This window comes from Sturnira hondurensis, unplaced genomic scaffold, assembly GCF_014824575.4.
Source record: "Sturnira hondurensis isolate 20B ecotype Veracruz unplaced genomic scaffold, ASM1482457v3 Scaffold0002016, whole genome shotgun sequence".
NCBI classification, from domain to species: domain Eukaryota; kingdom Metazoa; phylum Chordata; class Mammalia; order Chiroptera; family Phyllostomidae; genus Sturnira; species Sturnira hondurensis.
Window position 1 is genome coordinate 195,489 of NW_028074647.1, and position 288,358 is coordinate 483,846.

Sequence of the window (288,358 nt, forward strand, 5' to 3'; positions counted from 1 at the left end):
CAGGGTGAGTTCCAGTCCAGGTCCCAGGAGCTGAGAACCAGAACTGATGGTATAGTTCTGAACCAAAGGCAAGCAGGCTTAAAACCCAAGGACAGCCTATGTTTCAATTTGAGTTCAAAGTCAGGAAAAAAGGTAATGATTCAGTTTAAAAGTCACCAAGAAGAAGGAGATCCCCCTTGCTTATGTTTTGTTCTATTCAGTCCTTCAACTGATTCAGTGCAGCCCATTCACATTAGGGAGGGCAATCTGCTTCATTTAGTGTGTGGATTGAAATGTTTGTCTCATTCAAAAACATCCTCACAGAAATACAATAATGTTTGATGAAAAAAAAATAATGTTTGATGAAATATTTGGGCAGCCTACGGCCCAGTCAAGTTCCTGTGTCAAATAGCCATTACAGGGTTCTTCAGTAATTACACACCCTTTTCCCTGACACATGGGCTAATCCAATTAGTATGACTCATTCGGTGCCTGCTTTTCTAGTGAACCGGAGTTGAGACTGAGGGCCTTACCTCAGGCTGTTTCCTACAGCTATTGCAGGAGCATATTATAAGTCTGGTTATAGCACTTTAGTCTGTGTGCCTCCAGGGAACTTCTGAGAGAAGACAAATGAGCTGCATTTGCTCTCTGGTAAGGAGGTAAAGATGAAGCCAGGAGCAAAGGCAGGAGGCCTTCTCTTGCTAGAGAATATCAGGTAGGCTTGCCTATTGCCTCTTCTACTTGCTTTCACCACTTCCTTCATTCATCAAAACCACCCAAAAAATTGGATGTCAAAAGAACGCTGTGTTCTTTTTCTGTCACCAGAAATCTGGTAAGGGACTCCCAAAGTCCCCGCAGACCAGAGAAAAATATAAAGAAATAGTCTGCAGCAAAAGACGGGCAACCAAAAGTAGCACGTGCTGGTTCAGGCCATGATCATTGCAGCTTCCTAAATCTGATTGTGACCCACCCCGATCTCAGCCCAGAACATTTTTGCCAATGTTTCCATAGCTTAACCTGAGGATTTCTTTGCCAACTAGGGACTGACTCAAGGGTGATATCTGAAGCCTCTGAGAATCTCACTGACATTAACCTTGTTTCTGGGAAGTTGTTGGTTAAACAAGTATTCCACAAAGACATTGGAAAAAAAGGAAGAAACTGCTCTGTGCAAAACAATAAATAAATATTTCAGAAATCTAAAAATATAATAAATAATAAAAGGTTACTGCTGGTAATACTACTGAATTTCACGGGAACTCTAAAGGCATCTTGTCTACCACAGCAATTAAATGCCTAATTGGGAGAGTGTTTACATAGAACATTTCACCCTGGCTTTCTTGTGTGCAATCTTGAACTCCACTTAACTCTCCATTAAGGAGAAAGAAAAGGGCCATCTTTAATATGAGAACTGGGAAATGGTTCCACTCCCTCAGCTTGTAAAAGTGGCAGCTTTCAATTTCTTGATGGTGCCAACAGGTACTTCTCAAATGACCTGGTTTCTCTATTTAAGTTTAATTAATGCAAATATTAGAGGCCTGTCAGAGGAGACTAACTGCAGGGACCATCAGGACAGGCAGGGAGATCAGATTCAGGAATCTTGGGCTGCCTCCTGGTATGGACCCTTTGCTCCATTGCAATCTAAGAGGAAGGATTCACAGCTGCATGTCCCCCTGTTATTAATATATCTGTCCCATGTGTGACCTGCATTATCCTTCTTCATCCTCTTCTTGCTGCTTTGAAATTGGGCTTCCTACTGAGATTCCTATGGGAATATGAGAACATCATCAGTAGCTAGCGATTTCCTTGGCAGCAAAGGGGTTTTAAATGAGTGTGGCAGCCTGCTCCTTCCATCTGTGAAGGAACAGACTGGCACTCCAGTCTCCCCTCCCTTCTACACCTTCCTTTCTTCATTCCTCCCTCCTATGTATTCTGGCCACTGATTGCAGGTCTCCTGGTATGATCTTGGCCATGAGAAATACCTGTTAGGGTTTCTAGTATCCACCATGAGCCAAACTGGTCAGCAGAGCTTGGCATTCTGTAGGGGTTTTAGGACTTTCCTAATTCTCCAAAGCCACAATTTTGAGTATTTATAAATACCAATTGGAATACTGAGCGGGGGGGTGGGGGGACAATACTCCCTTTCTCTCTCTGTCCAGGCTGTGAACAAATAAACAAATCAAAAGAGAAAGGGGTATGAACAACAAAGTATCACCTTTATTCTTAATAAAGCTAACGCTACATGAGACTATTGTGTGAAAAGGTGGACATTCTAATAATGAACCATGTAATTAGATCACTGTACCCACTCACTATAGGCATCTCTGAAACTCTCCTATTGTACCCTTCAATTGGGCCTCCACCTGCAAAACTTAAGGCATGGAGGAGCAAAGTAGAATGCACACTTTTTGTAGTGAGCTGGCTCCCAAGGAGAAAGAGCAAAGGAAGGGGCTAGGCTAGGGATGCTAGTTTTTCTTTTAAAACCTCACCAGTACCCCATCCAGAAAATAGCAAATGCTGGGGCAAAGAGAAGCCAGCAGCGTTATGCTAGCAAGCTTCATAGTGGAGAGAATATAAAGGAGAGGGAAGAGGCTGGTGTGGCTCAGTGGATTGAGTGCTGGCCTGAGAATCAAAGGGTTACTGATTTGATTCTCAGTCAGAGCACATGCCTGGGTTGTGGGCCAGGTCCCCAGTGGGGGATATGCAAGAGGCAACCACACACTGATGTTTCTCTCCCTCTCTTTCTCCCTTCCCTTCCCTTCTGTCTATAAATAAGTAAATAAATAAATAAATAAATAAATAAATAAAACAAATCTTTAAAAAATAAAGGAGAGGGAAGAATCCCCACTGTCCCTTACTAATTAAGCAATGGCAAAGAAAAGATTTTTATGATCATCTGGTCAATTCTATTTGAGGACATCCAGGCTCACACAGATAATGTGACGCATATAGTTAGGAGTAGGCTCTTAGGCTGGGCTAGGAGTCCAGGCATCTCAATTCTAAGGTTGTTTCCCCTCTATTCCTCTCTTCCACTGACACATAAAGAGTTTGATTTGTTTGGTGGTATCTTTGACATAATGACAGGTCAAAAACAGGCTTATTGAAGGGAAACAAGGCTCAAGAGAATCAATTTCTCAAGAGTTGTTGTTTTGCAAACTGCCTATAATCATCTTGATCACTGCCATTAATACTCTTATGAAGTGTTAATGTTTGCTGGATACCTACTTAATCATATTCTGTACAGATATATTTACTATGAGAATGCAGGACAGAGTTAAGTGCAAGGAGATTTCTTTCCTCCTATACCTAAAGAGTAGAATTAGGTAGCCTGCAGAAAATATTTTCCCTTTAAGAAGTGTATATTCCATGCAAATACTATTATCAAAGGTGATCTATATTAAATAGATGCTACATACTGTTAGGTATACTGTTCATAAAAGTCTGCATTCCTAGAGTATGTAACCAGGATCCAGCCACTTCTTTCCACCTATACCACTGAGCACTAACTCCTATCACCTGTTGTCTGGATTATAGTAGTAGCCTCCTTACCAGTCTCTGCTTCTATCCTCATGCCCTGAAGTCTGTTCATAGGAGCAAGAGTGAGCTACTAAACACATGAGCCAGATCATATCACTGTTCTGCTTAAAACCATTTGATAGCTTCCTGCCACTCAGAAATAAAGCCAGAATATTTCAGTGACCTACATAAGTGGGCTTCCTGTTAGCTTTCTGACCTTACCTACCACTCTTCTGCACAGTCCCTCAGTTCTAGCCACATTGGCTTCCTTCATTTTCTCTAAAAAATCAGGTCATACTCCTAGGTCATAGGAGTCATACTCTGGACCTCCAGGTCATACTCTGGACCTTTGCATTTTTGACCCCTCTACTGGGCCCACTCTTTAGATACCTCCATGGTTCACTGTATTCTGCTTTTCCTTCAGGCTGCTGCTTTAGTGTCGCCTCACTTAGACTTTCTGTGTTATTTTTCTAAGATTTTATTTACTTATTTTTAGAGAGAGGGGAAGGGAGGGAGAAGGAGAGGGAGAAAAACATCAGTATGTGGTTGCCTCTCACACACCTCCTACTGGGGACCTGGCCTGCAACCCAGGCATATGCCCTGACTGGGAATTAAACCAGTGACCCTTTGGTTCACATGCAGGCATTCAATCCACTGAATTACACCAACCAGGGCTTCTGTGTTATCTAAATAACACAGGCTAAATTATGCTGCACTGACAGAAAGCTCACTGACATGTCAGGAGCTTAACTTGTAAAGATTTTAGGGGTCTAGCAACAATTCAGAGCAGCTCCTTTCGCATCAGTGAGTCAGAAACCCGTGACAACCTCATCCTCCTGTTTAGTTCACTAATTGTTTACCACTCTTCCTTTCCCATCTCATATGTGTAAATGCCAGGAGGGCAAGGGCTTTTGTTTACATTTTTTCATCTCCTGTATATTGTATGCATTGAACAGTTCCTTCCCAGTGACATAGAGTACATTCCCAATAAGTATTTGTTGAAATAATATTGGAAAAGATGGTATTGTGACAGGGAATGGAAAATGAAAAAGGCCAAAGGAAGCAGCTTTTGGTCTGTGTTTTCTTTTCAGGTGTGAGATGGTGAAGATATGTCAATTCCACATATAATAATTGATTGTTATTAAAATAACTGTACAAGGCTTATGGACTTTAGAATCTAGTTAGGTTTTCAGCACTGAGGTTTGGATATTATATTAGTTTTCTATTGCTGCCATAACAAATTGCCACAAACTTACTGGCTTAAACAACACAAATTATCATCTTACAGTTCTATAGGTCAGAAGTCAGACACACATCTCACTAGGACAACACTAAGGTCCTGATGTGGCTGCATTCCTTTCCAGAGGCTCTAGGGGAGGATCCACTCCCTTGCTCATTTTCATTGTTAGCAGAATTTGGTTCCTGGTAGGATGGAGATCCTTGTTTTCTTGCCAGGCCTTAACTGAGGTCTCTTCCCAGCTTCTAGACACCATGCGTATTTGTTGGCTCATTTCCTTCTTCCTCCATTTTCAAAGCCAGACATGGCAGGTTGAGTCCTCTCACATTGTTAACTGGCCCTGGCTCTTCTTCCTTTTCATCTCTCTGACCCAGTCCTATGCTTCCTTTTGATTTTAAGAGCTTGTGGTTGCCCGGGGTTTCACTGGCTAATTGAAACCAATCTCTTTCATCTATAGGTTAGCTGAGTAGGAACCTTTATTACAATGTCAACCATATAACAAGGTAACATATTTACAGGTTCCAGTGTTTAGGATGGTTGGTATCTTTGAGGGGCATTTATTCTACTTACCACAGGTATAGAAGCTAATATGGAGATATGGTGTAGTGAGCAAAAGGGTAGGTTCTGTAGGCATGCAGTCCTGGATTTAAATCTCAGCTCTGCAACTTGGGAGATGAGGTACTCTGGACATGTTCCTTAACCTCTTCGACATTCAGTTTCTTGTGTTATGAATGGGGACAATAGTGATCCTTGCCTCATAGGGTTGTTGTGAATACTGGAAATGATATACACCAGACACTCTATTTCACGCCTTTGTAATACATACTGTGAGTATTCCTCATGTTCTAAATGTTACCACCAAACCCAGCTTAGAGCACACCTCAGAAGACCTTGCCTTTAATAGGATAAAGAGGCTGAGTGCTGTTTTGCTAACACCCTACTTAACCAGCTGGGTTTGTAGGGAATGAAGGGGAATTTGAATCTAAGTGTTTATGATTCATTTATACCTAAATCACTAAGTGCTATTTTAAGGACATTTGATTGCTTGAGGCTTTTAAAATAATTGTAATGCTTTTTTTTCTGATGCAGAAATGCTACTAAGAGTAAACAAACCCGGATATCATTTTCTTTGAAATTCTTCTCCAATTTAGAGTGGGTTCTAGCATGGCACAGCATATTCTTCCATCTGTAGTCCCTGCAGCACCCCACTCTCCCCAGAAACACAAACTCATTTTTTACTGAATAGGGGAGTTAGAGACCGTGGCAGACATGAATGAGCACACACACACACACAAAATGCCCTTACGATTGAAATGTTTTTTAGAAAGATTTTTTTTTTATTTCAGCTATTATATTTGGGATTTTTGTTGTAGTGGTTTCCATTCACTAAAAATGAGCCTGTTTTAACTATCTAAGAAGGTCAAGTTCTTCCACAGCACATAGGTGAGAACTACATTTCCTGGAGATGTTAAGGACCATTTGTTTGAGCTTGCAATTGATGAATATTATGATGCAACCAAATGAACTGCCTTTTCATGAACTCAAGTGCAGCTCGTGACTAACCAAGAAGAGGATGTAACTAGTGCATATTTTAAATGAAACAAGACGTACCAGGACTCACCTCTTTTTTTATTTAATTCTTGTTCAAGTACAATTTTCTGTCTTATATTCCCAGCCCTGCCCACTCCCCCAGTGCGCCCCACCTCCCTCCCATTTCTGCCCCCCACCTTAGTTATTGTCCATGTGTCCTTTATACTTGTTCATGTGAGTCCTTCCCCTTTTCCCCTGTGATTCTCTCCCCTCTGGACCCTGTCAGCCTGTTCCGTATTTGAGTGTCATTGGTCATATTTTGCTTGCTTGTTTGTTTTGTTGTTTAGATTCCTGTTAAAGGTGAGATCACGTGGTATTTGTCTTTCACCACCTGGCTTATTTTGCTCAGCACAATGCTTTCCAGTTCCATCCATGATGTTGCAAAGGGTAGGAGCTCCTTCTTCCTTTCTGCAGCATAGAATTCCATTGTGTAAATGTACCATAGTTTTTTGATCCAGTCATTGACCGATGGGCATCTAGGTTGCTTCCAACTCTTGGCTATCGTAAATTGTGCTGCTATGAACATTGGGGTGCATAGGTTCTTTTGGATTGGTGCTTCAGGGTTCTTAGGATATACTCCTAACAGTGGAATTTCTGGGTAAAAAGGCACGTTCATTTTTAGTTTTCTTAGAAAATTCCAGGACTCACCTCTTGATCAACTTGAAGAGCCTTCTCCTTCCTCTTTTCCCTCTATCTTCTTTTTTTTCTTTTTACTGCTTCTGGAATCACTGGCACCAGCATATTACATGGAATGACAGGTAGCACAAAGCCACAGTGCAATACACATACTTTATTGTTTTTGAGGACTGTCGTTTATAGGTCAGCCCATGTATTGGTATTTGCATTATGGTTTCTGCCAAAGGGTTAGTCAAGATGGGCTGCTAATGTATTTGAGTAAACTTTGATCCATGTTACTGTGGGTAGAAGGAGGCACCAATAGGTGACAGAAGCCCACATGGTCACAGAACACTATCAGGCAGGAAAAATCAGAGAAGCCTGCTTGCTTAAAAGTAAGGGTAGTATTTACTGACTAATAAAGTAAAATGAGTTTGCTACTTAGATACCCTTTGCTGGGAGGTTATAGAGAGACAGAGGTGAATAACAGCATTGATCACTCTTTCACTGATATAATTTTAAAGCAACACTACAGTATAATTTTCCAGTCACTACTACTAGGACCAAGGAATTTCTGTCTGTTACAGAGCTTGGGTTTCCTGAGCTCTCAAGATATCTCAGGGACTTTGGGCAATCACGAGAAATGGGTCAGAGACTAGCTTTTGAAACATAAAATAATGATATGAAGGAAAGAGTGGTAATAAGTCATGCAAGAGTCTTCTAGCACATGATATGAATAAGTACAGTGTCAATGAGCACATTTTCTAGGAGGACATGGCTATAATGCTTGAGAGTGCACTCTATAGTATACTTCAGTCCTCTGAGAATACTTCAGTCCTCTGAGCTTTAATGCCCTAAAACTGGAAGAGACTAATAGAAGAAAATAGGCTTTCTATAATAATTTAGTCTGTGATGTAACCTAAGTAAGATCTTAATATCAAAGGCCAAGAAGAGTCTAGGCAAGTAAGTTTTCTTCCATAGTCATGATATTATTTTGTGAGCCTAACCAGAATGCCTGTACTAACAGTTATTAATTATGCATGGAAAAAGAGGCAAAATTTGTCCAAAGTCATCACTCACTAGAGAAAGCCCTTGTGCCAGGCTAAGAAAGGACCCTACTGATGTGTAGCAGTAATGCTTTACATCTAGCCAGTCTGAGGCTTTCTGTGGTCTGGATGATTGGCCATGCTTGCTACTGCATTTTTCTATTTCTGCTGTGGGCTGCGGGGGCCAAATTCCCATGAATGGAACAGCTGAACCAGTGCAGGATGCTGAGCATCTCCAAGAGTCACAAAAGGACTTCCAGAATTGGTACTACTTCTTTACATAGAGGCTTATAGACCAGATGGGCTTTACCCATCATCAAGTCCACTGACCTCAACTAAGGCACTTTAGCCCTCCTCCCACAGTGGGAGGATATTTGGCACTATCTGGGGACACTTTTGGTTGTGACAAGTGGAAAGGGATGCTACTGGCATCTAGTGAGTAGAGGCCAGGGATGCTATTAAACGTCCTTCAGTTCACAGAGCAACCTATTAAAACAAGGAAGTATCTAGCCCCAGATATCAGAAGTGGCAATGCTCAGAAACCCTGGCCTAGTTCAAATTACTTAATTTTGAAATGGAAATACTGAGGCTCAGAGATGTAGCATGGCATTCCAAAGGTCACCAGTAAGTCAGCACCAGCTCAAGGTGGGGATTCTGGTTTCTTAACCCCCAAGAGAGCATTTTCTGACAGAGTTTCATCTCTGTCACAAACAGAATTTCCTCCATGGTAGATTGCAGGTGATGTGCTGAACTCTTCCCATTTATTTTCTCATCTTCTTTAGCACATACTTTTAAGGTGCTAGAAAAGACTCATTTTATGCCTGTAAAAAAAGTACCATGTGCAAAGTGTTATAGGCCATTAGGAAAGCAATAATAATACCAAAACAGACATGGTTCTCATCTACCTGGAGCTTACATCCAAGTTGTGAAGGAAAGACATGTATATGAAAATAATTATCAGTTTAAGTTTTCAATGAAAGCCTGTGATAATAACCAAAAGGCTGTCCCAAGAAAAAACAAGACAAGTTTCTTAAAACTTTATATGGAAATATAATAAAATGTTATATTAAATATAATATACTATATTCAATAATATTTAATAAAATTTTATATGGAAATTAAGGGTTAGAGTGGGCTTTGTACCTTAGCTGTGAGAGAAGGCTGCAAAAACAAGAAAGAGGGCATCTTTCATTTGATTAATGAGAATTCTTTGAGTGTGCATTATGAGCAAGTCACTGCATTGTAGCCACATATTAAATGGTAAATGGGACAAAGGTTTCTGTTTCAGAGAGCTTATATATTTGTGGGAGAATCAGATAAGAGACAAGTATATACATACATACATACACACATATATCTATATAAATAATTACAGATTTTGACAAGTGTAAACCTACCTAATGTGCCTGAAAGACATCTTTGAGGAAGTAGCATTTAGGTAGAACCCAGAGAGACATAAAGGGGAGATCACAGTGAACAGCAAATGCAAGGCATTAAAGCAGGGAAAAACCTGGTGTATTTTAGCCCTGGCTGGTGTAGCTCAGTGGATTGAGCACGGGCTTGTGAACCAAGGGATCGTGGTTCAATCCCTGGTCGGGGCACATGCCTGGGTTGCAGGCCAGTTCCCAGCGGGGGACGCACGAGAGGCAACCATACATTGATGTTTCTCTCCTTCTTTCCTTCCCCTCCAAAGATAAATAAATAAAATATTTTTTAAAACCTGGTGTATTGTAGACACTAATGGAAAACTGCTCTGAGCAAGGAGAAAAGAGGCCTGCAGTGGAATTGAGGATGTTGGGGAGCTGCTATAGTAGCGAGTTTGTCTTTCATTCTACCATGAAAACAGTAAAACAGTGTGAACAAACAGAATATGGAGGAAGACCTCCAAATGGGGATGGAGGAGATTGCAAATGAAACGGTAACTGAACTTTCTAGAAACTTTTGTTGTTATTTCTACCTTGGCAAAATGAAATGATCATTAGTATTGATCAGTTCCACTCAGTGAATGGTTTCCTTGAGATACTCATTTATATTTAAACCTGCTGTATTCATAATGTTCACTATGGCAGTAAAGCTTGGAGATCAATGTACAGACAAGTAGATGGTTAGTAAGCTGGGAAGCAAAATGGAGGTCTTGGGCTAACTCAGCCTGTGGTTGAATGTACTTTTCAGCATGACAGGTGTTCAGTGACATGGAAGAATAATCACTGTAATTACTTTGTTTTCTTCTCACTTTCTCATTATGTGAGGTCATTTCATAATCTGTGTATTTTTCACATTTTCTGTTTCATAGATGTTTTTAACTGTTCACTTGTTGGAGTAATTGATAACTTTGGGAATCCCATGGCTATACATGATTTCCATAGCTCTGGTGATCTCAGATTTGCTTTGAATTAAAATTATGTATCACTATGTTGAGTCATCTTTGTCATGACTTAACTTAAAAGCAAAAAAAGAGCCTCATCAAATAATTCAGAGCTTGTTAACGGCTTCCAGCTTGAAGTCAGCAAACCTTGCCAATTACACTGTTCTGGTGAGGAGCAGGTGCCTTTATGGCATTGTCTAAATAGTTTCCTAGAAACTTGCATTTCTGTCTTTGAGTAAAAAAGAAGAAAAAGTCATTGGGGACAGGGGCTATCTTTGAAGCCAAAAATAGTGAAGAATCCAAACCCTATTTAATATATCAATGTTTGTACAAAGCAGTTTTACTTAAGGCTTACTGGTAACCACACTGGAATCCTGGTTCCTAGGTTGGGCTTTTCCAATAACTGTGTGACTTGTCAATTTACTTCCTCTCCCTGAGCCTTGTTTTCCTTATTTTGTAAGATAAAATGTTTCATTATATTATCTCTAAAGAAATTTTGTTTGGAATGACATGGAGGATTGCATTGCAGTGTTTGTGGTAATGCTAAATATTTGAGTAGCTGTTTTATGTGGTCAATGTTATATTTATTGATAAAAGTTATAAAGTAAAATGAGCTGAATTTTTCTAAACATAAGAATAATAAATGATTGTCAACTTCTTTAATTAAAATACATTTTAAAAGTCTATGACATTGGAAGCCAATCGATGTTTCTCTCCCTCCCTCCCTCGCTTCTGTCTAAAAAAAATCACTATGTTGGAATTATTTTTTAGTTTATCAATGATTGTTTTGCTATAGCTTGATTCTTTTTTATGTGCAATTTGAAGTAGGAGTACTATATTTCTGTGGACTAGTTTAGCAATGATTATTTTGCTATAGATTTTTTCTTTGTTTAATGTGAAATTAGAGTATGGCATTTCTGTAAACATGAGTAGCTTAAGCCATGTCATCAGGCTTAGACTTAAACTCTCTTCTCTTAATGTGACTGCCTCCCACTTCTGAACTTGATCTTGGTGATTTCTGAGAAGCCTGAAGGAGAGTGAGGATGGTTTAATACTAGTCTAGTGCTGCAACTGGGAAACCTATTCTAGATGCAGGTTTGCCCATCCAATGGTTAGTCAATAGTACACATTTTATATTAGGAAGTAGTTCTTTTTAAAAATTTTAAAAGATTTTATTTATTGATTTTTAGATAGACGGGAAGAGAGGGAGAAAAACATCAATGTGTGATTGCCTCTCACACACCTCCTACTGGGGTCCTGGCTTGCAACCCAGGCATGTGCCCTGACTGGGAATCGAACTGCCTACCCTTTGGTTCACAGGCCAGCGCTCAATCCACTGAGCCACACCAGCCATGGTGGAAAGTAGCTCTCTCATAAATTGTGTCATAACTATCATCCTGCCACTAAAAGTCACTTATTTTTGTCACCTCCATGTCTGAGTATGCCACCTGTCAGTGTCTGCATGTCTGGGGATGTGTGGATTTGCATGTGTGCGCTTGTCTCCTCCAGCTCTCTACTACTCTTGTGGAATTAAGAATCCTGAGAGGGTGAGCTGTGTGATTGAGGCCAATGGCACAATTTCCTGGAAAAGGTCTACTCCTTGGCAGCAGTTGTCATGGAGCTCAGCAGCCTTTCTCAAAGCACAGGATCACACAGTTTAGAAATCAACCATGAGCCACTGTTACCTGCCTTGACAAGTCAACTTGAACCTCAGAAACTGGAGGAAAACTTTGTGTAAATCCATTATCTACCTAATCACTGGAGCCTTTGCTCTCCCTCCAAGATTGGATAAATCTATTGTTAGGAAGGGCAGCAGGGGTCATTGAGTAAATGTGCATAAATGGTTGAAATGAGCAGAGGCAGGAGTGATAGTAGAGATTGTATGCAAGAGGGAATGCAGGAGAAGGGGAGGAGATGGTAGAAAACATTGGACTAAATCAGGGAAATAAGGAATCTAACTCTTTCTTCTGTTTTGATGAGCTGACTTCTTTGAGAGCTTACTTTCTCTTTTCTAGAGCTAGTGCCCCCTGGAAGTATTATGTCCTCACCCCTTTTTAGAGAAGTAGAATTAAATTATCTCCCTGCCTTAGTGATGGGGTGCTGTGGGAGGTCACCTGTCACTCCTGCTGCTGTCAATTGCACATACAGCCACTATCTTCCTTGAGGGAATCCTGGGGATAAAGGGATTTGATAGAATACTTTAAATATTTTCATCCAAAATATTCTCAAGTTAAGAAATTTTGTAGACCCAAGTGAACGTTGCTTGAACAATTTCACTTATGGTTAAAAGGTCCAAAATATTTCTAGCTCTGATGTCAACATGACCCCAAGCTACTGTTTTGCCTGAATTGACTGATGTTTGGGATGTTGACTAGAGACAGCCTGAGACCCAAAGCTGAGCCATTAACTCCCAGATGCTCACGATTTCCAAGGAAATGCTCTGTGCCTGTGGTTATTACACAGATGGCTCCTTAAATGCTCTCCTCTTGGCACCTTTTGCTCTTGCTAAATTCAATTTGAAGAGAGAACAGGAGAGAGAGAATTTTGTCGAAAGCAATTATCCTGCAGTTTTGTGACCTTCATGCTTTTCCCATCATGATGGATTTTGGGGCTCATTCATGTATTAGTCAGCATGTCTGCTCACCAGAATATTGTTGTATGTTACGAATAACCAGTTGTATCTAATTAAACAATAATGATGGCAGTGCAAGGCCTTTCCTGGGAATTAATGACCAGCTGGGAAAAGCTAATGGCTGGAGAGTCAGCCAAAGGCTATTAGTTTCAGTCTGCCATTAATCTCCAGAAATGCCCATTTGTGACGTCATTGTTGGTACTGAAAAATAAAAATTGAAGACCATTTACTGATGTCTGTCATTTACTTCTAAATAACAGGTTTCCTTTGTATTATCAAAAGTTGTCCCTTTTCATTTTGCAATTGTCCTTTAATCTCAAAGTAAGGTTCTTATATATGGTGCGTGAAAATGGAATCTCTCAGCTTCTACATAATCATGGGAGTTCCAAGTTTAGGATGTTTTCTTTAAATATTTTGGATGGTAAAACCAGAATTTGTCTTCAGCTGTGATGCTGGAATTTGATAAGTGTCTATATTATCATAACTATCTGCTCATGGCAGGAAATGGTTGCAAGCATTTTTGAAGAGCAGCTGTTGCTAGGAAAGATGTGCACTCAATGCAGTTCTAAGAACTTATAGTCACATTCTTAGTAGATGAAGGGAACTCTCTGCCAGGAAAAGCTGTGGTAGTGTATCTATATAAAAATTTTCAGCACTGCTGCTGAATACTGGAGGAAAATAGAAAGAGCCCTGGCTGGTGTAGCTCAGTGGATTGAGTACGGGCCTGCGAACCAGACGATCGTGGTTTGATTCCCAGTCAGGGCAAATGCTTGGGTTGCAGGCCAGTTTCTGGCTGGGGCCAGTTCCCTGCAGGGGATGCACGAGAAGCAACCATACATTGATGTTTCTTTCCTCTCTCCTTCCCTTCCCCTCTAAAAAGATAAATAAATAAATAAATAAATAAGAAAATAGAAAGAAAACTGACTGAAATATTGGTCACCTTCTTGTATAATTTAATGACTTATGAAGGAAGACAACAATTTTACATACAGGATACCTATCTACAACTTGTTCAAAACTCATAATGCTAACTTAATATTACATTAGTTTTCATACTACTTTAACCCAACATGAAAAAAAAAAATTTGAAGCCCATTAAAATCCCAGTCAATGAGCTGGAAATGTTTTGCCAAAGAGAAACTTGAGATTGTATTTAATTTCAGCCATAACCTGTTTATATTCTCCAAACACCACAGCATTATTTCCCCCATAAGAAGTTCAGTGATGGAACCAGTCCTTCTAAATGCATGTTGATAGCACGTATATGGGGGAGTAGAGTGAGTCAGCATGTCAGTAATCACAGCTTTGGAGGTACTGATTCACTCCTAGCAAAATCCACATCCTCATTGGGAAGTGTGTAAAAAAGAAAAAATCCGTTCTGGGGTCAGTTCCATGTTTCTATAAATGCAGATCAAATTTGCACCCTCTTTTGTGGGTGGTTATCAGGCTAAAGAATGTTCCAGTGGACACTATGAAAGCAGACATCTATTCTTACAGAAGGGAAAAAAACTAGAAATTCAGTCATGCTTAGAAAATTGACAAAGGGCCTAGAAAGAAAATGCCGGCTGAGAAAGGCTTGGTGCATATCTAAGGTCAAGAGTAGTGAACCACGCCCCACTGTTCCACAGTTCAACAAGGTAGGTCTTTGATCCAGTATTGATTGTGAGGCTCACAGCTGGAATTTCTTATCTTCATTAAGGGGTTTCAATGTCTGAGGAATATTTGCAACAGCCGTAGTTCTCTTAGGAAATCAAAGAGTAAAGAGCAGACCATGGGACTGCCCTTGGTTCTTCCACAGGACTCAGTATATATACCACATGGAAATCAGGTTCTTGCCAGCAGCAGACCAAGGAAAGAAAAATAAACTGGCAGTAATAGCCAGTTTCAGCTGTAAATACAAGGGTGGGCAGAAGTAAGTTTACAGTTGTGAGTATGCAAAACAGAATTTATTCTTGTATTATTATTTATTATTTTATTATTTTCCATAAGAGCAACTCTAAATCTACTCTTGCCAGTCCCTGTATTTATACTGTATCTCAAATTGAAGCATGGACTGTGCATGGTGTTTATTTAGATACAATATGGTTACTGGTATTAAAATATTTTATCACACTCCAGATACAATTTCACACTGTTACACTTTTATTGTACTAGAAACAGAAGTATCTGTAGTTGAATAAGCTATTTCCAGGCCTTAAGTATTTTACACAAAGCCTCTAAAAATAAAACTGTCAAGCTATTAAATGCTTTTCTTTGAAAATTTTTGGGGGAATGTTGTTACTTTAGTCTTCCCTAGGAGTAGATTTGATTTAAGACATTCACTGCTTTTATGAAGCTCTAACTTGAGTTCATTTTGTTATGTGGTGACCACAGTTCTGGATGACGCCCCTCCTGGCACACAGGAATACATTATGTTACGGCAAGATTCCATCCAATCTGCGGAATTAAAGAAAAAAGAGTCCCCCTTTCGTGCTAAGTGTCACGAAATCTTCTGCTGCCCGCTGAAGCAAGTACACCACAAAGAGAACACAGAGCCCGAAGGTTTGTGCACGACAGACGCGTGTTTTGCTTGTTTTCTCTCATTCTTCTTTCTTTCTCTTTCTTGTTGACTGTGCATTGCCCCCTGGTGTGCTGTGTATTGTTTGGCCCCTGATATGGTTAGGAGGTCCCCCAGCTCGCTGGTGAGTGTGTTATACAGTCTCAGATAGGACGCTGTATAATACATTCATCTCTGGCACAGCACACAGCATCCTCCTGCATCTCACAGCTGAAATGTTTCAGCTGCTGTCATTACACTGCCCCGTTTTGGCTGCTAAAGTTGCTTGCTCCTGTAGCCAACATCTGGCCTAGTCCGTTCCTATTACCTGGCATTCCTGAGGCAGCAGTCAGCTGAGGAATGGCACTTCAAAACTGAAATAATGAGAAAACTGTTCCAAATTTTCTTACTCTCCTCCACTCCATAAAGCTTTTGCATTGCTCTCGAAGAATGCTCATGGTCTACTTAGTTTGCTGAAGCAGACACAGACTTGCCATGTAATGCACGCCCACTTTCTCTTTGCCATAGTGAAATGCATGCCTCAAGGAAACTGTGAGTAGTTTGTTTTTCTTTTCAGCTCAAGCACAGGTTTGGGAAACTCTACTTGCTGTTACTTAAACTCAGGTCAAGGTGTCCCTTGCAGTCCATGCTACAAATCTATCTCGGAAGTGTCTCATCTTCCCAGAAAAAAACATTCAATTCATTTATTTTTCCAACTTTTTTGCATATATCAAATGCTAAAATTTTTCACATCACAAACTATGGTAAACTTTTTGCCAGCTGTGTACATTCCAACTTTCAAAATGACATTTAAGATGTGTACTGTGTGTGCTAATTAAACGCTTGTTGGAAAAGAGCCTGTTCCCTCATATCAAATACCATGAAAACAGTTTTTCAATGAATAACATTGAAGCAACAAACTTGGTGTAGACTTTTGCATAAATGGTTCAATCTCTAAAATCAACCTTGTTCCCATTTCAAGTTGCGCTTTTGTAGCATTATGGGCGTCTTTAGTAAAATCATCTTTCTGACTGGGAAAAGATTGCCATGTGGTGCTATTCAAAGTTTGGTGTGTAAGAAAATTACTCCAAACTGACCCTAGTCCACAGTTTTGGAAGCAAGTATTTACATCTCAAAGTATCCTCCTGTCCTTCCTTCCAAATAGGGTTTTAAATGTTCATTGGCTGAAAATGAGAAGTGTAATTTTTTTGTTTAATTTTATTTCAGCAATAGAATAAAACATTTCTATTTTATTTTACCCATGTTTTGATGTCCAAGCTATCTTCTTTAAGTGTGAGTTCCAATGTCTACACTTGTTTATTTGGAGATGTAAATGGTGATGCCTTATGGTTAGTAAAATAAATCTGGCAATTTAGTAGAGGAGATACCAACTTGATTTTATGCTCTAATGGAACAAAAAAATTAACCAGTGACAATTAGTTTGCTATATATAGTACATTCCAATTTGTTCTGCTTTCCTTTCTCTAAAATTATATATGAGTGTGTATTTACAAATACAAAACAGTATCTGTATTATAGATATATACTGCTTATTATATAATTATATAACAAATACTATACTGTTTGTTCTACTGGCATATCATACTGAAAAACAAAATTTGGCTTGAGCAAGAAAAATAAGCCATTTAAGAAGCAGCTGGCTAAATTCAGTCAAGCAATTTAGTTAGAAACTTCAAATTGTTTTGACAATATCCAGATTTTAAAAAGAACAGTTGAATAATTAATTTAAGTGTCCCTCCCTTTTCTTACTGCATATAATTTTGACAGGATCTATTAATTTTCAAAATATCATATGGAATATATTGTGAATACTGTTAGGAATGTTTTCAAATATGAAGAATTCTTTAGAGAATTGGTAGCAGTTAAACCCTCTTATACAAGGTTTGGATAGTTTTTAATCTGTCCTTTTATCCACAAGTTGAATGGCTGCCATCATACCTAATGTGGCTGTCCTTTCCTTTGTAATACTGTGATGACAGGTATTGCTTTCTTTCAGACAGAAGGTTTCCCTTAGTCGTGCTCTCCTGCCAGGTCCAGTGCAATAGCTAAGCTAATATTTCACTCCCATTCCTTATTATGAATTCTTTGCAAATAGTAATTGTATTCCTTACAAGGGTGTCCAACCTGTAGCCTGCAGGCTACATGGAGCTCAGGATGGCAATGAATGTAGCCCAACACAAAATTGTAAATTTACTTAAAATATTATGAGATTTTTGTTTTTGTGACTACATGTCACAATGTATTTAATGTGTAGCCCAAGACTACTCTTCTTCCAGTGTGGTGCAGAGATGCCAAAAGGTTGGACACCCTCTTAGGTTTTCTAGGATGACATTTACAATTTTACTATACCCACTTCAAATGAAGGCCCAGAAGCTAATGGTGAACCGAGACCTTACCATGAAACCACTTGATCTCTGTATAAATTAACAGGATCCAGAAGACATTAGATGAGGGTGAAAGAAAACTTGCAGTAGAAGAGAACTTGGATAAATAAGGAAACATTGCTAAGAAATTAGCATGTTTACTTCATGTAGGATACCAAAGCTCATCATTGCCAGGAGGTGAAATAACTATGCGTTTGGAAGGGTTCAGTGGCCATTCTAGCAACCTGGAATATTTTTGCAAGACTGGTTTTTAAGTGCTGTAAAGTACAATCTTCAGTTTTCTCTTGTAGTTGCTATAATATATTATCATAATTAGTACCAATGGATAGAACCTTCATTCTAAATTATGTCCATACCTTAAAACATTTTATTCTCTTGTGAAGTATGTTGAAGAGAGAGTTCCTCTCATGATCTCTGTGCCCAGGGATGAGACATTACTCGATCTTGTCTATGGGTGCCCACCAATTGCACTGCAGGTGAAGGCAATGGAGAGGATTGTGAAGCCACCCACAGTTTGATGTGTGTGCACTGAACTGCCAGTACAAGCACTTCTAATGAGGTTTGATTTATATAGCCCTCATGTGAAAATTAAAAATATATTTAAATTTAGGGGAGAATAAAATTTTGAGTTGGATGAGCCTTAGAAATGATTAAACTAGGCTAAAGAGGTTTATATGGATTATGATAAAGCTGGAATGAATTTTCTTCTTCCTTACCAAATTGATAAATCTACCAACATTTTTTGCATTATTGTAGGTGAACTCAGTGTTTCTTTTGGTTGGTGGTGGTGTTTTGTAGGGCCAGGTTATTGATATAGTTTATGGCCAGTTAAGGTTTGGTACAGACAGATTGTTCACAGTCATCTGTCTCTTCAGAGTTTTGTATTATGCCTAGGGCCCTAAGAGTTCATGTGAAACAATACATAAAATGAGTGATGTATCTCACCAGCTTTTCAGGATGCACTAAGGCCAAATAACACTTTGCCAAAAACAGCTTTCCATTTCTGGACAGCCTATTTTGAAATAAGTTCTTAAATCTGTTCCAAATACTTGTGATTTTTAGTGATGTGATTATTTTCATAAGAAACACTTATGATGTAATTTTATGTGTGTAGCAGAATTCGGCTGAAGAAGCACATGCGGTATCTGAGAGTCTAATTTGGCCCAGTACCAGCAACTGTCTTTGTTATGAGAAGCCACATGGAGAGTGGAAATAATGACCAAAATCTTTTTCTTAGTGTTCCGGAAGCCTTTTGGAAAGAGAGACTATAATCTTCATAGCTGTATTCTTTTGTTCATTTTTCCTTTCATTGTCATGTGTGCCAAAATGAAATCTCTGATTTAGAGTAACTTCTCAAAGCCAGTCTGTTATCAGCAGAGTTGCTGCTTCCTAAACACCAGCCATTGTGCTTTTGCTGATGTTTGAAGATTGTGCAAAAGAATCATACCAGTATACCCGTGCATGCATGTGGTTACTGTTGAAAATCTATAGAGACGATCAAATCATGGATCCCTAGCATTTGCTTTTAGTATTGAGATCCTGATTAAAATAATACATTTAAAGAAGTCCACATAATAATACACAAAAATATTACAGAGCTCAGAGATTTGTCATCATCTTTTTAAATCAAGCCTTTGGCCTCTTTCATACAGCCCTGTTTTCATGTGATTGAAAACATGTGCACACACATGTATTCCATCTCCATTAGGATATCCATCAGCTTTTTGATTCAGAGAGGCATCCAACTGTAGTGACTTTGGTTGAAAAGCATCTGTGCTCCAGACCAGTGGTGAAGTATGGCAGCTTTCGCCAACCAAAAAAGAGCAAATTTCTGTGCCAAATATTAAGGGGGCATATTTGCAACTAGCACAATGACTATTACTGATAATGCCTTGGTTTCTCTATCCCAGAAAGAGACTATATAAGCCTTGTCTAAATGGTAGGCTAGGAAGAAGATAGAAGGATATTAAGGAACACACTGAGGAAAATGTTTTTATTTTCTTCTTTACCTTCTCTTCAACTGTCTTCTGCTGTCACGTGTCTTCCTCATTTTAATACTAATTTACCTTTTGAGACAAATGTGCCTCAAACTATTTGAATGAATAATCAGTTCAGTAAAATGAAGCAACCTCTGATATTTGACACCTGAAAATGTCTTGACTTTCAGAAAAGATAGAACTGGGATCTGTATCTGGAGAATTGAGGGGATATTTCTATTTTGTTAGGAAAAGATAGGGCCATATGTTGGATGACTTGGAAGAAATCAAACACTTTATTCTGAGCTTTTTAATTTCAAAATAACTATGTCTTAGGGTCTCGCTGCCTTTTTTTAATGACCTGAGGGTTGACAGAAACAACACCAGAAATTTTTCTTTGCTCATTGAAGCAAAAGGCAACTTAATTGCAGAGTCACAGGAAAAATTAAAAATTGGTCCATGTCAAAATCAAACTAAAGCCAGATATCTGAAGGCTTTCATGATTACCAACAAGTAAACACTATCCTTCCCCTACAGAGTGTTTAAATGTGTTTCTCTTGGTTGCATGTCAGCTACTTCTTACAAGACAACTTGTTATGTGCTAATAACATTAGAAAACTAATAATGGCACAGAAGCACATTCACTCTTCCCTGCTATTTCCCCACCTTATGGCAGCAGATGCAAAATTAAGTCATATTTTGGAGATAGATTCTACTCTCTGGAACTAATAATGTGATCAAGGAAGTATACTGAAACAGTCAATAATTCAATTTCAGGCCAGGATGGGTATTTGTCCTTCTCTTATTAGATATGTGCATCTCAACTCCATCTCCTGGTTGGCTTTTACCATAGAAACTATCAACCATTCATTCTTTGATGACTCAGTTTTTCAAGCAACAGGCCTCCTTTCACCCTTGAGCCTAGGTGTCCCTGTTGAGGTGGTGGAAATGTTTTCCTGGGAAATGGTCTCTTCTTTACAACTCTCAGAACTGAGGTTTCCCTTAGTTAATATTGGAGGCAGATATTTCTTCCTGTGTGGAACTAACACTGATGACCTGTTTCAAGTAATTATGTTTAAAATAACACTGCTTTGGGAAATTTCTCTGAAAGGTCTACTAGATGGATGACAGAGTTATGGTGGTGTGATTTTTTTATGTCAAAATCTAAGTGCTGATACCTTAATAGAATCTGGAACTTATCCATCCATATGGGATACTTGAAAAGAATCTGGACCTTATCCCTGCCCCATCAAAGCTGTTACTTCAAGGGCTGCATGGCCCACATGCTTCTGAAGATTTGGTATCTCCACAATTCCTCTTCACTGTCTTCTCTTCATGGCCAGTTGATAAAATCACTTAAATTATTTTTTTAAAAAAGGAAAGTCTGCTTTTCTGGCCCAGCATGGTATGACCCAGGTAGACTATGTGCAATCATGCCTTTAAAAGTCAACTACTAGTCCTGGGTGGTGTAGCTCAGTAGACTGAGTTCAGGCTGTGAACCAAAGGATCACTAGTTCGATTCCCAGTCAGGGCAGATGCCCGGGTTATAGGCCAGGTCCTCAGTAGGGAGTGCATGAGAGGCAACCACATATTGATGTTTCTCTCCCTCTCTTCCTCTCTCTAAAAAAAAAATAAATAAACAAAAGTAAACTATTAGGCAAATATCTGGGCTCAGAAGTGGGGAGGGTTGTACTCATGTCATAGTAACCACAGCTTGAGATTCCTGGAAAGAAGAGATTCAGCCAGCAATAGTGTCATCACTGATCAGTTCATCGACAGGACCACCATAAGGGTTCAGACCTTCTATGATGGGAATCATTCCTATGCCAGAGGAGTGTGTCATATTCCAGTGCCTGAGCCACTCTGCCCCAGAATTAGAGAGGTCATAATAGAGACTGCCAAGAAGCTAGGACTGTGTTGCCAGTTTAAAGGAATGATGCTCATAACCAAAGAACATTGTTTCAGTTCACAGGCAGAAAGCATATTTCACACCTGGTTGGGGGTGGATGTTATCAACATGACAACAGTTTCAGAGGTGGTTCTTGCTAAGGAGGTTGCACTTTGCCATGCAAGTATTTCTATGGCTACAGACTGTAATTGCTAGAAGGAGAAATGGTTTGGTGGACTGCGTTTTAAAAACCCTGGATGAAAATGCCAATAAAGCCAAAAGTTTACTTCTTAGTACCACACCTCAAATGAGGTTCATGAAATGCTCAGAAACCCTCCAAAACCTGAAAAATGTGGTCCAGTTCTCTATTTTATTACCAAGACATTAAAATAGTATGGCTTTCCAGAATGCAACAGGACCTTCTAATTCTAGTCATTTGGGGAATTCCTGTTTAATCTGAAATGTGGAAAATCTTTCATGCCCTTGCTGCTAAGGAAGAACATGGGATAAGACAAGACCATGCCAATGTGAGGGATGCCTTCTGAAAGACATAGACTGCTTAAAAAAAACTGAGGGGAAGCAAATGACCAGAAAACATGTGGGAAAATTCCTACACTCTAGAAACAAGATAAGAAGACACAATTCACCCTTTCTCCATTAAATTCACAATAATAAAGAGTGGGAAGTAACCTTCAGTTCTTATGTTGCTAAGGAATATGAAGATGAACTGGGTCTCTGAGGGTAATAACTGGTGTCACTGTCAATTGGTACAAACTTTCTGGAGAGAAGTTTGGTAAAATGTATTAAAAGGATTAAAAAATAATCACATCATTTGTGCTGGTTATTCTACTCTTATCTTAAAAAATTATCTTTAAAAAATTAGAAATGCATATAAAGAATTGTGTATAAAGAAGGATATTTAATATAGTGTTAGTTTTAATAATAAATATTCAGAGCAATCTGAATATTCAAAAATTGGAGATAAATTATAGTTTAGCTATAATTAGATTGTCAAAGCAACCTGAAGGTCATGTTTTTATATAATATTTAATGTCCTAAAGAATTGGTTGTTCACTGAAGAAAGCAATCAAGGAAGACACAAACAAATGGAAACATATACCATGTTCATGGATTGGAAGAATTAACATCATCAAAATGTCCATACTACCCAAAGAAATTTACAGATTCAATGCAATACCTATTAAAGTACCAATGGCATATTTCACAGACATAGAACAAACACTTCAAAAATTCATATGGAACCATAAACGACCCCGAATAGCAGCTGCAATGTTGAGAAAGAAGAACAAAGTAGGAGGAATCACAATACCTGTTATCAAACTGTATTACAAGGCCACTGTCATCAAAACAGCCTGGTACTGGCATGAAAACAGGCACATAGACCAATGGAACAGAACAGAGAACCCAGAAATAAACCCAACTCTCTATAGTCAATTAATATTCGACAAAGGGGACAGTAACATAAAATAGGGTAAAGATAGCCTCTTCAACAATTGGTGTTGGGAGAACTGAACAGCTACATGCAAAAAAAAAAAAAGAAACTTGAGCACCAACTTACATCATACACCAAAATAAATTCAAGGTGGATAAAAGACTTAAATATAAGCCATGACACCATTAAAGTCCTAGAGGAGAACATTGGCAGGAAAATATCAGATATTTCACCCAGCAACATTTTTACTGATATGTCCCCTAGAGCAAGGAATATAAAGGAAAGAACAAACAAATGGGATCTCATCGAAATAAAAGGCTTCTGCACAGCTAAAGAAAACAGCATTAAAATAAAAAGACAACCAACTGTGTGGGAAAACATATTTGCCAATGATACCCCAGACAAAGGTTTAATCTCCAAAATATACAAAGAACTCACACGACTTCACTCTAAGAAAACAACTAACCCAATTAAAAAATGGGGAAAGGACTTGAACAGACACTTCTCCAAGGAGGACATACAGAGGATCTAGAGACACATAAAGAGATGCTCAATATCGCTTGCTATCAGAGAGATGCAAATTAAAACCACAATGAGATGCCACTTTACACCGGTGAGAATGGCTATCATAAACAAAGTAATAAACAACAAATGTTGGAGAGGGTGTGGGGAAAAGGGGACTCTGGTCCACTGTTGGTGGGATTGCAGACTGGTACAACCATTATGGAAAATAGTATGGAATTTTCTCAGAAAACTAAAATTGGACTTGCCTTTTGACCCAGCAATTCCACTGCTAGGATTGTATCCTAAGAACCCTAAAACACCAATCCCAAAGAACATATGCACCCCAATGTTCATAGCAGCACAATTTACAATAGCCAAGAGTTGGAAGCAACCTAGGTGCCCGTCAGTAAATGAATGGATCAAAAAACTATGGTACATATACACAATGGAATTCTATGCTGCAGAAAGAAAGAAGGAGCTCCTACCTTTTGCAACATCATGGATGAAACTGGAAAGCATTATGCTGAGTGAAATAAGCCAGGTGTTGAAGGACAAATACCATATGATCTCACATTTAACAGGAAGCTAAACAACAAAAGAAACAAGCAAGCAAAATATAACCAAAGACACTGAAATAGAGAACAGGCTGACAGTGACCAGAGGGGAGAGGGGAGAGGGGCGAGAATTTCAGGGGAAATAGGGGAGGGATTTAGAGGAACATATATAAAGGATACATGGACAACAACTGAGAATGGTGGAAATGGGAGGGAGGGAGGAGCACGGGGGGGTGGGATGGGATGGGAGTAATAGACAGAAAACTGTACTTGAAAAATAATAAAAAAATTGGGGAAAAAAGTATTGGTTGTTCTATAATATGAAATGAAAAAAAGGATATTAAGCATTTTACATTACTAATTTTGTTTTAAAATTCTATGTGAGTGTATAAAAAGACTAGAAAGAAATATGAACTTATGTTAGTGTATTTGGGGGGTATACTATATAATTTTAATTTTCTTCATATTTTTGTGTCCACATATTTTCTACATGAATGTAATCAAATCATAAAGTTGTTTCATTTTTTTACTTGTAATTTTTCCATTACCATTTATCCCCCTTATACCCCTTTTGCCTGCAACCACCACACTGTTGTCCTTGTCCATGAGTCCTTTTTTCCTTTTGCTCAGTCCCTCCACCCCTTAACCTCCCCCCACTAGCTGTCATCTGCTCCTCATCTGTGAGTCTGTCTCTATTTTGCTTGTTAGTCCAGTTTGTTCATTAGATTCCACATGTGGGTGAAATCATATGGTATTTGTCTTTCTCTGACTGGCTTATTTCACTTAGCATAATAATAAAGATACTTAGAAAGAAAAAAAATTTACAAGGAAAATCTACCTTTCTCATCAAGCATAGTATGATCCAGGTAGAGTATGTTTCATGTGAAAAAAGGCAGAGCCTGAGTGACTTTCAGCTGTTTTCTCAAATCAAGCCCAACACAAATGCATGGAGGTCTGCCTGGTTAAAGAGATGCACCTGAATGTGCTGCTGCCTCAGCTCCCATTTTCCTCTGCCTTTTGTTTTAAATGATAACTCACTTGTCTAGAGAAAGACAATGCAGAAATTAACTTTACTCTCTTTGACATGTTCTTAAATGATTATCAGACAAACATTTTCCAAATTATGTGCCATGGAACACTGATTATGTCTTTGTGTAAAGACAGATTCTCTGGTCAAATGTATATTTCCCAAATCCTCACCACTCATAGTGAGTCACAATGCATAAGGGTATATTAAAGGTTTGGAGGAGTCTTATAGATTAGGAATCTCTCTTACTTTGGGCGCCTCAGTAACAAACATCTTCCAGCTGTCAGACCTTTTTTATTCGTAACACCTGTTAACATCCCACAAGTTTGCCTGGGGAAATGCCACACTGGCTCCACTGAGCAGTGTATTTGCATCAAAGCTGGGCTTTGACAAGTGACACACTTTTGAAAATGAACACTACTCCCTTTTCCTCTGACCCTCACCTACTGTCTCTAGGGAAGTGCTAATCAAAGTGTGGTCTGTGGATGAGTGCTGGGTCTGAAATTTTTTGTTACTAATCCACAATGAGAGAAGGAACTTGTACCAAAGGTAAGCCAATGTACTGATTCCTTCATCTATCATATGTCTTGCTGTGAAAAAAAATCAGCTGAACTAAATTAAAAAATGTATTTAGGGACATAGTTCACAGACCAGTGCCAAGTCTGTGGACCATAAATGGCAATGTTTTGAGTACTTAGATCATTCTCAACTATGGCTAAACATCAGAATCACTGGAGGGCCTTTAAAATAATACTGATGCCTGAGCTCAACATCAGACCCAAACCAACCAACTCACCAATAACTTCCCCAAACAAAAAAATGTGCACAATCTCTTGTGGCAGAGGCTTAACATGACTTATTTTTTTAAAAAGCTCCCCAGGTGATATGCTAACAGGGTACAATGTTTGCCTTAGAAAAATATCACCTTGGCATAGGTCTGTTGTGTGGTCAGCTGTCAATTCAGAATTCTTATGCTGATTGCATGGGCCTCTTTAGGACGTGCCTTGTGATTAAGAGGCATTGCTGGACAGGTAGCACTTATACGACCTTTAGAACTTGTAGCCATGTAAGGTATCCCTCTATCTTACCACACCACCCCACCACCCTCCCACACACAGCCACACACTTTTTGAAATCCTTTTGCTGCTCCATACTTTTAGAAAAATAATCAGGCTTCTCCACCAGAGTGTGGTAATGTGCCACCTTGTGACCAACATCCTTTCTTGCAAGTAATTGTTGCAACACTTGTTCTGCTCTCAAAATATGATTCAGCTTGCATATGTGGGTGGAAGAGTGTCTAGGAACCATGTATGAGTGTACTTAAAGAAGAAGATGGAGAAGGAGTATTTGTAGGCCAGAAAAATACTACTACTTCTTGACTTGTTCGCTACTACTCTAGGGTGAGATTGCAAAAATTGACTCAAGCTGCTCAGGACTTGAATGTCTGTCCCCAAGTTACACCAGATGCAGTGATCATTGAGGAGCCTATTATATAGACATCACCAGTTACTGCTGCATAAATTTAGTACAGCAGTATGGATGTGAAAACTGACTGTGACATGATTGAGAGACTTTAATTGCTATGCATGTTTATAAATCATTGCTAGCATTGCATATTTCATTGATTCAGGTCTTCATGTGTTATATACTATGGCATTTGTTAGTCTGCTTACGAATATGCAGCTTGAGTGGTGCCCTCAGGAAGGTGTGGAATGAGAGATATAACATCCTGCAGTTTATCAACACTTACCCTTGTCTTGCTTCACAGCCAGTTTCCACACTCACTCCAACAACATCAAAATCACATGTCCACTTCCACCCGTGTGCTAGCATATTTCTATTTAGGAGCCCCAGCTATTTTAAGAAATATATTCTCAGAACAGTTCCAGGTCAACCTTCCAGCATGTCCAGCTTTGGAAGCAACAAGTGTACATTGGCTGAAAGACCAGATCTACATAGAGAAAGGGAAAGAGTTCATAGTTCCACTGAGCAACTTCTACATGTAGTGAGAGTACTCTGCAAAGCCACTTAGAGATATGATCACAAAAACCCTGTCAGATAGGGGCTGCTTTCAATATTTCACACACAAGCAAACTAAATTTCAGAAAGGTGAAGTCACTTTCTTGATAAATGACAGTACTCCATTTGAACCAAATTTTTCTGGCCTCTGAAGTCCATGCCCTTTCTCCTTGATGGCTTTTCCAAAAGCTCAGCTTTCTCTCTCTTGCACTCTATGAGGGTTTGTTGCCCACACCAGTTTTATTGCAGAAGACACATCTTAGGTTTCAAAGAATAAAATGTTCATCATCAGTGTTCCTATGATAAGGAATGGTCATAAGCAAAAGGATCTCAGGAGGTACTTGCTAATTCTGCAGGCCTTATAGTTAGGCGGAGTGCAGCACTCAAACAAAATAAATGAAATGACCTTATCTTCAAGTACATGATTACTTTGTCCAGGACACAGGAAGAAAGAGTAGAATGGTCAGTGAATACCTAAATTCAATTTGAATTTAATAGAACTTCCCTAGATTTAAATATATGTATAAACAGGTCACTTGCCTAATCACCTTTCTTTAAGCCAGAGGATGTCCTTCACCTATAATTGTAGAAATGAGAAAGTATCACCTCTAATTATTAGAAAGCTGATTGTATTGCTTCGTTTTTTTATCAGCTCAGTACAATTTCCACCACAGATAGTAATGTTAAAATTTGCTCTGAGTACTTTAGCTATTACCTATCGGTCTGGATATTGGCAATGAACTCTCTTTTATCACTTGTTAGAAACCTACTTTCTATTTTTACTTTTTTAATCTTTTAAAAATATTTTATTTATTTATTTTTAGAGAGAGGGAGAAAAACATTAATGTGTGGTTGCCTCTTCAGCACCCCCCTGCAATACTGGGGTCCTGGTCTGCAATCCGGGCATGTGCCCTGACTGGGAATTGAAATAGAGACTCTTTGGTTCACAGGCCAGCACTCAATCTACTGAACCACACCAGTCAGGGCTTATTTTTTTATTTTTACTGTATTTTTCTATTACCATCTATCCCCCTTATACCCTCCTCCCCCAGTAATTACCACACTGTTGTCTATGTCCATGAGTCCTTTTTGCTCAATCCCTCCTGCCCCTAACCTCTCTCCCACTAGGTATCATCCTGCTCTCTATCCATGAGTCTGTCTCCATTTTCCTCGTAGTTCAGTTCATTAGATTCAACATAGGAGTGAAATCATATGGTGTTTGTCTTTCTCTGACTGTCTTATTTCACTTAGCATAATGTTCTCCAGGCCCATCCATACTGTCTCAAAGGGTAAAATGTTCATTTAATGGCTGGGTAGTATTCCACTGTGTAAATGCCCCATAGTGTTTTTATCTACTCATCTATCTTGAGGCAAATAATGAAAACAATAATTGGCAATTGTCCAGAATGTGCTAATGTGCTGTGTACCATGTATTTTATCTAACATTATCTTAATTCTCACAGCAATCATTAGTTAAACTGGCTTTTTCTTTACTCTCCATTTTGTGGATGAGGAAAACCAGACTCAGAGAAACAAAGTAACTTGTCCAAGGTCACATGACTAGGAAATGGCACCAATATTCATATATAGTCTGTCTTCCTCCAAATTCCATGTTCTCTCTATTACAACAAAATGTCATAACAAAACTGGCCCTACACAGAGCTCTCTCGTCTGTTCTCTATGTACTCTAGCATCATCTTATTGAGAGGCATTGGCAGGTATACTACATGAACAGAGGTAGAGGGACCCTGTGTCTGCTGTCAGAAAAACAATAGATTCAAAAGCCGACTTGTACTTCAGAGAAAAGAGAAACAGCTAGGTTTAACTTTAATATGTTTACAGGGAAAATTCTCAACATACTTGATTTGGTCAAAAATGTTTTACAATCTGTAATGTCAGTATTGGGATTTATTCACTATGCTGGTGTACACTTATTGAGCTTCAGGCCAGGTCTTAATCACCTCAGGCCAAATTTGACCTTCTACCTCAAAACCTGGTCACATGAAATATCTGCTGACCTAAGTTCCTGAATGGTAAAACTTTCATTGCATAGTGAGAACTAGCTTAAGGCACGTGAAAAGAATGTCCTGCCAAATCAGGTTGGGTCATTGTTAAGATAGTGTTGTATGTGACTTTCACAAGGAGTGAGATTGTGTGAAATGTTCTATTTCCCTCTGGAAGCATGAAGAAGGAGGCTTCAGGAAGTTGTGTGATGTATTCTGTGCAGTACATTCTGTATACTGTGGTTTGGTTAGCTGCTTACCTATCAGTTTTTTTCACATATTTTCTGGGTCAGGCACTTTGGGTTTATTATTGCTAACCTTCCCAACCCATGAGGTAGGTATCATCAATCTTGAAGCACTCAATGGTGAAACTGGAGTGTAGAGACATGAAATACCTTGTTCAAAGTCACATAGCTAGTAAGCATGTTGATTAGAATTTAAAGCCAAGTATCTGGAGACTTAGCTCTTTTACTACACTGAGCTTCCTCAGGTCATCCTAAACCCTAACCCCTGGCTCCACCATTCAGGTACAAGACTGAAAAAAAGAGTTCAGCACCATCTTATCCACTGCTGGTGAGAGATAAGGTTCGCTTACTCAGTACATCCATTGGAAGATGTTTCTTGTTCTTCCGTATCCTGGTTTGAATGTTGGTATAAGCAGTAGACAAGGGGTTAAAGCAGCAGGCCTGCGATTTGTTCTCCTTTGTTTCATACAGGAACATCTACTAAGTGCAGGTTATTTATTTATTTTTCTTGCAGTGCCTCCTTAAATGGGGTAATGCATCAAATCCATAGTTTTCCTCATGGAACCAATAGACCTTGAAATAGCCTTAACTGGTTCTTCCATCAACTGCCTCTCCAAGAAAAGGAAAGAGTTCTAGCCCTGGCCAGTGTATCTCAGTGGATTGGACATCCCCCCACAAAGTGAAAGTTGGCTGGTTTGATTCCTAGTGAGGGCACATGCCTGAGTTGTGGCCTGGGTCCCCAGTAGGGGGCATGGGAGAGGCAACCATACATTGAAGTTTCTCTCCCTCTCTTTCTCTCTCCCTCCCCGTCTCTCTACAAAATAAATAAAATCTTTTTTTAAAAAGCCAGGAAAACAGAGACAACTGTACTTGAACAACAATTAAAAAATAAAAAGATTAAAAAGCGAAGAGTTCCAGGAGTGCCATGTTTCTGAGGTGCGGTTCACACAGATAGGAAAAGCCTGTTTTTAAGTCATCCAGCTTTGGTGCCTCCCAGTAAGAGCTCAGAGTCTCCATTTTTGCTCTGGGTTTTTGTGCCCCCCTTGGAGTAGAGTAATCTTGTTGCACTAAGGGTGAACACCCTTTTAGAGTAGTCTCTCTGAAATTCAGGAAGATTATAGGACAAACATGTCCATATTAGGGTTGCTTGCTCTTTCTGTTCCTTTCTCTCAGGATGAGCACAAGTGACTTTCCTGGATTATGTGCATACCGTTAACCAAGGATCTCACTGAGGCCGGAGCTGTCTCAGTACAACTCTCTCAGGGACCTGCCATTGTCCCCATGGTGGCACTGTTGACTGTTGACTTTGCCCCTTCCAAAAACACAAAACAGGACAAGTGAAATGTGGTCTCTGATTAGTATTCAAAGAATGTGAGAACACACACACAAACACACTCATGCCACTAGTAGAAATAGTTTATCAAGGAAAAACACTTACAAGCAGAGAAGTAATAGAGCTCACATTATCCCCCTACTAGAGCCCTTTCAGCTTGGCAACACCCAGCCTGACTACAGTGCTCTCTGGGACAACGTGGGCTCAAGTAGGCTGTTCATACAGTGATGATATTTGTCTAGCAGGCTGCTTTAGCCAGTGAACACAATCTATTTCTTTTCATGAAACAAAGGGCATTTCAAAGAGCAGGGTTTAGAGCTACTGCCAAAAAGTAATTTTTCTTTTTGTTCTTTCTTGAGCCATTTTCCCTCTGTAATCACTCAATTTTTCTCTGAGAAGGTAGCATTTTGGATCCATGTTAGAAAATTCATGAACTGATTCAGTAAATTTCTAATTGGCATGCATGGTTAGCTGTTCACTTAGTGGATAATTAGTTCAATATATCCAGAGTATTTACTGTGGGAAGGAAAAAATTCCCAAAGCAAATCAGAATAGTTCAGGAGCCTTTTATTCTAGTGCAGTTTTTTGTTTGGGAACAGTTACTAGTATCTTCAAAGAGATCTATCTCCCTTCCTAATTAGAACTATATTTAAACATATATTCTTTATTTCATTCTTACTGAGTAGAGCTTTATTAAATAGATAGCACAGGCAAAGCACAGTGTCTGTCAACAATAAATATTCAACACAAGATGGAGGTGGAGGTGGAAATACTGTACCTCCTCACACAACCAAATTTAAGGACAACAAAGATTTAGAAACAAAAACACAACCAAAACAGACAGAAAATTGAACTGTACAGAAGTCCACCAACAACAAACCACTCATCCAGACTAGTAAGAAGGCAGAGTCCGCGGCCAGTGGAGAGGGGTTGCAGCAGGGAAAAGCTGTGGTGGCCTGATGGACCCAGGTGTGCAGGCAGCAGTTGGCAGGCCCCAAGTGTGGGGTGGCAACAGGCAGACCCAGTGAGGGTTCAAGGTGGCTGGCTGACCATGGTCACATATTCACATGCAGATAAACCAGGTAAAAAAAATGGAGAGTGACAAAAAACCTTGAAACCCAGGGGCCCAGCAATGGGAAATAAAGCCTAAAAGCACCAATTGAAAAAACTTTTTGGGGTTGAGGTGCCAGGAGAGGCTCCCAGGCTCACAGGAGAGTTTGTTGGAGAGACCCATAGGGTCCTAGAACATACACAAGCCCACCCACCCAGGAACTAGCACCAGAAGGTCCAATTTGCTTGTGGGAAGCAGCAGAGGGGGCCAAAATTTGAGAGAAAGTGGAACCAATGCCATTTCTCCCTCTCTGACCCCACCTCCAGTCACAACCCAGCAACTGGACTGGCCTGTCCCAGTGAACACCTAAGCTTTCGTTCCTCATACATAACAGGTGGGAACAGACCAAAACATTATGGCTCAATCAGAAGAACAACTCAAAGCCCCAGAGCCAATACTTCTAAGCAACCAAAAGATAGCCAACCTATCAAATGCACAGTTTAAAACACTGGTGATCAGGAGGCTCACAGAACTGGTTGGTTTTAGTCTCAAATTAGATGAAAAAATGAAGGCTGCACTAAGTGAAATGAAGGAAAATGCACAGGGAACCAATAGTGATGGAAAGGAAACTGGGACTCAAATCAGTGGAGTGGACCAGAAGGAAGAAAAAAATGACCAAACAGAAAAGAATGAAGAAACAAGAATTCAAGCAAATGAGGAGAGGCTTAGGAACCTCCAAGACATCTTTAAATGTTCCAACATCTGAATTATAGAGGTACCAGAAGGGGAAGGGGAAGAGCATCAAGTGGAAAACTTATTTGAACAAATAATAAAGGAGAACTTCCCCAATCTGGCAAAGGAAATAGACTTCCAGGAAGTTGAGGAATCTCAGAGAGTCCCAAAGAAGTTGTACCCAAGAAGGAACATACCAAGGCACATCATAATTACATAAGCCAAGGTGAAAATGAAGGAGAGAATCCTAGAAGCAGCAAGAGATAAGGGGACAGTCACCTACAAAGGAGTACCCATCAGACTGTCAGTGGATTTCTTAAAAGAGACCTTACAGGCAAGAAGGGGCTGGAAAGAAGTATTCCAAGTCATAAAATCCAAAGACCTACATCCAAGATTGCTCTATCCAGCAAAGCTTTCCTTTAGAATGGAAGGACAGATAAAGTGCTTCTCAGATATGATCAAATTCAAGGAGTTCATCATCACCAAGCCCTTAGTATATGAAATGTTAAAGGGACTTATCTAAGAAAAAGAAGATAAAAAGTATGAACAGTGAAAGGACAGCAAACTCACAGTGCTAACAACCACACCAAAAACAAAAGCAAACTAAGAGGACAGCTAGATCAGGAGCAGAACCACAGAAATGGAGATCACATGGAGGGTTAGCAACAGGGGAGTGGGAAGAGAAGAAGATGGGAGAAGGTACAGAGAATAAGTAGCAGAGACAATAGGTAGAAAATAGACAGGGGGAGGGCAAGAATAGTATGGGAAATATAGAAGCTAAAGAACTTATGACACATGGACATGAACTAAAGGGGGAATGGGGAAGGGGTATGAGGGGGGAGGGGAATGAAGCAGGGAATGGGACAACACTAATGGCATAATCAATAAAATATTTTATAAATAAATAAATACTCAACAAATATTTCTCATTACAATTAACTAAATAAAAATTTTTTATATTTTGAATTCAACTGTCCATTTGCCCTTATTCTAATCAGCAAGTGACTGACAGTGCTTCCAATCACCATTAACAGGATTAATGTATTTGTCAATAGATGCTCATTGTCTTGTACAAGCCAGGTATTATTCTCGTTATTAGGTTCAGCATTGACAAGAGGTACCATCTCTTTCCTGAGGAGGAAAAATTGGCAGGAAAAGTAGACTTTTAATTAGTCTACTAGTTAGCTCTTGCTATATTTAAGTCACCCTAAAAAAGTGGCTTAAAACAAGAACAAGCCCTGGCCAGTTTGACTCAGTGAGTTTGGCATTATCCTGCAAACCAAAAGGCTGTGAGTTCAATTCCCAGTCAGGGCACAGGCCTGGGTTGCAGGTTTGGTCCCTGGTCAGGGTTTATGCTGGAGGCAACCAATCAGTGTTTCCCTTTCCCATCAAAGTTTCTCTCCCTCACTTCCTCCCTCCCCCTTTCTCTAGAATCAATAAAAAAAATTGTTTAACACAGGAACAAATGTCTTCTTTCTCATTGTCTATAGGTTGAATAGGTCTGCTATAGATAGTCTATGATTAGCAGATATTTGGTTCTGTCTGAAACGTCCATGGAGACATTTGGTCCAGACCATGTAGCCCTATCCAAAATATCCACAGAGACATTTATTTGGTCCTTGACAAAAGGTCTTTGATATCTGGTCCTATTCCAAAACATCCACAGAGGCACATGTTCCATGCTGAAAGGTTCTTAAAGTATGAAATGATGGACAGCAGGGCCATGAACAAGTTATCCAAGTTCTTGGTGGACACAGACAAATACATCCACCAACCTTACAAAGATAGAGACAGGATCAAATCCCTATTACCAAAACTTTTCACAGATAGAACAAATAACAAAGCCAATAATCAGGTCAATATATACTTAAGAGTAGTTGTTCATCTACCTCAGAGTAACTGCCAATATTTGTGATAAGGAAGAAAAGAACCAATGTGAAATCCAAGATTTCTCATGAATTGCAAGAATAATAACATTGGTACAGTTTGAACAAGGTTAAATGTTTGCATGCTGTAATGAACCATGGACCAAATATCCTGCAGTGGTAGTGGAGAGGTTCTACTGGTCTAGGCTGGGCATTGCTGATGTAGCCTGGGTATGCTCATACATTCGTGGTCAGCCAGTTAGCCAAGGTGGTTCAGATTGTTCTAGGAGGGTCTTTCTAGAACAACTCAGCTGTCTTTCGCAGTTCTCCAGCTGAAGTCCCATGAATCCATTTTTATATTTATTTGTTCATTTAACACTTTTTGAGCAACTTTGCTGTATGTCAGACACTACATGGCCCTGCCTTCAAATTGCTCAGGAATGAGTTCTAGGCTTGTGGTAGGCATTTAACACTTTTCAGCCTATAGAGAAACCATGAGAGCTAAGGAGATAACCAAAGGAGAAATAGTGGGTAGAGAAGCAAGCCCTGAGGTGCACCAGTATTTTAAGGTGGTATAGAAGAGATAGGACTGCTTAAATGTAAAAGAAGGAAAGCCAGGAGAATGTGGTGCTTGGGAAGCTGATGGAGGACTGACCTCCAGAAAGCAACGATAGATCAGTAGAGCAGAATGCAGTAAGGAGGTACTAATTTAATGCAAGCCTCTGGTATACAGGGTGGGGTGAGAGTAGGTTTACAGTTGTTCTTATGGAAAATAATACAGTGATTAATGAATAATAATACAAGATAAACTCTGTGTTTTGCATACTCATAACCATAAACCTACTTTTGCCACACCCAGTTTTCCTTTTAACATTTAGTTTTTAGCCCAATTTACTTCAATATAGTCATGTGCTGAATAGCTTTCCTGTCCACAATGAAATGCATGTATGACAGTAGTCTCATAAGGTTTTATTGGGACTGAATAATCCCTGTGGCCTAGTGACAGAGCCATCCTAGTGTCATAGCACAACACATTCTTCCCCAGTTTGTAGTGATGTTGTTATAAAGAAACCTACTGAGCTACCAGTCATATAAAAGTCTAGCACATACAATTACGTACATTGCATAATATTTGATAATGATAATAAAAGACTCTTACTGGTTTATGTGTTTAGTATACTATACTTATATTGTTATTTTAGAGTGTACTCTTTCTACTTATAAAACAATTTTCTGTAAAACATTATGTCCTGTTACACCATTAGCAGCCTCATTCATCTTGTGTTTACCATGTCTCTTTATTGCATCATTTTCTCTTCTGCTTGATTTGATCTCATTTTGTTTTGTGTAGTAACAGGCTGTACAGGCTTGTAGCCTAGGAGCAATAGGCTATACCATATGGCTCAGGTGTGTAGTAGGCTGTACCATCCAGGATTGTGTAAATGCACTCTGTGATGTTTACACAATGACAAAATCGCCTGATGACACATTTCTCATCACCTATCCCCATCATTATGCAGCACATGACTGGGTAGATGTCTCTCCACTTCCCACACCTGAGTAAATAACTGGAATAAATCATTGATGTGGGTTTGATTAGAATAAACCTTGATAGATGGAGTGCTAAGGAATTACACACTGCCTACCTTTTATTTCTTTAGCAGTAGGTCTTTGTTAAAGATGTCATTGATTTTTCTTTTCCAGAATGCATGTATTGTTTAAGTTTTTGCCAAGACTAAATTATTCTTTTGTTATTTGTCCTTTTTAACATACTTAAGCTTGTTTGATATTTTAATAGCCTGAAATATTGGACCACTGGTAATTCAAATTAAAAGTAAATTGCCTCTTGAGTTCAGGAATTTTGAATGGACATACTTTGGAGTTTTTCAATATGCTGTGATGAAGGATGACATGATGTGAGTTTCCAGTAAAGCAAGTTTTCTGCCAACACTACAAATATGTATGCTCTTGCTAGACTATGGAAATTTATTTCTTGCAATGAAGGTTTCTTGCTGAATCAAAAAAGGTAGTATTTCAAAAGAGCAAATACACAGTTTTGTGGTGAAGAACTGTTGAGTTGACAATATGATATAGAATCTGTATAATAGAGCTGAGTTTTCATTTACTACTTACAAATTCAGATGCCATAGAAATGTTAACTTCCCATGCAAAACAGGATGAAAGTTTTCTGTACAAGTTGTCCCCTTGTCCAAAGTAAAATAACTCTTCCTTAATGGCCTCAAAATAGAAAAAAGCTTTGTGTTTTCAGGATGAGGATATTAAAAATTAAATTAATTAACTTCTTTCATAATGTAAGTTGGTCCAGAGGGTTTTAGCAAAAATTATTTTTGAAAAAAGCCTTGTATTTGAATCAGCCCCTAATTAAAATTGCATTAGGCTGCTACCCATTTCTAAGACCAGGGGCTACAGCCACTAGATCCTTTTTTCTCAGTGCCCTATGTACTAGAACAGGAAAATGACATTGTAGAAACCACTGCATTCATGCACCTTCCCCTAACAGCATTCGACTTGTCCTTAGCCCATCCAATGCTACCTTTTCGCCTGATCAAGTCTCAATTAAATGTGTGCTAAGACAGTATCCTGTACCTTAAAATGTAGCCTGGGGTCTCAATAGTGGGACACATTAACTAACCAAGGGGAGTGTATATTCTTGTAGCTTTTTCAAACCATTTGATAGCCTGTCATTCTCTTGTCATTTGTCTGCTGGCCCCGAGAAAGGGCTTTGAGGAAGAACGAGAAATCTCTCTATAGATAGGGGGAAAAGTTAGATCTAACACACAATCTGAACTTTCTTTCTTCTTCTGCTTAGTACTATACCTGCTGGTGGCAGAGTAGACACTGGGAAAATCAGAAACAGACTTGTGTCCCTAGAGTGCTCCAAATAGTTGTATCTATCATCTCTATGCATTGGCACCTAATTTTTTTTTCTGTACAGAAGATTAAAACAAATCAACAAATGCATTCTAATACTTGACACCAATTAACATTGGGTTGAAAATAATACCAAATTAACAATAAGAAATTAATGAGAACTAAAACTCAGTGAGTGTATTTGTTAATTCTTCTTTCCTGATCTAAAAATTAGTTGGCATAATTATATTTTCCTTCAATTAGTTCAGGCCCTGTGATAAACTAGAACAGGGTTTCTCAGCTTGGCACTATTTACCTTTGGGGCCAGATAATTCTTTGTTGTCAGGGGCCATCTTGTACTTTGTGGGATGTTGGGCAGCATCCCTGGACCCTATGTACACCACTGCCCACCCCCAAGTTGTAACAACAAATATAATGTCTTCAGACATTGCCAAACATCCCATGAGGAGAGAAATTACTCCATGAATAACCACTGGGTTATATAATAACTATGGAACTAAGAAAGATATGGTCAGAAAATCATTCTGACCATATCTTTAAGAGCCAGTCAAAATGCTTCTGTTTAATCACAACCAATGTTATCCTTCCTTGGGTACTAATAGTTTCAACTTAATCCAAATTTTGCCTTACCCTTCCAATCCTTCCCTCACCCCTCTAAAAGTTTTTTTAAAATTATCTAAACTGTAAAAGTTTCCAGTAGATCTCAGTGAAGTGATTTGTTCTAAGAAAAGTGAGGCCTCTGGCTAAGTCAGTTCTTCCACAGTTGTTCATTGAGTACCTACTTGGTTTTTCCTGGGTCTATTATAAAAGATCTGGAGCAGTGTGACAGGGCTCCTGCCTTCTAGGTGCTTAGCGTCAAACTCATATATGAGAAGTAATGTAAGTCAGTTTGTGTCGAGGGCCCAGGACCTCATGCAAGAAGGTCTTTTCATTGCAGTCTTTGTAGAAAGTTTCTGCTCTGTCCACTCTATATTTTCAGCAGAGCTGATGAAGAGCAAAGGTGAAAGCATTCCTCAATATTTGCTTTTGCATGTTTTCCTATGTAATTCAAAGTTCAAAGGCAGAGAACATAAAATCTAACCATCAAGACTCAACTAATATTGGCCACACTTGGCTAGTTGCTTTGCTCTGAGTCCTTGAAACAACCCTAAAAATGTACCATCATTTTCCTTATCCTCTTGGTTCCTTTACACAACAAGGACATGAAATCAGAAAAAAAGGCGTTTTGTGAAGCCTTGCATAATATATTAGGTGACATACAGAAATTAAACTCATCAAAGTTCAAGGAAATTAATACTCTAAAGACTTACCAAAGAGTAGAGTGAAATTCACCTTTCAGCTAATTTAATATATTTTGATTTATTTTTTCAAAATTAACTACAGTTTATCTGGTTCTTATTTTTAGCTTTGCCTTTATTTCCTTCCTAAAGCAAGTGACCATATTTTGCTATGTATAATGCATACTTTTTTTGCTCAAAAAATATTGGACCAAAAACTTTTGAGGGAAAAAATGATGGGCTTTATACTTGGGTGTAAAATGATTATATAATCTCACATATAATGCACACCAAAATGTGAGTGAGCATTATACATGGTAAAATATGGGATGTAACTTTGGGCATGGTATCTTCCTTCCTTGGGCCTGCATATCTTTATGTGTGGAGTGAGGGAAAAAATGGATTGAATAGGTACTGAATTCTCTTCCTGTTTTGAACCATTCTCTATGTCAGAATGGTTCAGGACTCAATTTGTTTCTAGGAAATTGGACTAATAGATATTCATGAAGCTTGACTTCATAAGTTTCAAGTGTTGCTGCCTTCTGCTGGGCAGTTTAATGTTCAAAAGCTAGAGAGTCTACCCGATCATATGGTGATGACCATGGGCTTCTCCTCTCTCAGACTCTCACAGAAAATAATGACCTTGATTCTGGGCCGGCTTCATCCACTGAGGCTCAAAAAGTTTAGGTTAGGGAAAACTGGAAAATCCAGTAGGTGTTTGAAAATAACAATTTGATTTGAATTTTGAACAAGTGATTTAAGCCAGTCTTTTGATATAATGACTCCTCCATCTGGGATAGTACCTATGTCAGTGACTTAAGCTGTTGCCTAAACTGTGGCTAAATTTATGTTTTTATTACAAAATAATTTATTCTATAGTAATAGGTATTACACACAAGATACTGCCTTGATAAATCTCTTGTTGGCTATAAGATAGTAGCTACATGAATATGCATTCCAATCTGTGTGTCTATAAATAAAAGACCTGATTTATTGAGTATCCACATTTCTTGACAATTTTTTTAACTTGTGGTCTTTCACTTTTTTTTTAAACTGGGGACAATACAGTTCATCCCTTAAGTTCAAAGTTGGTCAAGTGCAAAACTCTTAAAAGCCTTGCTTAGCCCTGGCTGGTATAGCTCAGTGGATTGAGCTCGGGCCTACGAACCAAAAGACTGCAGTTCGATTCTCAGTCAGGGCACATGCCTGGGTTGCAGGCCATTTCCCAGCAAGGGACTCACGAGAAGCAACCATACATTGATATTTCTCTCCCTCTCTCCTTCCCTTCCCCTGTAAAGATAAATGAATAATCCAGTCATTTACCGGTGGGCATCTAGGTTGCTTCCAACTCTTGGCTATCGTAAATTGTGCTGCTATGGACATCAGGGTGCATAGGTTCTTTTGGATTGGTGTTTCAGGGTTCTTAGGATATACTCCTAGTAGTGGAATTGCTGGTCAAAAGTCACGTTCATTTCTAGTTTTCTGAGAAAATTCCATACTGTTTTCCATAGTGGTTTTACCAGTCTGCAATCCCACCAACTAGGGTCCCAGAGGGAGGTGGGGAGCACTGGGGGGGGGGGCAGGGAGGGAATATAAGACAGAAAACTGTACTTGAACAAGAATTAAATAAAAATTAAAATAAAAAAGATAAATGAATAAAATCTTTTAAAAATGCCTTGTTCAAATGCAACCTCAGCTTTTGCCTTCCCAGGTCTATTCCTAACACTCCTACCCTGAGACCCTCTTGGAATCAGCCCTTCATTGTCAATTTCTCAATACTTTACTAACCCCTTCATTTTAGGTCTTAAAACTGTTTGCCTAAGATTAAACGGTTTTGTCTTCTCATAGAGGGCAGGACCCATGTCTCTTCCTGTGACATAGTAGTTACCCAGTACAAGTCTCTCCACTGAAGGCTACAATCCTGCTGCTTTAGAAATGAAGCAGGGTGGCATATTAAGTAAATAGAATGTCCCATTATCTCTTAATGCACAAACAAATAGTTTTCAGAATTGGAAAATACTGTGTGTTACACATCTCTGTGAAGGGTATGTTTGTCTTACTAGTAAAAGGCTTTCACAGAATGTGTTGCACAATAAGGTCTGTCTCTTGAGTGCTGTTTTACCTTACTGGACATTTTAAAATGCAGAGTAAACAATAGATTCATTACCTTATCAAGACAATTAGTCTCCACATAGAATTTGCTTGCAGGTTACATCTGGTTAAAAACATTTCAGTTGATGATTGTATTTTCTGTATTTTAAGTTCTGAGCTGTGAGAATTCATTCATATATATTATTTTCTCCTAGTGTCTTCTTCTAGGTGCAATATTATGTATAGTGTATGATTACACTATACATAATATTCTACAGGTCCTACAGAATTTTTCTTCTCCAAGGCATTCATGAAAGACAGCTGTAGTGGAATGGAAAGAACACAGAACTCACTGTGGCACAAGCCTGGTTTTCAACACCACCTCTAACACAGGCTGGGTTATTAGGACAAATGAGGGTAAAATAGAGATGATAATAGGATTGAAATTACAAGGCTGTCTTCAGGATTGATTGACCATAGTGGCTGAAACACAGAAAGTGATCAATAAAGCTGAACTATTTTTATTATTATCATTGATGATGACAAGGAAGATTGAGCTCTGGGTGAGTCTTTTAACTCACTGGGTTCTCCTTCAGCCAATCCAGCCATTGTCATGTACAATGTTCAGCCACTGTTCCAAACTACTTAATGTGCCCCATCTTGCACTGTGCTTCTAGACTAGTTCCTGAGTTTCACATGAAGCTCCATCCCTGGAGCTTAATAAATGCTAGTTACTCTTATTGTTGTTAAAATTGTCTTTAGAGCAGAATTTCCAAATATGTTATCCAAATGAAATGCTCCCATAGGGAAAGCTCCTAAGAGTAAAAACTGTCTGAGAAACAGCTGCTTGCCATCTCCCTGCCCTGGAGGTTTACACTGCACATTAGAATATTATAGACTCTGGGGAGCCCTGTTATTTTACATAGATGAAATTGTTTTTGCCATTATAGAGTACCTCCCCCTATGAAAGCTCATCTGTTTTTGTTGTCTTCATTTTAATCAGTGACCCTTATAATTCTTTCACTCTACACACTTCAGGAGAGTCCTTTAAGAAACAGGGGCTATGAAGTTGCAGTCACTGTGATCAAACCACCAGGACCATAGAACATACCAATCTGTTCATTAAAAGTTTCCAGGTGGTTGGTAGTCAGTGACGTTTTCTAGCTTGTATACAAGTTTTTCCAGCATCACCACATGCTTTGGTACCTGGTAGGCTTTTCCTTTGATATCAGGTGAATTTTTCAGTACAGCCAATGGAACATGGAGTAATCACATGAAGGAATCTACGTGCCGTATACACACCTCCATGCTACAAGTCCCTGTGTCACAAGCTTTATGACTTGTCTTTCAGTTTACTGTGAATTAATATGCCAACATGTCAGTTTAGTGCCACAATGCCCATCTTGGAATAAAAGTTGCTTACAGTGTATAGCTATTGTGCTAGGGTCTCTTGGGTCATAAGTAAATCCCACTTTAAGTATCACTACTTAAGCATTTTAATTTACAAAAGCTGTAAATGGGAGTAATTATTAATTTTCCTAATGGATTCACTGCAAGATTGCTTTGTATGTCCTTTCCAAACTGAAATACTTAAATAAGCATTGATTTATAGACAACTTTCTAAGATAAAACCATTTTATTAGATAAAGTCAGGGAGAGCAGCCTTGGGCTATGTGGTTTGATTCCTTCCCTTAGCAGCATTATTTGGTTCTTTTGTTTGTATGTTTGTTTCTGCATAGTGTGAAAACCATGAAGAGGCCTTGATGACTCGAATATTTGTAAAATATTACCATTGAGGTCTTTTGTTTTACCAGTTGATAAATTTGTACTTTAGCCCTGTGTTTTCACATTTTATATTCTCTGGAAGGGCACTATTCTTCAATTTTGTTTTGGATAGATTTTGCTTGCACACTCTGAAATATTTGTGTGGAAATGAGTTAGCCATTTAGGGGTGTGCCAACTTTTAGACCACCTGGGTATCATTAGTACATTGTAGACATATGTTGCCTAATGGCATTCATTTAGCCTAAAAAAGATAAAAGGTTTTCAGAAATAGCGAAGTCATTCCTGGGAGCACCTAATGCACTAGGTGAATGATCCTGAAACTCTGAAGTGTTATAATACTAAGGTCCTGTGGGAAGTAGCACACCGAATATTTCAGGAAGGGCAAATATAATGATCGCCTAGTATAAATCAGAAAGCAAACTAATGCGGACTGAGAGGACAGATTGATTTTCTTAGGAAAAGCTTTTTGCTAGATGTTATTTTTGTAAATGCCCTCACCTGAACCGTGAGAACCACCACTGGGGAGGGGGGTTCACATTTTCCAGAAGCCTCATACATTAGCCCAGTGGAACTGAACTATTTCTTCTTTCCTCAAGGAGTTAGAAAGTCCCCGTAAGAAGTCAAACAGCTATCCTGGTGTGAGTGTGGTTGCCATTATGGAACCAAGTATAGTATAGCGTTTTGGGCACTATTGTTGATAAAACTATAACAGAATTCAATTTTTCATACTGCCCTTGGAAAATGTCATCTTATTTGCAGCTAAATGTGAGCCTACTCAATAGTATCCATTGCCTACATTTTTAGTGTATACTATATGCCAATCACTGTGGTTTCATTTCATTAAATGATTTCACTTAATTCCTGTTTTGCAGATGAGAAAACTGGGCCTTAGAGAGATAACTTGCCTGATATAAGTAGCAGAACACGGACTCAGACTTGGGCAGAGTCCAGAGGTCAAGTTCTTAACTGTAGCCTTCCAGTTTGAAATGGCCTTCATGCTTATCATAGGGTCCTGAGAAGGTAAAGAACAAGTTACTTTTCCCTATGAAGCAAAGTCAAGAGGAAGCACTGAATTATTTTATTTGCTGCAGATTATGGAGCACCACTATATGGCAGGTACCAGGTTGAGGCTTTATGGCATGGTTGTCTTTTGTAATCCTCTCACCACTATTGTGAGTTTGATTTTATTATTTACTCCCAAGAAAATGGAAAGTTAGAATATTAATTTGAATTCTCTTGCCCAAGGTTAACTAGTAAGTTGTAGTGCTGGGATTTAAACCCAGATCTCTCTGACTCCAAAAACTACAGTCTTTAACTACTCTGTATTTATTTCCCCAATGAGCAACCTAGAAGATGTTTTGACTACTGCATTTATCACTCACAACTGGGATGCAGCAGTGATAGCTTAAAGAAGGGAAGATGAGTAAAATGACAGTCCAGTCTTCCTGTGGTCTTTTGCAATGAGCCTAGACTCATCATCTTTAAAGGAATGCATTGCCCAAATTCTTGGGCTCATGGTCCTGTCTGCATAAGAAATGGATTGGTAACTACCTGTGTGGTAGAGGAAATGTCCAAAGGAGAAAGTGTTTCAGCAGGAATATTATTATTAAGCACAAATTGAGTAGGGCATATAATTCCCTTGTAGCAAGATGGAATAATCTGCTCACTGAAGTAGAAAGACACCATTCCTTTTCCTTAGGAGTTGTGAAGGTGTGGGATAAGTGAAGGGAGGAATATGAGTTGGAGGCTTTTTAACATAGAAAATCCTAACCACTCCTGATTCCTTCTCTTTAAAGACTAAATATTATAATATCATGGGCTATTTGAATAAACTTAGACAGAACATCAGTAGAATTTCATGAAACTTGGCCCATATTTATGGCCAAAACTTTGACACAGCTCCACTTTTAAGATGTACTTTGCATCACTAAGAATAACACATTAGTATTATGTATCTTTAGTTATCCCTTAACTTTAACCTCCATAAAGTCAGTTTTTACAAAAAGTGGAATAGTTGGTTCTGTTCTAATATTTAAGATTATTTATAGTCTGGGACATAACAACAGAATAATTTCACCTCTTGCTCCTTTATACTGGAAAGTGAGTCAATAAAGTACATCTAGTGCATGTATAACCTTGCCACTAACTCATCAGGTCAGTCATGCATCCTATTGTCTGTCTCCCTCATTCACCTCCCACAGCAGATGCCCTCAGCTTTCTGCCACCTGGCTCAAGCCTCCACCTCATCTGAAGCCTACTGTATTATTCAGGGTTCTCTAGAGAAACAGAACCACTATGATATATCTATTGGTGGGGGGAGAGAGAGAAGAGAAGAGGAGAGAGAGGAGGGGAGAGGAGAGGAGAGGGGAGAGGAGAGGAGAGGGGAGAGGAGGGGAGGGGAGGGGGGAGAGGAGAAGAGAAGAGAAGAGAAGAGAAGAGAAGAGAAGAGAAGAGAAGAGAAGAGAAGAGAAGAGAAGAGAAGAGAAGAGAAGAGAAGAGAAGAGAAGAGATATTACGGGAAATGGCTCACGACATGGCCAAGAAGTCCTACAATCTGCCATCTGAAAGCTGGGGAAACAGAGGAGCTGATGGTATAATTCAATCCAAGTGAGAAGGCCTAAGAACCAGGGAAGCTGAGAACCAAGAGCACCAATATAAGGGAGCAGGAGAATATGGATGACCAGGCCACACATAGAGCAATTTTACCCTTCCCCCTGCCTTTTTGCTCTATTTAGACCCTCAATAGATTGGATGAGGCCCACCAATATTAGTGGGGGTCATATGGTTACTCAGCCTATTAATGCCAATGCTAATCTTTTCAGAAATACCCTCACAGACACACTCAGATATAATGTTTTACCAACAATGTGGAAATTCTTTAGCTCAATCAAGCTGACATAAAATTAACTATAACATCTACTCAGCCAGTGAACTCTCCAGTGTTGCAGGAAAAAAACCCAGGTAAACGTTCTCTGTTTCCCTCATTTGTACTTTAGAACTTACCAGCATTTGCAGTCACCCTCCATTCCATTCCCTATCTCACAGGACATTTCTCCTTTCCTGCTGAAAACAAATCATGTGATGTGATAGACACTCTTCCTGCCATTTTATTGACCTTGATCTCAATGAGTTCATCTCTCTCCCTTAATATCTAGCTTTTTCCTTTCCATTGGCCATTCTGGCATTTGGAATATAAATATGCTTAGGTAAAGGAGGTCTGGAGGCTGGACACCTTTTGGTGCTAATGGAAAAGAGTAGAGAATACAGGAAAATAAGTTTCAGGTTCATTTTCATGCTTCAACTATCCCCTATATAAAAACAACTAATTGGTGAAGTATTCTGATCTCTTAAATGGGTATAATGATAAGGACATGATATGGTTATTTTGAGGATTAAGTGAAAAGATAATACCACTGAACAGTGTGTATCACAAAACATAGAAACTAGAACCTAGTACATACTCAAAAACAATGATAGTTGTGGTTGTGGTATTATTTATAGTACTTCTAGTAGTAGTGGGGATAATTATATGAGGAAATTGAACTGAAATATCTTCAACTTGTCCTATACTTCTCCAAGTACTAGTTTGGATCCCACAATCCTCTGTCCAATCCTTACATTACAACTGTATCTAAAATTTCTCCCATTTTCATTTCCTCTCAAAGCCATACTGATCCAGGCATATCAAACCACTTGCCACTCCCCAAATATGCTGCGGACTTCCATGCCTCATGACTCTTTTCATGCTATTCCCTCTGCTTTTTCTGTATTCCCCACTCCTCCACAATTTCTAGAATGATGCACCTTGACTAGTGATGTTTTCCTCATCCCAACATTACTCTGGTTAGAGTTAGTGATTCTATAGTCTGTATATGTATTGTCCCACATTGATGTTCATTGACTTGTTTTTCATCTGCTACACTTGTAACTCCTGGAGGAATAGGGTGAGAGAAGCCTGGGGTCTCCAATGCCTGGGAACTTGATAAAAGCCTAATGATTATGGTAATGATCAATTGCTATGGCCTCATGACATCGCCCAGTGTAAACAAATTTTATATCACATTATTGGAGATTCTCTTTTTTTTGTACTTTTTAAAAATATTTTATTTTATTTAATATATTTTATTGATTATGCCATTACAATTATTCTAATTCCCCCCTTCATTCCCCTCCACCCTGCACACCCCATCCTCCACCATTCCCCCCCTTTAGTTTATGTCCACATGTCTCACGTTCTTTAGATTCTATATTTCCCCTACTATTCTTGCCCTTCCCCCTGTCTATTTTCTACCTACCATCTATGCTACTTATTCTCTGTACCTTCTCCCCCCTTCTCCTCCTCCCACTCCCCTGTTGCTAATTTTCCATGTGATCTTCATTTCTATGGTTCTGCTCCTGATCTAGCTGTCCTCTTGGTTTGCTTTTGTCTGAGGTATGGTTGTTAATAACTGTGAGTTTGCTGTCCTTTCACTGTTCGTATTTTTATCTTCTTTTTCTTAGATAAGTTCCTTTAACATTTCATATACTAAGGGCTTGGTGATGATGAACTCCTTGAATTTGACCTTATCTGAGAAGCACTTTATCTGTCCTTTCATTCTAAATGAAAGCTTTGCTCGATAGAGCAATCTTGGATGTAGGTCTTTGGATTTCATGACTTGGAATACTTCTTTCCAGCCCCTTCTTGCCTGGAAGGTCTCTTTTGAGAAATCCTTCTCTTTTGAGAAGTCTGATGGGAAGTTTCTCGTAGGTGACTGTCTCCTTATCTCTTGCTGCTTCTGGGATTCTTTCCTTCATTTTCATCTTGGCTAATGTAATTATGATGTGCCTTGGTATGTTCCTTAGTGGGTCCAACTTCTTTGGGACTCTCTGAGCTTCCTGGATTTCCTGGAAGTCCACTACCTTTGCCAGATTGGGGAGGTTCTTCTTCATTATTTATTCACATAAGTTTTCCACTTGTGGCTGTTCCTCTTCCCCTTTTGGTACCCCTATAATTCAGATGTTGGAGCATTTAAAGATGTTAAGATTCCATAACTTTTATGGAATTTTAGAAAGAGAAGGAAAGGAGAGAGAGACAGACATATAGGTATCAATTTCTTGTTCCACTTATTGATACATTTCATTTAATGGTTGATTCTCATATGTGCCCTGACTGGGGATCAAACCCTCAACCTTGGAGTATCTGGACAATGCTCTAACCAACTGAGCTAGCCAGCCAGTGCCACATTCTCACTTTCTTAAATCAACTATAGCACTTGCTTTTAAAACAAGACTTCTATACATTATTGACATTTTGGGCCAGATAATTTTGTTGTCAGGGATTGTCCTTTGCATTGTAGAATGTACAACAGCATCCCTGATCTTTTACCTTTGACATACAAATAGCACACCAGCCCTGCTCTCAAATTATGACAAACTAAAATGTCTTTGGAATGCCAAATGTGCTCTGAGCAGTGGCAAAGACATTCCCAGTTGAGAATCATCACTTTAAAGTATCTTGTCCATTTTGAAGCCTCAATGCCAGAACATGGGAAGAATTTTCTATATTTCCTTTATAAGAAAAATAGAAGAACATGATGGCCAAGGAAGATTTAGATTCAAGGAATGATATGGGTCAATCCAACTCAATTTCCAGATATTTTTGTAATATTTTTCTAGTGTAAGGAATTGTGTGTTTTACTTTTATTCCCATTAATTGATTTCTTCATTACCTGGACATAGGTCTTGCCTATGTATTAATTTCTACTATAGATTCATACATTATGCATCCAGGCTGAAGAATATATTTTAAAGCAGATATACCTCATTTATTTCTCTAGATTCCTTCTATAACTTTTAGGGGACCTGCTCTGTCCATAGGGTGTGGGCTGAGTCAGTCACCTAGAGTCCTTTGCCCTCTAGCTTCAAGTTGGTTCACGTCAGAGTAGGCCAGTGGGGAGCACAGGCGAGAGACTGGAGGAAGCGGGGAGAGAAAGCTTGGGGTTCTTCCATCTTTGGCCACAGTTTCTTTTGGGTGGCCCCTCTTCCAAGGCCACAGATTTATCTGGCTTCCAATAATAACTATCTCCCCCTGCCCTTTCATATTTAAGTGGTATAACTCATTTCTACCCTTCCTCATCCCTGGGAACTTCGCCACTCCATAATGGTTCCCTGAATGTTGCCCACATTTCTGTGAATGGGCCCTGTGTTAGACGCTATTCACTTACTCCCAGGAATGTTCTATTTGTTTCCTTCCTGCCTAGAGATGATCTTTCTTTCAGTGAACCCAGGTAGTTTTTGGTAACTTCTTTTCATCAGGCTATTGTTTGCCCATGATGTGTGTTGTAATTTTTCCCACCCCTCTATCTTTAACTCTGCTCAGTGAAAGTTGTTGGCAAACCTCAGCATTGTTATGTGTAACAAAGTAAAGATAAGAAATTGTTTGGACTCCTTTAATATGAAGAATAATATGGTGGTTACACTGACCTCATTTCTGCAGGAAGAGATAAAGAAGGCTTTATCTTTGCTTTAGAATGGTTCTAACCAAGCACAGAGATCCTGGACAAAGCAACTATCATATTCTTGACTTGATCTGACCTTGGGGTTCAGTGTGTATTGATGATCATGTCATCTTTATCATCAGTAATAGCCAACAGATATTTTGTGCCTCTCATATATAATGAATGACCTGAACTCAGTGCTGGGTACAGGGGTATAGCGTGTATGAACCTTGGTCTTTTTTCTCAGGTTGTAGAAATTGTACTGGGCACATAGGCTATAGGGAGACAATTTGATATTTTTCCCTTGAAAACATTGAAATCAGCTTTCTTTTATACTCTTCCTCTTACCATTACATCTGATCACTGTCAACCCCCCACTCTGTTCCACGTAGTCACCAAATCAAAGAAATTTCCCCTCTAAAGCAGTTCTGTCCAATAGCAACATGATATGAACTACATGTTTAATTTTATATTTTCCAGGAGCCACATTAAAAAGAAACAGGCAAACTTTATTTTAATATTTTATTTAATCCAATATATTTAAAATATTGTCATTTCAACATTTAATCAATATTTGATAATTTAGTGAAATAGTATACTTTTTAAATACTAAGTCCTTAAAATCTGTATATTTTATACCTATAGCACCTTTCAATGTATATACCAAATATTCATTGCAAATATTTAGTTCTGTATTTTGATTTCATCAAAATATTTATTCTGTATTTTGATTCCATAAAATTTACTATTGAAAAGGTAGATATCTATTACCCACGTTGTTCCAAACATACTTGAAAACTTTTCAATAACTGCATGTAATAACTAGTTTTTACATTTAAATTTAAATTAATCAAAATTTCAAGTAAGTTATGCATTCAGTTCCTTAGATGCATTTCCACATGTGAAGTACTAGTGGATACTGTATTGGACCACACAGGTCTAAATTATCTTTAGAATGCATCTCTTTTCACCTCTCTAATACAGCCTTAGATGCAAGCTTTGCCATTGGTTGTTTGGCCTGTTACCATACTTCTATCCAACCTCTATATCTTTAATCTCTCCCTCACCCAAGACCATCACCTTCACTGATTCCTGAAGGACTTTGGTGTAACCCACATCCGATCACATCACTTCACTGTTTGAGGATTCTTCAGTGCCCACTGTTGACTGCATGATAAAGCCCAAATTTCCTTAATATGGCCAACTAGGCACTGACCTAGCCCCTGTCAACCTCCCTGGCCTCTTTTACCTGTTCTGTATTTCAAACACACGGGGCTATTCCCCATTCTCCAAAAGCATCATGCACTAACAGCTCTCCACAAATTCACATGCATTAAGTTTGCCCAAATTTTAGTCTTTTGGGGTCTAAATTAAGTGTCACTTTCTATAAGAAGCCTTCTGAGACTTCCGCCAAGATGGAGGCATAGGTGGAAACACTGTGCCTTCTCCCACAACCAAGTTTGAATAAAACAAAGGATTGGAGAAACAAAGACACAACCAAAGGACAGAAAATTGAATTATACGGAAGTCCGACTACATCTAACCGTTCAACGGGGACGGTAAGAGGGGCGGAGCCAGCAGTGAGCGGGGTCGGGCAGGACAGGGCCCCCGACCCAGGCGCGCAGGCGGACGAGAACCAGCTGGGGTGCGGGGCAGACCGCGGGCGCATATTCGCGCACAGTGAGACAAACCACGCAGGCCCCAGGGGGCGAGGGCTGACGGCGGTGGCGCACTCGCGAGCAGTGGGACGAAACGCGTGGGCCAGGTGACGGCAGCAACTGCGGCACCGGTGAGGGCCGTGGCAGCAGGCGGCGGACAGGACGCCATAGTCCCTCTTTGACCCCGCCCCCACATACAGCGTCACAACCCAGCGACTTAGTTGCCCTGTTCTAGTGAACACTTTAGGGCTCTGATCCTGCTATGGAACAGGCACGAACAACCCGAAAGATGGCGCAAGAAGAACTCAAAGTCCCAGAGCCAATAACTCTAAGCGACCAAGAAATTGCCAGCCTCTCAGAAGCACAATTCAGGACACTATTTATCAGGATGCTCACAGAACTGGTAGATTATAGTCACAAATTAGAGGAACATAGTCACAAATTAGAGGAACATATGAAGGCTAAACTAATTGAAATGAAGGGAGATGCACAGGAAACCAATAGTGATGGAAAGGAAACTGGGACTCAAATCAATGGAATGGACCAGAAGGAAGAACAAAACATCCCACCAGAAAGGAATGAAGAAATGAGAATTCAAAAAAATGAGGAGAGGCTTAGGAACCTCCAGGACATCTTTAAACGTTCCAACATCCGAATTATAGGGGTACCAGAAGGGGGAAAGAAACAGCCACGAGTGGAAAACATATTTGAACAAATAATAAAGGAGAACTTCCCCAGTCTGGCAAAGGAAATAGACTTCCAGGAAATCCAGGAAGCTCAGAGAGTGCCAAAGAAGTTGGACCCAAGAAGGAACACACCAAGGCACATCATAATTACATTAGCCAAGACCAAAATGAAGGAGAGAATCCTAGAAGCATCAAGGGATAAGGGGACAGTCACCTACAAAGGAGTACCCATCAGACTGTCAGCGGATTTCTCAAAAGAGACCTTCCAGGCAAGAAGGGGCTGGAAAGAAGTATTCCAAGTCATGAAATCCAAAGACCTACAGCCAAGAATGCTTTATCCAGCAAAACTTTCATTTAGAATGGAAGGACAGATAAAGTGCTTCTCAGATAAGGTCAAGTTCAAGGAGTTCATTATTACCAAGCCCTTATTATATGAAATGCTAAAGGGACTTATTTAAGAAAAAGAAGATGAAAAATATGAACAGTGAAAGGACAGCAAACTCACAGCTATTAACAACCACACCTAAAACAAAAGCAAACCAAGAGGACAGCTAGATCAGGAGTGGAACCATAGAAATGAAGAACACATGGAGGGTTAGAAACAGGGGAGTGGGAGGGGGAGAAGGGGGGAGAAGGCACAGAAAATAGCATAGATGGTAGGTAGAAAATAGGTAGTGGGGAGGGTGAGAATAGTGGGGGAAATATAGAATCCAAAGAACCTGAGACAGGTGGTTATAAACTAAGGGGGGCAGAATGGTGGGGGAGGGAGGGTGCGGGTGGAAGGGATTGAAGGGGGGAATAGAACAACTGTAATGGTATAATCAATAAAATATATTTTAAAAAAAAAAAAAAAAAAGAAGCCTTCTACTAGCCCTGATGACAGACATTATTGATGCCCCCACTTATATCTCAAATAATACACTTTTCCTATTTTACTACCATCAGATATGAGTTGATCTGGCTCATGAACTGATCTGGAAGCTCCAAGCAGGCATTAGCAAAGTACAGACCCATGGCCAAATTGTGTGTCTTACTAAATAAAGTCTTACTGGAACACAGCCTTGCTCATTCATCTGCATATTGTCTATTGCTCTGTTTATGCTTCAGTGGCAGAGATGAATAGTGGCAATAGAGACTGAATGACCCACAAAGGCTAAGATATTTATTATCTCACCTTTTATAGGAAAGGTTCACCTGCCTCTCTGTCCTAGGGAATGGAGATTGTGTCCTATCTATTTGCAGTGCCTAACACAGGACTGGGCACATGGCAAGTTGTGTGTAAATGTTTGTGGACTTGAACAGCAGATGAAATGAATGAAATTTGGTTGATCAGTTGAATGAAAATTGGTGTTTCTATCTGTCATTAATAAGATTTTTTGAGGAAAGAAAAAATCTGGCCTACTTAAAGAACAAGTATAAATAACCCATGGACAGTGGGTTGGGGATTGAATATGGGAATAGGGAGTGGGTTGGGACAGGGGAGAGCAATAGGGGGAAAATTGGGACAACTGTAACAGAACAACAATAAAAAAGACAAAAAAAGAATATCTTTTTTGTCCCTCTTTAGAATTCTTAATGATATCTTATTGCCACATGGTAACTGTTGGCTTGAATAAAACAATTTTGTTTTACCACCTTCATTTTTTAATACTATGTACCACCTATAATTTGTACTTTATTTGATTTTATTTGTTTCCCAAGGGCAAAAATTGATTGAACCCTGAGAATTTGAGTGCCTCCAACACACAGAAGTGGCAGGGGCTGTGAATTCTAGTCTTGGCTTGTTCTTTGGCCTAAATGGTTACTTTGGATAAGACACTTGACCTAACTTGTTAGAGTTATTTTCTGATTCCTCAGTATAAATTACAGTGTTCCATCTTCAGGTTATTGCTTGAAGTGTGTGTGAATATAATATGCAATTTTGTAATGAGTGTTATTAACATAGCATAGATTTTCCTAAAACAAAAGCAGGTATTTTTCCTCCAGAGAATGGAAAAAAAGACAGAAGAGACACCAGTTGTATTTTTTTTAAGGTTTTATGTATTTATTTCTAGACAGAGGGGAAAGGAAGGAGAAGGAGAGGGAGAGAAACATCAATGTGTGTGTGCCTCTTGAGCACCCCCTATTGGGGACCCAGGCATGTGCCCTGACTGGGAATCCAACTGGGACCCTTTGCTTCCCATGCCAGAACTCAAATCCACTGAGCCACAGCAGCTAGGGAAATTTTAAATATTGCTTAGAGTTAGGCTCCATTAGTAAAAGTTTTCCATTTGGGGGAAGAAATTTGGCCCATCAATACCATCATGACTGAGTACTAACAGCAAAAGACCACTTTGCATCACTTCTAATTTTAAAACTAGAATTCTGAAAGACAAAGTTGGAGATGGTGTCACACTTGATTCATACCTTTATGAATGAAGAACTTGAAGGATAAGAGGCTAGAGATCATGTACAGAGGTCTGGAAGCTTTATGACATGAGGTGAAGAGTGGAGGGGCTGTCATTGGGAACTTCCATTTCTTCGAGAACTTTCTTTTTGACAATAGCTAGAGAAATTCATTATCAACACCCAGTCTTACAGGTTAGGTTTCTAGCTTATTTTTCCTCAGAATTCTTAGGTTAGATGGATCTACTTATCATCTCTTTTTCTCACTATAACTCTATAATTTAGGTACTATTATCTTCCTTCTACAGGCAAGGATACCGAACTTTAAAAAGACTAACTGTCCTGTATGTAGATCATGTAGCAAGTGGCAGATCTGGGAATTGAACCCAAGTCTCAGGAGCCTATGGCCTTAACCACGGTAGAAGCTGTATTATTTTATGAGATGAAAGAAATTAGGCTTTGGAAGGGTAGGGGGTACACATACTACACTTTGAAATATTCTACCATTTTCATTTGGAGGATTAAATCCTAGAGCTAGAAGGGGCCAGAGAAATCCCCTAATTAACCCTAAGAAGTTGAGCAACTTGCCTGCATTACTTTAGCTAAGTGAGTGGTAAATACAATACTCTGGTTTCCTGACTCCTTGTCCAGTGCTCCTTATACTACATTCCCAATTTACATTTTTGGTTGAGTGTAAACAGGTGTACACTCATTTTAAGAAAATTATTTTGTTGAAAGAGGAAAGAAAATGAAACTGTATTCCAGAAGTAAAGCAAAGTTGATTTGGTTGTGCCAAGTCTGCAGGGAACCCAGACAGAGAAGCAAGCACACAGCAAATTGCATATTTCAGACCTTGGTTGCTGACAAGCTGGGCTTCTGTGAGCAACCCTCTACATCTCCCTGAGCCTTCATTTCTTATCTGTAAAATGAGAAACCTGAACTGGGTGAAAGTTGTGGTCTTTTCTGGCTGATAGTTTATGATCTAGAAAGTGTGATTAAGAGGTGATGAGAGACAAATTTTGGCTCAATGTAAGAAATTCTTTCAAATAGACACAGCCTTGCTAAAATGAATTGGGATACCTCAAGAACTGCAGAACTTCTATATTCAAGGAGAAATGGACAGCAACTTAGTGGGAATATTGCAGAAGTTATACAGATATTAATAATTGGATTACAATTGTGATTAAGATTGTTTCTGTACTTCACACGGCACAAAATGAGGTATTTTGAAATTTCCAGGCATAACCATACCATGTGACCTAGTGGTTTAAGATGTACACATTCAATAACTGGTTATTCAGTATCTTTGAGGCTCCTAGGTACTGTGCTAGAACTGGGGACATTAAAACTTAGGACATGGTCTGTGTCCTGAGTGTCATAGACAAGGGGTTAGGAAATTATAGCCCTAGACCAAATCCCACCCAGAATCTCTCTTTCTAAATAAATTGTTATGGGAATGCAGCCACATCCATGCTCACTTTTATGTTTTCTATGGATACTTCTATACTACTACAGCAAAACTGAGTAGTTGCATCAGAGGCCATATGGCCCTCACAGTTTAAAATACATATTGTTTGATTTTCTGATAGCAAAAGTGTGCCAACTTTTGCTGTAGACAGACATGCACATCTTTAACTTCAGAAGTTTTTCAGAGACATTGAACCAAATAATCATGCTACCTTTGAGTGAGAAGAGAACTGAGTGGTTCAAAGTGGCCTAATTTCTCACACAACCCTCTTCATATTGTCTCTGCAGCATCCCTGATACCCTGTCACTTCTTTAAAAAGAGAAAGCATACCTGAGCCCTACAGAGAGAAGTGGCAGCATTTTATAAAGTGTAGCCTGACAATTCATGCAGAAAAAATTGTGAGCCATCCATAGGTAGCCATTGTATTTTAAAAGGGATTAAGAACCACTGATCTTCATGTTACTCTTTGAATTTCAAATGAAGCATGTTCTGAATCTTTATCTGGCCCATGATGATGACTTTGATCCCTATAAAACTTGAGGAATAAAAGCTTGGGGCCCGTCCCTCTTCCCTCTTCCTTTCCATCCCAGAAGGACAAGAGCCCATTGTCTGCAGCCATATTTTTACCACCCTGGAGTATGCCTAAGTCCAGAAAACAGGACTCAAAAGACCCCAATAAAAAATTTTAGGGAGACACAGAAGAATAAGCAGAACCACCTTCATCACTTTTTACCCTCGTATCAGGTAGGACATACTGCGGTACACTCCCCACAGTAGGAATTCTCTGCCTACATGTGTTGATTGACTTCTAGAATCTGTTGCCAATCAGGAGAGTAGTACAACAGCGTGGTGAATGATTTGTTGGATATTCTGTTTGCTTATATGTTCAAACCCTTGATTCTCTAATTATTTCTAAAATGCAATATGAGATGCCCGTAGGAGTCCTGAAAATTCTTCTGATAAACCCATGAAAGTATTCTTAGAGAAAAAATTATTTTTTTCTTTTAATCTTACTTTTGACATAATTTCAGGCTTCCAGTAAAGTCACAAGAATAGTATGCTATAGTGCATACTGTTTCCTATATTTTTTGTAATTAAATGCTGTAATCAATAACCTTATGCTTATGTATGTTCATATTGTTGGGCATGCATGCTCAGGGTAAATCTTGATATTTAGGATTGCTGAGTCAAAAAGGTAAGTGCATATATACATTGGTTAATACTGCCAAAGTCCCTTCAGAAGGGTTGTTTGTATAAGTTTGTATTTCAAGAAATATATGAGAGTGCCTGTTTCTCCAAAGACTCCCCTGCACAGTGTTATACTTTAAAATTTTTGCCAGTCTTATAGGTGAGATATGGATTCTTTATGTAGTTTTCACTTGCATATCCTTTAGTATGAGTGAGGATGCTTCTACCCATAAGGTTAAAGGTCATTGTAATCTTTTTCGTGTGTGAGTTATCTATTTATACTTTTGGCCATTTCCCTATATGGGATTGGTTTTTTCCTTCATATTTATCTGCCATATATGCTGTGGATATTTGTCCTGGTTTGTCAGTTATCTTTTTGCTTATGGTACTTATTAACATGCCTTATTTTTAAATTATTGTTATGTGGGAAGATTAACAATTATTTGTTTTGTCCTATCTGGATTTTGAGTTCTAGTTAGAAGACTTCTTACTACATCCAGCTTAAAGACAAACTCACCTATATTTTATTCTAGTGCTTGTGTGGTGGTTTCATTTTACATTTAGATCCTTGATCCATTTGGAACTTTTTCCTGTGTGTAACATGAGCCGCAAATCTAATTAATCTTTTTCCAAATGGCTAAACTTTGTTCTACCATCATTTATCAGAAATGTCTATCTTTGCTTTAGTTGTTCGAGATATCCATCTTTATTATATTCTAAAGTTCCATATTTACTTTGGTCTGTTTTTGAACTTTCTGTCCTTTTTTACTGGTATCTGTTGATATGCTAGTGCCACACCTATTCAATTATAGAGGCTTTATAATATGTTTTATTGTCTAAACTGTTCGCAGTTTTTTTATTTTTGCGTTTCCATGGCTATTTATTTCTCCACATGAGGTTCAGTGACAACTTGTCTAACTATATAAAAATTTTGTTAGCATTTTATTGGTATTATATAAATTTATAAATTTAGTTTATAAATGAAGTGAACTCTATACTATCGATTCATCCTATCAGAGAACAAAGAATGTCTCTCCATTTCTTCAAGTCTATTTCTGTGTCTTCTTTGAGTAGAAAAACTTTAAATTAAGAAAATTAGTGGGTTGGGATGGGAGTAATAGACAGAAAACTGTACTTGAAAAATAATTAATAAATTTTTAAAAAAGAATAGTAAAAAAATGAAAATTACATTTTTATTTGGGCTACTGAAGATTTTCAGAACATGAGAAATATATTTAATGATCATTTTATTCACATCTATAACAAGTAAAAAAGAAAAGATTTGTTCCAAACATGTTCCAGTTATACTCCAAAGTGGGAATGTCCTACTCTACTATTTACTCCTTCATTCATTATGTTTCATCATGGGCTTCACTGAAGGCAGAGGTCAGGTTATCAAAACCAAAGAGAATAGTTGGCAGAGATAACAGTCATGACTGATAATAATTAAGGTCAAAAATTGTTTAGCAGTCTAGAATTATCAGCACAAATTCAACGTGTGGAGAAAATTCTACACTGAGGTTCAAAATTAGAATCACAAAGATAAAAGTCAAGAAGAAACTGCTTCAGCTGCAGTGCTTTTGATATCTGGAAGAAATGTCTAGATTGGCCCACACACTTAACAGGAGTCCATACCTTCTATTTAGCAGTTGTTAAAATAACATGTTCACCCAAGCTTCATTAAAACAATTGTGGTGACCAGATTAAAGCAAGCAGTGCACTGCTTTGTTTGGAGCAACCTGTAGGTAGCACTTTCGTCATTTGCAAGGATGCATCATAAATGAAGGGAAACATAGACAAAGTAGGGAGAATCTGGAAGAGAACACCCACAGATGCCAAGGGGTCAAGAAAGCATCTGCTGTGAGGAACTATTGAAAGAGCTAGAGATAGTGGGAAAAAAGGACAATAAAACCTGGAGCTCTTATCTTTTAATATAAAGGGCTCAGGATCTCAGCAATGCTAAACAAGAAGCAACAGGAAAGCTTGGAATACTTCTTTCCAGCCCCTTCTTGCCTGTAAGGTCTCTTTTTGAGAAATCCACTGACAGTCTGATGGGTACTCCTTTGTAGGTGACTGTCCCCTTATCTCTTGCTGCTTCTAGGATTCTCTCCTTCATTTTGGTTTTGGCTAATGTAATTATGATGTGCCTTGGTGTGTTCTTTTTGGGGTCCAACTTCTTTGGGACTCTCTGAGCTTCCTGGATTTCCTGGAAGTCCACTGCCTTTGCCAGATTTGGGAGGTTCTTCTTCATTATTTGTTCACATAAGTTTTCCACTCGTGACTGTTCCTCTTCCCCTTTTGGTACACCTATAATTCAGATGTTGGAGCATTTAAAGATGTCCTGGAGGTTCCTAAGCCTCTCCTCATTTTTCTGAATTCTTGTTTCTTCATATTTTTCTGGTTGGATGTTTCGTTCTTCCTTCTGGTCCATTCCATTGATTTGAGTCCCAGTTTCCTTTTCATCACTATTGGTTTCCTGTGCATCTCCCTTCATTTCAATTAGTTTAGCCTTCATATGTTCCTCTACTTTGTGATTATAATCAACCAGTTCTGGGAGCATCCTGATGACCAGTGTTTTGAACTGTGCATCTGAGAGGCTGGCTATTTCTTGGTCACTTAGAGTTATTGGCTCTGGGACTTTGAGTTCTTCTTGAGCCATCTTTTGGACTGTTGGTGCCTGTTACATATCAGGATCCGGGCCCTAGGTGTTCACCAGAGTAGGGCAACTCAGTCGCTGGGTTGTGACGCTGTATGTGGGGGCAGGGTCAATGAGGAGCAATGGTGGTCTCGTCTGCAGCCTCCTGCTGCTGCTGCAGCAGCTGCCACCATCACCGGCATGAAATCCAAAGACCTACAGCCAAGATTGCTTTATCAAGCAAAGCTTTCATTTAGAATGGAAGGACAGATAAAGTGCTTCTCAGATAAGGGCAAGTTCAAGGAGTTCATCATCATCAAGCCCTTATTATATGAAATGCTAAAGGGACTTATATAAGAAAAAGAACATGAAAAATATGAACAGTGAAAGGACAGCAAACTCACAGTTATTAACAACCACACCTAAAACCAAAGCAAACCAAGAGGACAGCTAGATCAGGAGTGAAACCATAGAAATGGTTCCACATGGAGGGTTAGCAACAGGGGAGTGGGAGAAGGAGAAGGGGGGAGAAGGTACAGAAAATAGCATAGACAGTACGTAGAAAATAGATAAGGGGGGGGCAAGAGTAGTAGGGGAAATATAGAATCTAAAGAACCTGAGATGCGTGATTATAAACTAAGGGGGGAGAATGGTGAGGGAGGGGATGTGCGGGTGGAGGGGAATGAAGGGGGAATAGAACAACCGTAATGGTATAATCAATAAAATATATATATTAAAAAAAGGAAAGCAACAAGAGTATAGCTCTTGATTCTTGTTCAGTTTCCTAGTACAGTTCCATATGATTAGAGTTTGAATGGAAGGGAGAAGAGGTGGAGAGAGTGGTCATGGAGTGAGAGAATGAGAATGAGAAAATAGACTAAAATTGGGCAACAGTGCAAGCAGAGAGCTCAGTTAGGAGGACAGTGGCACAGTATAGGCAGAAGACAATGGTGATTTGTGCTAGACTCTAGGGTGATAGTGGCGATGGTGAAAAGAGGTTAGATTTAGAATATATTTTATGGTGGAATTAATGAGATTGTTTATGGGTTGGTTGTAGGAGATGAGGGAGAGCCAACAATGAAAGATGAACTTTAGGTTTGGGGTTGAACAACTTAGGAGACCATGCTTCTGTTTACTGAGATATGCAATATTGGGGGGAAATCAGAATGGACTAGTGGTAGGATTGGAAACCTAGAGTTCTTTTATGATCATGTCAATTTTGAGATGTGTGCTAAACATTGAAATGAAGATATTTGATATGCAGTTGGCTTTATGAATATGGAAATAAAGAGACAAGTCAATACTGAATCTATTAATTGTCCACATCTCTTGCCTTATATGATTGATATTTAGTACTCTGAGCTAGAGCTAAGTGGTTCATTACTATGTATTATATAGCACCTATCTGAAAGGTATGTTCAGTCTAGTTTGGGAAATAAAAAACTATTTCAGAACAATTCAAGAAGCAAAAGTAAGCAATTAAAGAAAGAGATGTTGTAGAAATGAAATTGCAAAGAAGTCCTGACAGGAGAGATCATTGAAGACTGCAGTAAAGAAGGCTTCCAGCAAGTGATAGCATTTGTTCTGGACCTTGAAGGCTATGACCAGGGAGAGAGAAAGGGTGTGGGCATTCAAATCTCTGAAAAAAAACCTCTGTGACCTTAATTCTTCATGAGAGTGGGCTTCAATATAACTTGACCCAATGACTTTGACGTTTCCTGAGAGTGCCTTGGGTGCTGTGAATCACTTTGCTTTGGGGTAGAAATGTCCCAATTTTGCAATAGTGTTTGCTCCTGGTTAAGGGATGTGGATAGTGGAGTGTTTCAGGGCACATGACTTCCAAGGAATTTCAAACACTTGTGCCCTCTATAAACTATCTCTAGCACCAGAGCTAATCACCTCCTCCTAGGACTGCATCCCCTGCTTGGACTAGGAAGAAGAGTGGTTTTCTCAGAGTGGCTCTAACTTAGGAGCCAAGTAAAGAAGCTATGGAAGGAAATACAGATGTGCAGATGGGAGGGTACATGAGGCAAACACACTTCCCGCACTTGGAAGTGTTGACAGTCCACTCTGAATATAGACAGCAGGTTGTGTGTTTCTGCTAAGGCAGCTGCCACCCACAGGAGCACAGGCTGTGCTATTCCAGGAAGCCACCAAACCTGATTGTAGCTCTTGCACATTTTACCTTGTGATGCATTCTTCCAAGTCCATCCACATTGTACAGTGCCAGATTCATGTCCTCAAATCCCTGCCCTGAGATAGGACCCAGCTCCCCTTCTCTAGCCTTGCTGAAGGGCATTTGCTAGAGTGGTAGTTTTCTAAACTGCTTTGGGAACTCTAGGGGTTCTGAGTTGCAAAGTGCTAGGAGAAAGATGATGCAGTCAGGGGATAGACATATTCAGGGTGGAGCTAAAGATCATCTCCCCATGCAGACCAGCTATGCTTTGAATGGTTTTATATTGAATTTTATATATGCTTTCATTTATATAAAGTATGAGATTCATTGTTATGAAAAGTATACATAATAGATTCAAACGCCTAATTTGACTAAATTCTTTTGTTAAATTGCGATTTTATTTTAGAACTGTTTTCTTACTCCTGGTCAACAGGTTTATTATAATTATTTGGTACAGCATTTAGCAAGAAAAATATGAGTTTTAAGGGGGCCTAAATCTTTGAACAATAACAATAAAAGTGACTTACAGTAAGATGGCCATGGAGAAGTATGAGCTGTGTCCACAAAGTTTTTCAGACATTTATTGAAACAGATACAAGATACAACAAACATTGTACATAGGACAACGATGTCTCAGTCTCCTTCAAAGTAGGCACCTTGGGACCGCACACAGTTCTCCCAATCTCCATCAGCTGCCCTCTTGTACTTTCCTGAATCCCATCGACAGTCCGAAATCTCTTCCCTTTCAAAGGTGATTTTAGTTTTGGGAAAAGCCAGAAGTCACAGGGCACCAAATCTGGGCTGTTGGGGGGCTGAGTAACCTGGGTGATTGGATGTTTTACCAAAAATCTCAGCATAAGAGATGTGATACTTGAGCGGTCTCATTGTTGTGATGAAGCTGCCAATCCTCAGGTGCCCAAAACTGTAGCCTTCTGAATCATCCAAATAGTTTCTACAGAGGAATGTTCAAGGTTAACACAAAATCTGATGCAGATTCATTGCTCTACTCACTCAGTCATTTTGAATGGGATGGCCACACAGTGCACATACTCATTCAATAGTGTCTACTCTCCCCACTGAGGTGTACAGTGAAGTTTTCATTGTTCACACGTGCACATTCCAGCCCACTCTCTTTGACTGCCAGATTACATCCATGTCACGCACACCATTCTCATTATATTAACAATGATTGAACTTTTTCCAGACAGAACTCGTATATATACAACATTTGCTATCGAATTAAATAATTAAAACAGTATTTTAGAAAATAGTGTTGTTATTTAAGGATATTTTTTAATTAATCTATTCATTCATTAAGAGCTATTTATTGAGAACCCACTATGTTCCATCCTGGAGCCACAAAGATAGATACAGCTTATAGACTGTTTTCAGGGATAAAACATTTGAATGTAGTTCCGTGGGAAGACATTTTCAAAAATTGAATATTCATCTCTTTCAAAACTTACCACAATATAGCACAAAGCAAGAATAAATTGAACTATTTCTTCTGATATACTTACACAATGTAGAGTTGAATTGCAAAGGAGCCTTTTAAAAATAGGATGTGTATATACAAAAAGGACCAAAGTCAAATTGACAATGCAGAAAAGAACATGAAGTATATAGGTAGAATGATTTATTGTGTCAATGATTCTCCTTTTATGAACCAGGAAGACCTTGATAATGTGGTCTCAAGTGTGTGTGTGTACATATCCCAGAGGCACATAAATAATTTGGAACTAATTCTTGATTCTAGTGATCAAGAATCATGGTAAAAAGCATCATTGAGCAAGTGTTATTGATTCTAACTAATGATTGTTCATATAGGTGCATACTGAAAATAGGAATCTGAGTTTCTGTGTGACACTTTCAGGTCCACAGTGGATTGCACCAGTCAGGCACGGGTGATATATGACAGGTAATGGTGGTGGTAGGAGGAGCTGTGACAATGAGATAGAAAGCTTTTTGAGAAAATGTAATGCCACATTTGAAGAATTAGCTGTCCACAATAGTCAAGTGAATGGCTGTAATAACTCAATGAAAGGGGTATGATAGGATAAATTAGAAACAGAATGTTTGCCATTTAGCTTCAACTCTTTCCTTGTTAGGGAGTTCATGATATTTTAAATAAATGAAGAGGAAGTTTCAAATTCTCTGGGAGCGAAGTGTGTCAGATTTTATAAAGCACATTAAGTCTAAATGTGGTAATGTATGACTGTCTTCAGAGGGTCACCTGGAGAACCAACTCCTTTCTGGAACTCAGGCAGAAATGATGGGACTGACTGTACCAACGTGGGCACTATTTTTCAGAGTATGGCTTTTGTTTCCTTCATTTACTTGTCAGTTCCCAAATTTGACTCAGTGCTGTCACCCTATCTGGCAGCAAATCAAAAGACTAACTCTGCTGCAGAGGAAGCAAATGTAGCTGCAGAGTTGTGCTTCTGTGATGACTATGCTGCTGCTACATTTCTGAAACACCGAGGGATTGTAAGTGTGAGAGGAAGGATTCACCAGGACTCTAGACCAAAATATCATCAACCAGTCAGGAAGGATATGCAAACAGATGATGCTAGTGGCCAGGCAATTCCCAACAGTGGCATCTTTAGATAACCAAGGCACTATCTTACCAGTTTCATACACTCAGGCTAAAAATCACATTATGAGACTCAAGGACCATGCATAAAGTTGGCCTCTAAAATGGGTTCTACAAGTGCTGCTCATTTGACTCTCACTCAGTAGGCTGTGGGGTTGGAAATCCTGAAGGTTCAGTCTGAACTGCCAAGACCCCCACCCAAGACAAGAATGTGCTACACAGTAGCCCACACTACAGATGAACAAAATAGGCTCAAATGAATATGAGGAAGCCTCCACCCTAGCAGTCTAGATGCTCAAATTCCAGGCCCACATCTCCTACCTGCTCTGCTAGCTATTCAAAGGGATTGTAGAGGTTTCTACTCAAATTCTTTACCTAGTGCTTGCATGGCCTCTGAGTCACCACTCACCCCTATCCAGGAGTAGAAATTATGTAGACAAGATAGGTGATGGCTTGACATCCAAATGGAGGAAGCTTCAAATCTTAGTGGTTTGAACTAGAGAGCTAGAAATGAAGGCAGAAAGGATAATTAGGAGGTAGATATATTATAGCAAGAAAAAAGTAGTGGACCCAAACCAAGGTGATTACCTTTAGTGTTCGACAAATGTAGGAGTGATTGGGCAGAATGATGTAGGAGAACTTCATATTGTCTAGGATGTTTCCCAGAAAGAGGGAAGAAAAAAGTGATGAGTCTGGAGTTTCAAGCCTTGGTCCCTTGAAAATTGGAGGTACCCTTCAGAAAATGAAATTAGAAGACTTGTTTAAGATGCTGAGTTCTGTTTCAAATATTATGAGTCTGAAGTGCAAATGGAAAATTGCATTGCAGAATTGATGCTTTAAAAGGATGCCAAAAGTTGAGAATTATGTGAGTAGTATACAAGAGTAGATGAGACCACTAAGGGAGCACATGTAGAAAGATAGGACAAGGAATCAAAGCCAGATCCCTTGTGAATACCTGGTTTTAGCACAGAGAGGGAAACAAGACAGAGAAACTAGAAAAAAAGGGGTCAGGGAGCAGTGGTCAGAAAAGTAAGAATAGCCAAGACAGCACAATGTGATGGAAACCAAGGTAAAAGAGGGGTTAGCTAATAATATTAGATACTTCAAAAGATCAAGGAGGGTGTGAGCTGAGTCAAAGCCATTGGATTTGGTGGCTGGAACTCTGTTCTCTCCCTTTATTATACACAAGTGAGTTAAGACCATCACCACCACCAAGTCCTTAATAATGGTATACCAAACCCAGTAATCAGTAACTGAAAGACTTTGGAGAAGTAAAATGATTCAATTTTTACCTTATTAATTTATTCATTCAACAAACCTTGACTGAACTTTACTACATTCCAGGCATTGTGCAAGATGTTATCTTTTTGTTGCCAGTTTAAGTTATATTAGTGGAAACTTCTCCTGCCTTATAGCTAGGTCTTCATGTAATTATTAATTGTTCCTCATTTCATCCTCAAAAATGTCCTGATATGGACAATAAATTATGTTTATTACTTATGGTTTACTTCTCCAGACTCATCTGGCCTAGTCCAATCCTATATTCTTCTCACCTATGCAAGGGCTTTCTGAACTCGACTGGAATGGGACTCTTACATGTGCCATGCTGTCAATGAAAGGAATCATTTTGAAATCTTAGTCTTCACGACGTGAGTTGTGTGTTTCTAAACATGAGTCTTACAACACATGTAATGTCTTAAAACATAGAGGCTCCAAGGCTAACCTGCCCAGACCTGCTATTTATGGGTTATCTGCCAAGAATCCATGGTCAGCATTCAATGTGGGTTGATTTGATGATTGAGAGTAGGTCTTTCACTTACCTACAGGAATAACTCATGGTAAAACCTAGCCTAGATTAATCTTCTTTATTTCAGGACTGTAGACATCTTTTCCAGATTATGTTGTGTGAAGAATTAAGTGAGGGTGGCAGAACTGACTTGACTAAACCAAAATTTCTCCAGTGCAGATGCAAGGATCTGAATACTTTCAGCTGGTCAATAAAGAGTTACGTACGTTAGCTAGAGGCACTTGGAAATCCAGGCTGTGCTTATTTGTCAGATTTATAAATAACTTAAGCCTATGTAGGAGTTAATTAATTTGGCTCCCCTCCACCTACAATTTAGCTTTTTGAGGAAATAACTTGACCCTTCTTATATGCAATGTTTGCAGGAGTTGTAAAGAGAACTCCCAACAGTACAAATAAACTTCACTTGGTTTGTCTGAGTTTGACTTCTTGTGTACCTCTGTGGAGAAACTTTAAGATGTCAGGCACAGTACAAAATGTCAAAATAACTCTTCAGTTAAGGACAAACACACATATTGTATTATTTCTGGCTGGAGTTATTTATAATTCTGTTTTTTATCCTTTTAAATGATTGAGATTCTAAAGCAGGAGTTAACCCGTGATTTGGTAACAGTAATAAAAACAATTAAAAGTACACAAAATTTTATTCATTTCATCCTGACTTCTCCTTTCCCTAGAGAATTTTTTAAAAGAGAATTATTGCATTTGGAACAATAGTAGGTCAGCTTCTTCACCTCTGAGATTTCCCATGATTACATAAGAAGTTACAGGAGCTTTCTCAGTTGTCAGAATCCCAGAGTGCAAGAACATGGAACAGTAGGAATAAAAAAGACTACCTGTCATGCTGACAGATCTTACTTGTAACCCTTTTGAAAAGATCTGACAGATTAGACTGCAGGTAAGGCATGTGAACTGAGCGTAACAGACGAAAATGAATTGAGTCGTTTGATGTCACAATGTAAATGAGGTGTGACTGTATAGAAAGTACTCACTCCAAATGCCTTGTCTCTTGTGTCATCCAATCTTTCCAGTCACTCAAGTGGATACCATCACTGAATATCATGACAGAATCTAGCCCATTAACTGTAATGGCAGCTTGCATTGTTTTGTTGACTTCATTTGAAAAAAAAAAAAGAATCCCCATGAATCACTTATTTCATAAGTGTACTGAATTTAATCTTAGGTTACAAAAAAATAATGGTTGGAAATAGTCCCATCATTCATCCAAGCAATTTTGCTGTAAGATCTGAGAACAATTAGCAGATAATGTGAGAATCCCTCAATCATCTTTTTCCCAAGCTATGAAGCACATGGGGTTTCACCACTGCCCCTCTTTGAGAAGTGGGTCCAGAAGACAGAGGAGGCTGTTTCTCTCAGCCATCTTTCCCTTAGGTTACAGCCTTGTCTATGAGAATAGAGCCCACTCCTGACTCCTGAACCAGCTAAAGGGAAGGATGGCAATGATAAAGCTGCAGGCTGAGGTCTCATGACTGGACAGAACAACTGCCATGTAGTGAGCTCTTATTTTGTGTGAGATATTACCCATAAACTTGTAATATTGAATTTAATCCTGACATCTCAATGACGGAGTTTCTACCATTGTCTTAGTTTTACAGATATAAAAACTGAACCTTTCTCACCATGTCAGCTCAATGACTGTATGACCTTAGGGCCAGAATGCAAATCCAAGCTTTTTAAATTAATGTTCATGCCCATTTCTCCACACCATGCAGTCTCAGATGAAGATAATGGCAGGATAAATTATCCTAGTTGAAGCCTAGCTGAAGTCCTCATGTTTATAGGCCTATGTAGAGACCTAGTTAGAATCCTTACTTTCATGTCTGCAAAGATTTCCCTGTCATGTGTATTAACCCAGGTGCTTCTGATCACAGACCCTTTGCTAGGCCCTGACTGCCATCCACTTACTCCCTGTGTCTTACAGTGCAAGAACTTTGGCCTGCATTCTAAGCATCTTGGATTCCCTGGATGAGGGTTTGTCATGATCAAACTACTCAGCCCTAAAGGTAGACAGAATCTCCTTTTGTATGTCTGCAGAAGGAGGTACCTCAAACCATACTCAGGGTGTGTATTAGTTTCCTATGGCAGCCATGACAAATTACCACAGATTTGGTGACTTAAAACAACCAAATTGTATTTTCTCATTTATCTGGAGTCCAGGAATCTAAAATCATGTTGTTGGCATGGCTTCCCTCCCTCCAGAGGCTCTAGGGAAGAATGTGTTCCTTACCTTTTTGGTAAGGAAAAAGGAGCTACCTCCAGTGGCTCCAGAAATTCCTTGAGCTTTCTTGGCCTGTAAGGGCATCATTTCCATCTCTGCTTCTGTCTTCATATCACCTTCTCTTCTATGTCTTCTCTTCTTCTGTCTGTCTTGAATATCCCTTTACCTTTCTTTTATAAGAATATTTGTAATTGTATTTAGAGCCCACCCAGATAATTCAGGATCTCATTTCAAGATCCTTAATTTAATCACCTATACAAAGAACTTTTTTCCCAAATATGGCACCATTCACAGATTCTGGGGATTAGGATGTGGGCACATACTTGGGGGAATCACCATTTAACCCATTGCAGGGGACTCAATGCTCCCCAATGATGCTCTGAACAACAGGGGATCCAGCTGTCCAGTACAGAATTGAATGATGAGAAATATGAAGATAGGATTGTGGCTACTCTCCACTGCCACCTTTTTAAATATTACCCCTCACCCATCATGTCCTCAAGTCCCCAGACTCTCCTGATGCCCCGTGAGATCAGTTTCAGGTCAACATAAGTCCATTAGTTCATGGAAACGGTAGTTTATGAGAGAGAGCATGAACTCAGGAGTCCAACAGAACTGGGTTACATGTTACTGCAATACTTTCTGGTGATATGGCTTTGGACAAATTACTCTAGCCTCTCTAGGACTCAGTTTATTCACCTGCAAAATGGAAATGAGATGAAGAAATTCATTTTGGTCAGAGGTTTCTGTAAGAGAAAAATGCTTTTCCCTTTAGACCCAGCAAGACATGGACTGGTTTCCTGGCTCTGCCACCCTCTAACCGTGTAATTTGGGCAAGACATTCTACACTCCAGTTTCCTCATCCACAGAATAGGGATGATACCTCTTACCTTGCAGTGATGTTAGGATTTAATAATAAAGTGTATAGAAAATGTTGTTGGTGTAGATGCACACTTATTCAATTTATTATTATTGCTGTTGTCATCATTAGCTTCAACTATAGTGTGCAGAATCTATGCCACACATTGTACCAAGCACAGTGGAGCAAGGCAGATGCATCTGGGTACTCCAGTAGACAAAGTTGAAGTTACAAGTGGAAAGATGATATTGTTGTGAGAAAGTCGAAACACTACTCAACTTATGCTCCTGAAAATTAATTCCTTGGGATACAGTTAAGTCATCTTCACTCAAGTGAAATTGCGTAAATGTGAGTTTAGAAAGAAACAAAGAAGCTGGAGGTGAATTAAGTTTTAATGAGCAACCATTTTAACTATGGTGAACATTTTGTTATCAGGACCACAGATCAAAGCTTTCCTGTCAAAATTCATAGATATTAAAAATGTCCTGGGGATAAGTTGAGAAATGTAGACAACTGACAAATGAACCCCTCTTAATTGCATTTTGCTTTTCTAGCTGAATGCTCATGGAGTTTTCTGTCTTGTTTTACTGACTAATTCCAATTAGGGTCATTAGAGTGACATAACCAGCTTGACTGTTCATAAATATCTCACATTGTACAGAAATTAAAGTGTTGCTGCAGACATCAAGATATTACAATTCAGACCACTGAGGGAGCCTTCTAGGACAATAATTCAGGAGTACACATTAGCCTTGTATACTTCTTTTCATTGCAGTTTAATACAAAACAACAGCTCAGTCTCCCAACATCAGTACAAATGCAATAGTACAATAGATGGCAGAGGAAAATGACTTCCCTAAAAGAAGCAGCCAATTAACAGTTTAGCATACACAAGGCAGACCTTGCTGTCATTCTAGGCATTGGGTCAAGGAAGTACAAGTTTTGTTGCCTGAATGGGCAAGTCCGAGTTCTGAGGATCCATTCTTATGTTCATTTATTCAATAGACAGTGACTAAGTGCCTTGAAAATGTACCTTATGCCAGATGCTGGATATACCGAGATAAAGAAAAGTGAACCATTCAGTCTTAAAGCGGTAAACTCAAAGTTATTGTAATACACTGTTGTGTATTTTGGGAAGGATATGGGTAGAGCGCTAGGAGAGTATGATGGAGGGAAGCAACCCTATGCCTGTTGGGGGGTGCTTCCCAGAGGAGAGGCCATTTCGGCTGCATTTGAGATGAATGAGAATGAAATCTGGCTATAAGAGGGAATTTTACTAAAGGCAGAGGTCAAAGGCATAGAATGTGAAAACACAAAAGGCATAAGGTGGGTGAAGAGAGAAAAGACTGGCCATTTGGATGTGGACTTATCTGGGGAATGTTTCTGAGATAGATTCACCAGGAGCAGGTAAATGGATGGGATGGAGGTGGGGACAGGGCATGTGGAGGTAGGAAGGCCTCAGGCTTGGGCACTGGGCAGGTGGTTTGGGCTTGCCTGGCCCCCTCTCTCAACACAGCTCAATCTGGGCCACCAGAGCCAGTGCTTCCCTGAGCTTCTGCAGCCCCATCTGGCTGATTAACGGCTAATGCAAACATCAATTCATCGTTCCTCATTTAATTTCTTTAAAAAACATTTTACACTGTAGATAATGAGGAAAAATCTCCTTTGAAAAGTCAAGCAAATCCTGTTACTTTAAAGAAATTAATCTGAAACTGTTGCAAATTATAGGCAGATGTTGGTCATTTGATTCAGGAGTTTAAGATTTCTCTGTCTCACAAAAGAAAGATTAAAGCTTTGGTTAACCATAAAGGTTTTCCAAGAATAAAAGGGAAATGCCTTTTAAAAATATCCCCAGGACATTTTTAATATCTATGAATTTTGACAGGAAAGCTTTGATCTGTGGTCCTGATAACAAAATGTTCACCATAGTTAAAATGGTTGCTCATTAAAACTTAATTCACCTCCAGCTTCTTTGTTTCTTTCTAAACTCACATTTACACAATTTCACTTGAGTGAAGATGACTTAACTGTATCCCAAGGAATTGTTTATTTTAACTGTATCCCAATGTTTGTATATTTGTTTGTTTGTTTTTTCCTCTCTGTGTTTATATTTTCCCTCCATTTGGCCTGGTGCTAGTAGAATTGGTGATGTGTTGTGGCTTGAAAACTAGCAGTTGACTATGGAATCTTAGTGTTAACAGGGATGACTTCAACAACATTATGGCTCAGATGAGTTATGCAGCCTGTGCAGGATTACACAGCTAGTTAGTGGCAGATGGAGCTGAACCACAAGACATAAGGGCAAGGTTTCATTGCCTTTCCTTTGGTAGTGAATGGTGGTGGCATTTGGCTAGGTAGCAAGAAAGACAGTAGGAGGTGAGGTAAAGCCATAGGTGGAGAAATTCTAACAAACTCTGGAAAGCCATCCCCTAGGGAAGGCTCAGATTGGCAGATAGATTGACCCATGCTTGGGAAAGAATTGCCAAGGGATTTTAATTTCCTGCAGATAAAACAGTCTCCTTCTCCTCAGGAGCAGATACAGACTGGGTATTTCTATGTTAGTTCCCTTGCCCTCTCCCCCAATTTTTTTTCCTGGAAATCAAAGACTGAAATCTCTCCCTGGATTTTCCCATAGGGCTGGTTGAAAAAATTAGTAGGGAAAGAAGTTTGGATTTTATTCTAAGTCTGGTGGGTACTCCTTGGAAGACTTTAAGAGATAAATGAATATTTTTTTTAAAAAAGATGACTCTGGCCCTGACTGGTGTAGCTCAGTGGATTGAGCATGGGCCTGCAAAGCAAAGGGCTGCCAATTTGATTCAATCAGGGCACATGCCTGGGTTGCCGGCTAGGTCCCCAGTAAGGGGTGCACAAAAGGCAACCACACATTGCTGCTTCTCTCCCTCTCTTTCTCTTTCCCTTTCCCTCTCTCTAAAAATAAATAAATAAAATATTTTTAAATGACTCTGGTGCTGAGTGGAGAATAGGTGGTAAGGAGTGACAGAAGGTAATAAAACATCAGAAGCAATTTTTTTGTCAGATCAAAAATAAAAATAGCATTAACAGAGAGAGGTGCACAAAAATCAGAATACATTTTCGAAGGTAGAATAAAAAGGGTTATGGAAGAATTGAACATGAGGTGAGAAAAAGAATGGAATCAATCCTAATTTTTGTGTGAGCTGGGAATGGCTGGGAGAAAAGATTTTGGCAAGAAGAATCTCTAGTTTGGATCTAACCATGTTAGTTTTCAAGTACCTATTAGACATTCAAGTAGGAAGCTGGATGTATGAGTAGAAATGTAAGCTTGAGAGTCATCCATGGATAGGTAGTATTTAAAGTTATAGGACTGAATAAGGTCACTTAGGGTGAGAAGAAAAAGAGGCAACAAAACAGATTGAGGAGAGGCCAGTGAGATAGAAATAGAACCAGGAGAGTGCAGTGTCCTGGAAGCCCAGGGAAGAACAGGTTTTAAAATGAATGGACTAGTTAGCTGTTTCAAGTCATGCTGTGAGTCAAGTAAATGAAGAGAAGAGAAGAGGCCACTAACTTTGGTTGCATAAAGGTCATTGATGACATAAGCAAAAGCAGTGTCTATAGAGTGGTAAAAACAGAAACTGGATCAGAGTGAGTTAAGGGGGGAGAAGAATGGTTAAACCCTGGCCAATTGGGCTCAGTGGTTTGGGCATCATCCCACAAATCAAAAGGTCACCGGTTCAATTCCCAGTCAGGGTACATGACTGGATTGTGGGTTTGGTCTCCAGTTGGTGTGCATAGGAGAGGCAACTGATTGATGTTTCTCATATTGATGTTTTACTTCCTCTCTTTTGGCCTCCCTTCCCCTATGTCTAAAAATAAATAAATGCAATCTTTAAAAAATAAGCATGGTTAAGAGTGAGAATGGTGACTACAGACTAGCTGTAAGAAATTTTGTTGTAAAGAGAAACAGAGAAATGAAGTGGCAGCTGGAATGGAAATGTGTGGGTCAAAGGAGATTTTGTAAAAATAAGCAATAACCAGGGCATGCTTCCTGATGAAGATGATCAGCTAGAGAAGGAGAAAGTTAAATTGCAAAAAAGAGAGGAAATAACAAGAGGAGGGAACCCCAAGAAGGCTAGAGGATATGGGATGAATACTGAGCACATGTGGAAGAGTTAGCCACAGAGAGAAAGAAGGACAGTTCACTATAGCGCTCCTGCTTTGTCAGTTGAGGCAAGGACATCATCTGTGAGTGAAAGGTTGGGTGTTGGATGTGTTTGTAAGTTTGAAAATGGAGGAAAAGCTGTGAAATACTTGTTTTGGAGAGTGGGAATGTGAACATTAAAGCAAGTGTGGTAGGATGTTCAGGCAACATAGAGGGCACATTTGAAATTTATGCCCACTATTTCAAAATGAAACCTGTCAACACAGCTGTGTGTTTTTCTCAGACAATATTCAGCTTCTAAAATACAGGAATGAAGTAGGCAGAGAATACAGAAAATTGGGATTTTGAAGGGCAGGTATGATAGAGGGAGAGATAAATTAATGAGTTAAGCTTGTTCAAAGGACAATAAATAGAACGATGGATTGTTGACTCTAACGTCTGGAGAGAATGAAGTGAACACATGAAGTAGACGATAAACCTAGGGCAGTACCCTGAAGGTCTCCATAAAGTTAATTACCAGAATGAGTTTACTATGATAGCTGAATTGGGAAAAAGAAAGAAATAGGCAGATAAAGAAAGAGAGATTGAGAAGTGACTTGTGAAATAGAGGGAAAGAGTATTTCTAGAAGGAAGAAGTCAAAATGGTGAGACATCAAGATAGGGGTAGAAGAAAGGGTAACATTGGGTAGAATGATGAGATCATCATTGGCCTTGATAAGAGCCATTTTAATAGAATGATAGGATCCATTGTAGTGGGTTGGGAATTGGTTAGGTAATAAGGGATTTGGGACAGAAAAGTTAGAGTTGGCTGTGAAGGGAGATTTTTTAAAAAGGTGGTATTTGGGGAATACAAAATACAACCTGTTTGGTGGAATATGGAAACTTAAGAGAAAGCATTTTTTAAAAACTGAGCAACACTTGATGTTTTTAAATTGAAATTATTATTTAAATAATCGTAGACTGACATGCAGTTGCAGGAAATAACACAGAGAAATTGTTGCAGAACCTGCACAGCTCCCCTCAATGGTAATATCCTGCAATAAGATAGTACAATATCCCAACCGGACATTGACCCTGATATAAAACATCATCCCTACCCAGATTTCCCCAGTGCCACCTGAACTCACTTGTGTGTATATATGTTAAATGCTGTGCAATCATATCATTTGTTCAAGTTGTGTATAAATCACCACTGCAAGACAATCCACAGTTCCAACACAGGAATCCCTTATGTTGCCCTTTTATAATATAACCACACTCACCACACTCCTGGGTCCCTAACCACTAGCAGCCATTAATCTGTTCTTCATTTCTATAATTTTGTAATTTCATTAATGCTATATAAATGGAAACATATAATATGTAACCTTTTAGAATTGGCTTTTTTCATTCAGCATAATTCCATGGGAATTCATCCAACTATTGTATGTATCAATAGTTTACTCCTTTTTATTGCTGAGTTGCACAATATAGATACATGAGGGTTGCTCAACCATTTACCCATTAAAGGACATCTGAACTGTTATTAGTTTTTAGCTCTTACAAATAAAGGTTCTACAAACATTTGTGTACAGATTTTTGTGTGAATATAGGTTTTCATTTCCCTGGGATAAAGGCCCTGGAGTGTAGTTATTGGATCACATGCTAGTTAGTTGCATGTTTAATTTTTTTAAAGAAACTGCCACATTATGTTGAGCGAAATAAGCCAGGTGGTGAAAGACAAATACCACATGATCTCACCTTTAACAGGAATCTAAACAACAAAACAAACTAGCAAGCAAAATATGACCAATGACACTCAAATACGGAACAGGCTGACAGGGTCCAGAGGGGAGAGGGGAGAGAATCATAGGGAAAAAGGGGAGGGACTCACATGAATAAGTATAAAGGACACATGGACAATAATTAAGGTGGGGGGCAGAAATGGGAGGGAGGTGGGGAGCACTGGGGGGCAGGGCAGGGAATATAAAACAGAAAACTGTACTTGAATAAGAATTAAATAAAAAATAAGTATTGGTAATGAAGTTAGTGACATCAAGACACTGATTTTTAAATTTTAGTTCATCTTAATTAATGTAAAATTAATTAATTTTAATAGAAATCAAATTAGTTAATTAAAAAAAGAAACTGCCAAAGCATTTTCTACAGTGGCTGTACCATTTTACATTTATACAATACTAGCAATATATGATTGATCCAGTTTCTTGCATTATCACCAGAATTTTGTGTTATTATTTTTTTATTTTAACCATTCTTGTGGGCTTATAGTCGTATCTTCTTGTGGTTTTAATTTGCATTTCCCTAACAGCCAATGATTATGAATGTGTTTTTATGTGCTTATTTGCCATCTGGACATTCTTTTCAGTGAGGTGAAATATGTATTCATGGCTTTTGTCCATTTTGAATTAGATAATTCCATTTTTTCTGTTGAATTTTGGCAGTCCTCTTTATATTCTACATAATCTAGAAGGTTTTGAGGGGTCAGATACATGGTTTTCAAATAGAGGGATGGGTAAAAGTAGGTTTACACTTGTTCAAATGGAAAAGACGTGAAGGTTATAATTATTACTATAGCTTTATTAACTCAAAAGGATGTCATGGTGGTCAAGTAAACCTACTTTGCCCACTCTTGTATGTTCTCCCAGACTATAGCTTGTTTTCATTTTTCTTCACATGGCTCTTCTTAGGGAAAATAATTTTCTTTCAGTACTTCAAAACTACTGTGCTAATTCCTCCTGGTCTCCATGATTTTAGATGAGAAATCTGCTGTCATTCAAATTGGCATTCCTCTAAGGATGATGTGTTGTTTTCTCTTTGTCTGCTTTCAAGATTTTTTCTTTCTACTTCTTTGTCAGAATTTTCATTATAATGTGTGTTGGCATGCGTTTGGTTTTAGACTATTTGCAGTTCACTTAGCTTCTTGAATGTGTAAGTGCATCTTTCACCAAATGTGGAAAATTTTTGCCCTTATTTCTTTTCAAATTTTTAGCTCCACTTTCATTCTCCTGTCTTGAGATTCCCATGATATGAATTTTGGGTCTTTCATTTTTGTTCCACATGTTGCTGAGGCTCTGTTCATTTTTTCCAGTCTAATCTTTGTTGTTCATATTCTGTGAATTCTGTTGATCCATTCTCAAATTCACTGATTCTCTCCTCATCTGTACTCTACTATTGATTTGTTTATTTCTATAATTTCCATTTGATTGTTTTATACATTCTATTTATCTTCTGAGAATTTTCTTAATTTTTTTACTTATTTCATTTATTTTAAGAGAAATTGCCCAGGCTGGTGTGACTCAGTGGACTGAGTGCCAGTCTGAAAACCAAAAGGTCACCAATTTGATTCCTAATCAGGGAACATGCCTGGGTTGTGAGCCAGATCCCCAGTGGGGGGCATGCAAGAGGCAACCGCACATTGATGTTTCTCTCCCTCTCTTTCTCCCTCCCTCTCTAAAAATAAATGTATAAAATTTTCAAAACAATTCTTTACAAAAGAGAAATGATCGTTGCTCTTCAAACATTTTTGTGGTGGCTGCTTTAAAATCCTTGTCAGGTAATTCTGACATCAAAGTCGTCTCAATGTTGGTATTAGTATTTATCATTCAGGTTTTGGTTTTCCTGGTTCTTTGTATGGCAGGTGACATTTTATTGTGTTCAGACATTTTGGCTAATATGTTAGAACAGTTGGAGTCCTATTTAAATCTTCTCTTAGTAGGCAGTCACTCTGTTTAGGTTTGGCATGCAGGCATACTCTAGCATACTCCTGGCATACTCTGTGGCCTATGGTCTCAAAGGCAGTTTAATTTTTAGAATCTTTACAGTGTTATTTTGGTTGGCTTGATTTATTTGTGACATGAGGCTCCCACTGGTTTCTGCTAGTACTGCCTAAGGGGGCAGAGTTTTCCTGGGCCCACATGGTTGAAGAGGCTCCCTGGGAAATCTGATTATCATGACTGGGTCCCATCTGCCCCAATATCCTTCAGCAGGGAAAGGAAATCTCAATTTCCTTTGACAATTTTGTGCAGAAAAAATGCATATGGTGCGCCCTGGCTGGTGTGGCTCAGTGGACTGAGTGCCGGCTTGTGAACCAAAGGTTGCTGGTTCGATTCTCAGTCACGACACATGCCTGGATTGCAGGCCAAGTCCCCAATAGGGAGCATAATAGGTGCAACCACACATTGTTGTTTCTATCCTTCTGTTTTTTCCCTTCACCTCTCTCTATAAATAAACAAACAAACAAATAAATAAATAATCTTTAAAAGCTGTACAATGTTTTTTAAAAAATGCTTATGGTACAAGTTACTTGTTGGGGTAGGATTCCCCTAAATGGTATTGCCTGGCAACCTGATGTCTGTCAAAGAGGGAGGGACTGGCAGGTCTTCATGTACAAAGAAGCTCTCTGGACTTCGTGTGCTTGTTGTGGCAGGATGCACCTTGCCAGGGCTGCCGGGCCACTGAGTGTTTCTTTGTAAGGAAGGAGAGTCCTGGGCCAGCAGGGAAGGATAGTGCTTCCTTTGGCCATCTGTAGTTGGCAAAACTCCCAATTATTTCCACTTGCTGGTGTCATGAGCCTCACCTGATATTGTCAGAGAGATTACCATTTGATCTGGGGAAGAAACAAGCCTGACTGGGCTGCCTTCTTTCAGTCATCCAGGGATCAGGAAATGATGGGTCTGAGTCACCCTCCCTTGGGTAAGAGTGGTCATAGGACACTCTGGCACCATCCTGCTCCTTGAGTCCTGGGGTCCAATAGTTAGCTTTTCTTTTGTCACCTTTCAGAGTCCTCCTTTGTTTGCCTCTCACATTATTCCCAGAATTTATAGCTGTACTTTGTACAGAGAGCAGAAAGAGATGACTCTACATCATCTTGTCTGGGCCGGAAGTCCTATTATGTATAAAATGGCAGTAATGAAAAGCAAATAGAGAGAAGACAGTCAATGAGTGATGTCCCACAAAAGACTAAGAGAAAAGGACTCATGACACAGGTGAAAATATCAGTTTTAGCAAGAGGCAGGAGGAGGAAAGATGCAGATTCAAGTAACTTTATAGGTTTGGTAGCAGGGATTCAAGGAATTCTTAACTGATTGGGCCAGTATTTTTCTGTGAAACAAAGAGGCAGCAGAAGAGGCCAAGAGTTTGCTGTTCTTGGCTATAAACCCCAAATGTGCTTCTTACAGGCTGTGGCACCTTTGGCAAGTTACTTAATCCTTCTGTGCCTCGTTTCCCCATAAAAGAAAGATAACAACATATTTCTATAGGACTATTATGGTGATTAATTAAAATGAATTAATATTATAAAGTGCTTAGCATTGGGTGTTACAGTGTTTGTTTTATACATAAAAATATCTCATAGGGTTCTTGTGAGTATGAAATGAGATATGTTTGCTAAACAAAGTGATTGACCACCTGGTATATAGCATTCAATGAATGTTACTATCATTTTCTTACTTATTCTTTTTAGCCTTGAGCTATTTCCTTAAAGTAAAATCTTTGGTCAAAACTTGCCAAATTCTGCTCAATCCTGTGCTTCAGTGGAGAGGGTCCAGGTGAGGGTGGGCATGGGCCTGTGGAACCAGTCTGGATAAAAATAGTGGGGATGGGGCAACTGAGTATGAGGAACTATCAAGATGCAATTGGAGCATTTTCCTGGGAAGTTTTACGTGAGCACTGGGGCCCACTGAACTCCCCTAGCCTTTGCGCACATTCCACTGGGGCACCGTTTGCCTACAGTGTTACATGCAGCTTTCTGCCCTCCTTTTCCTTAATCCTGAGGGCTCCTCCAGGTGGGGACCACCAATAAGAAAAGGTATCCCCATCTTCACATTGCAACATGCCCTCTATGCTACAACATATACCCTCTCCCAAAGTAACATTTGCAAGTCCCTGAGAAAACTATCATTTTCAAGTGTCTCATGAAATTTGCTCATATGAGCAGTCAACTACATCAACTGTGAAACAAGTCATGGTTCTACTTGTTCTGCAATAGTTGAAAAATTATACAGTCTTTCATCATGATGGAGAAGGAATACAACGGAGAATTAGGAGTGCCATCTTGTGGAGTAATATATCATTACCACTTAGGAATCACAAAAAAGCATCCAATGGAAGCTGAGTGTATTTTCTTTAGTCTGAAAGAAATGCCTGAGAACTATTTGCTGAAAAAATGAATGAATGAGAAAAGGGGATAGGGATGGAAGAGAGACTTGCTTTGAAAAGTTGGTCTGGATGTCACCTTGATAAAGTGTCTGGTGCACTGCCCATTGTTGATTGAGAGACCTTTGAAAATAGTGTTGTGCCCTGGCTAGTGTGGCTCAGTTGGTTGGAGCATCATCCCATAAACTGAAAGATCATGGGTTTGATTCCCAGTCAGAGCACATGCCTGGAATGCAGGTTCAGTTCCTGGTCAGAGTGCATGCAAGTGGCAGCCAGTTGATGTTTCTCTCCCTCTCTTTTCCATCTCTCTAAAATCAATAAGCATGACTTAGGGTGAGGATTAAAATATTTTTCAATAAAAAAATAATACCCTGGTTGGTGTGGCTCAGTGGACTGAGTGCTAGCCTGTGAATTAAAGGGTCTGGTTGGATTCCCAGTCAGGGCACATGCCTGGGTTGCAGGCCGGTTCCCTGGTGCAGGGCACACAAGGGGCAACCACATATTAATGTTTCCCACTCTTTCTTCTTCCCTTCCCCTGTCTAAAAATAAATAAATAAAATATTTTTAAAATATTAAATAAATAATAAATGATAAAGAAATAAATAAATAAGTGTGTTGTAGATACCCCAAGGCTATTATGTGTCTGCATAGGGGACAATGGAGAATAAAATAGTTGCATGAAGAAATCAAGGACTATCAACTTTTCTATGTTCTAGCCTTGTCAGTGGTAGGTCACTAGACTATCTGATGATATTATTCTCTTCCTGTAAGTATAAATGTGCTACAGATTGATAAAGTATTTAAATAGCATGAAGAATATGGTTAACTTCAGATCTGGTATGTATTGTCCATATTGTAGCAGGTTGAAGTAAATGAATTTGACAACCAATGATTTTGACTTCTAATGTCAATTTCATATGGACCATCCTAATATTTCAAATCAGTTTACTTTAAAATATTTATTTTGGATCCATGATAGGTCTAGATAATGTGCAAGACCCTGGAAGATACAGCAACACATAGGACATGGGCCTTGCCTCCAAGAATCTGATCACTCAGCGTGAGTTGTAGACACTTAGATAGTATACTTTGTATTGTAGTCATTTCTTTTAAATGCCAACAATGTTAGGTTAAGCCAAAATCTGGGAAATGTAAGCGAGGTCTAGGAAGGCATAAAAATTTGGTATGGGGAGTAAGAGCATAGACTCTGGCACCACAGTGTCTGGGTTTGATCCTAATTTTGCTATTGACTAGCTGGATAGATTGGGGCAAGGTAGAAAATTTCTCTATACCTCAGTTTCCTTATCTGTAAACTAGGAAAATATAGTGCCTACTTTATATGATTGAAGTATTAAATGAATTAATGTGTACATAGCACTTAGACTAGCTCCTGGCACACAGCAAATGCTATTTAACTATCATCATCATCATCATTTCTATTACTGCAGAAGAAGCCTTTGAGACATGTTTGTAGGATGACTTAAATTTCAGTATCATTCTTTCATTTTTTAATTTAACAAGAACTAACTTACTGAGGTCCCACTTTTTCCACTTCCTGTGAGGAATGGGTAAGGATACCATGACCTACTCCTTTTGAATAGATTATCATCTCTTTCAAGTTTGGCCCTGAGGCAGGAGCTAGAGCAAAGGAATGGAAAAGTGCAAGGGCAGAGGAGTACTGGTGTCACTGGAATGTATGGTACATGGCAGCTTGTGTCAATCATGTGGAAGGGTGAGCCAATGCCTAGATTATTAGAACCTACTCATGTGCATACTTGTGAAGGTAAAACCCATTCTTGGTTGGCTTTAACAAAATCAATGGAAATGGCTGGAAGGAAACTAAACAAAATGAAGGTAGCATGTGTCCCAGTGCTAGCATATATTAAGTACCTCCAGTGTGCTCTTTAAACACTCGATGAACGCTGAATGCTCTGTGTTCTCAAGCTGTGAAATCACCCTTCCATAAAATATATTTTCTGTTAAATTGCTTAAAACTAAATTAATTTTAGTACCATAGCAAAAGTATTGACAGCTAAGAAGTATGATTATAAAAGTTAACTGGCATGGAATATGGACAGTCACAATTTTACTCGCCTTAGCCACCTAAGAATACACTGTAGCATGGCTTTACAAAAAGTGGATATGTTCATCATTTCATTGTTCAGTATTTCCAATCAAAGTTCTTAGGCTAGTGGGCCATTGTTGTTGGTGGTTTTTTTTTAATATATTTTATTGATTATACCATTATAGTTGTTCTATTCCCCCCCTTCAATCCCCTCCACCCACACCCTCCCTCCCCCACCATTCTCCCCCCCTTAGTTTATAACCACGTGTCTCAAGTTCTTTGGATTCTATATTTCCCCCACTATTCTCGCCCTCCCCCCTATCTATTTTCTGCCTACCATCTATGCTATTTTCTGTGCCTTCTCCCCTCTTCTCCCCCTCCCACCCCCCTGTTGCTAACCCTCCATGTGTTCTTCATTTCTATGGTTCCACTCCTGATCTAGCTGTCTTCTTGGTTTGCTTTTGTTTTAGGTGTGGTTGTTAATAACTGTGTGTTTGCTGTCCTTTCACTGTTCATCTTTTTCATCTTCTTTTTCTTATATAAGTCCCTTTAGCATTTCATATAATAAGGGCTTGGTGATGATGAACTCCTTGAACTTGACCTTATCTGAGAAGCACTTTATCTGTCCTTCCATTCTAAATGAAAGTTTTGCTGGATAAAGCAATCTTGGCTGTAGGTCTTTGGATTTCATGACTTGGAATACTTCTTTCCAGCCCCTTCTTGCCTGTAAGGTCTCTTTTGAGAAATCCGCTGACAGTCTGATGGGTACTCCTTTGTAGGTGACTGTCCCCTTATCCCTTGCTGCTTCTAGGATTCTCTCCTTCATTTTGGTCTTGGCTAATGTAATTATGATGTGCCTTGGTGTGTTCCTTCTTGGGTCCAACTTCTTTGGCACTCTCTGAGCTTCCTGGATTTCCTGGAAGTCTATTTCCTTTGCCAGACTGGGGAAGTTCTCCTTTATTATTTGTTCAAATACGTTTTCCACTCGTGGCTGTTTCTTTCCCCCTTCTGGTACCCCTATAATCCGGATGTTGGAACGTTTAAAGATGTCCTGGAGGTTCCTAAGCCTCTCCTCATTTTTTTGAATTCTCATTTCTTCATTCCTTTCTGGTGGGATGTTTTGTTCTTCCTTCTGGTCCATTCCATTGATTTGTGTCCCCGTTTCCTTTCCATCACTATTGGTTTCCTGTGCATCTCCCTTCATTTCAATCAGTCCAGCCCTCACACGTTCCTCTAATTTGTAACTTTGTTCCTCTAATTTGTGACTATAATCAACCAGTTCTGTGAGCATCCTGATAAATAGTGTCCTGAATTGTGCTTCTGAGAGGCTGGCAATTTCTCGGTCGCTTAGAGTTATTGGCTCTGGGACTTTGAGTTTTTCTTGTGCCATCTTTCTGGTTGTTCGTGCCTGTTCCATAGCAGGATCAGAGCCCTAAAGTGTTCACTAGAACAGGGCAACTCAGTCGCTGGGTTGTGACGCTGTATGTGGGGGCGGGGTCAAAGAGGGACTCTGGCGTCCTGTCCGCCGCCTGCCGCCCTGGCCCTCACCAGTGCCGCAGTTGCTGCCGTCACCGGGCCCACGCGTTTCGTCCCACTTCACGCGAGTGTGCCACCGCCGTCAGCCCTCGCCCCCTGGGGCCTGCGTGGTCTGTCTCACTGTGCGGGAATGTGCGACCGCGGTCAGTCTGCCCCACACCCGGACTGGTTCCCATCTGCCTGCGCGCCTGGGTCGGGGGCCCTGTCCTGCCCGACCCTGCTCGCTGCTGGCTCCGCCCCTCTTACCATCCCCGTTGAACGGTTAGATGTAGTCAGACTTCCGTATAATTCAATTTTTTGTCCTTTGGTTGTGTCTTTGTTTCTCCAAACCTTTGTTGTATTCAAACTTGGTTGTGGGAGAAGGCACAGTGTTTCCACCTATGCCTCCATCTTGGCGGAAGTGTTGTTGGTGTTGAATATTTCATAAAATGCCTACATAGGAAGAGTGACATGTTTGTACTCCCCCCACCCCTGCCAAACTTGACCACTGACATTTGGAAAGGCCTTCAAAGTTAATAACCTATTAAATAGGTCACAGAGGTAAAAGGAAATGTGGCTTGGTCAACACCATTAGTGCATCAATTTGTGGTAGGACTGCACTTTCTCATTTATGATCTGGCTATAAGAACATGCTGCCTATCTTTCCATCTTTGCTATTCACAAACAAAACTAACAAAATTTATCCAATGGCAATGTTTAACATGGCTGAAAACAGCATGGAGTTAAAGAACCGACACACAAAACAAATAATAATTGAAAATAAACAGCATCAAAATTTTGTCCGGGTAAAGCATTCACTACTGTTATGGGTGCCAAATTTTGTGATACAAATACAGCCCGTTTGGGTGAAATGTGAAGTATGGGAGCCCTCTTTACTCTCCCCTTCCCCAAATAGTTACTCCTGTGTTGTAGTCCCACTTGCTATGTGCTAGAAGAAGGGGAGGTCATAGTAGATTGGTCTAGATTTAGAAATAATACCAACGATAGAATAATAAAAATATTAGCACCTTCAATTTATGTAACTTGTATTCTGTTTAGGTGTTTAAAATGTGTTATCACATTTAATTCTTGCCAGAGCCCTGAGGCATGGATATTGTTATTCTTCTCATTGCAATAGTCTAAAAACTTCATTTCAAGTAAATAATAAATTAATGTTTTCCCTGAAAGCAGAGAGAGCAAAATCTAACAAATCAACAGTTAAAATATGAAGGTGCTCCCTATTTTCACTAATTACTGCCCCAAAGCCCAGTACCTTTTCTTGGAGGTGTAATACCAGGAAAATCTTACTATCCTATTTTAACTGTTAATATGCAAAAGCATCACACATAAACTTGCCAAATTTGGCAAACAAAAATAGCTGATACCTGGTGAAATTTAAATTTCAGAGAAATATCAAAAATTTTAAGCCCTGGCTGGCGTAGCTCAGTGGATTGAGCACGGGCTTGCGAACCAGAGGATCGCGGTTCAATTCCCAGTCAGGGCACATGCCTGGGTTGCAGGCCGGTTCCTTGCAGGCTAACTACCAGCAGGGGTCGCACAAAAGGCAACCATACATTGATGTTTCTCTCCCTCTCTCCTTCCCCTCTAAAGATAAATAAATAAATAAAATCTTAAAAAAAATTAAGTATGATTATGCCCCAAATACTGCATAGGACATAGTTATACTAAAAAAATCATTGTTATCTGAAACTGAAGTGTAATTGGGCATCTTGTGTTTTATCTGGCAATCCTAAGTGCTATTTATAATTTCCAAATTACATAAATGAAATACAGCAATAAGGCCAATCTTATACTTGTTTTATTATCATGGGAATCCTACAGAATGAGCTTCACTTCTTTAGAGAAAAATGAGCAGCAGATGTTTGATTTGGTTAATGGGCCATCAGCTGAGTACAACCAACATATATATAGTAATTTAAGCAAGAGACGGAAAACATGCTAAAAATGCAGGCTCGTACAGAAATGTCTCTTTAGTTTGCTTATTTTAGGTTCATAGTGTTTCAGCTCTGAAATGGCTGTGGAGGACGATCTGTGTAATGTTTCCTCCAAAAATCCCCAGCCCCAGTGTAGGACCTCAATCTTTAATTCTGCAGTTGCTGACCAAAAAACCACAAAGGGGTCTTTGGGACTGAAGGTTAACTCATAGTCTGACTCCCAGCCCTTGCACCTAGAGGAAGGGACCCCTCTCCCCACCACACATCTGTATGTGTCTTGCATTTGCCAAACTATGCACTCCCAGGCTGAGCCTGCTAAAAGCAGGTGCATTTTTTAAAAATAATTTGCACAAAAGCACTAGACTCTTGGCCTTGACTCAAACAGACATTTAACACTTAACAGGCATACTGCAGAGATATTGCATGTTCGGTTCCAGACCACTACACTAAAGTGAGTATTGCAATAAAATGAGTCATAATCTTTCAGCTGGTGGAGAGTCTTGCCTTCACTGTAAAAAATGTAACATCTGTGATGCACAGTAAAGCAAATTACAATAAAATGAGGTATACTTATATTTGAAAAGTCACTACTAAGACCCAAGGACCATATTAATACAGAGATAAATGGGGCATGTCCCTCCCAGGAATGCAGAGCCTGCTGGAGGGTGGACAAGTAAAACAGTCACTACAAAATGTGGCTTTATATGGGGTATGCAAAAGACACAATGGGAGCAAAGGGGAGGGCAGGCGTTTTCAGACCACTGGCATGAACTAAGAGAGTCTCAGAGGAGATGGAGCTTGAGCAGAATGCAGATGGAAGAATAGGGTTAGTGAGGCAGGAGAGCATTAAGGGAGAGGAAAGGCATTCCATGCAGAGAGCAAAGTGGCATGAGCAGATTCACAGAGATGTGAAACTGAATGTCATGCTTTGGAAACCTCTGAATACTCATTGTAGCTGTAGTGAATGTGGGGGATGAGGGACTGTCAAATAATGAAGGCTCTTGACAGAGAGAATCCATTTGAGAAACACTGGATTAAACAGTGCAGTAGTTGTTCCCTGCTATATTCCTCCCAATGCCAAGAATAGTGACAACCAAATAGAAGGTACTTGATACATATTTTATTAAATGAATGGGTGAACTAGTGAATGAATCTCAGTTATTTTCAGAGCCTTTAATAGGCCAATGTATATTACAGATCTTAAGGAGGGTACAGTATGCAGAATTTCCATCTTACTTGACCACATACTTTTTATTTCGCTGAATAATACATTTTCAAAGACTATTGTTTTTTGGAATATATTTGGAGAAATCATGTCTTAAGGAAGCATGCAAATAAATATGTAAATGGCTACAGTATGAGAGAAATCCAGGATAAGGCTTTGGGGGTTACACTTAGGTAAAAGGTGCACAACTTTCTCTGTCAATTCTTCTTGGAACTGGATAATTGATTGACTGAAAATCTCCAGCATGAGAGGCCAGACACAAGGTGAGCTGGCCCCAGTCTTGCAAGGCCTTTTCAGGGACAGTAATTTATAGTTCTTTTTTTCCTTTCCTCCATTCACAAGTCTAAATTACACCCCAGCTAATCAGGCCAACTATTCCCGAACCAGTGCTAACCTCTGAAACAGTGGTCTCAAGATAATTACAGCATCAATCAAGCAATAACTTTACATTAAGCGTTTTTTTTCCATTTTATCTCATTGATTTTCCAAGACACTCACAGGCATGATAATACTCAGTAATAGGAATCACTGAGCTAATTATACTTTACAAACATTATCTCATAATGTTTAATGTTTTATCTCATTTGATCCTCATAACCTGATCTATTGATAAAACTGAGACAGAGGTTAAGTTGTGCAAGGTCACACAGCTAGTAAGTGTCAGAACAAGGACTTGAACCTGGATCTGATACTAAAGTCCATATGTTTAACTGCCCCGCCATATTACTATTAGGTCTACTATAAATACTTTGTAGTGTATATGCAAGCAGAAGTTGAATGAAACTCTTCTGTATGTTCACACAAATGTATCTTCAAGAAAACAACCCTAATCTCAGTGACAACCATGAAATAGGATCCATTCATGACTATTTGTGAAGTAGTTGTGGATCAAGGATGTATCATTGCTCTGTATGTTACAGATCAAGCTTGTTAATAGTGTTATTGGATTAGAACAGTCAGCTGAGTCATGTTTAATGCTGATTCATAACTGACAGCTGATGCTGGATGTTGACTACTATAGCATTACACCATTAGATATCACCTGGGATTGAACCAAACCAAACAAGTCAGGACTGTGCTGTGCTAGACTCTAAACTGCTCTGTCTTTCCTACTCTTCCCACAAGAGTTATAGGTTTCCATGAATCTCTTTCATGCATTTTTTCACATGTAGATCCAAATAAAAGATCCTAATAAAAATAAATATTCAGCTGATCATGAAAATTAATGGGATGTTACTTTCTAGGCTGTTGGCACATGGCCCAGCCACTTGTGAAATGTTACTATACTAATTAGTCTTTTTCTAATATGTTGAGTATTTTTAAGATTTTATTTATTGATTTTTTTTAGTGAGAAGGAAAGGGAGTGAGGGAGAGAGGGAAAGAAAAATCGATGTAAAAAAGAAACATTGATTGGTTTCTCTTGTATGCACCCTGACCAGGGACTGAACCTGGAACCCAGGCATGTGTCCCAATTGGGAATCAAATGGGTGACCCTTTTGCTGTAAGGGATGACACCCAATGAACTGAGCCATACCAGTGAGGGCTATACTACTTACTCTTGCTTTTTGAACATTAAAGCATTTATTCACAACATTGCATAGTCTTCGTAGATGAATTATGTGAATGGCATACAAGGGGAGGGCCCCCAAAAACAGAATTAATTTATTAAAAAAACAAATACCATATGATCTCACCTTTAACAGGAATCTAAACAACAAAACAAACAGCAAGCAAAATATAAACAAAGACACTGAAATAGAGAACAGGCTGCCAATGACCAGAGGGGAGGGAATTTCAGGGGAAAAGGAAAAGGATTTACAGGAACTAGTATAAAGGACACATGGACAAAAACTAAGGGGGGTGGAAATAGGAGGAAGGTGGGGAGCGCTGGGGAGTGGGCTGGGATGGGAGTAAAAGACAGAAAACTGTACTTGGATAACAATTAAATAAATTTAAAAATAAAAATAAATAAATACCCCCCCCAAATACCCCCCTTTATTTATTCTTCTGTTTAAACTTCAGTCACATTGAAAGTACTCTCCATTTGATGCAATATACCTATCAAGACATTTTTCCACTGCTCAAAAGTTTTTGAACTTGTTGATTTTGATGCCTTTTAGTGTTTCTGCCATTTTTTGTTTCACCTCTTCCATATCAGCAAAACATTTCCCTTTGAGGACTTTTTTCATCTAGGGAAACAAACAAAAAATTCACTCGGGGGAGATCTGTTGAATAGGGTGGGTGGGGCACAGGGGTCATACTATCTTGAGTCAAAAACTGCTGAACACTCAGTGTGGTATGAGAAGGTAGGTGTGCTTGTAAATCACCCATCATGAAATGCACAAATGCATCAAAAGAATCTTCAAAAAAATTCACAGAAGCCGAATTGCAGCCTCTCACAACAATGCCAGCTGGTCCAGTGATACAGATGGATTGCTAGAATACTCGCCAGTGGGGGAAGCCTGTACTACAAGAGTCCACCCTCCAGAAGATAATCCCATTCTTTGGGGGGGTCCCCCCTCATATTTTGAAATTTGTAGTAAAGTATAACATATACAGAAGAGTACTCATATAATTAATTATATGAGTTACAAATTGTTTACAAATGGAGCACACCCAAATAATGAGCACCCAGACAAAGAAACAGAACATCCCCATCACCCCAAGAACAGCCACTCTGGTCACCAACCCTAAGGCTAACTTCCCTTCTGACTTTGAAAAGGGTAGATACTAAAAGAATTAGAATAGTGGCCTGCCTACAAAATATCAGACATGAAATTTGGACCATCTAACTTCAGAGCTAATACACCAGATAATACATGCCTAAAACTACAAAACTTCTGCAAATTCCATAGAGAAAAGAATTTTCTAATTTTTAAAAAGCCTTTGATTGTATCTGGAGCAAGAATGATAGGTACCTCAATAACAAGGCCTGAAAGAGTGACCATGGCAGTAGAGAGGCATGTCTGAGATGATGCTAGGCTTCCATGAAGCTGTGTCTGTTGCGGCTGATAGCAGTACTGATCATGAAAGAAGGCTAAGGGCCAAGTCCTAAACCTCTTTAGCTCTGTAGCCCCTCCACATACCCCTTCTCTGAGCAGGTATTCCCATAGAGGAAACTGCCAATGGGGAGACTTAGTTGGCCAGCTAGTACTGGTCCTAAGTGCAGCCAAGTTTCATGGGGCCAAGATGACTCTTAGCTGTGCTGATATGATCAGTGCCAGGCTCTACACTCTATGTCTAGTCTCTAGTCCTCCAAACTCCCCTCTGCAATTGTTAGCCCTTTTCACAGGTGGGAAAACTGATGCTCAGAAAGGTTACATGCCCTGGCCAGTGTCCCTCACCTAGTAACTAGATAAGCCAGGATTGCCCATGTCTTTTTTGACTGGAACCTCTGCTTGTAACCATCATATGCCAAATTTGAAACACCTCTTTGCTTCCCAGAATTTCGAACTGATGTCTTGAATTTCTGCTCTTTTGTGATGGTTCAGAAGAAATTTGCAGGTCCTTAAAATGACTATTGATAACATCAGTTACCATTGATGAGACCAGAGAAAGACTGCAGGATCCCAGAGGGCCTCACTTGTTGGTGTGGTCCCTGCACCAGCAGCTGGAAATGTAGGATCTAAGGCCACACCCCAGACCTTGTGAGTGATAATTTGCATTTTAATGAAGTCCCCAGGGGATGTGTGCAAGTGTTAAGTTCAGGAAACATAGTTGAATGTCAGAGAACATAGTTTAGTGTACTTTGTTCAAAATGGGCTTACCTGGAGCTTCTGTTTATCTTGGGAAAAAGACATGGACAATGTGAGTGACATTATTGATCTTCTTTCAAGAAGAAAAAAAAGAAACTGTTTCCTCCTCACTGAGGCAATGGGACGTTGTGGGAAGATTTTAATAAGAACAACCTCCCTCATTCCCTTTGCTCTCTTTGCAGGTAGGTACTGTCATTAGCATTAATTGGATTTACAGGATTCACACACCTGCTGGGGAAAATAGACACCTTGTTTTGCTGCAATGTAAGGAAACATCAGCCAGCTCAGCTAAGCTTTTGTTGGTGTTAATAAATTATGTACCATGTCAAAAAGATATTTAAACAGCCTAACTATGGGCTGCATTATTTGGCCTCTAATAGCACTCTAACTAGTAACAGCAAAGGGAAATAGGTTTGCACTAAAACTATGTCAGCAGGGAGGTTGGTACTGTGACTCTGAAAAGGTTCTTCCTGCTCTTCAAGTCATTTTGTCATTAATGAACTGACCACTGTGCAAATGTTAGGTTTCTGGATTTTAACTCTGTGAGATGATAAAGGTGATGTCTTGTAAAGAAGACCCTATCGCAGACTTATTCATTCATTTTTTAGTACATATTTGTTGACCATCTATTACGTAGCAGACACCAACTTAGGTGCTAGAGATAAAGTGGTGATCAGATTCAGCTCTTGATCTCATGGGCAAGATAGACATTTAACAAATAATATCCAGCTTGTCCTTTTGAAAATGGAAGTATTGGTGTCAAATGCAATACAGGATACAGTAGGGGTCACTAAAGAGGGACCAAACCAGTTGTGTGGACATGTGGGTGGGGTTAGGAATAACTTTCCTAGAGAAATGGCATTCAAACAGAGTCTGAAAAATGAATAGCTATTTACTAGATGAAATGGGCAAGAGTTGAATGAGAGTAGATGGTTCATTCCCAGCCCATGCAGAGTCTCTTTGGTGGGAAAGAGCATGGAACATTCAAGGATCTGAAACATGTCTAATGAAGTCTTTAGAGCAGAAAGAGGGGATGAGTTGTATATGAACCAGATCCTGAAGAGCTTTCATAGTCATTTAAGGGATGGTGATGCCATCTCTGGGGCCATGGTGATACCTTGAAGGATTATTAGTAGGCTCAAAGAGATGGGTATAGCTTGTTCCAGGCCTCACAGCTAGTAAAGGACAGAGTGGGGATTCAACCCAAGCCTATACAACTGCTTAGCCAGCCCTCTTAACCATGACAATGTAGCACTTGTCCATTTATTTGTGGCTACATTTTGTTTCTGAAATTTGCAGGTCATCTCTAATTCAAATTGCCTAACTTGATTTGTTTTGCAATATGTCTCATGTGCTTTACACTATGTGACAAATGGGCATCAAAACATGGTGCCTGGAATGGTAGCACTGAGATGAAGGACTCTAGCTTTCCATGTTCGATAAGCCAGGAGAGTGTAAAATAGAGGACAGGATCACAGAATCCTATGGGGAGAAAGCCGACATGTGGGATTACTTTCTGTAAGAGGAATCCATGCTTAATAGATCTGGTATTTTTTAAAGATTTTATTCATTTATTTTTAGAGGGGAAGGGAAGGAAAGAGGGAGAGAAACATCAATGCATGGTTGCCTCTCATGTGTGCCCCGCCGGGAACTGGCCTGCAACCCAGGCATGTGCCCTGACTGGCAATCGAACCGTGATCATCTGGCTCACAGGCCCATGCTCAATCCACTGAGCTACACCAGCCAGGGCTAGATCTGGTATTTTTGAAGGGGCTGTCCGTGCAAGTCAATAGGGAGAGACAGTACATGTGACGATAATCAAACCAGTATGCAAGACATTTTTATTTGTGCATTTAAAAAGGCCTTTGACATAGCTAATTATTTCTCTCACTGGATGGTTGTGAACACTAAATGGGGTGAAATATTGTTAACCCATTTTACAGATTAGAAAAGATATTTAGTGAGGCCACAAGACTTCTCCAAGCTACATATTAAGCAAATGATAGAGTTGATATTCAAATTAAGATCCCTCCTACTCTTGAGTTCTTATCTATTTTTTTGCCATTTAGAGGCTTAAGACATATTTATTATGTTGAATGGATCCTTGTCATTATCAAGAAGGAACATACTGAAAAATTGTGACAGCTATAACTCAGAAGACCCCAGATTTATTTCCTGCCTTCATGTTGTCTTTCAGATTCTCAAGAAGGCACATTTATACACATCACCTAATTTGATTTCTATAAAAGTCTTAACATAAAAGTAACAGTTAATAAAAGGATTTTATAAAGGATGCTACTGGAATACTAAGAAAGTGGTTGGCAAAATTTTTCTATGAACAGCTATATAGTAAAAATTTTAGGCTTTTCGATCACTGCCCCAACTTTGCCACTGTTAGAAAAGTAAGACAGTAACCTCAGACAATACACAAACACGTGGGCATGGCTGTGTTCCCATACAGTTTTGCCTATGGACCCTGAAATTTGTATTTTGTATAATTTTCATGTATCATGAAATATTCTTTTTTTTCCAACCATTTAAAAATGTAGCCCTGACTGGTATGTCTTTGTTGGTTGGGTGTCATCCCACAAAGCAAAAGGTCACTGGTTTGGTTCCTTGTCAGGGCACTTACCTGGGTTGTGGGTTCAGTCAGTGGCTGGGGCACATATGAGAAGCAGCTGATTAATGTTTGTCTCCCTGTCTTTCTCCCTCTCTTCCCCCTCTCTAAAATTAAATAAAAAATATTAAACACTCATCAAGCTGTACACTTAACATCTAGGTGTTTTTTAAATATAAAAACATGGCAGTGCACTGGCTTTGACCTTCAGGTCATATTTTGCCCAGTTCAGCTCTAAGATGTTGAGGCACATGCATAAGGGTGTACACCTAGTAACTGTTGTACTATTTGTAAAAATGTTGCGTGTTTACAATCAGCAGGAGTTAGAAGTTTGCCCTATACCCAAATTTTAATTAAGGCAGAACAATACAATTTGATTTTAGTCAGCTAAAGTATCAGAGGGTTAATTACACATGTTTTCATCTGAAAAAAAGCTGCCAGAGTCATTTGGCCCAGGTTCAGGGTTGACATGTTGCCTAACCATAGTTTGTTCCTGTGCTCCTGGCCTGTTCACATGGGATTCAGGATCTGAGGCTTCCTGGACAAAGGAAGGGGCTGCTCGGCTCAGGGTACAGACTAGAAATACAGCAAACACCACTTATGCAGGGGAAAGGGAGCCTAGTTTTGGAATGACTGGATCCATAGAATTGACAGTGTCTTCCTTCCTACTGTGTCACAGGCACATGGTGGAAAGCAAAGTATCTGGCTGGTAACCACTTGCTTCTTTGTGAAAAGCAGCCAGCCAACAGTGTGAGCTGTTACTGTACTATGCTGCTCTGATTCAGCTAGTTCCCAGCTCTGTTTTCTCTCTGCCCAGTGAATAAATGCAAGAGTGGCAGTGCTGTCCCATCACTGAGGATGTATTCTTAGCACTGGATGTAGCACATAACTGCAGCTTACCATGTGGAAAAAGAATGGAAGGCCTTGTTTTTACAGCTGGTGAATTTAAGGCGGGCAGGGGGGTGGTACACAAATGGAAGAATGCCAACTCTTTAGTATCTGCCAAAGCAGCCCCTCATGTTAAGGTTCATGATTTAGGATAGAAGATAATGCTATGAATGAGGATGTTAATTAACTGTTCCTACAACATTAAGTCCAAAAGCAAATATTGACTTTAAGGTCTTAGCATCCAATTATCTTGCTTGCTGTACAAGAGACATGGTGTTTTTGTAGATACAACAGCCATGCTGTTGTGCACAGGCAAATGTAGTGGATGTGACAAGGGAGGACTGCAAATGCTTGTGGAGGGAGCTATGTGTCTGTTCCCAAACCAGCAAGGATACGTTTGATCTCCTAGCTAGAGTTGTAGGTATTCAGGACCCATTCAAATAGGGGAAACCCCTCTACATATGTAGGATATATGTGTGTATTATATTAATGGTATGTATAATATATTTTGTATTTACATTTTATATCTTGATGAATAGATAGATAGATAGATAGATAGATAGATAGATAGATAGATTCACACCTATGCAGTCTGACTGCAGATACCCAGATCTTAACCCCAACACTATGCTACCTCCCCAGAGGACAGAATCTAGGTTCTTCAGGTTGTAATTGTAGTGAAGGTATGTAATACATTTGGAGAAGGACATACATTCCATTTTTCAACAGTCTACCAGTTAATTTGTTCTTTGTGTGAATAGTGTTGCTCTCAGTCCAAAAATCTAGTTCTCAAAAGAATGGATGAAATTAAAATTAATTCACAGCCCTTCATCCATGCTCACATTTAATACATATTTATTGTATGTGTTAGGCTTGTAAGTAGAAATTTTATCAGAGGCAGCATTTATGAAGTTAGATCTTCCACATGCAGTTTTTTAATCAAGTCGGAGGACATTGAAGAGGCATAAGTGTGGAGGTGCCACCTAAAGCCAGACAAAGGGATGAGACTGCCAATGGAAGAGTCTGTACTATCCAATAAGATAGGCACTAGCCACATGTGACTAATTAATTTAAATTAATGGTAATTAAATTAAAAATTCAGTTCTTCAGTCACACTAGCCACACTTAATTGCTCCATGGCTACATGTGATTTGTGGCTCCAATACTGGACAGTAAAGGTATAGAGCATTTCCATCATCACAGAGAGTTCTATCAGATAACGCTGATCTAGAGAGAGAGTTGGGAAGAACTAAGAGAGGTGTTGACAAAACCTTGGATACCACCTACCATTAAGAGTCCAGAAGTAGAAAGTGGGGCAGTAAAGGAAAAGCTGAAAAGATGACCAGGATAATGTGGTGTCAGGAAAGCCAAGAGTGGTGAATATCAAAGAGCAAATTGTGCTTCTCAGTGTCAAAAGCTGCCCATGTCTTTTGAAGTTAAGACTTGAAAAATATCATCTGGATGTGAAAAATAGCACACTTGGTGCCACCTTGGTGCCACCTTGGTGGGCATTGATGATAAGGCTGCTTTATGACAGACACTACTGGACAATGGAGGTTCTCAGTTCCTGCTCTCAAATCCAATGGGGCAGACGTTATATAGAGGTGCACTATCAGTTTGCTTTTTGAGAGTCTGACTGGCCACTGGCTTTAACACAGCATGGATGGCAGAATGCCTCCCACCCAGCCTGATGCTGCCTCAGTGGCTCTTTCAATGCTCGTAGGTTGGAACATTTCCAAAGCCATTCTAAGAGTGGTTAAGTACTCAGGGCCCCAAGAGAGTATCACTACTCAATTCAAAGGTGATGCCTGAGTTTGGTAATGAGAGTAAAAAATTGAGTCTGTGACCTTTGTCAAATGCATAAGTAATCATTAATAAGAACTGGATGGCAAGTGAAGTAAGACCAGGCAGCACTGTAGAGAATATTAAATCTCAAGGGCTATAAAAAGCTTTGACAGGGGCCCTTTTAGATGACTTAAATTAACCCCCTGGGTTCTTTTAGGCACACTTAACATGGTGATTCTGCTACGATCAGGAGCCATAGAGGAATATAAATCTACACGATCAGGATTTTGACCCAGTGCTTGTGATAATGTAATATATGTAGAGACACATGTTTCTGGAAGCTGGAAGAAAATGTAGCTTTCAATTTGACCTGTCCTCGTTGATTTGTTCCAGGTTTTCTTTTACTTGCATCTTTCTAGGCACCAACCTGGTGGAGCGTTAGAGGGTCTGGGCCAACTCTGTTTAGATGTAGGTTCTGATACAGCTCTGCTGTTGACTCAGTGACCTATTGATAAATTCCCTATGGCATATCAGTTTACAAGAAGAAAATTGGTGACCTTGATAATGAGCCGAAGTGCAATTGTGGATGAGGTGGGGTAGTATTAATAAAGGCAAGCCTAGTGACTCTGTCTTCTGATCTGTAGTAAATCATCTGTTAAGGTCTTCCTTTGTTTTGGCCACACCCCCAGTATCCTATCCCACTCATATTAGGGGTTCTGGAATCTCAGTTCTCCAAGGGGGCTGCTACCTGGCAAAGTGAGGCTGATACCAAGGCAGGCTTGCAGCAGTTGCCTGATCCTCCTTCCCAAGAATCACACAGAAACTCAAAGGAAGGAGGATGGCTAATGTAAAGAAATCACCTTTAACTGAAATGTAATCAACAAAAGAAAAATGCAAACAAAATATAACCAGAGTTATCAAAATTAAGAACAATCTAACAAGAGCCAGAAGGGAGAGGGGAGTGGGGAGGGGACAGAGGGGTGAAGGGTTTTCAGGAACTACTATAAAGGACACATGGACAAAACCAAGGGGGAGGTTGGAAGCAAGGGAGGGAGGTGGGATTGGCTGGGGTGGGAGGGAGTGGTGGTGGGGAAATGCAGACAGCTGTAATTGAACAACAATAAAGTAATTTAAAAAAAAAAAAAAGGAGAAAGCACCTTTCAGCCCTGGCTAGGTGACTCAGTTGGTTGGAGCATCATCCCATACACCAAAAGTTTATTGGTTCAATTCCTGGTTGAAGCATGTACAGGAAGCAGTCGATCTATGTTTCTCTCTCTCTCTCTCTCTCAATCTCTCTCTCTCCCTCCCTCCCTCCCTCCCCTTCCTCTCTAAACCTCTATTCCTCTTTCCTCTCTCCCTCCCTTCTTCTTTATGTAAAATCTATACGTATATTCTCAGGTAAGAATTCTGAAAAAAAAAAGAAATCTCTTTTCAAACACTTGCAAGGAGCTTTCTCCCCCTTACCTTTCTTTTTGGCACTTGTGCAAGCCCATATGCACATATATACAGACATGCAAACCACATGGCAGCACCTTCCCACCTGTTCATCTTAGGATGAGCACAAGGAGTTGTTGAAGAAGGGCAAATGTGTTAAGTAAGCTATACTGTAAGTAATGTTGATTTGGATTAATTGTGCCTTATTAAGGGACTCTGACATTAGCATCTCCAAGATGAATAATGTTTGTTGAGGTTGGCAGAAGTTTAGGAGCCAGTTATAATTCTTCAATTATAACTATCATCTCCCCACTTGTTCACACCCACCCTCACATACCCTAACAAGGCATGCATATCATCTAGCACAGTTCCTGACACATAGCAAGGACTCATCAAAAGCTACTTTTATTTATGAAGTAACTATGCTAGTAATTATTGTTAGGAATAGATGAGAGGTGGAATAAAGGGTCTTGACCTTAAGTATTAGCAGTAACAATTGCCATTTGTTGAAAGCCTCTCATGTGTCAGATGTCAGCTCCTTTACTTGAATCACCTCCTCTTAACCTCAGGACAATTCTGCATAGTCCCAATTTACAGACATGGGATTGAAGTTCAGAGGGACGACATAAGCACCCAATGTTACATAGCTCCTAAGTGTCAAGGTCAGTCCAGGTCTTTGACTCTGGAGGCTATACCCTTTCCACTTTTCCACACTGCATTCAAGACGTAGGACAAAGGAAACAATGAGGAGCCCAGGACTAGGCCAGAGAGAGGCAGGCTGAACTGCACAGAATAGGGTTGAATTTCACCCCACATCCCTTGTAACCCAGGGCCTGGGATCAGCAAGCTGGGCCTTTGTAGCTGCTCCATGTATTTTCTTTCTTCTCAGTCTGTATTGGAACTTCATCCTTCATTTGTTTGTTTGGCCAAAGAATCAGGTGGTGAGAAATCAGGTGGTGTCCAGAGAATCAGGTGGTTGAGGTGTCTGCCCTGCTGGAGTTGTGCCCTGCTTTGCTTACCATAAATAGCGCTCTCTCAGCTAGTTGCCACCAATGGTATTTTACAGGGAAGGTGGCCAGTTTGAAATAAGTCCTAGAGAGATGTCAGAATACCAATATTCTCTTGGTATATGCAGTATTCTCAAACTATTGCAGAAAGTTAGGAGTGTTGAGATCTTATGTTGAAGCAAAAGTGATTTCATCATATTCACAATGCCATCCTGAGCCCCTGGTCTGAAAATTTACAGTTCACCAGAGATTTGCTTCTTTACTTATGAACCAAAAGGCAATAATGACTTATTAGACCAACCTGCAGTGGAAACTGAGTGTGAGCTGTGTGCACTAAACATTTTTACCCTCTCAATTCCCATTCATTGCAATAAGGCTGCAATTTGCTCTTTGTGACAGAGTTGGCCTTGAAGGACTAATGTGCAGGTAAGGGACCTCTCTGCTATTCAAGTAGACCTGGAGTATGAATGCATTTGTGTATTGTATATGGAGATCATTCCAGATCATCAAAAAGGGATGAGGGCTATGGATTTATTTACATGGGTCACTTTTGTTATTTTCCATTAGTATATAGTGAAATAATCAATTGTGGATTTATTAATTAGCATAAATGAAATGACTGTTATATATGATAGAATGCACATATTGATTTTGGCAGCATCCTCTAGCAAGGATAAATGATTTTACTTCTTGGAGTTTCTATAATCAAAACTTGATGCAAAGCAAAGAGAGCTGCAGGACCAGAATTCTTCAGGGTAGGATGCAGGCACTGGGCAGTTTAAGGAGGGGGCATGGGATATGCCAAAGCACTTGCATTTCCTAGGTGAGAAGAGGGAAGACAGATTCATCTTAACCTTTAGATAGTGGTAAATGAGAGTTGAGAGTCTGATGGCAGGCATTAGGACCCAGGAGCTTTCTATTTCCCCCTGTTCTGTTCAGTGGCCAAGTTGCTGAGGTCTGAGCTGTTGGTTCCTCTTGACTGTGTCTGGAAAAGACTGTTCATAGAAGATCTAGCCCTTGTTTGAAGGAGATCATGTGAATCCAAGGCAGGCTCCTTTACTCTCCCCGGGATGTATTTCCCCAATTTCTACAATGAGGGGGTAGGACCAGCTTGCATATGCCCCCCAAGCTCTGATGTGAGAAGGAAGTACTGTGATGGAGACACTTAGGGAGTGCTTGGGCTGCTCCTGCATTTGCTTCTCCACTCCCACCTTGACTTGGAAGAGCAGACACAGCTTCCTCATTTCTACCAAGAAAATGTTGAGTCAACAAGAAATGGGAGCTGAAGCATTATATGTATGACCTTGGGGGTTAATACTGTGTATACTAGTTCCGCACAGTGGTGAGCAGAACAGCAACAGGCCTTAGAGTCCAACTGACCTGCCTTCAAATCCTGTCCCTACTTACTTTTTAGGTGTCTAGCTGTGGTCAAGTCAATTAACATTACTGTGTTTCATGTCAGAAATGGGCGTAATAATAGCACCAACTTCTGAGGGTTGCTAAAGCGATTGAATTAGATAATCCATGTAAGGCAGAAATCACAGAACGTGGCCTAGGGTGGGTTTTCAATAAACCCCGTTTAGAATAAGGGTCCTCATTCCTAACACGATTCTGTCTTTGCTGTTTCCAGTCTTCTTGCCTGTCCCTCACTGTAGCACTCACTAATCCAGCATTTCAGTGTCTGGGATCCCATGTTAGGCATTTTTTTAATTTCCTCCAGCCTCTGCTCCTTTGCCACGTCTGGTAACCAGCAACTCACTATCAGCTCACACACATTTCTAAGCATCTAACAGTTCAGGGAGAGAAGCTAGCTCTTTCTTCAAGCATTGGATTGACATTTTAATGATGACAGAAAACAATCACAAGATAGTTATTTTTAGATTTTCTCAGAAATTCACTGAGGTGCCACCCTGGAATTAAATTCACCTCCATATGTATATTTAACACTTAACTGAGTTCAGAGAATTGCAAGCAGCTTGGAAACACATCCAGTGACACATGACATAAGTAAAGCAGAGATGATGGGGACAGGGGAAATGTTTGGGAGGCCTGAGGTAGCAGTGACCAACATATATAAAACATAAGGTGACCTAAGGGTTACACTGTAATGCCACACAGGGTCATAGGGCAGCATGTGATTAGGTGCCAGGCAAGGAAGCACCACACTAGATGTACAAACAGGGATGTTTGTCCTCTCTCTTATCCCCTACCTCACCCACCCTCTGCTCCCATCTTGGCTTCCACAGCTTCTTGTATACAGCTGTCATCACACTATATTACTGCAGTTCAAGGAAAGACTGCGGGTAGTGGTGCCCAAGGAAGCCTTCGTGGGTGAGAGGGGCTTAGTTCAGCCTAGAAGTAGAAGTAAAGGTTTGGAATTAGACAGAGGGAAGGAGGGCATTCTAGTTGGAGTATACAGTGGGAACCCAAGCCTGGAGCCAGAAATATACACAGTACATTGCCTCTGGGTGTTGGAGGAGGTGAGAGAAGGGGATGCAGTTCACCAGGATGACTGGAATGGGGAATTTGAAACCCATAATAAGTGATGCTCAGCCTGACATTTATGGAGGCTGTGCTCTGCCAGAGGGTGGGGTGGTGGGTTGGGAATAGGATGTTGAAATCAGCCAAGAGAAAAAGATTCTGGCTATAAAGCTTCCTAGGGCTCCCTACCGTAGTTAGAAACATATGGCCCTGGCAAGAGTCATTGTTTTATTTGGACCTATTGCTTCTCCTCCCCTGATGTAAATTGTTGGGCAAAATAGGTCCTTGTTTTATTTGAGCCAATTGCTTATCCTCCCCTGATGTAAATTGTTAGGGAAAAAGCAAAGAGGCAGCTGTACTGCCTCAAGGAGTAATCATTAGCTAATGCTGCCATCTCCAGGAACTTCCCTGCTAATAACCAGCTCACAGCAGGCCTGCTTCAAACTGGCAGCCCTGGCATGCTCCTCCCTGACCCCCACCCGCAGCTCCCACTGTCTAGATTGGCTCCTCCATCTTGAAATTTCACTGGGCAGCTAGAGCAGGTATCCGATGCCCAGGTCTCCTAGAATCTTTGACTGCCAGCTGCCTCATCTGTTGTCTGGTCTGATAGGGATGTGTAACAAACACTGTCATCAGAAGGATAAGAAACCACTTGTGTTAGTGTGCTATGGCTGCCGTAACAAAATACCGCAGATGGAATGGCTTAAACAGCAAAAAATAATTTTCTCACTGTTCTGGAGACTAGTAATCCAGAATCAAGGTGTTAGCAGGTTTGGTTTCTTCTGAGGCCTCTTTCCTTGGCTTGCAGATGGCCATGTTCTCCCTGTGCCCTCAAATGGACTCCCTCTGTGTGTGCACATCCCTGGCTCTGCTTGTGTGTCCAGTTTCCCTCTCATATATGGACACCTTTCCATTTGGGTTATCACCCATCCTAATGGCTTCCATTTAACTTAATCATCTCTTTCAAGGCCCTATCTCCAAATGCAGTCACATTCTGAGGTACTGGAAGTTAGGACTTCAACACATGAATCTGAGGGGACACAATTCAGTCTATAGCACATCTTGTACAATGAAGAGGGCAGCCTGATTCCTTGCGACTTTGAGTAAGCTCTTCCCTTGTCTGGATGATTCCTCATCATTACGCTACGGGAGGTATTTCTTTATCATTATGATAAATGGATTGGAGCTAGAAGCTTTGAAATCTTGTTCAAAAACAAGTGATGCTATGAAGTACAGATAAGTTTTTCAGAAAACAAATGCAAATTTTTGACTTCCTAACGAATGGATTTTCACAGTATAGACTGATTTCTTATTCTAAGAACAAACTAAGGTAGCAATTACATTATAGAGTTTGAACTTGATCTATGTCTGTACTGATGTGTTTATTTAAAAAAATAACCATATTTTAGTGTCTTATATATGCCAGATACTATTCCAAATGCAAAAGAAGAAAGCTAATGCATTAGGTCCTATTTTCTAATTAGCTTTTATTATAATTTAAGACATATATTCCACAAGAAATTATTGGACCCTGAGGTAAACATCAGAACCAATACCAAACTTAACCATTTTTTCTTGAAGGAAGGTAAAGGGATTAATCAAAGAACATACAAGAGGAACCCATGTATATGGACAACAGTACAGGGACTGACTATGGAAGTGGGAGGCAGGCTGGGTGGAGGGGAATAAAGGTGAAAAAATGGGACAACTATAATAGCATAAACAATAAAATAGTTTTAAAAATAACCATTCTTCTACCTTTAACAGTGAGTTTATAAGTATAGTTTTAAGGCTTTAATTGACCATGTGTAGTTCTGTAGTTTATTTATTATTTCATTCATCTGTGCATTCTGTGAATATTTCAAATATGCCTAGTGTGCTAGGCACTGTACTAGCTACTGAGGGTAGTGTGGTCAATGAAACCAGCAAGGTCATTGTCCTCATGGATTTTACAGTCTAGAGTGGATTTGAGTCTATTTTGTTTATTTCATGAACTGTGATGAGTAGATTCTAGAAGCTATGTCAGTAGTTGCCAAGACCACCCCCAGGTTCATTGATTCATTAGAATGACTTACAGGGCTCAGCATTTAGTCATGCTCATGGCTAAGATTTATTACATCAAAAAATATGGAGTGCCCTGGCTGCTGTGGCTCAGTGGATTGAGTGCTGGTCTGGGAACCAGAGGGTCAGTGGTTGATTCCCAGTCAGGTCACATAACTGGGTTTGTGGGACAGGTCCTTAGAAGAGGGCACTCAAGAGGCAACCACACATTGATATTTCTCTCCCTCTTTTTCCCCCTCTAAGAATAAATAAAATATTTTTTTAAAGTTTACAAAAAACATACAGAGCAAAGTCAACAAAGGGATGAATTGCATTTGGAGAACTCTGGAGTAAACCAGGTACAAGCTTCCAAGTGTCCTTTCCCAGTGGAGGCACACAGGACTTGCTTATTTTCCCCAGCAACAAATGTGACAGTGCATGTGAAATGTCATCTACCAGGGAAGCTCATTAGTGACCTGGTACCCAGGGTTTTTACTGAGGGCTGACCACATAGGCACCATCTGTCTAGTACATACCAAAATTCCAGATGACCCAGAAGGAAAACAGGTAGATATTCAGCACAAACCACATCGTTTGTTCAAAATTGTTTAAAGGCAGTGAGCCACTTTTATCATTTAGTGAAAGTTTCATAACGGTGTAGGGAACTGTTTGCCAGCCAAGTGACCAGGCACCAGCCAAGGCCCAGCTGTGCAAGCAGGCCTCTCTAAGGACAGCAGGCTCAGGGCCCTTAACTTGGTAAAGTAATGAGTTAAGAGTTAGACTGAAATATTTTCCATAATTGGCCATACGACTAGAAAGGTCAGAATGGTTATAGGATTCACATTCTTATCTCAAAGGTTTTGGGCAGCTTATAGTTTGGTATTGTTTATTTTCAGCTGACTTAGGCCCTCTCGAAACTCCAATATACTGATAGGGTAGATGCTTAATAATTCAGACACATCCTCATTTTTGCACTCTAAAAATTTCAAGTGTAGCTCATAGCCATCAAAAGGAAAACCACTTCTGGAATGGCGGCTTCATTTCTACCAATAAAAAATTATTATCTTCTTCCTTTATTGTCACTTGACATTTAAATCTGAGTAACTCTGAAAGTGCCTCCCTTTTCGGCTGTTGGTAGCCAAGAAAGTCAAAATAAGGAACCAAACAACACTCCAGATACCTAAAGATCTCCCTAGCACTTGGAAAAGGCAAACATTTGAGATGTACTGACATACAAGTTGAATGCTCAAATTCCTTAGTGCCTACAACAGTGCCTGGAAATCCACTATGCTCTTAACAAATATCTGATGAATGGGTAAGTGAATGAATGGATGGATTAAACATATAAAATCCAAATAGTGCTTAGGAAATGTGTGAATATTGGAGCTAAATTATAACATGGTCAGTTATCTGGGTCGATATTTCAAGTTTAATTTTTTTCATATTTTAACTACCAGAAACATTATCATCAATAAAATGAGTAACAGAAAGTGCTGGTTCAAAGATAGATACTTCTGATTTTTTTCTGACAATGAGCAATAGCCTCAGAGAACAAAAGTCTAGAAAATAAATTGTTCCAAAAACTGTATTGTCAATTAAATTCATGGTCTGTGTGTTGATCCCAACAATACAAAGGATTTGGGTACTTCAAAGTGGTGTGAAATCAACAGGCTCAGGAGCATGGACACAGGGACAGATGGTCCTATGTGTGAACTGTAGGAGGCCAGGGCTAGTAAGGTTTTGTTTATCACTATGTCTACACAAGTCACCCACAACAAAATTTTTGATCACACAATTCTATCTGAGTATGAATATTTATTCATATACAAATGAAGTATGTGAATGCATCTAATAGAGTTTATATTTTAATTACTTATAAAATATGTTCAAGGACACAAATAGAAACTGATAAGAAAAATAAATATAGTTGAAGGTCTAAAATATTCTTTCCATAGCCAATTGTCTTGCCCTTTCCTGAGACTCATGCCTCCCACTTGGGAGAACACTGTTCTAGATTATGGTGTGTCATAGGTACTCAATTAATGATATTTATTGTATTATTGAATGTATTCAAGTCCAAGTTCTGCTACTGACTTGTGAACCTGAGCAGGTTCTACTTCCCATATTCTGGGCCTTTGTTTTATCATTCATAAAATAGAATAATTAATCATATCTGCATTTTGGGGTTGTGAAGAGTAAATTTAAAAATCTAGTAAATAATAATTGTGATGATGATGATGATGATGACGACAATGGCAAACATGGTTAATTCCCTACTTCTTAGATGAAATGATATTAAACTCTACTCTCACCACACCATTACTTTTGATCATGGATATCCCTCATATATTTTACTTAAAATGATGGATTCCATACATAGGATCTGTTCTTACTGGAAATTCTGTCCCAATTGGTGAACAGAATTTCCTGCTAACAGACATGGAGAAAAGCAAAAACAGAAAAGGTATTACTCTCTTTAAGGACATGTCCAAAAGAGTGCCTTTCAACAATATAGGTTACTAACCCTGTGAAGAAAATATATTAATGGAAATGGTATAAAATGAAGAGTAAAAGATGCTTAGAGAAGTTGAAGGGTGGCATCTTTTTATGAATTAACTGCCCCAACTAATCAACTCTGAGACATAGAGGGACCTCCCATGCACCTCTTTACCCCTGTCAGAACCTGTCTGTGCCTCTGAGCATGGGCCTTGCTGAAATAAGGTAGAAATAAAGTGAGGAAAAATTCTTTGGGGACTCATTTTTCTCTTCTGTCCCTTGAGCCCAGATTCTGCTGATCTGCAGAATAGTACATGAATATATTGTGTTGACAAGGGACAACAGTGCGTACAGATAATAGGAGAGAGAAAGGCAGTAACTACCTTACCTCCCTTTCTTTCCTTAAACCACGACCCCTACCACTTTCTCCAATGTTGCTGCATGCCTGCTGATTACAAAAGCCAGTGGACACAAACAATCCTGAACTAACTTGATCTCTCAAAGGCATCTTGAACCCTCAGGAAGCCCTTCTCCCTCCCTGGACCTCTCTTCCTCCTTGGTTTCTGTATCACCACTATTTCCTCATTTGCCTTCCCCTTTTGTCTATTCCTCCATGGTCTACTTGATTGCTTCCTTGCTTCTATTATAACTGTTAGTGTTTCTCTAGATTTCGTACTCAGACTCCTTCTCATTGCACTGTATACATCCTTCCTAGAGCATCTTATCTCATCTACCTCACCATCCACAACTGCCATTATCATCTATTTTCTTTTCACTCCAGAAACTTTATTCCCTCCAGATCCCTCTTCTATATTCAAAATTTACTAATTCTAGATCATCTCCTCTGCCATGCCCCCCACAGGCATATCCAAAACTAAATTGGTGGCATATGAGCACACACAAACAATTAGTTGGCAAAGAATCAGTAACATTGGTTTATAGTGCCACTTATCACTCATCTTTGGAATGATATTGGCCAAGTTTAGTTTTCTCACCTGTAAAAATAGAAAATTGGGAAAATTAGTTCCAAAGTCCCCCATCTTAATGAATGACAACTTTCCAATCAACCAGTTGACCAAGTCAGAAACCCTGGCAGGAGTGTCCAAACTTTTGGCATCTCTGGGCCACATGAGAAGAAGTGTTGTCTTGGGTCAAAACACTAAGGAAAACTGGTGAGCAAAAAAAAGGTTTTAAGTGAATTTACAATTTTGTGTTTAGCCACATTCACAGCCATCCTGGGCCACTCATGGCCCATGGGACACAAGTTTGACATCCCTGAGAGGATTCCTTGATTCCTTCCATCTCCAGGCCATAACCAAGTTCTCTCAGTTCTTCATCCACACTGACTCTGAAATCTGTTGCCATTTTCTCTATTCACAGTGTCATTGCCTGAATTGCTCTCTGGCCAGTTGACAACCTCTTAAAAGGTATCTCTGCCTTTCATCTCACAGCCACTGAGATCGCTCTAAAATGCCGAACAGATCAGGCCTCTCCCTTGCTTAAACCCTTGTATGTTTTCTCATGGCACACCAGACTGTGTCCAGTTCCTTTCCCTGGTCCATGAGGTACCACATGATCTGGCCCCTAGCAACTTTCACAACTTTATCTTTCATCCCATCCCTGAAAGTCTGCACTGTAAGCGTTCCAAACTGCCTGCATTTCTCAGCTATGTCAAACCATCTCAAGCTTGTATGTCTTTGTAGCTGTTCCCGCTGCCTGGAATTCTCTTAACCCCACATTTTTTCTCACCTTCATCTAACTGACTTGACTAATGACCTCTGGCTTCAAACCTTAGCTCCCTCCACCTGCTCTGAGTAAGGCATTCCTCACAGACCCAAAGGCTAGGCTTTGTAGGGGCTCTGTGCTCTCAGAATGCCTTGTGCCACATCTGTCATCACACTCACCACCTTGTAAGGTCATTATGTGTGTATTGGTTTATCTCTTCTGGGAGCTAAGAGCTACTTAGGGCAGAGCCTTTGAATTATTCCTATGGGTTCTGCCAGTTTCTAGGGCAGTTACTCTCTTCACCCAGTTGCCTCCTGCTCTTCTTTCAAGTCTGGGCTTACTGCTACCTCTTCTGGGCTGCCTTCTCTGACTCCAGCCTCCCAAACCCTGACCAATGTGTATGCCCTCCTCTGTAGCATACAACTTTGCTTTCTTAATGTCTGTTTACTTGTCTGTCTCTTCCATGAAAGGCTGAATTCCTTGAAGGAAGGGACTAGATTTTATTCAACATTGTGTTGCCCACCCCAGCCTCTTGTAGCCAAGGACAGACCCAGGTACAGATTAAGCCCTCATTAGACTGGTTTCACTTTTCATTTGAAGATTGCAATTTTGCCTCATTTCTATTTCACTAAAATAGCATTCCTGTTTTTAAACTGCTCCTGGTTACATCAACTTTTCCAAGTATTATATTCTTGGAACATCAAGCACACTCATTACAACATCACACTCAAGCACACCATATGACATTTTAGGTGACATGTTTAAATTAAAACTATGAAGTATTACACCCATATTATTGCCCTACCAACCACACTCAAGCAGGCATTACTTCTGCTGGACCCTGTATGTATGCTTTTGAAAAAAAAAACAGGTATTGTAATAGTCTGTTAGGATTGCCATAACAAAATACCATAGACTGGGTGGGTTAAACAGTAAAAATTTATTTCTCACTGTTATGGAAGTTAGACATTAAAGACTAAGGTGCTGTAAGGTTTGGTGTGTGGTGAGTTTCTCTTCCTGGTGTACAAATGGTTACCTTCTTTCTTTTTCATCACATAGTGTTTCTTCTGTGCACATGTGGGGAGAGGGTAGGGAGGAGAGAGGCAGATAGGGGGAGAGAGTACTCTCTAGTCTCTCTTTCTTTTCTTAGAAGGACACCAATCCTATCAGATTAGAGACTCCCCCTTGTGATCTGATTTAACCTTAATTATCTCCCTAAAGATCTTGTCTCCAAACTGAGAGCTAGAGGTTCAATGTCTGAATTACTGGGGACACACAGTTCGGTCTATAACAGGTACACATCTCAAGGTTATCTCAATTTTGTGCAAGTCAACCCTGGCCTGTGTGGCTCAGTTGATTGAAGCATCATCCTATATACCAAAAGTTTGCAGATTCGATCCCCACTCAAGATGTATATAAAAGGCAACCAATCGATGTGTCTCTCTCTCTCTCTCTCTCTCTCTCTCTCTTTCTCAAATGAATATATATTTTTTATTTTTTAAATGTTTTATTTATTTATTTATTTTTAGATAGAGGGTTAAGGGAGGGAGAAAGAGAGAGAGAGAAACATTAATGTGTGGTTGCTTCTCATGCACCCCCTACTAGGGACCTGGCTTGCAACCCAGGCATGTGCCCTGACTAGGAATTGAACTGGTGACCTTTTGGTTCACAGGCCGGCACTCAATCCACTGAGCCACATCAGCCAAGGCTATTTTTTTTTATTTCAAAAATTGTGCAATTTAGTGAAATTATATTTAAATTGTCTTGGAAACACTACAGCAGTATTGATTGTAACCCCAACCTATGATCCAACTTTCTGAGTTTCCATGACCTCCCTAAAGGAGGGAGCTTATGCTGCTGGAGTTGGGAATGGACAAGTGGAAGCCCCAGAGAACACTTGGGCTGGAGAGGCAGTGTTTGAGTTCTTCTCCTTCCTATCCTTTCATTACCTCAAAAGCTTAGAATGATTGTGGAAGGCTGCAAAGGTCCATTCTCTCTAGGTCAAGCAAACTACCTTCTTCAAGAACTTCACTTTTACTATTTTCTGAGTATCAGACATTCAAAACTTCTCTGAGAGAGCCCTCTCCTGGAAACCAGAAGTACCAGAAGTAATGGAATTGGTGCCATCTAGGGCACTTTCTGACTCCATCCTTCTGTGGCCATCTGATATATGGATTGAGAATACAATGCCAACCTGAGATTAGGGCCTTTGGGGGGCCACTAATGGGGGCCTCTCTGAGTGGTTCTATCTGTCAGTCCTGGCTAAAGAGACCTGTGCTTAGGAGACATTAGCCTGGCATGTCCTGAAAGGGTTTTTCACTAAATAGTAGTATTAAGGAACATCAGTAGTTATGAGGAAAAATAAAAGATTCTGAGGACAAATTAGTATGTTTAACCCAGAGTTTCTCACAGTTAATAGACTTCTTTACTGTTTGTTTTGTTATAACCTTCATCATGCCAAATGTATAATAGGAATCTCTAGGAGTAGGGCCTGGTGAATACACCTTGCAAGCATCCTTATCATGGAATCTTTTTAGTCAGAGAATCTTGGTTGTATAGGTGTTCCCCAGGACTCACTTAGAAGTGCTAACTCTCAGAGAATCCAGTGAAAGAAAACCATGGCATGTGGTACATTTTGACTCAAGGATTTCCTCCAAGCCTATCTCTGCTTTCTCCCTCCCTGCACCTGTCTACCTATCTGCTCCCAGCAATGCGAAATCCACCTGGCCTCCCTTCTTGGCTGGGTCTTCTTCTGTTTACCTCTTTTTTGGCTGACCTAGAAATCCCATAGGATTCAGGTGCCAACCTCATTTCCAGGCTCCATTCTTTCCTGTGAGAATTGGCAGGTATGCAAAGCAAACTCTCTGGACCATGAGAACTTGGCTTGTTCTCAATGCTAGGTATAGAGCTTAGACTCTTGCCTGCTTAGAAGGGAAACAAACTGCTGAAATCACCAGATACCTTTCAAATAGAGGTTTTCCTTAGCCCAAGGAAGAGTAACCTAGAGAAGTACTAAGGAACGTATGTACTTGCCATCTTATGAAAGACTAGTTTGTTTCTAGGCACAACAAACAAGGAAAAGGAAGATGAAATAAAGCCACCTTTATCACATGCATAAGTGTGCCAGACACTACAGTAAATGCTTTACATATGTTACCTAGTTGAGTTCTTACAATCACCCTATGAGATATTTAGATACAATTATAACGGTCCATTTTACACAGGAGGAAACTGAGGCTCAGAGAGATGAGGAAAGAGGCTCACGGAAGCACAGCTTACAGTGAGGAGTATAACCAGGTTTCAAGTCTATGTGGATCTGGGGCCTATAGTTTTTATAATTTTGCTCTTCGCTTCCTCATGAATCTTCAGGTGAAATGGAGCCTTTGTTCATTGTGTTGAGCAAATTGAAGAGAAGCTCGGATGGCTATTTGAAGTAATCACTGCCTGTCCCCTCCCTCAACCTCAGTCAAGTGTTTTGTAGTCAATAAAACTATAATCATTCAGTGTTTTATACACAGTGATCCAGGCTTCAGTGGGGTCTTTGGAGGGAACCTACAATTCCAGTTATCATCCTTACAGTAGAGTATTAATTTACATTCCTATCACCTCTCTGATATCACTTAGCAGAGCTCCCTCCCACCAGCCTTCCTCCTCATATTTCTGCACTATAGCCCAAGTTTCCTTTCTGAAAGTAGTTTTAATCTTTTCTGGTATAAAATCTAATCACCTTTTGAATAAAGTCTAAACTCCTTAAACTGAGTTTCTAAATATCCCCTTCCTACTTCTTCAGCTTATGCCTTCCAAGTCTTCTCCTCTGTGCCTGTTCTTATCCCTTTCAGTGTCTGGTGTGTCCCATCTGGTATCAGGTTCTTTCACACCTCTAAGTGTTTTTCTATTTATTTTTACTACTTGCAATACCTTATATCCCTCACCGACCCTATCTGCTTTGGGACTTATCACACTCAGATCCATTGTCACCTGCTCTGTGAAATGTTTCTGGTTCCTGCTCATCTTCTTGGAGTCTTGCCAGGTTGGCTGTAACCTCCCAGCCTTGTCATTGTGAATATGGCCTTCTAGAGGTAGACCATCACACTCAGTTTGGGACAAGCTCTTTCCCAAAATGGACCTGGGATTATTTATTCTTGTACCTCAAGCACCCAGAATAGGCCTAGCATGTAATAGGCACCCAGGAAATGTTTGCTGACTAAAAGAATGAAATGGGCCCTGGCTGGTGCAGCTCAGTGAATTGAGCACGGGCCTGTGAAGCAGGGGGTCGCTGGTTCGATTCCCAGTCAGGGCACATGCCTGGGTTGCAGGCCAGGTTCCTGGTGGGGGACACATGAAAGGCAACCACACATTGATGTTTCTCTCCTACTCTTTCTCCTTCCCTTCTCCTCTCTCTAAAAATAAATAAATATTTTTTAAAAGAATGAAATGGAAGTTTCCCCAAAACAGGCAGGTATTTGACATTAATTTGAAAAATCAGCCAAGAGAATCTTCATAACAAAGTGGACAAAGAGGACTGTAATTGGATTATTTTCCTATTTTCATGAGATATGAGTTTAGAAGAATCTCAATATTTCATTTCTCCCTCCATAAAACTTTTTGATTATTATTGATTTTTAGAGACAGAAACATCATTGTGCTGTTCCACTTACTTACGCATTTTTTGAAGATCTAACCCACAACTTTGGCATATTAGAACAGTGATCTAGCCAAGTGAACTACCCTGTCAGGGCCTTCCATAAACCTTTTCAGAGGAAAATCAAAATTGCCAAGGGTGAGAGGATTGGCATTCAACTGAAATATGCTAACTGTCCACCAGGTGGTGCTATGAACACAAAGAGAAATCTTTCTCCCCTGATGTTTTTCCTCAGAGAGAAACTGCAGAAACCAAATCACTTTTCTATTTTCCCTGCATTGCGTACAATCTTTGAAAGAAATTAATAACCCTTACAGTATACTGAAAAATCATGTATCCCTGGAATATGTCTTCCTGCTAATACAGTGCACATGTGTATACATGTGGTGTGCGTGCACACAGCCCCTCTTCTGGCACCTTTAAATGATCCAAATGTTTAATTTAAAGATGCGTGATTTGTGGTATATCCAGAATTTCTTCATCCAAAAATTTAGGTGTTACTTGCTATGATGTCAGAAGCAGAAATGAGCAGAATAGAAGCATGTGCTATGTTGCTTTTAAACCTAACATAAATTAGACAATTATAGAAAACCTGTCCAAGTATCAGAGGTAGGCTATCTGTTAGCTCTGATTTCTTACTAAGAACCCACAGACACAGTGGTACCAGCTATGTGCACTATTTCAGTTTTGATTCTATTAGACAATAATTGGGGAACACACACAACACAGTCAATATTTGAGGAGCTGTAATTTTTTAAATATATTTTATTGATTATACCATTACAGTTGTTCTATCCCCCCAACTTCATTCCCCTCCCCCCTGCACACCCCCTCCCCCCACTCCCCCCTTTAGTTTATGACCACGTGTCTCAAGTTCTTTAGATTCTATATTTCCCCTACTATTCTTGCCCTCCCCCTATCTATTTTCTACCTACTGCCTATGCTACTTATTTTCTGTAACTTCTCCCCCCTTCTCCTCCTCCCACTCCCCTGTTGCTAACCCTCCATGTGATCTTTATTTCTATGGTTCCACTCCTGATCTAGCAGTCTACTTAGTTTGCTTTTGTTTTAGGTGTGGTTGTTAATAACTGTGAGTTTGCTGTCCTTTCACTGTTCATATTTTTTATCTTCTTTTTCTTTGATAAGTCCCTTTAACATTTCATATAATAAGGGCTTGCTGATGATGAACTCCTTGAATTTAATCTGGAATTTTTATAATCAGCGACTTAGGTAAATTGAAACTTGTTTTCAACATCTTATCTCCAGTGTCTGCCTCCAGCATATTCCTTATAGCTTTGTGTTCAGACTGATATTTTTCAACTGTATTCATATTTTTCTTCCCCTTCAGACTCAGCTCTGTGGGAATCTGTGTGCTTTTTCCGTTTGTATCTCTTGCACATGGCAGAGGTACATTGTGCAAAGATACATTGTCAGAACTCAGTTAATTTTCATGGATCACTTGCTTATTGATTGGTTTCTACAAAAATGCTGCCAAAAATGTCAGGGAGGTTAATGAACAGATTACAGGGAATACAAGCAAGTGAGCAAGAAGGGATCAAGAGAAAGAGAAGAGGACTGACTTTTATTGACTGCGCACAGTGTGCCAGGCACTGCCCTAAGCACTTTATATGAATTTCTCATTTAATTCTTATAATAGTCCAACAAAGGAATGATCATCACCCCAATTCCACCACCTATATTTTTGCACATACATGACTGTTACATTAAAATACCCAATTAGGTAGCATTGCTGGGGGTGTCCAAGGCTTCACCTATGCCTCTGTACCTCAGGGCCTTGGTGATGCTGACTTGGATTTGAGTTGCAAGCACGGTAGACAATGGGCTGTTATTGAAGCTGAATCCTGTCTTCATGGGGAGGGTGGGGAGGAATCTCCCTGGCTGCCTCTCTGCTCCTGCTACCATCAAAGAAAATGAAAGAGAAGTTTAGGCTGTGGTAGTTGACAGCAGTGGTTCCCATCGTCTGCTTAGGGTGAGGGGTTCCCTGTGCAGTATTTCCTTTTCTTCCTGGAACTCATTAGTATTGCAGGAAATAAGTGACATGGGCAAGTCTGATGGACTTCTGGCAACTGGATTCACTAGAGGATGCTTTATGGAGGAAGGCATCACAGAATCATGAAGACTCTAGGTTGGGAGAAACGATGCAGGGTATCCTGTTTAACCACCAAGCAAGCTTTTGAGCCCCTTGACAGTATTCCAGCCAGTTGCCAGCTATGTGATGTTGAACAAAAAACTTCACATCTCTTAGCCTGAGTTTTCTCTTATGAAAAAAGAAAAAGTAAAGCAAAGCAAACCTTACAGGGTTGTCATGAGGATTTAGTGAGGAAACATGCACTCTTGGAATATATTAGGTACCAATTTGTTGTTTTTTAAATAGACTTTTTTTGCAGAGCAGTTTTAGACTCATACAAAGTTGAGTGGCAGGTACAGATATTTCCTATATACTCCCTGTTCCTCCTCCTTTATTAACATCTCCCATGAGTGTGGGTCATTTGTTACAATTGATGTACTTACACTGACACATCAAAATCACCCTAGGTCCATAGTTTACATTATGGTTCTCTCTTTGTGTGGTACATTCTATGGGGGTGAACAGCTGTATAATGATCTGTATCTATCATTATGGTATCATGCAGAGTATTCTCAGTGCCCTAAAACTCCCATTTGCTCTGCCTATTCATCCCTCTATCCCCTGTCTGTCTCCCATCCCAACACTTAGCAACCATTTCCCTGCCTTTTCCAGAATGTCATATATTTGAAATCACACAGAATGTCTCCTTTTCAGATTGGTTTATTTCACCTTAGTAATATGCATTGCGGGTTCCTGCATGTCATTTCCTGGCACTATAGCTTTTTTCTGTTTAGTTCAGAATAATCCATACTCTGTAAGTGCCATAGGTTATTTATGCACTCACCTACTGAAGGACATCTTGTTTGCTTCCAGGTTTTAATGGTTATAAATAAAGCTGCAATAAAACATCTGCATGTAGAATTTTGTGGAACATAAACTTTCAACTCACTGGTGATTTTTAAAAGATTTTATTTATTTATTTTTAGAGACAGGGGAAGGTCAGGAGAGAGGGAGAGAAATATCAGTGTGTGGTTGCCTCTCTCACACTCCCTACTGGGGACCTGGCCTGCAACCCAGGCCTGTGCCCTGACTGGGAATCGAACCGGTGACCCTTTGGTTCCCAGGCCAGCCCTCAAACCACTGAGCCGCACCAGCCATGGTACATTGGTGATTTTTAATGGAAACTGAATTTGCCCTTACTCCAATAAATTCTTCCCAAAGTGAGAGATCAGTGCAGCCAAGATGCCCAATTTTTGACTAAATGCTCTTTATTAATTAGCCAAGAGATCATGGTGACATAGCAAGTAAACAATGTATCACGAATCTGTGCACATTGGTTTCTGTAGACATTCTAAAACAATTAAACTGTCAGAAGGACTGGGAGTCAGAGCCTTGCATTTTAATGGGAAATGATTAAATATCAGGCTTTATTGCTTTTGATGTGTCTGGGCTGTAAGAGGAGGGCAGAGTATTGATTGGGACCTCCAGGAAGGGAGGAAGCTTACTTGGGCTGCTTGGCCACAGTGTAATGAGAGCTTCCAGATCCATAACATCTCAGGCAGGGATTAAAGGTCACTCACCAGAGAGTTAACCTGATTTGTCAACTTTGGTTTAGTTGGACTTTGCCTGTAGGGGCAGATGATAAATTGTGACTTCAGAGGGTTATTCTTTGGTAGATGGGGAGAAAGAGAGAGTTGGTTGCCGATGCCATTTATCGGAAAAGGGTGAGTGAGACAGCACTGAGTGCTGACCCCAGTATTGATTAGATCTGGATTGAAATCGTCATAAAGGAAGTGAAAGCTGCCCACGCAGCACCTACCTATATTGACTAATGCAAAACTCTACCCTACAACCTGTGAATATTTATGTGTCATGATTATGGCAGCCACACAGGTTCAGGCTTCCAGTGCATTCACCATTTAGGATACACCATTCTCTATTGAGTTTATTCATTCACAGGAGCTTGTCAATTGCATGTGGTCCCTACCCTGGCCACTTATAGTCCAATAAATGAAGGATCGTGTAAACAGCTTAATGCAATCCAGTGTCATAGTTCAATGATGGAAGTTTATGTTGGGGACAGTGAAAGGACCAAGGAGGCCAAGGTCAACCTGAGAGGCATGAAAAGTCTGGCAGAAAAGTCTTCCTAGAACATGTTCTACTTGAAAGTAAGCTGACAAAGGGAAAAGGACCCCCAGCTGAGGTAAGATCATGAACAGACCTGTGAAGGTATGAAAAGGCCTGGGGCATGTAAAGAACTCAATCTAGTGTGTGGGTTTAGGAGTTGACCCTAAACCATTGGGCTGAGCCAGCACAAACCTGTACCCTTAAGGCTCAATAGAATAGGTGAGCACTACCATCCTCTGCCTTTCTGTTGTTTAAAATCCTTCAATCCATCCCACTACTGAAGAGGATGGCAATTGGAGAACAAGGAACTATTTGTTTTCCCAAAATGAAAACACCTTTATGAGAGCTACCATTGATTTACAAATATGTGTCAATTAGCTTAATCAATATTGCTTGCCCCCATAACACCTCAACAAGATCAGCCACATTGCAGACTAGGCAAATAGGGAGACACTGAGTGTAAGAGAAGATAGAAACATGGAGTCCTGAGAGGGCTCAGTCCATTAGGGGGTCAACTCCTGCAGTGGAGTTACAACAGTTAGAGAACAGCACAAAGGCGCTGAGTAGCAGGAAGGCTCAGAATGGCTGAAAATTAGTTTGGAGGCTAAGAGAGAAAGGGTAGCAGAAATAAATTCCACCTGTCTTCATTTTGGCTCCGTGTCAGCTGTCACTTTGTTTATTTCTGTGCAGTCTAGACATCAAAGATTGAGTTACTCTCCCCCAGGGGACCCCCTTCCTCACTGCATTGACTGTTGCAGCCCCTGCAGGGCCACAAGAAGCTATGGCACAGCTAAAAGAAAAACTATGTCTCTTTACTAGACCTGATAAGACCACTCATATTGAGATGACTTAATTTTGTCCCTTGGGAAATGTCTTTTTTAAGAGCTCTTACATTGGCCAGGACAGACTGCCTCCATATTAGGGTTTGCTATTTTTGTTTGAAGGAAGTTGGCATCTCTCCCGTATAAGGAGTTCACTGAAGCCTAAATTCTTCCATTAGCCATTTTGGTTTGCAAACAAGAATATGAGCATAAGCAACTGTGTGCCTGGTGGCCTAACTACTAGCTCAGCTTCCTAGTCATAGGACAATGGGGAAGAGCCCTGGCCACACTCTGAAGCTGATCATCTGGCCCTCTAAGGATGACTGACTGGTTAACAAATGGATTTCTTAAGGGACAGGGCTGGCTACATAATTTGTAGGGCTCAGTGCAAAGAACAACAATCAAAAATGTTGTTCTTTGTTTGAAATTTGTTAATAATTTTAAAACAGTAACAGCAAAACATAAAACCAAGTACAAAGTCCTTCTCAGAGCTGGTCTAGTGCAGTGACACAGGACACACTTCCAAAAAGCTGGCCCTGCCTAGGAACAACTCTTTGGTTCATTTGTGCTCTGATGGCTCCTGCTGTTCAGGCCCTTGAGATGTTCAGGCTGCTGGTGGGGGCTGGGGGAAAATATTTAATTTCAGGGCGTAACAAATTTTCTCCATTCTCTCTGCCTACTGCTGAAATCCCGTCCTACAGCTAAAGCAATTTCGCTTGAGGCTGGATCTCTTTGGGAGGGGCTAACGTTTGCAGCTGTCTGTTACACTCTTAGTTTTGAATGGAAGAGTGGAGGGAGAGAGCACAAGGGAATTTTGATTATTCAGACAAGCTTAAGGAAAAAATTATGTAAGTTTATGAAATGCTTTTGGATATACATCATCTTCCTTTCCATGTAGCACTGAGTATGGGTGTTGGTGGGACTCAATAAATATAGCTTCTTGTGGGTGTCAGTAAGTCTTCAATATTCATTGATAGTGACAGCATTCAGACCTTGAGACAGATTTCCTCTTGCTCTGACTCAAGTAAAGTTTTCCCAGAGTCACACAGGAGAATCCAATCTGTTCAAGAGGAAAGACTCATTTGCTCTCGGAATAACTGAATATCTATTTCGTTTAATTTTTAACCAAAAGAGTGATTCTTTCATAAGGTAAAAATAAAAAGAATGGCAATTTGGTTCAGGGTTTCACTTTTTCTTAAAATTTTGATTCCTATATTAACATTGTTGAGCACTTAAGTAATGTGTATAATATAATGCTAAAATATTACTTGTTTCTTGGAGGGTTTTGTTGTTGTTGTTGTTGTTGTTGTTATAATTAGCTGAAAGCCTAGACATAGACTGCTAGTAGATTCTCTGAATTTTTAACAAAAGACTTAAAATAGGAAAATGTGTTTTTTGGCAGGAAACTCAAAATTCAGGTAGAATTTCAACATTGTACAAGTAATAGATACAGAGGATTGAGCAACTGTAATTCTTATAAATGTCTATTTTGCTTGTAGCATTTTCTGTTCATAAATAATTTAATTTCAAAATAAAAGACACATTTTCTACATCCCAAAAGCTATTGGGGAGCCTTTCAGACTACAATGTTCCTGACAGTGGGAGAAGCATCTACCAAAGAAGGCAGCTAGCCTTCAAAAGTGCCTCTAATGTGCTGAGGGATTGTATTACAGACTATTTTTCGTAATTCTAGAAGGCAAAATACAATTTTCTGCTTGGAAATAATAAGTTTAAGCAAATAGTATGGGCAAAGCTTATATCTGAGTCCAAGCAGTGGTCTGATTATTGCCAGAACAATACCGCTACATAATGAATCATTAATGATCTGTGAGAGTCATAATGGTCTGTCACTAATGCCCATTAATGATCTCTCTATACCACGAGTATGGGCTTGATGCTTCTGGCCAGTACCTTGGAGAATACTTCAGATGTGCCTTAAACTTTCTCTGATCTCCTCTCTCTGTGTCTGCTCCAAATGTAGACAGCAGTTGTCTGGGTAGGACCAGCTTATAAAGAAGCATGGCTTTGTTAAGGAAGTCATATTCAGGTAAGATTTCTTTAAGCAATGTTTTTGAAGGACATAAATTTGAAAGCTTATCTTGGACATTAATGCTTTTCTAAAAATCAACAAAGTTATGCTGAGGATCTTTCTGTTGAGATCTTTTCTTTCCGGATGGGACGGAGCTCTTGAGTTTCCTCATACTCCGTGGTGTTTGGCTGTTGAGCATAGACTCTTTGAAAAAATGCTTCCTTTGTTTTTTTCCTAAGAGTAATTTTAGATATTAATTGTTATAGAATAGTGAATAAGTATATCTGTCTATTTAAAGCCCTATTTGTGTTTAGAGGAATGTACCACTGGCTGGCTTGAGAGAGATTTCCTCCCTCCATAACTGCATTTACTCTATGCATACAGCACAAAACACTCATTTGAATTTCTAAAGGGAGAAAAGAGAAAAAATGATTATAATCTGGCTTTAAATGTATTTTGCTTAAAGCTTAGCAAAAGGGAAGACAATAGAGAGCTAAGGAAAGGTGGACACAATTACACATTAATTCTGAGAATCTTATTAGGTGTGTCTATAGGGAAATTACAGAAGGTAGGCACTCCAGAGTGTCTAAGTGAAACAAGGAGAGGATCTGTTCCTCCATGGCAGCTAGGGAGATGCGGCAGATAGCTAATAGGACCAACGCCCAAGAACCTCCGCCTCACAGGCAAAAACAAGATGAGAGAAGGTTGTAAGAGTGGCCACTTTCAAGCCTCTGAAAACAGCAAGATAGGGATTCTTTTGGAGGGTCAAAATGATTCCAGGGTCTACTTTTGGAGGAAAAATTTTACCGTGTACCTAAATGGAAACTGACACCTATTTCTTGGGGAAACTGTTTGCCAATCTGTGTATTATCTGAACAAAGTAGCCTCATCAAGCTAAGTGAAACCCTTTGCACCTGAACATTGAATTGGAAAGGGTCTCAGAGAGTGCTAACCCCTCTGAATGTTTTATTTTGCTAGAATATTTTGTCCAAGTGAGTGACTACTTTTTGCAATTTTTGTTTCTTCAAAATCCTTTCCCCTATCTTGAAACTGCCGAGTAGCATGTGTTTCTATTCGTGGAATTATATGGGATTAATAGGATTTCCCTTCTGAACATTTGTCAGGATCTTTTGGAGTACTTGGAAGGGTCTCAGAGCTTCTGAAAATGAAGGCTCTGCTTGATCTGTCATGTTGTGTGGGCACTGACTACTTAGTTATTTTTCAATTGATCTCCCCATGAAAAGGAGGAAAAACTCATTTCAATGGTTAGGGAATCAAGAGCAATATTAGCGATGAAAATCATGAGAGAATTCTTGAGGCAGGTTCAGCATTTTATTTTTTGATTCTCACAATTTATGCCTCTTCTAAGAAACCCACCAAAGTTTCCACCTGTCAGATGGGAAACAGCTTATAATCATCCTTTAGGGAACAGACTACAGACTCTATGCCCCTTATCTCATGGTATGGTATGTGTAGCAAAATCATTTAAATTCGTCGTTCTGCTTGTAAAGTATGTGAGTGGAACATGTACATTAATTCTTTGCTGAGTAAGGTCTGTGACACAGGTAATTGTCACCAAACAATTATTGCATTGACGTGAGCATCCATTAATTGGAAATGATCTAAGCTCTTTGGTTAGATTCAAGCACCAACCAATATTATGCTTACAAGGCACTTCTAGATAGATTAATGAAATGTTCTAAATAGACGTGTCTGTTTTTAAGTAAATATATGTTCATGGCAACTGAGCCCCTTTGCAGAAATGAATGCAAACTATGGGACAGACGGACAGTGACTGGAATTTCTTTTTGAAAGGAATGTTATTGATGAAAGTACCTGATGCAAGATAGCATAAGCTCTGAGTCCATGGTACAGTACAAGTGAGACCAGAGGAAAGGATTACTCAACCAAAGAAGGGTGAATTCCAAGAAAGGTTAGGTAGTTTATTTCTTTGCCTTTAGACAGAAAAATACTTCACCCCAGGTGTACGGATAGATTGTCCCAGTCACTGCACTGAGAAGCTACCTAAAGATTTCATTTCAACAACTCTCAAAACAGGAGCATTCATCATAAATCTCACCTCCTCCAGTTAATTCTGATGCCTGTTTTTTGGTCTAGTGGGAAGCCAAAATACAGATAGTAGCTGTGCTCTGTGTAACCCCTCACAGCCTGGAAGCCCTCACAGTCATGTTTATATAAGTTAAAGACTTGCATTTCTTTATGCTATCCTTTTAGTCTTGTTTCTAACCAACCTGTTTTTGCTTACCCACTTACTTCTCTAAGTGTTTTTGTCCTTGCTGTGCTGCTGCTTTCTGTGTGTCGTGACTACTTCTTCAGGTTTTCAAGGTTCCTTTATGTTTTTCTCTGTTTCTGTCTGGCTATGGGTCACCTATTCAGTGGCCTACCTAATAGTCCGCATGTGATGTTGACTTAAGAGTTTTCAAAGTTTAGAACACAGGAAGGCAGATTTCCCTCTTTGGGAGCTTTAGGAAATAACATATTTGTTAATTTTCTTATTGAAAGATAATTAGGAAATGATGTTTATTGTTTATTTTATTAACAATCACTTAGTCCATTTTGAGGGGATGTAGATGTGTCCTTCCAGCTGTTCCCATGGACCACTCATTCCAAACACTGAGGCCATTGTCACCTGGGCAGTGCCTCACGATGCCTTCTCATAATACGCACTTCTGGCTGCCTGCACCTGAGCCTGTGGCTTAGTAGATAGTCAGTATTGATTGAGTGAGTGAATGTATCCACAATAGCTGCATAGAACACTAAAAACTATTCCAATATATTTGCTTTGTACATAATTAAACAATCTAAGCTGATCTTATAAAACTGACCAGAAAGACTCTTCAAATTGTGTCTTCAGAATGAATAGAGGAAGTGTATGTTGGCCATTTGCCATTTGATTTTGAAACTGGAGATTTGGAATTGTCAATACTATTTGGAAGGGAAGAGGTCTTGGCCAGTAAGACAATTCATCCCAGCATCTAAGCTCTTCCACAGGAAGCAAAATTTATGTCTTAGGTAGAAGAGGTTCTATAAGTTTCCCTTGGGATACCAGGCCAGTGGGAGAGAGATGAATATGCTATTACTTTTGTTTTCATTCCAACAGTGCCACTTGAGCATGGCCTAAAAGTGCAAGCAATCTGCAGAACAACTGTGTCTTTATACAATTAAATTGTTTCCAGAAAGTTATATGTAAATCAAGTCTCATTTGAAATCTGCATGAGGCATGTTGTAAGAAAGGAGCCTTTTTGTAAGTTTTTTAAAAACAAAGAGAATTTCAGGGGGAAAGGGTAAGGATTCACAGGAACAAGTATAAAGGACACATAGACAAAAACTAAGGGGGGTAGAAATGGGAGGGAGGTGGGGAGCACTGGGCAGGGAGGTAGGCTGGGATGGGGGTAAAAGACAGAAAACTGTACTTGAAAAATAATTAAATTTTTAAAAATGCTTAAAAATAAAAATAAAAACAAAGAATTTGTTTATAACATACACATTTAAAAGATTACTGTTAATCTACCCATTTGAAAGTCTGAATTTTTTATACCAAATGAAAACATGATAACTACATTCTGTACAGAAGGAATTATTTGACCAGGGTTTGGTAAAATATGTTTTAATATAATAGTGCCCCTCATTTGTAAGAATGTTAAAAATGGTTGGTTATCTTTAAATCTGCTTACTTTGTTTTGCAACTTTCTGAATAAGTTATTAGTATTTCTTAAAACTTAGCAGCTGTTATCTGAGATGACATGATACTATTGCCTTCTAAAATAGAACTTTTTAAAAATCTTACTCAAAGGGATTTATAAATAACAGGCATGGACATTTACATATTAAAGAGGATTTACACATGTTTCTTGGACCCCAAACTGTAATTCATTACCTATACTAGTTCCCTATGTCTAGTTCATTGTGGACCTGCAATGTCCAAATATTGACTCTTTCCCGGCATACTCTATCCTTTACTATGTTCTTAGATAACTAGGTTATGATCCAGGAGCCTTTCATTGCATGACAAGATGGGTGTTATTTAGGTGTATACTAGGGCTCCAGAGGAGTCAGAGTTGCAGATGTTTACTAGGACTCTTTCTGTGGATGATTACATTCAGGCATCTCTGTAAATACCAAATACTCTGGTGTTCTTTGTAATAGTCATTTATTGATTTTTCCACTGAGACCTAACTGCATAGTTGAGTAAGAAGATATTTTTCCAGCTCTAACACTAGCTGGTATTTAATGGAATATGATCAGGTCTCCAAATGCCATTCATCATGTTCCTTCCCTAAATAAAAACCTTTACTGGATTCACTGAATGCCAACCAGTTGGGCACAAGGTATGGTTGACTTTATAAGAAACATCTACAGCAATCTGGCTCAACATACCTTTCCAGTCCTTTCTCCTTCCTTCCCTAAGAGAGCTGCTTCAGTCTATCCAGCTGCCTCCATTACACCTAGAGGAATTAGTCCAATTCATTAGTGAGTACTCTATGCAGTGCCCTCTCTGTGAAGTGCTACACAATGAAGGAGGTGCCAAGATGAAACAGCCATTGGCGCTGCTTTCCAGGAAAGTACAGTCTGGTTGCCCAGCTAGCTAATAACAGGCGCACTATAATGAGTGCTGTAATGGAAATACAAAAAGCCACAGGAGAACAGGACTAGGATAGATGCCTTCTGCTGGCTAGATTTGGGACAGCCTCATTGAGGAGGGGTAATTTAACCAGGGACTTAAATATGTGTCAGACTGGTTGATATCCTTTGAGGTGCCTTTCCTCTCCCCTCTCCCAACCAAATAAGATGATATCTCCTCTAGAACTCCTATGCTACTTACTAACTAACCCAATCATATGATACTCATTCTAAACTCCCTTGTATTGTATTGAGATTTGTGCTCATTTCCTTTACTGGATTGTAAATTCCTAGGAGGCAATGCCCATAATCAATACTCCGATTTACCTACCATAATCATTAGCATAGGACTAATAACAATAGTAACTAAAAATGTCATTTATGGGGGAAAACCACTATTGATTGAGTTCTGAGGGTTCCACGACTTTTTAGTTAACCACTGCTACACAGTAGTATGCCAACATAGAGAGCAAAGCTCGTCAAGTTCACAATTACTAAGCTAGACTGAACTATATCCAAGGTGTGAAGATTATTTTTCCCCCTTTCATTCACTTAATAAATATGCAGTAAGAACCTACTATGTTGCAGGCATGTACAGTACTGAATAAAACATAGATTATATAGTATAGAAGCAACTCAAGCAAGACTTTTTTTGTCCTGTTCTCACTGTATCACAACATAGCCCTGTTCTATATATCTTAACACTCCAAAGACAAGGAAAGATGAACCCACAGACAAGAAATCAGGTTCCTTTTTTTCTCCTTTTTGTAACATTTCGTTCTCTAAGTATGTTGTGCACTTGATCCTTTTCTTGGTCAACAGTTTCTTTGCTCCTTCTCATTAAGAAATATATGCTTAAATAATCACCTTAGTGGTTAAACTGTGTGAGAAGCAGCTACCATTTGTTAGGCATCAACTACAGGCCAGTCCCCAGCATAAATACTGTACAGGTAGGACATGAATGCTTACAACAATTCTACAAGGTAGGTAAATATCTTAGTAATTTTACTACTGAGAGAACTGAGGCTTGAAGAAGTTAAATAATGAGACAGAGTTCCCCCAGTTAATGAACATTGGAGCCAGTCTTTGAAACAGGTCCAAGATATAGTAGATTTTTAGCAAATGTTGGTTAGTTGATTGGTTGTTACTGTTCAGATTGCAAGATCTTTTTTTTTAAGATTTTATTTATTTATCTTTAGAGGAGAAGGGAAGGAGAGAAGGAGAGAAATATCAATATCTGGTTGCCTCTGGTGAGTCCCCTGCTGGGAACTGGCCTGCAACCCAGGCATGTGCCCTGACTGGGAATCGAACCGCAGTTGTGTGGTTCTCAGACCCGCGCTCAATCCACTGAGCTACACCAGCCAGAGCTGCAAGATCTTTATATATTTAAAATTCCAATGTAAGAGGCTAGTAGTCTGGTTACTATCAAACCCAGGCAGGTGTCTTTGTGTTCCAATAGCAATTCTACAAATGCTTTGTGCTTAACAGAAGCAAAACTATTGTTTTATACGTTATAGTTCACTTTTCTGAAATATTTTTATAGGAATAAATAATTGACAATTCATCTAACATAGAAAAATTTAGAACCTCAGTTAAAGTTACAGTTTCTGTCAGATACTCAATTTCAAACATCCAAGTAAGTATTACAATGTCAAGTCATTTCAAGAAAATAAAATAATCTGATTTTATAAACCTATGAAAGCTGACTCATAACATTCATAACTCTTAAAAATATCCAAAATCACATTTCAAGCATTAGCTTCAGTGTTGTCTAACTACATTATTTCTGTATGGAAAAATTCTGTATTCTGGGCTAAAAATTTTGAAGTCCAGCTGTTTCCAAACTTTAGTATGTGCCATCAGTATCCTCTGAGAAACTGGTTAAAATTGGAAATTCCCAGCTGATTTGTTTGGAGCCCAAGAATATACATTTTAACAAGTACTCCATATGATTCTGGAACAGGAAGACTACACATATGTCATTTATAGAACTCGTCCTGGAAGTATTCTCTACTAATTCCTCTCTTCCCAGTCTTCATTGTTGTCCTTCACTAACCAGCTTCCCATATCAACATACAAGCAATTGAATGTATACTACTTTTTAAGGCTTTTTGCCATTTAGGTACAATTTATATACATTAAAGTGCTCAGATCCTAGTGAATTAATTTTTAAAGATTTTATTTTATTTTATTTTTAGAGAAAGAAGGGTGGGAGAAACAGAGGAAGAGAAACATCAATGTGTGGTTGCCTTTTGCACTCCCCCTATTGGGGACCTGGCCCACAACCCAGGCATGTGCCCTGATGGGGAATCAAACTAGTGACCCTTTGGTTCACAGCCCATCCTCAGTCCACTGAGCTACACCAGCCAGGGCTAAAGTGCTCAGATCTTAAGCAGACAGTGATCACTTGTGAAAAATGCATATACTTGTATAATACATATTCAAGATATAGGAAATTTTTATCACCACAGAAAGTTCCCTGTTCTCCTTCCTAGTCAATATCCCTCTAGTGCAGAAGCAACCACTGAAATTATTTTAATCATCATAGGGTAGTTTTCCCTATTTTAGAATTTTGTATAAGTGAAACATTATTACATGTGCTTTTTCTTTGTGTCTGAATCCTTTCATCCAGAATAATGTTTTTGAAGTTAACCCATAAGCCTGTGTGCATCAGTAAGTCATTATATTCTATTGCTGAGTAGTATTCCATTGCATAAATATGCCAGTTGTTTTCCTGTTCTCTCATTGGAGAGACATCCAGACAGTTTACAGGTTTGAGCTACAATGAGTAAAGCTTCTATAAACAATTTATAAAATTGTCTATAAACAATCTTTATAAAATTTTTGTGGACCTAATGTTTTAATTTTGGAGGAGAACAGACACCTAGCAGTGAAATTCTTGGGTCATAAGGTCCTATAAGTTTAATTTTTAAGCCACTGCTGAACAACTTCCCATCATTTTACACTCCACCAATGAGACTTCTGAGGGTTCCACATAATTCCCAACATTTGGAGTTGTCAGTTCTTTTCATTCTACTGATTCTGGTATGTTTATAGTAGCATTACATTTTCGGTCTAATTTGCATATGTCTGATGACTCATGATGCTACGTAATTTTTCATGTGCTTAGGTAGCTCTTTGTATGTCTTCTTTATTGAAGTATCTGTCCAGGCATTTAACCTTTATTTTACTAGGTTTTCTGTCTTGCTAGTAAGCTGTTCACCATAGCCTCTCCTTATCCATTTAATGTCTGTAGCATTTTCAGTAATGTTCTCATTGTTATTTACTATTGTATATTAATATTTTGTAATTTTTTCTCTTTTTTCATCTGTCTTGCTAGTAGTTTAATGTTTATTAACCTTTTGAAAGAAAAGATAGACTATGTTTATGTTTATGTGTTTTATGTCATTGATTATCTTTCTCACTTTTATTATGTATTTTCTCCTACTTTATTTGCAATTTAGTTAGTTCTTTTTCTAGTTATTTTATTTTATTTTGTTTATCTTTAAGGAGAAGGGAAGGAGTGAGGGAGAGAAACATCAATGTATGGTTGCCTCTCATGCGCCCCCTACTGGGAACTGGCCTGCAACCCAGGCATGTGCCCTGACTGGGACTTGAACCGCGATCCTTTGGTTCACAGGCCCGTGCTCAATCCACTGAGCTACACCAGCCAGGCATTTTTCTAGTTTCTTAAGGTGAGAATGAATGGACATCAATCATTTTATAACTATGTTCTTTTTGAGTAAAGGCATTTATAGTTATAAATTTCCCTATAACTGCTGCTTTAAATTTATTTCTTTTTTTACATATTGTACTTTAATTATCATTGAATTCAAAGTGTTTTTTAAATTCCCTTGTAGATTTATCTTTACTCATGACTTATTTGAATGTATGGTATCTAATTTCCAAATTTGGGGAGATGGTCTATTTATATTCTGGATATTGTTTTCAAATTTTATATTTTTATATTCATATAACATATTCTGTTTGATTTGGTCCTTTAGAAATGTACTTAACCTTGTGTGATGGCTAAACTAATAACAGTCTACTTGAAGAATATTCCATGTGCCCTTGAGAAGAATGTGTTTCCTGCTATTGGTTCATGTTGTGTTCTATAAATTTATATCAGGTCAAATTGATTAATAGTGTTGTTCAATTCTATATTCTAATATTTTTGTCTAAATATTCTATCAATTTCTTAGAGGTGAATATTGAAACCTCAAACCATGATTATGGATTTATCTATGTTGTTACTGCTATCAATTTTTGCTTCAAGTACCAAGTACCTTTGTTAATAGCTGCAAACACATATATGAATTTATATTCTTGATGAAGGACCGTTTTGTAATTATAAAATTTCCTTTTTTATCTCTAATAGTATTCATTACCATGAGGTCTATCTTATCTGATAGTAGTATAGCAGCACTATCTTTGTTGGGCTTAGTGTTTGCACATTTTTTCCATCCTTTGATGTTCATTTTGTGTCGTTATGTTTAAAGTGCGTTTCTTATAAATAATATATAATTGAGTCTTTCTTTCTTTTTTTCCAGTCTCCAAATTCTGCCTTTTATTTAAGGCTTTTAGACTATTTATATTTATCAGAATTATTGATATTTGGGGGGTTTAAATATTCCATTTTGGTGCTTCATTTCTGTTTGTCCAATCTTCTCTGCATCTTTTGTATTATTTTTAGCAGTTTCAGAAGATTACAATATGCATCTTTATCTCTGCAACTTTCTTTTTCTTATATCCTCACCCGAGGATATATTTATTGAATTTTTAAAGAGGAAGGGAGAGAGAGAAAGAGAGACATTCATATGACAGAGAAACATTGATAGGTTGCTTCCTGTACACATCCCACCAGGAGATCAAACCCAAAACCTAGGTATGTGTCCTGGCTGGGAATTGAACCAGTAACATTTTGGTGTATGGGACAATGCTCCAATGAACTGAGCAACCAGAACAGGGTCCTGAAACTTTCAACATATATTCTATTACCTACAAACAAAGGAAGAAATTTGCAGCATTATTCTTTTAATTATGCCACTCACAACCTTTGTGATTGTTTTCACATATATTTTATTCCATATGTGCTATAAACCCCATTGTTATATTATTTTTACTCTAAACAGCAAATAGACTTTGATGTGATTTCTATATACCCAAGTATGCACATATTATTTTTTTAATAATGACCCTTTATAATTGTCAATAAAGTTACTCCTTCTGATGTTTTTTTATTTCTTCCTGTACAATTATATTTCTATACACTATAATTTCACTTTGCTGTAAAGACTTTTTTGAGCATTTTTTGTAGCATATATATGCTAGATAAAAGTTCTTTAAGCTCCCCTGGCTGGTGTAGCTCAGTGGATTGAGTGACAGCCTGTGAACCAAAGGGCCACCAGTTCAATTCCTAATCAGGACACAAGCCTGGGTTGTGGGCCAGATCCCTATATGGGGTGCCTGAGAGGCAACCACACACTGATGTTTCTCTCCCTTTCTTTCTCCCTCCCTTTCTCTCTCTAAAAATAAAAATAAATTAACCTTTATAAAATGAAAATATTTTTTAAAAATTCTTTAAGCTTTTCTTTCCTGTAAATTTCTTTATTTCACTTTCATTTTTGAAGAATAATTTTTCCTGAATATGTAATTCAGGTTTGACAACTTTTATTTTTCTTTCAGCAAGTGAAATGGTATTCCACTGTCTTCTGTCCCTCATTGTTTTTAATGAGAAGTTTATATATTATTCTTATCATTGTTGCACTATATGAAATGTTTCTGTTTTCCATGAATGCTTTCAAGATTGTCTCTTTGTTTGTTTTCCCGTACTTTGATTATGATATACCTAGTGGGGTGTTGTTTGTTTCATTTATCCTGTTTGATATTTTATGAGTTTCTTGGATATTTCAGATGTTGTCTTTAACAAATGTTGAAAAATCATTAGCAGTTATCCCCTCAGATATTTTTTCTGCTCTTTCCTCTCTTCTCATCCAGGGACTCCAATTATTCGTGTCAGATGGTTTGCAATTGTCCCACACATATTAGATACTCTGTTCCAGTTTTTTTTTTTACTTTTTTATTTCTTTCTTGTTTTTTAAGATATTTTATATTCCCACATTTCCAAGTCACAAATTCCATTGTCTGCAATATCCAGTCAACCAATAATTTCTTAATACCATTATTTCTGATACTCCACATTTTATTTCCAATTTTTCCATTTCTCTATAGTTTCCATGCTGATACCAAAATTCCGTATCTATTCATTCATCTAGGCCATCTCTGTGACTGGTTCTATAGATGTTTTACATCTTGAGAATGTGTTTTTTTTTTTCCTTTTTGTGAGTCTGTTGTTTTGTTTGTTTATGTAATTTCTGTTTGAATACAAGTCACTATGTGTAAATAACAGAAATTGAGGTAAATTACATCACTGTCCAAACATGGGAATATATTTTCTTCTACTAGGCCATTACTATTTGGTTTGGGATCAATCTACTGTTAGACTGATCTGGATCTGAGCTTTGTTGTTGTTGCTTTAGTTAACATTCAATTCACCATAGGTTTCACCTTATTTAAGAGCAAGATCACAACTTCTCTTTAGCAGGGCTTTCAAGCTGAGTAGCTGGGGAGTTGTCTTTCTTTTCCTTCCTTAATCTCATATTTCAGTAGGCTCTGTTACTGGAACCCTGGCAGGAGAGGGTGTTCTCTCTTTTATCTCTTGCCCATCACAGCACTAAGGGGCCAACAGAAAGTACTCAGTACACTTTCAAGGTCTTGAGTGCCTGTGCGGTTTCCCTCTATTATTATCCCCACTTTCTCTGCACTGTGCTCCTAGGGTTGAGTGAAGGGTGTTGTCTCTCTCAGCTTTCCTCCCCTCCTCCAGCGACAAAAGACCACTGTCTCCTACTCATTGTACAGACCAGAAGTGTGGAGGCATTCTAATTTATACTGTCTCAGTTTTGTTTACCACCACATCTTAGACTTGGGCTTGAGTACCACTATTGCAGAATAGCACTCAATAAAATGTTATTAAAATATCCACCAACCACATGATATTCCCAAATTATCTGCATACTTGATTAACCAATGATTGCACATATGACCTGGTTAAACCCAGACTTCAACTTGGAGGTCAAAGTTTATTTATGATAAAATTTCTTTCTTTATTTTTATTTATTAATTTGAGAGAGAGAGGAAGGGAGGGAGAAAGACAGAAAGAGAGAGAAACATTGATATGTTGTTCCACTTATTTATTCATTCATTGGTTGATTCTTGGGGGATTGAACCCTCAACCTTCACATATTGGGACAATGTTCTAACTAACTGAACTACCTAGCAGGGGTATGTTAAATTTTCAATGAAAGGTCTTTGAAGATTCTAGAGGCTATGACTCCAGAAATGGAGTATTTAGGAATGGGAAAAGGGAAAACTATTTTCTCTCTCTATTCACCTTTAAATGCTAGATGAGAGATTGACTCCATTGTGAAACTTTGGAGAAACTGAAACTTTGGAGAACCTGGAGTTATCACCCACAAACCCAGAACAGGAAAACTGTAAAAATTGTATCAGCTTAGAGTGGAGTCAAATAAGCCATTGCATACTGGATTATGAGTCTTAAAACACTTTTATTTAATATAAATATGTTGCTATAAGGATCCTCAGCAAAGTATGAATTCACACGTATTGCTAACTGTGGCTTTGGAAGGGATAATAATATGATATTAAAATACTGGGCAAGTAAAAGTCAGTGTTATATTTAAAATGTATGTTTTCTTGTCTTTCTTCTGCTTCATGTTTAGTCTTAAGACCTTGTTGAATTTGGGAATCATTTTTTACACAAAGTTGAAATAATGAGTTATATAAAAGTACAATAATATCTGATGGTAAAAGCATAAAAATCACAGACCAAATATTACAACCCTTTGTTGTTCACTGTAGTGCCTTTTGGAATATGTTTGGTGGGCCAAACTTCCAAGAATCTAAGGACAAAGAATATTCATTATTAGCTCCACTTTACATTTTACTAGGTATATTGTCTTAGTGGATCCCCCCAAAATGTATTGGCCTCCTTGACATCTTAGTAATTCCAGGGTAGATCTAGAAAAACTGTTTTTCTATAGAATTAAATAGGATGAATTTGTTTCACATTTATGTCTTCCAAGAACCTCATTTTATTTCATCACATAAAGAGATGTGATTATGGGCTTTAGTCAGAATGTTATTTTGTTCACTTAAGAGTCATTCTCAGGAAGGTTGAACAAATTTGAATTTCATATGAAAGCTTTCTTTATGTGCTTCAGTAACTCTTTCTCTTTATATAAGAGAAAATCTTGTTGGAGAGATCTGCAGATCTTCCCCATGCCTGTGAGGCCTGGATTAGCACCAGGGGGCCTTCACTGAAGGTTGTTCTGTTGTTCCTATGCCTCGCTAATGGGAGTGCTGTGACTATTTCCCAGAGAGAACGTTGATGTTGTAGTTATTCAACACTTCCAGAAATTTGATGCTGAGTAAAATTTGCCTTCAACTCCCACTAGAATGCCTCTGACTTAAGAACAAAACAAAACTAAAATGAACAAAACAAAACAAAACTAAATCAAACCAAACAAAATGTGAATCTTCTTTTTGCTAAGAGAAAATGTAGGTAGAATAGACGGACAGGACACATGTTGTGGAGACAGACTATAGCCCTCTAATGTTGAGCAGGTTCCTTAGTCTTTCTGACTTTACATCTATAAAAATAGAGATAAACACAATATCTACCCTGCAGCATTACCTAAAGATTAGAGATAAGGTTTGTAATGAGTGTGGTACTTAACAAACACAGACTGTTATGGCAGCAAAGCACAGTCTTAAAAACAGGGACTTGGACCTGACTATTTGATATCTAATCCTGCCTCTGATATATAGTAGCTTCCACTTGGGCAAGTTGCCTAATTTCCAAATTTTTCATCCAAAATTTAGGGATAGTGCCCACCTCATCAGCAGGCTTAAATTAATACATCAGAAACACCAGTGTTTGCACATGCAAAGGACCAGTGTTTGGTACATATGGTATTTGCTATTATTCTTTTTTATTCCAGACAGCCCAGGCCAGGGCTTACTCAAGAGGTGGGATACCATTGGAGGTCTCCACTAAATATCAGTCACTTCAATTACTTTACAGTAGATGGAAGGTTCTACAGTTTATTGTGTATGTACTACATGCCAAGTATATGCTAAGCTCTTAACAAATATTAACCCAGTTAATTCTCACAAATACCCCAGGAGGTTGGTACTGTCATTATTTTCATCTCAGAGCTGAGGAAACTCAGAAACAGAGAGGTGAATTGGAATGCTAAGGTCACACATGTAACATGCTGTGGAATCAAGATCACACCTGTTTTTAGTTGCAGAGCCCGTGGTCTTCACCACTCTACCACATGGCCCACTATCTTTGGCATTAAGTGGAGAGCATGCTCGCTGATATTGTTGGTAGTGAGCAAAGCATGAATTTGCCTTTGAAAAATAAGGACCAGACACTGCAATAAGGTGGTGTTTAGTCTTCCATCTCCTGAGCGAGCCCTGGCCTGGGCTGTCTGGAATAAAAAAAGAATGATAGCAAATGCTGTAGGTGCCAAACACTGGTCCTTTGCATGTGCAAACACCTATCCTTCCCATACTTCATGAATTTTTCAATATGATGGAGCAACTGAATATAATGGACAAATAGCTCCATGGCTTTGTGATAAACTCCCATGGTCACTGTCTTACCGATTAGTAGTGGATTGATTAAATTCAAAGAGCTTTCATGTACATGGATCTCTTATTTTACAGACAAGGAAATAGCAGCCCCAAATGTAAGACAGAGTTTTTTTTAAAGATTATTCATTTTATTTTTAGACAGAGGGTTAGGAAGGGAGAAAGAGAGGGAGAGAAACATCAATGTGTGGTTGACTTTCACGTGCTCCTAATGGGGACCTGGCCCACAACCCAGTCATGTGCCCTGCCTGGGAATCAAACCAGTGACCTTGTGGTTCACAGGCTAGTGCTCAGTCCACTGAGCCACACCAGCCAAGGCTAAGACAGAGTTTTTCTAAAGCCCCAAGTCTATTTGGTAGGGGAACTGAGACTCAAATCCAGGATGCTTGTTTTTATCATTCCATCAAGACTGTAGTTTGAAAAGTGGAAATGACAGCTTATCTTGGACACAACTAAATACTGTTTTTAATTATCATGTGCAAACCCATAACAAACACTGCCTAACTGCAATGTCTGGTCCTTATTTTTCAAAGGCAAATTCATGCTTTGCCCACTACCAACAATATCAATATCTTTGCAGGGAGAAAATGAGCTTCAAGCTTCCTGGGCAAGTAAAAGTAAATATCACTGGAACTGTATGCCAAATATCCATAGTTAGGAAAGAAGCGATTATATTATCAATACCCTTTCCCCTAAATGGCATTTTCTCTGCTGCAATCACAAACACCATCTGTAGCCGGCTCCTCTAAAAGGTAAAGACTTGAAATTCATAATGTCTGGTGCTGGCAATCTTAGTGCTGAGAAATCTCACAGTATGCCTTAGGAAGAACAAGAGTGCTGTTTCTGATTCAATGATACATAAAGGAGTTTGTTCTTGACCTGTGTTGACCTATTGTGCTCTGATTGTTAGATTCAGGGAGCTGCATCCCTTGGTAAATAACCATATCATAGGCTTCACTAGTTTTTACTTGTTGCTTTTCTGTTAGCAGTAATGCAGAGTGTCCATGCTTCTCCCTGCAGATTCAGCAGCTGTCTTCTGAAAGAGGACAGCTGTTGGTGCAGTGTCATCTGTGTACTCAAGGTGGTCCCCTTAACTCAGGAAATTATAAAATTGAGTGAAAAATAGGTCTTATTTAAGATACATCTTTTCCAAACCCATCAAATCCCATTACTTATTTTCCCATAGTTCATATTAAATAGACACCCTATCCAGACTAGATGGCTGGCCAGCTAGTACATTTGTCAAAATTAAGAAACCAACACTGGTACATAACTATCAATTAAACCCTAGACTTTGTTCAGGCTTCACCAATTTTTCCACTAATGTCCTTGTTCTGTTCCACGGTCCCATTCAGAGTAGCACATTGCATTTAATAAACATGTCTTAGTCTCCTATTGTCTATGACAGTTTCTTCATGTCTTGTTTCTTAGCTTGAACTGTTTTAAGAGTAATTCCACATGGCTCATGTATACCAAGGATAAGACCACTGACTATCCCAGCAACTTACCTAGTAGTTTACCAAATTCTGACCTAAACTTTTGAGGACTATATTTTAAAATTCTGCCCTAAAACCACCTTCCAACCCCAGCCTGTGAGACCTCATAAGTACTGTTCTGTGACTATCCCCTTTTGAACTACACTGAAACCCTGTCAAGGGTGTACTTTCTCTTACTCAACATGCTTCACATGCCCAGATTTTTATGATCAGCAGGTTTCTCTGGTGGTCTTTGTGTTGGAGCTTTGGCAAAGGTGTCCATGATGATTCGTTCACTCTACAATACCTGATGTTTAGCAGGTCTGTATAGACCCCATAACCTCTATGTGAACACTTCCAGTGACAGGGGACATACTACCTCCCAAGATAATCCATTCTGTCTATTTTTGGGTAGCCCCTATTGTTAGGAACGGTTTCATCAAAGTGAGCTATAATCTATTCCCTTGCAGCTTCTCTTCATTGGCCCTCTTTCCACTCTCTAGAGAATCAAGATATTGTATGGAAAGTAAGCTCCACATACAGTCTCATTCCAGTGGTTTGGAAGGATTCAGACACACTTGGGTGGTCCAGCTTTGTTCAGATAGTATCACTTCATAGCTGCATGAATTTGGGCGTGTGAGTCAACCTGTCCTCTACAGGCCTTATATGATTATTGTGAAAATTAAATGAAGTAATGCATATGAAAACACCAAATACACTGCCAGACACAAAGAAGATTCTTAATAAATGGTAGTTGGTCAGAATGATCAACTCCTGAATACCCAAACCGAAATGTATCATTTATGTTGTATTATGCAGGAGTGGGCAAAAGCAGGGTTACAAGTTGTGAGTTTATTCTTGTATTATTATTTAAGTATTAATTATTGTTTTATTCATTTGTATTATTTACATTGGAACAACTGTAAACCTATTTTTGCCCACCCTTGTATTATTATTTTACTATTTCTCATAGCAGTGAATTCTACTTTCCCTTCTCATAAACTAATTTTCTAAAATATTTTATTTTATTTTTCTATTGACCTTTTTCTTTAAATTTGAAGTTTAATTAAGCTGTTACCAAACAGAACTGAAGTGTTAAACAACCTGAAAGGATCAGTTCCTAACATTCATGGATGCCATCTATCACCAACAGTTGAGATTAATCATGGCAGTGGATGGCAGCATTTGACAGGGATTAGCGAGTACCCCTGCTAATCAACAGAATATGCAAATCAGGCCCCTGCTGGTGGCTTTGATCGAAATCTCCATGGCAACACCAGGGGTAGCTATATACATTTGAAGAAGTGATGTCAAAGCTACAAAGTGTGATAGGAATCACTGCAATGAGCATCAGCAGAAAAAAACTGGGAAGTACTCAAGCTTCTTGAAAGTTATACAACTTTCTATAAGTTTAGCAGTATCTTTACTTACCCTGAGACCCTACTACTGGAATATTAATTTGGCAATAATATAAGCAACAAACAAACAAAAAAAGGCAAGAGGAAGTAGGAAAAAGGTCAGAAACAATCTACAAAACATATAATTTGTCTGAGCAAATAGCTATTAATTAGCATTATTTGCATATCTGTGTTTAGCAGGATTGTCTGGGTTGCAGTACTTACTAACTTCATGAACCTTGGTGAATGTTTTAACCTCCCTGTACTTTGTTTTCCACATCTATAACCTGGATATAATAATAGTTCTTCCCTCACAGGGTTGCTGTGAGAATTGAATAAGTTAACATACTTGAAAGTGTTTACAACAGTGCCCGGCCCAGAGTACATGCTCAGAAAAATAGCTGCTATTATTATCATCACTCTCTTGTCATTATTATCCTGCTATTTGGTCATGACACTAGAATACAGACTACCTTTCCATTTTATACCCAGTGAAGAAGTACAGGGGAGAAAGGTTATATTTTCCATTTTCTAATTTTGTTTGTGCTGGTAAAGTGACTCAGAAATGTCAGCACTAGAGAGCTTTTACAGGTATTGTCATTTTCAATTTCAGTAAAACACTTAGGAAAATGATAACTGTGATTCTGGTTGAGTCACAGGATCCACGTAAGGCCATATTATTGTTTAAACTCTCAGCAAAACCGAGGTTCCGGCAGATGTCTGTAAAATGTGATGTGATTAAAATTGAATTAGTTTAGCTCTGAAACCAAGTCACCTTTTGATCTAATTAATGTTTCAGTATACATGTAGCTCGGAAAAGCAAACCCAGGTCCCTGCACTCTCATGGACCAATTTTCTTTGTGGTCTCAGCTCATTTCACCTTGCCTCTTTCTGTTGTCTGATTAGGTTTCTAGTCCAAGCAAGATAATTGCAGTAATTCAAGTTTGGATTTAATTTTCAGTGCTACATTTGATGGGAGATTATTCTAATAGATACTGGGCTACTTGCTTTATGAGGTCAAAATTGTTGCTGCTCTTTAAAAATGCAAACAGAACTCTTGCCAATCACCACCCAGTGATTCAAAATCTTTTGGAGGCAGCCTAATGGGGCTGAAAGGTAATTGTCCTAGGAATCTGAAACTTTGGGTTTGAAATCCTGCTGGCCTCCTGTACTGGCTGGTTCCTCCTCCTTACCTTCAATGTTTTTTCTTTGTTTTCATTCTTCTTATCCTGCATGTTTTCTTGGTAACCAACTGAAATTCCTCTTTGGGATGAGGTAGGGCCTAAACTGATTAATAAATAAATTCACTGTGTGATGTTGGGTGAGAAATAGTTTTCTGTTCTGTAAAATAGAGCTGATTGAAACCTACTCTGCCTCCTTCAGTAGTTTTCATGCAGATCAAATAAGACAATGGTTGTAAAAGGGCTCTGCCAAATCTTAAAGTATTGGATACTTTGTACAGAATTATTTTAATGCCAGAATATGGCTAAAATATGGACTCATCTAATTACTAAACTGATTAAACTTCACCTTTCACAAGGAGGCAGTAGTCTCTGGCTTACAGTTCAGTGCCTGAACTATAGTTTTTTTCTGTTTATAGTTAAGACATGGCCACCCTTTAACATGCATTGAACATGAATTTACTTGATGTTCTTACCATGATGGACTGGACCTGTCCTGCATTTTCTTGCTCTAGATGCCTACTGATTGCTTTCTAAATAGAGAAAGGGAGAATTAGCTAATTCATTTAGCCATGAAGCTATCATTTATGAGCCCCTATCTGTCTAGATGTGGGGATCCAGAGACAAAGTTCTAGTCCCTACCTCAGGGAGTTTACTATGGGTAAGACAATTAGACAGAAATGAACATTATAAATGCCATAATAGCTATATATACAGGGTGCTGTGGAGCAGAGAAAAGGAACCTGTGTTTTTACAAAGGGATTGTCAAGGAAGGTTTCCCAGAAGAGATGGTGCCTGAGATAAATCCTGAAGAGTTTTCTGAGTAGGAGGCAATAGAATTTTCAAAGGTACGTCTAGGGCCATACCACCCTGAACGTGCCTGATCTCATCTGATCTCGGAAGAATTTTCAAAGGTACAGGAAGGGGTGTTTGGGAGAAGGTGAATACTTTGGTATGCCTGAAATACAGTGTGTCAGAGGGACAGTGGCCAAAGGTAAAGGTAGCAAGGAAGTCTGGGGCCAGACAGAGGAAAGCATGTAAATGGACAGCAACTGAGACTTGTAACAGGGTACAACATGATCATATTTGTCTGTTAGTATTGTATTGTAGCAGTGAGCAGAGTGATTTCATCATAAACCAGAGAGGAGGCTATGGTGAAATTCAGGAAAGAAATGAAATAGAAACCGGGGAAAGTCTGAACAATAGGAATTTATTTTATAAAATATTTTCTTTATTTAACTTTAGAGAGAGGGGAAGGGAGGGAGAAAGAAAGGTATAGAAACATTAATCAGTTGCCTCTCACATGCCCCCAACTGGGGACCTGGCATGCAACCCACTCATATGCCCTGACTGGGAATTGAACCTGCAACCCTTTCATTTATAGGATAATGCCCAATCCACTGAGCCACACCAGTCAGGGCAACAACAGGAATTTAGAAAAGATATTAAGAAGGTAGCACCTGCAGTGCTTGGTTGCTCCCTGATGTAGGTGGGGCAATGAAGAATTCAGGATAATGTCCAAGTTTCTGGTTTGGTTGAAATGGCAGATAAATCCAGAAAGGAGTAGGATACAACAAACAACCTTAATAGCCACATAAGATAAGAGAAGAGGAACCAGTTTGGGAAAATGAGTTCAATTTTGGATTTGATTTGTTTGAGGTCCTGAGTGATATTTGGGTAGAACAATCTGTATCTAGAGTTCAGAGGAACTAAACTACCTGAGCTGATGAAAGTGCAGGGGAGGAAGAATTTTTCCCCAACCCTCTTAGCATGCCTGACTGGGTCTGAAAATTAATCAAAGACAAATTAACAGGAGAAAAACATACAAATTTGTGTAGTACAAGTTTCATATGACATGAGAGTCTTTTATAAGGAAACAAAAACCAGGAGGTGCAACATAGACCTGAGTATTTTTGTGCTAGGTTTGATGACAAGGATGTGTAGTCTGTAGACATGATAGGCCAAGGAGTATGATGTAAGAGCAGTAAACTGGGGGAAACTTAGCAAGCCCTGCATTTTAGCATTCTTTTCAGTTTGTTTCAGTGCCCCTTTGTCTTCAGACATCATGGTGTTCATTTGCTGTATTATGGGGTAGAGGGATGCACTTCTCATATATGAAGGTTTTATGACCTGTTTCATGGGAGAAGGGAGGAGGGAAAGTTGGGGCGACCTTCCTACTTCTGCTGTTTTCTCTCCTTCAGCTTAAAATGTTTATTATGTCAAAGTGCCATATGTTGGGTATCATGTCCTGAAGCCCATCAAAAGCAGTGGGGAGCTTTGGCCAAGTCATTCAGTTGATTGAAGCATTGTCCCATGCACCAAAAGGTTGCAGGTTTGATCCCCACTCAGGGAACATACCTAGGTTGTGGGTTCAATCCTTGGTCAGGATGTGTATGAGAGTCAACTGATCAATGCTTTTCTCTCACATCAATGTCTCTGTCTCTCTCTCCCTTCCTCCCTCTTCCCCTTTGTCTAAAATCAGTAAGCATATCCTCGGGTGAGGATTTTTTGAAAAAAGCAGTGCAGATTTTTGGAGTTGTTATAGTAGTAAAGTTAGTTCTTTCCTAAACTATTCATGAGGTTGGATCCATATCATATTTCAAGAGTCAGCAAAATGTCATCCCCTTTTAGAGGCTTTCCTCGACTTTCTGGTTTCAATAAGCTTCTCCTATATTACTCTTGAATAACATCCTGTCCTTTTGCTTCAAAGCAGTGATCACAATCTGTAAGTACATATTTATGTTATTTGTTTACTATCTGACTCTTCATTAGACTATAGTCTCTATGTGAGTATGGTCACCTTGTTTATTGCTGAATATCTGCAGTGCAGCCAGGCACACAGTAAATGCTCAAAGAACAGTCATTGAATGGATGAATAAAGAGTACATACCTAGAAAGAGGGGATTAAGAGATACATTTAGAGGGCACAAGGCAAAATCTTAAGGAACTCAAATGGTCAGTAAGAGGAAAAGGGACTCAAGAAGGAGACTGTGCAAGAGCAGTCAAATCTAGGTAGGAGGAAAACCAGGAGAACGCATATCAGAGGAGCTTGTGGAAGAGTGTCAAGAAGAGAGCTGTAAAATGCTGCTGAAAGGTTGTATAAAGTAATGACTGAGAAGCAGTCATTGGATGTAATGATACGTAGGCTGTTGATGATCTTAGTAAAAGCTATTTTAGTGCTATGGTGGGAGTAAAAATTGAATAGGAACTTCCAGTCAATGTGTTGAACTAAGGTGTTACAGAAACTCCATTCTTCCATAAAAACACAGAATTAGTGGATAAAATATTAGATTAAGTTTGTAATGACATACAAAAAATTCAAAAGCCAGAAAGAAAAATCTCTAGGTGGTAGAATCAAAACAACTATTCAAAGCCAAAGCAAAATGCAACAGTTGAAACTAAATGGCCAAGGGTATCAGAACTGACTATATACCCTGTGGCTTCAGTTGAAGCCACAGCCCTGGTACAGAGTCCTGAGCTTCCTGCATAAAGCTACCAGCCAGGAAGTCCTGTTTAGTTCATGATAAATGGAGCACTCAAGGTCTAGTGATGCAGAATATAGGCAGAGTGACAATTCTAGGCCTAGAGTGTAAGAAATTGGAAACCCACATCTGAACTTATACTAAAAAGCTGCAAGATTAAAAGAAAAAATTGCCCTGGCTGGTGTGGCTCAGTGGGCTGAGTGATGGCCTAGGAACCAAAGGGTTGCCAGTTTGATTCCCAGTCAGGACACAGGCCTGGGCTGTGGGTCAGGTCCCCGATGGAGGGGTACGTGAGAGGCAACCACACATTGCTATTTCTCTTCCCCTTTTTCTCCCTTCCCCTCTCTCTAAAAATAAATTAACTAAGTATTTTTAAAAGAAAAAACTGACCTGGATCCAGTGAAACTCATAGAGCACTGGCATAGAAAGAACACAAAACTATGGATATAGATAACTCTCCTATCCAGGGTTCACATGAAACTTCTACAGAAAATCACTCTCCTGCTGAAGGCGAGCCCACAGTCTAATTTCCAGAGCAAGAAATGAAATAAACCACTCCAGGGAGAGTCAGTGGCAATAATAAACAAGGTAATTTATATCCCAGGAAAGTTGTATCATAAGGCAATATGAAAGACATTTGAACATAAGTATCTTCATGATTTTCAATAGGATAAAGGAAGGAATAGAATCCATAAGGTATGAAAACACATTGTGAAAAATTGCAGACATATTAGACAGGATGAAACAGAAATAATAAATATTGTACAAGTGTATATATATGTACCTGTGAATATGTATGTGCATATACATATGTAATTTTAATGTAATATATAATAGATTAATAAATAATACATAGCATATGTGGATGTGGCACTGGAACAAAAACAAACCAAACAGTAGTCTATACCCAACTAGAGAGGGGATCAGTGAAGTACCCAGATTCTACATAGAAGATTAAAAAAATAGAATTAGGAGAGAAAAGTAGTGAGTCATGGAGGAGAGAATGAGCTCTCACATACAGCTAATAGAAGTTTCAGAAGATGAACAGATAGAGATCTGAGGAAACATTGTGGGTGAAGAGTTGTTGGCTAAATTACCAGATTTCAACAACTGAAGAAGAATGCAATGAGTAGGAATATTTTAAAAATATGTTTTAAATATATTCAAACACCAACAAAAATATGACATGTCCCTCTCCAAAAGGGATATTGTAATATATACAGAGGAGTTATTAGGAATGCATACACAATATAATACAAAGTATACAACAATATATATTATTTTTCAAAGATTTTATTTATTTACTTTTAGAGAAGGGGAGGGAGGGAGAAAGAGAGGGAGAGAAACATCAATGTGTAGTTGCCTCTCACCCACCCCCTACTGGGGACCTGGCCCACAACCCAGGGATGGGCTCTGACTGGGAACCCAACCAGCCACCCCCAGGTTCACAGGCCAGCACTCAACCCACTGAGCCACACCAGCCAGGGCACAATATATAATAATATATATTAAAATCAGAGTGAATGGTGAATGTGGAGTAAGGAAGTAGAGATTATTTTCAAAGACAATTTTTTTCAATAATCTTGTCTATGAAAATTGAGAAAGACTGAACAGGAACTGGATGAGCCAGTCTAACATATTATTTTATGCTATATGAATAGCAGAGTTAACACAGCAACCTTCTGTGTCCACTCAACCTGCAAACACATTCAGAGAGCCCAAAGTATAAATGGCAGGGGACTTTTAAATTGAGGGATTCTCCAAAGCTGTTCCAACCCTTGAAGCTACCCCAGCAGCCTGTTCTGTCATTTAAAATGACACCAGTAGAGACACTCCTTTGTAGTATAATATTGCCTCTCAGAATAAGCCAATTCCTGGGGTGGGTGTGATGACTACTAGTACTCATTAACTCAGAACTGATGAGAGTATCTGATTAACTAGCTATTTTAGTGGAAAGCAGTGACCCAGGGGTGGGATATAGGAAAGGACAATTTTAACGAAGAGGAGAATTAGGAAAACCTGGATCTGGAGGTTTTTGTGGGGCCTCATAAGGACAGTGGGAATCTGGACTGAGGTGCTGACTTTACAGCATTGCCAGAGGCTGATCTGGAGTGTGTATACACATGTACACACACACACACACACAAGTCCACAGTTATTTTGGTTCTTCTTATAGTGAAATAGAGCACTGTTATTTCTGTTACTAATTTTGTTAAGTATATTGTTTTCAGAACACAGGATACCACAATTCTAACAGAGAAGATAGGCACTGGAATTTTAGGGGCAGGAAGAGGAATGCAGTAAGTAGCAAGATGTTTTAAATATGTTTTCAGCATATTCGAATACCTTGCCCCGGCTGGTGTGGCTCATTGAATTGAGTGCCAGAGATTCCCTGTCAGAGCAAATGCCTGGGTTGCAGGCCAGGTCCCCATTTGCGGGCATGGGAGAGGCAGCTCACTGATGTTTCTTTTGCACATGGATGATGTTTCTCTCCTTTTTCTCCCTCTCTTCCCCCCTCTCTGAAAATAAATAAATAAAATACAAAATTACCAGGATTATCTGGCTTGGACACCTCATTTGTTAGCTTAAAATTTTATCATGCATCCTTCAAGGAATAGTTCAGTCACATGCCAAATAGTTCTCAATATATGTTTACTGAATGAATGAATGAGTGAATGAACAAATGCACAAACATTTATTCAGCTACGCTTGCCGCAGATCTCTTCTCTAAAATGAGATTGTTACTTGAGCATCAAGACCCCTGTTAGGAAATCAGGTTCTAAAAATTACTTGACATATTCAGTGGTTGCAGGAGAAAGTTACTAAATTATTTCAGTCTGAGGATTTTACTTTTAGCTGTTTGTCAGAAGGAAAAAGAGCAAATGAGTTAGAATGAGTACAGGAGAAACCCCTGATTGCAAAAGAATAGTCATGGGCTTCAGGCATAGAAGTGCATACAATGTGTGTAATATTTTTCTCTCTTTTGGCTGAACTCAAGCTTCCTGTAGCTGAAAGCAGATGGCACACAAAAAGCTTACAATGTAGAAAGCCAGTTTTCCCTGCATGAAAAGAAATGAGAGAATTGGGAGCACTTTAACTTCTCATCTCTTCTAAGTAGCAATAACGATAAAGACCAGGAAGTGTCCTTGGGGTCTCAGTAGTCTAAAGCCCAGATTACCTGAGTCAGAGCAGGTCTTGGTGTCAAAGTACTCCCTCTGCTGAGAAACCCAGAATGACACTAAGGGCTGATTTATAATTATTTCACTTTACATGAAACATAGCAGTTTCCTTTAAATATCACTCTAAGAAGTTATTAAAAGTGTATGAACTATGCTCATAACTAAACATAGGTAGTGTCTATTCCTATTTCTTTCATAATTCACTTTGTTAAGAAAAAACATAACTGAGTTGAAAATCACGCTATATTCTCCATCATTTTCTGTTACCCAAGCCAAGAGATAGCCATATCCAGGCACCACACTGTTCAGCGACCCAAATTCCAGACCCCGTGCCAAAGAGGAAAAAGTTGTATTTAAAGGGCTGGACTTATATACATAAATTGTATTGGCTAAGGATCCTTGGCTTAAATAGTGGCACTGCCACCTGTGTACAGACCAGGAAACTATAGATATATCACTTAGTCTTTCTAGACTTCACTTTCCTCACCTGTAAAATGGCAATAATGATAATACCTACCTTAGAGGTTGTCGTGAGGATCATAGAACAGTAGAATTATAGCACTTAACAGGATGCTTGTCCAGTTATAACCACAAAATTTATTAAGTGTTATCACCATTTGAGACATCCATTTTGTAACCCCCCCAAATCTAAAGTAGAGAGTTTAAAAAACATCTAGGTGAATGAATAAAGAAGACATGGTGTGTGTGTGAGAGAGAGAGAGAGAGAAAGACAGACAGACAGAGACAGAGACAGAGACAGACAGAAAGACAGAAAGAGAAGAAGTCTCCAAGGATATGGAGAGTCATTTTGTTCAGAGAAAAGCCTGAAGTGTATAACAATGGAAAATTACACGACAACAAAAAAGAGGAAATCTTGCCATTTGCAACCACATGGATGGATCTAGAGGGTATTATGCTAAAGTGAACTGTCAGGCAGATGTCAAGAAGAGGATGACCAAAATGTATGATTTCATGTATATGTGGAACCTAACAAAACAAAACAAACCAATGGACTCAATAGAAACAGAAACCAAAGTGATTGTTACCAGAGGGGAGGGGTGTGGGGATGGGTAAAAGTGGAAGGGGGATATGGTTAGTAATATCGTGATAAGTTTGCACAGTGACAGATGATTACTAGAATTAGTAGGGTGATCACATAGTAAGGAATAAAAATGGCAAATCACTAAATTGTACATCTGAAACTAATGTAACCAAGATAAGATTGCGTAACAACTAAAAAATTTTTTTTAAAAATCCAGGGCATCTGCACAGTTCTCAGGTGGATGGTGGAACTGTCTTTTGTCCTGTTCTTAAAATCTGGAGAATACCCTTTCCTCTGAATTCAGCAAGTTCTTCTGCCCAAATCCTGGTTGGTATCCAAAGCAAGATGTCTTAAGATTCTTAATCCTGAAGGAGCAAAGAAGTATTTTCCCATTACCTCTCTGCTGTAAAAAATAAGAACACTTGATAGGAGATTGGTGGAATCAGTGTCGTTGGCAAATAGGAAATCAATCCACAGATCCTTATGCTGGCTGTGAAGCCTGAACCTATATGCCAAGTAATAATGAACATGACATCATTTGCAAACACTGCATCTCCTTCCTCAAATCCTGAGTTTAGGTCACCTTCCTCCAGAAATTCTATTTCTTGAAACAGCTTAGATCCAGAAAAAATCACTGATTGTCCACTATTGCCTCAAATCCTCCAACATTTCTCCCCTAGATTTTCATTTAGATTATTTAGTTCACTGGGCAAGAAATGAACCCAATGTTACAGATATTTTGCCTCTGAGTCTTGCACATTTTTAGTCTGCCAAAATGTCTCATCATAGAAGTACTTCATTTATGTTTGTTAGCCACCAGTCAGTTCATAAAATAGAAACCGTTCTTTCAAGATCTTTAAATATTATTGAATAAAATGGAATGAGAGTCACTTAGAGAAGCAGGTGCTTTTGTTGGCTCTGGATTCTGAGTCACAAACGAGGCAACCCATTTGGTTAAGAATAAATTTATTGTATCTACAAAGTATTTCCCACATGCTGGATGAGAGAATTTTAGAAAATGGGTGTGACTGCCTTGACACACATGCTCCAAGTTCACCCAATATAATCTTCCAATGTCAACGACACTAGCTTATCTCTGTGCCCCACAAGAGAGAACTTGAAAATTTTCTCAGTAATGGTGTTGCTTCCCCTCTCCCTGTGACCACTTCTTGGTTGCAGGTCATGGGTAATATAAATAGTACATAGTGTAGTTTTTATGACAGAACAAGAGCCTTGAGGGGAATCAACTCACATGCCCACCAACATAGATAAGGTTTCTGTTCTATTCATAAAAGCTTCTACAGGAGAATCAGCAGTCATGGTATCTAACCACCCGTACTTAAAATACTCTTTTCCTTGTACTAATGTTAAATCTCTACATATTGGAGCTTAAACTCATTTCCTTGTTTTCTTTCCCTATGATCAAGAAAGAAACCTGGACCCCAGCAAGCCAGTATTTCTCTCCAGGTTTTCTTGATTAAATTACCAAACAGGTAATCAGAGGCCTTAAACTCCTGATGTTTCCCACTGTTATGGTTAATTACATAGCAAAGAGCTGAATTCATTCATAGGATTAATGCCATGAGGGTGTTTTATGGTTTTAATGTCCATATATTATGTCTGAACAATGAAATTTTTACATGGGTTACAGTATTTTTCTTTTTAAAGTATCACAATGAATCAGTATGTTCCCAATTAATTTTAAATATAAACCAGAGATGCCTTTAGTAAATTGTATAGCTTAAATATTCAGAGAATAATCTCTAAGAGGGGACATAATGAAGATCAAACCACTGTCCTAGTGCAATGCAAGCCTAGGTTCCCTGGCTTTTCATCCTGAATACAAATCAGTTGAGCCAATCAATTGCTAAACAATTGATTCTGGAGACCTTTGTTTCTGAAGCATAATTTCCCCAATGATCTGACTAGGAGAGACTCATTGCCAGCTAATAAATGTGTCAGGTTATGTTACAAAATACAGCCGTCATTCTTTCTGTCCTTGGAATTCCAGTGTGACATTGACAAGATCCCTTAAATTGCACTTTTCTTTTTGCTTGAAGTGGTAAGAGCCTTTGCTAATAGCTTTTGTATGACCTCCTCATTTGTATATATATCCAGTCATTTCTCTGGGTTTTGGATGTGATTAGATTGGCCACAAAAGGAGGCACTTGTTGCCCAGTCTATTAAATACCCTCTCTGCTGCCCTACTCAGTCAATGGTGAGATATCTGTGTTGCTTGACTTTGGTGCTCTTGAACCTGCCACTCTTTCCTCCCTTTGAGCTCATCATCAGTTCTTGACCTGATAACTGGTCACTCAGATGTTTTGATGAATGGTCAATGAAGATGGACAGCAATCTGGCAAGTAGCTCCATTTATGTTTATCTTCATGAAGGAAGGGTGTTTGAAATTTCTCACTTTTAGAGTTTCAGAAATATAGGGAGTTCCTTCCTGCTTAAAGGGTATAGAGGCTGCTCCTATTTAGGCTGAGTTCACTCATTTTTACTCATCACAGTCACATCTGTTTGGATTTCTATCTTTCTCCTGGAGATGCCTCTTGAGAGCAGGTCCCCTCAACTTCTTTACAGATCATCTGAGACCTGCCAAAAGAGACTGGCAGCCCTGACTGGCAAGGCTCAGTTGGTTAGGTGTTGTCCCACAAAGCAAAGGGTCTCCAAAAGAGATTGGCAGTCTTGACCTGAGTAGCTTTGTTGGTTGGTCCCATAAAGCGAAGTGTCGACAGTTAGATTCCTGGTCAGGGAAGATGCCTGGGTTGCAGGCCTAGTCCCTGGTCAGGGACCTTACAAGAGGCAACTGATTGGTATTTCTCTCATACATCAATATTTGTCTCCATCTCTTTATCCCTCCCTTCCTCTCTCTCTAAGAATAAATAAATAAAATAATTAAAAAATAGAAATTGACAGAGAACAATTCACATTCTATGCTCTGATAACTCGCATAACTCTCCCTGAAAAGAATGCTAAAGCTTGGTTCTCAAGTGAATGCACAAAGAGTGGAACCAAGGAGACTTCTGTGTTTTTCTTTGGAATCCAATTTAGAGTTTATATTCTGGTGGGGTGGGAAGAAAAAGAGAGCAGACGTATGAGGAGGGAAAGATAAACATGTTGGAGGAACAGGGTCATATAAAAAAATCATAGCCTCCCAGAGCCAAAATGACTTTAAGGAAAATTTCATCCAGAGGTTTTACAATGTTTTGTATTTAATAATGAAATCTTTGTTTCGTAAGAAAGCATACAGCAAGCCCTAGTATATAAAATAAATGAAAACAGAGGTACTATGGTGAAAACATGGGTGAGGAAACTTATATCCCCTCCATATACTCTTAGTGCTCTGTAGAATACAATTCGAAAGCCATTAATTGAGTCTACAGGATTACTTTAAAGATGGGAAAACTGAAGTCCCAGCAGTAGAAATGACATGCCCAAGGTCACACAGCCCATTAGTGACAGAGTCAGGATTATAACATATGCCTCCTATTACCCAGGCTAGAACTCTTTGTGCATTGAATTGGACAAAGGAGCTACAGTGTTCGTTTTTCTTGAACATGATCAAAGAGAGTTTGGTGTATAGTGCAGTTGGGGGAGGAGGCAGGAGAAGCAAGGAAGAGTAGACCCATCCATTATATAAGAGTTGGGAGCCATGGAAATTGAAACTATAAATCTGGAGTAGACCTAGAAAGTTCTACAGCAAGGGTTACAGTGTGAACTGGTAAGCACAGAGCAAGACAGGAGGAAAAGGTATACTGGAATAATTGTCAATGGAAAGTTCTTTCTTCTCCCTCCCACAAAAATGCCATACTACTGGTCTGGGGTGGCAGTAAAACACAAAGAAAAGGTAATACATACTTCTCCGGGGTGGGCTGCAGTTCTTTCTTGTGGGGGCAACTTTGCCTGCAAAGTCCGTCTCNCCCTGACCGCCAGAGATGAAAGTGAAACTACCAAGACATGACCTGTTTGGGGAGGAAAGGTGGCTTACCCCTCAAAGAAGCAGGGCCAAGAGCCCCTTCCTCAAGGGGCTTTTATTGGGTTCATTTGCACAAGAATACAGGTAAGGATCAAACAATAGATAGCATTCAAAGCACTATGAGGGCTTATTCTCAGTCCGGGTCAGATAGCTAAAGAGCCATAAAACTTTGAGGAACAAACTTCTTGCTTGGACCCTTATTATTTAAATGAGAGCATTCTAAACAAAGCAGGTTTCACAGGAATTCTACATATTCTTTCTTAGGCCTGATCACCCCAGATCCTGCTCTAGCTTGCAAGGGGCTGCACCACCTCCCCCATCACAGGTTTTTCAGGCTTAAGTGGATTAGAGCCAGGAAGTGCTTCTCCCAGAGGACATGGGGACTCAGCTATGACAGAATAGCCAGGGGGCAAGGGTCAATCACTCCCTCTTTGTTGCAGCTCCCCCCAGTCCTTCCATGATGGCCTGCCAAGTGATTGAGTCTAGCTTAGTATGCCCTCCTCTGAAGGGTCCTACTGTCTCTGACTAACCAACCAAGTGTTGGGGGCAGGGGATGAAGTAGAGACAAGCTTTGTCTCCTTAGTGGCTCACATTCCAGAGGTCACTCACTCAGCCTTAGCCATGGAGGGCAGTTACAACTCCTGAAACCAGGCAGAGTGGTTCCCAACATTTTCTTTCATATGCCTTCCTATGATGACTGTGTTTTGGGCATAGTTCTCCATTGAAGATTAAGATTCGAGAGTTAATTCCTGGCTGGTGTAGCTCAGTGGATTGAGCGTGGGCCTGCGAACCACACGATCGCAGTTCGATTCCCAGTCAGGACACATGCCTGGGTTGCAGATCAGTTCCCAGCAGGGGACTCACTAGAAGCAACCATACATTGATATTTCTCTCCTTCCCTTCCTCTCTAAAAAATAAATAAATAAATAAATAAATAAATAAAAATTCGAGAGTTACAGTCACATTTTTCTCTGAATTCGAAAGTACTGAAGAAATACACATGAGAGTTAGGAAAAGATAAAAATATCTGCTTAATTAATGGTTAAGCTGATAGCATTAATATTATTTGGATCCAAAGTCAAAATGGCCTTCTTCCACTTCTCCCGGGTGATCCCCTAATCTTGTCACAGGCCTTTGTGCTTTACCCTAGTGGAAGAGAGAGGGGAATGCATGTGGTCTGTAGGCAGACAGAACACAGATTTAGAGGCTCCTATCTCCATTCTCGCTAGTCATGTGTCACTTTGTGTCTGTGGAAAGGACATAATAAAAGGGGCATATAAAAAGGCAGAAGTACATTTTATGGGCTGATGGAACATGCAGCAGGAAGAGCTTCTTCCTACACACTCTCATTTTTTAAGATTATAAAATTTAAGAAAGGTATGTTTTAAACACCTACAGAATCTTATCAGCTTTGGCCTAGTAGTTCTCTGAGCTCATGGCATAGGGGTAAGAACTGATGTATTTACATGTTTTTGCTTATGACTTTACCATGATGTGCCTCCCCATTATATATTCCTGAACCTTTATCCATGTCTGTTTACCTCTGATACCCACCTCAGAGTGGCCATATCAGTAATTGTCCAAGCATCCTGAAGATACCTTATGAATAGTATCTGTACAAGCCAACAGTGAGTGCTTGCCTGGTAGAGAGTGGAGGTAAAAGAGTGTGTAGGAAAACCCTCATTTTCTCAGTACCATTTCTTCATCCCTACTCTTTTCAAGTTCTAGCCCTTGCCAGAATCAGAACTTTGTCCATCTTTAGCTTTTTTATGCCTGCTTTGGTTCAGGCTTCTCCCAAGAGAGAAGCAAGAGGAAAGGAAGAAAAGGCCCTTGGGGTTGGGGCTGCTCAGAAGATAGAAACATGCACAGAGTGAGTAGGAACATCTCCACTGCCCATCCCATACCCCAAATGTTTGGCTGTGGTCAGAGCTTCTTCTGTCCCTTCTTTTGGTGAGAATATTTCCCTTTGAGGTACTTGGGATTTGAATCACATACATCCTGAGCCAGGACACATCCTCCTACCCTTCAGAATCAGTATAAATCAGTCATCATCAATTACTTTCAGTAAATTTTTAGTGAGCATAAGTTCTGTTGCAGTAACTGTGCCAGGAGATTGGACTATGGTAGTGACCAAGACACAGTCCTGAGTTTCAGGGTGTTCACAGTTCAGTAGGAGCAGACTAGGACTTTCCCCCATGAATCAAAATCCAAAGAAGTGGATACTTGAATTGACTTCTCCGTTTACCTTGGCCTCCATTTTCTTGTGGGAAAGCCAAAAGAGCAAAGCTGTAGACTAACCTATTTCTGCCAACACAGAATAGTGCTTCTGATGAGGCAAGAGACATTCAAGATTGGGGAGAAGCGTAAGGATCAGATGGCAGCAGCTCTCCAGTGGAACACTGGAATCTATATAAGGGTCAGGCAATTCAGTTCTGATGGGCTAAGAAACCTGAGTTTCCTAGTTGGGAGTTCAGGCAAGAAAACAATGGCTGAAGTCTGGGCACTTGGTTTTGCATCTACATCTATTCTGAAAAGATATGAGAGCGGGGGTTGGGGGGGTCCAATAAGGGTATGTAGTGGCAGCTGTAAGATAGGCAGCCCTACTATAGAGGGCGTCCTTTTTGGCATCAGAAATCCAGTAAAATAAAACAATCCTGACTGTTTGAAGGTAGGGATGTGGATAGACCATTTTCTGTAACATTCTTGACCTCAACATTCCTTCTTTCTTCTCCTGCAGATTAAAATATAAAACAGGGAAAGGACAGAACTTGTGAATACAGTGAGGTGGACAAAAGGCCAGACTTGATTCCTGAATTGGAGGGAGAAGAGGTGGTATGAGCTTGAGGAGCAGGAAAAAAATGAAAGAAGTTAGGAGATTGGAGATGGGTTGGCTAAAATAAGGAGGTTCGGCTCCGCATTTTCCCAATACTCCTTATGGTGAACGACTCAAGCTCTCTGTTTGGACCCGAATGTAATAATGAGTGGGCGAATGTAATAATGAGTGGGCGTAGAGGAAAAATGGGGTTCGGACAGAGCAAATTGGCTCGAAATGGAAAGTCAGCATAAACCACTGGGTGGCAGTGTGGTGTGCGGGCGTAGCTCTGCAGTGCCTGCTGCTAAACCCTTTTGGGAGCTCTGGTCTCCTGAATGACTACAGGTGTCGTCAGGCGAAATATCTCAGTAGGGGCGGTGAGTCCAAGCTTGGGGCAGGTGACTGGCGAACTTCCTAGGAACTCAAGCCCGGACATAACCTGGCCATCGGAGAGTCAATAACTAAGAATCACCGCACCCCGCCACCCCCCATTTTCAAGCACCACCTCCCTCCACCCCCAACCCCGATCCTCCAATGCAACTACCTCATCCTGGTGCCTCCTCCATCACTGCTCCCGAAGCTCCTTTCGGGAAGAGGAGGGGAAAAGGATTTGGTAATGGGGCAGTGCTTAAGCCCCTACAGGTGTTAGCCTGAGAGGCCCACGTCGGGGACTTGGGGGGTGGGGGTGGGGGTGGGGGCGGCCCGAGGCCGGAGCCTGCAGGCTAGGCTCTGGGAGGGAGGGGCCACCAGGGGAGGGGGGCCTCTGAGAAATTGTCGCACTCTTCCGGAGGGTGTCTGCAAGACCGGATTCCTGTGCTGAGACGGTGCCGCGCCCAGAGCAGCAGCAGCCGCCGGAAAGCCGGGAAGATGGGAGGCCATTACCTGTTTGATCACCGTCGGAAAGCTGGCACCAGCCAACTTTTCCCGATAGTCACCCCAAGAAGTTGCAAGGACTAGTCGGAGGCTTGGAGGGGCCAGGGTGAGGGCGCGCTCCCGGGCGCTTCTTCCCCTTCCCCCCTCCCTTTCGCCGCTTGTGCCCCGGGCCTCTCTCCCGCCTGCGCTCTCCCCCGCCCGCCTCCCTCCTCCAGCCCCCTCCGCGAGGCACAGCCGGGGGCGTTGCCGCCAAACTCCGACCCAAGCCTCTTGGACTTGCACAGTGTCCTGGGGCGCAGGGGCTGGAGCGCACACACGCAGTCGTGAAGCTCTGCCTCCGCCCGCCAGTCTCGCCTTCGATCCCGGCCCTGGGCTGTGGCATCTACTCGGACCCAGGCAGCCCGAAGCCCGAAGCCCAAGCGGGAGCCAGACCACCCCCGAAGGAGCTCGGACAGCATGCTGAGCACCCTCCTTGGCTGAAGCCCAAGTGAGGAGAAACCCGGAGGAGCGCAGGCTAAAGAGCCAAAGGCGGCTCAGAGGCGAGACAGCGGGCGAGCAGCGGAGGAGCGGGCAGAGGAGGCAAAGCCAGAGAGGGGCAGCAAAAAGAAGTGGTGGTGGTGGGCGTCGTGGCCATGGCGGCGGCTATCGCCAGCTCGCTGATCCGGCAGAAAAGACAAGCCCGCGAGCGCGAGAAATCCAACGCCTGCAAGTGTGTCAGCAGCCCCAGCAAAGGCAAGACCAGCTGCGACAAAAACAAGTTAAACGTCTTTTCCCGGGTCAAACTCTTCGGCTCCAAAAAGAGGCGCAGAAGAAGACCAGGTTGGAAGGGGCTCTTGGCTGGTTTGGTTTTGTTTGTTTCATACTTTAAGAATTTCGAGGGGCTGAAGGTCGTGTAGGTAAGCGTAGGTGAGTTTGTCTTGGGCCCATCTTGTGCGGATGGGGCCACTTAGCCAGTGTGCGTGCGGAGGAAAGCGATTGCTTTCGATTGCTTTCCTGCTTTCTTCGTATTGGTACCATGCTTGCTGCATTGCCACTGCCTTGGGACAAGCGTAGAGCTTTGGGGCATACCCTACCGAGGTGGTGCACCCCCAGCTTAAGAAGTGCCACATGTGTGCATGTCTTTGGGCTCTAGGCAAGCTCAACCCAGACAGGACTATTGTGTGTGTGTTGTGCGGCGGGGAGTGTAGAAATGGCAGGTGTGGAGCTGGACAGACACCACTTCCCCCCACACCCAGGAAAACCCAGGGAATCCCTCCCTAGCTTTCATTCCTGCAAGTCTGACCCTTCCCTTCCAGATTCTGTGGGCTTCCGTAGTTTAGGCATTCAGTTTCTTTGATCACTTTTAAGGTAATCGGTATAGATTTGACTTGTGGTGCAGCTTTGGAGAGGGGGGAGTAAATTCCTAGAACCTTTTGGCAGATAGCGTAGTGATCTGGTTATAATAGTAAAAGTGTGGTTACATGCTGCTAAAATGCAGGATTGGAGAGAGAATTTAAACTCACAGCTAGAGCGTGGGTCCTTTAGAACCTATTCAGTATGAGAGTAGCCCGATGTTCAGCACCGGAGAAAATTCACGCTGTTCCTAGGTGTCAGGTTGCGTCTAGATAGACCTTCCGACGAACATGCAGCTTATTTGGCTATTCTCAACCAAACGAATCCTCTCCGCTTGTTTTCTCTTAACTCGCTAAATACTGCAGACTTTTAGGCTTATTCGTCACTATGCTATTTCTCTTTTTATGTGTACTACACACCCTTCAATGGAAATGCAAACATACATTTTCTGTTGGCTGGAAGTTTTTAAGGCATTAGCTGTAAATTAGGCTAGTTTTAAAAAAGGGTTAAGTAGTTGCGAAGCATGATTATCTGGCCCAAATAATCACGTAAATATTTCAGTGCGGGTGTCTGTATTCTATATAAACAAATTTTGGATTACATGGTTGTTTACTGAAAAATTAGGTACATTATTAATTTATGGTGATTCACAATTGAAAATCATTTTGAGAACATATTTTAGACAATCATTTCTGATACTAAATTTGAAAATAAGTATGAACTAATTTTCTTTCCTTCCCACCAAAAAGTCCCTGATTGTTTTGCACCCATTTTTTTCTAAGGATAATTAATATGCTAGTGTGTGGTAATGGTTGCTTTATTCTTCCCTCCTCCTCTTTTTTTGTGTGTGTCCCAGCTCAATTTTCTTAATATAAGTCATTTGATGGATTTCAGCTTTCTTAGAATGGAGGGGACTATTTATTCAAATCACCATAATTCTGAAGGAAATCTTGAGTAGCGTGTTTTCAGTCCCTGGTTGGCAAACCATTCTAAATGATCTTCGAACTTCTTTTCCTTCCACAAGAAAAGTGGCACATTGTTAAAAAGCAGCATATGCCGATTGCCAACCCATTCCTAATGCTCAGTAAGAGAGAGGACCAGTCTGCAAGTCAAAGCACAAGCTATGAGAAGCTGTAGCTTCTTTGAGAAGCTTAGGGCTTTTCCAGTGTTATAAGATAGAAATCAAGTTTTTTCGATCAAAGTTTGTTTTCTTTCTTTCAGAGGTCTCCTTAAAAGTATAGCTTGACCTTCTCCACTAAAAGTTGTAAATGAAATTAAAAGTTTGGATTCTGAGTCTTTTCACATACCTATGCACAACTTAATTGATCCATCCCATCATTCTCTTTACAGAGCCTCAACTTAAGGGTATAGTTACCAAACTATACAGCCGACAAGGCTTCCACTTGCAGCTGCAGGCAGATGGAACCATTGATGGCACAAAAGACGAGGACAGCACGTACAGTAAGTGACTACAAAATAAATTAGTATATCTCAGCATGTTGTCGGCACTGTGTTTCCTTTGCTTTTTTCAAATAAACAATCTTTGCTCTATCCTTAAGAGAATGCAAAATATAGTCAATACTGTATCATCCTGTTCATGCAGGTTAACTTAAAGTACGTTGAACCTAAAATTACCTAAAATAGTGAACTAAAGCAAATAATGTTGACACCATCTGAAGAACAATCCAAATGTCATCACCATGGTAATCTGGATAGATTTTGGCCATCCTTTGGATTTTATTACTTTTTTCCCCACAGAAAATTTACTCACCCACACACTGATCCTGAAATAGCATGTTATCTGTACTCTTAAGAACTGGTCTGTCCCAAGAGAGAGGAGTGGTTTCATGTCATGAGAATTCATTAATACAAGCTTTCATTTCTTTTTTTATTAAAGATTTTATTTATTTATTTATTTATCTTTAGAGAGGAAAGAGAGGGAGAGAAACATCAATGTATGGTTGCCTTTCATGTGTCCACTGCTGGGAGTTGGCCTGCAGGGAACCCACCTGCAACCCAGGCATGTGCCCTGACTGGGAATCGAACCACGATCTTCTGGTTCGCAGGCCCGCACTCAATCCACTAAGCTGCACCAGCCAGGGCTACAAGCTTTCATTTCTATTCTCCCCTCCTCACACACACTGATATCTCTGAGACTAATTGGGATTTTAACATTTAGATACCTCCACAGGTGGGTAAAGAGATTTCTTTTAGTGCTTTATTTTTAACCATGGGTTAAATAATGACTGGATTGGAGACCATAATGGTGAGCCTAAAAAGAAAACAGGTCCAAAATAAAGTCAATTTCTTATCTAATAATTGAAGTAAGGTGATTCCAAGGTGCTATATAATCTTTCATTATGTATGCTTTATTTATTTGGAGTAATAAAAAGAAATGCACAAATAGTGAAGCCCTCTCTTCAGTGATAACAATTGGTGTTTTGCTATTTATAAAGCTCTAAAACATCTAGTTTTGACAATTAATTCTCCATTATCCCTAATTTATATTTCATTTCCCTCAAACTTTGATAATTTCCCAGAAATATTTCCACTGTCAGCTAAAAACAGCCAAGGAAAGCTAGTATAGAAGCTAATGAGTCCTCTGCAGCATTTGTAGAGATGTGTGGCTGTAGACAGCAAAGCCATGAACTGTGGTCCCAATGTTGTGTTAAAGAGTTTCACACCTGTTAAGATTGCATTCCTGGGCTGATGACCATGCTATAACCTCAAAAGGAAGTGACCTTTAATTACCCTTGAAGAAAACTCTTTTGGTACTTAGGTTGAAAAATATTCATACTGAATGAATGGTTCTTCACTGTTTTTGCAAAATGCCATGTTACTGTTGTGATATTGAAGTTTTGTAGATATTCTTTTATGCATGTCTATTTGAAACAATTAGTCAAGTGTAACTAGACAGTTTTATTGTAATCATATAACAGACATTAGTATATGGTGATCAGTAACAAAACATTCTCATAAATCAATATGTATAAATTGGTATTTGGGGAAGGGAATTAGGGGATATAAACTGCTGTTTTCCAAGGTACCTCAGCAAAATGCATCATTTGGGCGTTATTAAAAAGAAGCTTATGATTATCTGCTAATGAACCTGAACCACTCAAGTTTCCCCCATTTATTTTTAACATCTCCAGATCGAAATCAGAGGAAAAAAATTGTTTTTGGTCCAGTGTTCACATGTGTTTTCTGAAAAAGAAGAAAAACAGACAATTTATTTGTAGTGCCTTATAAACAGCAATGTGCCAAATATATGGAGATTGCACCGTATACAGTCACTTTAGGGTATATATGTGTATGTATGTATATATATTCACATACATACACACATACACATATATGTATGTAAATCAAGGCTCCATTTCTTACTATTTAGCTTTAAATCACATACATTTTACTCTTCAATTCCTCCATATGCATAGATTCTGCCATTGGTTGTTTTATAACTCTGACTGATATGCACGGCATTTCTGTGTACTAATGATATTGTAAGACCTTTCAAGAGCATAGCTTGGTAACCAAAATCTGTGTTTAGACAGAAGGAAATGATGAGAGGTAAGTCAATTGATGGTAAGTATTGCCATAACATGAAGTATGCAAATGAGAATTATCTCAAAAGAAAGAGCAAGTCTGTGGAGCTTGATTCTCTCTGATGCAAGTGTGACCAGAGGCCAAGGAGCTAGCTTATCTTTCTAATTGAGGATATTGTAGGTTATAAGTCATAATGAAACAAGGCTGTTTAATGATTAAAAGGATCACTAAAATGGAAGTTTGGCCATGTAAATTTTCCCCCTAGAGCCAAGCAATTTTCTTGGCATTCATTAGTTAATTACTTTAAGTGGGTAATACAAGAGAAAAGTTGTTTTTTTCACCTTTTCATTTATATAATATTTCCTTATTATATATTCCTAGATTTCTTTAATATGTATTCCTGGTATTGTGTTCATATTTTTCTAATTTTTAATCATACTTTTCTCATTTAGTTTAATTTGATTGGTTTCATGATACTTAATTCTGACATGGTAAGAAAGATAATGATAAAACAGATGAGTTCACATTTACCCAGATATATTTAATTCTAAAAGCATATGTTTGGTGTTATGTATTTAAGATAACCTTGGGTAGATTTATTACAATGATAAATGTCCATCAAATAAAATCTCATCATGAGGAAATCAGCCATTCTAGATTACGTATTTCTCTGTGAAAAGGAAAAGATGATACACATTTTATGGCAGCAGTTTTATTGTATCTGCCCTGGGTAAGGTTGAGAGCTATGTTAAAAGAATAGGTAAGTTTTCCTTCAGAGCTACAGTAGTATTACCAGTTCAACGTGTTAGCTTTTTCCAATCTTCTTGAAGATATACTTTTATTAACTACTTCCTCTGAGAAATTGACCTTAGCCAAACTAATGAAAAAGGATGGTGTCAGTGTCGTTTTCAGAAATGCTGAGTGCAAGGTAGAAACACTTTAATTGTTCTTAGGTAGACTCAACAGAGAACAAACAAGAAACAAAGGTCCTTTTATCTATTAAAAACTTCTTTAAAAACTTCGATGAAAATGGAATTTAGGTATTTAATCAATGTGTTTCATATATACAAATGAAATTAATTAGTTTCTTCTCATATTTTGAATAGTTTTATCCTAATCAAAATAAAATCTTCACTCCATGAGGAAGTGCTCCAGATTTAGATAAATAAAAGCAGAAAGGCTTTATTGATTCTTTGCAAGCTCACCCTTAATAAAATTTCTTTGCATTTTTATCTAGAAAGATGGTTCCTTTAGACAGACTTTAAACCAACCCAGTTTGTGATCTATCTAACGTCTAAAGAAAAGGTTGGCTTAGTATGACTAGCCACTTTCTGGTTTTGCTACTATCTTCATTTTTTTGTTTGTTTGTTTTAGAGTGGTGATTTTTGTTTTTGAATTAGGCTTCATAGAAATTTATGGTACATTGTGAGAAATTCATGTTCTACTATATAGTGAATAACATTGTTCAGGAATAGATAATCCCAGGTATGGGTTTTTGTTCTTTGCTCCTCTTCTTTGTACTGCTCATTAAACCCACATCAGAAAGTGGCTGGGGCACACAGTGAAAATCAAATCAATCTCTGTCCAAACTTCTTACAAGCTGCATGAAAAGAACTAAGGAGGTTGAGAATATTGTAAAAAATGAAGTTCTAGAAATAATTCTGGATATCACTTATTATTTTCTGCCATCTCTTAGTATGATTAAACTAGGATTTAGACATATGCTGGTGGTCTAATTATCTAGTCATATGCGGTGGTGTGGCTTTTAAACTAAATCCATGTGGAGGTTTTGGTTTGGTTTAATTTGTTTTGTTTTTTTTTTTAGATCTCAAAATTCTTAAACTATGAACTTCTATATAATTGTGATCTATGACTTCCAAACAATATAGTACTATCATGTTTCACTGTATAGATTGCTATCAATCCACAAATGTGTATTAATCACCCACTCTGAACTGAGCAAGGCTTTATCAACAGAAAGATATAGACATGATCCACTCAAATATCTGAGACTTCTTTCCTTTGCATTGCATTGTCAAATATAGCATGACATCCTGGCTTGCAATCTGTGCAATTACTTTCCTTTACCTCACATGACAGAAGGGCACAGCTTTTAATATGATGAGTATTGAATGAAGTGCCATCAGTGGCATGTAGTAGGAACACTTGTATTTTGAACTGTACAATATGTCCTAGCTCCCATTTGGTAACATCCTGATTCTAAGGGAAAGATACACTGTAGGCTCACCAAAGAATATTTAATTGTTCCTTAGTATTTCTCATCCATATGACCCCATCTACTAGAGCAGAATCTATATGCACCAAGATAGGAAGTCTCAGAAAAACCCTTCTTACCCATTGTGTGGCTCCTTTATATTCTTGTTCACAGAAATGATAGCAGACTGACATAACATCCTCAATAAACTTACACACCAAGACAGAAATCATCAACATTGGGCTAGGACTCTTGAGAGAAAGGTGCATAGACTATTTTCAAAAGTGTGTGGCAAGCACGATGCTTTAAAAATGTACTGTTTTATTTTTATTCAGGGCGTAGGAGGGAGTAGACAGCTGGTAGGGGGAGGACGCCCACTGGTTTTCTCCAGTGAGTGGTTTGTGATTGTGAGGAGAGCCTGGGTGTAAATTTTACACAGTCAAACCTTCAAATGGAGAAATGAAGGCCTCTTTGGCACCAGCTGGCTGCCCACTTACAACTATTTTGCAAAAAAAAATAGTAATTAAAAATAAATAAACTTATAAGTTCATTATTTTTATTCCCATAAGCTTTGCTCCTAAGATTAAAAGCTAAGACCACTCTGAACTTTAAGAAACTGCTGGTTCTTTAAGAAATGCTACCCTGGGAACATAAGAGTACAAAATGCCTGTTTTTTCAAGGCCCAGATTTATTTTGGGGTTGTTGCATTGGAAATAATACTGATAATGTAGACGAAGGAATTGGACTAGTGTCCTTTCTAAGATTCTAGGAATCTTTCCCCAAGAGGCAGATTGTAACTGTCTCTGTGAATTTCAGTAGTTATCTAGGGAGCAGTTTGAAACTTTAGTTTATTGAGGATAAAGCTATTTAATATATAGACCCATTTCTGGAACTGTATCTCTCCAGAAGCATTAAGGTTCCCCACCTTCAACACTATGCACATAGAATTGTCTTCCATTTTCTCCAGGGTGTTTGAGTGTATGCAGTTACAGTCCCAGTCACGTGACTGCAAGCATGAATCAAGTCTCTTAAAAGGTAGAAGAGGTCCTATCTATCTGTATGTGTGTAAATATGTATCTGTCTTTTTTCATCAAGCACACATCTGTTTTGGAGGATCAGATAGTGCTTTAGAAACTTTGAAAGCTCTGGAATTCAGAATATAACATGTTTTCCAATTTGTTTTCATTTCAGCTCTGTTTAACCTCATCCCAGTGGGACTTCGAGTGGTGGCTATTCAAGGAGTTCAAACAAAGCTGTATTTGGCAATGAACAGCGAGGGATACCTATACACCTCGGTAAGCCTTTCACTGGATTCATATTTTGACTATTATGGTTTTCAGCTGATGTGAAATAAAATATGCTGCATATGTGTCATGGCAGATTTCTGTGATACAAGAGTGTCCTTGATGGAAATATCTCATTTGAAAAGACAAATTAACTTCCAGTGAAAACTATATTTATTACTGATTAATCATTTGAAGCTAACATTTTTGGTGTAAAATCAAAGATTCAGTAAACATTTTTGCATCCATTAGCATTTGGGTTATTTTATATAGCATATAATATAATAACCTGTCTTTCTGTCTTGGTTTTATAAACATTGTAGACAGTTTCAATGTTAGATCTTAATTTGGCCCCATGTTCCCCATTCAACACTGGGAACATGGGGCCAAATTAGGATTTAGAGGGTTTTTTCCCATTTAAACATAGACAAATGTTATAATACCAGGTTTAGGATTTCATCCTTATCAGTAGATCTAATTGAAATTTACAGTAGACCACTTAATCTATGGATATTTTAATTTTTAATTTCATGTATTTTAAGAAAAAAGGATAGAATGGAGAAAACTGCTTGTAAAACGTTGTACTAGGTAGCCTTGAAGAAAGCTATTATTACCATGACTATAGAAATCTATTTCTCCAACTGCAAAAATGGTTATCTTTAACGACTCTTGCTCTCATGTTTCCAGAATTTATTTCAAAACCCAGTGTATAGAGAGACTCCTGATAGGTACAGAAGAAAGCATGCTGTAACCCTTTCTTAACACCATAATCCTAAAAGCCTGATCTCGATCAGTATTCCTGTCAGGCCATTTCAACTGTCTGATTGTTTAATAAATGCAGGGGTTTTATTCTTTTTATAAACGAGATATTTGGATTTATTGCAAACTTCATGACATCTGCCACTTTATTAATACATTGTTATTATTATAAATGATAGAAAAGTGGATTTGCTTTTCAGATTTGTGCATTGAGGTAAGATAATTTAATTATGAATGATTTTAATTAACCTCATTCAAATCAGCAGACTACCTCAACAGGACTAGTTGCAAAAGTAGGTTTTTAGTAAAATAAATGACTGCTTTCTGATACTATGCAGCATGGGAAGGAAATGGAATATACTGGGCATACTTTTGAGAAGATAAATACCAGATGACATAGGAAATAATTACCAGGAACTGATTTCACTGAGTTGTGGTGGCCATTAGAGTGCCATGATGGGAAAAATTGACATTTTTAAATCTTGCAACAGTGCAGTTTTTCTTAATGAAAATAATATTTTAAGTTAGAATGACAATAAGTCATTTGAGTTAGGTAATATGTCAGGTTTCCCCACTCAAGAAAATTAGTACATTCAGTATTACCTTTAGGGAACTGATGTTAAAATTTTATAGCCTACCATTCAAATTGACTGTTATTCCAAATGAAAACTGGTAAATGTCAATTTCAGCTCATTTCTAAGGAAGACTTCCCAGGGTAATCAGCATTGTACATTGATGGGATTCCTTTCCATGTTGGGAAGCAAATAGAAACCAATAGATAGCAAATGTGGGATGCTATGTGCATTGTAAGTAAGCACTTGCTATTATGGGAAATAAACTATGTTTTTGTTAGGAGGAAACATGTCTGATTGATAATCCTGGAGTTTATATAGGGGGAAAATATCAAAATTATTCTGCTCCAGGAAAGAATCATCCTTTTTCACTTCTTCTCATGCCTCCTATTGATCATGGTTTGGAGTCCCTTCACTGTTGATCACCATCCTCAGTGGGTGCTCCATTTTGTTATTTAAAGTGTGGTGTTCACACTCATTTAGGATGTAGTGTGTCTTAATGAATTCATCAACTTGTGTCCCTGTGACCAAAAAGCTAAATGAATGTCATACTTCATTTGGAAGAAGAAGAATCATTCTTCCCTGTCATAAAACCCTGGAACTTAACACTACTGATGCTATGCACAGTTTTGTTAGCTGCCACTTAGCAAAGAGAAAATTGGATTGCACAATGATCTAGGGAGCAAGTAAAATGAGAAAATGAAGTAGGGGGCTACTGAAAAGAAAATTATTAGGAAGTTATTGAAAATAATCTTGCTGAGGGATGACTAAGGTCTGCCTTAAAGAATTTTCAGTGGCAAAAGCTAAAAGGAGATGGATTCAGGAGATGTTTTAGAGGTAGAATCATCAGAATTTAGTGGCTGATTGGAGTTGGAGGGGAAACAAGATCACCATGGATGGTTGAATGTGTACAGTTGCCAATCACTACACAAATGCAAATAAAATATCTTCAGGTAGAGGTCGTTTAAAAATTTGGACAATTGTAGGTTATTAGGGACCCTGAGAGAGAAGGAGAATTTACCCTTTAGCAGTTGGCTTGATAGTGAAGTTATTAACCAAGATGAACAAAAGAAAAAGGGCAGAATTGGGAAAGAAGATACCTGAGCACAACCCATAGCTTAAGAAAGAGATGGGAGGTACAGATAAAATATGGGAATTATAACATGTAGGTAGTGTTTGAATAGTTGAGAGAATATGTAGCATAAGAAGAAAATAATAATATTTGTCAAATAATATTATTTGTCAAATAATATTAGGGAATACCGGCATGGTCAGCAGCAGCACAACAAATTGTGGCAGATATCACAATATTGCAAAAGATGTGAGAGAGAGTTTTCAAAACAGTCAGTGATACCAGGTGTTTTAGAGAAAAGTAATACAAGAACTAGCACTATAGCATGTGAAGGTCTTTAGTAATCTTGACAAGAGCACTTTTAGTGGGACACAGAAACCAGATTAGTGGCTTGTGGTGTTCATGGGAAGAGAGGAAGTAGAGGCAACAGGTATAGCATTTCTAAACCAAGGGGAGCAATGAGTGAGTACATACACCCATTGTGGAAGGTTTTGAGCCTTCTTCAGTTAAGACACTTGGATATACTTACTAGCTGAAGAAAAAGAGCCAGTAAAGAGGAAGAAATTAGAGACATAGGAGATGGGATCCTTTATGGAGTGGAGCCCCAGAGGAATTCAGGAGTAGTGGAATTTAGTCTAAGTGAAAGGATTAGATTCACTTTGAAAGGAAGGGTCACTACTACAATAAAAGGCAGAGAAATAAGGACAGTTGCAGATAGTATAGTAAGTATAATATAGTACATATAAGTATAGTACATATAGTATATCTGCAGGTGATAGATGAGGAATTTGAAGGATTTCCAGCCAGATGACCTATATTTTCCCATTGAAGTAGAATGAGAGGCCATCTGCTGAAAATCAGAGACACAGGGATGGCAGAATGTTTAAAATAGTTGTTTTGGGGGAAAAGATGCAGGCTATAGACCAGGTGCAGGTAAACTGTACCCCATGGGCCAGATCCAGCCTACTGCCCATTTTTGTAAATAAATTTTTATTGGAACACAGTCATCCCATTAATTTACTTATTGTCTATGGCAGGTTTTGTGCTACAACAGCAGAGTTTAATAGTTATAAAAGACACCCTTGTGGCCCACCAGCCTGCTGTATTTTTTACTATCTTGCCCTTCAGCAAAAAAAAAAAAGTTGCTGGTCACAATGGTTCTCAACTTTAGCTACCTATTAGAATTACCTGGGGACCTTGAAAAAGAATTCCTTTCTGAGCTATACCCAAACTAAATGTATCAAAATATCTGAGGGTGGTGTCCGTGGATGAATATTTCCTAATGCTAATGCATAGTCTATGGTGAAAACCACTGGTCTAGGGCTAAGAAAAATGATTGCTGGATGGTATTGAAAACCCCTGCAATGAAGTCGGAAGCCAGGGATTTATAGGTACTTTATCCGTTGTTCAAAATTTCTGATGCTGAGCTTATTTTTTCTGGTCTTGCAAAAAAATTTTACATTCTGAAAGACTTTCTTGAAATGAAAAAAAAAATACTTTCTTGGAAGAGATCTCTTATTTTATTTCCTTTTTTTCTACTTTTTTCATTTATGCTTCTACATCCCTTAATTTTTAAAAAAATTCAGTTTTACATTTTACCAAATTTTCCCACCTTTTGTCCATTAATGAAGAGATAATATTTTTTAAAAGATTTTTAAAAAAAGAGCCCTGGCTGGTGTAGCTCAGTGAATTGAGCACAGGCCTGCAAACCAGAGGATCGCAGTTCGATTCCCAGTCAGGGCACATGCCTGGGTTGCAGGCTGGTTCCCTGCAGGCCAACTCCCAGCAGGGGACACATGAAAGGCAACCATACATTGATGTTTCTCTCCCTTTCTCCTTCCCCTCTAAAGATAAATAAATAAATAAAATCTTTAAAAAAGATTTTTGAAGAAAAAAAAGATAATACCTCCATGTTGTTAATTACTATAGAGTTAGCAATTTACCTCCCATGATTAATCTCAGGATTTTTGCACTGTACCCTCCCCCCTCCTTTTTTTCTTGTTGCCATGGGGGACAGACTTGATGTAGGCTCAAGTGGCAGTGAGAAACCATCTGTGGCACAGAAAGTCATAATTAGCCATTATTTCATAACACATTTACTTTTGTCCTTGATATAACTAAGTCTTTCTGGAATTGTGAGGAAATTATTATTCACCATGCATGGAGAACTTTGTTTATACCTATGGATTTTCTTTACCAATAATAATGAGTTGTACACATGGTTCTGAGAGTTCCTAAAAACTTAATGGTACAAATATTTAATAGTATAAAGCTATTTATAACACATATTTCAGAACTGCTTGAAATAAATAATAATTAACTGGAAAATCAAGAATCTTACATGTGAAAATATTATTAATGTCCTAGTATCTACTGTACTAGAAGAGTAACAACAGATACTAGAAACAGGACAATAAAAACTCAAAAGCTAAATCAAAAGCATTTTCTCTTAATTTTGAATTTCTCTTAATCTACCTAATTACTTACATTTCATCAACACTTATTTTCTGTTTCCACACCACACAGTGTTACTTGGGTTGTTGGGGTTGGGCTAGCTAAAATGTGTAGAGAAGTAGAAATCCTTTGACAAGTAAACCTTTGCCATCTAGAAGGACTTACAGGAGTGATTTTACTCTCTTGTTTTATGGTCCTGGGACCACCACAGCAAAGTAGATGCAAGACCAGGAAGCAGGTCTCTCTGAGAGTAAGCTCAATGCCAACATGTGTGTTACTTGACCCCAGGGGCCCAGTTAGACTTGGAGTCTGAATAAAGGGGACATATCTTCCTTCTTTACTGGATTATTACCACGTCTTAACTTACCAGGTTTCTCCTACCATCACAGACATTATGATCTAATCAATACATTGTATGATTTTCCAATAAAAAGGGTAGAACAAAAGTAAGATTACTGTTATGAGTATGCAAAACGTAGAGTTTATTCTTGTGTTATTAATTATATTATTTTCCATATAAACAACTATAAACTGACTTTTGCCCCACCCTGTATAGTTCTTGCTTTTTTCTCTATTTTGCTATTAGTAAATAATCCTTTGGGAAACACTTTGAATAAATATCCTGCTCCTAGAAGCACAGTTTTTAACATATTTCCAGTAATCCCAAACCTATTTAGATAAATAAGAGAATTAGTCAATTGATAAATCACCATTGCTTCTTAGATATGTCATATAAGTTTTCCATTAGCTAAATTCAGGTAGATAAAAATAGGATTCAGCAGCAAAGGATTTTGGGGGTTCAGCATTCAAGATTTAATGAAAGGTTAGGTTATATTGTCCAGGTGAATTAAAGTTTGGTTCTGATTTATGTTTTCATTTCATATGAAGGGTGGAGGATTGGTTTATATCAAGATGCCTTAGATGTTCAGTATGTTTTGCTATCAACTGAACTAGTTCCTCTGGTTTTAGTGTGTGACAATTTAAGACCTAATTTTCAGTGATATGGCTTCACAGCTATTGCCGGCATTCTGATACAGAAAGGATGTTAAATTTTAGATGAACTCGTAGATCAATTCAAAGCAATCCCTAGAAAATATTTGTACAGAGTACTCACAGCAAACATTTGTAGCATGCAAAATGTTATGTCAGATCTTTATATCAGCAAGTTCATATAATTTAACTGCTAGAATTTTTATCATAGAGGCTTATACATTTAATAAAATTAAATGGAGAATGCTAGTTTAAATATTATAGCTCTTTAGAGAAGTGGGATTGGCTCAATTTTAAAAGGAAAAAGATTTAAAGCAAACATGAGCACTATCATATTTAATATAGAAGAAAATGATCATTATCAAATCAAAATATATCCCTGACTGGTGTGGCTCAGTGGGTTGGGTGTCATCCCACAAAACAAAAGGTCACTGGTTCAATTCCATGTCAGAGCACATGCCTGGGTTGCCAGCCAGGGGTTGGGGCACATACTAGAGGCAGCTGATTGATGTTTCTCTCTCATGGCTGTTTCTCTCCCTCTATTTCTCCTTCCTGTCCCCTCTCTCAAGAAATAAATAAAATATTTTTAATTAAAAAATAAAAATTGATTTTATGGATGGATTTTGCATATAGCCAGTAGTACCCTGTACCAAACAAGTTGACACAAACAAATTTTAAATTCAGATTACAACTTTAGCTTATTTGTGTATTTCAGTTAATTCAGAAATTATTTAATTTGATTTATTTAATATAAAATTAGTAAAGTGTTGACCATGAAAACTTAGGTTGTCAATTTTGGTACATATATCTAAAAAACTTTTTTGTTTTCAGTGGCTGTGGGATAAATATTTTTAGTGGGCATTTTCAGTTCAAACTAATGAGTTCTAAGGGAAGTTATATACTTGTACACATATTTCTGAGTAGTATCACTAAAAGTGGAAAATGAAGAAAATGAAATTATTTCACAGGAAAAAGGCAGAGAAAATAAACACATTTTATTTGCTAATGAATGGCTTTGCTGGTTCATGGAGCTAAATTTTATATTTTAAAGAGACTTTCAGTTATTGTGTTGGTTGGGTTAGAAGTCATTAAAATTATTGTATTGAAAAACATATTGAAGTAGTTGTGTTCATCTTATATATTCTTTCAGAATACCAGTGAATTAGCATAATTTTCAAACCTGAAATACATTTCCCAAGTCACAGAATATTTCATATCTTTAGTTCTTTTTTCAGTTAATAGAAATTCATTCAAATGTGGGAGAAAATCTATCTTGGCACTATTTGAATATGAAATTAAATAAATCTGATTGGTTGTACCCTTGAAGTCAAGTGCCTTCTCTTTATGGTCTCTGTAAAAAAAAAAGATAACCCAAACTGGTAAATTATTCAGGGTGAAGGTCTAGTTTCATAGGGGAAAGAATGACTAAAGATGGTACTTCCTCAGAAGTCAGGAAGACAATTGTAGTTGTAGCTAAATAGCATAAGATTGGCTCTGAATAATGTTTTTGAGGCCAAGTTGAAAAAACAATCCAAATGAGAGGTCATGGGGCACATATTTAAAAGAGTGTCTCATGGCTTTAACTCAAAAGCTAAATTCATATTTGTAGGAAAAAAGCCAGTCTCTTGAAGCTAAAGAATAAGATATTTGGCAACAACAATAAAGAAGAAATTAGACAAGTACAGCCATATGTAAGGAGGTAATATACACAAACATACACACACAGACACACATACAACACACATACATGAAAGACAAATGAGAGAAACCAATCATATGTATTGCTTTGTTATTATGGAATGAGTTGTTTTGGAATTACTAAAGTAGTCCCGTTAAATGTATATCCTATGCTGAACATGTAATACCTTTTGAGAGTGCTCTAGAGACATACTTGGTAATGCTTAATAGCTTTATAAAACAGAGCAAATAAGACATTTGGCCATATTTTATATAATTACCCAGTGAATCTCATGTCTTGGTGCAGACATTGTTTTTAGTTCCTGCCTTCTTTTTGTATTATTTTATTTTATTTTGTTCTATGAATATCATCATTTATAATGCTGAAGTAGAATTTTTATTAATAAAAATTATTCAATTTTTATTGAGTTTTTATTGGGATGACATTGGTTAATACAATTATATAGGTGTAAAATTTTATGATACATCATCTGTATTTTGTATTGTGTGTTAACCACCCCAAATCAAGTCTCCTTCCACTACCATTGATCCCTCTTTACTCTCTTCTACCTCCCACTATCCCCCTTCCCCTGGTGATCACCCCTCTGGTACTGTTGTCTGTGAGTTTTGGGGGTTACTTTTTGCTTAATCCCTTTACCTTTTTCACCCAGCCCTGTAAAATTCTCCCTTCTGACAGCTGTCTGACTGTTCTCTTTATCTGTGAGTTTGTTTTAAACAAAGGCTTATAGTAGCAGACAAAGAAGGACACTACCTAATGATAAAGGGAGCAGTCAAATAAGAAGATATAACCCTTATCAGCATTTATATACCTAAATATATAAACCAAATTTTGATGGATATAAAGGGATACAGTCATAGTAGGGAATTTCAACACCATATTGACATCAATGGATAGATCTTTCAGATAGAAAATCAACGAGGACACAGCAGCCTTAAATATTTGTATAATTTTAATCCACGGAAACCATCAAGACCTTTTTCTTGTGGCCCTTCTTCCCATTAAAATGGTGTTTTAAAATAGTTTACCTAGCCCTAGCTGGTGTGGCTCAGTGGATTGAGTGTGGGCCAGAGAACCAAAGTACTGCCAGTTTGATTCCCAGTCCGGGCACATGCCTGGGTTGCAGGTCAGGTCCTCAGTATGGGGTGTGCTAGAAGCAACCACACAGTGATGTTTCTCTCCCTCTCTTTCTCCCTCCCTTCCCCTCTCTCTAAAAATAAATAAACAAAATTCTTTTAATAACTAACTAAATAAATAAGTAAAATAGTTTACCTAACGGATCTTATGTAGTAATTGATTTGATTTCTCTTCCTCCCCTTACTCATAGAGTAATGACCAGTAAAAATTACCTTCTTGACAAATATTTATTAAAATACTTATAAAAATGTATATAATAAACAATGAAGACATTTTCAATATCGTATCAGCCTTTTTGAATATTTAAAAGAAGTTAAATGGCTTGATTATAACCTTTCATGGATCCTTTCAAATATTAACATTTTAAGGCTATATAAAAAAGCAAATTACTAAAGCACAATAAAAAATTGGAGTCAACAAAACTGGTTTCAGTGGTTACATTGCTTAAAGGGAATTGTGACTTCTGAACAGGGAAACCTTAAATGAAAGCATTTCTCTGATCATTACAATAGCTGGAACCAAGGTTAATAACTGGCAAGCCCCTGACTAATACATTTAATGTGTTTTCTCCAGGTTGAATGTGTGAATAGATAACATGTCTATTCTAACATTGTGATTAACTTATTCATCAGATACACTCATGCTGCTTTTGAGAGTCCTGAAAATGGAACTACTGGGAAAGCCTCGATTTATTTCTTGGGTAGATTTTGCATATAGCCAGTAGGTATGATATATAACATTCCCTTTCTTTCTTTTTTTTTTAAAAGATTTATTTATTTATTTATCTTTAGAGGGGAAGGGAAGGAGAGAAATATCAATGTATGGTTGCCTCTCATGAGTCCCCTGCTGGGAACTGGCCTGCAACCCAGGCATGCGCCCTGACTGGGAATCGAACTGCGATCGTGTGGTTCACAGGCCCACACTCAATCCACTGAGCCACACCAGCCAGGGCAACATTCCCTTTCTTAAGAGCCTCAGATATGCACAGGAATTCTGGTTCGGCATATAACAGGAGTAGTCAGAATTAGAGATGATGTACATTTTTACCTGAATAAAATGTTATTATAGACATTTCAAAAGGTCAATGTAACTAACCCACCCCAAGTTGTTAGAACACAGACTGGTATAATACAGAGTATGAAAAAATGCTTACCAGTGGGAGTGTATGAATCATCCCGTAAACTTTTGTAATTGACAAAAGATGCCAGAAAATGACAGCGATAGCTTTCAGAAATGAGATTCCAACAGATAAAACTCCATTGTAAAAGTATATAACAAATATTGTAACAGAAAAACCTGCACATAACAAATCCATGCCAATAGTCTGGCCACAAAATCATCAAGGCTACAATAACCAAAGTGTTTGGTTGCTTGCCTGATTAAAGAATCCTCACAAATATTGTATAAAGTATTCCCATGTCCCTGCCCACATGATAACGATTCAGCATAATACAAGTGCTACCAAAAGGGCCTCTCTGTAGGCTAGTTGCACTGCAGAAGCCTAGGGGAGACTTAAAGCTGAGCACTTTCATACTGTATCATAACCCTTAAATGATAGATTTCCTAAAAACTCTCTCATTCTTCTAGTCTGAGAGAGCCCAGTTACCCATCTAAACTCCTAGAGTACCTGAGGCATGAAAGGGTTCAAGAGGTTTCTCAACCAATCAATTACCAGATATCTGTGGAACATCCACAAGGTACTAGGCACTGCAAAGAGTGGTCACAGTGATCGATACTGACAAAGGTGGAGTTTACAGTGTACATCAAGAGACTCAGCTTATGTTCAGAGTCCTAATTGTCGATAGTTGCTCTACTACAGGTAGGGTAGGCATAAACTGTTTCTCTGCAACTTCTGTGGCCGTGCAATGCTATTTTTAGTCCAGAACTCATTGTTAGAAAATTCGACATAGGGAAATTGTTTATTTATTTATTTATTTATTTAATCTATTTTTAGACAGAGAGGAAGGGAGGGAGAAGAGAGGGAGAGAAACATCAGTGTGTGGTTGCCTCTAATGCACCCCCAAATGGGGACCTGGCCCGCAAGCCAGGCATGTGCCCTGACTGGGAATCAAACCAATGACCCTTTGTTTCACAGGCCGGCACTCAGTCCCCTGAGCCATACCAGCCTGAGCAGGGAAATAATTTCAGTGCCTTTGCGGTTGCATCATTATGGAAATTGACCAGTTTTATTAAACAGTATATATTGGATCTTTAGAACCGCAATCTTCAGCAGATCACATTAAGACCTTTTTTATAAAAGTTTTATAAATGTGTGACTCTTAAAAAGTCTCCCACTTGAAAGTAGAGACATCTGTACTTGAACAACAATTTTTAAAAAGCACTTTGCAGAGTGTTCTTATGTAGAAGGAAGGTCTTATGTATAATAAAATTATTATAAAAGATAAGTACAAAGTCTCCCACTTGTGTAACTCAAGTGGTTTACAGTGGGTTTAACCAACCAAAGCTTTAAGTACATTGCAGTCTACCTCACACTTTTGGACAATGACTCAGGGACATCTTATTCTCCAGTTTTCTCTAATTGTATGCTGCAGCAATAGACATAGCAAAGAGAAGCAATGCTGACCCATAGTACACCTTGTTGAATCTGTGATATACAAGACATATTAACATCTGATTATTTGAGGATTACCAAGTGTTCATTCCTCCATACTGGAATTACCAATTCTACTAGTGACTTTCATGACTGCTGAGGAAATGGAGCAAGGTTTTGACCCTTACCACCCTGTTACTCATATACCACTTCTCTCTGATTAGATGGGTGGTTAGATGAGTGGTTAACACCAGAGATAGTAAGTGGATAAAAAGCACATTTACTAAAGTTGCTTATCACATTTATACTCCTAATATCCTTGCCTACCAACAAGGGAAGCCATCTAGTGTTTCTTTATAGTCCTCTCATTGTGTTTCTTTATAGTCCTCTACTCTTAAATAGAATTGTTTACTCAAACAAAAAAGTTCTGTTTCCAATAGGGTTATCAATAAATCAGAGCCCTGTATGTCACAGGGGTATTTGAATCTAACAATTCTTAAATTTCACAGAAGATAACAGGCTTGGGAGACACTTTCACTGATACTGTTTTTGACCTAGGCATAAGACTCTATTCAAATCAGTAATTAATCTTGAGAATAGAGGTCAACAGAACCATGATGGGTGGTTTTGTTTAGTGCTTGTCTTTGCTCTGGACCTTGGCCTGATTTCTGTCCACATCATGGACATGAAGGGCAGCACTTTATCTTACATGGTTTGCAAGCTCTTTTGGTAGGCCTTCTTTCCAGATTTTGAGGTAGATGCGTATTTCCTTTTCAACATTTTAGCCTTTTATCCATCACCCTTCATTAATGGCTGCTTGCTCAAAACTCCAAAGCTGTGGTAAAACTTGTAGAGTTTCAGTATCAGGGAAAGTGTTTTGTTTTTTTCTAATAACTATGACACATTCTGATGTTCCCCTGTTGCTTGTGGCTCTTGCTGTCAGGAGGTAAGGCGTCTACCTCTTGGGCCTTTCATCTGGACATGCAGAAAGAGTGGCCGTTGTTTTCCTACAAGCTGCATGGATAGATAGCAGTTATTTTTTTAATTAAACACCATCAAAGTATTTAAATGATGCAAGCAGACAGGTAAGGAATAATAATAATGAAGAAATATAAGAATTTCAGATGTTTTGGAAACAGTTCTGGAAAACATGTTTTGGAAACTAGACATTTTTCAGACCCAGTTGTCTTTCTTTTTTGACAGTCAGGTCACCTCAGTCAGGGCCGTTGCAGGGACCAAAATGAAAATGAAGTGCAATTGCTTCCAGAAGGTTATTAGCACTCTCTGAAATTCTAACTAGCCTCTATGTGCTAAGCTCTATCCTCAGGTTCTACAGTGTAGGAGCACCTGCCCCAGGCACCTCATAATCCCTGATTCTACCTTAGTTGTAAACATATGCCATAAAGGGGCAGAAATTCAATGAGTCAGTAGAGGAGGTCATATGATGGCAGATGTTTTTAAGTAAGTTTACCTTCATTGCTTTTTATTCCCCATCAGTGCTAATATTCATACAGGTAGCTATAGAAATAGGTTTTCAGTAGTTTGATTACATACATAAAAGTTTGGGTCTTCTTACTATTTTATTTAGCATTTTCTGTCAGAATATTTGACAGTTTTTATGGTAAAGATAGAAGCATTTTTATAATGGTATTTTATATGGTCAGTCTTCCAGTTGAGGTGAGAAAGTATTTGCTGTTTTTGTCAGAATAATTGTGAACTGCCTTAGTTTAAAAATTGGAACCATAATGAGCTTCGATTGGTGCTGTGCTAAGTTACTATACTGGATAAATGCTGATATGAAAAATCATGCTGAAAGCCCAGCTGAAAAATCATGCTGGGCCTATACTGGGCCTATACTGGCCCAGTATCCTATAGCTGAAAGGTTACAGGTTTGATCCCTGGTCAGGGCAATGTGGGAGACAACCAGTTGTTTCCTCCCTCTCACACTGATTTTTCTCTCTCTTCCTTTCTATCTCCCTTCTCTGTCTAAAAGCAATGAAAAAAAATGTCCTCAGGTGAGGATAAAAAAATGAATAATTTTTTAAAAAAGCATGCTGAAAGAAGTTTGATAATTATTTGGGTTGGATTTTTATTTTCTTTTAACTACCCATGCTTCATTCAGTGTTTTTTTATTATTATTTCCTGAAGTATTGTTATGCATCCTTGAATGGTGACTTAACCTTTGAGAGGCTTTACAAATATGCAGTCTAGCCTTTTCCTGTGTATCTTCAATACAAGTGTCATTTGTACTATTTCTTTGAGTTGTTCCTTTAATATGATGTAATTTTCTTAGCTGACATTACATAGTTTTCTTCAAATGCAGAATTTGGGAGCCCAAGAAATTATACCAAGATATCAGTGCCATTTGTACAGAGGTAAAAGCATAATATCTCTTCATATGAAATGTGTTATAAGTGTATGAGATATTGAACCGCTGATTTACTGAATAAATAGCATCTATATAGCTCATCACTCTTTAAGCTGAGGGAACTCAAACTTCATATGGTGTTTTTAAGTCAGGGAAAATGAAAATAGTGCCCACTGTGAAAAAACCTGGAAAGTCTCTTCAGCAAGTTGTTCATTTTTGGCACATTAGTTAATTACTTCACAAATTGTTCAGCATGTTCCCATTTCACTTTTACAAGCACAATAACACTTTTCCCCCTGAAATTTACCAACATTTAACTTCTTAATGAATCAATGACTATTTCATTGGTTTAAATTAGCATGTGGGTTTACTCAACCGAGCGGCTGCACTGTATTTTCAAACATTGGTTCGAGCATTAGGGAAAAAATTGAAGCCAACCAGTATCCTTTGCATAAATAATGTATTTTCTCTGAGAATTTAAGATTAAAATTTGTTCCTAAAAGTCAGCAGCCAGATGTTTAAAAATTGTATTTTGGGGAGTTTAACTGCAGCAGTAATGGAGAAAATTTGTCTTTTTTTTTAAGATTTATTTATTCATGTACCTTTAGAGGTCAAGGAGAGAGGGAGAGAAACATCAATGTATGGTTGCCTTTCATGCGTCCCCTGCTGGGAGTTGGCCTGCAGGGAACCAACCTGCAACCCAGGCATGTGCCCTGACTGGGAATAGAACCGCGATCCTCTGGCTCGCAGGCCTGTGCTCAATCCACTGAGCTACACCAGCTAGGGCGAAAATTTGTCTTTTTTATGAGATCTTATTAAACGCTTATTTGGTATTATTGTTGCTACCCAACCCTATTACCATTTTGCCATGAATCAGTGTTTCATTCAATATCTTGAGGAAATTAATCTTTCAGGAAGGTATATACAGAGCTGCTATACCAGAATCCATGATGGGGCAAAAATTCATGGGGGATCCTTGAAGTAAAGGTACTTTCTCTGTATAGGAGGATCCTATGTGAGAGGGTTCAGTTTGTAGCATGCCAAAGAACCTTTGCCATAAAAAGAGTTTCCATTCTAAGTTTGTCCTGTTTCTAGGACTCTAAGCTTAGAATTATGGAGATAGCCCAGTATACTTAGAATATCAAAATATATAATAATATATATGGTGATTTATTCTTTCACAGCCCTATTACCTACATCGCCTTATATCACATTATGTGTACTTGACAAGTCGTGAAGAAAAAATACTGTATTCAAATTATTCTTTTGTACTGCTGAATTAAATAGAAAGTCACAATAGGTATATTTTGTAACAACAAACAAAAATAGCTTGAAATTCATCATTTTGATTGTTGAACATTTTTTATTATGGCCTAGAGTCATACTGAAAGGGTTCTTCATCACTAAACATTGTGGGTATGTACATCATCTTCATATGTGAGGCAGTGCTGCCAAAAACATTAAGTGGCTTTCTTGTAAGATATATGAACTTTTTTCAGTTGTCTAATTGAGTATCAGTCTTGTGCAGAATTCTAGAATCACTACCTGTGATAGGATCTTATGGCACATTCATATAGTTTCCAAAGGTCTTAGAAACTTTTCTTCTGTTAGGATATCAACAGTAGACTCCAAGGCAATTAGATACCCTCAGTGGGCATCCCTCTTAATTCGAGGGAAAACTGTCCCTCTATCTAGTTTTATTGTATTTCCTTATGGTTGCTAAAAGAAGCTTCCTTACCAACTCAGTTTTAACTCTTGTTTTTAATTGAAAATTTCTTTTGTAAGAATACCTAGTAGTATTTATATGAAATATTTATATGAAATACCTAGTAGTTTGTTTTCGCTTCATGTGTATCATTCCAAATCCAAATGATCTAGGATTTCTTGTTTGTATTTGCTTTCTTTGTTTTGTCTACAATAACCTTCTTTCCTGAATGGCTCACGGAAGGACTCACTGCCTTCACATTTTTGTTTAGCAAATGTCCCTTGATAGAAGCTGGAGTAGACATCTTGAAGGCCATAACTCTGTTTGGATTCATTGAGGCAATTGTGAATATAGAGATTCAAAAACTATCTGATAAGATCAGAATATTTTCTTGTAATGTTACAACCTGAGCTTGTATAAGTACCTCACTTTGTGTTCTTAGAATTCAGTATGTGTACTCTTTTTATGTACCTTTTTTATTCCCCAATTTTTTGTGTGTAAATTTTATATCTCCAAACCATGTTTTAAGCTATTTCTCTTTCTTTTTTTATTTTAAGTTTTTATTTAATTATTGTTCAAGTACAGTTTTCTGTCTTTTGCTCCCTTCCCAGCCCATGCCCCCCAGTGCTCCCTACCTCCCTCCCATTTCTACCCTCTTACTTTTTGTCCATGTGTCCTTTATACTTGTCCCTGTGAATCCTTCCCCTTTTCCCCTGAAATTCCATCCTCTCTGGTCCCTGTCTGCCTGTTCTCTATTTCAGTGTCTTCGGTTATATTTTTCTTGCTTGTTTGCTTTGTTGTTTAGGTTCCTGTTAAAGGTGAGATCATATATTTGTCTTTCACTGCCCGGCTTATTTCACTCATCATAATGCTTTCCAGTTCCATCCACGCTGTTGCAAAGGGTAGGAGCTCCTTCTTTCTTTCTGCTGCATAGAATTCCATTGTGTAAATAATGTACCATAGTTTTTGGATCCATCCATTTACTGATGGGCACCTAGGTTGCTTCCAACTCTTGGCTATTGTGCTGCTATGAACACTGGGGTCCATGGGTTCTTTTGGGTTGATGTTTCAGGGTTGTTAGGATATATTCCTAGAAGTGGAATTGCTGGGTCAAAAGGCATATTCATTTTTAGTTTTCTTAGAAAATTCCATACTGTTTTCCACAGTGGTTGTACCAGTCTGCAATCCCACCAACAGTGAACTAGGGTCCCCTTTTCCCCAGAACCTCTCCAACATTTGTTGTTGTTTGCTTTCTTTATGATAGCCATTCTGACCAGTGTAAAGTGGTATCTCATTGTGGTTTTAATTTGCATCTCTCTGATAGCTAGTGATATTGAGCATCTTTTCATGTGTCTGTATCCTCTCTAGGTCCTTCTTGGAAAAGTGTCTGTTCAAGTCCTTTGCCCATTTTTTAATTGGGTTGCTTGTCTTCTTAGAGTGGAGTCGTGTAAGTTGTTTGTATATTTTCGAGATTAAACCTTTGTCTGAGGTATCATTGGCAAATATGTTTTCCCATACAGTTAGCTGTCTTTTTATTTCAATGCTGTTTTCTTTTTTTAATATTGGATATTTTATTTTATTTAAAGCTTTTACTTATTTATTTATCTTTAGAGGGGAAGGAGAGAGGGAGAGAAACATCAGTGTATGGTTGCCTTTCATGTGTCCCCTGCTGAGAGTTGGCCTGCAGGGAACTGGCCTGCAACCCAGGCATGTGCCCTGACTGGGAATTGAACTGTGAGCCTCTGGTTCACAGGCCTGTGCTCAGTCCACTGAGCTACACCAGCCAGGGCTCGATGCTCTTTTCTTTAGCTGTGCAGAAGCTTTTAATTGTGATGAGATCCCATTTGTTGATTCTTTCCTTTATGTCCCATCCTGTAGGGGACATACCACTAAAAATGTTGCTGCATGAAATATCTGAGATTTTCCTGCCAATGTACTCTTCTAGGACTTTAATGGTGTCATGGCTAATATTTAAGTCTTTCATCCACCTTGAATTTATTTTGGTGTACGGTGTAAGTTACTGCTTGAGTTTCATTTTTTTGTATGTAGCTGTCCAGTTCTCCCAACACCATTTGTTGAAGAGGCTATTTTTACTCTATTTTATGATACTGCCCCCTTTGTCGAATATAAATTGATTGTAGAGACTTGGGTTTATTTCTGGGTTCTCTGTTCTGTTCCATGAGTCTATGTGCCTGTTTTTTTTTTATGCCAGTACCAAGCTGTTTTGATTACAGTGGCCTTGTAATACAGTTTGATATCAGTTTGTGATCCCTCCAACTTTGTTCTTCTTTCTCAAAATTGCAGCTGCTATTTGGGGTCTTTTATGGTTTCATATAAATTTTTGAAGTGTTTGTTCTATGTCTGTGAAATATGCCATTGGTACTTTAATAGGTATTGCACTGAATCTGTAAATTGCTTTCGGTAGTATGGACATTTTGATGATGTTAATTATTCCGATCCATAAACACGGTATATGTTTCCATTTGTTGGTGTCTTCCTTGATTTCTTTCTTCAGTGTTGTGTAGTTTTCTGCATACAGGTCTTTTACCTCCTTGGTTAGGTTTATTACTAGGTATTTTATTTTTCTTTTTGCTATATTGAATGGGATTTTTTCCTTGATTTCTGCTTCTGCTGACTCATTGTTAGTATATAAAAATCCCTTTGATTTCTGGATATTGACTTTATAAGCTGCTGTTTTGCCAAATTCATTTATTAGTTCGAGCAGTTTTTGAGTAGAATCTATAGGATTTTCCATGTACACTATCATGTCATCTGCAAACAATGACAGTTTTGTTTCCTCCTTTCCAATTTGGATGCCTTATATTTCCTTTTCTTGTTTAATCGCTGTGGCTAAAACTTCCAATACTATATTGAATAGAAGTGGTGAAAGTGGACAACCTTGTCTTGTTCCTGATCTTAGTGGAAAAGCTTTTAGTTTTGCCCATTGAGTATGATGTTGGCTGTAAGTCTCATATATGGCCTTTATTATATTGAGGAATGCTCCCTCTATTTCTACTTTGCTGAGTGTTTTTATCATAAATGGGTGTTGTACCTTATCAAAAGCTTTTTCCCCATCTATTGATATGATCATGTGATTTTTGTCTTTGCTTTCGTTTATGTGATGTATTACATTTACTGATTTGTGAATATTGAACCATCCTTGCATCCCTAGGATGAATCCCACTTGTTCATGTTGTATGATATTTTTAATGTATTGTTGGATGTGATTTGCCAATATTTTGTAGAGGATTTTAGCATCTATGTTCATCAGCGATACTGGCCTGAAGTTTTCTTCCTTTGTTGTGTCTCTATCTGGTTTTGGAATTAGGATGATGATGGCTTCATAAAAAGAGTTTGGGAGTCTTCCATCATTTTGGATTTTTTGGAATAGTCTGTGAAGAATAGGGGTTAGCTCTTCCGTAAATGCTTTGTAGAATTCTCCTGTGAAACCATGTGGTCCAGGGCTTTTGTGCAATGGGAGTTTTTTGATTACTGCTTCAGTTTCATCTGCTGTTATTGGTCTGTTCAGGCTTTCTGCTTCTTCTTCATTGAGTTTCAGAAGATTATATTTTTCTAGAAATTTGTCTATTTCACCTAAGTTTTCAAATTTCTTGGCATACAATTCTTTATAGTAATTTCTTACAATCCCTTCTATTTCTGTGGTGTCAAATCTCTCCACTTTCATTTCTGATTGTGTTTATTTGGGTCCTCTCCCTTCTTTTCTTGATGAGCCTACATAAAGCTTGTTGATTTTGTTTATCTTTTTAAAAAAGCCAGCTGCTGGATTCATTGATTCTTAGAATTGTGCTTTTAGTCTCTTTGTCATTTAATTCTGCTCTGATCTTGGTTATTTCCTACCTTCTACTTGCTCTGAGCTGTCTTCATTGTTGTTCTACAAGTTCTTGCAGGCATAGGGTTAGGCTGTTTGTTTGAAATGTTTCTGTCTTCTTTAGGTAAGCCTGCATTGCTATGAACTTCCCTCTCAGGACTGCCTTAGCTGTGTTCCATACGTTTTGGGTTGTTGTGAGTTCATATTCATTTGTTTCTAGAAACTTTTTGATTTCTTCCCTAATTTTTTTCTTGACCCATTTGTTGTTTAATAGCATACCGTTCACTCTCCATGATTTTGAGTGTTTTGGGTTTTTTCCTTTGTGGTTGGTTTCCAGTTTCAGTCCCTTGTGGTCTGAGAAAATGCTTGGGATGATTTTAAATTCCTTGAGTTTATTGAGGCTCATTTTGTGTCCTATCATGTGGTCTGTCTTTGAAAATGTTCCATGTGCATTTGAAAAGAATGTGTATTTAGCCTCTTTGGGATGAAGGGCTCTATATATATCAGTTAAGTCCATTTCATCTAGGGCATTGTTCAGTGCCACAATATTTTTGTTGATATTTTGTTTGGTAGATCTCTCCATTTTTGACAGTGGGGTGTTAAAATCCCATACTATAATTGTGTTGCTGTCAATATCTTTCTTGAGGTCCTCTAGGATTTTCTTGATATATTTGGGTGCTCCTATGTTGGGTGCATATAAATTTATGATGTTAATGTCTTCTTGGTGGATTCTTCCCTTGAGTATTATGAAGTGGCCTTCTGGGTCTCTCTTTATGGTCCTTTTTTTGAAATCTATTTTGTCTGATATTAGTATTGCTACCCCGGCTTTTTTTTTTCTTGTTCGTTTGCTTGGAAAATTTGTTTCCAGCCCTTCACTTTTAGTCCATGTAGGTCTTCTGTCCTGAGGTGGGTCTCTTGTAGGCAGCATATATGTGGGTCATGCTTTCTAATCCATTCAGCTATTCTATGTTTTTTTTTTATTGGAGTATTTAATCCATTTACGTTTAAGGTTATTATTGATAGGTGCTTATTCGTTGCCATTTTTTGTCTTCCTTTCTCTCTCTCTCTCTTTTCCTTCCTTTCCTTAAAGCAATCCATTTACCATTTCTTGCAGAGCTGGTTTGGTGGAGGTGTATTCTTTTAGACTTCTTTTGTCTTGGAAGCTCTTTCTTTGGCCTTCTATCTTAATATTGAGAGCCTTGCTGGGTAAAGTAGCCTTGGTTGCAGGCCTCTGGTTCTTATTACTTGGAGTATTTCTTGCCATTCTCTTCTTGCTTGGAGTGTTTCCATTGAGAAGTCAGCACCTAACCTTATTGGGGCTCCCTTGTATGTTACTTCCTTTTTCTTCCCTGCTGCCTTTAAGATTCTCTCTTTATCTTGGAATTTTGCCATTTTAATTATAATATGTCTTGAAGTGGGCCTTTTTGGGTTCCTCTTGATTGGGACTCTGTGATTCCTGGATTTGTGTTACTTTTTCTCTCATCAAATTTGGGAAGTTTTCCCTCATTACTTTTTCAAATAGGTTTTCTATCCCTTGCTCATTTTCTTCTCCTTCTGGTATCCCTATTATTCAGATATTATTATGTTTCACATTGTCTTTCATTTCTCTTAATCCTTCTTCATTCTTTCTGAGCCTCTTTTCCTTTCCTTGCTCTTTCTATGAGTTTTTTCTACTTTGTCTTCCAACTCGCTGATCCAATCTTCTGCTTCATTGATCCTGCTTTTGATTCCTTCCTCTATGTTATTCAGCTCTGAAATTGTATTTTTCATTTCCTCTTGGCTCTTGCTGATAGTTTCTATTTCCTTTTTCATGTTGATATAGTTTGCAGTGAGTTCATTGTAGCTCTTCTGTAGTTTCGTGTAGCTCATTGTGAGCTCTTTGAACTTCCTGATAACCAGTGCTTTGAAATCAATATCTGATAGTTGACTTGCCTGTATTTCATCTAACATTCTTTCTGAGGCTTCCTCCTTTCCTTCTATTTGGGTATTATTTCTTTGTCTTCCCATTGTTTGTGAGACTCTTCTTGTTAGCCTCAGCTTCTTAAATTGATCTTTTCTGACTCCCTGGGTTTATGGTGTGAACTTCTGTGATGGAATGTCTGTGAAATTCAGTGGTGCAGTCTCCTTCAGGTATCCTGATGGTCTCTACTTCCACCTACTCCTTTTTTTTGTGATCAGTTGAAGTGGGAGGCAAAATGGTTTATGACAGTGGGAGAGTATTTTATGATATTTACAGTCATAGCCAGTAGAGAAGAGACAGAAGACCTTTAGACTATATATAGTGTTTAGCATAATCTCCAACCCAACTTCCACTTTTAATGGAGGATGAACAAAAGATAAGTCTCTTGTTGGAGAGGAAAGGCTTGTTAGTTGGATCTAGAAAGCAGTGAGTTTGCAGGCAGTCAGATTCTGAGGTAAGGTGAGAGTAAAGGATAGTAAATAGGTGTAATGTGTGAGCAAATAGAGTTAATCAATCACTCCAGTAATAGAAGTAAGAAACTGTGAAGTGGACTAATATCTGGGAGATGTGTTGTGAAGTATTTACAGTTGTATAGAACAGCTATTATTTACAATCATATTAGAGCAACAATCATATGACAGACTCTTTGTGTTCTGGATAACATGAATAGGGGATATAGAACTTTGGGTAGTGTGCTAAATGAAAACAAGTGGTGTGAAGTGTAAAAAATTGGCAATACACTGTGGTGGAGAGAACAGGGGAAACCTGTCAAACGATACAATATAACCAGCCAAGGCAAAGAAGCCTATACAGAAAGAGGAGGAATACAAAGATACTATTAAAATATAAAAGAAGTGAGAATAATGAAAAATAATACAAATATGCAGCAACTTGTGGCTTCTCTGCTATAGCAAAGTGAAATTTGTCTCTGTGTCTCTACTGTTGGAGTGCCCCTTCTTTGGGTCCTACTCTGGTCTTTTCACAGTTCTAAGTTGTTGGTGTCACTTGTGGGTAAAAGAAAAAAAAGGCAGGAGAAGGGAAGAAAAAGCATTAAGTTTGGAAAGGAAGGAAGGAAGAAGGAATAAAACAGAAAAGAAGAAAAGAGAGGGGAAAAGTATTGAAAGATAAAACAATAATAAAATTAAAAAGATAAATGATTACTTTAAAAAATCTCTTGTTGGTTTCAGACTGGCAAACCAGTTTTTCTGGCTGCAGCAGGCTGAGGGGCAATTGGTGTGGTCTTTCTGTGAGCCCTCTCCCAAAAGCCAACCCGGTGCCTCTCCCCAGTGCCCCACAAAGTGGATCTAGGTCTTCCTAATATCACTCTTTTCCCAGGGATTATCACCGTGGGTTGGGTTGTGGGGCGGGCATGCGGGCATTCTTGCCAGGCTGCCGGGGTCCCACTGGTTTGGGTGCAGACCAGTCCCAGTTCTGTGGGGGAACTCCAGGCCCCCCTTCCAAACTCGGGTTCACTGCCAGGCTGGGTGGGGAACAGGCCCAGCAGCTGTCGCAGAAGAGTGCTTCCGTTTACTTTCCAAAAACTTTCTCCTTTAGAAAACCTGCCTCTCAGCACAGCTTAACCCCCCCAGCCAGATCGGTGACTATTGGAGTCAGAGCCCCACACTGTGCCTCTCAATTTTCCTCGGGCTGGCGACCACAGAGTCCGTGGTTAATCTGGGCCCTTTGTCCTTAGTACCCTCTCTGCAAACTCTAGCAAACAAGTCTCTCCCTGCTTCCAACCTTGCTTGGCTGGGGAGAGAGGGAGCTGATAACCCAGCTCTCTCCCAAGGACCTTTTGGCAGGCCCAGGGCTCCACCAGGAGCCGGGCCTGAGGGCTGGGCACCAGCCAAAGCACGCAGGGCACTGGGCTCTGGGCTGTGCACTGGCAAAAGCCCCTGCTGCTCCTGTCTTTTCCCCGTCCATGAGACTCTACTGTACTGCAGCTGTCTTCTTACCATTTGGCTTTTCCGTGACCGTTAAGATTTCTGGTCCCTTATTTTCATATATGCTGGGGAACTGTTGGCTGTTTGCGCTGTTCCTTCGTAGATCGGCCAGGATTTTCTCACATGTGTATAGGGAAATGGAATCTGCTCTGTCCTACTCTGTCACCATCTTGGAAGCCTATTTCTTTTTCTTTTTAAAAAAATTTATTGTATTTTTGTCCATTACCATTTAACCCCCTTATGCCCATCTCCCTCCCCTGCACCAGATCGAATTCATCACTAAATAGCCAGTAGGCACTCTACTAATATTCATTATATAGATGACAGAGGAAAATTTTACTATGTAAGAGGATAAAGATTGAGAAAAATAAATGATTTCTCTCTTTCACATAAAAAAAAGATGCCTTAATCAAAAATGATACAACTTGGTAAGGAACCGTTTAGAAATAAATCCAAGTTACATGGGTGTTTCCATGTATGTATGTGTGCATGTCTCTCTCCCCCTCTGTCATGGAGGTTTATGTGGATACCATGTGTTTCTCACCATTCCAAAATAGTGGCATATAAAATGCTATTTGATTATATCATTTTTTTTTTCAATGCATGAGATACACTGGTTGAACAAGTGATAATGTTACAATTGCACTGGTAGGTACACTGAACTAGACATCTGGGAATGCAGCTTCTAAATCCTATTCAAATGACTGTGAATTTGGGCATCTCTTTCCTTTGTTAGAATCTCAATTACCTCAAATATTAAATGAGAGTTTTAAATTTGATTCCTATGGCCCCTGAAATCTATTTTGTAAGCCATTAATACATCAACTTTGCATTCATTATTAGATTTTTTAAAGATTTTATTTATTTATTTTTCGAGAGATGGGAAGGGAAGGAGAGAGACAGAGAAACATCAGTGTGTGATTCTCTCTTATACACCCCCTACTGGGGACCTGGCTCACAACCCAGGCATGTGCCCTGACTGGGAATCAAACCAGTGACCCTTTGATTCTCAGACCCACACTCAATTCACTGAGCTACATCAGCCAGGGCTCATTATTAAATTTTTAATAAAATCCACAGCAATGGGGTAGAGTAGTGTGCAGATAGAATGAGTGCTTGTTAATACTGGGTGGCCAGGGGATGGTTTTCGAAATATACGGGTTATACCTGAGGAAAGGAATAATTATTTTCTATTCATGATCAAAAGAGTAGACATAGTTTTCTAAAGAATGTTTCATGAAAACATTATTTTCTTTTTCTCTGCCTTTGATTATCTGGTTTATTTATGTAAAAGTAACATTAAGATTCCACTGGGAACATAATCGGGCTTGACCAATAAAGGATGACTATTTTTGTCTTCTAATTGCCTCTACTTAATGGTCCTGCTCTTCATCCAACTGAACTATGGAAAATGTCACATTTCCACGGTCTATGACTCATATAATTAATGAATGTGTGAACAGTGTCAAAATATAGCAATTTGCTGTATGTAAAGAGAGGAAGCTAGCTTTTGAAAATGGTAAGGTACATACCTAGATATTTCTAAACAGAAGATATTCTCATTTGGGCTTAGAAATAAAATTTTATGGTGTACCCACTTAGTTATTATATCATGTAAGGAAAGGTTCACTTGCCTCCTCTCTTTTCTTGACCCACTGGTAATGAACTAGGAAATATATCAAGTGGACTTAAACCTCAGATGTTATTGCTCTATACAACAACAGAAAATACATGACTTTCTTCCTCTGTTAATATCAGGGCTATGTGTGTGTGTGTCTGTGTGTGTGCGTGCGCGCGCTGGTTTGTTTAGTTTCGTCCATAGTGCAGTCTTCCAAACATTTGTTATTTCTCTTTTCATGCAATTCAAAGTAATGTGGATAATTGTGGTAGTTAGAGGCTTTACTTTCTCAGATGGTAATTATCCATTCTCTAGTTTTATTCCAAAACCAGTAAAACAGTATTAGAAAACTTGTATTTATCAGAAGAGATCTCTGGGCAACTGAATGCACAGGTTTTAACAAATATATAATCATAGGTCAAATTAAAACAAATTTAGCTCTAAAGTTACCCGAGTTATATTCTATGTCAAGAGATTTTATTAGTGATTCTACAAAATGTTAGTAAGCTTCTGATATATTCATGAAAGTTTTCTTTCTTCTATAAATTTATCACATTATAATTCCCTAGAATATGTATTACTTTTGCTGGCAAGAAAACATGCTTGAGATTTCTTCAGAGGAGTTGTTAGTAGATAAAATGTACAAGCTTTGGTGGTCTGAAGGAAGAGGAAAGAGTAATGTAGTAGGTTTGACTTAGTTTTGTTTATGTACTCCTTTATATTTAATTTTATAAAAAATTTAAAAAATACTGGCATTCACATTTCTGAAAATTAAACCCAAGGACTTCTGTCCTATTCCCTCATAAATGAGCCAGGAAAAGCTGTTTCATAGTTTATAGTTTCATTTCACCTCTAAATGGTAGCGGAATTAAAGATAACTTTTAGAGGATGTGGAATCTGTCATAAAATTCCTAGTTATACGCAAATTGTTTCATTTTAGAGAAGCACAGTAAAATCAATAATATTCCCAGTTTCCTCCTTTGAAAATATATTTGAAGATAGAGATGTGTATAATTCTGTCAAGAACTGGAAGGATTTTGAGTACATGTAACTGGTAGGACAATGCTGAGGAGTTTATGATACATCTTTCTACTGTTGACAGGTTTTTTGTTTGTTTGTTTGTTTCTTAGGGAGACAGTCCATTTCAGTGGTTTGACCTTTAAGGGCACTGTAAATATTCCTTAAATATGGCAGTGCATAAATTTTTTTTATCTCATGATATAATTATATAAATGTAGGGGAATGAATTATAGGGGCAGCCACAAATTGCCTTATTTTCCCTGTTCACAGAGTCACAGACTATAGGTGAATAGAAGAGCCCACTTCTGAGACCCAATACAAGCATCATACGCATACACACTCTCCACTGTCATTTGCCACCTGTGTCACTTTGGACAAGTTATCTTACATTTGAACCTTCAGATTTATCATCTAAAATGTGGGGTATTACATATTCCTAGGATTCAGTAAGATTACTTATGTGAATTGTCCGGCACATACAGGTGCTCAATAAATGTTTCCGTCCCCATCACTCTGATTGAATGAGCATTGGACCAGGGCAGCTTTCTATGAAACAAAAATCCTAGAAACATTTGTTGAGGCTCATGCAATTGTGGAATCTAAAATGTAATTTTTGTTGCCCGGGTTGGTGTGGGTCAGTGGATTAAGCATTGGCCTGTGAAACAAAGGGTCACCAGTTCAATTCCCAGTCAGGGCACATGCCTGGGTTGCAACAAGTATGCCCCCCAAGTAGGGGGCACACAAGATGCAGCCACATGTTGATGTTTCCCTCTTCTTTCTCTCTGCTTCCCCCTCTGTCTAAACATAAATAAATAAAATCTTTTAAAAATGTTTTAAAGACCAAAAATAAAATGTTATTTTTGCTTACAAGTACAACTTATGGAAAAGCAATACATTTTTAAGAGTTTTTTATGAAACATTTTTATAAAGAAGAACATCTCTTTTAGGAGCTTTGTGATCCTGGTTGAGTGTACCTGTTTGTACATTTTAGGCTTGAAAGCTCTTGTATGTTAAATGAACTGAGAAATATCAGTGGGGAAGAAAACATTACACTCATGCAAGTTCATGTTATGTAAGTCTAGGATAATTTCATAGCTAAGACTTTTCATGGTTCACCTGTCTTGCATTAAAAACATATGGTCCAACCCTGGCTGGTGTAGCTCAGTGGATTGAGCACCAGCATGCAAACCAAAGGGTTGCCTGTTGGTTTCCCTGTCAGGGCACATGCCTGGGTTGCAGGCCAGGTCCCCAGTAGGGGGCATATGAGAGGCAACCACACATTGATTGATGTGCCTCTGCCTCTTCCTCCCTCCCTTCCCCTCTCTCTAAAAATAAATAAATAACATGTTAAAAAAAAACACATACGGTCCAGTCAAAAATGTGCAAAAAGTTGGGCATTGTGACAGTCTCACAGTCATAGCTTTCTTTCTTAGCTTTGTTGTGGACCAAAGGTGAGTCTTAGTTGTATGTGGCGTATATCAAAAAGGAGCAAAAAGCATGTGGATGCTACTAAGAGAAAAATTGACATGACTGAATCTAACATCTTAGTTATCCACTTCAAGGCATAATTTATTGGGAACACTACTTTACTTCCCAAGCTATCATCCCATAGTTCATCACCATTCCTGCTATTCTGTTTTGTGGAGATGTTCTATCAGTGCATGGCTATAAAAGGCAGTGCATCACAATGTGAAAAATGAAAAACTGTCTGGGAAAGGATCAACTAAATTTGAATGCAGACCTGATTTTAAATATTAATCAGATTATCAACCTTTTAAATTTCTGATTGGTTGATGGATGGGAAGGAATTTATAATTTTGTGAATTCCTTATAAGGAAATCTTAGTCTCCACTAAGATGATGTACTTGACTTCAGATAATGTACTATTTTCCCTTTATAACCTACCATTTTTTTATAGATTTGGAGACTGGGACCCAGATAAGACTTTTCTGAATTCAGTGAGACATGTGGTGAAGAAAACATGTGTCCATGGAAATAAATCTTTAGTAAACATTTAATTGTAGTTTCCAAGCATAATAATCCCATCCATGTGTAAACATGCCTTTCACAAAAATTAATAAAAATCAACATGCCTGTCAACCCAGAATGGCCTCATAAATTAGCTTATACCTAGTTCCAGATCACCCTGTTTTCTTAGGCTTCTCTGTTAACAAACCCCAGCTGAAGGTTCACTGAACTATAGGTTTTTCAGCTTTTTCTTTTCTATGTCTTTTTCTGTTATGTTTAATCTTTGGTCACCACCACCCTATACCTCTATACTAAGCCATTTTACTACAGATTGAAGATATTTTTATTCATTCAAAACAAAATGTCTCCTCTAAAGCAAAACCTTTAATTAATAATAAGTATACCATAGCAACTAGTATCTATTTTCTCCATGATTTAACTGCAGCCCGAATTATTATAAAATGGAAAGACAACAAAATCTCTTGGAGGACTCAGGCCCCATCTCTTGACTCTCATTCTTTATTTTAAAAAGGTACATATACCAAAATATTCTACATGGTTATTACTTCATGGTAGTATTTTTATGCTTATATTAAAGTTTCTAAAATTAATTTTATTGCATTATTTTTATCAATGATAATAAAGCAAAACAATGGGTTCTTTATACAGTGTTGAACTTATCTAAATTTTCAACTACCCTTTGTGTAGGTGTTAATATGTGACATTGTCACTAATATGTATATTTGATGATTAGAATTGCTTATTGTGAAAAAGGGAGTAAAATTAATAAGAGCAATGAAATAAATATAAAAATCAGAAGAATGTACCTTTCACAGAATTCTTGTTGTATGTGATATACATTGTAGAGTTAAAATATAGTAAATGACTATCATCATTCTTTAATATTTTCATATCAAGGGGATTAAGAAGTACAAATTAGCAGTTACAAAATAGTTATTGGGATGTAAAGTACAGCATAGGGAATATAGTCAATAATATTGTAAAAACTGTGTATGGTGCGGGGTGGGTCCTAGAATTGTTGGGAGAATCACTTCATAAATTATATGGTGGTCTGACCACTACACTGTACACCTGAAGCTAATATAAAATAATACTGACTGTCGGCTGTAATAAAAAAACATTAAACAGTAAATAAAATTAAAACTATAACAAAAACATAAATAGTTTAAGAAAAATTTAGATTTTATTTATCCTTTGTCTTGGAATTGAGAATATAATGTTTCTTGGACTAGGTGACCAAGACACAAAAACTTTATATATCAAATTAACATTTCTGTTTGGAGCTATTCACAACACGTGAGCTCTGCTTTTGCATCATACAAACTTCAGCTTGCTTCCTTGGGGGAAAAATGACATGAGAGAGAGTATACATAGAATTGAGAAACTTGTAGCAGCAAATTAGCAAGTAGCAGGCTATCAGAACCATAACCATGAGGACTCCCAGGTGTCTGTCCTCCTCTATTAGTTTACTGTTTGCTATACACCACTATTTAGTTCTCCCATGGTTGTTATTCTCTCCAACACCACTGTCCATTGTCCATTGACAGTGTTATCTCCTAGCTCGTTGTCATACCCTCCAGCATTACTCTTGCTATAAATCATGTTGATTTCAGTATCCATGTAGATGATTCTCAAGTGCTCTGACTCATTTCCTTGAATTTTTTTCTCCAATGATCTTGTCCATCCAATATCAACCATCCACTCTTAATGGAAAACAGACTGTTATTGAAATTAACCTTGGACCTCCCCCATCTGAATTTCAAGCATCACACTCTTTGACCTTCTACCTTTACAGGTCATTCCTTGTAGTCCCCAGACACTAACAGTGTCTTTTTTGTTGTTGTTGGCATTTTATTTATCCTCATATGACAATATGTTTATTGATTTTTTAAGAGATAGAGAGTTGAGAAACTTCAATTGGTTGCCTCTCATACATGCCCCTACCAGGGATAAAACCCACATTGTAGGCATGTTCGCTGACCAGGAATCAAATGATCAACCTTTAGGTATATGGGATGATGCTCCAACCAACTGAACCACCCAGTCAGGGATTTAACATTTTTTTTGATCCCACTAGGATAGCTGTATGTTTTTCCTACTATGTAAACTGTATGTAAAACCTTTTCAGAGTTCCTCATCCCTGACCCCTTCCACTTCCTCACTTATTTATCCCTTACCTAACTTAGGGTCACACATCTATCATAATCATTCTTTTATACACCATGGGTTTGATTCAGTTTTATTTCTCTCTTCCCAATTTAATCTACTGGCAACATCCCCAACCCCAGTTAAATTCACATCTATGTCAATTCACCATGTGTACTAGTGCCACTGGAGGAAAACACTACCCTGCTGACTGGTTTCAGTTTAAATTCATGACCACTGTTGGACCATCCCTGCTGCCCAATAAGCCTACTGCGCAGATGAGTTTCTGACTGTACTTTGTTTTCTTATGTATAATATAGGGATAATGACGGAAAACTTTGTCATCAAGTTGAGAGTTGTAAATTCATTGGCACATACAAAGCCCATAAAACAGTGCCTGGGATGAATAAGTGCTTAATGTCTCCTCATCTCCTACCCGTTCTCTTCTTCCCCCTCCTTCTCCTTATTAGTATTGTTAGAATGTCCTTTGTTGAATGACTTTTACACCAACCTAGTTGATTATTTCATACCTTCTGAAATTCTGTGTATGAATCCTCCCTCTCCTTGGACTAAGATTCTTGTCTCACAGAGAAAATAGAAGGGAAGAACAAAATATCCTTGTACTTCTACCACCATATCTACTTACCCACTTAGGTCTGTGCCCACATACTCTGCCATTTATTCTGTTATTATGGATCACTTTTGCTTGTTCCTATATAAAGCCAGTCCTTACAGTTTGCACTGGATTCAGCCCTGTACTCTTACTCAAGATTATTGCTCCCGAAATTGTTCCCCCTCTTATCAGTGTCATCAAATTTTCCTCTGTCATATGTAATCTCCATCAGCATACAAACATGCTCTGATTTTCCCCATTTAAATAAGAAAAAATCTGCATTTATTATACATCCCTCACCAGCTACCAATCCGTTTATTAGTTTCCTGTTACTGCAAACCCTTTAAAGAATTATGTACTCATCTTCATGTCATCTCTTCCTATTCTTTCTTAAATCTATTTTATTCAGACTTCTCCCCCCCCCCCATTATTCTACCCAAGTACTCTTTTCAAAGTTACCAACTACCACTTTGTTTCCAAATTTAGTAACTATTCCTCAGTCTTTCTCTTATTTGGCTTGACAGTGGTGGTTGATGCTGTTCACCACTCCTTCTGCCTGAACACACTTTCTTCAGTTGGCTTACAGGACACCACATTCTATTGGTTTTTCCTCCTTCCTCAGTCCTTCTAAGTCTCCTTTGCTGGTTCTTTCCTATTTTTCTCACCTTCAGATTTTGGTGGGCTCCAGGACTCAGTATTTATTGTTCTGTACTCTATATTTACTCTCTATAAGTGTCACTCTCATGACTTCAAATACTATCTATACATAGATGACATCCGCCCCCCAAAATCTCCAGCCTGGATCTCTTCCCTAAAATCAGTTGCTTATCTGACATCTCCATTTGGATGCATAGTTAGCATCTTTCAGTTAACTTGTCCAAATAGCAATCTTCCTATCCCTTCCCCAAGTTTGCTCTTATCCACAGTCTTCTTCATCTCAATAAATGGAACTTTGCCTTTCCAGTTACTGAGCTCAGTGTCCTTGGAGTTGAATTGCCTCTTTTCTTTATCTAATTGTACACTTCAGTGCATCAGCAAATCTTGATTTTTTTTCTTCAAAATATATGCACCAGAGAAAGCAGTTCTCCTGCCCTTCATCTATGCCTGTTAAAGTCTACCCTGTGATACCTAAATTCTGGCAACAGCCTCCTAATTAGGCTTCCTTCTTTCATCCTGTGCCTCTCTACTCTGTTTTCCACATAGCCATCCTTTCAGATCCTGCAATAACTCCTCTGTTCAGATTCCTCTAGTGGCTTCCTCAGAGTGAATTCCAAAGTCCTTAGTAAGCCCCTCTGTGACATGGTGCCCCATCTATCTGTGTGCACCCTTCTGATAACTCACTTGCTTCTCTCTTACCACTTACTATGCTCTAGCCACTTTGGCTTTCATGCTTCATGACAAGCCCTCCCCTGCTTTAGGGTGTTTGCCCTGGCTGTTTCTTCTGCCCAGACTCCTTTCCCGCAAATAGCCTCATTTCTCACTTTCTCACCAACTTCAGTTCTCCCTTCAAATATCACCTTATCACAGAGGCTTCCCTAACTAATTTAAAACAGCACTTTTTCACCCTCATTTTCCATCTCCCACTGTCCATTATTTATATAGCACGTGGAAATAGGTGCAGTCATGATAAACATGTGGAATGTGTATTTGTTGAATAAAATGTTTATGTGCATATTCATTTTAACTATATACTAAAATATGTTACTTAGAGGCAGGAATTTTGTTTACTGTTTCTGTTGAATGAATGAATATGTACATGTTTATTTGTTTCCCTCTACTAGAATGTCAGCTCTTTGAGGGCAGTGATCTATCCCAAATGCATGGAATAGTGCTTAGCATATAGCAGGTGCTCAATAGATGTATTTGAAATATTTAATTATTAATTAGTTCATGCATGAAACAACTTCCAAGAGTAATGCTCAAACTCAAGTCAGTGTGATAGATACATATTTAAGTGTTGTATGAGGAAAATACCGTTAAACATTCACTGTGTTTTTAATATATGTAAGTATATTTTGATTGTTTTTAAGATTTTTAATTTTATTGTATTCCTTGATGAGTGTGAAATGCTGATTTATTTTTAAAATACTGGTACATATAAATATGAAAACGAGAGGTTTTTCTTGCAGGAAACAGATGGCATTCAGCCTAATGCACCTTGAACTAGTGTAGTGCATTTATTGATTCCTTTCTTACATGTTTAGATTTGTGGCTAGGAAATGCTTATGAGTATTTTCATTATATGTTTTCTCCTAAGAGTTATGTAATCACCTTTAATGTCTTCTCAAAATCCCTTATGATGAGGTAGATTAATAATGGCAATGATGATAATGATGGTGGTGGTGGTGGTGGTGGTGGTGGTGATGTGGGTGTGCCACAGCTAAAGAACAACTTTGAGACTTGCTGTTCGGTTCATACACACACATACACACAACCCACTCACTACTAAAAACAATTATGAACTGGGTCACTCTTATAAAGTATTTTTTAAAGAGATACAATTACACCTCTTCCCTAGATTAACTCAAGTTATGCTACTTCCTTTTTTTAGCAAGGGTCTTGAGATAACCTGATTTAATGAAATGATATATATATATATTTCATATCTCAGTTGTTGACATGTGAATTTCAGTTATTTGAGGACTACAGAAAACCCCATTCCTCTGTACTTTTTTTACTTCTAGTTTTTATTTTATATGAAAATGGAAAGAAGTTTAAACATCACCCCTAACTCACCACCCCTAACTCACCACCCAGAGATTTTGGTGTGTCATCCATATGCCTCTGCCTCTCTCTCTCTCTCTCTCTCTCTCTCTCTCTCCCTCCCTCCCTCCCTCCCTACACACACACACACACACACTTTATTATACACAAATGTTATAATTCAATATGTGGTGTTCTATAACTTGCTTTTTTCACTTACATCTTGTACACATATTTCAATATCAATAGATGTACAGCCATATCATTTCTTAAATGTGAATAATATATGTATGTATAGTAATCTGCTTAGCCAATCCTGTTGATCATTGTTTAGATCATTTCCTTTTTATCATTGTTGTAAAAGAATGCTGTGGTGAACATCTTTACACATGCATTTTTCCATTTGATTTGCAAGTGTTTTTAAAGTTTCTTCAATGTCGTTGTTTTATATTCTGTGTATAAATGGACTGCTAAACAATATGTTTCTCCCCTATTCTGTTTTTAAGTTATTGTAAGATTCAAAGTAGTAATGTTTGAATAAATGATATTTTACTGTGTACTTTGCCCTAGAACCTTCTTCAAGTACATTCAAAGGAAATCAAAAGGGCTCATTAACAGAAAGAGCTGTGTTAATTAAAGAGCAAAGGTGTTGAACTTAAAATATACCTACCTTATCTCTTGACATTTTTTGTTATATTTGATGCTGACAATAAAACTTTGCAATAAGCTATAATTGTGCACTTATGCATATTCAGGTCTGAAAAATGAAAGAATATGACAGGTTTGCATGTAGCAACTTTCCACTGACACATTTCTTTCCTATCTGATTCTGACACTTCAGTCTTTGAAAAAGAGTTCCCATGAGCAATACTGAAAATTGGTCTATTTAGATCGAAAGGAGAAAAACACAAGATCTTCTAATGCTTGTATCTAGCACCTGGAAGCCCCTTTTAATTGAATTTATTGGGCTGACATTGATTAATAAAATGATATAGGTGTCAGGTATACAATTCTACACACTTCATCTGTACATTGTATTGTGTGTTCACTAACCCAAGCCAAGCAAGTCTCAGTTGACTTGGAAGCCTCTTTGAAGAAGTACTGGAAAGTGCATCATGTTGTTATTTGTTATGCACACAGGGGAAATCCTAAAGGTATTTTAGGGGAAAGCAGCAGGGGGAATCTAGAGATAGTAAGAACAGCATGTGAACACACAGGGGTGAGGGACAGAGCTCTGATTCACATTATTTAAATGACATATTTCCATTATAGTCTTGTCAACTTACATGTAGATTGCATGTCACTGTCATGCAAAGGAATTACATTTCATTCTCAGCTTTTAGAAGAAGCCAGGTAAGGCAGAAAAAGAAAGAGGGCTTTCATTGAAAAAATGTCCTGGTTTACCATCAGATGAAAGGGTTATTGATAATTGACTGAAGTAGACTGAATCCTCGTAACATCGCCTTCTTCTATGCCATATATAGAGCCAGGCTAAGTCCATAGGAGTACATTTCCTTCCTAGTTACCCAAAACTCACTGCAATTGCTCTAAGATGTTTTTGTCTTTTATTAAAGAATATCAATATTGTGAAGGGCCTTATGGGTCATGTAAAAGAAGGTCTCTTCTTATGTTTTAGGGCTAAGCCCTCTTGTCTTCCCCTTGATTGTCTCCTTTCCCAAAGGCACCTGGACTTGGTTCCATTAACTGTTCTTATCACCACAATGTATCTCTTTGACTACTGCCTTTTTCTCATTGGCATACAGATCATTTCATCCTAAAAAGCCCCTTGTGGAACTCTGTTTCCCCTTCAAAATGTTTGCCTGTCTCTCTGTTCCTTGATAGCCAGGAGCCAAAATTAATCTGTCTTTGCTTTCTCATCTACTTCTTAATTCCTCAACCTTTTTCATTTTGTCTTATGCCCTCATTATCATCATTAAACATCTGTTGCTAAGGTCACTAGTGACCATGAAATAAAATGCATTGTTCCCTTCAGTCCTTACTTTCTTTCCCCTTTCTGGAGCATTAGACTATGTTGGTCACCTCCTCCTCATTGAAGCTAACTCTTCTCTTGGGCTTTCACAACACTGTTTTCTCTCTGTTCCACACCACCACTATTTTTTTTCTTTTGATTCCTTCCTTTCGTTACCTCTTTTAAAATGTTGATTCCTTCCCTACCCCCCGGCTCCAGCCTCAATGGCTGTCTTGTATTCTGCATGTCTTCTCATGGCTTTAGGTACCATCCATATGCAAACAACTTCTCACTTGAGAACCAGACCTGTATATCCAACTGGCTACCCCACATCTACATTTTTCTTACCCCTTAATGGCTCTTCAAACTCAAAGTAGTCAATGCTACATATATCTCCAAAATAGAACAGAATAGTCTTCTTACCCTGTGGTAACAGCCTTTTGATGTTCTAGGTTTAAACAGACTCCAGCATCATTAACAAATGATATTCAATGTTTGTCTTCAAGGTGCTTGCAGTGGTTAAGAAAGAGGTCTCTGGTGGATTAAATAGACTCAAACACAGATTATCTGCTTATACAGTCTGTGACTCTTGGTTAAAGGAGTTAATCCTTCTGTTCTTTAGTTTTCATGTCTATAAAACAGGGCTAATTGTAAGAGAGACCTCCTTAAAAGAATTAAATAAGATGACACACAGCATTTTAGAGAGTTAAACACAGAGAGTCAATAAACATTTGGTCTTATTATTTGCTGTTACAGTCCATATAGTGGTGTGCTGACTTCAGGCCAATATGTTGCATTCTATAAAATCTTGGAAGACTATGAGGATCTTATCATTATATTGTCATATTTTGCCTTTTTTTCTAAGACTGAATTAATAAGATTTATGTAAAGTCAAAAAGTACAGTTATTCACAAGAGACAAGCTGATCCACAAGGCCACCACACCCATCACTGCAGCTGGATAATTCAAAAGGAAAAGGTAACTCAACGAGCCATCCATTCCCCATGTAACATCACAAGTGAAGAGAGGAAATCTGAAATGGACTGTTGAATAAGCTGCTGTTGGGAGACCCTGGTCTGCACTCTATCTGTATGCTTACTAAAGGGAGCGCAGGGCAGGGTTTCCCATACAGAGGGCACAGGCTACCATCGAATGTCAAAATCTGATCAGAACTCGATTTAAAGCCATTTCACCTGGAATCTACCCCACCAGTCCACTGAGTGCTTCATGACAATTCAACTGGTGTGCTGGTAAGAAGCTCAACCTTGATAAGTCTCTGCAGTAGGTTTTTTTGTTTTTAATTGAGGTAACTGGTTCATTGTAACTGTCTTCTACTCTTATGTTGAACAAGAATTTTAACTATTGAGCTTCTCTCTCCCTCTTTCTCCTCCCTGTCTTTAAAGGAATACTGATTTTATGCATGTTTCTTCCCTGTTTATGGATGTAATATATGTTTTTTGTAGAAAAAAAGGAAAATATAAAAAACTACCCATAAAATATCCCCTTAGGAGACATTTTTTTAATATTCCTTATACTGGCTTTCTGTTTCTCTCTCTCTCAATAAATAGATACAGAGATGGAGATACACATAAACTTAGAATCACTCTATATATACCATGCTCGAAATCTTCTAATTATCATGAATATTCTCATCTATGAAAACATTTTTTCACATTATCATTTTATGGCTGCATAATACATCTATTTAAGTTGTTTTCTGTTTCTTTGGTTTTGTTTTTGTGAATAGGGAACTGCTCACATCTAAAGACATTAGATGAGGTCACATTGTGTGTGACCTCAATGTCTAGGTCAGGGCACTTGAATCCCTCAAAACATGCTAGGAAATGGAATAGTTAATAGTGTATAGTTAATGATACAAATTGCGTATTCTTTATTCTGCTCATATATAATATGCAATTGATATTTATATAATACTTTAATATAATATTTTCAAATTCATTTCTTTGTTTGATCCTTTTAACCACCTTTTAAGGTAGGACATAGTCTTTAGTATGTCTTCCCAGATGAGGAAAGTGATGTTCAGAGAGATGAAATGATTTGCCAAAGGGCACAGTTAATAAATAAGTGGAAGAATGGAATTTGAACTCAAGTCTTCTGGTTCCAAGCCAATCCTCTTTTTCAGTACCAAACTCTCCACTTTATTTAAGTGCTTCTTACTAACACTTCTTGCCTGAGTATTCTCTTATACACATTGTTTTGGTTATAACTTAGTACAATTGATCTTTTTACCAATTTCCTCATTAGCACAAAGTTGAATATGACTAGATCCTACCAATAAAACACATCGGATTTTTTCTTTCAGAAATGCAAACGTGCTGTATGTAATACCTGGAGAAAATGCTTAGATGTTGGAAATGCTTAGAAATGCTTAGAAAATGCTTATGGATGATGTTTATGTGGTAGTTTACATAGCAATTCAGGCTTTTCTCAGAAAGAGGAAAATTCATTCTCTTTCTCTAATGGTTTAGGGAAACTGATTGCAGTCATTCAGATTCTGAGCATCTTGATTTCAAAACGTGGATAGCTAGGTTAAAAAATTTAGTGTAAATGTCAGGGAATTAAACCTTAAAACAACATTCCCCTATCAAAACTTAAGATAGGATATATGCTTTAAAAAAAAAAACACTGGCTAAAGAGTGCCAATGAGAATAGCTTACCCTACAGCCAGCCTTTAATTTCTTGTATGTCATCTAGTCTTTTCAGTTAGATATCAGGGCTATAGTGGAGCAGGATTGAGGGTGTGTGTGTGTGTGTGTGTGTGTGTGAGGAGAGAGAGAGAGAGAGAGAGAGAGAGAGAGAGAGAGAGAGAGAGAGATCCAGAGACTAAATGTGCCTATACCTGGAATTGGGTCCCTCCCCACCTGATGGGGTGCCTCCCTAATTTAATAAATGGTATTATTGCTCCCTTTTTTCCTTTCACATCAGATTGCTATTCTTTTTTACTTAAAATAGACATTTTAAATTTTACTTTTATTGTATTTTTCCATTACCAAATATCCCCCTTCCATAGTCACCACACTGTTGTCCATATCCACAAGTCCTTTTTCCTTTTTGCTCAATCCCTACACCCCCTAATTCCCACCACCACCACCACCCATCCTAGAGCTGTTGGGACCTTTTGATGCTCTGTTTGATCCTGGGGCCTATTTAAAAAAATGGTCAGGCAACCACATTTGCTACCTGTTTAATATAAGTGTGAAGATTTTGCTTTTCTCTCAAGAATGAAGGGCCATTCCATCTCAGCTAAACCCCCTGCATCGAATGAGCACTTAGAGAATACTGAAACCATGTACTGCAAAATCGTCTACATATTCTTTATAAACAGGAATGAAATGCTTTTCATTGTATCCCTTTGCTCAGAATTACTGTGTGGGCATTTACCACAGTATGCTAAGTGCTTAAGGTAAATTTCCAAAGACCCCATCAGAAGAATAGTACATTGCAGAGAATGGATTCTAAGAGTTTTATGAGATATTTCAAAATTATTTTCTCTGTATCTTCCTAAAAGCCACAGGTATTAGCTTACCCACTATCCCCTTAAATCAAGCAGGAAAAATAGCAGTAAGTACTACTGTTGTTTATTAGCATGAAACTATCTTATGTACATAATCTGATCAAGGAAACTTGAAACCATAAGAGCCTTGGCTTGAACTGAACCCTAGAGTCAACATTAGTATGATATTTGAAGAATTAACACAGCTTTCCAGGTCTCACAGGACCAAGGAGGGGCAGACAGCTTAGCTTTGTCCCTTCATTCAAATGCATTATTGAAAGAATTTTAGGCTTTGGTAAGGTCTGGATATTGCCTTGGGATGATCTCTGGAAACTCAGCTAGAGAATACTATCCAGGGCTAGAAGGTTATGATGGGACTACAGAAGCAAACTCTAAGTCAGTGAGAACCCCCGTTGTAGAAACAAAGACATTGGCTGTGTTCTCTCAGTTCCTGGGAGCTTTTCAGATCAATGTGTCCTTGAGTGTTGGCCATGCACAGCTGAATTTAAAAACAATGTAGGCAGCAACCAATGAACACATCAATGAGTGGAACAGCAAATCGCTATTTCTCTCTTTCTGATTATCAATAAATAAACTTTTTACAATAAATAAATTTTAAAAATGCAGGAATAAAACTGAGGGGGTGGGCAGTGGTGAAGAAGGTAGAAAAGGGTAAGAAGGGACTATCTTTCTTATACTTTTGTTTCTTTGGTTTGTCAGAGACATACTCGTTACTGTATGTTGCCTGACTTCTTGGAACTAGATCATTGGATATTTGTAGAGAGAGAGGTTCAGTTTCTTCCTTTCTTTTTTTCTCTGTTTCTTGGTCTCTCTGCCACCACTTCTTTTAAACAGAGGTAAAATAAGTTTTCTTGGCCCTGTATGGGAAACCCTCGTGGCATTTTTGAACTGCCAAGTGTTCTTCTATAACCAGCCATCTGTGGAGGAAATTTTTTTCTTTTTTTTAATCTTTAACATATTTTTATTGTTAATTGTGTTCTATTTTCCCATCATATGGTTTATATTTTCAATGATGATCCAAAGGATTTTGTCCAGATAATTCATGAATATACAACAGGAAAAATAAGTAAATATAAACTTATACTAGAAGAAAATTTTTTCTTAAGTTAATTTTTATTAATTTATTTTTCTTCTGTCTCTCTCACACACATACACAATCACAGACTAATGATTAATTAACAACTTATCTCTCTTGAAACAACCTCCTTTTGTTCCGTTGAACTTTATTACTTGCTTTTCTGAATACTTTGTCCTAAAATATCTTTTTTTAAGATTTTATTTATTTATCTTTAGAGGGGAAGGGAAGGAGAGAGGGAGAGAAACAACAATGTATGGTTACCTTTCATGCATCCCCTGCTGGGAACTGGCCTGCAACCCAGGCATGTGCCCTGACTGAGAATCGAACCGCGATCGTCTGAGTCGCAGGCCCACGCTCAATCCACTGAGTTACACCAGCCAGGCCCTAAAATATCTTAAATGAGGTGTTTTCACTGAAACAAAGGGATGATGTATCTTTTCAGAGCCTGAACAGATAATTGAATATTATATTTCAGAACTGACTAATAATTTGGAATAACTTTGAACTTCATGAGAGCCCTGCCCACAGCCCCCCAAAAAGCATATTGTTGTCCATAAGAGATTGTGTCAGCCAAAGTTTCCTCCCAATCTGGAAAGGAAGCTTTGTGCCGTAACAATTTCCAGACTTCACTGTATTAATCAAACAGATTGTTCTTACAGTGGTTACTTCCTGGGGAATTTTCCAACTAGGAATTTGTACCATTGAACCAACACAGGCTACCAGAGCAGCCATACTCTCTACTTATTCATTTATGGAGCCATTTCAGAAGATACTCTTGCGGCAGCTATCTTTTTCTAAAAGCAGTGTTGGGGGTGCACTAAGAGAGACCTAACTAAAGTAGACTATCAAATGACGACAAGTGAATCACAGCAGAAGATGCTGTGGGACTTTCTGTAGGGCTTCCCCACTGTGACTGTGAAATATCTAAAGTTTCAACTACAACAATTTATGTAAAGTATAAACCATTAGAAATATAGACCAGGGTGTGTGCACCTTTCCTGTCCCTGTGTGAGTGCGTATGTGTGTAAGTACACACATACACACACACATCAGCTCTAACTTGTTTCTGATCTAAATGTGGATTGTAGAGAGTTGACTGATTTGCTTTTTAATAAATGAAATTTGCCTATTTATTTGAATGTCTGTACCTGAGGCTACCCGCAACCAAATGTCCATTCATTTACTACAGGCTTACATATTGGAGAAGGGAAAAGTAGTTGAGGATGACTCACTTGGGGCTAGATACAGAATGCAGATGTAACTCAAATATTGCCACTGTCATGGTTTTTTAATGGATGTCTGTATAGAAGGCAGGAGCTTAGAAATGACTGTCCTCATTTCTGGTGTGGACTTAATGTGAAGGGCATCTCTTGCTTTGTAGATTTTGTTCCTTCAGACTCATTAGTCAATTTTACACTGTCTTTGAATAAATAATGGAGGTGATGTTAATGGATTTTGTTGCACAATTTGGCTCAGAATTGATTAGAATAAATTAGGACATGGAAAATTGTGATGTGTATATGCAGAAAGTTTTAAATCCAGGCCATCTCAGCTTTAACCCACTTCCCAATTCTTCCTATCTAAGGAGGCTCAGATAATACACAGTAATTTTAATATTCATCTAAGGAAAATATAATTAGAAAGATAAGCGTTTGCCCTGAATACAATGATGCACAATCCAGAACTCCAAGAGAAACATTTTGAGATAATCTGTTCTTGGATTACTTACTCTGATTTTTGTCCCTTTCCATTAATCCAGAATCTGGCTTTGGGTAGTTGGGGAGCTAGCCTTGTTTAAGCTGAAGCTCTTTAGAAAGCACAGTTCAGAAGCCCTGAGTTAGGGTTTTGGCCAGACTATTAAAAAAGGAAATATGAAAGCTGAGGGCCTTCTGGAGCAAAGGGCCACTTCAACTATCATGTCTGTCAGCAGGCTGGTGACAGCACCCAGCAGCCACTCAGGAGGCATCAGAGCCTGCAAACTACAGCTGATGAATTCTCTGGACCTAGAGAGAGTGGGAGCTAGCTGAAAGTCATTCCCTCTTTCTTGCTGCTTTTAGTGTTCCGAAGAAACTTTTGAATGGAATCAAATGCCCTTTTCAACCAGATAAGACTATTTTACCTGAATTATATTTTATTCTTCTGTCATGGATACATGCTCTATTCTAGCTAAAAAGGGAAATTTTCTGGACATGGATTCAGTATATGAGTTGCTGATTGCTGCATGTATCTTTTGATGCTGTTTAGAAAGCATTATTTGGTAAGCTAATTTTCTCATGTTGAGCAATATGTGTATATGGATATATATATATATATATATATATATATATATATATATATAAAGTATATTCCAAAGGCATCTTTCAGCTCACATTTTAAGACTATTAACCATATTGACTTCTATTGAAACAGTTTAATCATTCATTTTTAACTGGAAACATTTTTTATTTTACTATACTCGCCATTACCTATTATTGTACTCTTGTGTAAAAGGGAACTATTTTAGAAGGAAATTATAAAAATTAAAGGAACAATGGATCTGATTTTTTGTCAGTGTTTACAAAGTGAATTATTCAATGCCAAGACTATAGAAATCAGGGAAACTTCATTATGACCTTATGAATTTCAAATTTACTAATGTGAATTTTTAAAATATTTTTCACATAGACTTGGATAAGGCTTTGTGTAAATGCAAACGTCCTCATTTCTTATACTGAGCTTTGGTGGGGAGCTTTTGCATTTTTATTTTACCTTCTCCAAAAAGAAGCAAAACTTGGACAATATGCAAATTTGGAATTTTTGTTGAGGATTGTTTTTTTTTATTTATTTAATTCTTGTTCAAGTACAGTTTTCTGTCTTGTATTCCCAGCCCTGCCCCTCCCCCAGTGCTCCCCACCTCCATCCCATTTCCGCCCCCACCTTAGTTATTGTCCATGTGTCCTTTATACTTGTTCATGTGAGTCCTTCCCCTTTTCCCCTGTGATTCTCTCCCCTCCCCCCTCTGGACCCTGTCAGCACGTTCTGTATTTCAGTGTCTTTGGTCACATTTTGTTTGCTTGTTTGTTTTGTTGTTTAGATTCCTGTTAACGGTGATATCATATGGTATTTGGAGGATTGTATTTTATTTTTCACAAAGACTAAGGTGGCAAAGAAAGTTTGAACCACCTGTCAAAATTTGCATCACATTTAAAGAAATAGGGCTTAGTGCATGAGGTTTTTTCATGGACATTTGCCCAGCTTGATTCTATTTGTCATTATATCCCAATTACTGAATCAAATACAATGAAACCATCCCTGTAGAGTGAAACACATGGAAATAGCAAACTACCCATGAAAATGAACAAAGAAATATTATCTTTAATTATTCCTATGTCTTTATTTCTTACTTAATCTAGCAATTCTTTCATCTTACTTGTTTTTACCACAGTAGTCTAAGATAGGTAACATTATTGTCCAATAGTATTGGTGAAAACAGAAGACTTTGTGAGAAACAAAGAAAACGTCAAACCAGAATCATGGTGTCTCCTGGACTCCCTGGTATGGAAAGCATCTAATATAGTTAAGTAATGCAGCAGCAGTAACATCAGAGTTCACAGTGAAATACTTTCATTTATCACCACTAGAGCTCCAAAGCACCAAGTGGAGTCAGCATCAGAGCTTAGAAAAGTAGAACCTTTAGTTGTAGGTCTCTCTGTAGAAAAAGAAAAATCACAGTTTAGATTTCTGTCAGAGGCACAAAGCAAACCATTACTCTGTGTCCACAAGTGCCAATTGTAGAGGAGTACCAGGAATCCGAGACAGTAAGACTTGAGGGTTATACTGCTTCTAATAAGTGTTCCCAAGCTCTTATTCAGTGTGCAACAAAAGGAGAGGGCTGAGTAAGACAGCTTTGGGTCAAGAAAGGAAAATGACATGGACATAGCCAAGTAACCATGTGGTTTGGGTCACTTGTTATCCATTCACTAGCCCTAACTCTTCTGGTGAATGAGAAGTAGTGGTAATAGAATTCTAGAAGGGCAACACAGTGTGTATTATCTGAAGGAGCAGAACTCCAATGTGTTTCTGTTGTACCTTTGGACTGTGCAAGATGACATTAGGGGCAGACATTATTTTTCCTACTTATATTTTTTTAAGATTTTATTTATTTATCTTTAGAGGGGAAGGGAAGGAGAGAAATATGAATGTATGGTTGCCTCTCGTGAGGCCCCTGCTGGGAACTGGCCTGCAACCCAGGCATGTGCCCTGACTGGGAATCGAACCATGATATTGTGGTTTGCAGGCCCGCACTCAATCCACTGAGCCACACCAGCCAAGGCTCCTACTTATATTTTTATTATGTGAATACTAAAGTGAGTAGCCTGGCTAGTGTGGCTCAGTGGATTGAGCACCAGCCTGTAACCCAAAGGGTTGCCAGTTTGATTCCCAGTCAGGGCACATGCCTGGATTTCTGGTCAGCGCCCCCCATCCCGGGTCAGGGGCCTATGGGAGGCAACCACACATTGATGCTTCTCTCCCTCTCCTCCTCCTTCCCTTACCCTCTCTCTGAAAATAAGTAAATAAAAATATTTTTAAAAACCCTTTTAGAAATCCAATTTCTAAGGTGAGTGTATATTCCTTGTGCAACTCCCCAAAATGCAACAACTTTCAAGTCATTTTTTTCTAAAAGTAGAAAGTATCTTATGTAAATAGAGCAACATTCAAATAAAATGTATGCCATAGAATACTTTTGGGAAGGGCACTCCAAATCATTGGTTTTCCTTGCTAAACAAGATGTAAATTGTTTAAACAAAATATGGAGGTGGCTTTAAAAAGATCAGGAGGCTGCTGTTACTTATTTGCAACCCTGAAGATTTTCAGGGCAGGCAGCCGCATGTTACTTTTAAGGGAGTGGGTTCTAACAGTTGTTTCCCTTTACAGAATAAATTGGAGAACCAATAAAATTTTAACCCCCCAATGAATATTGCATTAGTTACGTATGTGATACCTATGTTTAGATGTGAATGTTCCAAGCATGCATTAAATTAGTAAAAGTACATGGCTTATGAAAGCAGGAAGGATAGTTAAGTTTGTAACATCCATTTTACAATGAATGTTTTAAGAATCACTTTATGAAACATTTTGGCCCATTGACTTAGAAGATGTTAATGTGATGGTGAAGATCTGTCATTCATTTTTTTAAGCCATTACTCATGTCCTTCACTAAATGTGAAGCATTGGAGAGATAAGACCATCTTCCAGGATTATATAAGGTTAAGGTTGCTAGAAAAAGCAAGCTAGTATTTCACCATCAGCTTGAGTTAAGATGTTTTGACTTACATCACTGAGGTATGATGTGAGCCAATTTCTTTCAATTTCAGGTGTTTGCTACAGTATGCAGGAGATGAAGGTTTACTCACTTTGAAAAATAACTTCCTCTTTGAAGACAATTTTGAGAAAAAAATTAATCTGTAACAATGTGGCCTTGCAGAAATAATATCCATCATCCCTTAACTTGTAAAGAGAAAATAAGGTCACTATCATTTTTTCCATTATATAAGTTATGAAAACCAAGGTTTAAAGCATTCACCCGACTTTAGTAAGGGGTCTTAGTTAAATTGGTGACAGAGCCAAAGGTCCCTCCCCACTAGAACTCTTTGATATGAAAAATATAACTGGACTTCTATAAGCTACTCCAGGCACTGGAATGCACAAATATTTCTCAAGCAAACTCGAAAGTTCTTTCCTGTAACATTTTATAACAATGATTATTCTTCTATACTGGTAAATGTAACTCATATTTGTCATAATTATACCTTTTGAATTATCTACCTAACCAAAATAAATAAAATAATAATGTGAAAAGTACAATGAGAATAATTGAATTAGCTGCTTGCTTTCATTTTAAGTATCCATACAAAAGGAAACGAGGTTTCCTTTAAGGATTAATTTCATGATGTGCCAAGCAGCCTAGCTGATAGCTACGGTAGTGGTGGCAATTTCTGCTAGTAATTCACGGTAGTATTTGCTCACATCTTTCTTTAAAAGAAACTTGTCTGTTTTGACAGGCTCACATTTTTTGCTCATTCGGGAAATTACTTGAGTGCGGAAAATTTATTTTTCCTCCTCTCTTAGGAAAAACATTCCTCCCTCCTGAAAACAAATATTATAGTCCTAGTGAAATCTAGCTGCTCAGCTCCACTAGTTGCCTTTGTCTCAGTGAGCTTTTGAGCAGTTAGAAATGGGAGCCTATTCCAGAGTCTCCATTTTCACAACTGATTCTCAAGAAAACAACCAGTTGGGCATAATAAAGATTTTACTATCAACTTGGGCATTGTCACTCTAAAAAAACTGAAGCAAATCAATAAAGCAAGGTCTTTGTTAGAATCTTCTGCTGTCTCATACAGCTCAGTACTCAAAGAAGAAAGAAAGTCATCAAAGGCCTATATTAATCAAACAATTCAAGTTGTCATTTATGGCATCTGTGCAGTAGTCACATTGAGGGTTGGTTGTTTCTTCCAACAGGCAAAATACTGGAAAAAAGACTGAATTTCAGCTTTGGATAAACTTTCATAAAGCCTAATCATCAGGTTGGTTACTTTAAGCATATGGCCACAGTCATAAACTGAAAAAATGAGATAATTAGTAGGTAATGTTGTTCCAGGATCACATGCAATATCATTGTATAATATGGGGTCAATTTTTTAAATGTTTTAATACATTATATATACCCATGTGACTTGAGGCAAAAGCTAATATTTAATTTGGGGGGGTAAAGTCAATGATTGCTAGAGATATAGCTGTGGTTCTAATAAGATAATTAAAGAATATTGAGTGATTAATGTTATTTTAATAGTAGTTGCAGTCACATGGACATGTCATCTGTGAGTTAGTGGCTTTAATGGATTGTGTTTATTTATGATAAATGACATCCTAGGGGGATCAAAATTAAAACTAAAAATTCAACTAAATCTTTTTATTCATTCCTAAGAATCTAGTTCAGTACGCTGCCCATAGAAAACCAATTAGCATATGCCAATTAATTAGCTTTGGGTTTGGTAAGATTGATTTCCTATAATTCCTACAGAACAAGGCTTCATTTAAGAAGGACGACATGAAGAAGTCATTTTACTGAGAATTGAGAGTTAAGCTTGGTGTATAGGGGTGATCCATAGATAAAATGCCATCATTTCTGAATGGCTTCAGTAGATATCTTTTTTTCTTTCAAAGATTTTATTTATTTTTAGAGAGAGAGGAAGAGAGGGAGAGAAAAATATTGATGTGCAAGAGAAACATCAATGTGGTTGCCTCTCACACACCCCCAGCTGGGGACCTGGTCTGCAACACAGGCATGTGCCCTGACTGGGAATCAAACTGGTGACCTTTCAGTTCACAGGCTGGCACTCAGTCCAGTGGACCACACCATACACAACATTAGGGGGGTCTTTAAATACAAGGAATTACTCCATTCAGCACTGTCAGTAAAGATGAGTAAGGTAGGCGTTAACAGTGCCCGTAGCTACCACTTTTATTCCCTTCTGTATATGGCATTTCCATGGTTAAGTTGTCTTACAATGTTCCCCAATAAGGATCTCCCAACCACCTGTGTTTTCCTGGTCATTATATCTATTTTCCAAGGTTCAGAGAAGTGTCTGCCTGTCATTTGTTTTACATTTTAACAGCATTTCCATAGACAATTGAAAAGAACACTGTTTCCCCCACCATTTTAACCACTTTGCCCTCCAGCATTAAGCTAGTGACCTGATAGCATCTTCCAGAAAATTTGCTAGGGTTAGACTCATATGGTTCTCAGGACTGGCAATGTGGAATAGCTATTTTCCTCCACTGGCTGTCATAAGAACCCCACAGACATATGCTCCATTCCTCCGACAAGCGCAGTTGAACTCCTGGCCAACCAAGAGAATGCCACAGGATGGTTCTTGTTCTCTGTTCCTATCAGCTCTCAGAAGTCACTACCATTTGAGAAAGACTTCTTAGAAAACTTCCCAAAGCAACTCTGTAGTTTTCCCTCCCAACACCTGTGGGATTTACATATGATACTTCACTATATTCCATAGGATAATTAACGTCAAGCCCTGTGCACATCACTGACACACTGCAAGTGTTCAATAAATGTCCACTCTTCCCTACTATCAAATATCCATTATCAGGATTGAGCCTCTCCAGTGGTCCTCAAGATAAAATAGCTGTTAAACCCTGGTCAAGATGCTCTTACAAAGCAACAGCTTCTTCCATGACTAGATAGCTATGTATTCTCCAAGACCACAGAGCACGCTGTAATTATCCCTACTTCCATACTCATCATGCCAGACAGTACTTGCACATTTATTTCTTCTGTTTCTTTAACCAGAATGTAAACTCTGAAGAAAAAAATAGCTATGTCTCAACCCCTGCTGTATCCCTTAGTGCTTAGCATGGTATCTGAACTGAGCTTTTCATGCATGTAGTAGGTCTTAGTAGATGTTTGCTGAGTGAAGTGTCCTGGTATCACAGGCACTGAATGGCTCCCACAGAGAGTGGTCTCCCAGAAAGGTGTGTGTTCTTCAGTTATATCCCCCAAACACAGGGTTATTGTAATCAAAATATGTAGTATGAATACATGCAAAGCATTAATATAGGCAGTCATGCTACAATTATTAACCTTAAGTTGGATGCAACATAAGAATCATGCTTAGATATTAATTACAAATCCTTTGATTGGATGGTAGAAAATTATCCTTTCACCATCATTATGCAGTATCATTACTGATTGAATAAAATATGCTTGGAGTAGCAGCCCCTAAAAGGCACTTTCCATCCCAAGTAATTCACCATGACACTTCAACCCTGGTAGCCCCTTCTTAGCACACTTTAACCCTCTGTCACTTTTCCTTTATTCCACCTGTTAATTGACTTTCACCAAATTATACATGGATCTCAGTTTCTCCTGTTTCCCTTTAGTAAGATCCTAAGTAAATCTTTCTAGCTCTTTTTTCATCTTTACTCTTTCTACTCCTTTCATAATAGATTCCCCCAGAATGTACTCACATACTGCCATCCGTCCATCCACCCATCCATCCATCTATCTGAGCAATAATCCACTGATTGGCCAATATTTGGCAAACACAGCCCCTGTCTTCTCTGAACTTTTAGTCAAATGGGAGAAACAGGCTTTGAACTGATAAGTACAATCAGGTGCCTGCTCAAGGTCTTCTTTTTACTGTCTGACCACTGCTGGATGAAGGTGACCATGAACAGATTACTATTACAGCAGCACTGTAACAGTATTTTCAGCTGTGGGTATTAACAAATGACAAGAAAGGCCTAGGAACTGGGACATAGACAAGAAGGAGGTGCATTGTTAGAATGGGATTCCTTTTTAGGAGTCACTATCCAAAGTTAAGCTCTTTCGATTCAATGCCTGGCAACAGAAGCTGCTTCACTCCTCAAAAGCTAAGGAAGAGCTGGAGAGTGGAGAGCAGCTCTGGAGAACTGCTCCAGGGATTTCTCAGCCAGATGTTTATAAACTGTTGTTCTAATTCTTGAAGGTGCAGGGTCCTGACCTGTACTCTAAGGACAGGAAAAAAAGAACTGTCTTTACCCCCCAAATTAGTTCATAGGATTTCAGTACCTGCCACCACCCCATTTTAAGAACCAAACGCATAAGTCATCCACCCTAAAGCAGATTTGATGCTGACCACAGATGCAAATTGGTTGTCAGCCCTGCTGTGGTTTATACATGGAGTGATATGACCATTAGCAGCCATCACTGCACCGATCTTTTATTCAGGCAGGACGTAATTGCTCTTTGTATGAATGCAAATGTCCTACAACACTGCCATTTGTTCTTTAACATCTGCTTTAAAAAATTCTATTCCTTCACTTAGGCTAGACAGCCCTTTACAAATCTTAACCTACTTAATCCTCCCAGCAACCATATGAAGAAAGCACTATTGTTTCCAAAAAGGTGGGTCGCAGGACTTTCCCAAAGTTACCCAGCAAGACAGACCTGGGTTCCATTTATTGTTTTGCCAGTTTGTGACTTGAAAACCTGTTCTCTTAACAAGTATGCAAAGTTGTCTGACTATAGAACAAAATAGCTGGGAGGGGAAGGTGTCTATAGCACAGCAGTCCTGGGCAGCTGTTTGCTACTAGCCATTAGTTAGGATTGTTTATCCACTTTTCCTTTTCTCAGGGGGCCAAAATCAACAAGCTAAGATGTTTGATTGAAGTGAGTATATCTTAAAAATAACCTTCTGCCAAAAGAGCCACTAGAGCCCTATGCTTGTTGCCATACTCTGTTTTATAAGGGTCCAGTATATAGTCCATTAGTTTATATCTGGAACAGACTATCTTGCAAAGAATGTAGCCCAATTTCTTTATAACACCTAGATCAGGGCGCTGAACCTCTGCTACTGGCTAAACCATCCCAGGCATTCAATTAGATAGAGGTAATTTTGAGTCCACTTATTAGCAAGGCACATTGTAATGGAGTCTGATGTAACCACTTGCCTCTTGTAGTCATGGTAGTCCAGTGAGTGGAATAGAGGTACAGTTTGCATTTATAGCTGTTGATAAAGTTAAATGTGTTTATTTATGTAAGTTGTAATTTACAATTTAAACCATTCTTTTTTCTTTCTTCTTCACCATGCTTCCTTATAAATTATTCCTTTCTCTAAACAACATCTGAAGTGTAGCACTGAAGTGATTTTTTTAAAATCTCATTGTACTTAATTAGCAAGTTGTGGCATATATTTCTTATTTAGCATCCCTCTTTCTAAAAAAAAAAATGCTTATTTTTCCTTTGGTAAGCTGAAGACAAAATGTGGTCCATGGCAAAGAAATGAGATATGAATCATTCTATACTATGTTTGTTTAGCCTGAGATTCCTCCGTTCTACATAGGGCAATTTAAACACATAGCTGTTACCGGTATGTGTCAGTTGGTTTAGCATTGCCCCATAAAGCAGAAGGTCACCAGTTCAATTTCTGGTCAGGGCACATGCCTGGGTTGCAAGCTAGTCCCCATTTGGAGGTATGCAGGAGGCAACTGACTGATGTGTCTCTCACACATTGGTGTTTTTCTCCCTTTCTTTCTCTCTCCCTTCCTCTCTCTCTAAAAATAAGTAAAATAAAATAAAACATTAAGCACAAGTTATATCAGGTTTTAAGGCCCCATAAAACATACCAGAGTTAATCACAAGGTCCCTGGCTAAACTTTTATCAATGCATTAGTGTTTTATTTAATCTATTTTAATTAAATCATTTAAAATCACAGTGTCTTCTTTGGAAAGATGATTCATTTATTCTTTTGTTCAATACAATAAACGGGCATTTCTAATATATTGAGAGGATTGCACTTTCATACATCACTGAGATTAGCCCTTGAAATTCACTAGCCATCAGGGTTTGCTGTTTTCAATGATTAATTACCTGTTGACATACTTTTCAAAGGTATTCTCTTTAGCTATTTCCTTTTATCCTGACCTAACCTTTTTATGAATAACCTTTCATCAATGCCTCAAAAGTGTTTTAATAAAGGTTTATTGTGTTCTTTGGGTAGAGATGCTGGCTTATAATTGTAATGCACTTCATAACCACAATGAAAATGAAAGCCCCAATATTTGTACCTCAGTAAGAGCCTAAATATCATTTTATGACAAATCAATGATTTAATATTTATGCGAAGACCTCAGTAATCTGGAATAATTTGGCCCTCCAATCTATCAGGCCACCAAGTTTCATCCCTCTGTTAAGCAAATTTCCATGGCATACTTAATGGAACTTGAGGCACTATTTCAGATGCTGGAATACAGCAATGAACAAAATATAATCCCTGTCCTCATGGAGCTTATCTTCTGGGGTGGGGTAGATGGACAGTAGATATTATTTGGACAAAAGCCATCAGGAATAAGGGATATGGCATGCTGAGAGGTAGGGGAAACTTTGATGGGCAAGAGGGAAGGTTTTAAGTGGATATCTGGAGGAAAAACATTCCAGGCCAGAGTATCAGCAAATTTCAAGGGCCTGAGATGAGAAAATGCTTGGCATGTTCAAGGGACAAGCTAGGAAGCCAGTGTAACATAAAGTGAAAAAGAGCACATGATAGATGAGAATATAGAAGTAGCAAGGATCAGGCAACATGATCTTGTCCAAGGCAAGGACTTTGGTTTTGCTTCTGAGACAGGAGGGTGTTGAGTAGAGGAGTGACATGATTTGCCTTATGTTGTAAATTAATGTCTGACTACAAATATGGCTTTTGTGGCACCAGTGGCTAGCTAACACAGTCAATTAGAGAATGCTGTCAAGGAGTCCACAACCTCCCTCATCCCTCATCAACTTTACTTTGTTACACAGCTACAAAATAGACCTCAGACTTTAAGCAAACATTGTGGGCAAATGTTCTGTGGGTCACAGTGGAATTGGCAAGAGTGTGTCATTAGCTCAGGCCATCCCAACCACACTGCAAGGAGAAAAAACAAGTATATTCATTTAACTCAGCCATGAGCAGTGTAGGAAAAACAACTCCCACTGAAGTGAGTCAATAGCCTCTTCATAAACCAAAGCAAACACATTATGCCTTAAATGATGGCTCAGTGGCCTCAAGGAAGTAACACACCTTCCTAAGCGCCTAATTTACTACCAGGCTGTGACTCAGGCTTAGGGCAAATCGAACCTATTATTGCCTACTCAAAATACAGTAAGCAACTGTAGGTAAACAGTAAAATTATTTAGAAGAACAGAAAGGTAATGTTACTAAGAATACAAATTAAGTAGTCTGTAGCCATTCCCACACCAACTTTGTATGTGTATCTGTCCTCCAGTGACTGCACACCCATCCCTTTGCTTCCTCATTGGAATTGCACACATAATTTGATGTGTTTTCCTGAAGTTAAACACTGCAGGTATGATGACTTCACCCCCTGTTTAACATGTTTCCTCCTGTTTCTTTCTAATGCTAGAAAATTAGCAAAGTCACTGACAACTGGGTGTAGCCTTTGGAGTCACTTCCAAAGCTGTGAGATTTGAAACTCTGTTACTGTTTACTAAAAGTATTCATACTGTCCTTTATTCTGGTCACGGAGCCTACAGAACCCCTGTTCATTCCTCTTCCCTATGATTTTCAGCCAGTATCCAGCTTCCGTAAATAATCTCTTCATAGATCGGAATTGCAGGAAGTATAATTTCAGTGACATCAAAACACTAAAGTGTGTTTAAAGCATATTTCTAGTGATTTACCAGTAATCTCACCATACATACAGATGACTTTTAAATGGTCTCTTGCCCTAGCCAGTGTGGCTCAGTTCGTTGGAGCATCATCTTCTAACTGAAAGGTTGTGGGTTCCAATTCCAGTCAAGGCGCATACCTAGGTTGTAGGTTTGATCCTTGATTCCTGATCCCTGGTCTGGGTATATACAGGAGGCAACCAATCGATGCTTTTCTCTCACATCAGTATGTATCTTTCTCTCTCTCTCTCTCTCTCTCTCTCTCTCTCTCTCTCTCTCTCCCCCCTCTCCCCTCCATTCTTCCTTCTTCTCTTTCTAAAAGCAATGAAAAAACAATGTCTTCCAGTGAAGATTAGAAATTGGTGCCATATTATGTTATATTGGCATGTAGTATACAGTATCATTTATAGTTCACTCTAATTAAATTGAGTCATGTTTAACTATTCCTAGAATGGGTGAATTATGTTTTTTAGGTACTATAATAGTGGCAACTTTGGTCATTCTGGTATGATTCTGAAGGATCTATTTTTAGGTTTCAAAATAAACTATTTCAATTCTAAGCTATACCTTGACCTTGGATAGTCACACTTCTTCAGAGATTGGTAAATGCTTAGCTTCTGCTGATTATGATAATAGAGCACTTAACTATGAGATAATATTACCAAGTGCATCCTTTCCAAATGGAATGAAGGCCCAATCAGTTTATCCTAGTAGGGAGTTATTCACCTACAGTAGGTCTGTACCTTGCTTGGCCACTGTAGACTATAGAACTCAGATTGGTCTGTTACTTCTCACTGAAGGTGAGGGTGTATTTTGGGGTACTACATGGGTTCTGGTGCAGCTCGGGGAGTGCTCTTTGGATAACTATCTGGCAAAGGTAATTACTATTCCCACAGTGCTAAGCATCATAAGTTAACATCTCATTTACAAAAACAATGCACATAATAGGCACTCAAGAAATCTTTGTTTACCAGAATGAGAATCCTCATAAAATGGTACATAAAATAACCAGCCTTCATAAGTCAGCCAGAGATGATACTGCGCATTCTGCAAACCAATAAACATTTTAAAAAGATGTTCAGAGAAGCTCTGACTCACTAAGCAAAATCATATATCATGATTCTGTACACAAACCAATTCCTTTCTAGGGCCAGAAGTTTTACCTGCTTTGTGTAGGGACAGTATAGAATAGCTATATCTGAACATGGTATGCTTAATCTGAACCGGCACATGTAATTGAATGTCTCCTCTCCTTAATAATTGGCGTTTGAGAGTCAACCAAAGAACAAGTCCATGTCTCCTCTCTCCAATTGTGGGAGTGGGGGGGGGCTACAGAGCAAAGAGAAAATAGATGCCTGACAGAGCAGGGGAGGGAAGAATTGGATGTAGAACCCACACAGCCCTCTCCTTGGAGACACAACTTTGGCAGAATAGGAAGAGGATGTACATCTGGTCCACTGTACTGTCACCTTTGCGTCAACTGACTGTTTATTTTAGTTGGAAGCCAGCATTTAACCAGTTTTGTCCAAAGCTAAGTGAGAGAGTTTAATTCTGAGAACCAATATCTCCCTGAAGGATCATATTCTTCTCTTTCTTTTAAGGAAGGTGTTTGTACCCTCCTCATGCTGAGGGTTATATTAGGCACCGTCAAACGGCAACATCTCAAATCCATTCTGAGAGGTTTAAAAAACAGAAGCAATCCAACTGCTGATGTGATTTAAGAATAGATGATGCAGCTTACAATGACTTGGGGCTCTGATTTATCATATACCAATCACGTGCACTTAGAAGAATCTTTGTGTGGAATCAATATGAGCCTTAAGGCTTAAATACAAATATATTGTGAACATTGAAAGCTTTAGCCCTCTTGCTTATCTTTAAAATAATATATACAGCACATTTGCCAGTGTAGATTTTTCATTACCAGCCATCTGCAAAAAATTAGTATGAGATAAATAATTTAGCTTCCTTCTGTTCAGATACAATTTCATAACCCTCTTCCTTGATGCTGTGAAAGTCCTCAAAAATAATCAATTGTAAAGTGCTTTAGCATTCTAGCCAAAGCCGAGCCTGGAGGTTTCTGACATGCTGACGTTTGATTCTTTTTCCTCAGTGTGCTGTGAAAAGAAGAGGTGCTGATTATTAGCAAGTGGCCTTGGAGAATTGCATAGCTGGTGGCGGTCCCTGCACAAACACACTGCCTGCTAAATCACAGTGTGCAGAACCATGGCACAGGGCAGCTGGGATGTTTAAAAGTGCAGGTCATTTTTTAAATAAAAAATGCAGAGCACAAGAAAGAAATTTAGAAGAGATTAGTTACAAATTCTCTGGGACCCAGTGCTTCTCTCTAATCACAGTAAACAGCTCAGCCTCTGAAGCACAGGGATTGGATCAGAAGAGGTATTTTTCCATTCATAAGAAAAATCTCTGCTCCTTTTGGTCTTGTCCTTATTTCTCCAATCTGCCTTGAGTTGAGGAATCTTGTGGTAGAGTTGTAGGCGAACACGTGCAAGATTTTGGAGGGCCCTGAACACCAGGCAAGGGAGTTTGGATTTTATTCTGTAGGCAGCAGGGAGCCATTAAAAGATTTTGAACAGGAGGAATGTAGAAAATAGGACTTGATTTGGATGCATGTTTAGTATAAAAGTGCAGTGATAAGATATATTAAGGGAGTGTTATGGTTCTGTTCACAGCATGAATATAACTGGAGAATTCATCTCTACTAGCTGTATAGTTCAGCTTTTACAGCATGCAAATTTTCAGGGCCAGCTGCAAGAGCTTGATGGTAAAAGAACAAAGTAAGACTTGATCATGTGAATGTAATTGTAAAGAGAGGGATTTTAGTGATCAAGATCACTGGTAACAGAATAATAATCATTTTAAAGGGTGATTGTAGAGTCATTTGCTATTTTGTTTGAGTTCTTTGAAACCACTTCTGTGCTATATAATTACCTTAAATTTTAAGGGTTCCCTGTGGGGATAATTTATGCATTTTGCATTCTCATGCAAATGATGTAACTGTCTACACTGTTGAAAATGAAAGCTGAAAATTATTCTGACTAGGTGTGGTTGTGCAAAGCTTATGAAATATTAATCACTTTTATATATTCTTATAGTTTGTATTATATTCTTGTATTGTTTTGAACTACAGTAATACATAGGTAACAAATAGTTGAAATTTTAAATTGTGTGTTTTCAGAAAACTAGTTTTCCTATTGCAGAATTTAATGTCATTAAAACCCTTTCTTTAAAAATTAATATAAAAATGGTGCAGTATTTCAAGAATTCCAGAACAAACCCAATTTAACTGAAACTAAGCTACTGAAAGCTCATTATGAATTGTAGCTGGTACTCTGAACACTCCTTTAAAGGTCTGCATTTTGAGAAGTCAAGCTTCACTGCAGTGGTTTCTACATGATGATAATATAAGCTGGTGGGAATATAAATGTCATCACAGGTGACAGCACCTTGTCATAAATAGAGAATTGTCTTTTTAACTGCAACATAGCTATATCTTTAAGCATTACATTTCTCTTATGAAACTAGAATTCACTTAGTGATAATGATATTTGTATTTCAAAGAGTCTTGTTTTAATGAACTTTTTCAGGATTTATTTGCACTAGTCCTGAGTTTCTTAAGACTTGGATTTCCTCACCCCCTCCCCAGAGGTGGATGTGCATTACACATAGGAAAATCTCCGGGAAGAAATAAATGGGTTTGCTCCTCTATCCAGCTCCTCTATAAATCTATAGATACTAAATTTAAAGAAGAACACTACCTGCTCTGAGTGGCCTCTTGAATTTTACCCTGAGCTCAGAGCATAGCTGGGAGTTTGGAGAGGAAACAGAGAGAATTTCTCCAACAGAGGAGACACAACTTACTTTTCTGCCTTCCCCATTATACCTTTTGGAGTAGGCGTGGGGATGGTGGGTATAGCAGGCCTTTCTCCAAGGCCACAGGATTATGGATTTGGGAAAAACAAATCACATTTACTTTCTCTGTTCTTACTTCCTGTGGTCTTTCTCCACCTCTTTGTCCCCTCTACCATGTCTCTCTGTCTCTGTTCCCTCCCCTGCCTTCCCTCTTGCAAGCACAAGCTTGCACATACGCCCAAGTCTGACTAGATTGATTTATATTTCTCCTTACCCATTACCCACATCTTCACCTAAAGAAGCAGAAGCCTAGTTTTAGTAAATGTGCCTCAGGGTTATCCCCTAAGAACTTCTAGGGTAGAGGAGGTCACTACAAAGCAAAAAAATAATAATAATAATATGCCCAAATTCAGTCGTGAATATTTTTCAATGAGAATGAACTTTTCATGGCATGATCTAGGAGAATGTTAAGTGCACACATTTACATAATTGAAATGGAAAGCTTCGTGGTGGAGAAAGCAGTGGGCTGGGAGACAGGCTGGTGGGCTTGGCTGATGCTCTGTGTTAAACCTCTTCCTTCCGCAACCCAGGACCAGTTAGGGCTGCTGGGTCCTCAGTGTTTTGCAGTGCTGTAAACATCTTAGACATCAGGTTGCTTTAAAATAAGGGCCTCTCACATATCATAACCAGCTACCTTATACAGATTCCAGCTCCCTTTAGAAGGAACTGCTACCCCACCTGGATTCATTCTCTAGAAGAAAGTGTCAAAGCCAGATTTCAGTGTAATTAGCATCTCTGGTTCCATTTCTTCAGCTGTAAAAAAAAAAAAAACTTTAGAGAGGAAAAAAAGGTCTACTAAAATCCATTATAATAATTTATTTTGTTACCATTATCATTATTACACTGTCCTTTATCTGTCACTTGAATGTCGTAACTATTTAAGCTCTTGTAGCAAACTTTAAAAGCAGGCACTGCTTAGACATAAGGTACTATTAGACTTTCATTATTGTTGTTATTAGTAACCTACATTATCAAAGTAGAACCAGCAAAACAGTGATTTAGAACAAAAGAGGTGAGACAATAATGTACTTTTTGTGACATAGTAATTAAAATGAGAAATGGAAATGTCATTTGGCTCATTAATACTAGATTATTTCACAGATCTCTCTAATGCCATGTGGGTTTTCCAATAGATGTTATAGTAATTCAGATTTGGGGATCTCAGGCTATTTTAAGTCCCAAATTAAAAGTTCGTGTATCGTGAAATATCTTGATATTTTCCTGCCAATGTTCTCCTCTAGGACTTTAATGGTGTCACGGCTTATATTTAAGTCTTTTATCCACCTTGAATTTATTTTGGTGTATGGTGTAAGTTGGTGCTCGAGTTTCATTTTTTTGCACGTAGCTGTCCAGTTCTCCCAGCACCATTTGTTGAAGAGGGTATCTTTACCCCATTTTATGTTACTGCCCCCTTTGTCGAATATTAATTGACTATAGAGAGTTGGGTTTATTTCTGGGCTCTCTGTTCTGTTCCATTGGTCTATGTGCCTGTTTTTATGTGAGTACCAGGCTGTTTTGATGACAGTGGCCTTGTAATACAGTTTGATATCAGGTATTGTGATCCCTCCTACTTTGTTCTTCTTTCTTAACATTGCAGCTGCTATTCGGGGTCGTTTATGGTTCCATATAAATTTTTGAAGTGTTTGTTCTATGTCTGTGAAATATGCCATTGGTACTTTAATAGGTATTGCATTGAATCTGTAAATTGCTTTGGGTAGTATGGACATTTTAATGATGGTAATTCTTCCAATCCATGAACATGGTATATGTTTCCATTTGTTCGTGTCTTCCTTGATTTCTTTCTTCAGTGTTGTGTAGTTTTCTGCATACAGGTCTTTTACCTCCTTGGTTAGGTTTATTCCTAGCATTATGCTGAGTGAAATAAGCCAGATGTTGAAGGACAAATACCATATGATCTCACCTTTAACAGGAAGCTAAACAACAAAACAAACAAGCAAGCAAAATATAACCAAAGACACTGAAATAGAGAACAGGCTGACAGTGACCAGAAGGGAGAGGGGAGGGAATTTCAGGGGAAATAGGGGAGGGATTTAGAGGAACATATATAAAGGATACATGGACAACTAAGAAGGGTGGAAATGGGAGGGAGGGGGGAGCACAGGAGGTGGGATGGGATGGGAGTAACAGACAGAAAACTGTACTTGAAAAATAATTAAATTTTTTAAAAAGATTTTAAAAAGTTTGTGTATTGTTGCCTTTGAAAAGGAATCACTACTGGGAACAGTCATCACACATACAGTTAATGTGTAACAGGAACCCATCTCAGAAATGGAAAGGTGATTCTCTACTCTGTTTGCTTTCATTGACCACTGTTAGTTTTCATACCAGTTGCAAGTTGGGAATGGAGATGGAGGAGGCTGCATTTTCTTAAATCTCACGCAAATTGAAAATTCAAGTGAGGGAAGAGATGCCACCATCAGTGAGTGCTTACATGTAAGCTAGCTGCTTTCCATGGCCTCTGCAGTCCTCCCATGAGGTGCTGCATGGTGCTATTCAGTATGGATACAGGATCAAAGCACAGGTGAATTGCCCAAAGTCAGAAATCTGGAAAGTGGAAGAGGCAGGTCTGCAAAGAGCTCTTCAGAGTTCAAAGAGACAGGACACACAAATAGGAGGAAGGACTAAACCTTCAGCAGATGTTGGAACTGTATGTTTAGAAGAGAATTGACATTGCAGCTTTTACCAGCACAGTGACTATTTGGGTGAAAAGGTACACTTGCAGTTAAGTCTATAAAGAAGTGACTTGTTCAGGATTTCTTTCCTGTGGTTTCTTCACTTGTGAGGCAGGAGGATTCCTCTCTCTCAGGCCAGAAAGATATAGATATGCTCAAGTTATTATAGAGAGCTGCTGTCATGATCAAATCCAATCATTACATATTCAAAGGAGTCTCCCACAGTACCTTGGCACACAGTAGGCTCTCATTAAGTAGTAGTTTAGAATGAGTTCTTCCATTTTTGTCTTAATTTAATGAATTGACTGCCCCATTCAGACTCATAGTAAATGACTGTCACTAGCATCCTCTCATTAGCTCCTTTCAATGGACTCTTTATACAGAGTTACCTCTGTTTACGACTTCCTATCCTCAGAAGTAATTTGCAGGTGCAATGTTATGTGCCAGTCCAATAGCCATCTGCGACACCTTTTTCATCCTTCATTTATAGATGAGGCCTTTGTGCCTTGTCCTATAAGACTCAGGGTTTCATACTTTGTAGTGGAAAGCACGCATTAGTGGCTTCCATTTGGAGCAGTCACTGTTGTCTAGCATTGCTTGCTTACCTGTGCAGGAAAAAAGATATGAAGTCTTTTTTGAAAGTTTTTGAAGAAGACTCCTGGTTATTGTGTTCTCTTCTATAGTGACCATATTAAATTTAACACAAGCACTATCCAACACAAATCAAAATTTTGATACTCAGTATTTCCCAAAGTACTACAACAGAGGTGGCAAATACAAGGCCTGCAGGCTGAATCCAGCCTTCCACCTTGTTTTATCTGGCCCGGCACCATGTTTCTATCTGGCAGCAGTGCCAAGCTCCTTGCCCCTAGTTAAGGAGTAGTTACATTTATACAGTCCTAAAATTACATTCGGCCCTTTGAAGGCAACTGTGAAGCTGATATGGCCCCCTGTGAAAATGAGTCTGACACCCCTATACTACAACATCCTATGCACCCACTTTGCTATGATTTTATTTTTATATCTTCTGTTTTTTAAATATTTTATCTATTTATTTATTTATTTTTAAAGATAGGGTAAAGGAGGGAGAAAGAGAGGGAGAAAACACACCAATATGAGCAACATCAATTGGTTTCGTCTCGTGCACCCCTACAGGGGACCTGGCCTGCAACCTAGGTGTGTGCCCTGACTGGAAATCAAACCAGCAACCCTTTGTTTCACAGGCCCTCGCTCAATCCACCGAGCTACACCAGCCAAGGGTACTTAAAAATCTTATTGGGGCCCTGACTGGTGTGGCTCAGTGAATTGAGTGCCTGCCAACAAACCAAAGGGTCGTTGGTTCAATTCCCAGTCAGTGTACATGCCTGGGTTGTGGGCCAGGTCCCCAAATGGCAACATGTGAGAAGCAACCACACATTGATGTTTCTCTCCCTCTCTTTCTGCCTCCCTTCCCTTCTCTCTAAAAATAAATAAGTAAAATCTTTTTAAAAACTACACATTTTTTTTAAAAGATTTTAAAAATAAAATGGTGGTCATATAGTCCCTCCACAAAAATCTTATGTAAAATGAAGTACATCTTCTGCCAACAAATAGAAGTGACTGAACAATCTGTATTCTTCTATAAGGTTTAGATCATACTAATGCTGTCTTGGGCCAGATATACAACTTTTGTACAGCCTGTCCCTTCCTTTGTTACAAATCTCAGCAAGTTACTTTCATTTCATAATGTATTTGCCTGACCAGATTTGGAGCTAAGTGAGGCCTTTGGATCATATAATTTTTATATCACATCAAAAATAATCACTCTTAAAGAAGGAGCTCCTACCCTTTATGACATCATGGATGGAACTGGAGAGCATTATGCTAAGTGAAATAAGCCAGGCAGTGAAAGAAATACCATATGATCGCACCTACAAGTGGAACCTAATCAACAAAACAAACAAGCAAGAAAAATATAAGCAGAGACATTGAAATTAAGAACAATCTGATGGTAACCAGAGGGGGAGTGTTTGGGGATAATGGGGGGAAGGGTTTTCAGAAATACTACAAAGGACATTCGGACCTTTAGGGGGGTGGAATCAGGGGAGGAAGGTGGGGATGCCTGGGGTAGGGGGAAGTGGTGGGGAGTAAATGCAGACTACTGTACTTGAACAACAGTAAAACAATTTTTAAAAATCCCTTAGGCTTTGTAAGGGATTCATTATTTTTGTCTTGTCTTCTGCCTTTTTTCTAGCTTATTTCAGTGTGTTTTATAAAACAAACCACTTTGTAAAATTTGCCAGCATGAATAATCCATTGCTTTACAGAGATTGGTTTACAGAAGTATATGAAAATCTAGAACAAGCCAATACAAAGAACTAAACGAACTCCGGGGCTAAAATATGGTCACATTTGTATCCTGATTCTGTTTTAAATAGCCCTTTGGTTGACAGATTCCTTAATATTTTTTTCATCTTTGTTTGTGAGGAATTGAGAAAAAGCAATACTGTGCTGGCATATTTTTTTGGAGTCAACATAAGGTAAATTAAAATGTCCATGAAATACCTTGGAATATCAAATTGCTACCAAGAAATTTCATGGTGACTATATAAGGAAGAACAGTCCCATGTGCATATTCTTGATTAAAATTTGCATGTGTTTTTACAAACGGTTGCTAATTAACAAGTGTACATATAAATCACTTTGTTGCATGGTATTCAATGAAGCCCATTTTACAGCACTCTGTTTCTTTGGTTCTGTGGCTTGAAACACTTCAGCCTCTCAGCCTACTGCTGTAATGAAAAATGAAAGGAGGCAAAACAGTTTTCTGGGAACCAAGCTTGGAGAACACTAAATGCAGAGTGTAATTCATGTGCAGTCCTAATTTTTTGGCACAATTTCTATTTTTCTATGTGAATAAAACATATATACTCAGACCCTTTCTTTGTTCATTGTTTCCAGAGTGAAAAAGAACATTGAAAACAAAAGAACTAATTAATTACTTTATTTTGCCCTAGTTTTGGGGCATGCATTATCAGAAGGAATTCCACATTTCATGTCTTTGGAGCTTTATATTTTTCAGAGCTTCTTTCACATACCTGATCTCATTGGATTCTTGTCCAATACACCCATTAAAGTCAGCAGGCTGGTAGGTTCCTCCCTGCTTTTTACAAAAAATCAAGGTAATTAATTTAGCTGGAAAGTTTAGCTATTTGCAGACCCAAACATCAACAATATAACTTCAATGTTTTACCTTTAGTTAACAGGAAATCTCTATTCTTACAGCTGAAGTTCTGCTTTACCTTTATTAGTCTCTCCCTCTCCAGCTTTTTAAATTGAATTTATCTGCAGGCAGCTTTCCTGTTTTTAATAGCTACTCTTTCTCCCCTCAAAGGCAAGTTTTAACTCGTCAGTGTCTACTCTAAAACAGCCGTCCATTCATATAGTGACACCCTTAACCCCTATTGAATTTGCACAGGGAGCCTTCAAGCTTCCTTTCTTTGATATTTCATTCTGCCATTTCTTTATTCCATCACATGTGTATTGATCATTGGCTATAAGCCAGGCCTTAACTTATACTAGGAGCTGCCCTCAAGTATCCCACAGTCCAGAGGATATCCGAATAAACAAGCCATCCTCTAATCATGATCATGATTATTAAAGCCAATCCTTTATCATGAACTAATAATTTTGCTTACCTATGGTGCACTGGGTGAGGGTTGATTCCCTCTACCCCAACCTCTCCCTTCCCATGCTTTGATCTTATAATAATGAAGTTCATGCACATCAGATATACCCTGGGAGAAAACATCAAAGTCATGAATATAATAATTAATTTGGGGTTTTGAAATCACTGATAGAGGGGAAGGAAGCATATATAGAGAATACAGGTAGTTACAGTGTCACCCCTGTGGGTATGCTTTATATTTTAAGGTTCTATTATTTTTTTAACCAGAATTGAAAATCTAATTTTAATCTGTATATTATTTTCTTTGGGCTGGGGAATAATTGATGCACACAACTCAGACCAGCTTAAATAACCTGATAGATAACTTTAAGTTATCTAAAATTAATTGTCATCAGAACACAGCTAAGAATTAGAAAAGGGACCCTTGCTATTGGCAGTGATTGTTAAATTAATTGGATCCCCAGGCTACTGAAAATATGGCTGGAAGACAGGAAGAGAAGGTGGGGAGAGGCTTAAAGGGTGAGAAAGACTAATTATAACATGTTTGTAGAACCTGCTGAAAAGAAGAAATTAAGTTTTAGTAGGTTCATTGTTTTAAAGTTTCTTTAAATGCCCACTCATTATAAACTGTTTCTTCTTTTAAAATATATTTTATTGGTTACGCCATTACAGTTGTTCTAATCCCCCCCTTTAGTTTATGTCCATGTGTCTCAAGTTCTTTAGATTCTATATTTCTCCTACTATTCTTGCCCTCCCCCCATCTATTTTCTGCCTGTCTATATTACTTATTCTCTGTACCTTCTCCCCCCTTCTCCCCCTCCCACTCCCCTGTTGCTAACCCTCCATGTGATCTCCATTCCTATGGCTCCACTCTTGATCTAGCTGTCCACTTAACTTGCTTTTGTTTTAGGTGTGGTTGTTAGTAACTGTGAGTTTGCTGTCCTTTCATTGTTTGTATGTTTTATCTTCTTTTTCTTAGATAAGTCCCTCTAACATTTCATATAATAAGGGCTCGGTGATGATAAATTCCTTAAACTTTACCTTATCTGGGAAGCACTCTAACTGTCCTTCCATTCTAAATGAGAGCTTTGCTGGATAGAGAAGCATTGGCTGTAGGTCTTTGGATTTCATGACTTGGAATACTTCTTTCCAGCCCCTTCTTGCCTGGAAGGTCTCTTTTGGGAAATCCGCTGACAGTCTGATAGGCACTCCTTTGTAGGTGACTGTTCCCTTATCTCTTGCTGCTTCTAGGATTCTCTCCTTCATTTTCATCTTGGCTAATGTAATTATGATGTGCCTTGGTGTGTTCTTTTTTGGGTCCAACTTCTTTGGGGCTCTCTGAGCTTTCTGGACTTCCTGGAAGCCTACTGCCTTTGCCAGATTGGAGAAGTTCTCCTTTATTATTTGTTCAAATAAGTTTTCCACTTGCTCTTCCTCTTCCCCTTCTGGTACCTCTATAATTCGGATGTTGGAACGTTTAAAGATGTCCTGGATGTTCCTAAGCCTCTCCTCATTTTTTTGAATTCTTGTTTCTTCATATTTTTCTGTTTGGTCACTTTTTCTTTCTTCTGCTCCACTCCCTTGATTTGAGTCCCAGTTTCCTTTCCATCACTATTGGTTTCCTGTGCATTTCCCTTCATTTCAATTAGTTTAGCCTTCATTTGTTCCTCGAATTTGTGACTAAAATCAACCAGTTCTGTGAACATCCTGATCACCAGTGTTTTGAACTGTGCATCTGAGAGGTTTGCTATTTCTTGGTCGCTTAAAAGTACTGGCTCTGGTGCTTTGAGTTCTTCTTGAGCCATATTTTGGTCTGTTTGCACCTGTTGCATATGAGGAGCTGAGCCCTAGGTGTTCACCAGTGCAGGGCAACTCAGTCTGCTGGGTTGTGACACTGTATGTGGGGGCGGGGTCAGAGAGGGGCAATGGTGTCCCCCTCTGCTGCTTCCCGCCACTGGGGACTGCGTGGACTGTCTCACTGCTCGCTCCTTGGCTGGTTTATCTGCTCGCGAATGTGTTACCACTGTCAGCCTGTCACCTTGCTCCCTCACTGGGTCCGCCTGTTGCTACCCCACCCCTGGGATCCTCCCACGGCTGCCCGCGTGCCTGGGTCAGGAGATCTTTCCTGCCCAACCCCACTCCGCTGCTGGCTCCACCCCTCTTACCAGTCCGGTTGAACGGTTTGTTGTTGTCAGACTTTCATATAGCTCAATTTTCTGTGTTTTGGCTGTGTTTTTGTTACTGAAACTTTGTTGGCTTTAAACTTGGTTGTGAGAGGAGGCACAGTGTTTCCACCTACGCTTCCATCTTGGTGGAAGTTGGCTATAAACCTATGAAGTCTTAAGAGCACAACAGGCTCAGCATAAAAAGTAATCTGTTTTATTGCAAGGATAATTTTTTTTATTTTCAGCAGATTTTATTTTATTTTTTAATAATTTTTTTATTTAATTCTTGTTCAAGTACAGCTTTCTGTCTTATATTCCGAACCCTGCCCACCCCCCCACCCCATGCTCCCTGCCTTCCTCCCATTTCTGCCCCCCCCCTTAGTTATTGTCCATGTGTCCCCCACACCTGTTCATGTGAGTCCATCCCCTTCTCCCCTATGATTCTCTCCCCTCTCCCCTCAGGATAAATACAATAATGCACTTAAAAGTTTCCACAAAACCCTCCTGCCAGCGCCTCCTACTGGCAGAATGTGCCTGGGAAGCAGCTAGGAAAGATGTCAGAGGTGGAGTTCCTGGATTTCCAGCATCTGTTGGACATGCAGCCTCTGCTTGAACAGCCGAAGCTTCAGGTCTCCCCTCGGCTGCCTCTTGAATTTTCCCTTTATAGCTCACTCCGTTCTGCCATCAGAGAACATTCTTATGAGGAAATCTGTTGTATTGCTTGATGGCTCTGTTAAAATGTTCTTTCTTTCTGTGAACTAATGTTTATTGCTCTAAGGTTTCTGTGTCTCTGCAGTAGTTCCACTAATGCAACATAAAAGATACAAGTTGTAAGACCATTGAGCAAATTAATAAGCTGCTATTCAGTTCTATATATTGTCAACCAACGGTTGTTGGCACCCATTCAGTGCCAATAGGAACCCCCAATTTGGGGGTGCAGTAAAAGGTAAGCTCTGTTTAGTACAAAATAGCTCAATGGTAACACAGCATCACTATGAGGCAGCCCTGGAGCTAGACCCCTCTCTGGCTGGACAGCTCAGCTCTACTCCTTTATATTCGCCCCTGCTCTGGCAAGACATCTTCTGTTTCAGCTCCAGCTGGGGAAACATGCTTCACTTTTTGCACAAAGGGAGTGTGCTTATAAACTTTTTCTTGTTCTATGATGCCTGCTTTACAAAATGTTACATCTGAATGAAACAAAGTGTATTGAGAAATATTAACCTATACCAAGATGTGGGCACTTGGCATAGCATAAACATGTGAGAAAGACTATACTTACTGTACAATGCTGCTATCTCAGACTTGTGGTCAACATTTTATGTATGGACATCCTCAGTAGACTGTTGCTCTCTTGAGATCCAAGGAAATCAGTGCAGCCCATGTAAAAAAATATTTCTTTTGATAGAAATGTGTTAAAGGAAACATTTATAGTTTTCATGGCAATCCTCAAACTTTGCTCTCCTATTGAGATAACAGACTCAAGTGAAACATTGCCAGCTATCAGTGGGACTGTAGCTGAAAAGATAAAGTAGTGGGGGGAGTATGAAAAACCTGCTATTAAGACTTGTTTTCCAAATTACTTAATCAGAAGGGCATCTAGTCATCATGTGTGTCTCTGGTATTACAGATGTATTTAGGTCACTGAAATGGCATGAATGATATACTGGTATTTTTTAGCCGTCACTTTTTTTATTATGGCTACTGAGAATGTAGTTCCAGTTTGCCTCCTGAGTGCCTTGGCTCCAGTTCTAGAAGCCAGAAAAGCATTACACCCTCCCCATACTTTGCCCTCGCTGCCAGAGGCAACCCAGGGCACTATTGCTTCTTCTGACCCTAACAGAGAATAGAAATTTACACAGGCCCAAAGCTTTTTCTTCTGGGACAAAGATGTTTTGTGGCACACCATTGGATTGGCAGTTATTTGCAAATAACATTACTGGTTGTGTTAATACCTTCTTCACTTACCTCCCAAAGTTCATGTTGAAGTCTAAGGTGTGCTGAAAAGGGCAGCTGACCACTATCATTTGTGGCTGTAAGTATTCTCCAATATGTCCTCTTGACGTGATTTGAGGGTTTCAAATCCTTTCTTTTCACTAGTTATAGTCCAACCTCCAAATAACTACCTCCCCTTAATAGTAAGTAAGTTGGTTTAAAAAAAAAACGGAAAAAGTGTTAGATTTGCTCCTGGATATGATCGTTCTGGAAAGGTAGAGTCCTGCTCCCTTACCCAAAATATAATCATAACTATCTGGTATGGATTTCTTAAAAATAAAGTTTCAATGTTCATGATGTGGAGAATATTATCCTAAGTGAAATAAGCCAGTCTGACAAAGACAAGGACCGTATGATTTAACTTAGCTTATGATTTCACTTAGTTTTCACATACATACACACACAAAAAATAATAATTATCTTCTGGAGGACAGGCTCCTCGTAGTACAGGCTTCCCCTACTAGGTGAGTGTTCTCGGAATCCATCTGTATCAACACATGTACCAGCTGGCATTGCTGTGAGAGGCTGTGTTTAACTTCAGTGAATTTTTTTAAAGATTCTTTTAATGCGGTTACCCATTTCATGATGGGTAACCTATGAGTGCACCTGCCCACACCACATGCAGAGTGTTCAGCAGATTTGACCAAATACAGCATGACCCCCATGCTCAACCCTCTCTATTAACCCAATCTTGCCCCAGGCAATTTTGGGGGGGTTCCCCAATGAAAAAAGTCCTCAAAGGGAAACATTTTGCCAATGTGTTAGAGGTGAAACAAAAATGGCAGAAACACTAAAAGGCCTCAAAATCAACAAGTTCAGAAACTGTTTTGTGCAGTGGAAAAAACTGTCTCTATAGGTGTATTGCATCAATGGAAAATACTGTGGAGGTGACTGAAGTTTAAACATATAAGAATAAATACACAATTTTATCAATAAATTCCAGTTTTAAGGGGATTCCCCCTCATATTAGAAACAGAGACAGAGAACAGACTGACAGCTGTCAAAGGGAAAGGGATTACAGGGCTGGTTGAAAAACGTGAAGGGATTAAACAAAAACAAACTTATAGACACAGACAACAGTATGGTGATTACCAGAGGGAAAGGGGACTTGGGGGAGGTTGGAGGTGGGTAGAGGGGAGACAATAGGTGATGGAAGGAGACTTGACTTGGGGTGGTGAACACGCAATATGATATACAGATGGTATATTATAGAATTATATACCTGAAACCTGTATAATTTTATTAACCATAGTCACCCCCAATAAATTCAGTTTTAAAAGTAGTAGAAATTATTTTATAAATGACCCATAAAAATAAAATTTTGAACACATACACACAAAGGATTCCATATTTACTTACAACTAACCTTGAATTTTAATGGGAATAGAAATTAATTATTTCATGAACTAAAAATATTTCTCTGAAAAATACAGATATGCAAGGCAAACAATTTTAGGAGAAATCAGTGCACAAAAAGTTATAAGATATAAAGCACCTTTTGTACTCATGCCAAGTAATTTCTTAATGACTGATTGTTCAGGGAATCCTTGGCATCTTTTTCAATCATTCATTACAATAGCAGATATTTATTTAATACATCATAAATACTGAGCACAGTGATTGCCACTTCTAATTAGTGTCTTCTATGTGTTGAGGCCACTTTGGTATCTTCTTCAAGAACACTAATAATCATCTCCAGGCTGATCAAAGGAGGGTAATTCCTTGCCATATTTCTAGCTGGTATCCTCTGAATAAGGCTTCCGTGATTAGGGTCAATTCTAATTTCTGTTATTTATATGAATCACTGCTGAGACGTAGACAAATGCAACTGCACCCCCTTTTCTTTGGGGACCCTTCCTGTATTGGGTGGGATGTCCCTTTTTTCACATCATAAAAATCAAGGCTCTTTTGCCTACTCATTCCAACACTGAATAAAATGACAGTGTCACACAGAGAACAGAGCATTTCTTTTGTTGCTTTGACAGTCTGTTTTTGGCCTCATTTTTCTCACTCTCTACTGAGTTTTTCAGTCCAGATTTAGTGGTGATGACTAAGACATTGCCAGAATGTGACAGAGCACTCAGTTCATTGAGTCCTTCCTTGCCATTTTCAATAGTAACAATTGCCACGTTTTTCCTGCTGATGTTGTAGATGCTAGTATCTGTGTCTTATCTGTTATTCGTAACACAGGATCAGTGTATGCCATGACAGCTTCTTTCTACATATAGCCTATGTCATTATATAGTATTAGGGAAATTCCATGCAGACGTTTCACTAGTTAATGCTTCTGAATCTTGGAATTTGCAGTGCTTAAATCTGAATCTCTGAAATTCAAATTTAGTGAACAATAATCAGGTAGTTTGCTGTGTGCTAGGCAATATGACTGGTCATTTATGAAGGTAGAAGATGGATTCAAAAATAACATGAGACCCTTGCCATTTGGAGCCAGTCATGCACATGCCTGAGCTACAGAGCCAAGCTGGAGATCTGGCTAGAGTTTATGGGAGCACAAATACATATTTGACTGGAAGAGATCAGATATGATTCCAGAGGTAGTCATATTTGAGCAAAGCCTTGAGGGATGAGGGAAAATCCAGTAGGTAGAGAGATAGAAGAATGGCACTCATTACCAAGGAAATGAATGCCATCTGGAAAGACACAAAGACACGATTCTGTGGTAGAGGTTGAGACGGAAGGCAATATGGTGACTGAATTGTGGAAAACTTTAAATGCAACATCAAGTTGAGATTTTTACTATAGGCATGGTGAAACCATGAAACCTGTTAGGAGCAAAATCTTTTAGCAGAAAGGGAGAGGCCAGTTAAGAAACCATTACAGTAGACCAGTGAAGAGGTAATAAGGACACAAACTAGAGCAGTGGCAGTGGCAGTGGGAATGGAAGGTCAGAATCATGGACTGGAGAGCCTGTAGAACATCAAGGTCCACCCCCCAAAGTTTGAAGTGTGAGCATTTGCCAGAATGGTGGACTCTTATTACTGAGATAGGGGACCCACAAGTGGAGGTTAGAGGAACTATGGCTCTGTGCTTTATTCTTCTCCTTTTTCGGTATTGAACCCCTACCCATCCTTCAAGGCTCAACTACAATAGCACCCTCTCTGTAAAGCCCAACACTCCCTGGTCCCCCAATCAGAATTAACTCCTACAAAGAGGAGTTTTCACAGCCTATCAATAGAATGCTTTGGTTCCTATCACATGATAGTTTTCTTGGAAGTATGTTTCTTCTTGGGTAGGTTGAATTTTTATGAATCTACTGAGGATCTATCAAGTGTGCTCCAAGCACAGATAAACCCCAAACCTCATTCTAGTGTGTGTGCTCTGCAGATTACTAAATGAGGTAGGTTTTGTGGGTTCTGAGGGAAAAAAAGTTCAATTGTTTAACTTTCAGAGAAAGGCAGCCTCAATCAGAGAACTCTGCCCCTCTTTGCTTCACTGACTCAGAGAGTGCTTTAGATTCTGTTGCTGAGGTAGTGTGCATTGCTTAGAGTGATATCTCATATGAAAGTGAAGGAAGTTAGTGCCATGGAGGCATTGCTAATAAAAGACTGGTGTTCAGAAAGCGTGCAGTATTTTTACAAGATAGTTTATTTAGGGTTTTATCAAAAGGTATTCCTGATAACATCTCAGCAAATGAGCAAAAATCTAAAGGCTTCCATGGTGCCGTTGTCACATGTAGTTCAGTCAGCATTTTCTTCATTATCTTCCACCCCAAATGGACACTTTGCTACTCCATGGATTACATAGGGATTAAAATTTGCTATTCATTTACCCTGGCTAGTGTGGCTCAGTGGATTGAATGCCAGCCTGGGAACCAAAGGGTCCCTGGTTCGATTCCCAGTCAGGGCACATGACTGGGTTGCAGGCCAGGTCCCCAGTATGGGGTGTGTGAGAGGCAATCACACATTCATGTTTCTCTTCCTCCCTTCCTCTCTGTCTAAAAATAAATTAATTAAATCTTTTAAAAAATAACATTAAGAAATAAAATGTGCTATTCATTTCATTTTGCTTACAAATGGCCTTTTTATAATAGCTGTTTACTGCATACACACACACAAACCTTAAAAGAAGGTTTTCTGTTTTTGTCTTTGTGAAATGGTTGGTTCAGGAACCCTTTATTTGCATGAGCAAGTCCAAAGAAAACATGGCCAAGCATGTGGTACAATATTACATTTCAGGGTTGAAAGTCCCCTGGGCTGCTCTGTCATGTCTGCTTGTGGAATTACTGTAAATTCCTTGCTTCTATATTGATTTGCTTATAAATGTTACTGTAAAGCAATGGTGGGGGTGAAGAGGATTTTTTTTTAAGTTAAGGTTTAATGATCCAAAGAAATCAATTTGGTTCACCTAAAACTAAATGGAAGTCTTTGTAGCATCCCTTAAGAAATAGAGGCAGCTAGAACTGTAACCCAGATTTCAGCCTTGGGCAATTGAAAATTATGGTTTATAGTAACTAGAGAATCTATGAAAATTAAGTACGAGGACTGAATGTTTATTTCCTCATATTTAATTCCAAATGGAACAAAGCTCCATGTGATATATTTAGGCTTGTCTTTCCACCTTTGGCTCTTGAATTTGTCTGGTATATTATATTACATTTATGTGGCTGGTTCTAATTTTTACATAACCTTATTACAAAGAGAGTTAATCATTGACTTAGTGCGTTTTCTAAAGCATCAAACAAACTGTTATATGTATTCTTGTTTTCCAATAATAATAGTTTATGCTATTAAAATAGAGCACTGGTCATAAAGCTTTAAAAAGTGTGCCCTGAACTTCCAAGGGGTAGTACCACATGATTCTCCATGACATCTATTGCTGTAAGTATTGAGCTTTAGTTTATTTACTTTTCTTGTAGGAACATTTCACACCTGAGTGCAAATTCAAAGAATCCGTGTTTGAGAATTATTATGTGACATATTCATCAATGATATACCGTCAGCAGCAGTCAGGCCGAGGGTGGTATCTGGGTCTGAACAAAGAAGGAGAGATCATGAAAGGGAATCATGTGAAGAAGAACAAGCCTGCAGCCCACTTCCTGCCCAAACCACTGAAAGGTAAGCTGCATATTATAGGCTGTACAGTAAATGAGTATGTACTTAAATCAGTCTTTTCTTACACATTTGAAAATGGAACATAATTCTTCTTCATTCAGGCATTTTATACAAAAATTTAGCAATATTTTAAATACTTAAAAACATTAGCCCTGGCTGGTGTAGCTCAGTGGATTGAGTGCGGGCCTGCGAACCACACGATCGCGGTTTGATTCCCCATCAGGGCACATGCCTGGGTTGCAGGCCAATTTCCCATAGGGGACGCACAAGGGGCAACTGGACATTGATGTTTCTCTCCCTCTCTCCTTCCCTTCCCCTCTAAAGACAAATAAATAAAATATTTATAAAAGGGAACATTTCTTTTATTAAAAAAAAAACATTAAAGCACCGACAACACCATCTAATCTCCTAATTTTAATTTTCCCATAATATTTTCCATTTTACATATATAACACCATACCTATATAAAAAGTAGTTTAATTGCTAACTCAGGACAGCCAAGAACCCCAAATTAAGCCAAAATGGTCCCTGGGCAGAAAAACAGATACTTAAATGTACACTGAACAGTTATTGGAAAAATGCTTGGAAACTCCTTAACAGCTCAACAATATAGTCCCCCAATTTTTTATTTGTAGTTTTATTTTGCAGTCATTTTAGAAGATTGCTAGCAAATTAGAAAGGGTGAACAATTGGAATGGACTACAGAACTTTGGAATGTGTCAGAAGTAATGAGACATGGTAGAAAAAAATATAAAATTCAGGCAAAGCAGAGCAAGACCTCCAAGAGGTTACTGGCCTGAGGTTAGACAGGGTTGAGTAAGGCAGACTGCCCAGTCAGTCAGCATACTGCTGCTCCACAGCACATTTTCTGGATTCAAATCCCAGCTTTATCCTTTAATAACTGGATGGTCTTGGGAATACTGGCCACATGTGTGTGCCTCAAGCTCCTTGTCTGTAAAATATAAGAGTAAGTTCTTCAGAGGATTCTTATATGCATTAAAAGAGATAATGAATGTGAAGCACTTAGAATAGTATCTAGTACATTGTGAGTGCTCCATAAACATAAGCTAGTACTGTTATTTATAGCATAATGATAGTGATATTTACCATTTCCTGCACTAAGTATTGTGCTAATATTTAGAGACATTGGGAGTTTCATTTTAAAGCATCACAGAAATCAGTATTTTTAAATGTTTTAAATTTTAATATTTGGCTTGTACAGCATGATCTAGATCATATTTAAACTTCTAAGAGCTTTATTAAATGCATTTTTCATCAATCCTCTCATACACATAACCATAAATGATGGAAATTAAGCATTAGAATTCTTTACACACTACTTCACCAAGAGTAGATTTTGTTTAATCTCGTCCAGTTCACTTCCTACTGAGTTCTTAAAAGCGGCATTTTTCATATCTAGCCTAAAGCATGGAAGCTTAGTAACCAGAAGAAAAGTCAAGGGCCAGTGCTGTGTGCTCATTCAAAGGTCTTTGACACCATCTTTCTGTGCTTTTCAGTGGCCATGTACAAGGAGCCGTCACTGCACGATCTCACGGAGTTCTCCCGATCTGGAAGCGGAACCCCAACCAAGAGCAGAAGTGTCTCCGGAGTGCTAAACGGAGGCAAATCCATGAGCCACAATGAATCAACGTAGCCAGTGAGGGCAAAACAAGGGCTCTGTAACAGAACCTTACCTCCAGGTGCTGTTGAATTCTTCTAGCAGTCCTTCACCCAAAAGTTCAAATTTGTCAGTTCATTTACCAAACAATCAGGCAGAATTCACTATTCTATCTGCCATTAAACTTTATCATCCACACTAAAGCCCCATAATTTAGATTGAGCTTGCGCAAAACAATGCCAAGCATTATAGGTGAACTAAATCTGGGAGAAGGACTGCCCAATTTTCTCATGATCTCACTTATACTTTGGGGATGACAAACCACAATCATTTCACAGCACTAACGCTGATAAAAATTTGCCCTCCAAGCAAGAAAATTTAAAAGACCACAATTGCTCTTCAGAAACAAAACAAAAAATTAACTGCTTAAATGTTTTGTAGGGGCAAACAAAGTTATGTGAACTGTGCTGTTTTCTTGGCTTAATGTTTTCTATCTACGCTTGATTCAAATGTATTCTTTACTTTGGTATAGTGCGACTTTCTGATTTCTGAAATTCACTGATTCTATTGATTCTGTGTCACTTAATCCAAATCAATCAAATTCAGGGTTGGATCTGAATTGGCATCTCAGGCTCAAGGTAACAGTGTTCTTGTGATTTTACCAATTTTTTTTTTTTAGATTTGTAGTATTTTGGTCAAGTTATTATGCTGTACTTTGTGCATAGAAATTGAGTTGTATTGTCAAACCCAGTCAGTAAAGATTACTTTAAAAAAATCATTATCCTCAAGTGTAGGTTTCTCTTAATTCCATTTGTGTTATCATGTTAAACTATTATTGTGGCTTCTTGTGTAGACAGGAATTGTGGAACTGTGATGTTGTCTTTTGTGTTGTTAAAATAAGAAATGTCTTATCTGTATGTGTATGAGTCCTCTTGTCATTGTATTTGGCACGTGAATATTGTGTACAAGGAAATATTAAGACTGGTTACCCCTAAACAACATATAATTATACATGCTTCTGGAAAAGTGTTTAAGACTTAGCTAGGTTTCCATTTAGATCTTCATATCTGTTGCATGGAAGAAAGTTGGAATCTTGGCATAGAGTTGCATGATATGTAAGATTTTGTGCATTAATAATTGTTAAAATCTGTGTTCCAAAAGTGGACATAGCATGTACAGGCAGTTTTCTGTCCTGTGCACAAAAACACTTAAAAAAGTTGTTTAATATTTGTTGTTGTATACCCAAATACGCACCGAATAAACTCTTTATATTCATTCAAAGAAAAAAAATCCTTCAACATGTCTTTATTGAGTGTCTGTTACTTACCATTACCTATCATAGAAACTGGAGTTAAATCTTGATTTATACATGATGAGATCATGGCCCTCAGATAATCTACAATCTAAAGATTCCTATTAGCATGAACACTCTTTAAAGTGTGTTTATTGTACTGGTTATTGTATTTGTACTTAATATTGGAACAAAGAGTTCTCATTCCCATTCAGTGATAGAATTATACAAAAGAGACCTATGTTCTAGTATTATCTCAGCTGTTCGCACTATTTCCACTTTCTGTTGCTTGCTTTTTTAGGTAGAGGGAAGACACAAGACTAAACAACTAAGGTCCTTTCTACCTCTGAGCGCTGAAGGAAAATACAAACATTTTTAAGATTGTTGACTTTTTTACTAGCTCCCCAAAGCTGCCATTGCCTGGCATTACATGCTTCAGAGTAGTCAATATATGAAGGTAAAAGTGGAGGAACAGGTAAAACATAATTGAATGTTTCTTTTTAGAGCATCCATCAAATACAGTTACTGGGGCCCCAATCTGCATGCTTTTGTACAGAGAGGAGAGGCTGCCCATTTCTAAGATGTTTCAGCCACATTCAGCAGGAGCCTCTAGCCCAGTCCATTGATCGCATCTTAATACATCATCTGGCCTGACCTTTAAAGTCTATCTGCATGAAGTATGGCTGCCACCCTAGCTTGGACTCAAGTGTCCTTGTACCACATACCAGAAGTAGATGCATTCAACCCCCTATTAAATTTAAGAGTTTATTTATTTATTTTTAGAGGAGAAAGGGAGGTGAAAGAGGGAGAAAAACAATATGTGGTTGCCTCTCACATGCCCCCTACCAGGGATGTGGCCCACAGCCCAGGCATGTTCCCTGACTGGGAATCAAACCAACAACCCTTTGATTCACAGGCCTATGCTCAATCCACTGAGCTACACCAGCCAAGGTAACCCCCTACTCAGTTTTGCTAATTTTCAATCAATACATTGTCTCTCTCACTCCAAGGACATTAAAGTTTGGTTTATTGACTATTTTTGGTTACTGCTTTTGGTTTGTCATTGTTGAGGAAAAGCGTAGGTCTGCTGGTAATAAACAAATCAGTACATTGGTGTCTCGGTGAAGTCTGGCATAAATTAGACGTGGTCAGAATACCCCAGAAGGATCCTTTACTGCCAGCATTCTCCTTGAGCTGCCTCAAGTTGTTTTTACCAGAAGGTGGGGTTTGTGTAAATCGATAATTAAATAGTCACCCCCTCCCAAAAAAACCTCTCTACAAGTGAGGATGCTTTTACACATCTTCATTACACATACACACTTCAGTAACATTCTTATGGCAGAATGCATTAGCCCTGCCACATGTTTGATGAAATAATAGGTTTGGAAAATACTGCAAAGACTCTTGGCTCTCAGACCTTTTGTGCACATTAGAAACATCTGGACTGAGCTTGCTCAACTATACCTCCAGAGTTTTTGATTGAGCAGGTCTGGGATGGGCTCACGACTCTGGATCTCTAACAAGTTCCGAGCTGATGCTAAGCCTGCTGGTCATGAGGAACCACTATTGAGAACCACTAGTTCTTTCTTTAGAATTCAAAAATGTGTATTATTAGTACAATGACTTCTCAAAAGCCCTGTGTTAAGGAAGCCTGTTTAACTTGGAGAGATACTGGGATAAGTTACTGGCCATAAGCCATAGTTTCACAAAGGACATATTAACACTGCAGTAGACAAGTGGGCACACGAGCCTTTGTGGGCCCCTGAATCACCTGTGGTATTTAGTCTGCTGCCATGGTTTTAGGCTATGCTTCAGAGTCTGCTGAATCTGATGCCCCACATCTTGAGAACCACTGCTGTATGGCAAAGCTTTCCATCTCATGTCACCACTACCTGTGTGTATCCAATTCTTGCACTGTATTGAGCCTAAGGGACAATAGGGGGGACCCTAGCCACTTTCTTCAAACTACCTATAATTATTTAAAAGCAAAACCAATACCAGCTTTTTCCTGCAGGAGCTGTTTGTACCTGGAGAGAAACATACTCGTTGTGAAGGAATCCTTAAAGGGTTAACAGGGAAAGTGATCTGTAGCACTTCCCTCCTCTCCCTTGCCACAGTCTGAAGCTAGTAAGGTTCACTGAAAAATGTTTCAAAGACCCCAGCTACATGTTCCCAAATTTTCCAAGCATCTATTGTCCAAGTGAACACTTGGAGAAAAGTGGATGCTCTAATAGGAGCATCTCTGCCTCTGCATCAGCTTATTATAACCATTCTCTGGTATATGGGGTGACAGAATGAAAACTGATAACTAGGGTTATTTTTTCTTTTATTGATCCCAGAGAGAAGAGAAGGGTTGGGAGAATAAGAGGGAGAGAAACATCAGTCAGTTGCCTCCTGCACGCACCCTGAATGGGGACCGAACCTCCAACCCAGGCATGTGCCCTGACTGGGAATCGAACCAGCACACTTGCAGTCTGCAGGATGATGCCCAACCAACTGAACCATACCAGTCAGGGCAGAACTGATAACTATTTTAATAAATGTTGCCCAAATATGCCTTAGAAATCTCATTTAGCTGAAGTTGTCCTCACTAGCACATCAATGTTTCTACCAACAGGCTTTTCAAGGCAGAGACTTTTTCTACCATGCTTCCCCAAATCTTTCAACCTCTACTCAAAGCCATTTCCACATTTTAGGTATTGATTACAGCAATATCCACTTGCCAGTACCAGAATCTGTACAGGGATATGGCAGTGGCATAATGAATGACCATTTCCAATCATTAAGTGGTACCCCAAATTATTAACCATCTTTACAGTGATAACTTTTAATTGTTCACTAGGCAAAGATGTGGTCCCATGGTTTGGCTGGATGCAGTTAGCATTCCTGAGAAGAAAACACCAGGTTGCCATGCTAGATTTTTCTGTCACCTTGGGTGTGCTTTTTCCCACTAAGGACTGAAAAGGCAATGAGCTATAGTACACCCAACAGGATATATCTCTAATTCTGGGCTGCTTTTTAGTTCTAAATTAGAAGAAAGAAAAAAATCCTGACTTAGACAAATAGAATTTGGGTCTTTCATGGGCCCTCATACCCTGGACATTTTAATGTCTAAACATAATGCTGCTTTTTAAAAATAATTATTTTATTGTTGTTCAGTTACAGGTTTCTGCATTTCCCCCCAACCACTCCCAACATAATGCTGCTTTTTAAAGGTCTGTTTGCATTTCTTGCACAAAGAAAGCGTATGCCAAATCAATCAACCATTTTGCTAATATCACATGAGTACCAAGTGTCTGGTGTTTATTTCATCACATTTATTCTGATTTACAAAATATAGAAAAGTACATGGCATCACTTTTAGAATATTCTAGTTTCTATGTGGGCACTCTTAAAGAGGTTTGTAACAGCTGCAATTTTGTCATCTTGCAGGAAGTCTTTCTATGAAACACAGCATGGATGGTTTTCTGTATTAGAATTCTAAACCAGTTGTCAAAATATCAATCCAGTTTTCCTGTGTCTGCTAATTCTTTTTTCAAACACTATGCCTCTCTCTGTCTCTCATACAATCATTTTACATGTGCACACACAGAGAGATGTGCCCCCTACAGATCTCAGAGATGCTCTGTTCCTCTGGGAGGGTGAACGAACATGTCTGTCCAGCAGGGAGACTGGGACAGCCAAGATAAAAAGCCAGGGCGCTCTGCGTTCTGGCACTGTCCTACCAGCTATGGCACTTCTGTATACTAAAGAATATTGCTGAGGTTTGTCCTGCATGTCAGCATATCTGCACATTTTTTACACTAAATAATTGTGTGCATTCCTAAAATAATTTGTTGCCAATTCTGTAAACAATTAGAGTAAGAAATGTACACAGGTAATGAATGAGTAAAGCTCTGCTCCTGTGAGTCAATTGCTCTGCCTGTGGGCTCAGTGGATATTTATTAGCTTATGAACTGTCAATGCTGCACCACACGTAACTGAGGCCTGGATAAAGCAGTCACGCATGGATGAATGAATTGAGGCTGACTCAGTCTTGCAGGCAGAAAAAAGATACTCTGGGGTTTAACAACAGGGAAATTTTCTTTTCTTACTGAGATTAATAAAGTGAAACTCCAATTGTAAATAAATACTGAGCTTTACATTCTTCATTATGTAAACCTCTCCATGGCTAATTCCCTTGTACAAACTGGATGATTAAAACCAAAGTGTTCTTTTCTTCTTTTAAAACTGCAAAACCAAAATGGATTAGTTCTAAAAGGCTGGCTGCACTACAGTTTTCACTTTAATGTAAAATAGCTGAATAAAGCAGCTTTAAAAATGTTTCCATTTCATGGATCTTAGGAACATTTCAAAAATATTATCATTACATTCACCAACATATTCAATGTCAAATACCCACAAAGCAAAGGCCTCTGTGTGTGTGCATGTGTGTGTGTGCTGTGGGGTGGTAGGACACAGAGTCCTGCTTCCTACTCTCATTGAGGTTTCAGTAAAGAGGGCTTCAAATTTCCTTGGAGTAACATACATTGAGTACAGGGTGGGGAATAAATAAGTTTACCATTGTTCGTATGGAAAATAACAATAATTAATAAATTATTGATTTTAATTAATAGATTAATAATACAAGAAAACACTCTGTGTTTTGCTTACTCACAACTGTAAACCTACTTTTCCCTAACCCCATACAGTGTCATGTGACAAACTCCACTAAAAGACCAAATATACAGGTTTTACTTTCTAGAAACTGTCAGTCTAGTGTAGTAGATAGAAATGCAACTATCACATTTAGTCAAATTATGATTATATCCTAAGAATCTTGAAACACCAATCCAAAAGAAACTATGCACCCCAATGTTCATAGCTGCACAATTTACAATAGTAAGTGCTGGAAACAGCCTAAGAGCCCATCAGTAAATGAGTGGGTCAAAAAACTATGGAACATTTACAGAATGGAATTCTATGCAGCAGAGAAAGAAGGAGCTCCTACCCTTTGCAACAGCATGGATGGAGCTGCAGACCACTATACTAAGTGAAAAAAACTAGGTGGTGAAAGACAAATACCATACAATCTCACCTTTAACAGGATCCTAATCCACAAAACAAAGAAGCAAAATATAACCAAAGACACTGAAAGGGAGAGCAGGGTGACCAGAGTGGAGAGGGGAGGGAATTTCAGGGGAAAAGGGTGGAGGGTTTGCAGGAGCAATTATAGAGGACACATGAGCAATAATGGGGTTGGGGTGGAGGCAGGAGTGGGGTAGGGAGGGCTGGGGGGTTGGGCTGGGGTGGGGGGAAAAGGCAGAAAGCTACTTGAACAATTTAAAAAATGAAAAATAATTACTTTAAAAATTTACATTATGGTAAATGCTATAATACAATCAAGGTGCCAGGACAGAAAAGCTTGATTAGGGACATTGAAAAAATTTCAAAGAGAAGTTAATTTTTGAGTTGAGTTTTAAACCATGAGTAAGAATTTAACAGCTAGAAAGCTAGCATAGATGACTCTAGGCCAAAATAACATTATAAACAAAAGCACAAAGTCATGAAATAGCACTGAGTGTCCAGAAAACATTAATTAGCCTAGTAGCTGAACAATAACCATCAAAGCCCCTGATATGAAGAAGATGATTGGGAAAAGAATGCTCTCCCTACAATGCTTTATTCCTTTTTGTCTCACAGCCTGAAAGAGACTGTGAACCACCTAGGTCTGGATATTGGGATGTCTCTGAAACCTAGTTGTTCTATATTTTGTAGAAACTCAATGAGCAAATTATTCTCTTCAGTAGGCAAAAAACAGAGAAAATGATGTATGAGCAAAGTATGATTCAGACCCTTGCTTATTAAACTGGAGTGGATTGGCCTTAATAAATTCCTCCTTCCTGTCTATTGAACAATCCATTCTCTGCTTGTTCTGAAAAGAATTTGCCAAGCAATATGAGCTGTTTGACCAGTACAATCATATAGAAAAAGAAAAAAAGCCAGATGATGAAAAGAAAATGTTCTTTGAACAAATTATTTCCATCCAAAATGTACATTTTAATGATTTTCAAAATAAAGTTTATTTGGAATTTTCAGGTTTCCAAAATTATGTTAAATAATCCCTTTCTTCCACACATTCACACATCCACACACAATATTTGTGTATGTCTTTGGGAGGGAGAGCTACGATTTTTATATAATGTACAAACTTCTTAAGTGTATCAATTGATTTGTTTTGACAAATGCACACACCGTGGAACCTAAACCCTTATCAAGATATAGAATATTTCCATCACCACAGAAACCTCCCTTCTGTTCCTTCCCAGTCAATACCCACCCACTGATGAGAAATCAGTGGTGTGATTTTGTTCGTCTTAGATTTCATGTTTCCATTTTAGAACTTGTTACAAATACCATGGGTGTTCTTTGTGTAAGACTTCTTTTGCTGAGAATGATGTTTTTAGGTTCATCCATATTGTCATGTATTTCATTCCTTTCTACCACTGAGTAGTATTCCATAATATTTCTATCTCACAGTTCATTTGTCCATTTTCTAATTGACATCACCTGAGCTGTTTCCAAATTTGAGCTGCTTTGAATAGAGCTGTTATAAACATCTTCTGCACTGGTTTGTGAAAATATACTCTCATTTCTCTTGGGTAAATACCAAGGTGTGGATTTACTGTGTCCTAGAGTGGGTGTGTGGTTTATTTTATAAGAGACTATTATAACTTTTCCCAAAGTAGTAATGCTATTTCTACACTTCTACCAAAAATGTATAAAAGTTTCATTTGCTCCAAATTCTTCTCAACATGTAACGTATCCTGTGCTTTAAATTTGACCCATTCTGGTGTGTGTGCAGCGGTATCACATTTGATTTTAATCTGCACTTCCCTGATAATTAGTGATGTCAAGCACATTTTCATGTGATTATTGCCCATTCATGTATCTTCCCTTGTGAAGTGTCTGCTCTCCTGATTTGCACATTTATATTGCCCATTTATATTTTGATTATTTATTATATATATATAATTCTTTATATAACCTAGATACCAGTACTTTGTCAAATATATAATTTATAAATATTTTCTCCTACTTTTTGGCCTTTGTATCAATTTTCTTAATGGTGTCTTTTAGTGACCAGAAATTTTAACTTTGATAAAGTGTAATTTATAAATTATTCTATTTTATGATTGGTTTTTGTGTCCTCTTCTTAGCTTTTATGTTTACATCTCTAATCCAGCACAAATTAATTTTTGTGTATGGTATAAGGTACTAGTTGAGGTTTTCAGTTTTTTAAATATGTAGATACTCATTTTTTTCAGCCCCACTGGTTGAAAAGATTTTTCTTTCCACATTAGATTGTTTTGATGTGGTTTTTTTTGTCAGAAATCAGACAACAATGTATGTGTGAGTATATTTCTAAACTACTTGATCTTGCTGGTATATTTTTTTATATTTTTACCCAGTACTACACTGTCTAAATTACTGTACCTTTGTAGTAGGTCTCAAAGTCACAGTCAAGTTTCCTTCAGCTTTGTTCTTCTTTCCTAGATTGCTTTTGAAAATTATAGGTCTTTTGCTAGTAGCTGGAGGTGCCCCTCAAGGCTCACTCCTTTGCCCTTTTACTTTCTCATCCCCTGAAAGTGTTCACCTGATCTCACATTTTCACCAATCATTGCTCCTGAATAATATATCTCCAAATCTTGATCCCCAGCTAAGTCCAATGTATGCCCCAAGGCCATGTATATATTACCCTAAAGCTCATACATTTCTTCACATTCTTTTGTTCTATTGCTCTGATTTCAGCAAGAAAGGTATTTTTTATTCATTACTTAAAGAGATTTTTTAAAAAGAAAGTTATTTTTTATATTGATACAGAGTGCAGCCAAGGAGGGTGCAAAAAAAAAAGATTTGTAATGGTGTCCAGAATTCAAAGTGTATAGGAGTATTGGAGAGACATATAAGATGTCCTCACCCCTTCCCCCCACAGGTGTGAGTTAGGGGGAAGGGACACATGGAGCAGGAACATTCAGGGCTGTTTTGTACAGCCACAACCTTGCAGCTAATCTGTGGCACGGTCATTTAACATATCTATAGCCTTTGGCGGGCCATTTGGATATGTTAAATGGCTGTGGCCAGGCTTGGAGCTAGGGGGATGAAGTCACCCCCCCCCAAAATGTAACTGGGGACAGGTCCCCCGAGTTACAGGGGCTGCGTGGGAGCTTGGAGAAGATTAGCTGTAGGACATGGGGCCATACCTGCCGAGACCAACGATGGCAGCCCAGTAAACTTATAATAATACAGAAATACTGGCCGGTGTAACTGATCACGGGAGGAGTCTGAAATAGGGGTACAGAGGAAGATGGGCATGGGGATTTAAACCCAGACATGCAGCCATTGAGGGGAGAGCCACATGACTTCAACAGAGTTAAGACCTCCTCTTGCCCAGGTGAAAGGGGAGAGCCACACGGTTTCAGCAGAGTAAGCGTCCCCTCTTGGCCAAGTGAAAGAGAGAGCTATGTGGTTTTGGCAGAGTGAGGACCCCCTCCTTCCCAGGTGAAAGGGAAAACCGCGCAGCTTTGCCAGAATGGAGATCCCTTCGGCCAGGCAAAGAAGAAAGACATGCGCTTTTGGTGGAGTGCAGACGCCCGCAGCTTTGGCAGAAGAGGCCCACGTGGCTTTGGGGTGCTCCCTTTGGCCACGTGGCCTGGAAAACAGGAGAGACTTTGACTGGAACTTGGTACAAAGAACTCTTGCCAGTGGAAGGTGCCGCATGACTTTGGATTAATTGGAGATCCTGCCTGGACGGTCAACACAGCTGATGATACCAGTGGCCTGGAAAAACAGACGTGTGTTCTTTTCCTGATTTACAGTACCCAGAGTTAGGATCAGGGGAGAAGGGAACACTCTGTGTGTGTGTGTGTGTGTGTGTGTGTGTGTGTGTGTGTGTGTAGGTGTATACCCTAAAGGACTTTGATATTTTAATGAAGGCATTAGGCCTGAATAGCATTAAACATTTCCTTTCCACCCTGGCTGGTGTAGCTCAGTGGATTGAGTGCGGGCCTACGAACCACACGATCGCGGTTGGATTCCTAGTCAAGGCACATGCCTGGGTTGCAGGCCAGTTCCCAGCCGGGGACTCAAAAGAGGCAACCATACATTGATGTTTCTCTCCTTCTTTCTCCTTCCCTTCCCCTCTAAAGATAAATAAATAAAATCTTTTAAAAAATTCCTTTCCTTTTCACAAATCTCTGGCATTGAGAGATGTCTTTCCAATTGGTGGTGGACAGACAAGCCCAGTAAGTATTAGTATACTGTCCTTGGGAGGGACCCCTGTTGTTCTGTAGCAATTTTTTGGCATCCCTTGGTGAGCCAAGTATTGCCCCCCGCCTTGGACCTCTGTTCAGTAACAATAAATGCATTGGTACATACTGAGAAGTTTCTTTCCTTTTTTAAAAATTTTATATGTAACTGATTTCCCAATACATGCATCCCTCAGTCCAAGCTACAGATGATTTCAATGTATTGCTTCCTGAAGAAATTCATATCATTGCAGAAAAAAGCTTAGTGTAATTTTAATTTCATTAGAATTTGGGAGACATGTACTCTAGTTCTAGCCATGTCACTCACTTACTTAATGACTTAGGATAAGTCAGTTCTCCTCTCTGTTTTTTTTAATTGGTAATGTGAGTGGTTTGGAATCAATGATGTTTAAGATCATCCTAGTTATCCTTGCCTAGGATTATATTGAGGGCTGCTATGGTCTGAATGTTTGTGTCCCCCCAAATTCATATGCTGAAATGTTAATGCCCAATGTGATGATATTAAGATGTGGAGCCTATGGAAGTCTTAGGTCATGACAGTGAAACTCTCATTAATAGGGTTAGTGTTTTATTAAAAAGACCCCAAAGAGACCCATCACCTCTTCATCCATGTGAGGGCACAACAAGAAGGCTGGTTTCTGGAAGCAGCACCTCACCTGACAGTGCTGGTACCCTGATCTCAGACTTCCAGCTCCCAAAACTGGCAGAAATAAAGTTCTGTTGGTTATGAGCCACTTCGCCTGTGGTATTTTGTTATAGAAGCCAGAATGGACTGAGACAAGTACCTTTTAGGTATCTTCACTAAATATTTCAGTGAAGTCCATCCCTCAAAACACAGTACCTAGGCAATTCCCAGTCTATTTATATTTCAATTTGGCCCTGGATCTAGAACCATTTTAGGACTGCACCATATTGGATCTCAAACTCTGAAAGTAAAACCTCTCATAAAAATGGTAAAGAAGATGAAATATTCTACCCTTATTATCAAAACTAAGGACCAAATAGTAAAAAGACCTTCCAAGAACGATGACCTCAACTATCACACTGATTCATTCATTTACCAAACATTTATTGGGTTCTTACTAAAGTCTACTTCTTATGTAGATACTCCAAATATAGGAATGGAATAAATATGGTCCTCCACCCAGAAAAGAATATAGTCAAATGAAGAAGACAGAGTGTCTTCTAATAAATATCCTATTGACCAGAATGCAGTATAATATTTACAAAGTTCTACAGGACTATTTCCTGATAAAGTAGCAACATCAAAGCAAATACTAAGGTTTATGCCACCAATTATGGAACTTGAATTAGTCCAGTCACTTGGGATGTAGGGTTTTTTAAAGAAGACTAGTCTTCCCCTTCTATTCTGCATTGCCAGCATGAGAACACATCAAAGATTTTATATTTTCTCATGGCCAGAATTGTTCCCACAGAATAAAATAGAAACATAGTGGAAAAATGCCCTAGATCTAAAACTACCCTTTAGTGGGATTGAGAGACTACCATTCTGAAAGTCACTATTAAACATTTACAGAGTAAAATTTTAACAAACACACACAAATAAGCAAACCTATGCTCCCACAACTCTGCCATTTACAGCATCACCATAATTCTTTTTTAAATATATTTTATTGATTATGCCATTACAGTTGTCCCATTCCCCCCTTCACTCCCCTCCACCCTGCACACCCCTCCCCCACCATTCCCCCCTTTTGTTCATGCCCATGTGTCACAAGTTCTTTAGATTCTGTATTTCCCATAGTATTCCTGCCCTCCCCCCTGTCTATCTTCTACCTACCATCTATGCTACTTATTTTCTGTACCTTCTCCCCACTTCTCCTCCTCCCACTCCCCTGTTGCTAACCCTCCATATGATCTCCATTTCTATGTTTCCGCTCCTGATCTAGCTGTCCTCTTAGTTTGCTTTTGTTTTAGATGTGGTTGTTAATGACTGTGAGTTTGCTGTCCTTTCACTGTTCATATTTTGTATCTTCTTTTTCTTAGATATGTCCCTTTAACATTTCCTATAATAAGGGCTTGGTGATGATGAACTCCTTGAATTTGACCTTATCTGAGAAGCACTTTACCTGCCCTTCCATTCTAAATGAGAGCTTTGCTGGATAGAGCAATCTTGGATGCAGGTCTTTGGATTTCATGACTTGGAATACTTCTTTCTAGCCCCTTCTTGCCTATAAGGTCTCTTTTTGAGAAATCTGCTGACAGTCTGATGGGAATTCCTTTGTAGGCGACTGCCCCCTTATTTCTTGCTGCTTCTAGGATTCTCTCCTTCATTTTAATCTTGGCTAATGTAATTATGATGTGCCTTGGTGTGTTCCTTCTTGGGTCCACATTTTTTGGGACTCTCCGAGCTTCCTGGATTTTCTGGAAGTCTATTTCCTTTGCCAGATTGGGGAAGTTCTCCTTTATTATTTGTTCAAATAAGTGAACTCGTGGCTGTTTTCCACTCGTGGCTGTTCCTCTTCCCCTTCTGGTACCCCTATAATTCAGATATTGGAACGTTTAAAGATGTCCTGGAGGTTCCTAAGTCTCTCTTCATTTTTTTGAAATCTTGTTTCTTCCTTCTTTTCTCTTTGGTTGTTTCTTTCTTCCTTCTGGTCCACTCCCTTGATTTGAGTCCCAGTTTCCTTCCCATCACTATTGGTTTCCTGTGCATTTCCCTTCATTTCAGTCAGTTTAGCCTTCATATGTTCCCCTAATTCTGTGAGCATCCTGATCACCAGTATTTTGAACTGTGCATCTGAAAGGCTGGCTATTTTTTGGTCAATTAGAATTATAGGCTCTGGGGCTTTGAACTGTTCTTGAGTCATAATGTTTGGTCTGTTCACACCTGTGATGTATGAGGAGCGGAGCCTTAGGTGTTCACCAGGGCCGGGTGACCCAGTCACTGGGTTGTGACACGATCTGGCTGGGTGGTTCATTGTTGTTGGGCTTTCATACAGTTCAATTTTCACTGTTTTAGCTGAATTTTTGTTTCTAAAACTTTGCTGTCTTTAAATTTAGTTGTGGGAGGGGGCACAGTGTTTCCATCTATGACTCCATCTTGGCCAGAAGTGCATCAGCATAATTCTTTACTTGGGTATGAGATATTGCTCAGGAACCTTTATTTCTGCCATGGTATTCACTCAAATAGATCTATAGTGGTTCCTTTCAATTCCTAGTTACTAGTTCTAACTCCTTCTCACATCTTCTCTCAATACAAAGAGAGCAATTCTACAACTGTAGGAATAAGTATGAGTCTACTCTGACTGATTTCTTTATATTTTTGTCTTGAAATAATTATAGATGCATGGAAGATGCAGAGTACAGAGAAGACTGTGTGCTCTTTACCTAGTTCCCCCAGTGTTAACAACTTACATAATTATTGTACATTATATAAAAAAATTGACACTTATTACAATCTACAGCCATATTTTGATTCCATGAATTTTACAATGCACCCATTGGTGTGTGTGTGTGTTTCCATGCAAGGTTATCTATGTATAGATTCATGAAAATAAATGGAATCAGTATAGAAAATGTGACAGAATACATTTGTTCTTTTTTATTGAATTTATGAGATGACATTGGTTAATAAAATTAAAGAGATTTTACACCTTATATCCTTTCTGATTATATGTATATGATGTTCATTAGCCAAAGTAATATACATGAAATGAATAATCCACAAATAAAAGGTGTGACTTCTAAAACCAGCTCAATACAAACTTAAGTAACTGCAATTGCATATAGCTGATTGTTTAATGAGGCATTTCTTGCTGTATTGGGGTGTTTGCAAAAACGTCCAAGGCTGAGAAAAATAGGTGTCATGAAACTTCTTTATTCTAAAGCAAGGAGTTAAGCCATCTATTCAGACTTGTGAAGGGTGTGTCCCCAAACTGGATATGCCACCATGTGTCCATCATCCATCTCTAAATAATATAAAGAAAGGCTAAGAATTTTTGAGAGGTTAAAGTAAATTGTAAAAAATGTTGAGATTTAGTGTGATATACTCATATATAGTCCCTTCCAATTGCTCATAGTGGCAGAGAGGAAAGTATTTCTCCCCATTTGAAGCAAAGTGAGGGGTACTTCAAGAGAACTGTTTAAAGAACTTATGCGTCCCCTGGGATTTACAGAATACAAAGACTGTTGCTTAACTACTTCCTGAATAGTTTAAAGATGAAGAGACTAGCTGCTCTGTTTGAAGTGTGAAGAGATGTGACTGCAGTTTAAAGTTGACTGGGGCAGCCCTGGCTGGTGTGGCTCAGTGGATTGAGTGCTGGCCTCTGAACCAAAGGGTCACCAGTTTGATTCCTAGTCAGGGCACATGTCTGGGTTACAGGCCAGGCTCCTAGTAGGGAGCATGTGACAGGCAACCACACATTGATGTTTCTCTCCCTCTCTTCCACTCTCTAAAAATAAATTAATTAATTTTTAAAAAGTTCATTGGGGCAAAGATAAATGAGTTTACCATTGGCTAGATACCGTTTCTGGAAGGGAACTGGAGGAAATGGGATGGAGTAGCTATGAAAAAGACTCTGCGCAAGAATATCTCCTGGAGGTACAGGTGACCCTAATATGGGTGAATCAGTGAAACCAGGGACTACAGAGGAAGTCATAAGTGACCGACTGAAGGAGCTATCACCCATATGAAAGGAATTACAGGTGTGATATCACAAATAAAGAATTTCTCATAGCTCACCAAAATTATCCCTTGAAATACATACTAAGCCCTGGCTGGTGTAGCTCAGTGGATTGAGCGCGGGCCTGCAAACCAGAGGATCAAGGTTCAATTCCCAGTCAGGGCACATGCCTGGGTTGTCGTCCAATTCCCTGCAGGCCAACTCCCAGCAGGGGATGCACAAAAGGCAACCATACATTGACGTTTCTCTCCCTCTCTCCTTCCCTTCTAAAGATAAATAAATAAATAAAATCTTTAAAAAAATACATACTAAAAACTTAATGTATTTTAACTATTAATTTTATCACTCTTAGAATCTCTAGACACTGTAAAATAAATAAATAATCAATATAAAATTTAAAAATAAAAGCCAATCCTTCCTTCTTGAAATTTTCTTTTGTGTTGGCTCCTGAGATACCACTTGCTCTTGGCTGTTTTTCTACCTCATGAGCCACTCCTTTTAGTCTCCATTGCTGCTCTTCCTCATTTTCATTACATATATACATTAGAGTGGCCCAGGGCTCAGGCTTTGAGGCTTTGCCTTCATACACAAAATTATATGATGATCTCATCCAACCCAATGACGTTAAATTACATCTACAAGTAGATGAATCCCAAATTTACATCTCCAGCCCAGACTTGTCCTTGAACTTATTATTTGTATTTTTAAGATAGTATTTATTTATTTTTAGAAAGAAGAAGAGGGAAGGAGAAAGAGAGGGAGCAAAACATCTATGTGTAGTTGACTCTCACACACCTTCTACCGGGGACCTGGCATGTGCCCTGACTGGGAATTGAACTGGCAACCCTTCATTTCCCAGGCCAGCACTCAATCCACTGAGCCACACCAACCAGGGTTATTATTTGTATTTTGACCTGCCTATATGACAGCTCTACTTGGATGTTTACTTGGAAACTCAAACTTAATGTGTACAAGGCAGAATTTTTTAAACTTTTTTATAGTTAAGAATTTTTTTTAATTTTATTTATTTAGCTTTAGAAGGGAAGGGAAGGAGAGAGGGAGAGAAATATCGATGTATGGTTGCCACTCATGCGTCCTCCACTGGGAACTGGCCTGCAACCCAGGAATGTGCCTAACTGGGAATCAAACCACGATCCTTTGGTTCTCAGGCCTGCGCTCAATCCACTGAGCTACACCAGCCAGGGCACAAGGCAGAATTCTCCATTCCTTCCCTACCCCAAACCTGATCAGATTCCAAATGTGATCTTCCCCAGACTTCCCCGTCTGCGTAACTCATTCTCATTTAGGAAAAATGTAAATGAAAATATCCCTACTAAAAACAGAATGCTATAAATAGAATGATATCATTTGCTTCCAAAGACTCAGTATACTGGAGCGATATGAAAATAATAATAAGAGTGAGATATTTCATGGCAAAGTTTGGGGGTAAGGTTAGTTATCTCAGGGTAAATCCTCCAGCTGCAAGTGCTGCCAATGAGTGTTCTCTAGGTAAATGGGAAATATGTTGTTCGGAACAAAAACAGAGAATTACCATATACTTCACTCTATTCTTGATCCTTTTTCTCTAATAATTTATATTCAGCCTGTGAGTAACTATTATCAGTTCTACCTTCAAAATACACCCCCAATCTGAACACTTCCTTGTACCCCTGCCACTACCACCCTAATTATAGCCAACATTATCACCTCTTGTTTAGACTATAGCCTTTTCTTTACTAGTTTCCAGGCTTCCACCCTTCCTTATAGGTCTATTCTTTTTTAAGTAGATTTTATTGATTATGCTATTACAGTTGTCCCAATTTTCCCCCTTATACCCAGTGTCCCCCTTCCTTCCAGCAATCCCCCCCTTAGTTCATGTCAGTGGGTGGTGTGTGTAAGTTCTTTGGTTTTCCCTTTCCTATACTATTCTTAATTTCCCCCTGCCTATTTTGTTCCTACCAATTATCCTTCTTAATCCCTGCACCTTTTCCCCCATTCCCCCCCTTCCCCCTCTCAGCTGATAACCCTCCAAGTGATCTCCATATCTATTATTCTGTTTGTGTTCTGGTCATTTGCTTAGTTTTTATTTTTTATGTTTAGATTTAGTTGTTGATAGTTGTGAATTTGTTACCTTTTTAATGTTCGTGGTTTTCATCTTCTTTTTTAAATTAATATATTTTTAAATATTTTATTTATTTATTTTTAGAGAGAGGGGAAAGAAGGGAGAAAGACAGGGAGAGAAACATCGATGTGTGGTTGCCTCTCATGTGCCCCCTACTGGGAACCTGGTCTGCAACCCAGGCATGTGCTGTGACTGAAAATTGAACTGACGACCCTTTGGTTGGCGGGCCCCCGCTCAATCCATTGACCCACACCAGCCAGGGCTGATCTTCTTTTTCTTAAATAAGTCTCTTTAACATATTCTTTACCTATTAACCAGAGTAATTATTATAAAATTTAAGTCATATTATTTCACCTTTTTATTAAAATTACCTAATGGCTTCCCATTTCACTCAAAGTAAAAGTCAAAATTCTACAAGGTTAAACACATTCTGCCACCCTCACTACTCTGACCTCATGTTCTAATTCTCTCCCTCTCTTGCTCACTCCACACCAAGTACACTAGCTTCCTTACTTTTCCTTAAAAATATCAGACCATATCTGATTTAGGTCAGCACTTTTCATGTGTTGTTCTATCTGGAACATTGTTTAAGCCAAGCCTTGCATGGCTTACTCCCTAACTTCTTCCATGTCTCTTCTGAAATATCACTTTATCAGAGTATCCTTCCTGAACCACCCTAATCAAAATTGCAACCTATCTCTGCCACCATCACTCAATATCCTCTTCTCAGCTTGGTTTTTCTTCATAACACTTATTGACACCTAATATATTATAGAAGGTTTTTTTTATTATTATCTTTTTTTTCTGCTGTGAGGGTAGAATCATCATCTTTCTTGTACTGTAGCTGGGGACATATCCCCAAGGTGAGAAACAATGTCTGACATAGAGTACATACTAAATGAATGTTAAATGAAGAAATGAGTGAATTATTGTCTTCAAGTAGAATTATAATAAACAAGGAAATAAAAGAGAATAAACTTAAAAATAGATAAAAATAAATCTATTATATGAGTAACAGAGGAAAATAAGGGAGAACTTGAAATAAGTGACAGTTAATGAAAACACGAAGCGGAATGAGGTAGAAAAAATAGAATGGTAATAGTGATGTAATATGAGAAAGGAAAGTAACTGTACTGGGCAAAGCATTAGGGAGAGAATACAGTGTCCTTATTTTTGCAAGGTAAGAATGTGAGCTTTATTAATTTCTTTATTTTGGTCAGGATAGGGTAACTACTGACTTTGAGAGGCTCAGGAAAGAACTGAGAAGGTCCTAAGCTTTCATCTTGGGTTTAACTTAAGGCTTTTCACAAGCATGAAGTAAAGGCTAAAGAAGAGCAGTAAACTATCTGTTTGAATGTGGATGGCATGGACATGAAGGCAGAGTCCCTTGGCTAACACCAAGAGTTTTAGTTCCGAGTATCTATGAAATCTTTGTCCAAATATTAGTTGACCAATAATCTAACTAAGCAGAGACTTCAGTGGCTGCACACAACAAAGAATTTACTTAGAGTAATCACAGAATTTAGAAACAGCTCAGGAATGTGACTAAACAAGCAAACAACACCAAAGAGCAAAAATAGCACACCCCAGGGAGGAGGAGAAATCTGACTTTAAGCATCGACATATTATGTCATATAAAATATTCAGTTTTCAACAAAAAATGATGGCACGTGCAAAGAAACAAAAAGGTATGGCACACAAACAGGAATAAGTTGGCAGAAACTCCCTGAAGAAGTATAGCTACTGCACTTAGGACACTTTAAATCAACTATTTTAAATTTACTCAAGAGTTAAATGAAAGTATAGTCAAAGAACAATATAGAGATAGAAAATAGGCATTTACAACTATAAATTTCCCCATGAGCATTGCTTTAGGTTCATCTCATAAGTTTTGATATGTTGCACCAAAATGTTTACTGGTACAATTGGTGAATAAGGGTTGAGTTTGGGATATACTTGAAAGTGTAGTATACTGAATGTGCTGAAACACTGAATTTGACTATGAAGAGAAAGAAATAAGTCACAAAGACACTTAGAATTTTTACCTAAGCAACCTGGTTTATGATGGTGCTGTTCAATTAAATACGGAACACTGGGGAAATGAATTGTATTGGTAGAAATCAAAGGTCTTGTTTGGATCATTTAAAAATTTAGATGCTTATTAGATGTGAATCTGCATAATATAATCTAGAAAACATATGAAGGCCATGTAGTAAACTTTGTAGACTCAAATATTTAGGTATTGGGTAAAAGAGGAGGGAAAAGCAACAAAGGAAGTTGAAAAGGAAAAGACAGTGGAATATTCACAGAAGCAAGGGAGTGTGGAATCCTAAAAGTCAAGTGAAGAAATTGTTTCAAGGAGACCGTGAGCCCTCACCAATGTGGTTCAGTTGGTTGGACATCATCCCACATAGCCAAAGGTACAGGAGGTTCAATTCCTGGTCAGGGCACATGCCTGCATTACAGACCTCACACTGATGTATTTCTCTCCCTCCCTTTCTCCCTCCCTTTCCCTCTTTCTAAAAATAAATAAATAAAATGTTTTTTTTAAGAGACCATGAAACTGTCAAATATTCTTGTTAAATCCCTAATATAAGGACTGAGAATGGATCATTAGATTTGACAATGTGAAAATTGTTTCAGTAGAGTGGAGGGGGTAAAAACCTTATAGATGTGGGAGATGAGAAAAATATAGTAAGTATAGACTAGTCTTTTGAGGAGGTTAGCTAGAAAGAGAAGCAGAGGACTATAGCAGTGTCTAGGAGAGAATGGTAGTTAGTCTCTAAATTACTCTCATGATTCCTGACTCTTGGTATTCACGTCCCTGTGTAACCCTCTCCCCTTGAGTTCTGGCTGAATTTAGTGACTCACTCCTAATAATAGAATGCAGCAGAAGTGATAGGGTGTCACTTCTGGTAGATTAATTTACATAAAGACTATAGCTTCTTTTTTGGCTTCTTTCTTTTTCTTTCTCTGTCTCTCAAAACACTGGTGCTGGGGGAAGCAAGCTGCCATTCCAACTCTGTGGAGAGGACCAAGATGTGTGCCAAGCAACTAACAACCTCAGTCTAATAACCCAAGAGAAACTAAGGCCTATCCACAACTTGGTGAGTGAGCAAGGAAAGGAATCCTTCAGCTCCAGGAGAGTTGGGACTCCAGTCCCCACTGAGAACCTGAGCTAGGGCCACAGAGTGAGTTGCTCCCAAATTCCTGATACACATCAACTGTGAGATAATCCATACTATTTTTAGTTGATAAATTTGGGGAGATTTGTTACACGTCAATGGATAACTAATAGGGAGTGGAGGAGTGGGGAGGATTCTTGTACAGTCTAGGAAGGGTTCCTTTCTTAATTGGGAGATTTTATAGCATGTTTGTATTTTATTTCTCATCAACATATAATGATGCAGTGGAGAGGGGTGCTGATTGTAATCCTTGGACTAAGGTGGAAGGGTTGCTGTTAGGTAGGAATAAAAAGGATGAGGTGGTATGTTTACGTAAAATAAAATTGGGATAGTAGTTTTGGTGGTGCAAGGATATATAAATTCTCTTCTGATTTCTTGGGTATTCTCAATAAAAGAAGGGAGGTCAGCACCTTATAATGAGGAGAGACGATAAAATTAAATTTGGGATATATATTTTTATGAAAATTAACCTACAGTAAAAGACAGCCCATAGAATCTGAGAAAAATAAAACTGTATCCAAAACAAAGAAAATATGATTTTTCTTAACTGTTGTCAAAATGTTCCTTTAAGCTTTCAGACCTCCCACCCCTCTCCTTAAATAACATAAAGGTCTAATGAATATAAATTTTATCACAACCAAATAGAATACTATAGAAATTCCTAGGACTTTTTTTGGTCACATCTATCTGTGAGGACCATATACACACAGTCACATAGTGGCAAGAACAATATGCATTTGAGGGTGACATAAAGGAATTTGGCCATGTAGAGCTCACATTGTAGAGGCAAATACTGTGTCTTGGACTGGGATTCCATGAGCTATGAAGTCTGGGTCCACTCATGTCTAATCAGAATAATTTGAACTAAGTAAACTAGCCTCAATCGTAATTGGCTGAGTGCTCAGTTAAGAATTATCAAGTGTTACAAATTAATGAAAGAATTAAAAATCCACAAATACAAAAGCAAAACCATCTAAAAAGCTACACATATGAGGTTTGGAATTGACATTCTAATAACCCCATCATTGATAAGTGAATAAATAAAATATATCTTAATTCAAATCCACTGAGAAGTTCTCAGAGCATAATTTTAAAAATTAAACAATGCCCTGGCTGGTGTAGCTCAGTGGATTGAGCGTGGGCCTGTGAACCAGAGTATCGCGGTTCGATTCCCAGTCAGGGCACATGCTTTGGTTGCAGGCCAGTTCCCAGCAGGGGACCCATGAGAGGCAACCATACATTGATATTCTCTCCCTCTCTCCTTCCCTTCCCCGCTAAAGATAAGTAAATAAAATCTTTAAAAAAAATTAAACAGTGATTCAGAGAACTCATACTGCAAATAGAAAGCTTCAAAGTGCTCTCTGACAATTCCCCATCAGGGCATGCACCTGGGTTTTGGGTTTGGTCCCTGATTGGGGTGAGAATGAGAGGCAACCAATTGATGTTTATCATGTCAGGGTTTCTATTCCGCTCTTTCTCCCTCCCTTCCCCTCTCTCTAAAAGTAAATAAAATATATTTTTTAAAAGTTTTAAAGTGCAATCAGTTGTGATGCCCAATGTCTAACTACCACCCTCGAAAAGTTTAGTATGAAATTCACTTTCACTTTGCCAGTGTTGGTGGGACTCATTTCAGATATGAGTCCACATATTTGGAAGAAAGTTTGGAATAGATAGAATCTGCAGAATAATCACAATAATAGCTGTCGAAATTACTTGCATGCATGAACCAAACATTTATTCTCTCTCCTAAGCTAAATCATAGATCAAGCCCAATCACTGATGGGTCTTCTGACTCCATCTCACAGTTATGTTTACCTTTTCTATGCACTGCACCTGCAATATTTTGGGGCTTGTATATAGTGTGAGGTATCTGAAGTCCATATCTAGATAATGTACATGAAACCCATTAAGATTAATTTGGTCCCACAACTGAGAAGTAAAAGGGTACTGTTATGAAAACAAATCATGTGCTGTTAGACCACCATCGCCAAATAAATATCTTCCTACTCTAAATCCCCACAATATTTCATTTCTTTTTGCATTTATTATGTTCTTCTTGTTTTTATGTTGTTGTTTGTGAGTATGAGTCATAAACTTAGAGCTCTTTTGAAGGTATGTATTGTTAGAGTGGGCGGGGATAGGAGGAAACCCTGGCTGGACTACAGTCAAGATGGCCCCCAGCTGGATTACAAATCAAGATGGCCGACAATCAAAATGGCACCTGAAACAGCCGGCTGACGTCCAATCAGAGAGCCGGAAGGGTGGGCTTTGCCAAGACAGACATCCTCACAGTAATCTGAGTCCTGGGCAGAAATCACCAATGTTGTATCGCCGCTTTGTTCAGAGGGGATCAATCCCCAGCTCCCACAGGGAGCAAACGAAAATAAAGCCCCATGGCATTCCCTGCTTGGGTGTAGCTTCTCTGCAGACTGGGGAACCTTGCCCCAGTGCACAAACCCCAATAAAGCTCGTTATTGCCTGACTTTGTGGCTGATTGGCATTTCTTTCTCAGCAGAGCCTAAAAAAAACCTTTCATTTGGCCCCAGGAGGAGTTGTTGTTTGCTGAAGACTGCTCCTCTCCCTACTCTTCGAGAAAGCCTCATGGCCGTCCCACCAGTCCAGACTTAGAACCAGGGTAAGTGCTGTTGCCCTTAAGTTTCTGGTCCCCAAACACTGATTCCAGGCCCCCGTCTGCTGGAGAGAATGCTCTCCACCAAATTGTAGCGCTGCGTCAGGGTGACCCTACCGGGAGGGACTGCTCTCCCCAGCTGAGAGCAGTCTACATTATCTACATTATCTAGATATCTGGCTTTAGGCACCAGAGAGACGTCCCTGGGCCTAGATCCCCATTTTTATCAGACCAGATCAGCAGATTGGGTTGAGGGATGCCGATTCCCATCTGCTGCTCCTCGTGGGATCAGGAATGGGGGGGCAGGAGTCCAAGCCAGATCCTAATTCTGAAAAATTTGAAAATAATTCACCCTGGCCTCAAGCAAAAATGGCTGATTTTTCTATCCACTACGGCCATTATATCAGCTCAATAATCATGAAACCTGGCCTCCTAAAGGCACTTTTGATTTTGTTACCTAAATAATTTTTGCAGACGGACTGGCAAATGGTCTGAGGGCCCCTATATTCAGAGCTTTTGGGCCTTGCTCTCCTGCCCGGCTCCCCTGCAAGTTCTCCTCACCCGAGGGAACCCTGAACCCGTCTGGTTTCCTAAGCCTGCTGCCCCAGAACCTCCTTCCTCCTTTTCTGATCCCCCTGAAGACTTTGCTACCTCTCCTTCTCCCCCTCCTTCTCAGCTCCCGCCAGCAGCTACTGCAGCTCCGGCCCTCCCTTCTCAACCAGATATTCCCCCACCCCCCTGAAGACCTTTCATCCCCAGTCAGCTCACATACTCACTCCTGCCTGAATCTAGAGCCCCTAGACTCCTGAATTTGCTCCCTCTGGGAAGTGGCAGAAGCAGAAGATGTAGTTCGGGTTCATGTTCCTTTTTCACCAGCTGACCTCTCTTGAATTGAAAAATGCCTAGGCTCATTCTCCACTAACCCTACCAATTTCATTAGGGAATTCCAGTACCTTGTCCAGGCTTATGACCTCACATAGCATGACCTGCACATCATTTTAATTTCCACCATGACCCCGGACGAGCATGACCATGTCTGGACTGCAGCTAGGGCTCATGCAGACCAAACCTACACCACCAATCCTCTAATGCAAGTAGGGGCTGAAGCCATGCCAGAGGCAGAACCAGGCTGGGGCTACCAGGTAGGAAAGGTGGGTTAGAGATAGCACAAACAAATGGTCGAGTGCCTGATAGCAGGTATGCACCAATCTGCCCAGAAAGCAGTCAGTTATGATAAGCTCAGAGAGGTCACCCAAGATCCCAAAGAAAATCCAGCACTGTTTCTCAACAGACTAAATGAGACAATGGTGCTCCATACCCGCCTTGACCCGGCTTTTAATGCTGGGGCCACTGTCTTAGCTACTCACTTTATCTCCCAGTCAGCCCCAGATATTAGAAGAAAACTGAAAAAGGCCGAGGATGGCCCCAAAACCCCCATCCGAGATCTGGTAAATATGGCATTTAAGGTTTTCAATAACCAGGAAGCAGAGGCTGAGGCTGCCCTCCAGGCTCACCTACAGCAAAAGGTAACCCTGCAAACCCAGGCCATACTAGCGGCCCTGTGGCCAGCAACAAACACTGGCGCAGGGGTGAAGCCCAAGTCCGGGCTAAAGGACACCCCACTGGGGGCCTGTTTCAAGTGTGGCAAAGAAGGGCACTGGGCCCACCAGTGTCCTCAACCTTGGCCACCAACGAAGCCTTACCCTGATTGCCAACAGCTTGGCCACTGGAGGGATGCCTGTCCCCTTAGAGGCTCATCCCTGGTGTCTCCACATGGGGGACCAGCTGATCAAGGTGTGGACTCTTCCCTGGTTGCTCTGGAACTTCTCAGACTCCTAGGCAATTGAAGCAGCCTGGACTCGAAGACCCCTATCACCCTCGCTGAGCCCAGGGTAATGCTACAGGTAGCAGGTAAGTCCATCTCTTTCCTAGTGGACATGGGGCTACCTACTCTGTTTTGCCATCTTATTCAGGACCTCTTACTCCTTCCCAGATCTCAGTCGTGGGGGTTGACAGGACCCCGTCTTGCCCATGGTGAACCCCCCATCTTAGCTGCAGTCTGGACGGCTTTCCCTTTTCCCATTCATTCCTCGTCATACCCTCCTGCCCTATTCCACTCCTAGGACAGGATGTTCTCCAATTATTAGGCGCCACTCTTCAGATCGTGCAAAACCCGACTCCTTCCTCCTCCCTTATCCTCCCACTGTTAGAAAGTCCAACTCCTCCTCCAGCTCTGCCCATTTCCCCCTCCCTTGCCAACCCACAAGTATGGGACACTTCTATCCCAAACGTGGCTTCTCATCACCACCAGTTGTCATTCACCTGAAACGACCTGACGTTTTCCGATCTTGACCCCAATTTCCTATTTCCCACATGAACTTAAAGGGATTACAGCCTATCATCACCCCCCTCCTAGACCAGAAACTTCTTGTCCCTGTTAATTCTCCCTGCAACACTCCCATCCTCCCAGTCAAAAAACCATCTGGAGCCTACCACCTGGTCCAGGACCTTATACTCATCAAGGAAGCAGTCATCCCTATGCACCCAGTAGTCCCTAACCCCTATACTATTCTCTCTCACATTCCTCCTAATACAATCCACTTCTCAGTCCTAGACCTCAAAGACACCTTCTTCACTATCCCACTACACCCAGAGTCCCAGTTTCTTTTCACCTTCACATGGACAGACCCTGACACTGCTCTGTCACAACATCTCACATGGACAGTCTTGCCACAAGGGTTTAGAGATAGCCCCCATTTATTTGGTCAGGCTTTAACTCCTGTGACCTAAGTTCCAGCAAAGTCCTCCAATATGTAGATGACCTCCTTCTCTGCAGCCCCACTTTGCAAGATTCCAGACAACATACTGCAGATCTCCTTAACTTCCTTGCCCCCAAAGGATACCGAGTCTCCCCTGACAAGGCTCAGTTGTGAAGCCAACAAGTCACCTTCTTAGGTCTCACCCTTTCGCCTACCTCAAGTAGTCTCACAGTGGACTGCACTCAGCTCCTCCGCAATCTCCAACCACCTACGACAGGAGATCAAATCCTATCTTTCTTGGGGCTAGTTGGATTTTTCAGACACGGTCCCCAACTTTGCCCTACTCGCCAAGCCGCTGTATGAAGCAGCCAAAGACACTCCTACTGGTCCCCTCACATCCCCCAAGCTAGTGCAAAAAGCCTTTACTGTCCTGCGGGCACGCTGTTATGGGCCCCCTCCTTAAGCCTTCCCAATCCCTCCGGTCCCTTCCATCTGTTTAGACAAGAGACAGGGAATTGCGGTTGGAGTCTTAGCTCAACCGGTAGGCCCAACATACCATCCAGTTGCCTATTTAACAAAACAGCTTGACCCTACCCTACGTAGACGGCAGCCGTGCCTCCAGGCATTAGGAAGTGCAGCTGATTTGGGAAAGAAGCCCTCAAACTCACTCTATACCAACCTGTTACTGTATTTTCCTCTCATCGCCTTATGGACCTGCTATCCCACTGAGCTCTCTCTCTTTTGAGCCCTTCCCGTCTACAGGAATTCCACATCCTGCTCATCAAGGGGACGGCCCTGTCTCTCCAGCTCTCACCGAGCCTCAACCCAGCTACCCTCCTTCCGACCCCCACTACAGACATGGTGCCGGCCCATTCCTGCCCAGAAGTACTAGACTTCCTGGGTCAGCCTCTAGACTGTATATCTGACAAGCCTTTCCCCGAGGCAGATCTCACTCTGTGTGTAGATGGAAGTTCAGTGCTCAGAGCTGATGGCCGAAGATGAGCGGCCTATGCGGTAGCAACTTTGACTGAAACCCTTGAAGCCAATGAGCTCCCTGAAGGTACCACCTCTCAGAAAGCTGAACTCATAGCTCTCACCCGGGCACTTAACCCTGGCCCGGGGTAAGAAGGTTACTTTCTACACAGACTCCAAATATGCTTTCCTGATTGTTCATAGCCACTCGGCTTTGTGGAAGGAAAGGGGCTTCCTCACTACTAAAGGTTCACCTGTCGTTAATGCCTCCTTCATTGCCAAACTCCTCCAGGCCACAGACCTACCCACTGCCATAGCAGTGGTCCACTGTAAGGGTCACCAGGCCTCACAGGACATTGTTTCCCGCGGCAATGCCTGGGTGGATTGCTGCGGCAATGCCTGGGTGGATTGCTTCGGCTTGAGAACTCACCGAACAAGCCCCGCCACACCCCATCCTCTTTCTGACCACTGATATCCGCCCCGCCTATACCCCTCCCCCCCCAGAGTACTTCACTCTCCTCCGGCAGGGCGGGAACCCAGGAAATGAGGGATGGGTCTTCCTCAATGAAAAATTAGCCCTACCCCAAGAACACGCCACTGCACTTCTCTCCGAAATTCACCAATCTTTACACAATGATCCGAAAGCTCTGATGAGGTTTCTAGGCCCCTTGTTTATTCATCCCACTCTCTTCCAAGCCATCAAGGAAGTCCACTCTAAATGTGCCATCTGCTCCAAGACATCCGCCCGGGGAGGAATGAAACCTCAGGCCCCAGGCCATCAACTATGTGGATACCTCCCTGGACGGGATTGGCAGGTCAACTTTATGCACATGCCTCCCCACAAGAAATTCCGCTACCTTCTAACCTTTGTTGACACGTTTTCAGGTTGGATTGAAGCCTATCCCACAAGAGAAATAGCAGATACAGTAGCCAACTTCCTCCTCAAGCACATCATCCCACGATTTTGGCTGCCCTGCTCTATCCAGTCGGACAATGGCCCAGGCTTCATCTCCCAAATTGTCCAGCAGGTCTCCTCCTCCCTTGGCATCACCTGGAAGCTGCACATCCCTTATCCCCAGTCTTCCAGTAAAGGAGAATGGGCTAACAGTATCCTGAAAACCTATCTAACCAAACTTACCATAGAAACCAGAAATTCCTGGCTCTCTCTGCTCCCTCTGGCCCTCGAATATGGGCAGCCCCACAGGAACCAACAGGACTCAGCCCTTTTGAACTACTCTATGGTCGCCCTTTCCTTATTAACCATAACCTGCCAGTATATACTCCTCCTCTGGCCTCCTATCTGCCCTATCTCTCTCTCCTCTGGCATCTTCTCCGTGAACACGCAGACAGAGTTCTTCCTCCTGTGGTGTGGGGGGGGGGCGGTGTCCGGAGACAGGCCCAGTCACTCTCCTACAGCCTGGAGACCAGGTATTACTCAAAGAGCTCCAACCTGGACCACTCCAGCCCAAGTGGATGGGGCCTCATACTGTTATTCTAACCACCCCTAGAGCAGTGAAACGGGTAGGTCAGCCAGTATGGGTCCATCTCTCCTGACTTGAGAATTACACCAAGACCCCACCACTCTTGGAATAACCCCATGGTGGTGTTCCCTATTTTTTACCACCCTAGCCCTCATCCTAGGGCCAATCATAATAATCTGCATACTATTAATGCTTGGCCCCTATTTCCTGAGATTCCTCCAGGAAAGAATTTGTGAAGCTTCCAAGGTTACTTTTAACCAGATGTGGCTTCAGACAAACCTACTCACCCCTCCCTGGTGAACTAGAAACAGCTGACCTCTAGACCCTCCCCTCCACACCCCTCTGACAGCAGGAAGCAGCCAGATCAAACACCTCGCTCCTTATCCTATCAAAGAGGTTGGAATGTTGGGGTGGGCGGGGATAGGAGAAAGCCCTGGCTGGACTACAGTCAAGATGGCCCCCAGCTGGACTACAAGTCAAGATGACTGACAATCAAAATGGCACCTGAAACAGCCGGCTGACGTCCAATCAGAGAGCCGGAAGGCCGAGCTTTGCCAAAACACATCCTCACAGTAACCTGAGTCCTGGGCAGAAATCACCAATGTTGTATCGCCGCTTTGTTCAGAGGGGACCAATCCCCAGCTCCCACAGGGAGCCAATGAAAATAAAACCCCATGACATTCCCTGTTTGGGTGAGACTTCCCTTGGCCTCACTCTGCAGACTGGTGCACAAACCCCAGTAAAGCTCTTTATTGCCTGACTTCATGGCTGAGTGGCATTTCTTTCTCGGCAAAGCCTAAGAAAGCCTTTCATGTATTATCTCTCATTCATCATCAAATATGGTAGTCATTATAGCAATTGACAAAATATGTCTGATTCTCCAACCAGTAATGGTAAGCAGTGGGTAACACAACCCTGTCCCTTTGAAGTTAAGTTTGCCTCTCCACTTGGTGGTTAATTAAAATGTGACCGGAAAGAATGTTTGACACTTCCAAGTAAAAGCTTAGAACTAAGGTGTAAGCCACCACATTCTCTTTCTGGCTCTGCAATTACAGAAGCATAGAGATAGAACTTCCCTCAACAAAGGCCTGTGAGTGAAGAGATATGCAGATAATTTCCCCCAACCAACATGTGATAAACATGTAGCATGAATGGATAATACATTTTTGTTATTTTAATATTTGCATATTTGAGGGTAGTTGGTACAGCATAAGTAAGCCTATTCTAATGCATTGTATAGCCCCTCGCACTGAACACAGTGCCTTGTAGATACTGTTCAATTACTAAGGGACTTTCAGATATGTGGGTTAGTTTCATTCTCTGAGGAGTCTTTTAGCTCAGTGGCATAGACTGCTTTCACTGTGGAAGCCTATATACAGGGTGGGAGAAAAGCAGATTTACAAACCTGCTTTTTTTGTGAGTATGCAAAACACAGTTTATTCTTGTATTATTATTTATTGTGTTATCTTCTATACAAACAACTGTAAACTTATTTTTGTTCAACCATGTATTTCTTTCCCAGCTTACTGTGAGGAACATATTTACATGAAGAGGATGATATTGATCTTTCTCATAGAACTTACCCTGCCACTAATCAACAATTAAATCAACATAGTTTTTTAATACCTGCTCTTCATCAGTATAGCCTCAAAACCCTAGGACATTATATTTGGCAGTTACTACAGGTAGCTTCTACACACCTCCTTCATCATATAGATGACCATGAAAATGACCATTATACAGATGACACATGATCAGAGCAGGAAAGGATAAAGGCTGTAATCGGGTAGAAGAAGAAGTGTTAGTAACTGAAGTACTTGCAGCCTATGGGCATGTAAGAGAAGAATATAAAAGCATAAATAATGAATAAACTGATACAGGCTATTATTGCAATGGAAGCCCATAAAAGGAAAGGCTAGATCTATCTATCTATCTATCTATCTATCTTATTCTATATATACACATTAGTAACATGATATAAATTTGTTCCATGGCACTCAAGTGAAACTAATAGTTCATTTCCTTATTTTAAAAAATCTAATTAAAATGAGCTTTGCCATTACCAAGATTAGTGGGAAATTAAATCTCAGGCATTACTATGAGGTTCCACACAATTATTTTCTTTGCATAAAATTGCTGATGTAACAGGGTGCAGATAAGGGGGGGCAAAAAAGGGATTTGGAACGGGGTCCAGAACTCAAGGTGTCCAGGAAATATTAAGATCTCCCTCCCCAACAGGTGTGAGTTAGGGATGGGACATATGGGGCAGGGCCATTGAAAGCTGTTTTGCATAGCAAGTTTCACAACTAACCTCTGGAATGGTCATTTAACATATCTATAACCTTTAACTGGCTGCATAGATATGTTAAATAGCTGTGGCAATGCTCTGAGCCAGGGGGATGGAAGTGACTTCCACCTAAAATGTAACTGAGGGCAGGTTCCCTGAATTACAGTGCCTGTGTGAGAGCTTGGAGAAGATCAGCTCCAGGACATGGGGCCACACTTGCCCAGACTCACAATGGCAGCCCAGTAAAGCTGGAAGGATATGGGAGTCCTGGCAAGTGTAGCTGATGGTAGGAGGAGTCGGAAATGGGGCTGCAAAGGAGACTGGTGCAGGGATTTAAAACCCAGACATGGCAGCCATTGGAGGAAGAACCACACGGCTTTGCCAGAGTGGGGACCCCTGCAACTGAGGGTAGGAGGAACCACCATGTGGCTTTAGCAGAGAATCACCACTCAGCTTTGCCAGAGTGGCAACCCTACCCTCTCTGCAGCTCTGGTAGAGAAAAGAATCATGAGGTTTTGGCCAGAGTGCAGACCCCTGTGGCTCTGGTAGAAAAGAACCACATGGCTTTGGGGTGCTCCCTTTGGCCACGTGGCCTGGGAAGCAGGAGAGACTTTGCCTAGAAGAAGGTGAAAGAACTCTTTGCCAGTAGACCATGAGAAGGTGCCACATGGCTTTGGAGTAATTGGAGATCCTGCCTGGATGTCAACACAGCTGATGGTGACAGGGCCTGAAACAGGGACGTGTGCTTCTTTTCCTGAGATACAGTACCCCGAATTAGGGCAGGTGGAGAAGGAAGAGCTGTGGGCATCTGTGATTATCCTAAAGGACTTTGATATATTAATGGGGACATTGGGTCACCACTTTAAGTCTGTGTATAGCTTTAAATAAACCTTTCCTTTCCTTTTCACAAATCTCTGGCATTGAGAGATGTCTTTCCTATGGCAGTGGACAGATGAGCCCAGTAGGTATTAGTATACCGTCCTTGGGAGGGGCCCCTGTTTTCTGTAACAGTTTTTGGCATCCCTGGGTGGGCCAAATATTGCACCCCACCTGTGTTCTGTAACATTGAGACTAATATAATCCAAGAAATTTGGAGAAAGCTGCCTGGTTGTTAATCCAATTAAGTCATTAAGAAAACGATTAAGCCATATAATACATTCAAATACAGTCAGTTTTCCTGTTCAGAGCATACATCCCTGGCATGAATTTGGCTACCAGGATACCCACTGCCCCTTGGAAAGTAGTAATGCTTAGAGGTCAGTCACTTGGATCCACACGTGTGATTCTCCAAGTCAAAAAAAAAAAAGCTGACAACTCCTAACTTTGTGTGTGAGAATGCTATATATCCCCCAACATTCAAAGAGTCCATGAATTTTCAATCACCTCAGCATAGGGAAATACAGCTTTTAAACACTTCCCTTTATCAAACAGTCTAGGCCTATATGTACGTAAATATAGAGGCAGCTGAAACAAAAATAAAATATAAAACCTTGAAACCACCAGTGCAAAAAATGCATGAAGAAAATTGGACCTTTTGGATACATACTAGAAGAACCATTCACTAATAAATGATATTAAAAATTCTACACAAGTTGAATAAATTTCTGGAAAAATATAAAATGCCAAAATTGGCATAAAAATTAAAAAACTTGATTAAGCAAATTGCATTAAAGAAATGAAATGATGCCCTGGCTGGTGTAGCTCAGTGGATTGAGCACGGGCCTGGAACCACCAGAGGATCGCGGTTCGATTCCCAGTCAGGGCACATGCCTGGGTTGCAGGCCAGTTCCTGGCAGGGGACACACGATACATTGTGTGTCCTCGGCAGAGGCAACCATACATTGATATTTCTCTCCCTCTCTCCTTCCCTTCCCTTCTAAAGATAAATAAAAAAAATATTTTTAAAAAAGAAATGAAATGATAATTAAAAAGCTTCTCTTCAAATAAACATCAGACCCAAATGGTTTTGTTATTTTTATTTTTTAATTATATTTTATTGATTATGCTATTATAGTTCTCCTAATTTTTCCCCCTTTGTCCCCTCCACCCAGCACTCCCCATTCCCTCAGGCAATCCCCACACCATTGTTAATGTCCATGGGTCATGCACATAAATTCTTGGGCTACTGAACTTTGTATATTGTACTTTACACCCCCATGGCTATTCTGTAACTACCTATTTGTACTTCTTAATCCTCTCTCAACTTTTCATCCATCCCCTTACACCCCTTTGTGGCTGAGTCTTGGTTGCTGTTGTCAGATCAATGGGAGGAATTTATTCAGGCCAGTCAGCTGCAAGGACTGGCTGTGACCACTTACCACTACCCTCTGGCCTTTGTGGAGGATCAGCTGTGCAGGGAAAGGGTGGTGGTGCTCCAACGTGGTCTGTTGCTGTCCACTGGGTGTGCTGGCCCTGGGGTTTCCCAGGTGGTGCAGGTCAAGGTCAGCCCCCACCTGTGTTTTGTCTGGGTCCACCCTTCATGAGTTATAAAGCAGCCTGTGATGGCCAGTACTTATGCTGGGCTTGGAGATTCTCAGGCAAAGCCAAGTTGGGAATTGGGTTGGTTGCTGCTAGTGCTATGCCTGGGACCACTTAGCAAGAGGTACAGAGGCCTGGGGCTCACTGAGGCTCTCTGTTGCTTGTTTGAGAGGATTTAGGAAGTTGTGGAGCCTGAGCCAAGACCAGCCATTCGTATGGAAAAGCTGCTTCTACAAGCCCAGAAGTTAATCCCATAAATTGGGTGTGTCAAAGTCTCTGGGGATCTCCAAGGAGGGTCGGTGTTATTCAAGTTGATGAATTCTCAAATATGGCACCAGGTTGACAGCTCCGTGGCTCTGTGGGGTAAGGTTTAGAAAAGGGACAATGTCCATATCTGGCCTTGATGATAGACACTTCAGTTTCTCCTCTATGTCAGGGGTGCCTTTCAAGATGCTACCCAGGTGGTGGAGCTCAGAGGGAATGAATCGGAGTGGGTGAGTCTGTGTGGGGTTTTTTTAAGAGGAACTGCTCGCACTCCGGAAGTTTCTTCCACTGACTCACTCTTGCTGGTTTTCATAGCCAGAAGTTGTGGAAACTTATCTTCCAGGCACTGGAGCCCTAGGCTGGGGGGACTTGGTGTGGGTCTGGGACTCCTTACTCCTGATATATCCCTCTGATTTTTATCCACCACACAGGATGACAGACCAGCCTGTTGCATGTCTGTACCCCTCCTATCAGCCTGGATGAATGTGGTTTCTTTGATTCGGTAGTGGTCAGACTTCCATTCAACTCAATTTCTGATGGTTCAGAGTGATGGTTGTTCTATATTTTAGAACAAAGTTATAACTTTGATGTGGATGTGGGAAGAGGCAAACCATGTCTGCCTACACCACTATCTTGACCAGAAGTCTCTCTTATATCCATATTATTATCAACTTTCGAAGACAAGGTAACTGTTACCTTATACAAATTATTGTGAAGCGAAATTCATGTTATGTGGCTCTCATAGTCTGATACCAAAACCAGTTAAGTATTTTATAAGAAAAACATTTTTTAAAATATTGATGTTAAAATTCTCAACACATTAGCTAGCTGAACTCAAGTGTACAAGAGAAAATAACACATCATGTCCAAACAGGGTCTACCCCAGGTCTAGCATATAAAAGAATAATTTATTGCCAGAAAAATCTATTAATGTAATTTTCTACTTTAGTATACCAAAGGTAGATCTCTTTATGGTAAAGTACTTAATTATACTAAAAACCTATCTCAGTGTATGTCCACAGTTTAAATATTATGGAAATAGTGCCCACTTGGACTACCATAATAGATATTTAGATTCTTGAATGAGGGAGATGAACTTCCTCTACTCTGCACTTGTCAGACCACTCCGGAGACTTCATTCTTCTCTGGGTGCTACATTTAAGATGAGCAGAGGCTACAAGCAAGGGACCAGGATGGTGACAGGACATGAAACCATGAAGTATCTGAAATAAATAATTTCAAAAAGTTGAGACATGCAGATATACAATAACTTTTTCAATTATTTTCAGGGTTGTTACATAGAAGAAAGAGCAATTTCTGTATGTCTAGAACTTAGAAGAGAGATTAGATCAGTTCTCTGTGGCCCTAGATTCAACTATTAGGATGAATGGTTGAGGAAGATAGATTTGGGGCCAGCATAAAATTGAAACTCCTAATAGAACTTTTCAGATAAACACTGCATCCTGAAGTAGTGAGGTGCCTATCACCGAATGAGTTCAAGGAGAAGGAAACAATTTTTTGACATGGATAAACTATTTAAAATGTTAACACTGGACTGGGGGGACTTCCGCCAAGATGGAGACATAGTTGGGAACACTGTGCCTTCTCCCACAACCAAGTTTGAATACAACAAAGGTTTGGAGAACAAAGACACAGCCAAAGAATAGAAAATTGAACTATATGGAAGTCTAACAACAATGAACCATTCAACTGGACCAGTAAGAGGGGTGAAGCCAGCAGCGGAGCAGGGACAGGCAAGAAAGATGCCCCGACCCCAAGCGCCCAGGCAGCCCTGTGTTGGGCTGACCCAGTGAGGGCTCGGGGCAGTGGGCTGGCTGTGGTCACACATCTGTGCACACAGATAAACCAGCAAAAGTGTGAGCAGTGAGACGAACCATGCAGGCCCCAGCTGGTGAACCCAGTGGCGGGCTGACCAGGGTCGCACATTCATGCACAGTGGGACAGACCTCCCGGCCCACGGTGGTGGCAGGAGGCAGCAGAGGGGGCCCAACATTGCTTTCCTTTGGCCCTGCCCTCACATACAGCGTCACAACCCAGCGACTGAGTGGCCCGGCCCTGGTGAACACCTAGGGCTCTGCTCCTCATATGTAACAGGCACGAACAGTCCAAAATATGGCTCAAGAAGAACTCAAAGCTCCAGAGCTGATAACTCTAAGTGACCAGGAAATAACACACCTCTCAGATGCACAATTCAAGACACTAAGGCTAAACTAATTGAAATGAAGGGAAATGCACAGGAAACCAATAGTGATGGAAAGGAAACTGGGACTCAAATCAAGGGAGTGGACCAGAAGGAAGAACACAACATCCAACCAGAAAAGAATGAAAAAACAAGAATTCAACAAAATCAGGAGAGGCTTAGGAACCTCCAGGACATCTTTAAACGTTCTAACATCCGAATTATAGGGGTACCAGAAGGGGAACAGGAACAGCCATGAGTGGAAAACTTATTTGAACAAATAATAAAGGAGAACTTTCCAAGTCTGGCAAAGGAAATAGACTTCCAGGAAATCCAGGAAGTTCAGAGAGTCTCAAAGAAGTTGGACCCAAGAAGGAACACACCAAGGCACATCATCATTACATTAGCCAAGATTAAAATGAAGGAGAGAATCCTAGAAGCAGAAAGAGATAAGAGGACAGTCACCTACAAAGGAGTTGCCATCAGACTGTCAGCTGATTTCTCAAAAGAGACCTTACAGGCAAGAAGGGGCTGGAAAGAAGTATTCCAAATCATGAAATCCAAAGACCTACATCCAAGATTGCTCTATCCAGCAAAGCTTTCATTTAGAATGGAAGGCCAGACGAAGTGCTTCTCAGATAAGATCAAATTCAAGGAGTTCATCATCACCAAGCCCTTATTATATTAAATGCTAAAGGGACTTATCTAAGAGAAAGGAGATAAAAATATAAACAGTGAAAGGACAGCAAACTCACAATTACTAACAACCACACCTAAAACAAAAGCAAACCAAGAGGACAGCTAGATCAGCAGCAGAACCATAGAAATGGAGATCACATGGAGGGTTAGCAACAGGGGAGTGGGAGGAAGAGAAGGGGGAGAAGATACAGAGAATTAGTAGCATAAACGGTAGGTAAAAAATAGACAGGGGGGGCAAGAATAGTGGGGGAAATATAGAATCTAAAGAACTTGAGACACGTGGTCATAAACTAAAGGATGGGAAGGGTGGCGGAGGGGGTGTGCAGGGTGGAGGGAAATGAAGTGGGGAATAGAACAACTGTAATGGTATAATCAATAAAATATATTTAAATATAAAAGAAAATAAAATGTTAACACTGGATTAAGAATTCTGAGGTGTTAACATAGATATTTTCTAATGTTTATTTTGACCTTGAAAAGTTCTGTGGGGACTTCCAGTCAAGATGGTGGTGTAGGAAGACATGGCTTGCCTCTTCCCCCAACCACATCAAAATGACAACTAAAATATAGAACAACCATTACTCAGAAATGTCAGAGATAGAGTTAATTGGAGGTCTGACAACTGTGGAATTAAAGAAACCATATCCATCCAGGCTGGACCAAGGAGCTGGCAAGCCGGTGCCATATCTGAGACTCCATCAACCTGACTAACAATGTTTGATTCTCCTTGGAGATCCCCAGAGTCTCCACCCTATCCAACTTACAGCCTACCCAAGCTGCTTTTCCACATGAATGGCTGGTCTTGGCTCAGGCTCCACAACTTCCTAAATCCTCTCAAACAAGTAACAGCTGTCTTCAGTGAGCCCTAGGCATGGCACTAGCAGCAAACAGCCTAGATTCCCAGCTTGGCTTCACCTGGGAATCTCCAATCCCAGCACAAGTAGCAGCCATCTCAGATTGCTTTACAGCTCATGCAGGGTGGACCTGGACAAAACACAGGTGGGGGCTGAACTTGGCCTGCACCACCTGGGAAACCCCAGGGCCAGCACACCCAGTGGACAGCAACAGACCACGTTGGAGCACCACCACCCTTCCCCTGCACAGATGATCTTCCAGGCAGGGTGGAGGTTGGGGGTAAGTGGTTACAGCCAGTCCTTGTAGCTGACTGGCCTGAGTAAATTCCCCCATTGATCTGACAACAGCAACCAAGGCTCAACTACAAAAGGAGGGTATACTCAGCCAACATGAAGAGCACACCTTGAGTACCCAGGTTGGGTGACAGGGGAGGCCGTGCCACTTAACCATATAGAACACTTACTGCATTAGATCATGCTACCAAGACAGGAAGTGAAAGTAGTTCTGCCTAATATATAGAAACAAATACAGAGAGGGCCCCAAAATGAGGAGACAAAGAATCATGGCCCAAATTAAAGAACAGATCAAAAGTTCAAAAAAGAAGCTAAACAAAATGAAGGTAAGCAATTCGTCAGATGCAGAGTTTGAAACACTGGTTAAGGATGCTCAAGAAACTTGGGGAGGACCTCAATAACATAAAAGAAATCCAGTCAGAAACAAAGGGTACACTAATTGAAATAAAGAACAATTTACAGGAAAACAACAGTAAAGTGAATGAAGCCTAGAACCAAATCAATGATTTGGAACATAAGGAAGCAAAAACAACCAATCAGAACAACAAGAAGAAAAAAGAATCCCCCCAAAATGAGGGTAGTATAAACAGTCTCTGAGACAATTTCAAGAGGTCCAACATTCACATCTTAGAGGTGCCAGGGGGAAAGGCAAAGAGCAAGAAATTGGAAATCTATTTGAAAAAAAAAGAAAGAAACTTTTCTAATTTGGTGGAGGAAATAGACACTCAAGTCTAGGAAGCACAGAGAGTCCCAGTTATGATGGATACAAAGAGGCCCACTCCAAGACACATCATAATTAAAACGTCAAACGTTAAAGATAAAGAGATAATCTTTTAAATAGCAAGAGAAACATAGTTAGTTATATAGAGGGGAGTTCCTATAAGACTGTCAGCTGATTTCTCAAAAGAAACTTTTCAGGCTAGAAGGCCCTGTCAAGAAATATTCAAAGTTGTGAAAAGCAGGGACCTACAGCCAAAATTGTTCTTGCCAGCAAAGCTATAATTTAGAATCAAAGTGCAGGGGGGAAAAACCTGGCTGATCTGTGGAGGAACACAGCAAATAGCTAACAGTGCCCCAACATATAGAAAAATAGGAGTCCAGAAATCGTAGCGGACACTGAAAGACCAGGCAGTGAGGAGACGGCTGCAGGTCAATAAGGTCCACACAACCAGTGCAGAGGCTGCAGGCCAAGGCTGCCACCTCCACCGAGCCAGGCACCAGGGTACCAGGCCGGGTCTGCCCCAGACTCTTTCGGAGCCGAGGGACAGCAGCAGGGTCCCTGGGGGAGAGCTGGGTCATCAGCTTCCTCCCTACCTGGCTGGGCACAGTTGGAAAAACACCAGGAAAGACTTGTTTGCTTGAAGTGTCAGAGAGAGGAATGGGCCCCAGGAGGCAAACTCGAGGGCCTAGATCACCTGTGGAGTCTGTGGTCGCCAGCTTGGGAGAATTGAGAGTCACCCTTGCATTCCTCCATAACAGTGGGAAAGGTTTGAGCCCAAGCCTGTGGGACCAGGGAAGCCTGGCCAGTGCGTGCGCCCACGGGTGCACGCCCTTATTCCAGCCCACGGCAGTGACTCCTAGGGAAAGACTGCTCTGAAGAGGACCTGGATTCCCTGAGTGGGGCGCTGGGGAGAGGCACTGGTCTTGATCTTGGGAGAGTGCTTGTGAGACTGGCTGAGTACACTGAGAAGGCAGAAAGGCCACACCAATCACTCCTCAGCCCACTGCAGCCAGTGAAACCAGAAAAAACAGTTTGGCCAGCTGGAAACCAACAAGAGGTGGGTTTTTAAAAATTTTTTATTATTTTATTTAAGTAATCTTTTATTTTTAACTTTATTATTGTTTTATCTTTCAACACTTTTTTCCTCTCTTTCTTTCTTTCTTGTTTTATTCCTTCTTCCTTTCTTTCCAAACTTACAGCCTTCTGCTGCCTTTCCCCCCACACAAGTGGGACAGAAAACTTGGAATTGCAAAAAGACCAGAGTTGTACCCAAAGAGTGGGAATTCCAACAGTAGAGACAGAGAGACAAACTTCACTTTGCTATAGCAGAGAAACTACAAGTTACTGCATATTTGTATTATTTTTCATTATTCTTATATCTTTTATTTTAATAGTATCTTTGTATTCCTCCTCTTTCTGTATAGTCTTCTTTGCCTTGTCTTGATATAGTGCATCATTTGACAGGTTTCCCCTGTCCCCCCATTCATAGTGTATTGTCAATTTGCTATTCCATACTTCACCTGTACTCCATTAGCACACTATTGAAGGTCCAATGCTCCCTATTCTTGGTATCTCATAGATTTTGTCATATGATTGTTGCTCTAATATTACTGTAAATAATAGCTGTTCCATACTATTGTAAATACTACACAACACCCCTCCCAGATCTTAGCCCACTTCATTGTTTCCAGAACTATACTACTGTATTGGATAACTCTATTCTCTCTCAAACTACATCTATTTACTCTCCTTTATTCTCACCTTACCTCAGAATCTGACCTCCTACAACCTCACTGCTTTCTAGATACAACTCACAAACCTTCTCTCCCCAACAAGAGCCTTATCTTCTTTCCATCCTTTCTAAAAAGTTGCTAGTTGAGTTGAAGATTACAGTTATCACTATACATACCTAAAGGATCTCCTATCTCTTCTCTACTGGATGCTACTGTAAATATCATGGAATACTCTTCTGCTGCCATAAACCATTTTGTCTTCCCCTCCAACTTATCACACACACACACACACACACACACACACACAGGTAGGTGGAAGCAGTGAACACCAAAATACCCACTGGAAGAGGAAACCCAACAACAAAGAAACCATCAAGAGATAACAACAGAAGAAGGTGAAAGCGGGACTTGAAGCCACGCTAACCTCAATCCAGGACCTATCTGGAAATACGAATAAGTAGTGGAGAAACTACGCAGTACAAACAACTGAATGAGAGCAAGAGAGAACTCTCAAAACCCTGTACACACAGAAGAACTGGCTTCAACACAACCTGTCCTCACCAGTACAAGGAAGTAAAATGGGTGGTGGACAGAGAGACCATCAGTTCACAAGCTGGTGGGAAGGACCCACAAAAGAAAGACCCCAAAACAACCAAAACCCAAAGACAAACTCAAAGCCAATGTAAAGGACAGCCCAAGACCAGTGAGCTGGGGAGATCAAGGAGACTACACCACTGAATCTCACAGATATTATACCATAGAAGTTCACACCTTAAACCCAGGAAGCCAGAAAAAATCAATCTAAAAAGCTGAAGCTAAAAAAAAAAGAATCTCACAAACAATGGGAAGAAAAAGAAATAATCCTCAAAAAAAAAGGAAAATAGAAAGCCTCAGAGAGAATGCTAGATGAAACAGAGGCAAGTCAGCTATCAAATATTGAATTCAAAGCACTGGTTATCAGGAAGTTCAAAGACCTCAAAATGAGCTACCAGAAACTATGTGGGAGCTAAAACAAACTCACTGCAAACTATATCAACATGAAAAAGAAAATAGAAACTATCAGCAAGGGTCAAGAGGAAATGAAGGATAAAATTTCTGAACTGAAGAACACAATGAAACCAATCAAAAGCATTGATGGACCAGATGAAATCAGCAAGTTAGATGGCAAAGTAGAAAAAAACACCCAGAAAGAGCAAGAAAAAGAAAAGAGGCTCAGAAAAAAATGAACAGGGATTAAGAGAAATGCAATGCAATATGAAATGTAATAATATCTGAATGATAGAGATAACAGAAAGAGAAGAAGAAGAGCAAGGGATAGAAAATCTATTTGAAAAAGTAATGATGAAAAACTCCCCAAATTTGATGAGAGAAAAAAGTCACACAAGTAGAGGAAACACAGAGAGTCCCAATCAAAAGGAATCCAAAGAGGCCCACTTCAAGACACATCATCATTAAAATGGCAAAATTCCAAGACAAAGAGAGAATCTTAAAGGCAGCAAGGGAGAAAAAGGAAGTAACATACAAGGGAACCCCAATAAGGTTAGCTGCTGAATTCTCAATGGAAATGCTCGAAGCAGGAAGAGAATGGCAAGAAATATTCCAAGTAATGAGAACCAGAGGCCTGCAACCAAGGCTACTTTACCCAGCAAGGCTCTCTATCAAGATAGAAGGCCAAAGAAAGAGCTTCCATCTCAAAAGACATCTAAAAGAATACAACTCCACCAAACCAGCTCTGCAAAATATACTAAAAGGACTGCTTTAAGGAAAGGAAGGAAAAGAGAGGCACAAAGAGAAACACAGGTACACAAATGAGAATAAATAAGTACCTATCAATAATAACCTTAAACGTAAATGGATTAAATGCACCAATTAAAAGACATAGAATAGCTGAAGGGATAAGAAAGCATGACCCGCACATATGCTACCTACAAGAGACCCACCTCAGGACAAAAACCACACACAGATTAAAAGTTAAGGGCTGGAAACAAATTTTCCAAGCAAAAAACCAGGAAAAAAAAAAGCCAGGGTAGCAAAACTCATATCAGACAAAATAGACTTCAAAATAAGAGCCATAAAGAGAGACCCAGAAGGCCACTTCATAATACTCAAAGGAAGAATCCACCAAGAAGACATAAACATTATAAATATATATGCACCCAACATAGGAGTACCCAAATACATAGAGAAAATCTTAGAAGACTTCAAGAAAGATATTGACAGCAACAGAATTATAGTATGGGATTTTAACACCCCACTTTCAAAAATGGACAGATCTTCCTAACAAAATATCAACAAAGATATTGTGGCATTGAAGAATGCTCTAGATGAAATGGACTTAACTGATATATAGAGAGCCCTTCATCCCAAAGAAGCTAAATACACACTCTTTTCAAATGTGCATGGAACATTTTCAAAGATAGACTACATAATAGGACACAAAACAAGCCTCATCAAATTTAAGAAAATGGAAATCATCCCAAGAATTTTCTCCAGCCACAAGGGACTGAAACTGGAAACCAGCCCCCAAGGGATAAGACCTAAAACACCCACAATCATGGAGATTGAATAGCATGCTATTAAACAATGAATGGGTCAAGAATGAAATTAGGGAAGAAATCAAAAAGTTTCTGGAAACAAATGAATATGAACTCACAACAACCAAAAACTTATGGGACACAGCGAAGGCAGTCATGAGAGGGAAGTTCATAGCAATTCAGGCTTACCTAAAGAAGACAGAAACATTTCAAACAAACAACCTACCCCTACCCCTACAAGAACTCGAGGAACAACAACAAAGACAGTCCGGAGCAAGTAGAAGGAAGGAAATAGCCAAGATGAGAGCAAAATTAAATGACAGAGACTAAAAGCACAACTCTAAGGATCAATGAACCCAGGAGCTGGTTTTTTTTTTAAAGATAAACGAAATCGACAAGCCTTTATGTAGGCTCATCAAGAAGAGAGAGGACCCAAATAAACACAATCAGAAATGAAAGAGGACAGATTACAACTGATACCACACAAATAGAAGGGATTGTAAGAAATTACTATGAAGAATTGTATGCCAAGAAATTTGAAAACCTAGGTGAAATGGACAAATTTCTAGAAAAATACAACCTTCCAAAACTCAATAAAGAAGAAGTAGAAAGCTTGAACAGACCAATAACAGCAGATGAAATTGAAGCATTAATCAAAAAACTCCCATTGCACAAAAGCCCTGGACCACATGGTTTCACAGGAGAATTCTACAAAGCATTTAAGGACGATCTAACCCCTATTCTTCATAGACTATTCCAAAAAATCCAAAATGATGGGAAACTCCCAAACTCTTTTTATGAAGCCATCATCATCCTAATTCCAAAACCAGATAGAGACACAACAATGAAAGAAAACTTCAGGCCAATATCACTGATGAACATAGATGCTAAAATCCTCTACAAAATATTGGCACATGGCATCCAACAATACATTAAAAATATCACACACCATGACCAAGTGGGATTCATCCCAGGGATACAAACATGGTTCAATAGTCACAAATCAGTAAATGTAATACATCACATAAACAAAACCAAAGACAAAAATCACATGATCATATCAATAGACTCGGAAAAAGCTTTTGATAATATACAACACCCATTAATGATAAGAACACTCAGCAAAGTGGGAATAGAGGGAACATTCCTCAATATAATAAAGGCCATGTATGAGACATCTACAGCCAAAATCATACTCAATGGGCAAAAACTAAAAGCTTTTCCACTAAGATCAGGAACAAGACAAGGTTGTCCACTTTCACCACTTCTATTAAACATAGTATTCGAAGTTTTAGCCACAGTGATCAGACAAGAAAAGGAAATAAAAGGCATCCAAATTAAAAAGGAGGAAACAAAACTTTCACTGTTTGCAAATGACATGATAGTGTTCCTGGAAAATCCTATAGACTCTACCCCAAAACTGCTTGACCTAATAAATGAATTTAGCAAAACAGCAGAATACAAAGTCAACATCCAGAACTCTAAGGCATTTTGGTATACCAACAATGAAACAGCAGAAGCAGAAATCAAGGGGAAAATCCCATTTGATATAGCAAAAAATAAAATAATAAAATACCTAGGAATAAACCTTACCAAGGAGGTAAAAGACCTGTATGCAGAAAACTACACAACACAAGAAAGAAATCAAGGAAGACACAAAAAAATGGAAATCTATACCATGAGCACAATACCACGTTCATAGATTGGAAGAATTAAAATCATCAAAATGTCCATACTACCCAAAGCAATTTACAGATTCAATGCAATACCTATTGAAGTACCAATAACATACTTCACAGACATTGAATAGACACTTCAAAAATTTATATGGGACTACCCTGGCTGGTGTAGCTCAGTGGATTGAGTGCGGGCCTTCGAACCAGAGTATCGCGGTTCGATTCCCAGTCAGGGCACATGCCTGGGTTGCAGGCCAGTTCCCAGCAGGGGACTCACGAGAGGCAACCATACATTGATATTTCTTTCCTTCCCTTCCCCTCTAAAGATAAATAAATAGAATCTTTAAAAAACATTAAAAAAATTTATATGGAACCATAAAAGACCCCAAATAGCAGCCACAATTTTGGGAAAGAGCAAAATAGGAAGGATCACAGTACCTGACACCAAACTGTATTACAAGGCCACTGTCATCAAAACAGCCTGGTACTGGCATAAAAACAGGCACATAGACCAATGGAACAGAACAGAGAGCCCAGAAATAAACCTAAGTCTTTACAGCTAATTATTGTTCAACAAAGGTGGCAGTAACATAAAATGGAGTAAAAATAGCCTCTTCAACAAATGGTGTTGGGAGAACTGGACAGCTATGTGTAAAAAAATGAAACTTGAGTACCAACTTACACCATACACCAAAATGAATTCAAGGTGGATAAAAGACTTAAATATAAGCTGTGAAACCATTAAAGTTCTAGAGGAGAACATTGGCAGGAAAATTTCAGATATTCCATGCAGCCACAGTTTTACCAATATGTCCCCTAGAACAAGGGATATAAAGGAAAGAATAAACAAATGGGATCTCATCAAAATAAAAAGCTTCTGCACAGCTAAAGAAAGCAGTATTAAGATAAAAAGAGAACCAACTGTTTGGGAAAACATATTTGCCAATGATACCTCAGACAAAGGTTTAATCTCCAAAATATACAAAGAAGTTACACAACTCCGCTCTGAGAAGACAAGCAACCCAATTAAAAATTGGGCAAAGGACTTGAACAGACTTTTCTCCAAGGAGGACATACAGAAGATCCAGAGATACATGAAAAGATGCTCAATATCACTAGCTATCAGAGAGATGCAAATTAAAACCATAATGAGATTCCACTTAACACTGGTTAGAATGGCCATGATAAACAAAACAACAAACAACAAGTGTTGGAGAGGTTGTGGAGAAAAGGGGACCCTAATCCATTGTTGGTGGGGTTGCAGACTGGTATAACCATTATGGAAAACAGTATGGAATTTATTCAGAAAACTAAAAATGGACCTGCCTTTTGACCCAGCAATTCCACTGCTGGGATTATATCCTAAGAATTCTAAAACACCAATCCAAAAGAACCTATGCACCCCAAAGTTCATAGCAGCACAATTTACAATAGCAAAGAGATGGAAGCAACCTAGGTGCCCATCATTAAATGAATGGATCCCCAAACTATGGTACATACACACAATGGAATTCTATGCAGTAGAAAGAAAGAAGGAGCTCCTACCTTTTGCAACAGCTTGGATGGAACTGGAAAGCATTATGCTGAGTGAAGTAAGCCAGGCATTGAAAGGCAAATACTATATGATCTCACTTTTAACAGGAACCTAAACAACAAAACAAACAAGCAAGCAAAATATAGCCAAAGATACTGAAACAGAGAACAGGCTCACAGGGACCAGAGGGGAGAGAGGAGGGAATTTCAGGGGAAAAGGGGAAGTATTCGTAGGAACTAGTATAAAGGACACATGGACAACAATTAAGGGGGGTGGAAATGGGAGGGAGGTGGGGAGCACTGGAGGGGTGGGCTGGGATTCAAGTAAAAGACAGAAAACTGTACTTGAACAACAATTAAATAAATTTAAGAAAAAAGAATTGAAAGACAGAGAAAGAGTTTCCCAGACAAAAAAAAAAAAAAACAAAAACTAGAGGAGGTCATTTTCATCAAACCATTATTATACACAATGTTAAAGAGACTTATTTAAGAAAAAGAAGATCAAAAGTATCAGGAATAAAATTGCAAAAAATACATATCTATCAACAATTGAAGGTAAAAAACAAACTATGCAAACAAGAACAGAGACAGAATCATGGATATGGGAAGTGTTTTGATGTTTGCTAAATGGGGGGTGTGGGGGAATGGGAGAAGATGTGAGGGGATTAAGAAGTACAAATAGAGCCTCTGCTGGTGTGGTTCAGGGGATTGAGTATTGGCCTGCAAACCATAGGGTCTCCAGTTCAATTCCCAGTCAGGGCACATGCCTGGGTTGCAGGCCAGTTCCCCAGTAGGGAGTGTGAAAGAGGCAACCACACAGATGTTTCTCTCCCTCTCTTTCTCCCTCTTTCCCTCTTTAAATATAAATACATAAAATGTTTTTAAAAAGAAATACATATAGATAGTTACAGAATAGTCACGGAGGTGTAAAGCATAATATAGGAAATGAAGTAGCCACCAACTTATATGCATGACTTATACACATGAACAATGGTGTCAGGATTGCCTGATAAAGTGGGGGGTACTGGGTGAATGGGGGGAAATGGGGAAAAATCAGGAGAACTGTAATAGCATAATTAATAAAATATAATGTTTAGAAAAAGTTCTGTGAATCATTAGTAGTCAAATCACTCTTATATCCAAATTCATCTTTAGCCTATGTGGTATTATATATCAAACTTCAGTTGAATAACAAAAAAAAGAGAGAGAAAGCAAAAATCAGTGTTCCATAATTACATTTCCTTTAGGTAAATCTCTTGCGCTTTTCTTTTCAGTATTAGGTCAAAGGGAAGATTGATTTTTCTATTAGGCTGCATTAGATAAAAATCTATTGCCAGATACCAGTCTCTGTTTTCTTGTGTCAGGCACTGCTGGTCATTACCTATCCAGAAGAAAAGCCATGCTCTTCTTCTAGCTTGCCGAGAGAACCCTGATTTTGTTCAGGATAGGCAGCAACATGCTCAGAGAAGGTGGGTTCCTCTACAATCTAAACCAAGCATGATAACCCCATTGCTATCTTGCCAATGATTGTTTTTATGGGCGAAAATGTGACCCAGTTTCCTTTTCAAAATATAAAAGAGAAATTCTTCCCTGGCTGGCGTAGCTCAGTGGATTGAGCGCGGGCCTGTGAACCACATGATCGTGGTTCAATTCCCAGTCAGGGCACATGCCTGGGTTGCAGGCCAGTTCCCAGCAGGGGACTCACGAGAGGCAACCATACATTGATATTTCTCTCCTTCTCTCCGTCCCTTCCCCTCTAAAAAGATAAATAAATAAATAAATAAATAAATAAATAAATAAATAAAGGGAAATTCTTCTAGGGGAAGGAGTACTTCTGTGACAACTGTCCTCCCTGATGAATAGCAGAGGATGAAAGTCCCTTTTTTCCTACTCTTTGATGAGTTCTCTGGCAATGTGATATGTTGAGCTGTAGCAGGTATGTTGCAACAATGAAGGGAATTCAAACTATTCTCAGGGAAACTATCTTAGAGTTCTGCCATTATAGACCTCAGGAAAAGGAGCACTATGGGGTTCTTTAGTGAGATAATAAATCACTACTATTTTTTAAAAAATATTTTTATTTATTTATCTTTAGAGGGGAAGGGAAGGAGAGAAGGAGAGAAATATCAATGTATGGTTGCCTCCCATGAGTCCCCTGCTGGGACCTGGCCTGCAACCCAGGCATGTGCCCTCACTGGGAATCGAACCGCGATACTCTGGTTCGAAGGCCCGCACTCAATCCACTGAGCTACACCAGCCAGGGCCTAAATCACTACTGTTTTAAGTCACCTTTTAGTCAGGTATTCTGTTACCTGCCACCTTAATATCCTAGCAAATAGGGGCCCAGAAGAATAATTCAGGTTGAGTGAACTGCAGAAACTATATGACAAATACATATATACAGTAGATACTTCTCTCCTTGGGTGGTAGCATAATTAATTAGCTATGCGGAAATCTAGCTTTTTTCAATCAATATCTATGTCTACCTATTTTCTCTCTTTATCTACCTATCTATTATCTATCTATCTATCTATCTATCTATCTATCATTCACTAACTATAGCAACTAAGTTAAGTGACCTGTCCTTCCTCAATCTAAACAATCTGGTTTAATGATCAGTTGAACTACTTTAAGTGGTATTAATCCCTACATTGTCTCACCCATACATGTGCTATATACAATCTTCAGCCACCTGCCACTTAATACATAACTAACATTTTATCATTTTTAGATTCTTTTTTTCCTCACCCATGGACATGCTGTTTGATTTCAGAGAGAGGGGAAGGGAGGGAAAAAGAGAAGTAGAGAAACATCTATGTGAGAGAGAAACTTCTATTGGTTGCCTTTCACATGAGCCCGGACTGAGGACAGAACCTGCAACCTAGGCATGGGCCCCCCAACCAGGAATTGAACCTGAGATGTTTCAGCTTGCAAGAGATTTCCAAGCTAACTGAGCCACACCAACCAGGGCCATGACTACCATTTTACAGTTGAGAAATCAATGACCACAAGTAAGGATCAAGGTCACATGGCCAAAAAGTGCTGAGGGCAGTAATCAATAAGATTAAACCTCACACAGTCTGCCTTCAAAATACCTATTTTTAATAAGTACCCTATAATTCTCTGTGTTGAAAGACAGCATGATAAGTGTGAGGAGAAATATGACTAATACGTAAGAGAAAAAGTGGAGATTACAAGCTCAGTACCAGCAGCAATGGGTAGGATGTACTTCCCTGGAGTTAAAAGTATGAGAAAAGCTTCCAAACAGAGCCAACTTGCTAAGGACAAAACTTACAATTAAGTGAAGTAGGAGCAAAGAGGGTACATATGTCTTATGAAAAAGTGAAAATTCTTCAACTTGCATGGACTTGTACTCACCACTATGAACACCAGCTTGAGTATGCTAAGTTGGAATGATAACCCTGTTAACCTCATGCTGTCATTTTATTTCTGGTCATTATTAAAAGGTGAACTTTTGATCAGTGAATAATGGGCTGTTTTCTACCATTTTATATATTACCTAGAATCTTCTGACTTCTTTCCTTTTCTATTCAGAACTCTAAATATCTCAGCAATAATTTTGTAATCACATGATTTTCATTAACTCTTTTCAGACACTTTAGAAATGGTCTTTTAGTTATAAGTCATAGTAAAATTCAGTAAAATAATGTTGCTAAATTCATTGGTGGTAATGCTTAATACCAATGACAATGATGACAGTTTGCCTAAAAAGTGAAACATTTCAGCTATATGTAGAAGAAAAGTCATTTAGGTAGTAGTCAAGTTACACATAGGTGCTAGTCTCTACTGTGAGACTCACTCCATGAGTAAGCAGGGGAAAATCAGTTAACTCCTCCGAGCCTTAGTTTTCTCACATGTAATAAGGGTACTAATTCCTATGAACTATGCTGTTTTGAGGATCAAATAAAACAATGAATTTGAAATTCTTATGGAAGCAGAAAAACATGCCACACACAAAATGTTTTCTTACTTTTCATCTAAAACATTCAGAAATACCATTTTTTATTAATCTAAACTGGCCTCTTAGCTATTTCTAGTTTGCATGTATGTATTCATGAGTCAATCGAAAATATATATTGGTTTGAAGTCACTATTGAATTTTTAGGTTGAAAGATAAGGAGGAGAAGGGGATGGCAGTACTTGTAGAATTGGGGGCAATAAATACATTCTGCAAAGCAGAGATTATATGGAAAAATAAGTCATCATCAGACAACCAATTCATTCCTAAGGAAGTCTATTAGTAACCATAAAAGCACAAAAAGAAACAACTGGAGGGGTTGATATCAGAATGACCATAATATATTCATATAATTTTATAGAAAATCATGATGGTGTCAGAAATTGATAGTCATTGTCTTCCATTTCAACTCCATTAGGGACAAAGCCAAACAAATTTCATAAAGCTGAAGTTTATCTGCTGCTTAGATGCCTAACAACACACTGCATGCCAGTATTTTTTTTAAATAATTATAAAACCTGTTTTTAGTTTCTGGTAGCTATAGTAGGAGCTAAGGATGTATAGGCCTAAGAGAGTTTAAAGGATTGACAAGTCCATAGAGGCAGCACAGGGGTTGAAGGGGTTTGTTTCATTACAAACCAGCTTATTAGTAAAAGCACTACTAGTCTTATAATTCAATCATCATTGCTCATGGTCAGGCTATTATCCTTGATTAGCCTAAATTAATCTCAATAAAAATTTGCTTGAGTATAAAGCAACTCATCCTTAATGGTTGTGATTTTATACAATTACCAAATAGGTTTTTGACAAAATATCTGAGCCTAATGTTTAGGTAAAGGATAGCAGGAGCAGTTGATGCTCTGAGTCTCTCTTCCTAGAAAGAAAACAATTGCTCTAGAAATGAATACAACCCTGATGTTCATAGCAGCACAATTTACAATAGCCAAGAGTTGGAAGCAACCTAGATTCCCATCGGTCAATGACTGGATCAAAAAACTATGGTACATTTACACAGTGGAATTCTATGCTGCAGAAAGGAAGAAGGAGCTCCTACCCTTTGCAACATCATGGATGGAACTGGAAAGCATTACGCTGAGCGAAATAAGCCAGGTGGTAAAAGACAAATACCATATTATATCACCGTTAACAGGAATCTAAACAACAAAACAAACAAGCAAGCAAAATATGACCAATGACACTCAAATACAGAACAGGCTGACAGGGTGCAGAGGGGAGAGGGGAGAGAATCACAGGGGAAAAGGGGATGGACTCACATGAACAGTATAAAGGACACATGGACAATAACTAAGGTGGAGGGTGGAAATGGGAGGGAGGTGGGGAGCACTGGAGGGGCCAGGGCTGGGAATATAAGACAGAAAACTCTACTTGAACAAGAATTAAATTAAAATATATATATATATATATATATATATATATTACATTAATAAATGTGGCTAAATACTCAAGAAATTTAATTAAGTAGTAAAATCTCCCTTAAAAGTAATTATGAATATATCAATAAAATTTATAAACTAACATACAAGCTTAAGGAACACAAGGGTTTCAAATAAACTGAATACAAATTTTGCATCCCCCTCCAAAAAAGAAATGAGTATAAGGTTTTGTTATTATAGTGCAACCACAATGGTGTCCTCTGCAGATTATATATTGTACATTTAACTATTCCTTTTTTAAAAAAGATTTTGCCTTGGATGGAACTGGAAAGCATTATGCTGAGTGAAATAAGCCAGGTGTTGAAGGACAAATACCATATGATCTCACCTTTAACAGGAAGCTAAACAACAAAACAAACAAGCAAGCAAAATATAACCAAAGACAATGAAATAGAGAACAGGGGGACAGCGACCAGAGGGGAGAGGAAAGGGAATTTCAGGGGAAATAGGGGAGGGATTTAGAGGAACAAATATAAAGGATACATGGACAACAACTAAGAAGGGTGGAAATGAGAGGGGGGATCACGGGGGTGGTGGGATGGTATTTATATATCCCATCCCATTGTATGCATGCACCATATACATATATATTATATATAATATTATATATACTATGACATATTATATATATATAACACAATATAATTACATATTATGTGTAATTATATATAATTAAAGTGTCTCTGCCTCCAGAGATGAGGTTTTGGAAATGAAAAAACTAGTTGTTCCCAGAAACTAGTACCTACTTGTCACATTCCTTCCTTCTGGGGGTGGGTTACATGTACTCTGTTTCAGACATCTGGAATAAATACAAGAAACAAAACAAATTTCCCCAATATTATATATTATATATATAATATTATATATATAGCCCTGGCTGGTGTAGCTCAGTGGATTGAGCACGGGCCTGCAAACCACAGGATCGCTGTTCGATTCCTAGTCAGGGCACATGCCTGGGTTACAGGCCAGTTCCCAGCAGGGGCCAGTTCTCATCAGAGTACACACAAGAAGCAACCATACATTGATATTTCTCTCCCTCTCTCTTTCCCTTCCCTTCTAATGATAAATAAAATCTAAAAAAATAAATAAAATTATTTTAATAATAATAATAATAATAATATTATATATAACATTATATAATTATATTATATATTGATATAATTATTTTATTAAATATAATTATATTTTGGATCTGTACAGATCTGAAAATTGGGCCAGCACTAGTCTACTGGAAGAGTACTATGATATCTTTTTAATAAAAAAATAATGTTTATTTTTTTATATTTATAAAATTGATATATGCTCACTGTGGAATTTTTGAAAAATTAGAAAAATAAAAAAGAAAAGTTACTTCCAATTTCACTACCTAGAAATAATTATTATTAACTTGAGAATAAATGTCCATTTATTTTTATCTATTATTTTATTTTTTACAAAATAAAAACATGTTATATGTACAATTTTTAACTTGTTTTTAAATGCAAAATGACATAATTTGTGTCACCAAATATGTTTAGAACATTCATAAAATAAGAATGTATGTACAGTGAATATATATTCCATTATTATTACCTCTACTATACAATGGGATGGGATATATATATTTATGGTGCATGCATATATATATGCAATTATTCCATTATTCCATTGTATGCATGCACCATATATATATGTATATATATATACATATATATACATTGTATACATGCACCATATATACCCCATATATATATATATGGTACATGCATATATATGCAATTATTCCATTATTCCATTGTATATATGGTATACATATATGTATATGTGTATGTATATGCATATGTGTATGTATATATGTATATGCATATATGTGTATATGTATATGTGTATATATACATATGTGTATGTATATATGTATACCATATATACGATGGAATAATGGAATAATTTCATATATATATGCATGTACCATATATATATGGGGTATATATGGTGCATGTATACAATGTATATATATGTATATATATACATATATATATGGTGCATGCATACAATGGAATAATGGAATAATTGCATATATATATATGCATGCACCATAAATATATATATCCCATCCCATTGTATAGTAGAGGTAATAATAATGGAATATATATTCACTGTACATACATCCTTATTTTATGTATATATATATATATGTATATACGTATATATATATGTATATGCATACATATACATATGCATATATATACATATATGTGTACACACACCACATATATATATGTATATATGGTGCATGCATATATATATGCAATTATTCCATTATTCCATTGTATATATGGTATACATATATATACATATACATGCATATATGTGTATGTATACACATACATATACATGCATATATGTGTACGTATACACATATATACATATATACATACATATACATATACACATGTATACATATATGCACGCACCATATATATATATATATATATATGCACTATATATATGCATGCACCATATATATATACATGGTGATATATATGACCATATATATAGGACTATATATATATATATATATATATATATATATATAACCAGTTTCCCATTGTTGGGTGTTAGGGTTATTTATAGTTTTTCTCTATTGTCAGTGATATTCTGTGGAACATGTATGTAGTTTTTAATATATACTCATGTTGTTTTTTTAAAGATTTAATTATTTATTTTTAGAGACAGAAGGGAGGGAGAAAGGGAGGAAGAGAAACATCTATGTGCCAGAGAAACATCAGTCAGTTGCCTCTCACAAGCCCTCAACTGATGACCTGGCCTGCAAACCCAGGCATGTGCCCTAACCCAGAATCAAACCAGCAACCGTTTGGTTTGCAGGAGAACACCCATCCACTGAGCTATACCAGTCAGGGCTCATGTCAATTTTCCTAAGATAAAGTTTTTAGAGGTGGAATTGGTAGGTGAAAATAAATGCTTATTTTAAAAAATTGTAAACAGTGTTCAAACATATTAAACAAGATTTTGAAAGTATTAGGGCCCTGACCAGTTAGGTGGCTCGGTCAGTTAGTGTCATCCAGTACACCAAAAATGTTGTGTGTTTGATCCCTGGTCAGGGCACATACCTTGGTTGTGGGCTTGATCCCAGTGAGGGCACAAATGGAAAGTAAGCAATGATATTTCTCTCCCTGTCTTTCTGAAATCAGGTTGCAGGTTCAATTCCCAGTATGGGCACATACCAATGTTGTGGATTTGGGAGGCAACCGATGTTTCTCTTTCACATCAAT

The 288,358-nt window shown here is 39.1% G+C and overlaps 2 protein-coding genes across 3 annotated transcripts; both read left to right on the plus strand.

The window, feature by feature from the left end:
- The first annotated feature begins 15,355 nt into the window (after positions 1-15,355).
- On the plus strand, positions 15,356-235,178 carry FGF13 (fibroblast growth factor 13). Of its 2 annotated transcripts, none has more exons than XM_037038504.1 (5): positions 15,356-15,518; positions 154,252-154,362; positions 159,854-159,957; positions 232,174-232,372; positions 233,887-235,178. In XM_037038504.1, the coding sequence occupies exons 1-5, from the start codon at positions 15,389-15,391 to the stop codon at positions 234,021-234,023; spliced, it is 681 nt and encodes a 226-aa protein (XP_036894399.1). In that variant the 5' UTR covers positions 15,356-15,388; the 3' UTR covers positions 234,024-235,178. The 2 variants fall into 2 exon arrangements, with proteins under 2 accessions (XP_036894399.1, XP_036894390.1); XM_037038495.1 differs by lacking the exon at positions 15,356-15,518 and adding an exon at positions 151,460-152,388.
- On the plus strand, positions 20,678-22,170 carry MTAP (S-methyl-5'-thioadenosine phosphorylase). The gene is given in 5 exon segments (XM_037038513.1): positions 20,678-20,681; positions 21,541-21,572; positions 21,574-21,637; positions 21,640-22,006; positions 22,008-22,170. Coding segments are annotated over 5 exon segments (630 nt in total).
- Positions 235,179-288,358: the final 53,180 nt, after the last annotated feature.

Excerpts from the sequence above, each read along its gene's own strand:
- FGF13 (XM_037038495.1), top strand. The coding sequence starts at position 152,202 with ATGGCGGCGGCTATCGCCAGCTCGCTGATCCGGCAGAAAAGACAAGCC. Across the intron at positions 152,389-154,251 it reads GAGGCGCAGAAGAAGACCAG|AGCCTCAACTTAAGGGTATA; the intron begins GTTGGAAGGGGC and ends TTCTCTTTACAG. Across the intron at positions 154,363-159,853 it reads AGACGAGGACAGCACGTACA|CTCTGTTTAACCTCATCCCA; the intron begins GTAAGTGACTAC and ends TTTTCATTTCAG.